Genomic DNA, 266,885 nt, shown 5'->3' with positions numbered 1-266,885 from the left:
AAATTTTGAGGTAGGAAGCACAAAATGGTTTATACATGAATGGAAAGAAAATCTGAAGACTCTGAATATCTCTTCTCAATAATTCAACTGATTTCCAAGGCCGCATGTAACCCAAGGTAAGGATTTTTTTGCTGTATAACTTTCCACTGTTGATGGTCTTTATTTATTAAAACATCTAAATGTTCCTCTGGCCAGAGAATCTTTTTCCCTGGAAACATGGCAAAGTGCTGTGGGTCTGCAGGAGTCCTTGTCCAGGCCCCTGGGACTGCCCGGTCTCACCTTCCCTCTCCAAAACATGAAATGCCTTTTGGGCTGTTCTCTGAAAATGGGAGACGATGCATTTTCTCACAATGAATTCTGATTTCTACTGCCCTGGCAGTGTCTGTTCTGGATGTTACCAGTCCATTCCCCACAGGTATCTTTCCAAAACTCTGACAAAAAGCAAAACTGAAGCCTGAAATGTGAAAATCTGCTGTTGCAATGTGCTCAGTCTCTTCCTGTTAGCAGAGGAATCCACTCAAAATGACATTGTGATGGAGTCCTTGCTGGCTGGATTCACGGCACGTAGCCTTCAAGGTGGCTGGACGTGCTTCTTGTAGCCTGAAAAAAGGAATCCATCAGAATGTGAAATAGGTGGTTTCTAACTGTGGTGCCAAAAGGAGTGAACTCATATATATTCAGATGCAAAGGAGCGTTAAATAGCTGCAAATACACTTACACGTGCTTGAAAAGGGACCTTGGCTTAAGTTTAACCACAAAGACTCCAACCGCAGGTGTTCAAAGCAATGCTGTCTGATCAAAATCACCATAAGCTATTGATTAACATTGAATTTTTCAATAATGAAGTCCAAAAACCTTGCAGTGGAGGATCCTAAATGTTGGTTGCATCCCAAACTTCTTATATGGTGACCGTGGTCTTGTGATGGCAGGTTCATGAGTTTTCATGGCCTGTTCTGGGGATAATGCAAAAAAAAAAAAAAAAAGGAATACAAAAAAATTCAGCTGTTTCTGATATAGTAAAAAGGCATTTATTTTAAATCAACGGAGAGAGCATCTCCTCCGGGATGCCATGGGTGGGGGGCGTGCATCTTCCTCCAGCCAGGGTGGAGCAAAACCTCTCATAGGTTTGGTCTATTTTTGGGTTTCCACTGTGCTAATCCTGGCCTGTGGTGTTATTAAAGGCTTCCCTTGGTGTGGCTTTCTCCTTGCGCTCGGTTTTGCGCTGCCAGATGTTCCCTGCTCTCATGTTGCCCCAGTGTGTCCTACAGGCCCTTGTGCTCGAGACGGTTTTTTTTGTTGTCTGGGTTTTGGGTTTTTTTCTGTTTTTTGGATTGTTGCACTTGCAATGTGACATAAAGGTTGCCATGGCTTTAAGGATACATCTTTTTCCTCATGAAAAAAAATGTAATTCAACAGAGGGAATTTTTTTTTTTTTTTTTTTAAACTGGCTACTAATGGAGTTGAAAACGGTTCTCAGTATTAAAAAAAAATCCTAGCAACTACAAATGAGACCTGTATTTATAGCCATTTCTTTCCTAAAAATGGCTGGAAAAGTGAAACTGAGGCTGAACCAGTGCATTTCCAGCCACCCCAGCAGCGTGGTCCGGTCCCTCCTGCCTGTGGGTCCGGCCGTGCCACCCGGGCCCTGTGGGCAGCTGGAGCCACGTGCTGGAAGGACAGAGAAGTTGCCCCACAAGAGGAGCCAAAATCACAGGTTTTCTACCTCTAAGAGAGGCAAACATCGCTGAATTTTACCACTTATTCCTTGATAACATATAAAGGAGAAAGAGAATTAGATGCAGATGCTGCTGCCATGTCATTGGTGCCTTACAAAGCACAGTTGCGGATTTCTCTCTCCCTGGGATGAGTTTATTGTTAAAAAACAGGATTCGTGTGTGATTTGCAGGGTAGCACCACAACCTGTGTCCTAACGAGCTCAGCTTTTGGAAGCCATGTGGGGAAGCCAGACATGGTGGTGCGAGCGCAGACCCCTGTATGATTGCACCACGTACGTGTGGATTAGTCAGAGAAATTAAAGATGAACACAAAATTTAACGACTGTGTGAAACCTTCACCCCCCCTCTAGCCAATGATAACATTCTCATCGGCTTGGCGGGGGCCCAGACCTCTCCCCGTTCTCATGCAGGTTCTGCGCAAACACCAAGCAGATCATTACAGAGCTCCCAGCTGGGACCGTCATGTCATTTCCTCTGCTCTTTGCTCAAATTCCTTTTTCACATCTTCCCATTCCCTCCTCAGCTTTGCTGAAGAAGTGCATTGTGAATTCACAATTTACCTACTGGAGCTCTCTGTTTTTTCCAGAATTTCTGGAGAAATCACAGAATAGTTTGGGTTGAAGGGACCTTCGAGCTCACCCAGTGCCACCCCCGCCATGAGCAGGGCCATCTTCACCCAGCTCAGGTTGCTCAGAGCCCCGTCCAGCCTGGCCTGGGATGTCTCCAGGGACGGGGCATCCACCACCTCTCTGGGCAATCCGGACCAGGGTCTCACCAGCTGTGCACCAAATACAGAGTTCATACCTACAGTGGGACTGGAGCAAAGCCTGCGCCTCCTTTTTGTCTGTGTGGATGCGGTACGCAGTGGACACACTTTGGCATGATTTCTCGCGCTGGCCCCTCTCCAAGCTGAGAATCGCATCTCACATCCTTAGGGGACAGGACGTATAAATCACTGCGGCTCGGCGATGCGGGGAATGTGCCACCAGCGATCCCCGGCCATCCTCCTCTTCAAAGCAGGCAGTGGCTGCTCTTTCCGCACGTTTACAGCAAATACAGAGCATGGGCAGATTGTCCGTACCTCTGAACTTGGCTTCTCAAGCCTGTTTGCTACGCACGGTCTGAGAATGGATGTGAAGATGGAAGGAGGAAGAAGAAATGTGGGGAAGGCAGCGTGGTGCTGGCATGCTTTGAAAGCCGACTCCTTTGCTCCAGATGTTCTAAATCACATGTGGAGAAGTGTTTGTGGTCTGATGCTGCTTGAAGCTGATTGTTGATAGTCTCCTGAGACAGCTCGTGACAAATCATATAATAAAAATGCTAAAAATAGCAGAGTTATTCCCTGGAAAAGCAAAGTTCCCACAATCCAATGAGCTGGGAAAATTGTTGAACTTTCTTTGGATACATTGTGCTCTTTTGTGTGTATGTGTGTGTGTGTTCTTCAACCTTCCACGGGTCTCTGGGCTTTTTTTCTTACGACCCTTCCTCCTCCTACCAGTTCCAAGCAACCCCATTTCCAGTGTCCCCAGCAGCAGCTGAACTCGCCATTGGCCATGGACGTGAAAAACAGGTTCCCGCACTCCTTGAACCACATCCTTTGTCCCCAGTGTCGCTGGTTTTTGTGTGTTTATAAAACATTTTCTTTTAACCTGTGGGGAAAGCTAGCTAAAAGACACGTAGTGATAACACCGGGAGATCTTTACCACAACAGATCATCCTTGAGAGCAGTGGTCCTCTACTGACCATGTCTAGCCTATGCCACCGTTGATTTCTTCCCAACATTGTCGTCTTGTGGCACTGCAAGGCCATGGCACTCATCGTCCTTCCTCCATGCATGGGCAAATGAGGGGCAAGCACCAAGGAAGGGTTTGGTACAGTGAGATGGTGTGTGCTTTGCTGGCCGGCAACAGCCCTTATCATTTGACAGATGCTAAATATGTACAAGTGACGTGAGTCTGTTTGCTACTGGAAAAAATGTCACCGTTACAAAAACTTGCCCCTTCTGTGTGCTATTTTTTTGTATTTCTCTGATACTGAAATTACCTACAGATTCTGTCCAGTTCTGGCATGAACTGGAGCTCTGCAGGCATGTATCCTTATTTAGAATTTTCTTGCCAATAAATTTAGGGGAAGATTGTGGAAACATGAGCTCGACTTAAGCGATGCATTGCGATGGTCGTTTTGTGGGTGATGATTTCAACCATAACTCAATCTTAGCAGTTTCTTTTACCTGACCATTGATTCTGGAGACTAGCAATATTTAAACTTTCAGCAGAGTTAATAATTGAGGTATTTGATGTATGCACTCATTAAAGTCCTAGTCCTACATGCCGAAGTCTCCTCTTACGCTCTTTGCTCAATGGCAAATTCCACACACCCACCAAACCAGGTACCAAACCCTCTGTTGCTCCCCTGCTGTTGGGTGGGTCACCAGCTGATGCCCATTTCTGTGTCTTCCCTGACCGTGGAGTTTGCTAGCGAAGCATCTGAGCTGCAGCTGTTCCTTGCCTATGTAAAATTCTGAGGCACATGGCAAATCCGTCTCCTCACTTCCCACATCCTTATGACTTATTCTTTTCCATCCCCATCCTGATCCTTCCCAAGCCTGTTTCCCCAGCCATGGATGGCCCAAAGACACCCTTCCTATCCCTTACTCTGTCTAATTTGGGCTTGCTGCTGCTATGAAGTTTTATTTTGCAGCTGCAAGGAAGAGAAAAAAATAAATCTTTGTTCTGGGAGTGGCAAAATCACTGTAGCCCATGTGCTGAAAAGCCTTGGGCTGGCTCTGCTGCCACATCTTGTTCTACTTAAACTGCTGCTTTTAATAGACCCAAAATGTTTGCTTTACCAAGGATGTAGCCTTCTCTTCTAGCAGAACCACGTGCACTGGTTTGTTCATGTAAGACGTGGCCTGGCTGCGGGACCTCATGTGGCACCAGCAACATGAAGACCAGAGACCACCCACTGGAAATATTCTGTTTGGCTTCAGTTTTGGTGGAAGCTAGAGTGGAGATTGTTTAAAGACGATTCAAAAAGTCTCGTGAAAGCATGTTTCAGATGCCAGCTCCTCGCTTTAATTAACCCTTGACAATGGGACTTACCAGTAGGAACCTGTAATAGAGTTTGGGTGTTGCGTTCGGAGTAATTGGTAGTTTTCTATGTTGAAGCTGGACAGTGTGTGTTACCAAAGCAGTCTCCTTTATCTCTCTATTTCATTGCCATTTCAGGTTCTCCACGGCCAGTGGCATTTCTTTCTCGTCAACCATCTTCTGGCAGAGAGTTCAAATGTTGGTAAGAATCGATATCTGAAAGATGTAGTTGAACATAAGGTGTTCCATGAGAGCTGGTCATGGATCTGACGACAGACAGACACCTCTGGGACAGGGATTTCTCATGTGAGCAAATGTTGAGCATGATGTGGGTCCTGCCAGCACACAGCATTGGCTGCAGTAGAGTGTTTCTGCTCTCCTGGCATCTCTGGGGATGGCTCCTCACTCTGATGTGCTCCTCAGCCAGGGGTTCTTGGACACCTGCACCACGCCGGGCCGAGAGGCCGGGCAGAACCGCAGCAGTTGGGCAATGAGGGCTTGGCAGGGCTGTGGTGGCGGGGGCAGCCCCTCGGGGTACAGCACCCCTTTCTTCTGCCGCTGGAGAAACCTGCAGATGTGGATGTCGTCAAAGGGCAGGCAACCGGTCACCATCACGTAGAGCATCACTCCCAGGCTCCACACGTCGTACTTCTTGGCGTCGTAGGGGATGCCCATCAGCACCTCTGGGGACGCATAGGCTGCTGACCCACAGAACGTGGTGCTCAGGTCCGGGCGGCCGTTGGCCTCCTTGCTAAACCCAAAGTCACTGAGCTTGGCCCGGCGGCCATCAGCGCTGAGCAGCACATTCTCGCACTTGAGGTCCCGGTGCACCAAGTCGCGGTTGTGCAGGTAGGACACGGCGCCCACCACCTGCGCAAAGATGTCCCGGGCCCTGGGGACACAGGGCAGCTTCCCCAGCTGCTGCACCAGCTTCAGCAGGTCGGTGGCTGCTGCCTCCATCACCACGTAGAGCTTCCCATTGCAGAGCTCAATGACCTCAAAGATGTGCACGATGTTGGGGTGCCGGATCTTGCGCATGATGGAGAGCTCCCGGGGCAGAAACTTGTACGTGACGGTTGAGGGGAGCCGTTGCCGGTCCACCACCTTGATGGCCAAGGGGCCCTTGTACTTGTTGGAGGTGGCCGCTTTCACCTTGGAGAAGCTGCCCTCCCCTAATGTGTGACCCAGCCTGTAGCCCAGCTCACGGAGGAGCTTTTCTCCTGCGCTCCTTCTTGGCATGATGTGTGATCCCGACAGGCTTAAGTGAAGCTGGGCATTTCCTCCAGGATTTGAAAGGTTTAATAGATGGTGTGTGGCAGCTGTTGGCCTTTGCTCTCCCCCATGGTCCCACGAGTGTCCCTGTGGGCTCCAGGGCTCACCCAGGTGTTGTGATGGGGCAGAGTGTTGTGTGGCAGTGCCTTTGTGACATGATGTGGCGGATGCACTCGACCCCCCCCAGCCAAACCATCAGCAGTTTGGTCCAGGCTCCAGAGGAGGGAAAGTCCTGAGCTGCAGCCAGGCCAAGAGCTCCTTCCAGGAGACCCATGGGGAATCAGAACGGCAACTGAACACCGATAAGTTGTGGATACAGGGACCCTCCTGCAGACCTTTCCCACTGTATGCAACTTGACTACGAGTCAACCACTTTATTCTATAAATACGACAGCCTGGATGAGCCCACTTTGAGCTCTCTCTGCTAAATAAGCTGGCTGTATGGCAGTGGTTTTACTACTCACAGGGCAGTGTATGAGCCCAGTTTAAGTTTCATATCAATCATTTAGCTTAAGTAAATGCATGCTGAATATAATGAATCATCTAGAAGTATAAAGTTGTGTGATTTTTAATGTACTCTCTGCTTCATGTTACTTAGTAAGCTGGATTTGCTGAAATCTTAAGCTGTAAAGTTCTCATATTTACCAAAAGCAACTACAAACTACACTGAACACTTGCAAGATAAGGTCCAGTTTGCACTTTGCTGAGAAGAAAAGGATTTATTCAGACAAAACAGCACCTACAAGGCTATGGACTATAAACAATGTCTACAGCTAAACAAAGGCACACAGGAGATCGGTGAAAAGGATCCAATGAGAAGTAAGAAGACCCCAAAGTGAAATATTGCTATTGGACTGAATCATGGTGTGAATGGTCTATAGAGATAGAAAAGTCTATGGTTTGCTATGCTCGGGTTGGACCTCTGTGCAGGTACCCAGCTTGAGCCAACCCTCCTGCTCTTCTACTCCATTAATTTTTTTTTCTGATAATTTGTTTCCTGAAAGTCTGCTCTGCCTACAGTTATCAGGCCTCTCCTGAAAGTTCGCAGCTGGAGTTCTAAAATATAGACTCCAGAGTGAACGGCTATCAGGGAGGGAAGACACCTGAAAGTTTGCTTTGTGAATGGGTGCAGGGTCCTGGGGAGAAGGTAAGCAGCATTCAGCTTGGGATATTTTCCCCATGCAGTAAATAATAGAGTGAGCTCACCACCGAACTCTTTTAAGTCGCGCTTCTCTTTGAGAAATCCCAACATTGTTCTGCAGTGAGCAGAACCCTAAATTACTCCCCCATGACACATGACAAGGATGTCTGGTGGATCTCCCTGGCTCATGGATGTCCCTGGCCATGCCTATGCAGAGCAAGAACTCCCATGGGTGGATAGTTTAGAGTTTTTACTTTTTTTTTTCCATCTTCATTTGGGTTTTCGAAATAAGCTGTTCTGGTGGTGAATCATCTGCTTTCTGGGGTGAGGAATCCATTTGGGGACCTGGACCCATTTTCTGCAGAGTATTCTATTAAAATCAGAACTACGCAGAGTGGCACAAGGGGGTCTTTTCTACTGTCCCTAACCACAAATCTCCTTGGCTGTCTGTAAATACTCAGTTTTCTATGACGATGGTGCAGGTACCTATTTTTCTTGGTAGGCCTTCTGACTTTGTGTGGTGTGGATGGGGAACCTGAAACGTGTCTTTCAGCAGAAACAGCTTTTCAGTTTCTTGAAATGGGAAGTGCTCTCTTTGTATTTTTATCAGAATTGTCTTTTGGAGGCTGTAGAGAAGTGAGACCAAAAATCCAAGGATTTGAGGAACTGAAGCATCCCTCTGAGACATATGGTGGTGGGCTACCACGAATTTCTTCCAGGGACTGTCCTGGATATTTTTCTGCGCTGAGTGATGTCTCTCACTCACATCCTCATAGTTATCTGTGCTACTGAATCAGAAACTATTGCATGTTTGGCTCAAGATATTACACAAGTAACTGTCCTGCTTACCCTTGCTGTGCTGTGCCTCCCTGTCCCCAGCTCCACCACTGGCACTGCTGCTCTCCTGCCCGCTGCTTCCTTGGGCACATCGTTCCTCATCCTCCCTTCTCAGACTTGGAACATCTGTCCTGGTCTGTGTCCATCCACCCCCTGTCCAGCAGGTTCTTCCTTCACCAGTAGTAGTTTCCTCCACTGTGTGGATTTATTGGAAAGCTGCTGGTAGGTCCAGCCCTCCCATGGGTCCTTCTTCCAGGAATTCCCTGGATCCATCGCTAGTAGATACACACAGCTCTCGGTATCAGAAAAGATAATTGGCTGTGTAATGCACAGAAAGCAAAATTGCTTTCTCTGAGATGCATTCGTCAATTATAGTTTGCCCTGGATGGCACAGTTTGAACCATTTTCTGGATGGGAGAAATATGTCAAATAGAAAGAGAGGAAGCTATTGTTATAATAATTACTAGGTGCATTTGTACATGATTGTGTGTTTTAAGTGGTCCGTGACAGGTATCCTATTAACAAGCTAATGAACATGCAAATGAGGAGCCAAGGACTATCATTGTATTTGAGACAATAATGCATGTTTTGGTTTTTTGCTTGTAATTAATGAGAATGTTGTCTGGTTGGTTTGGTGTCCCCGGGGTGAGGCTGTTTGTTCGCTGTGCTGTTCGGAGGACGTAGTAGCCAGTGAGCTGTGAAAATCTTGCCTCTCCTTTTTTGCAAACTCCCTTTTGCTTCTACCTGCCCAGCCCTACTCTGTAGTCGTGGTGGAACTCCAACATCTTACCAGCCTTCAGGCACGAACCGTTCAGCTGTAGATGCCAATGTCTGAGTTAAAGCTAAAGCCAAGTCAGCTGCAGTCAATGCTCAAGCTGTATTTTTAATTAGGGTTTAATGGAAATGGTGCTTTTGTTCCTCTCTAGAGAACATACTGATATGACAGTGCTGTGCAAAGTATTATGAAAAAAATATGTTGCCAGTTACACTTCCAGTAGGTCAATACAGTACACGAAGAGTAAGCAGAGTGACCATATGGAGGAGGAGTGGTCAGGGATTTCTTAAGGGCTCATCTGGTGGTGCTCAGTTCCCTCAGCTGCTATTTACCTTACAACCGTTTAGTAGGACTGGAGAGCTCTCGGCATCTGGTGGGATCTGGCCCCTTTGTAAATACACTCCTACGAGGGCGCAAGGTGATCTGTGAGCCTGTCAGCTACCATGCTGACTCTGATGCTGCTCCTTACCTCTTTATTGGCGTTAAACTGGTTTGCGAAGAGGCTTTTAATTAGTTTCCTGCTTGTTAGTAGGAATTGCTTGTATCGTAAAGCACACTCTGAGCTGTGCTGCCCAGAAATGCTTCTCTGATGCTCATTAATGCATGAGGCAAACAGATGACCATGGTGTCCTACTGGCCGTTGTCTGTGATGCCACCTGCAGATTGCACGGTCCAGGAGAAGGTACTCTCCCTTGGCCACGGTGCCGCTCAGTTAAGAGGTGAGACCTTCTGAGGCAGAGATGGTCACTAACAAAATCTGTATGCAGGACCTCTCCCAGCAGCTGTTCTGGGATTTTAGGTGCTACCTGAATATAATGAACATCAATCAGCTGAGAGAAAGAAATAACACGACGTCTTTCAAGGAACTGGTTGGTTGCTGCTGTGGCTGATAATAAAGTGAGAAGGAAGAAGAGACACCCCACCCACCCTTGTGCAGATCTTTAACTTCAAAGAGAAACATCTAACAACCATGCTTACCCCTGTGCTTTGTCTTTTTAGGTGCTTATGTCATGTTGACACCTATAAGAGAAGTCAGCAATAGCCAAAATGTAATTGGCAGATCCAGGTATTGCTTGCTGGCCCACATTTTCTAGAAAATACAGTTATTTACTACCTTTGCTGTCAAAAATCACAGAGAAGTCTGTGTACCTGTGAGAGAAATGACAGCTGACATCTCCGAGCAGAATTCTGGGTTCACGGGATCACGGGGTAACTCAGGTAAGAGGAGACCCCAGAGGTCTCCAGCCCGACGTCCTGCTCAAGGCAGGGTCCTCTCTGAGATCAGACAAGGCTGCTCAGGACTTGAAAACCCCCAAGGATGGAGATGGCACAACCTCTCTGGGCAAGCTGGGCTCACATGACATCCCACGGCACGGGTGCTGCCTCAACTGTCGAAAATGGGTGTTAAATGCAGTTAGGAAATTTGGATCCCTTATTCAGAGCACAGAAAAGAAGCTGTAGCCTTCTGCTTTGGTAGTGTATTCCCTTTCATTCATTTAGGAGATAAAATAAGATGGATTTGGAAGCATTTTAGGGAGAGGGAATTCAAATGTCTTTCCAGGCAATCAAATATTGTTGAATTTATTATCATTTCAAGACAGAGTTGTGATCTGACCAGAAGACTGGAGGCCAGGGAAGTTTTGAACTGTAATGTAAAATGAAATCGTCTTGTGGTAAGCCACTCAGTCTGCTAACTATAACACATGGAGAATAATATTTACCGCTTCGCACTAGTGCAAGGATTAATGTTTGCTAGGTGACAATATTATTCACAGAAAGCTTCTTGTCTGCAAGGAAAAATATGTGCACAAAGAGCCTCTGGATCCTGTCTTCTGCTGAGAACCTCTTGTTAAGTTTGTTTTGTTTTGTTTTTTAATTATGCTTAACATAATCAAATGGCTCAAGAGAGGAAACTGTTTGCCCCCTTTTTTCCTCCCTCTCTCTTCCAACAGACGAGTAAGTGTAGAGATCCACAGAGCAATAGAATCATAGAATCATTTTGGTTGGAAAAGACCTTTAAGATCATCAAGTCCAGCTATAACCTAACTCCAGCACTAACCCGTGTCCCTAAGAACCTCGTCTAAATGCCTTTTAAACCCCTCCAGGGACGGTGACTGCACCACTGCCCTGGGCAGCCTGTTCCAATGCCTGACAACCCTTTCCGGGAAGAAATTTTTCCTCATATCCAATGTAATGGACTATGAAAAGAGGAGGAGATGTTAAACTGAAGAAGGATTAAGTTGCACACAAGAGCATGGAGACCCACAGCTTGGTGCAGCGTGGGGTTTGAACAGAGCGCGGAGGATGCCAGGCAGCTGGATAAAAGGCTGCTAGCACTAAAGACTGCAATTATGGAAAGGTTAATGCATTCAAGCAGAGTGAGGTATATTTATTTGCTAAATTGCCTGTTGAAAGCTTTGCTTTCCCAACGAGGCAGGGTCACTCAGGTATGTTTCTGGCCCAACCTGCCCGCACTGGCCTGCCCAAGGGTAATTAAACAGGTCATTAGGTGGAGGCTGGGCAGCCCAGCGTCACTGGAGGCAGGAACGTACAGCACGAGAGAGCCAGCTCCAGAGTTAATGCAGAAATACCTGAGGTGTTTGATTGCCCAGCAGTGTTTTCCCACAATTCATGAATATACTTACTCTCCAGAGTGTTGGAACATGGAGAGTTTTAAATAGCTGAATCCTAAAGCCTATCAGACACATCAGCTATGACCTGAAATCTTGAAAGCAAATTTTGCTTAGCTGGAAAGGGAGCTTTAATGTCAACGCACAGTGAATTATCTCACTTCCTTTCATTTGCCTGAAATAAAAACTGTATTTCAGGCAAGGTGATGCTGAATTTGGACAAAGGAGCAGTGGGAGGAAAGCTATACTAAAGGTCTGGGAGATGTCTTTGAAATGATTAATGCTCTTCTCAGATTAAATGGGGTAAAATTGCTTCAAGATGCTTAGAAAATATCTCAAGAAAATACTAAATGCTCTATTCTGCTGTGTATCATTTTGAGACTCCCTCTAATTTATTTCAGGACATGAGTTTAAAAATCTGAAAGACAGAGTGAGCCTGTGGGGTGACACAGGGCATGGCAGCAGCCAACAACAGGGCTATGGACGGGGCAATGCTCTGGCCATGCAGTAAGCCAACAGGAGCAAAGTGGTGACGTACTGCAGGATTGTGCTATACGGTCTCTGAACGTGTCCCTTCTTGTCCCAGGAGAAAGATTAAATAAAGTATCTTTATTGTGCATCTTGCACGGTGATCAGTTCCCCCCATAGAAAGTTATTTATTCACTGCTGATGTGAGACAGGATCCTTTATTTCCAGATCGTGCCACACCAGCCTGTCACAAACAGCCTGAGGAGGACAGGGTCACATTGCAGAATGACTCTGGCAGGACTGATGGGGATATTGGTAACCCAGCGGAGCCGGTTATGCCTCCCACGGGTGTTTGTTCAAAGTTCAAGGGCTCTCCCGTAAACGCAGGGTGCCATGGATTGATGGCAGGATAGTGGGGCCCATCTGCCAGCAGTCAGGGAAAGGGCACTGCCATCAACCGTGCACCTCCCAGGAAAGTTCAAAATAATTTCTACCCTACTGAGGAGGAAATGTTCTCAGGCTCATTCAGACCACTTGTCACTTGAACCCCGGCTGCTTTCCCAAGCCACTCAAGGGGGTACGTCCTCGCAAAACATTAGTCATCTGCCCCAGCTCATGTCCTCAACTAACACAATCGTTCAGGAGAACATGATGCTGAGTGGAGACTAATAGGGTCTGGATTTTAGAACAACTCATTTTATAGCAGCTTTTGTCTTTAATGAAAGAAAACGAAAAGAAAGCGAAAGAAGGCAGTATAGTAGCACCAAGTCTGGAACCAGGTTTCCACATCCCAGGTTGCGGAGAGGTACTTGGAGGAAAGCAGGGGATGGGGATGACAAGGTGCCTGGATATCCTGCGATATGGGCTGGGGAGCTCTCCCAAAAGAAGGTGGTGGCTTTGGAGAGGGATGAGGCTGACGGGGTGGTTGGAAGGTGAGTATGAAGAGGAGAGTTGAGCCTTGTTGAAAATTTTACTACCCTGAAATCCACCTCCTCTATGGAGGCCATGGAGAAAAAGTGAGACCAGAGACCTTTCAGAGAGCTTCTGTAATTTAGATTTTAAATGCCTTCAATCAGTTTTAGTTGCCACAAGGTGACAGTTTAATTAAGCATGGGGCATGAGCTGAGCAGCCACGTGTGCTCAGAGTGACCATGTGGCAGATGGACCCCACCACCAAAAGCCCCTGAAACTTCTAGACTGATGGACCGCCATGGTCACACACACCCCCCTTGGTCAACAGACGGGGCCCTTTACCAGTGAAACACCTTTCAATTTTTCCTAGCTGATGTTGAAGGATCTTCTTGCCAGCAATGGCTAAAAAGAGCTCTTTAATCATAACATTTGATGTTTTACTCTGTATTTGATTTATATATATATATTTATAGTTGTTTTACAGAGAACACTGGGCTGAAAAAGAAACCTGCTGCTTGTAGCACTGTTTTCTATCCATGTAGATTTGCAGAGACTTCGTGCAGGTGCTGAATGTTGGTGAAAATTTTGCAGGCAAGAATCATAGAATCAGAATTCCTCTGTTGTCCTGCAGAGCTACGCTCCAGTCTCTGGGTATTAGTACCAAAGGGAACAAGCCACGGTGCAGCTAATTTGTAATTGGATGCTCATTAAAGAGTAAAGAAAATTATGCTATTGGCATGTATTCTCATTTTCCTAGGGATGTTGTTTGCCTCTTACTCTGCAAGTGCTATTCAAGGAGCTGTTTAAAGGTAATTGATCACCGGCCTGTGTGATGTCTGAGCAGCTGGAAAAATGGGGCAGATCCCATGAAAAGAGTACTGAATCCCAGCTGCCTCGGGAGATGAATTACTGTTGTTGCCCTAGATCCCTTCCTGTAAAACCAAGCCGTTTATGAGGTCTGGTTTTTGTTTGGTTTTTTTTTTTTTTTTAGGCACTGGTATTAAGTGGACCAGGAAAGTTGAAGGTACAAAACTAATCGTAAAGCCTTGTCTCTGAATGTTTGATGAAAGCAGCCTGAATTTGGCCATGCTCTCATGGTACTGGCAGCAATGGAGAAAACCAAAGTTGCAGGTAATCAGCAAACTGTGCTTGGTAATGTGCTGCTTCTTTTCCTCTCCCCTCCCACTGGTTGTGTGGGGTTTTTTATCCCTTTGGCAGATAAGGAGAGCTGGGACCTCACATTCCTGGTGTCCAGCAGCAGCTGTGATCCCCAGAGCTGTGTGCCATCAGATCTTGCCCTTAGTTCAAACAGAAAAAAAATAGTGAGGCTGGTTGTGGGACTAGTAAGAGATCTCCTAGAAATCTGGCAGGATAAGAGGAACACTGAACAGAAAACTCTATGGATGTCCTTTTGATTAGCCAAGGTTGTTCAGATACCAAAGAGAAGCCTGAGCCTGGCATGCCTTGCATGCCAGAAGCATCTCTTCATGTAAACGAGAATTTAAACTGTGTGAGGGACAGAAAATGGGCTTGTAAGCCATCAGAGGGAATGGATATATGGCAACAGGCCATACCACCACCTCTTGGGCAGCTATGAGTGCCTCGGTAGGTGCCAAAGGAGATAAAGAATGGAAAGGGCTAACAACAGGCTGGTCTGCAAACATGATTTTGCAGCTGGCACCAATTGGTTGCACCTGCCAAGAATCTCAAACCTGAAGGCAAAAAATTAGAGTTGAAGGGGAGACAAAAGGCTCTAAGGAGGCTTTGGCAGGCTGGTTGCTCAGGAAGCAGGAGGATTCCTCTGGCAGGTGTGCCATGTAGAGGCTTTGCACTAAAATCCTTTTGGAAAGAGGAAGAAGAATGAGATGTTGTGCCCCCATGCTTGCAGTAACTGGAAAGTCATGCCTGGCTCATCAGAGCTAAGGAAAACTAGTAGTGTAGGGAAGCTTTTTATTTTTGGTGCTGGAATGAATGCCTGCTGAGTTGGGGCGAGAGCTGGGAGTGGGCGGAGGACTTGGCCACGGAGCTCATCACACCCCCTTCCTGGCTGGAGATGTTGATCTCGCTTTGTTCAGATGGCTCCTTCCCACCACCTCTATTCTAAAAGCTGGGAAGCTTTTTCTTTCTTGGCCAGTGCTGCAGATACTTGGCTTGGCCTTCATGTGGCTGATTCCTGTGCACTTACCAGGGAGATGCTCCAAACCTCCTCACGAGCCAAAGGGAAGGGCCGTGCAGTGTTGACAGGCTGCTGGGTGGGAAGAAGTGTCCAAGCTTGTTCTTCCTGCCTCTCCCTGAGACCAGGGAAAGAGCCCAGCAAGCCTGCCGAGATACCCCCTTGGCACTGCGCAACCAGTAAAAATGTACAGGTAGGAAGTGGGGCTTGGTGCTGCATATCTTTTGAGACCAGGGGACATTTCTCTGTTCTCCTTGTTGCTTCAGCTTCAATAATCTCTTTTCATAGCTGAAAGGTTAAATGCCTACCACGGCTGTTGACTTGCTGTCTCTGTCCCCAGGCAGAGCTGGCGATGGCTGGCTGTCCAACAGGAGGTAGAGGGCTTTGGGTCAGGCTTTAAGCAAGGCAGAGACTTGAAGAGCCACAGCAAGTACCTCGGGAGTTAGAGGAAGTTGAATTGGAATTGGGTGGTGATGAGGGTCAAGAGAATATGAATTTTGAGGTTGTCCTGTGCAGGGACAGGAGCTGGACATGATGATCCTTGTGGGTCCCTTCCAACTCAGGATATTCTATGATTCTATAAAAAGTTGTGAAATTAGAAGCTTCTCTTACCATGTCAAGTTATGACAGTTAAAGCCAAGTAAAATTGAGTTAGAAATGCAGGTAAGTGGTTTAACTATCCCAAAAGAACAATACTTAAATTTCTTCCTTATGTTGATTTACTCCTCTGGCTCATTGCAGAGCATTATGCATTCAGAAAGAGATATAGTTGTCTGGCACCTATTGTAATTAATTTGTGGCCAATTAAGGACTGCAGAATTTGGTCTGTAATTAGGATACAACAGCCTACGGTACACAGAGTTGGAATGTTAATGGCAAAGTGTTGTGGCTATGGAGGAGATGTTTAAATGCTTTTAAATGGAAGTTGTCAGGGGCTGAATTCATGAGTTTCTCTGAAGTCAGGTGCTAAAACACTTCGTGAAGATGCTCAGATAAGCATGGCCGTGGCTTCTCCCACAGGTCTGGTCAGCCCTGGCTAGGCCAGTTCCATACAGGAGTCTGTCAGGGCTGGAGTTAAAGAAGAGAAGGGGCTAGAGATGCAAACCAGAAAGCTTCAGAGCTGTCAAGACTGATGGGAAAGCTTAGGCTGAGGCTTGGAAGGTCAGTAAATACTAAGTAGCAGAAGGAGGTAATCTTGGACCAGATAGTTGGCGCGGGTACAGAATCACAGAATGGTTTGGAAGGGAAACTGAAAGCTCATCTAGTGTGCAGAGACAAAAGGACGGGCAGTTTGGGTGGGCAGCAAACATGTATCTGCTCACACGAGTAGCAGAAGACCTTACATCGCATTTGTTGCTTTGCTTTCCAGCTAAGCCTTTTGTTGCTTTCCTGTTTGTGCATTTTCCTAAAAGGGAAATAAACCCATTGAAACCAGGTGTTCCCCTTGATTGTGCTGCAGACGTGGAGGGCAGGCACCCGGAGGGGCTGGGACGGAGGGGCAGGCAGGCCTGCACCCCACTGCTCAGGCCGTGGGTGCTCGGGAGACATGAATTATATCTAATATCACAGTGCCCTCTTGGGGGCAGGTGTTCCTTGGAAATAGACTTTTATGAGTTGTGCTCCACAGAGCTCATCGCTCCCCACTTTCATTTATTCTAGGAGCTAGCAAAATCACGGATTTTCTCACCAAACGCTGCTCTAAGGGAGAGTTCAGAGTTTTGGCCTTCAATTTTTATTTTATCACTATTTCAGTATAAATCCTTTCTCTGCAGCTGATTTGTACTTTACATCTAAAATAACAGAAGTGAAGATGGCAGTCTGCCCTCAGAAATGAAACCTCCCGTGTTTAAACCTTTTCAGGTGACACAGCCCCAGCAAGAAACAAATCGTTTTAATGATAGATTTGATTAGTCAGTGTTTGTATTCCTTCACTGCATGCTTGAGTCCTGGTGCACCTGCTGGTAGAGCTGTCTCAAAGCCCTGGTGTCTCCTGAAAAAGGAGTGTGAGGAATGACTGAAGTGTTAAATAAGGACACGAGTGACTCCAGCGATTCCTGGCCAACTGCAGGAACAAAGGAGGGGAGTGGGACTGGTGGAATTAGGAAAGAACCTCTATTTTAAGGAAGATACGAAGTGACAAGTCTTTACCCCTTGTGACAGTTTTTCCTGCATGTACACATATGAGACTCTGTGTGTGGTTTGGGGGGTTGGCATTGGGTTTTGTGGGTTTTTTTTCTTTGTTTGTTTGGGGAGGGGTTAATTTTTTTTTATTTGAACAAAATCTACTAAAAGCGCATCTGTGGGAAGGATTCAGTTAAAAAAGATGCGCCACGTGGCAGATGAGTCCACGTCCCTAAAAGCTGGTTTCTCTGAAAAGCCACCCTCTAAGACGGATGATGAGGGCTTCTATTTATTTTATATCTATATATTTGCTTCACATCTGAAGTAAGAGTTTTCTTAAATGCTGGGCCTGAAAACTTGTTCTGGGCTCTGACAGTCAGTCTTTCATGTTGCTGCTTCTCCCCTTCCCTCTTCCTGTGTCGTTATCTTCCTAACGATAAAGACAATAAGGACACCGTTGCAGGGCAGCAGCCCTTGGATGTCACCCAGCAATACCAGGCAGCACGATCAGTTGGAAAGACAGAGCATGGAGAAAAATACCGTGTGAGGAACGAGGTGCAGTTGGGAAATGCTAGGATAGGTCTCCTGTTTTCCCTGATCAGACACCCTGTTGTCAAGCTGGGAGCGGGGAGAAATCGCTGTATCTCTGAGTGCGTCTTGCATTGTGTGCTGAAGCCTTTTTCTTTGCAAAGACAACTCTTGGCCTCTCCGACTCCCTGCTTGGCTTTCTTAGCTCCCAACAGGTAGGACACAGCATCTCTCCTGTGCTGTCTTTGTTTCCTCGGTTCTCACTCATCCTCAGCCTATACAAAGGCATTGACTGCTTTTATTTTTCTATTTAGTGGCTCTGTTTTAAGGGGGCAACTCGTTTGATTGCTGCTTACTGGATCCTGCTCTCAGTTTGGTGTAAGTTTGGCAAGATTTAACCATGTGGCCCGAGCTGGTTTGTGCCAGGCAGGACTAAAGCTGAGTGTTTTAGGAAAGGATCCGTATTTTAGGGAAGCATCACTTCTGTGGACAAGGGAGGAGGAGGAGAAACCTATTATTTGATAAAGGTTCCCCCTTCCAACTCACAGCTTCCAGAGAAGACAACTGATTTTTATTTATTTATGAGAAGATCGTGGGTCAAAACCTATTTTGCTGTCCCATCAAACGGTAGTGTGGTAAGCAGGAGTGCAATGATGGCATCTCTGGTCTCTTAGGGAGTGCTATAATTCTGGCAGTGGTGTAAATCCGACACAATTAATTCATCAAGATAGTAAATGTTTTGTTCCTTGCAGATATTAAGCACTGGAACAGGCTGCCCGGGGCAGTGGTGGAGTCACCATCCCTGTAGGGGTTTAAAAGATGTGGAGATGAGGTTCTTAGGGACATGGTTTAGTGCCAGAGTTAGGTTATGGTTGGACTCGATGATCTTGAGGGTGTCTTCCAACAAAACGATTCTGTGATTCTATGATATTTGGGTGGCAGGTAGGTGTGCTCATGCAGATGGTAAAGTTTCCTGCGTGCTCTTCCTTCTCCCAGAGTCACTCTGGTGTCCTGAACGCACAAGGGCACAGAGGAGTAATGAGGCAAGGTTTCATCGGGAGCTGTCAAATGCAGAAATACGTAAGTTCAAGCAATATAACTTCGCTCAATTTGTAGCTGCTTGTGCTGGCCATACCTTGTATTTACGTGGTGCCACTGGAAACTATTTTTAAAGGTTAAAATTTAAACGAACACACAGTCCTGTGGACTAAAGCTGTTACAAGTGATAACATTTCCACTGTAGTTTGTTTTGTAGTACCTCAAGAAAAGCAGCTGATTGGAGCAATTTATTTTCATTCCCAAGGGAAAAAATAGCCTTAGAGCCTTTGAGCTCTAGAGGAAAAGCAACCCCAGCACTGGGCAGGAGCTATCTGCAGGCATGGAAACAAATGATAAAAACTTTCTCATCTTATCACTTCCCAGATGGGTTTCTGCTATTGGACGCAGACATGAAAGAGCTTCTATAGTCCTTCTGCCCAACATGGGAGCGTTAGCAACAATCCTGGCACGGTTTAAGAAATTGGTCGCCTTAGTCACTGCGTAGGACTCGACTGACTGATGAGATTGTAGGGAGGCACAAGGGCATGGGAATGGGGGGGCGAGAAGGGCCCAGGATTTGGAAGGGGTGGTATGTGGGGTGACTTCCACACACAGCATGAAGGGTCCCCAGGCAACCCTGCGTTTCATTTCACCCAAGTGTGAAGTGAATTGTACCACATCTGGGACATCTCGTACTTGTGGTCCACCAGTTGTGACTGTGTTGACCCCACACTTCTCTGTGGTGCAAGGCTGAGCCAGGCACAGGTGTCCAGGCCCCCAGGAGATCTGGAGGTCAGCCTTAATGACCCTTGTGACTCTTCATCCAGGCTGGGCTTTGGATCACCCCGTGGTAGCCTAGTCACACTGGTCACTATGGCATGAAGGCTCAAGAGAGGACTGGGCTTCAATGACAGGGAGGGTGAAAAAGGCCTGTGAAAAGGACCGACATGATGTGTTTGTGATGTATGTAGAGTATGGAGTGATAGGATGAGAGGAAATGGCCTCAAGTTGTGTCAGGGAAGGTTCAGATTAGATATCAGGAAACATTTCTTTATGGAAAGGGTTGTCAGGCATTGGAACAGGCTGCCCAGGTCAGTGGTGGAGTCACCATCCCTGGAAAGGTTTAAAAGACATATAGATGAGGTTCTTAGGGACATGGTTTAGTGCTGGAGTTAGGATGGTTGGACTTGATGATCTTAAGGGTCTCTTCCAACCAAAATGATTCTATGGAAATTTTCTGCAAATATTGACTTGTATTCTTCGAGGAGCAGGCGTAGGTGCAGGAATATTTCCATGGCCACATCTCTCTGATATCTCTATTCCACCGTAATCGAACACATAACTTGCTTGTCTTCCCAGATACTACATTATGGTTATTTTCTTCAGTAGTCCATTTCTTTGTGCATCAAAACAGAAATGCTGGTAGCAAAAGGAAGCAGTCGGGCCTAAACTGAGCCTCAAAATGACCCTCACGTCTCTCTCCAGTGTCTTTTATCCAGTTTGAACACATTGCCAGTAGATGCAGGCGTGTGCCAAGACTGGCTGGTTGGTCACAAAGGATCTGGGGCAGTAGCAGCCCAGAGATGCTTCAGGTCTTGGTCATTTACCAGTTCCTTGAGCGGCTTCCCATGCGTGTTGCACCACAGCAATGACAAAATTAGACTATTGATACAGTAAGATTACTTTCCCATGTGATGTGTATATATATATACACATATGACGCTGGTTTGACATCAGCTGAGAAAGCCCCTGAAGGGCAGTTAGTAGTGCGTACTGGAAATGGGTTCGTGTCTTTCTGCCTTTTTTTTTTAATATACAAGCAACACTTCTGTGTGTGTGCACAGTGGTCATTTTTTTCATGAGGTATAGATCTTATTTAAAAAATAACCATTTATTCACCTGTGCGAGCACGGGGAGGTACCTGGTGCAGATTTTATAGCTCCAGTTTCTGAGATGGACTGTTTGAGAGAGTGTCTGGGTCAAAATTGCTGAAGAAAAGAAGTCTGTTTAGGAGGAGATGAGGACTTGGTTCTTGTGCCTCCTTTTCCTACTAGGAAAATGCTCTTCACCCTTATAATGAAGGGGAATTTCCCACCCAGCTGCCTTTGTTTTGAGCTTGGATGGAGAAACTTCTCCCTATCCACCTCCCAGAGTACCAAACATCAGGCTTGATTGCAAGGTGCTGAGCAGGAATTTTAGCCTCAGGCATGGAAACAGTCCCTGGATTACAAAATCTCTAATTATTCTGCTGGCAAAGCCTGCTTATTCTCCCTGGGTTGCTGTGACACCAGATGCCAGGTGTCCTCCCTGCAGTGGAGGCACTGCTGGTGCTTTCCAGGCAGGGCAGTTGCTCTCTATAGCCCTTCTCCCTTCTCTCTTTCAGGCAGATCTGTTTTTTCAGGCACTCTTGCTATGTTTTCCTAACTCCAAAACCAGGTGGCTCTGTCTAATTATGCTTAATGCTTCTGGGTGCGTAATTGCAGGAGCCAGGTGAGAGTGCACTGTGGTTCTGCTTCCTCTTCTCTTTTATCCAGGGCTTCATTAACACCAGCTGATTGTCCTGTCATCATTTTGCTTGCATGCACGATTTACAGTCCCTTTCATCGCAAATTCATCATCCTTTACCTGCTCTGTTCAAGCTTTCTTGTGTTAAACAGAGAGAGATCCCGATGGCTGGGCTGGGCTTCCCGAAGTAGGTGTGGGATTAGGAGCTATGGGTGGCTACTGGCAGGGACTGGGAACAGCACTGGGAAGACCCCTCCTCTCACCCAGCCTGGCTGCTGTTGCATTCATCTCGTCCTGAAAAACAGAAATAAATAATAATAATAATAATTATGATGAAATACTTAAACAAATAGCTGCTGGGTGTTGTGGTGTTGCCTCCTGCTTCCCATTTCTTTTTGCTCTGTGTGGGCAGTTGTCACTTGTTTTCTTCTTTCAAATGTGACTGCAGTTGATGACTCTTGGTTAATGCACAAGACCCAAAATGTTTCCATTTGCAAAACCTAATGACTTACACCTGATGCAAATGCAATCCCCAGTGGTGCTGCACCTGCCTGGGAAACCACATCTCGCAGCCAGCCTTTGCTTTTCTGCCTTTACCCTTCACAGAAACAAGTATTTAAGGTTAGAACCTTTGACTGACACCTGCCAGAAATGGTGTCTGCTCCCCTCTGCCTGCCAGTGCTTCCTTGGAGACCTGTGGCCAGCGCGGGTCCAGCCCGGAGCTCTGCAGAGCTCGGATGTACCCACCTGCTTCCAGCCCAGTGGTTCTATCTCTGCAGAGCCTCCAGCCCAGCAAAAACGATGCTGCCAAAGGAGATTTCAGCTCAATTACCTATCCAGGGGCTCTGGAGCAGCTTTTCTCTAAATAGTAAGCAAAGAGCAGCTTTCCAGCAGAAGACATCCTTAGCTGCTGCAGAATGGGCTAAGGGAAGACTCGTCCGCAGGTGGCAGCAGAAATGACAGCTCACCGAGCTGAGGTGGCCACAAAGGCATGGGAAGGGGCTGCGGAAGGAGTAAGAGAGCATTGTTGAGCAAGGATGCTCCTGGCCGTGTTTCACGCTGGGAGCCTGCACGGATCATTTATCATCTGTCTTTACGAGCTTGCTCTAAACCTCTCCCTTGGGGAATCAAGGCTGCTTCATAATTCACAGGTTTTGGCCCTTATAAGATTTATTTTCCTACCAAACTCTTGTAGGAAGGGAAATATAGGGCAAGTGGGTTAGCTTTAGCAAGTATCAGCCTCTTGAACTGAAAACACGTTCTCTTTATCTCCTGTTCTACATCTTTGTAACTTCTCCAGTGACCTCCCTGACAGATCCCCACGAAGCAAAAAAACACATGGGGTTTGGTCTGGTTTATTCTGCAGAACAACTGCTTGCAAAATCAATGGTGGGTTGTTTTTCTCCTTTGCTGGAGCCAGAAATAGGTCAAGCAGCAAACCAGCATTGCTGAGGCAACCGTGACTGGTGTATGTAGGTGTGTTTCAGAGGTGGCCTCTCGCTGGGGTTCGTGTTCCCCTCCTGCCTAAAATCCCCGCTTCCGCTAGAAGCAGAAGGAAGTGAATTGTTTGCAGCAGAGAAATGAAACCACTTGGGTTTCCTTGAACAAAGAGGGGTAGGTTTTTCAATAGAAAATAGAACTAGTACATCCTCCTCCGATGCACTGCACCCGTGACACCCAGCTTTGCTTTTTCATGTCTGACATCTGTGCTTGGGAGTCTCGGCCCTTCGCTAAGACCCTGTCTAATTAGCGTTGTGCCTCGCCTGCGGTTAGGCTGCGTAAGGCAGAAAACCTTCTTAATGGGAGAGAGTGAGTGTCTTGCATTGCGTGAAGCTATTTTGGATCGCATATGGAGTTGTCAGGTCTATTCCAACTCACGCAAAAGTTAATTTGGTCACAGCAAGACAGCAATATTCACGGTATTTCAGGTCCACTCTTCAGTGAGGCTGTCCCACTTAATTTCCCTCAGAACATCCCAGCCCTGGTGATTGGCTTCACTTTCTGCAGATCTTTCAGATCTTTGCTCATCTCTTTTGAATGTTTGGCAGCATTTTCAGTGACACAGGCTGTAACAAACTGCTGCAAGGACTTTCACAAGCAGTCACTGCCTTGGAAAAAATAGGAGTCTGTTTTCTTGTGTGCCATGTGTCCCCCTGAGCGTGAACGCAACCCTTCGAAACATACCCAGTCAGGGTGTGAGGGTGGCAGCCCGTAGATCATTCAGTATTGCTCTTAATTGTTAGGGCATCGGAGCAGTAATTAGACACGTGCAATATTCTATTTCCTATCTATACTGCAGTTTTTAATATCAAACTGGCTTGCTTGGAAGGCTGAGTTCTCAGAGCTGAAAGCCGGGAGACACTGGGCAGCTGCCACTGATGTGCGTGGGCTGAGAACGGCTGGAACGTTCCTCTCTCTGCTTCTGATGAGCCGTCAAGTCAAATGGCAGAAGGAATTGTGGGCTTTCTACAGCCAAGGTCATAGGAAGGAATTTTTTAAAAAGCAAACAAACTGTTGGCCTGTTTTGGAAAATGCAAATGAGTAACCTGCTTTATTGCAGCATCTTAATGGGAGCTGCTCAGGGAGGGAAGCAAAGCAAGCCAGAGATGGGAAGTGACCTTCTAGAGCTCTCACCCTGGTGACACGTGGCTCTGTGACTAGTGCTGGCATTGCCACAAGCCCAGCAGAGCCCTTTCCTCCACTCAGTTAACACCTATCACGCTCATGTTTGTTGTCTCTACTTCCACCTCAAGGTCTTTTTTAACATCTCCTGTGCCAGCTGCTGCATCCTCCTTCCCTCTCACATCCTCGTATGTCCCAAATCTCCCTTCAATCGAGAAAATATGCGGCTAAGTTGAGGTTTCTCCAGTGTGACCTTGTAATTTCTCCTCTCTTTGAATTCCTCCACGTCCAAGGTCAGGCTTCTTTTCGATTTCAAGATCTTTCATGAGTCTACTTATCTTTGGGTTTTGCTCCTATGTGCTCTCCTGTGATCCAACATTGTCTTTCTTTCTTTTCCAACACAGCATCTTTTTTTGGTTGGTTTTTTGGCTTTTTTCCCATTGTACCTGCTATACTACTCTGTCCTTTGGATCACTTCAGTAGCAAACTCTTGCAACCTCCACCATCTAGAAGTGTCCCTGGCCTCCCTCAGACAGGGCAGCTGGTTGTATCTTCACCACTTTCGGGGATTTGGAACCAGTTCAGCATTAAAGTAGAAACCAGCCTGGGTTAAATAAAAATGAACTTGCATTTTTGCACGCTGAACTAACTTATGGACTCATGGAACTGTGTTTAACTCTGAACCCTGGAAAAAAAATATGTGTTTTACCTGGGAGCTTAAAGAACTGGAAGTCTCATGATGGAGCATCTTCAAAACTAATTTGATTTGCACACAGGTCTGATATTTATTCAGACTGAATCATCTGTGATGTTTTTGGAACTCACTGATCAAACTCAGCGTTGGAGAGAAGCTAATTTCTCTGCTCCATTCATGTTTGGTACGGTCAGTGTAATATCACTTTCTTTTTATGAAACCTGTAGGTTGACTTTGTATAGTATGTGCAAAGAAAAATGGCTTTTACCCACTCGTGTTGTTAAGGATGGTTATTAGGGCAGGCATAAGGAACAGGCAGCCAGGAACGCGATCCCATTGCAACACACAGGGTATGAACACAGAGCCGTACACTGGCCCCCCTTTATATTACAGTCTAATTACAGTCTGTCACAGGCAACAAACCATTTTTTCCATAATGGAAGCCACACATACTGTGTATTATACAGTATGCTAAAAGATATTGTGAGAGCTGGAGAGAAAAAAGCCCCTGACTTTTCGTTTGTGATGAATTTTTATTGGTATGTATAATTTACCTATTCAATAAAGGGTAGTTATTCCCATATTGACCTGCAGGATTTTAATAAAGGGTAACTGTGGACTGACAATCTTCTTCAAACTCTCTTACTTTAAAAGTAACGGATATTAGGCTATCACAAACAATATTCTAATAATATTCTGTTAACAGGGGAGGTTTTTTAAATTTTTTTTGTAGAAATGAGAGATTTTTACACCATTTTTCCTATCTCTATTATGTGTACTCCTATATGAAGGGTTTTGCTCCTGTTTGTTGCTAATTCGATACTTGCGTCAGCGCTGTGGTTTGTCCTTTATATCCTAGTATTCTGGGGTTGGAACAACAAAGAATGCTGGTTATTTGTGAGCCTAAAGTATTTAAAGGCAAGGGTCTGATGAGAAAGCTTTGATAGCAGTGGAGTGGCTGGGGATGGAGGTGAATGGCGAATATTAGCATCGGCGGCTGCTGCTTTTTGTAAAGTTATTTTTAAGGCAGTAATCATTTCATGCAGAGCTCAGTCCAGCTGAGCAACATTAAAAGGAAGACAGTATTTAATCCAAAAGCAAAGCCTCTGCAGAAAATAAGGACAGTGCAACACAAAAGACGGATGCAATGATTGTTCTACATCAGCATCTTTCCATTCTGGCCCCAGTATCGGTCAAGAAGCACAGGCTGTTCTCTGCAAATAACCAAGTGAAATCAAACTAACAGAGAGTGATACATGAACATGACCATGTAGTGAGAACTATTTCATTTTTTTGGCTAGGTCATGCGAAACAGGAGCTGAAGAGCATGCAGCTCTCACAGCCATAGTGTTCAGCGCACAAGCTGAGGGTTCAGGTGCTAATTACTCTTCCACTGCAGCTAAAAAAACGATTAAAAAAGGAGAGGATTGTTCTGGGTGGCCTGTAAAAGGAATGGGAGGGCTGTTAAGAAGCTAATAGTCATTGCTACAAACACAGCTGATTCAGCTTTGCTATCACTCGGAAGGAATGCTGCGGAACAGCCTCTTCGAGGAAAGCTTGGAGGTCAGCCTGAGGGAGCCTGAAGTCACTCGCTGCAGCAGAGACAGGTTTTTGCTCCAGACAGATTTCAGTTAGAAGGCGTTGTGAAGGAGGCCCTTGGCTGAGGCTGGTGGAGCTGCTCCTCGGTGTGCATGACCACCACAGACGTGCTGAAGACCTTGCTTGGTGGCAGCCACCTCTGTGCAGTGCTCCAGAGAGCCATATGAGTTACTACGCAGGGATAAAGCAGAACAGAATATATGCATAAAGACAGGCACGATGCAGAACTGAGTACACGCTGCATCGCAGCTGTCCATGAGGAGAGCATGAGCTGAGACGAGTGGTGGTCGTGCACTGCCTAGCTGTCCCAGGCACTTGGACCAGAGCACTGCCTGCATCTCTTGGTCCCTTTGGGGATGCTGTCTCCCGTGGGTGAGCCGGACACTGCTGGTGGGCAGCGAGGCAGGACCACACTGACCCCCCTGAGGGTCTCCTGGCTTGCAGGACCTGGTTCTGCTGCCTGGTAGACACCTTGTGAGCTCTGTGCTCATCCTGGGTAACAGAAGAGGGGAAAAGGGCACCTCAAACTCCAGCCCAGCTGCCTGAAAGCCGCAGGTCATGTTTTCAGAGGGTTGTGCTTCCATTGCTGCATACGTGAGCCAGCTCAGGCTGTCTGGGTGGAGGAGGAGGGCAGAGACCTGGAAGCCTGGCCAGCTCCTGGCCCCTGAGGTCCACCATGACCTCAGCCCAGGTGCTGGTGGCACCGAGGTCTTGCTCCACCCTGCAGCTTCTGCCTTTTTCAGGTCATTCTGGTGCCTGCTCTCTACGTCCTGATGTCAGATTAAGAGGTGTATAGTGTGTTTAGCCGTAGTTTAGCACTTTCCTTGTAGTTATTTGGTGAGTGTATTTGCCTGGGTGTATTTACATCAAGCTGTTCTGGAAATGGCTCCTGTGTTTACTGTTGGATGTAAAATAAAAGAGCTACTGACCAAAAAAGCTTGATGGGAAGAAAAATGATAGTTCATTCAATTCAAAGAGGCCCCTTTCCCCTTGTTCTGATTCCCCCTTTTTGTGCTTTACAGTGGCTGTAATATTGATGTTATTGTAGATACATTTGACAGTATTTTGGCATAGTTCACGTAGGAAGATTGATCCATCATGGGAAAATGCTGGCACACGCTGCAGGTGGTGAAAAACCTTTGTGAGAATCCACTTTGGGTCACCTTATTTGCATGAAACTGGCTCATTTTGGGCAAGTCCAATCTTTCCTCTCCAGTGCCAGGCTGCCAGAAGAGGGCAGGCATGGCAGGCACCTGCCGGAAAGGAGAAACCCTCCACAGACAGGTGAGAAACATAAATCCACCATGTAAAAGCATAATAGCAAACAACCTCGCAGCACGTCTAACGCCTGCTCGTTGAAATTTGAGAGGCAGCAAATTGGCTGCATTTCCAGGTGTGGATGTGAAGTAACAACCGATATCCAGAGACCTGCTGGACTTCAGGGTTCTTAAAAAAATGAATCCAGCATCACAGCTTGAGCCTCTCTTTAATTATTTCTCAGTGACATGTCTCTGCTTGCTCCTGGAGCTGACCTGCAGGCTTTTTAGTGTGTGCAGGCATCCCAAGATGAGTGATGAAAAAAATCGGGTGGAAGGTTATATTTTATTCTCTGTCTTCTCGGAGCAGGTGAGCCGGAACTTCTCGACTGCAGCTGAGCAGGCTGTGGGGGTCAGGTTCTGCAGTCCTGGTATCGCTTCCCAAAAATCAGTAGTGGTTTCAGCAGCTCTCTGCTCCTGCAAGCCAGCATTGGCAGGGGATCTGCTGACTGCACCCTGATATTGATATACAGGGAACGATGGCTTCTGTCAAAGCACATCAGTGATTCTCCTGGGAAATGAACACAGCAAACCCTACAAAAGCAGTGCTTTCTATTCGTTTTGACATAGTTCAGTGGTTTGTAAGTGTACACGGTGTGCTGTTAGAGCATCTTCTGCTTCACGGGGCAGTTGCTTATAGGACTTCAGTGTTTCCCCTGGCACCCCTAGGAACTGAATTAGAAATAAAGCTACAACATTATGTTAGGGTAAGCTTGATTAACGAGGTAGTCCCCCCTACCTGCTGCAAGGCAAGGACAGTCACCTGGGAGCCTCTGGGCACAGTTCCCTTTAGGGTGAGAGTGCCTCTAGCTCCTGGTGAGGCTTTCGATGGGGTTGAAGTGACCTCAGAAACTGATCAACACCTTGTTCCTTTGCAGTCAACCCTTGTGAGCTCGCTATGTGATGACAGAGGTGCATGGCCACGAGTTGAGTGCTTTGCCCCAAACAAGTCTGATCCTTGCTTGACTAACCTGAGGTTCTTAGGGACATGGTTTACAGGTAGACTTGGCAGTGTTGGGTTAACAGTTGGACTCAATCTTAAAGGTCTTTCCTAACCAAAACAATTCCATGATCCATCAGTCTTCTGGAGTTATTGTCTCAGGAATGGTGCCATGTTATGTGGCTACAGGGTGTCTAGATGGCAGAGCAGAGCAAGTTCTCCTGTATCTGCCTGCCAAAGATAGTACACGAGTAGTGTTAAAAGCAGAGACATCACAGGAGATTGGGTTCCTCACTCTTCTGTCTTGCCTCTCATGGGAATTTAAAGACCCGAGAGAAAAGGATACAGGCTGCTGCAAGCTGTGAAGGACATCTGATGTAAACGCTGTGTTTGGTTTTGGGCCCCACACTATGAGAAAGACCTTGAGGTGCTGGAGCAAGTTCGGAGAAGGGAACAGAGCCAGCGAAGGGTCTGGAGCACAAGTCTGATGAGGAGCGGCTGAGGGACCTGGGGGTTCAGCCTGGAGAAAAGGAGGCTGAGGGGAGACCTGATCGCTGTCTGCAACTGCCTGAAAGGAGGTTGGAGCATGGAGGGTGTTGGTCTCTTCTCCCAAGCAACAAGTGACAGGATGAGAGGAAATGGCCTCAAGTTGCACCAGGGGATGTTTAGGTTGGATATTAGGAAAAATTTATTCATGGAAAGAGTTGTTGGGCATTGGAACAGGCTGCCCAGGGCAGTGGTGGAGTCACCATCCCTGAAGGGGTTTAAAAGACACATAGATTAGGTTCTTAGGGACATGATTTAGAGGAAGAGTTGACAGTTAATGGTTGGACCTGATGATCTTTTCCAACCAGAATGATTCTATGATTACTGACCACAGGGCAAAGAAAAGGGTTTGAGAGGTCCCCAGAGCTGTGGGACCTTGGCTGCGAGGTGTGCCGAGTTGTTCTGCTTCCCTGTAGGTACGTACCTGCATTAAAACTGTGCTGTGACTCACTGCTAATGTATATCCAAATCTAAAGGAGTCATCAAATGTCCTGGTTAGGTGCAGAGGCTGGGAGGCGGAAGAAATTAAATGTTTCGTGGGTTTTTAGGAGCATCCTTGGAAACTTGAGGATCTAGCAGAGCAAGTGAGCAGAAGTGAAGTGGAAATCTACTTAATAACAAAAATCATTAATACCAAGACATCGTTCCAGTGCTTTGTGATAGAAAAAAAAATAATTAGCTGATAGCACAAACAAATGGAAGATCATGGATGATTAAAATTATAATTAAAGCATGGGAATGACACCGGCATCACAGACATCTCTGCTGACTATTTGAACAGTGCATTAAACAAAGTCAATCGTTTCTTCGCAATAATAGTATTTAGAGTAACACAATGGGAATGCAAGGCATTTCGCTGCGGGCAGCCTGGTGTTTTAAAACATACTTACAGCAGTAACATCCAGAAAGAATAGGTATGGTGTGTGTTGAAAAAATGGTTCACACCACTGTTAAATTTCCGGATGCCAGGCTTTAGTATAATAAGCAGCAGCAAAGAAAATGAAAACGAGGGAGGATGTTGAACAAGGGCTTTAAAAAGAGGATTTGCTATAGAGAGTTAGAGCAGGATGATTCTGATTATGTTACTGTACCAGATAAAATGAAGCTGGGGGGATTCATAATTATAAACGTCTATAATCCATGAAAAACAATTTAAAGATAAGGTGATAGAATACTATTAGCGACTTCAGGCAAAGCTTCCCTATTTGTGGTCATTATTAGTCACCTTCTTTGGATATAATTAAAAAAACCCCACAACATATAGCTCTGTTTCAATGCACAGTAGGAAAGGAAAAACTGATTTTTCTTTTGCTCTCAGGGGCTAAACTTCCTTCTAACTGTGTGTGGGGTTTTTGCTTGTTTTGTTTTGTTTTTTAAAAAAAGGCGGCTTCAAAATTGGGCTGCGAAAGTGTTAGTAGCCCTGGGAAAATTTAAAAGGTACTAGAAAAGAATAAGGAGCGCCATCACCAGCCATGCCACCCTCTGCAATATTGTGAGGAGGTAAATAGGTGCTCCATTTCCATTTTGTCTTTTCAGGATAAACAGGGGATGCTCAAAGATATGAAAACCAAGAAATATTCAGAATTAATAAGTGTAAATCCTTGCCACAAAATACCATTTGATCAAAGAGGTTAGTAAGATGTAGGAGAGATCATGAAGTGAAGTTCATAGCCCTTGCCAGTGAGTTGTACCAGCCCCATGACACATCCACCTCTTCTCTAACAGGTCGAAGAACTGCATTTTCTGTTTGGTATTTTTCTGAAAGAACCTGTTACCATTTCTTTTCTGTTTCATTTCACTTAGTACTGTTCACTTACAATTTGGGGTTGTTAGTCTGCTCCAAGATGAGAGTTTCCATACTCCAGGTACCCGATCTTAATAAAAGTACCCACCCAACAGATCAAATATGTAACGAGTGATAGGACAAGAGGAAAAGGCCTCAAATTGCACCAGGGGAGGTTCAGACATGATATGAGGAAAAAATTCTTCCTGGAAAAGGTTGTCGGGCATTGGAACAGGCAACAGGTCACCATCCCTGGAGGGGTTTAAAAGATGCGGAGATGAGGTTCTTAGGGACGTGGTTTAGAGGTGAACTTGGCAGTGTTGGCTTAACGGTTGGACTTGATGATCTTGAAGGTCTTTTCCAACCAGAACAATTCTATGATTCTATGATCTTTTCATCTGCTTTTCATTCACAGGTACAGATCCAGCTGATAGGCTGAGCTAGCAAAGCTTTGTTGTTAGTTTGGAAAAACCATGTCTCCACTGTGCTGTTCCGCTGAGGCTCGGCCCGGTTTGCAAGCTGAGCTCTGCCTGAGCCTTGGCCCACAGCCCAGAGCTGCCACCGCAGGGCACGGCTTTGAGATCAGCGGCCTCTCCCCAGTAAAGTACCAGTGCCCTCCAGTTTGGACAGTGCTGGCAAATGTGGAGCAGTGCCAGGATCAGTCCACCTCACTGGTCACAGGAATGCATTTAGTCCAATATCCTCTATTAATCTCTCGTTAGTGAGGCACTGAGGGAAGCAGCTGCTTTGCTTTGAGGCCTATCCAATGGTGTCACCAGACAGTATGTCCGTGATCCCCCATACACAGAAAGGCGGGGAGATTCACTCTGGACATGAGGAAAAATTTTTGACACTGAGAATGGTAAGACCCTGTCCCAGGTTGCCCAGAGAGGTGGTGGATGCCCCATCCCTGGAGACATCCCAGGCCAGGCTGGACGGGGCTCTGAGCAACCTGATCTGGGTGAAGATGTCCCTGCTCATGGCAGGGGTGGCACTGGGTGAGCTTGCAAGGTCCCTTCCAACCCAAACCATTCTGTGATTCTATGAGTACTTTGTTGACACCACAGGAAGGCTAAACTTCTTGATTTTAGGTGTATCAAACTTCGCTTTGTGCAGGTGGTGTGGCCAGATGCTGATCTCCATTATGCCAGTGGAATGTTGATTATGATTGAATTACTCCAAGACAGAACAGCAGGAACAGAGCAGAAACTGGTGAGGCTTTGGCCATGTTTCCAGGTGTATCTAACAGGAAACATCAACAAACCCACAACTAAGAGGTCCTTTGCCTTGCCTGCGAAGTTATCAGAAAAGTACTGGGCATATGGAAGAAAAGGGTAAGAGACCTTAAAGAGGTTCTTCCTTAAGGATGCTGGTGCCTCTTGCATATGTTTTGCTTGTTCATTCAGAAAGCAGATCTTCCTTGGGAAAAAAAGAAGAAATGCGCCATGGAATCCAGCTGGTTTTAATGCCCTTGAAATCTTCTGGTTGTATTTTTTTAAAGATTAAAGTGATGGGAAATAAATAGATACAGTGCTGTACACAGAAAATGGGGAAGACAGCATGAAAGTGCTGCTGGGAGAGTGGTGTTCTCTTTAGAATAGCAGGAAAGAAAATATACGCAGGAGGAATCTTCAGTTAAGATAGTATAAGGAAGCAAATACTTGAGGAACCAGTAGATCAACTAGATAAGGGTAGAATAAATGTAATTGAAAGACCAATTTCTTGTTGTAGTGTGTTACAAACACCAGAGCGCAGGGCTGCATTTGATGATGGACTATACAGCACAAAGTTGGAAAAGAGGCAGTAGCTCTCTTTAAAGCTCACTAAAAGATAAATAAATCACAAAGGTTATTGTATCATACTGTCAGCGAGGTTTTGAATAAGTAGGTACAATTATTTTAGGCGTGAAGAAAATATAAGAAGTACCTACCCCCAAGGGCTGTCATTTTCTCAACAAATGTGCTGGCAGAAAAAGTCAAGCAGAGACATAAATATATTAGGATGGGAAAAAATGTGCTAGTGAAAAGTTTGTGATGCTGTTAAAAGTGCCCTGTACAGAGAAGCAGATCCCAGAGGAAGACTTTAATAGAGGGATAAAAAACAAACAAACAACAACAGCAAAAAAATAAACCACCACCAAAAAAACCCCAACAAGTTTTACATATGGCAATGAAGATGGGATACAGGGCATAAAGCAATATAAGTACCAACAGTGAGTTTTTTAGCAGATTACCAAAGGAAGAATAACATTTATTTCTCTGTTAGGGAAAGTAAATGTAAAGCAATGGAGAAATGTCTAAAGTAAAGAAAGACAGATGTGGCAGATCAGGCTTTCACACTTAGATTCAAATGGTATGGGTAAGTGGGAGGATAAGTTAAACCTACAACTTGAATTTTAAAATAGTCCTAGTGACTTAGGAACATGCTAGTTAAGCGCAATCTAATGAAATACTGTAGAGGGCAGTCCATGTCTCTCATTTACAGGGTGCACAGCAATTTCCAGTCTCGTGCCAAGCTTGCCTCTGGCCTACCAATGCGAACCCTAAATTGTCTTGATTGTTATTGTTCTCTGTTTCTGGAGCTATTTCTGTTAGTTTGTCATTTGCAATTTTTTTTTTTTTAAAGTTGAGTGTTGCATCTGGAAGGAGGAAATTTGTGGAGGCGTTCTGGTTTGGTTTTGGTGGGAGGGGTTGTTGGTTTGTTTGTTTGTTTTTTAAGTTCTTGAGAGAGCGATGCTCATTCTATAGCAGCTCTGCAATGTCAGGCATGGATGCTGGGGCGTTCCACCTCTCCCACGCACGGACCAAGCCCTGCTGTCCCCCTTTCTTCCAGGGCTAGTTTGCAGTGCCTGGCAGCAGCGGGTGTTGAAGCACGTGAGTATAGCGTAGTTAAAGTTTGAGGAAAAAAAAAATAAAAATCCTCTTCTGTCTATCCCTTAGAAAAGCAAATCGTCGTGGTTACTGTAGTAACCATGATCTCATCGTCCGGCAGACAGGAGTCCTGCACGGTCAGGGCCGCCGTCGTGAAGTGTTGCATGTGAATGTCTGCAGCAAATGGGGCTTGGGTAGCATTTCCAAATTCATCTGGGACACCCCTTTGCCCCAGGGCACGACTGGCTCTACCTTCACCAGGCGGGTGCTTGTCTAACTCTGGCTGTAAAATCTCCAGTGATGGGGAAGTGAATGTTTTTCCTTGTTGCAGCTGTAGCCTGTCTCGTGGCCTGCGGTGTGAAATGGATGGCATTTTCATGTAATTTTTATATTCACTGGTGTAATTGCAGCTCCTGTCACTGGTTGTTTAATAGATCGCACTAATGACCAACCATTTGGGTAGTGATCTTTGTCATCTTCGTTTTAATGTTGTGGGAGCTGGAGTATAATCATGTAATGCTGAGGAGGTGGTGAACAGCAGAGCTGTCCTCTGACTTTCCATGGCTGGAGAGCACCTGGGCAGACTTAAAATACGTCCTTTTCTATCTATTCTATTGGGCTGTATTCCCTGTTTATAGAATTGACTCTCTCCCAAGCTTGAATAGTATCAACTTGTTCCTGTTTGTGACTCATTTCCTTCATTTTGGCTTTTAAATTTGCTGTCATCACTAAATAATAAATCTAGGATAAGACCAGGTTGTGAGAATATCTTGAGGAAGAAAGGGCCACTGAAGTAACTGCTGACCAGAAGGCGTAACATGTTTATTAGATGCAACAGAAGAAGAAAAGAGGTCATTTTAACTGAGTCAATACCCTGAGCATAAGTGATCCACTTATTTGTTCAAACAGTTTAGCTTCCCATTACCGGCATGCTTTATTTTCAACTAAGGCACTCCCCATTTCCAGCCATATCAGTAAGCAAACTGGTAACAGCAGAAGAAATACCATTTCAAGGAAAGCTCTCCAGTCCTGTGATAATTTTTTTTTTTCTGTTTTCTCCTTTCGCATCCCACTCCTGATGGTACCTCGGCCCCTCACCCTGACAAGCAGGTTGGATGCAGATGCTGCCCCATCGTGCCCTGCAGCAGGATGGAGATGAGATGATTTGGCTGCTTTGCGGTGCTTTTATATCTCATCCTTTGGTCCATTCGTCACCCCTCTGTGAGTAGGTGGGTTACAAATGCTTTTGCAGACTTTCTGCTTTTTCATTTTTTAAAAAATTTATTTTATTTTAATTTATTTAATGAAAAGTACAGAGGTTTTTTATTATTATTTCTTTAGCTCCTAAAGGTGTTTTTTTTGGTTTTGCCCATTTGCACTTTGGGATTTTCCCAGGTAAGCTCCGTTGTCTTCGTTTTGCCTGGGCTGCGCTTTAGTTTCCTGAAGTTCAGGTATAAAGCTCAAAGCGATGTGTGAACTTTGCCATTTGGCTATAAGGCTCATCCCTCCCCCGCCTTACGTCCCTCTCCTCTTGTTTCTGGATAGAAATGAGATCAGCTTCAAGGCTTGGCGTAATTTCTTGTGCAGCCTCCACGCTGCGTTTAAGGATTTTAATGGTTGCACAGACATCACTAAGAGCTCCCTTCCTTACCTCTAGAAACTCTGCGGCTTCTCCCATCCTGCCTATTTCTCTAGTGCTTATTGAAATTTTTGCATCAGAAGTGAAACTCATTCCTTCCTGAAGATACGGAAATTTAATGATCACTCAGTGAGGGTCACTGGGTTTCTCCATGGACCTGTTTCCCTCCGCCGAGCTGGACACCATTTGAGACCTAGGGCTTGCAGGCAGCGCTTGGAAGAGCCCGAAGAGGCTGGAGGTGTTGTTGCTAATTATTATAGTTATCACTGAGGTAAAGGTATCAGTGACCAGGGTTTTTGGCTGGAGTTTTGTGTGTTTAAATTATAATAGGGCTAGTGAACACACAGGACCTTTTTTTGTTAAAGGTGCCTCCTACTTAAGGAAACATTACACAAAAACTAAATTGTCCCCAGATAGTTTTAGTTGGGAGTATTTGGGTAATACACAGAGCAACAGCTTATTAAAATGGAAGAAGCAAACAAAAATAATAATGATGAAAGGGACCCTTGATTCAAAGCGATATTGCTTGCCTTACAGCATCGACATTTGTGTCAATACCGTATTAGTGGTAATCAAATTCCTCATTGTCTGCTGCAATGTAACCAACTCCTCGGGTATAAAACTCCATTAATCATGGAGGTGTGCTCTGTGTGTCTGTGTTGGTGGGAAGATAAATTAGCTGGCGCTCTGCAGATCTGCTGAAAGAGAGGAGGGCGTGTGTTGAGTATAGATGGAGAAGAATAAGCAAAACCTACTCCTAGATCTTTTTCCTTGACATTTTATCTGCGCCAAGCCAAAGAATGGTTCAGAGACTGTAATTTTATTAAGTATCCTGCATCATTTGGAATCATTTTTTTTTTTCATTTTAGAGCAAAAGAAAGTGTATTTCTATGCTTAAGGAAACAGGTTGCAGGAGGCGAGTTTCTGTAAATCTGCAAATTGTACAGACCAGCTTAAAATGGGAGCGTGCTGCTAAATGTCATAGTTGTCTTGGTCCTGACAGAAGCCGCAATGCTGTCAGCAGACTCTGGAGACCTAAGTCTGCCAAGGACCTCTTGCATGATGTTCGGTGGGTCACTTCATTTTGCTCTACCTTGCTTCCCCTGTCTGAAGCTTGGAGAAAAGGAGGCTGAGGGGACACCTTCTTGCTGTCTGCAACTGCCTGAAAGGAGGTTGCAGCATGGAGGGTGTTGGTCTCTTCTCCCAAGTTAACAAGTGACAGGATGAGAGGAAATGGCCTCAAGTTGTGCCAGGGGAGGTTTAGATTGGATATTAGGAAACATTTTTTGATGGAAAGGGTTGTCAGGCATTGGAACAGGCTGCCCAGGGCAGTGGTGGTGTCACCATCCCTTGAGGTGTTTAAAAGGCATTTAGACGAGATTCTTAGGGACATGGTTTAGTGCTCCGGTTAGGTTACGGTTGGACTTGATGATCTTAACAGTCTCTTCCAACCAAAATGATCCTATGGCTCTACGAAATGCAGGTAACAGTCCTCTCTGCATCCCAAAGGCACAGCATTAATAATGCCAAATTAACGTGCATGAGATAGATCCAAAGAAAGAACTGGTGGGCATGTTTTTTTAAAATATCCATGTTTCTGAAGCCTTGTGAGGTGAGGATGTGCTGCACATGGTGGACGCCAGCTGGCCGGACAGGGCAGCGTTAAGACTCTGCACCATCCCTGGCTTTGTCCTCGCAGCTCTATCTGCATCCCTGGGAAAGCCACTCACTGTACGTGCCATCAGCAGGGTGCTCGGTAAATAAACGTGTGGTTTTGCTCCAGCCTGGATCAGATGCATGAAGAAACTTCACTCCTGGCACCTTTCTTCCCAGTAATCCCCCCATTGTTTTCTAGAGCCTGTTCTTATCCCAGTGACTCACTTCCATATAGTTTGTCCGTGCTTCGGCCCCAGACGTTGTGTGGGTTATCAAAGGGGCTGTATGGTAGAGGAGGTGATTTCAGGTACTAGAGCATTGAAATTGGTGGGGGTTACCTGAGGAACCAGTTTTATTTAAAACTGATCATACCTTCAGTATCTCCAGTTGCAAAGCGATGACAGTGCTTCTTACCTTCTGACATTGAGCTCCCGGTAATAAAAATGCCAAGTGTTGTTGCTGTGTATAGCGTGACAGGGCTCTGCTCTCTCAGACAGTTTAGAAATCTTTGGTTGTCCATAGCAACCTGAAGGCACTGAAATATCGGCTTGCATGTCACGTGGGGGTTTGAAATGCTGCTGTTGCTGGAAAAGGCTCTAGGAAAAGACTCTGTGCTTCGTCCCCATGTTGACGTTCTCCCATCGCTCCTAGCCACCCCATGGAGACAACTGCTCTTGCCAGCACAGTGGTTCTTACCAAGTTATTGGCCTGAAGTGGTGGATGCGGTAACATTGCAGGGTTCCCCCTCTGTTGCAAATGTCCCAAATTAACCCACTGGATCATCCTAAACCTGTTCCTAACCTTGTCAAAGGTTTTACCCCAATGTACTTCAGAAGACCCACGTGCCAGCCAGCTACTGCACACTCTGTACTGGTGCAGGGTGTTGTGACAGTCCCGAGAAGGTCACTGCCATGGAAGCTTCATCACCCCTGTCACTGCCCGGCTCCTCAATACACCGGGAGCCAGAGCCCGGGCTGGCTGTGCAGCTTCGCCCAGCCGCTCCTGCAAGATTAGAGCACGGAGACGTTTTCAGCAGCTCCTGTGCCTCTGGCAGCGCACAGTCCCTGCTGTCATTAGGCTTGGACGTCCTCCAAGATGGCAGGAACTTCAGAAGCCGCAAGCCTAACCTTGGGGGAATGTAGGTGGGGCTGTGATCTCCAGGCAATGTCATCCTGGGAGTCTTTCAGCTCCAGTGACCAGTTTACGTATTCCTGGCTTGACACAGCAAAAAAAAAAAAAAGAGATTTATCATCTGATGGCTTCAGTCTTTTTAATCTCTATTTCTACCAATAATCCTTTCCCTGAGAGTAGGCACTACTCATGCAAGTAGTGTTCCTGGCTTCAGCGCAGTGTCTTTGACTTGCCTGCCTCTAATGTAAACTAAGATTGCTTTTGGCATCTGTGGAATCCTAAAAAAATTAAAGCAGTGAAGCGTGATCCAGGGCAACGGGCTTTATAGAGCCAGGAGGTCAGGCTGGAGTTTACATTCACTGCTGGCAGCTCCAGGGGGTCGCAGGCACAGGCAAGGCAGATGAATTTCCTTTCTGACCACAGAATAAACACTGTGTGGGGGGTAAATATTAAAGGAATTACTGTAACAGGGGTGGAAAGAGAGGAGGGCTCCTTTGTCAAAGGTAAAGGATGTCTGTTAACCTGATGTCCCCACGTTGCAGACACTGCTTATTGGAATGTTCGGGAGCCAAGAGGTGAAGCCCTAAACAGGGACAGTCAATGTGCAAAGACAATGAGCACTCTCCCAGCTTTTTGAGTTTCATGCAATTGTGGCCATTGCTCATTTCCATACCATGATGGTTTAACAGTCCTGTGCTTGTGACTGCACAGCCCAATTCACATGGGAAATGCTTTGTGGAACCTAATAAGCACTAAGGTGTTCATTCTCCACGCTGCCATGGCAACGGTGGGATGCAGGAGAGCTGGGAGCTCCGTCTGCCATGAGCTGCTGCACCTTGGCAAGAGAACTACCCTTTGGATGTCCATATATTGAAGCTTTCAAATCCTGGAAGAAATCTCCAGCTTCGCTTAAGCCTGTCAGGATCACACGTCATGCCAAGAAGGAGCGCAGGAGAAAAGCACCTCCGTGAGCTGGGCTACAGGCTGGGTCACACATTAGGGGAGGGCAGCTTCTCCAAGGTGAAAGCGGCCACCTCCAACAAGTACAAGGGCCCCTTGGCCATCAAGGTGGTGGACCGGCAATGGCTCCCCTCAACCGTCATGTACAAGTTTCTGCCCCGGGAGCTCTCCATCATGCGCTAGATCCGGCACCCCAACATCGTGCACATCTTTGAGGTCATTGAGCTCTGCAATGGGAAGCTCTACGTGGTGATGGAGGCAGCAGCCACCAACCTGCTGAAGCTGGTGCAGCAGCTGGGGAAGCTGCCCTGTGTCCCCAGGGCCCGGGACATCTTTGCGCAGGTGGTGGGCACCGTGTCCTACCTGCACGACCACGACTTGGTGCACCGGGACCTCAAGTGCAAGAATGTGCTGCTCAGCGCTGATGGCCACCGGGCCAAGCTCAGTGACTTTGGGTTTAACATGGAGGCCAACGGCTGCCCAGACGTGAGCACCATGTTCTGAGGGTCAGCAATTTGCACAGCAGACACCTCCATGCCACATCAACTCCCTGAAATCAGAGGGCGGCTATCAAAGTGATGCTCTGACGTCATTCTTACACTTCTGTGTGTTGGGTCACCTGCATCTGATGAGATCTCCCAGGAGAAGACCCTGCGTGACCATCACCCCAGTACGGAGCAGCTTGTGCAACATAGGCTCCACGTGAGCTCTCTGCACCCTGCCCCAGTGCATCATTTGGCTGAAAGCAGACAGTACTTACTGCTAATTATGTGTTGCTCTGCTACATGCTAATTAAGGAGAGCTGCAAAGTTGAGATGTATGTTATCTAGGGTAGTGACCACTGAATTCAGTGAATGCAGAAGTGGAGGATAAAAGAATTTTAAAAGAGAGAGAATCTGAAATAGCTAATACAACAATGGGATTTTTCCCTCCCTTTCTTCAGGACTTACTGGTATTCCTGCTCAGAAATAGAGCAATATTGATTGGGATAAATGTATGTAAACGTCATGGTTCCTAACTCTAGGGAAGTTAACTGTGGTAGGAAAAGTCATTCATATCTGGCTGGAAAAGAAATCCAGTCATGTTGGCACAGACATGCTTTGGAAAAACAAAGAGCAGGGAAGAGAGGACGCCGTGGTTCTGCAGGGACGGTGTGCTGGAATGGTGAGGATTCCACCTTGGTAGCTGGGCTGGCAAATGTCATCAGGGGGTTTTCTTTAAATAGCATGTATGTGTTGCAGTTTCATTATAGTACAAATATAGGGCTGGCTTTCAAAACCAGAAAAGTGGCACTAAGCTTCTGAAAGTAACATCTGGTTAAAACCTGGCTTATGTGGACATTTTAAGAACTTGTTGTATCATGAGATAAAAATGAGCTTGAATATGGGAAACATTGCAACACATCTGGGGAAATACAGAATTTTCCCCCAAATCTAGCAAGTCCCAGACTGGGACTGTACCCAGTTTCCTTAATATCTCCTCATCTCTTAACCAAATGTAATATCTATTACTTTACAGTCATTTCAATAGTTTAATATACCATAGATAATATGGCTGGATTCTATCCAATGCAAGACACTACACTGGTACAAAATACTATTTGTTTCATCAGTATTGCAAGATAAGTGGTGTGTTTTTCTAGGATTTTGTTTTAGTTTACCTAACAATATTTTAAGAGTGTACGAAACAGTAGCCTAACAAATCTGTAGTCTAGCTTACTGGAAAAACTCCTTGACACAGGAAAAATCAGAGAACCCAGCAGGACCTAAAACACTGCTGCAGAAGGAGGAAGACAAAACTTCGATAAGAAAACCATGTTGGCTTTAATCTTTCACACTGAAGCCCAGGTACAGACATGTCCAATAGATGAAGACTTCGATTACGCCGAAGCCTTTATCGTATGAAGCAAGTCACCATAGCAAGAACTGCACTCGAGGCTCAAGGTCACCTGCCAGCAAAGGCTCTGCCAGGTCACCTGGAGTCTTCAGGTGGTTGCCACTTAGAAAATCCCATTTTTTCCACTGTTGTCATTGACACTACAGTTAATCCTTCCAAATATGTGTGAGAAAAAGAGGACCAAGTTTCAAATCTGAAGTAGCCTCATTCATATTTTTCTTGCTATCATATTCAGCCTTTGGAGCAGAGCCTGAGGTTGGTTTGTTTTTTGGTTTTTTTTTTTTGCAATGGCTGGGTGGAATTTTTGAGGATTGGCTCCTCCTGGAGTTCAAGGTGCCAGGCACAACCCTCAGATTGTATCAGGTGGAGGGCAGTATCCACAGAAGGATGACTTACGTAAAACAGTTGGACTGATGCTCTTCTATTTCTTTATAAATTATAAAAGAAAGTTGAAATATATGTAATACAAAATAATTTTCTTGCATGCCAAGATTTCCGTATTGTCTAGCTTGACTGGAGAACTTAATGAAACGACTGCATCTATAGATAATACAACTGCAAATTGAACAACTTTTGGTCCTCCAACTAGATAAGACCTTTTTTATTTGTTTGCTTGTTAAGTTTAATTCCAATAATTAATTACTCTTTTTGCAGAAAATATATTTTACCAAGTACTGCGTAATACCATCCTGCAGTAAAGAGGAGAGTCTTAGAAATGCTTTAAATATATCCTCAACAGGAAGAGTATACTTGGCAGCACCAGCATCTTCATGGTTAAAAACCCAGAAAAAATTAGTCCTTACAAGAACTGAATTTTCAGCTCTCCTGTATATATATCCAAAAGTAACAGGAAAGGAATGTAGTGACTTTCTATACAACATGAAGGCAGTAATATTTTACTATTATTAAAGCCTTTTATTGGTCATGGAGACCCAACAGAACACAAACAGTAGTTATATCACAGCAGTACAAGTTTTACAGTAGCAGAAATGCACCCAATTGGCAAATATGAAATAAAATTAAATTAAAGCCGTGAAGGCATCTGATGCCTTGGGATAACCACTTCCCCAGCAGTCCCAGTCAGGAGTCACTCTCCTCTCTCCTAAAGTGAAGCTGCATTCACTGAGATATCCAATAAGTCTTTTCTTTTTTTTTTTTTCTTTTTTTTTTTTTTTTTAAGTGTGGGCAAAATCCACTTCGACTGTGTGGTACCCACTCCCCTGGTACTACCGTCTCGGAGGAGCTCCCAGGCGCTGCAGTGAGAACTAAATCAGACCTCTAAAGGTTAATGTAGGCGTAAGATGCCAGGATGGAATGATCAGCGGGCAGTTTGCAGCTGATGACTGAGGCTGGAAACCCGAGAGCCTGTTGCACAGCTTTCGTGCCTGGGGTTTCTGCGCGATCATAAGGAGCCGGACGGCTCCGTCCCCATTTGTGCAATGCTAGAGCAGCTCGGCCATGCCGCCCTCCTGAGCTGAACTCAAATGGCAAAATCCATTTCTGAGTAACTTGCAGTGTGGATGGTCCTTTTTTGATTTGCCTTGCCTGGATTTGGGAATATCCCAGAATCTGTGTTTCTGAACGACGTGTCAGTCATCAGTACCTCCAAGAGCTGGGAAGCCCTAGGAAGCTTATCTGTACTCAGTTTATTTTTCCATTTCCTCCCACACTGTAACACAACACTGTGCAACAGTACAGACTGAATGGCTCTTACAAACACCTTATCACTATGAGTTAGGCTTTTTAAAAAATTTTATTTTCTGTTGTAAAACATCCCAAACAACAACTTGGTTTATCTTAAGCAGCATCTTTCCAGAGATGGTCATCAGAAAGGACTGCTTAGAGCACTCATGTGATTTCCCATGCATCAGTGGTTTTCAGAAGGAACGGTTTCCTTTGTTATCCCATCCAGGTGGGAATGTCAATTTTATATATGGTCAGACAATAGAAGTAGAAATCCAAAAGCTGTGGTACAAAACCTCTTTGTGTTGCTAGTGGCACTTGAAATGTGCCACACTGCCAGGCTTGTTGTTTTGAAATAACATTTTTTTAATCTGCTGACCCTTTTTGGCCCAGGTGGAGGGTTCTTAGGTCTTTTCCTGATGTTGTAAACAGGAGTGATAATGTGCAGCCTATGGAAATCTGCTAGGTACTCATTAGTCACTGACACACAGCTTTGCACATCAGAATACATCTACAGGTGCCACAGGGAGACGGCAAGAAAGAAAAATGTGTCGTGCTCTGAGGTAAACAGCTTGATTCCCTATTAGCCTGCAGGAGGCTGAATTAGTAATTTATGAAGCCCTTTGCCACGATGAGATTTGTTTAGTCCGCTTAGGGTTTGTTTTTTTCACTGCTAACACAGAGCTAAACAACTGAGACTGTGTCTACACGCTCTTTTGCAGAGAGGCACTTGCTCCCTGCCCTGCACCTGCCCTATACAAGCCACATCATGGCCGCGTTGTCGGCCTGGTGCAGAGGGTAGGGCTATAATTTTCATTCCCACAGTTACTCATCCCAGCACCGCACTCCCCTTTTTTTCCACCAGGTATTGCAGCTGCTTCTGACTCATTAGTGAAGCTGTTCACCCAACAGGAATGCAGCGGACAGATCCAGAAGAGAGGTGGTGACTACCTGGGGCAGGCTGGGGGTCAGCACATTTTCATGCAGCTCTGTGGCAGCACGAACAAAAACGTGGTTTCTCTGCCTATGGAACAGACCTGTGGGAAGATCAGGGTTTTTTCCATCTCTAACACACTCTATCGCTTATTAAGGTTTAAGAAAGGTAGAAGCCCATATTGTTAAGACCACTAACAAACTTTTAGGAAAAAGCAAATACTGCTGCAGAAATAAACAAAACAAAACAAAACCCAAAGAAACCCAAATCTTCTTTACAAAAAATAAATCCAAACCAAATTAAATCTTCAAAGCCTCCTTCTTGGATGTAAATCCCCTTTTTCTTTTGAAGGTCAGATGATGCAAAACCAACACTGAGCTTCCAGCCCATCAGCCTCTCCGGAGCCAGGGTGATGTGGTCTGTCTGCATTACCTCCTCCAGGCACTTGGTGAGAAGCAAAACCCTTCCTGGGGTGGAAAGAGTTACGAGATCCCCCTCATGTCTTGGGACATGTGTTGCTGCCCCGGGGGTGTCATGGGACAAAGTGGTGGGTGCAGGAATCACCCCTGGCAGAGGCAGGGCTGGCAACAGGAGAATGCATTTACAAAGCCTTTTTGAAATGTTGCCTCCCCTGGCTATCACCGATAGGAAGGTATCTTATTTTCCCTATGAAAAAACTAGTTACTGTACTGGTTTAGGTGACTGGGACTGGTGTCCTTGTGGAGTGGAGGTTATTCTGGCACACCTACAATGGGAAAGTGCTAATCCCTCCATCTGCACTTAAACCTGTCTGATGAAGGAGCAAGGCTGTGAGGTCTGGTTTTTGCTATAGCACTTGCCGGAGATGCAAGAAACAGCAATTCTGAAGCCCCATGTTCTCTAAGACTTGTTGTGCATAGTCCTTTGGAGCGCTAATTGAAAAGCTGAGGCACCAGTTCCTATGTTCTCCATATGTATGGGACGAATTTAGACTCAAATTCCTCTGGTCCAAGCCCAGCATCACAGCTGAGCAAGAAAATTGTACTAAAACTGCCCCACATCGGGTCTGTGTTCTGAGCCGGGAGCAGGACCAGATGCACGAAACTACTCTGAACCCGAGTGTGGATTCTCCACCGCATCTGTCCCGCTGGCTTCTGGGCTGAAGTTCCTCTCAAACCTGCGTGGCTTCCCCTGGAGTCATTCAACTTTCCTTGGGGACATCCTGACCCCAACAGCTGCTCAAGAAATGCCGAAGGCACCAAACCACTTGTTTTTGGGGGTCTCCAGAATGCCAGACAGGCTGCCAGCTTGTTAAATGGGTGCTGAAGTGTCATCATTGTTAAAAAAACCAGCTGACTGAAACTGTGCCTTAATTCAGGAGCTTGTCAGACGTATGGTAGTCACGTGGTAAGGCTTGGTTAAAGGTGGCGTTTGGAGGCTTCCATACATTTTTAATCTTTGAGTACAATAAAATATTAAACATCAGCTCTTGCTGGCAGGTTTCTTGCAGGAAGATCTGCGCTGGGACTCCAGTAGCACTGAATATCGAGCAACCAAAAGAAAAGGGGGAGTTTGGACCAATGTCTCTGCTGGCGTAACTCCACTAAAGCCAGAGGGTGGAATCCCAGCCCTGCTGAGATGCACAGGATTTTTGCCAGACTTGTGACTGCTGAGAACTCTTTTAACAACTCAACCCTGATTGTTGCTTTGGCCTGAAACCTCCCCAGGAGTCTTAGCCTACAAACACATCTCTTGCACACAGAAGAAAAAATGTTCCGCAGCAAGCAAATGAGCTTGGAAACGGATTTAACTCCATCAGTGGAACCCCTGCTGCAGACATTCATCGCGGGCTAAATTCGGTTGGTGTGGTGAGACGCTGACTGCGCAGCACCCGCAGCCACGGAAAGGTACCCGCCTTGGCTGCAGTCACACAATTTATTCGACATGCTCCCTGTTGCTCCTGGGAACTGCAGAGTTTTGGTGTGACCCACTCATGCAGTCAGTGCTCCTTAGCATTATTTTTTAAGACTAGGTTATTGCAGGAACCCCAGATACTGATAATGCATCTCTTGCTTCTCTCTTCCCCCCGTATCTTGCTGTCATGGCTTCCAGACTTCTTTTTAGGCCTGTCTGTTGTTACAGGGTATTTGAGAATCTTCTGGAAGCTCTTGTGGCTGAAGACACACCCGCATCAAAGCTCTCCTGCTCCTCCTGTTTGCGGAACAGTGACTACACCCCCAGCAAGGAGGTCAGAAAGCTGGCGCTTTCGTCACCCACGGCCGTGACTTGATGGCCTTACGGTTCTGAGGTTAAAAAAGAAGCAGGAAAGAAGACACTAGAAAAACAACTTGAATTAATAATAATTCTAGTTCCTTTATAAAGAAGCGAGGGAGAAAAAAACTATTTGCTTTGCAGGTCACCTTCACAGCAAATAGGAGTCATTCAATCACTGCTGGATAATACCAAGGGCTGGCAATTGGAATGGCGATTAAAAAAATATGAGCAAGACTCTTTTAAGTGTCTCTTTGTGAAATAAACAGAGCAAAACTGTTCATCAATGGCAGAACACACACTGTAAACGCTGCCTTAAAAGGAATCTGGAAGGAATGTGTATGTCCCGGGTAATAACAGGAAGATGACTGGCTCTGTCTTTCCAACACAGTCCCAGTCCCTTCTGGATCCAGAGGGAGTTTGGGACCTTGCTGTCCTGCTCCATTCATCAAGATTTCTGGAGCTCCACATCTCTTTTCACATTTGAGAAGACAGATAGGAAATATTTCACAGAATCACCAAATTGATGTTGTTGGCTGGGACCTCTTGTGATCACCTAGTCCAGCCTCCATTGAGGAGGGTGATCTAGAGCAGGTTGCCAAGGATGGTGTCCAGTTGGGTTTTGAATATCCCCATGGATGGAGACTCCAAAACCTCTCTGGGCAACCTGCTCCAGTTTTTGAGCACTCTCACAATTAAAAAAAAAAAAAAAGTTTTATTGTGTTCAGATGGGATCTGATGTGTTTCAATTTGCCTGCATAAGCATTGCACAACGTTTGCTGGAGCAGAGCTCCAGTGTGACAGAACGTGCAGCCAAGCATTTCACAGCTGCTGCCACTGACAGATTGCTGCTCACAAAGTGGAAAGCCCAGCTAGCTATGCCTGGCTCTGGAAAGGAGAAGCAAAGTGAACATGCTCTGCTTCCTTTCCTAAGGAGGAGAGCTGTGTTACAGATCCCCGTGCACACCTCTGGGCTGTCCTGTGGCAGGGAACTCTCCCCAGAACTCCCCAGCCAAGGATGCCGCAAGGCTGCGGGCCCTGTCCTACCCGCTGGCCTTCCCCCGAAGAAGGTGCATTCCCCTCATGTTTGACCCAAGCAGCCAAGCTTGGGCACATGGATCCTGGCAGAACTCAAGGTGCTTCTATGGCCCTCTCAGTGCCTTGGCCTCACGCTTCTGGCACGGAAAACTTCAAAGCATTGAACCACGCGACTGCAGACCTTCCATGTGCCCACCGCATGTGCTGCTGGCAGCGACCAAACGCGGTGCGGCCCTGCACACCCGCGGGCCGGCCCTGCACACCCACCCTCCTGCTCGGCAGCCTCTGCTGCTCGCCAGAGACAGCCCAATTAGCCCATATTCCCCGAATTTTATTTATTTTTTTTTTTCCCCCAAGGAAGGAACCCGGAACCGCTGCGGAATCACCCTCCAACGAATCTCTAGGACAAGCCCCATCTCCGTCTTACGACTGGGCCTTAAACTGGCGTGAGAAGGAGGCGTGTCGCTCCCTAACGCCCCTGTGCCCGCTGCCGGCCGCACAGCGGGGCGGTACCGGGCTCGTTCTGGGGGGACAGGCGAGGCAGCAAGCCCGGCGAGCAGCCGGCGGGCCGGCCCGGCCCCGGCCCGGCCATGGCGGCCCCGCACCGACAAGGACAAGATGGCGGCGGCGCTGGCCCAATCAGCGCGCGGGCCCGGCTCGCGCCCGCCCGCTGCCCAGTCGCGGCGCTCCACGTACCCCGGACAGTTCCATTCGGCACCGCCCTCCCCCCCGCCCGGTGGCTGAGGTGGGCCCGCCCGGCTGGTATAAAGCGGAGCGCAGCGCACATGTGCGTCCCAGTGCCGGCGGGAGCAGGAGGGTGGCGGTGTGTGGTGTTGGTGGTGTCGTGGGGAGAGGGGAGCTGTGGGGGTCGAACAGTCAGCGCGCAGCCCCTCGGTGCTTGTGTCCCCGTCCCCTGGGAGGGCTGCCGGCGCCCCTTTGCCCGGCCCCGCGTTCCTGCTGCCGCTTCCCCGCCGCGGGATGCGGGCTCGGCCCGCCCCGCCGGCCCTATCCCCCGCGCCGGCCGCAGCATGAGCGCGGCGAGCGACACGTACCACCTCATAAAAGACATAAAACCCGGATTGAAAAACTTAAATGTCGTCTTTATTGTGCTGGAGATCGGTAAGTGGCGCCCGGCACGCCCCACCCCCGGGCCGCCCACGCGTGTCCCGCGTTGCGGGGGGGGTGGCGGGACCGTGTCCCGCCCCGACCCCCCCTGAGCCGCCGTTCTCCCCGCAGGGCGAGTCACCAAGACCAAGGACGGGCACGAAGTGAGGTCCTGCAAAGTGGCGGACAAGACGGGCAGCATTACCATCTCCGTGTGGGACGAGATCGGCGGCCTCATCCAGCCGGGGGACATCATCCGCCTGACCAAAGGGTGCGTATGGGGCCGGGGCTTCCCCGGGGCAGCCCTTTGTCACCGGGGTGCGGGGCTGTGCGCGGGCACGGATGGCACAGCTCGCCCCCGGCTTGTGACCCAGGCAGCGCCCTGAGATCACTTCCCAAATTAAAAACCTCCCCCTCCACCCCAGAACATGCTCACCGTGAGCACACGCTCTAGTCAGTGGTTAGGAAGGGCTTGTTTTCAAGAGGAGGTGGTGTTGAAGAGACTTGGTTCGGCTTAAGAGAAAAACTCCTCAGGAAAATACTTCTTGTTTGGGGACGAGAGGGTAGTGCAACAGTCTGGTCTGTAAATCAAGCACGTTCTTATTTTTACAGCCAATTCTTGACTCTAGCAGTCAGCTCCTTAGTGGAAGGAGGGGATGATTAATGTCTCATGCAGAAAAGTTGCTTTCCCTTGCAGTGGAGTTAACAAAAATGACAGGCAGAAAAGGAGCAGCTTGTCAAATTCCCTATAAAAATTAATGCTAGGGCTGCACTGTGTAGTGTGTTAGTTTCGTTATGTGTGGTTCATTTATTTCAGAGAGCTGGTTTATCTTTTTTTAAAAAAACATTTATTATCAGTGTGAAAGTACACTAGTTTCAGTTTGCAGATCCTTTTCCATGTCGCTTGAATTGTCAGTAGCAAAGCAATAGTCAGTTTGAGTTCTTCCTGCCAGTTAGGTTACACCTAAAAATCCATTACACTGATCCCTTGGCCAACAGCACACCAGGAGATGGTGGAACTACAGCATGTGTAAGGTCATCTTAATTTGTTTTCATGAAAAAGTATATAGAAGGTTACGCAGTGGAACTGCTAACTGAGCTGCTTCTAAGTTGCTCACTTGAGTGTAATTCCTGGTTTTGAAGTGAAATTGGATGCCCCTTGCCACTAAAAACCACTGCTGCTTCCTCCTATGCAAATGTCCTTTTACATGAAGAACCAGACTGATTTCTCAGCAGAGGTGGTTCTGGGGAAGCTGGATTACGTGGGGTGCTGGGACGCTGAGATGGGTGGAACTAAACCAGAGTTCTGGGCCAACACAAAGACATTGAAACAAATTAATAGCGATTTTGTTCAGCAGAGTTACTGTACTCTGTGACTGGCTTACTGTAGCTGCTCGGGTGCTTCGGTGCAACAAATGGGATGGTTGTTGCATCCCTTCATGTCAAAATTGTGTTTGGCTTGCATGAATTAAATTTCTGAACTGGCATCACTGTTCCTGGTGGGTGGCTAAGTCATGCCTTCATTTGCGTGAATTGCATGCTCACTTAGGACTGCGTAGGGAGTTGAAAATGGCTAAAGCTAAATACGTTCTAGTTTGGCTCTCATCTCAAGAAAAATGCCCTCACGCTGGCATACAAGTTTCTCCAAACACAGTTTTATCCTCAAATAGGATTAATTTGAGTGTGTGATGTTGCCATTGCAAGGCAGGTAAATCTCAGCTCTATAGGCTAATTTGACTTTTCAGCACAGGATGCTCACTGCTACAAGCAGAAAAGCTTAGCTAGGCCCCACATGAAGAAAGTCCTTTTTTTCTGCTGAATTTCAAGCTGTAGATGCATTCCTCTGCAAAAGCAGACACTGTTGCTGATTTTTGTCATTGGCTGATTAACTCATTACAGGAAGCTGCTGCAGTTAATTTGTACATTTGAAGTTAGTTCTGGAGTTCAATGCTTTATGGCCAGCACTTTCTGAGACAAAAACAAATGCTTGTGTACATGGAATAACTTTGTGCTGTAGGTTGTCAGTCCTATGATTTGCTGGGTCCTGTCCCAGTAAATGTATGTTTAACTTAGATTTATTATTTGGTGGGTCTTTTCCTTAGTGCTTTGCCACAAGGCTGTCCAACTAGCCGCTTATTTTAATTGTAGAGGGGATCTTTAAAGTGAAAGGTAGCATTATGAAGAGCTTTAATCCTCTTTCTGGATGGAGAACTCCTGACACAGGCACTAGATAATGATGCTTTGCTGCTCATGCCGAAGTACCAAGAAGGTTATCAGTGCATTTGGCATTATGGTTCTGTTCCACCAACCTGACTCCTCCTGGCTGCAGCCGATGACTCCCAGTCTCAGCAGATAAGGCAAAGGGCTCAAGGAAGGTTTGTTATCTGTGTTCCAGAGATAGACCCAAAGCATAAGGAAGTGGTGACTTGTCCAGATTATCTCTGACTCCCGAGAGTGCAATTGCTGGGGCTTCCGATTTCCTTTGCTAGAAGACACCCATATTCCTGTAAACTCCCTTGCATTGCACCTGGGTTTCTGGTCTGTGTTTTCATTCTTTTTTCCACGTACATGATGCCCCTCACTGAAAGGAACGACTATAGAGAAAGTTTTGCATAACTCAGATTCCAGTGCTTGAAGTCAAGTGCCACTCTAAAGTCTAGAGTGCAGTCCTGCTGTTTTGTAAGTTCTGCAATCAAAAAGTGTGTTCACTGTATTTCTGTATGTCACTTGGAACATGATGGTCAAACTTGTGCCTTCACAAAAATATCTGGTAAGGACCTACACTAAAAAAGTAAGCACTTCGTATTATACATATTCAGTAGCAGTATTTATATTCTCCAGTGAACAAAGGTAATTCTTCCTGGCTCCTGCTGAAAGCAGAACTGAGAGTTGTCAGTGAATGGCAACACAGATACTGCTTTTGGCAAGATGCCTTTCCTCTGCAGGAACAGTCATAAGGGCTGCTCCAGCCAAGGAAAGAGCATCCAGTCTCAAAATAATTGGCTGATATCCTGGAATTGCCAAAGGAGTCAGCTGAGCTTCCAGTAGCTTTTGCTAGAAGTGAAACATGGGGATCTATAAAATGTTAGCATGGTAATTTTGGAGTCCTTGGGGGATTCTTTTTAGTCCATTTGTGTTGCTATGTAATATTAACTTTTGGAAGGTAGCATGCTTCTGCTTTGTTTTTCCAACGGTGATATTTCTCATTTGCTGAGAGACACTGATTTCCTTCTCCCTTCTTGGGCCAGGTACGCATCTTTGTGGAAGGGATGCCTGACGCTTTACACAGGACGAGGAGGCGAGCTGCATAAAATTGGGGAGTAAGTATTGCATGTTTGTACTTGCTGTGTTATGTCGTGTTCTCAGCAGAGCATTGTGGGTAAGTATAAGACATGGTGGGTCTTAGTAAATGGAAGTGAGGGCAGCAAAGCCTCTTGATTTGTCATGGATAGGTGTGGTACAGGCAACCATGGTGTAACTTTTTACATGCTATTATGGAAATGAGCTCTGACGCGCTCTGGTTTCTAGGTATGTTGAGGAAAATCTTCCTCCGTCATGGTACAGGTCTGGGTTTTAAAGGAAGAGAATGCTATAAATGACAAGGGACTTTTAACCTGCATTGCTTACCTAGGCCTCAGCTGGAATAACTATTTTGGTGAAAGCCTTGTGTGTGTGTATCATGCTTTAGAGACAAGCAGTGCAAAGGAAGACAAAAGTGACTCCAGTGAATCATATCTAAACAGGAGTAGGCGTCATTAAACCTTCTTTAAACTGCCCACAAACTGAGGCGGACACTCCTCCTGACTAAGAACAAACATGAGTAACATACTTGACAGCCAACAGGAAAAATAGCTGCATTTTCTAACCAGAAGAGTAGTTCCTCTATTGCACAAAGTGCGGTGGGAGGCCTCATAGTCATCAGGGAAGGGTGGTGACTTGTTGGATAGTTTCAAAAATGCCCAATGCTCAGCTCGATTTTTGTGAGGGATGACCTGCAGGTTTTTGTTGGTGTAAAGCTGTTGCCTCAGAAGTCTTGCGGAGTGACTCTCCAGCAGGCTGGAGTAAGGCAAGTCCTCCTGGGCTTTGTGCCTCCCAGCAGGAGGTAGAAGCTCTATTTCTGCTTAACCAGTCCAAGCTGCCTCATGATGCAAATCTTTCTTCCCCTCTGCCAAAATTTCCACCTGGTGAGTTGGTGGCCCTGTTCCTCCGTAGTCCACTTGAGTGGAAAAGGATGCTTTGGATTTCACTCCCAGTTTTGGAGCCCTCTGTGCTGTTATATTAATGGGACACTCCATAGTGTGGAAGTGTGTAAGTTTTCCCTAGAGACCTAATCCTATAAAGGGATCAAAGTGCTTTTTAATACCCATGGATACTCTGAACAGCGGGGCCTGGGTTAGTTACTTCTAGGTGATGGGCTATGTCGAAAACATAATGCTCTTTGAGTTGTGGAGTTGAGATCTCTGTTCAAAAATGGCTTTAGAGCTTACTCATAATCCTAATTTCTTCCCAGGTTCTGCATGGTATACTCAGAAGTGCCAAACTTCAGTGAGCCCAACTCGGAACACATCGGGCAGAACAAACTGGTATGTTAAACTTGCCTGAGGCTTCTGGCATAAAGTGTTCTTTGTTCTGAATACTTCACACTAGGCTGTGATCAGATGTGACTCCTCTGGAAAAATGGACTTGAAGTGATATATAGACAAAAATGAGCCTATAATTAGAGTAGCAGATAAATTCCATGTGGAGCCACTATAAGAACGCAGGAAAAATAATCAGCTCTTTTCTGTAAAAATGTGAAATTTCTCTCTCTGATCCATGTCTTGTCTTTTTGTTTTTTTACATTTCTTTGAAGGCACAGGGTGAACAGAATAATAGTTCTGCATCAAGTAATATGGGTTCTTGTGCTTTTGGGCCACTGGGTAAGTTTTTAATTTTGTGAAAGAATGATAAACACTTAATGGAATAAAAAGAAATTTAACTTGCTAAGGATTCTCTACTCTGGGGTAAAAGTGCACTGTGCTCTAAAAAGTCTTTTAAACTGAGGTCTGAACCTGCACACACACAAACATCAACATTTCCTGAGTAATGGTTTCAGGATTTTTCTGCCTAGAAGAGGAAGAAATCAGAATATTCAAGGTGCCTGTATCATGTGAAAGGACTTGACTTAATACTAAATTATTTTGAGCCTTTCAAAGAGTTTTTGCAGCACTTGAAGTTCTGGTTTTTTATACCACCTGAGACCTTGGCTTTAAAAATTATTTATTTTAATCTTGCCAGTCACCTTGGCTTTCCTGCCAGGTTTGCTCCCTAAAACAGACATGGCTGTAATCTGAATTCCCATATTTGACCCGCCTGGCTCATTTTTGTGATGTATTTAGACATTGAATCTTCAATAAGTAAATGTTTCAAAGACTCGAGTGTAAAGTGCGAGGGAACTGTAGCGATGGCCTGCCTGCATGATGCCCAGGCTTAGTACCTGGTGCTGTATAGCTAATTTCTTCTGGTGGATGATAGCAATGGATTTAACTTGCTGTTAAAAAGCTCTGTGTCACTTCAGTGCCCAGCTGCTTCCTCTTTAGCAACATGGTTTTCATTTCTGTTATTTTACTTCAGAGCTCTTTCTCTTCCTTTGAAAATCAATGATTCTGAGCAAAGCAGGGCAAAGTTTCCAGGCCAGTCTTTCCTCAGCACAGGCTTTTAGCCCACTTGGTGTGTTGGTACCTCCTTGGTGTCCCTGCTTTGGGTGCTGGACATCTGTTTGCACTCCTGCAGATGTTCTGAAACTTTTTATTTTTCCTCTTGCTGCTTCTTGCGTGGTCTTTAAATGCAATTTCCTTCTGTCTCTTCCTTCTCTCCCCATGTGTCCTGTCATTCTGCCTTTTCAGCTCTTTCTACCAACAAAACATGAGCAGCAATGCTTATGAGGCTCAAGTTCATGAGAACTTGGTGCTGAGTTGCTTCTATGTCTGGATTTCACAAGGCAGCTCTCTGTTTCTGTGTGCTTTGTGTAGCCTGCTTTTCTGCTGCTGCTTTCTCAATTTCTGCTGCCCTGCTATCTCTCTGGAACATCTTTGTGTGTGACCTACAAGCCAGTGCATGTTTCTGAAAGCACTGGCCTTAGTTTCATGAGACTCTGGTTTCTCTCCTGGGCAAAGGATCAGCGTTCAACTCTGTGACCCTTCTTTAGTAAGAGAGTTGAGGGGTAGAGATGGACAGGAGGTAGTTTGGAAGGGAGGGGGAAAAGGTAAGCTGTGGTTTGGGGTCTTGCAATGCCAGAGGGCTTTTCCTTCTGATGCTTGGGGTGTACTGGTTGCTGCAAATTCTATGTGTTCCCTGTTTGTGAATGGATTTCAGCCCACAGAACTCGTGATAACCTTTTTTCTGTCTTTTTAGGAAATGGTTTACAAACTGGACCAGAATCAAGTGGATTTCCGTTTACGTATAATCACAGCCACACTTATGTAGGTAGTGGGAGAGGCAGTGGCCGAGGACCTGTAAATCCAGCACCAGCTAATAGCATCCAGCCTCTTCCCCCTGCTGTCAGTAACGGGAGGGACCCACGCAGAGCCTTTAAAAGATGACTATGCCAAATGTGGTTGTACAGCTTGCTTAAACTCTACACTCTACTTGAACACTTATTGCACTTTTATTTATAGTTAACTGTGAACCAGTTTGTCCTTTTTTGTTGGGTTTTTTTTTTTGGGTTTGTGGTTGGTTTTGTTTGTTTTGGTTTTTTTTTTTTTTAACCTTTTGGTCTATGGAGCAAACTTGATGTGATATATTTCTTGTTTTGCTTAGGGAAGCACAGTGAGTCTTCCCCATAAATTAAGGGGGTAAAGGTGGATATAAGAAAATAAGGGTAATGAGTTGAAGAGTCTCAATTAAAACTTGGTACCCTTTGCTAAATGCAAGAAAATTTCAGTTACATGTATGTATTTTTCTGTTTCTGTTGGTCAGCCATATAGCCTTAAAAGGTCTATTGTGTCCTGTGTGTGCATACATTGACTTCCATTAGGATTAGTGGGAGTTCCTCATATTGGAAGAGAAATGAAGGGGAAGGGCAAAGATGCTTTTGTGAACTAGGTGTCCTTGGAACGACTATACCTTGTAAAAGCAATAAGTGTAAGGAAATAGCAGTGTCAGCACCCAGTGGTGTCTCCTGGATCAGAGAATGGATAGCTCAGGTGAAAGTTGAAGACGTGGCAAGTGTCTTGAAGCTTGACTTCTGATTCCAAAAAAAGTGTACACTACTTTAAAATTCTCCATAAACACCATTATCACTGTCAAGGAAAGTGACGCTGATTGGGTTTTTTTTCTTTGGATAGAAGCTTGGATATTCATTCTTGCTTTGCATGAAATAGCAGGAGAGGAGGATGTAAATTCAGACATTATTGGGGAACAGGCTGTTTGTAGCCATGCCTTGTGTAAAAGCCCAGGGTTACCTTGCAGGAGTCTGAATTTCCAGGAGAACTGTTTTCAAATGCTGCGTTACCCATCTATTCAATGAGGCCGCCTACTTCTCCTTTCATTCACTTTTCCAAATGAATTATGTATTAGGTGAAGCTGCATATGTGGATTACAGAGGTACTGGCCAAACACACAGCTGCACTTCTGATGCTGTTAAGCTGCTATGCTTTCTTTGCTCTGTTTTATATGAAATATAAATTATCCCTTAAAGAACTTAACCCCCCACCATCTCCCTGGGGAAAATAGCTGTGGTTTTATTTCTGAGATCACAAATGCCTTGGCTCTAGATCAGAGTCCAGTGCCATATTTCAGATCAGGTTCAAAAACAACTTGGAAGTTGAGGTGTCATACTGGATTCATCCATTTAACTCTTCTTATAGCTGACCTCTCAAATAAAAAAAAAAATTGCACTAATCATTTCAAAAACAAATCTAACTTTCTTTCTGTCAAGCCATAAAGACTTCACGGCAAAACGCTCTTTCTGAATTGTGAGTTCTATCTGTGGTCATTGATGTTAATTGAATCTACTACTATGTCACTAATGTTTACAACTTATTTACATTTGATACTTCTGCTGTTGGTACTCTGTCATGTTTTGTTGAAAATTGCTTCTAATTGGCAAAAGCTCCTATCTTAGCCCAAAATACTGAACTTTCTTTTAAATGCAAGCAGCAGGAACAAAAAACTTCTGCAGGGAGGTTTAGAGAGGCCTCTTTGCCTCTGGTGTGTTATAAAGTGCTGTCCTGATACCTGTGTCCAGGTGGAATTAGCAAAATTTGTCTTGGACACAACAGGGTGGCTTGTCTTGTGACATCACCTGTGGGTGCCATTACAGAAGAACAGTGCTAACTGGTGAGCTGTAACAGAAAGCATGCGATGACTTCAGGGGAAATGATGTAAGGAGGTGATGTTTAACTCAGGGACTTTAAATCGCATATTTAAATAAGTTGTGTATAGTCTAGATGCATGGACAACCTCTTCTGCAGTGTTGCATTAAGATATTTGATATGTGTGTGAGAAGGAAGCCAAGAGGACCTCTCAACCTGTGAAGGATATGTGACATGTTCCAGAGGTAAAGGAGATGTAAGTATGGCGCGAGAGCTGTGCGTGCCAGGAGTAGCTGTAAAAGTAGCAAGAGAACAGTGCAAGTGATGGAATGGTGGGGATTTCATGCTCATCACGGTATTTGACTGATTCTATGATTTTATTCTGTATCTTCATCATTGAGCTCAAATCCTGGTGGTCTTGGCTTCTCTCCAGAATAAAGAAGGTTGAAATAGGGAGGAAACCCTGTGTTAGTGTGTGCTGAGGTGCCTGACATTTGTAGCTCTATGTGTTTGAGGTTTTATTAAGCTAATAAACAGAATACTTGTTCACAAATTCTGAATAAAAAGTGAGATGATTACTGCTGACAAGTGGCATAAGATTAAAAGCTTGCTGTCAAGTGGATGATCGAATTTGCCGTTGGGAGGAAAAAAAGCAAGAGGCTGGTCTTCATGTTCTCAAGGTTAGTAGCATTCCTGCTTCCTTGTTTCTTATGGAAAACTATTTCAGTTTATTAATAAATTTCTACTTCTTTGCAGGGGAAATCCGTGCCCTGAAAAGTTGCATGGACTTAAAGTAAACAGTAATTTTTCAAGGCCGCCTGATCTTCCAGTGAACCTCAAAGTCATTTCCCTTGGAGGTATCAGTGTCCAGGTAGTGAGTTATCAGCTGGCCAAGGAAGCCGGGAACCTGCCTCACATCTGTTTGCATTGCACCACCTCGGTATAGGGACAGACAGGCATTTCTGTGTGTAAACAAGCAGCTGTCATGAATTACTGTGACAACTATAAGGCAGTTCATGGGCACCCGGAGGTCAGGTCATTAGGGAGTCTCTTTGCAGATGTCTTCCCAAGATATTAAAGGTGAGGCTGTCCTTAGGGTAGGCTCATTGTGGATAACACAGCTTGTCAAAGGAAGAAAAAAAAAAAATCAAAGGTGCTCACATGTCCACACACAAACTAGGGTGCTGAAGTGCAGCGGAGTAATCCTGATATAGTCACAAGGTGTCCAGCTCTTGTCATGCCACAAACGTCATCTAATCACCCTAAGAAAAGGGCTGATGGCATCAAGAGTTGGCTGTGTGTCTGCTGCAGGCCTCCGTGTGTTCCTGCTGGCTGTCCTCAGCATAAATCCCTGTGTTCCCCAAAGTGGAAAAGCAGTCCTGTACTGTGAAACACTGTCCTGACCTTTGATTTGTAGTTAGGTCATGCGCTCCACACTCACAGTGAAAATGGGAAGGTGCTGTAAAAACAAGATACCAGTGCTGGGCTGAGCCCTGTGATACATAATCACTGCTTTCCCAGCTCGTTTAATTAGCTTTGGCCTTAACTGGAAGCTGGCAGGTTGCAGTCCTGTGTGCTCCAGTAATGCTGCTCTGCTGCGTTGCACAAATTCTGGTGGAATGTCCTTCCCATGTGGGTGCAGTCCATAGAGATGACACCCTCAGCAGCACTGTGGGGGTGTCAGCCATGTTCTTTTCCTCCATGCGTTTCTCTGGACCTAGGGCAGTGTTTCAGCATAAAAATACTCTTCACTCTAGCCTGTTAGGGCCTTAAAATTTTACCTAGACATTAATATTTGTGTTTTGCTAATGACCTGGCTGTGCTATGGTCATCCTCTGCAACTTGTGTCCATACCCTCAAAACAAAGGACCCTTTCCTCTTCTAAAAGGCAGGTTTCATCAGCAGCTCTCTAAGCGCTTTGTTATAACTACGAATTAGTACAAACAATGGGGTTTTGAGTGTTTCTGCAGAGATTTCCTGAGCCGCTTCATGACCTGTGCATTCTCAGCTGCCAGGTAGTTCCCCTGCTTCTCCCAAATGTCTTTAGATTTGCCCTTTTAGACATACTATGTATTAGTTATATCTTAACCCTTGAGCTAAGCAATTCTTTGCACTCCTAGTGCTGTCTCTGGCAGTGCTTTTGTGGCGGGCCCTGGGAGGTGCACAGCTTCCTCCCCGCAGCGCTTGCTGGCACCTGGCTTTTGAGCTAGAATTGGTGGATTTGGAGACTTTCCCTGTAGTCCAGTGCACACTCCTGAGGAGGTTGCAGGGCACGGCAGGGAGGTCCAACTCCAGCCATTCTGGGATCTGGGGCTGGGCTGGTCCCTGCCAGGCCTATGCTCCAGGTCGCTCCATTCACTCGGCCATTTGCAGGGGCCTGTGGCCTCTTCCAGAGCAGCTTTGTGTTTGTGGAGCTCAGCGAGGCTCCACCAGCCTCAGTGGCATAGAATCACAGAACAGTTTGGGTTGAAGGGACCTCCAAAGCTCATCCGGTGCCACCCCTGCCATGAGCAGGGCCATCTTCACCCACATCAGGTTGCTCAGAGCCCCGTCCAGCCTGGCCTGGGATGTCTCCAGGGATGGGGCATCCACCACCTCTCTGGGCAACCTGGGCCAGGGTCTCACCACCCTCAGAGGCAAAAATTTCTTGCTCCTGTCCAGCCTGAATCTCCCCTCCTTTAGTTTAAAACTATCACCCCTTGTCCTATTGCAACAGGCCCTGCTAAAAAATCTGTCCCCATCTTTCTGACAGGCCACTTTCGTGTTCCCACTGGAAGACGCCAAACCAGGGGCAATTGCCTGAAAAGTCAGATTGACGTTTTCAGCAAAGCCCTTTAGGAATTCATTCAGAAATGCATTTTCTGACTTAAGCCTTAATCGTGCTGCTAATTCCTTTACTCTTGATTCCACAGAATTTGAAATTGTTATTGCTTTTTATAAGGATTATGTTTTTTAATCTACTCTGTGATGGGCATTTGTGTGTGTGTATAGAACATGTATAAACATACACAGTCTCTTGTAATTGCAATGGAAAAAATTAATCCTAAACAAGCTGTTGACTAAACTACAAAGGATGGAGTTCAAAGGGATTAGAAAAAAGCTTCTGACCTGACTAAGGGAAACACTTAAGGACTTAATTTAGCTTCTTAATTTCTCTAAATTGCTGATTTTTTTCTCAGGAAGAAAGCAATGCAGTTTTAAGAGCTTCATCTAAAACTGCCTTCCCACCCCTGCAGCTGATAAAGACTGTCTGAATTTGTATGTTTCCCAGGGAACAAGATTAGGAAAGGAGTAAAACATCAGGGTTTTCCTCAAAAAACAAAATTCTTGTGCTGTAAATGTGCCTTCAGAGCTAAATGCTTCCTTCCTATCACAAGTTTGAATGGGATGGTATCAGAGTGGAGAACCCAAAGCAGTGCAGTCACTGCAGGGCTGACTAGCTGCTGCGAGTTACATAAATTGGTGTATAAAAGACAAAATCAGCTTACTACAACATTAACTGAGACCCCCCAGGAGTATAGTTGTATGTTGTAGTGTTATCAGCAGAGCCCTTTGCCAAATTTTCTTCAGCTTCATGGCTGGAGAGCGAAATGGTCTTGCAAAGCACTGGACAACTATTTGGGAAATTTGGAACCAGTTTTGCCTTGTGTCCCATTGGGGTGGCCGGGAGATCCCGCTGGCTGCAAGCAGGATTTGGATCCATCCATGCAGGCAGTACCTTCTCAGCTGCAAAGCCAGGGTAAGGTGGCAGTGCAGATCTATCAGGTGCTAAATTTCTAATTTATGAAGATGCTGAATGCTGTGGAAAAGCTGAAAGCCACAGCCAATGCATAGATTTTTCTTTCTAAATCAAGAAACATTTAAGTATATATATAGAATATACATTCCTAAGCTCGGTTTCTTTATAGTTATGGGTTTGCTCTTTTTCCAGAGGTGCCAAATGCTGCAGTTCTGTGCCCAAAATTGTGAGCGCTTGGGTGGAAAACTGTGGCTCTGAACACAGCATCCAGCAGCGTAGAAACTGCTGTGCAGGACCTGTCGGTGATGCTTGCTTTCCCCCCCCCGCCCCCTGAAAAATATAGGGTGGGAAATGCAGGCATTAGGAACTGGTCAGTTAGAGCTGGTGCCTCTGCTCCGGTCAGGTCCTGCCGTGCATTCCCACTGGGACAGGGGTGGGGGACACCCCAGATCTCAGGGTACCTGGAGGATGCCAGGGCATGATGTATAGCAGGAGGGCCCTGTAGGGCTCTGCCTGGTGGCTTCTAATACCTGTGTCACAGGTAAGTTTTAAAAACTGTTGGATAAATATCTGCCAGGAGTAGCATGAGGAAGGGGGAGCTGATTCTGATGTGGGACATCTGTGAAGATGCATTAAATGGTCTCCTGTAGCCTCTTCCACCATTATTTTCTATGATTTATACATTAGCTTAATTTTTATAATTTCCTCCTTCCTAGGTTGATTAATACTAAATTTAATTTTCTGTAATCAACTTGAGCATGTAACTTGGAGAGATGAGGTTTAGGCTGATTGCAGTAAAAATTACCTCTCCTGTCTAGCTTGAATAAAGCAAAACTATTTTTATCTCTAAAATATGCAATATTTTCATGGAGCTTTGCAGCCTACTTATATGTAACCTTTGAATGGAGTGCTCTGGTTTTTTTCAGATCACCTAATGCAAACTTTGTAAATGTGTTTTTTAATTATGAGCAACCCACCTGCGTGCCATCAACCAAATTATTAGCAAGGCAGAGAAGGATAACCAATAGTGCCGTCAGACTTCAGCTGAATATGAAAAATGTTTAAATGCCAAGAAAAGTAGTTGCCAACAAATAACTTTAAACAGCAGGTGCTGGAGAAACAAATTAATATGACTTGGTTTATTTTTAGAAATAGCGATGCGGATAGACATTTCTGTGTGCAGCAGCAGTGCTTGGCTATGCAACAGGACTGAGAAAATCAACACAACCATCTCTTAAAAGAAAAATAAAAGATCTAATTTAGTGTAAAACAGCAGTAGGTAGGGAGGGAAAGAGAACTTGATCTGCTCTCTGTTATTTGTAAGACTCAGGTGAACTGTTATTGTGTTGTTGCTTATCGGAGTGGTCTGTGATGTGGTTGGGATGACCTTGGAACAAGAAACCCCTGTGGAAAAGCCTTTCTTGAAAGCCTTTTTTCCCTGTTACGTGCAATCTAGTTTCATTTTGGCTGTGCTTTTCTGACGGCAAGGCCCATCGCTAGGGACAGTGAGTCTAAATGTTCTTGCTGAGCTGATTTCCCCAAGTAGTGCAGGGAATCAGAGGTAATTTCCAGAGGAAGCAGGACCCAAAGCATCAGTAAGTTGGTACCATGAAGCCAATAAGAAGGATGTGTCAACTCGGGCAAATTGCTACAATAAGCTTCCCATAGCTTTTTGAGCCAAGGGGATTTGCAGAAGCTGCCTGTGCAACTTTGCTGATGTTGTAGCTGAAGGCATGAGTTGCAAAAATCTGTGTCTTTCTAGTAGATGCAAATGGCTGGAAACCACGTTGGGAAAAAAAAAAGGTGCATTGATGATGGTTACTCTGTTGGATGTCTGGTGACTATCAAACAAAAATGGGTAGTAGATCTGTAATTACCTTGTGGGTTTGTGAACGTGCTTCAGCAGCCTATTATCACTGAGCTGTTTTGGGGTTTGTTTTGGCTTTTTGGGGGAGGTGGTAGGAACAGAAAGCTCCTCCTATGGCCGTGGCTGCTTTGATGTCCAAAGCTGGTGAGCTGCAGTTGTTACCACAGGCTCCTTCTTCTTCAGTCCAGACATCGAGGTGGCCTCTTAGGAATTAATTTAGGGCATTCGAGTGACACGTGAAGCAATTTGGGTGACGTGTGTCACCTGTGGTCAGAAGGAACAGCCTGTCAGGGTGCTGTTGGTGACGCACGGGAGGACAATCTCCTGGGACTGGATGTTCAGATACTGCAGGTGTTTCCTCTTCCTCCAAAAATGTTTGGTTCACTCTGGCCTAGGATGCGTGGACTTTGAGTTGGTTTTTTTTCCTTGTTTCAGGCAAATTTGAAAGATCCCTGCTGTGCAGCTCAGTGTTTTCCCTGAGCGCCCTCTCTTTTACCTGTTCTGAGAGTCTTTGATGGCAGCCGTGAAGGGGGCTCACCTTGCGCTGTGGCTTTTGCCAATACTCAGCTTCTTTAATATAATTCTGATTTGTCTCTGACATGTTATTACTCATTGGGTGTTTGATAGCCCTGTCTCTTGTTATTTCTGCTTGTTCCGCCTCATTTCTGTATTACCAAAGTACAGGGTGTTTCAAAAAGATGAACCCAATTTCAAAGATACAGTGGTTTCAAACTGGGTCCGTCTTTTTGAAACACCCTGTAATTTGCAGCTCTGCCCAATTAGAGCCCCTGTAACCCTCCCCAGGTGGGGATGAGGATGTTTGACCTCCAAGATACCAGTGATCCTCCTGCAAAATTCCACCGATCAAGTCCTCCAAGGCTGGACAAGGCATTTCATGCATCATTATAACATGTTGTTCACAACTCCCCGTGCGCTGGCCTTCAAATTCAGCCTTTCGAAAGACTTTGATAAAGAAGAAAGGATAATTTTTTTTCCCTGACTGCTGCAAATGAAAGCTTTTCACTTGGGAGTTGTGGGCCGTATTTATGGAAATGGAGAGAGCACTTGCAATATTTATAGCAGTTACAAAAGCGATTGAATCTTTTATTGATATGTATTTACATGCCCACAAAAATCTTATTGCACAGTAGTCAAGAGAACTTTATTTAGATTTAGTATTTTGAAGTAATTTTTTAGTGCTTCTTTATTATCCATGGAGTGTGAGATTCAATATTTCAAGTAGGACTGTCACCAAACAGCCGGAGGTTTTTAAAATATTTTTATTTTACATAAAGATAAATGTTGAAGCCACATTTTTCAGAGGCACCATCTGTTCCGTGTTGACCTTAATTTTCTGGATGAGCGCTTTTCTTCAAACGTTTTAAGTCTTGTCTACATTTCATTTGGTCGCGAATGTTTAGGTTATTTGTTGAACAGGAAATCAGATATTCAGAATGCAAACACACCATTACATTGCAAATTATTCCCTTTGTATAATTTAGCAAACTGCTTTGTAAATGCTGTGCAGACTTGGCGGGGTAGCTCCATGTCTCTGACATCTGGCAGGTGGGCCCTGTGTGGAACTGGGTGTCTTTGAATGTCACTGTCATGCCTTGCACAGGGAGGTGGTGTGCAGGACTAAGAACTGTGGGGATACCCTTTTCATGGGTTGTTTTAGGGGGGAAAGGGTAGGATGAGGGTTTGTTGGTTGGCTTCATGGCCTGATCCTACTGAAAGGGGGTCAATAAATAGCTGTTTGTCGACATATGCATTGATTCCACCAGACGATACCTCCCTTTCTTTCTTCAAATTCTTCTTGCTCTCGTGTTTTCAGCTGAAATAGGCTTATAGTTGATTTTTACTTTGCTAGTTGGCTTGTCCAAGCTCTTGCGGTTCAGCATTTTGTGACCCTGCCACCTCCAAGGGCTTTGAAGATCTCGGGTCTCTCTGCTATTTCTGCTCTGTATCAGCTTCACAGGCTCAGCACCTTGCCCCATCCTAAACTGATCTACCACCTTGTCCGCCCCATAGAAGCTGCTTGGCACTGCCTGTCGCTGTCCTTTCCAAGGACAGGTATAGGTTCTATCTTCTCTACTGATCTGTGGTCCATCTGGGCTAATGCTGACTCAAGGTGGCAACCATTTTACTGACAAAATGAACCCTTAGCAGGGATGGTAATGTCTTCATGGCTTTGGATTGCAAATGGGATTGTAATCCTGCCCTTATATTTCTTTTCATAATGTAGGAGAGCCTTTTGCCCCTCCTGTGCTGCAATGTTTGTAGCCTAATGAAGAAGGGATATTGAGGCTTTTTTTTCCCCTCAGTATATGGATTTGGAAATAAAGTTGATGATGTGGTAGGAAAAAGCATACGCATTAATTTTTTTGTGTGCTTCAAGAAAATCCTGGAGAGGAATAGTGTAAGGACTGCACTCTCTTGAATTAACCAGCTGGTTTCTTTACAATTCTGCTATATGAAGTGCCTGATAAAGCCCATTTCAATGAGGTGTCAAGATGTGGAGGAAAAGACCTGGAGGGGGTTGTGGGTCAGGTCATCTCCTGTCCTGCCTCACCACCATGCCCAGAGGACCAGGACTTAGTCTCTTGTTTTACCTGCAAGCTAGCTCAAGCTATTTTACAGGGATCTTTTTCTAATCTGTGCTATAAAATAATTAAGTATAGAGTGGGTAAGTTTTGTCTCTTCTTGTTATCTCTAGCATCTAGATTTACATCTCTGTATGAAAGGACAGGGGTGATTACTACTGGAAAAAATGAGGTCTGCTCTCCCTCTACCACCAAAACATTTTTTTTTTTTCTGCTTTCTGAAAAAGTACTGAGTCTTGCAAATGGAAAATGAGAGTGGTTTAGGTTGAGTTGGTCTTGTTTTGAGACAGTCATTTATAAAATAAATCAAATTGCACATCCATAAATGAGTGAAGAGTAACTCAGAGGGAAGAACTACAGCATCAAACCCATCCCTTGCACCTGCAGAATGGGCTCTTTCAGAAGGTAAGATGGCTGGCTTAACTGCTGGGAGGTCAGCTTTTAATTATTGCTGTAATTAATCTCAGCTGGATCTGTTGAAGAGCAGGAGCTGTTCCTGGGCTCTCCCAGGTGCGGGTGGTTGGGCAAGGGCTCTGAAACAGCACATCGGGCTGACGGCAGCATTTGGGGCTTCAAATACTGCTCTGGGATGGCTTTAAAACCTTTGATCTATCAAAAAGCTGGGCTCTGTATTTTGTGTGGAAGTTGGGTGAGAGAGTGGTATCCCAGCATGGAAACCATCCTCCAGCATGAACCCCACTTCATGGGGGTTCCCCTTCGAGGGCCCCAAACAAAACCTGAACATCCCAAGACTGAGCTTGAATTTGCAGCAAGAGGCTGTTGGAGACCAGAGCAGCTGTGGGGTAAGTGAATGAACAGCAGCTTCTCAAAACAGCTCTACATTAAAACCTGTATGTCTTTCTCTTCAGCAGAAAAATGTATAGTTTTACAAGATAAAAATACGCTTGTTTCCACACATGTGCCTTTCTAGAATTGCTTAAGAAAACACCTAGTTTTCGTAGAGTGTTTTAAAATCGCTTGATGTTTGTCATGTTACTGCGAATAGTTTCATAGCATGAAGTTTGTTAAGGTTTGAACAAATAATTCTTTTGAGAAAAAACAACTTTTCTGTGATTTAAAGAATGCATTCTGCAATTAGTGCATTTGCTTTGACATAGTCATATCTGCACCCTGTAAGTGTATTAAACATGACCAAAAGTAGTCTGACCTGCTGGGCTGCAAGTGAAATACAAAGCTGTGGTCAACTATTTGGAAGATTACAACTTTGTTTCTGAAGTTGAAAAGAGAGGGTTGAAAGCTTACTCATGGGAATGCTTAATTTACTACTGCACTATTTTAGATGTAAAAAAAAATCAGTGTTGTGAATCTGTGGGGCTGAGGGGGAAATCTGCTTTGCCCTGGCACATAAGATGGGTTGCTACTTCCAATAAGAAAAACAACTCAGTCCACCAAAACCTTCAAACCTGGCATCATCCTCCCAAAAATCTGTGCTTGTTTTTTATTGCTAGTATAATACCTGAAAGAGGGTGGCCAAAGGAACAGTGAGGTTGGGTTCCTGGGCTTCTGAGAACTGTTTTCATATTTGCTTCTCACAGTGAAGTATTAAAATTGGTATTTTGAATCCATAGTTTTTGTAAAGCATGCTCCCCTCTAAGGAAATTGCCACAAACCCACATGTTCAAAAGCTGAACCTCATTTTTCCTTATTAGAGTATGCTATTAAATCATGTAATCTCAGGATTATAGCTAATTAATGTAGCTAGACCTAATTATTGTGTTAGCTACAGGTGAGAAGGAGCTTATTTTTAATGAGATTTTTGTTTGCTGGAAGTGAATAGATTCTCCAAGTGTCCTTTCCTCCAGAATTATTTGCCAAAAATTGGATATCATAGTGACATAGGTTGTGTGTGGAGTGTGTGTTGGTTTTGGGTTGGTTTGTTTGTTTTAATCAGATAGAATGTAAAATGTAACCCATGGTAACTTGGTTACCTGCTCAGGAGCAAAGAGTGCAGTTTGAGAAAAGGCTTTGAGTGATGGCTTGCACTTTATTACACTTCCCAAATGTAAGAAACTGGGAGTGCAGACAATAGCGCAGAGATATTTCTGCTTTGGTAGCACTGATGTGACCAAGGGTAGCAGTAAAGTCACTGCTCGGAAGTGGGCATCTGGAAGGGATGCCCTGTATCTATTTAGTACACTAAAAAAACCCTAAAATAAAGGTACAGCTGGTGAGCAGACACTAAATTATGTTAATTCACTGCATGGGTGGTTTGGATCTCACCTGGCTGGCATTAGTATTTGGGGTGTTTTAACGAAATCTGACAGAGAAGAGGATGTTCCTGGTCTCTGTGAGGTCAAAGAGCAATACCTGAAGCTAAATATATGCCTAAACATTATTTATTGGTTCATCAAAATGCAGATGAATAGTTTTCCCACTTACTATGGAAATAACATTGTTTACTTGCCATCTGGTTATTATAAGTTTTTTCCTTCCCTCCCCAAGATAAAATGAAGATCTTTTGATTAGCAGCTACAGTGAAATGCGGCTGATTTATTTGTGAGAATTGCTGTTTGCCAAGCACATTGCTGTAGCAAAAGGACTGTTTGTTATGACACTGTACTGAGTCACTTGTTGATGCTATTTGAGGGAGAGAATTTAGTTAAAGAAACTGGAAGAGGATGTTCATTTTATTTCAGTCCTTGTAATCCTGAGTCATGTTTGATAGCTGATGAAATGCAGCAGCTCACATTTTAGACAGGGCTTCTCTGAACATAATTCAGGGATCCTGTAATTTGATAGAGGGTGGAAAAAATACCCAGAGCTGATTTCTATGCAGAGACGTTTATTTTAGTTGTCGCTCTCTGTTGAAGCACTCTTAAACTTTGCACGTCGGTGATGTTTTACCATGTCTTTAAATATTTTCTTCCACTGCAAAAATAGGAAGTCCAGAGGTGTTCGGTTGTCTGCATGTAAGCAAGCAAAGGGAAAGTTATTGCTCATTTAGTAGGTTGAATTCAAATTTTAAGTAAGATTTTTGGACATAATTTTATGCAAGCCTATTCATCTGTGGGAGTGTGATTATTAAGGCAACTGTCAGAGTAGTATGGATCATCAAATGTGTGTTATTTCCTGTATGAATTTATTAATGATGGTAAGATCCTGAAGTTGAGTGTATTTCCTCTTGGAAGCACAGAGACTTTTCAAAATAATTTGCATGTGTCACTTCAGCTTCACTTCGGGGTAGCAGGCATCAAGTCTTTGAAAGTGCGGAGTAATTCTGGGCAGAAAATAAATAATATTGACTCCATTTGAAGGTGTGGGAAGAATTTATGTAGGAAGATAATTGATGTAGGAAGAATGTAATTATTAGGTTTGGAATTTGACCAGGATGCGTGATACCGCTTTAAATGAGGGAAAATACTGTAGTGTGAACCTTGATCAGAGGATATAAAGATGAAGTCCCAGGAAATGTGTTTGAACCAGGCAGCAGAGCAGCTAAGGATGCTCCTTCACCCCTTCCTAGCAAAGTACAAAGAATGCAAGGGACGCAGGTAAAACTGTACGTTTAAATTATCTGCAGTCAAGCAGTGAAATACATTCATCCCTTCTGGCACTGTTGCTAATTTATATTTAAAGCAATATGAATTTCATGAGCATTTTTAAAAAAATCATATTTTAAATTCAATTTGCTGTCAACTCATTTGATGTTTTGTGTAAAGTCATTTCCCGTAAACAGGTTATTGAATATCAAAAGACTTGTCTCATACATAATTTTTGGAAAGAAATAATGTTATAATAAAGATGAAGATCTGGGCCTAATGTGAGTGGGGAAGCACTTTCTGGATTGCTGCAGTTTCTTTGGTGCTTGCTTTATATCACAGTCAGGGGTATGTCCTGCGCAAGGAACGTTTGAGAAACAGTCAATGATAATGATATTGTTTTTCTAGGCTACAGTAGGTTATTCTGCAATTAACTGCTGATTTATAATAAAGACAGACAGACATCAGGGTATTTTTTTCCAAATATCAAAAAGAGCTGGAAAAAAATTGATTAAAATACCTTAAATCTGACGGACCTTTCAAGTTGTAGAGCTCATGCAGAATAACGGACTGCATAATATTAATAGGCTGAAAAGATAAGACATTTGTTAAAAACTCTCGAAGGAGCAACTGCTATATCTTCTTGACACAGGATTCTTACCTGTGCTAGGAGATAGCACAGCATCTGCCAAATGACAGCAACGTAAAAAGGAGTGTCAAAGCTGGTAGGAAGCTGAATCCTTTGCAAAAAGAAATAAATTGGCCTCTGGATGCCACCAATTTCTCTTCCAAGTGCTGAGTAGTGTAGCCTGGGTGTAAGCACACAACATACAAGTGAGCTGCTGGGGCTGTCTCAAGGATTTGACGGATTCCTATCACAGCAGATCAGGCCAGTAAGGTTGAAATAGCTTTTTATTATTCATTTCTTTGAACAAGCTCTGTTGTGAAAGTGGGCTTCTCTCTGTCTTTGAAAGCTGCCAGAAAAAGTAGTTTCCAAGTTTTGAATCCCTTGTATCATAGTTGCATGTGGTGCATCAATAGAAAGCGAACACTGAAATAGTCTCTGTTGTATTAAGAGTCATTAGGGGCAACTGGACATTGCACTGGGTAGAACTGAACTGTACTTTTGGCTTCCTCTAGCAAACTGTCTCCTAACTGATACAGGTTTGAAACAGTTTTACACCTTAATATAATTCAAAGATAAACTTTGCAATCCCCAAGCTCCCAAATTTTCCCAAATCAATGTTTATTGGTTTGGTACTTGTGGGTGGTTTTTTTGGTTCTTGTTTTTTCATTTTTTGTTTACCAGCTGCTGATGGCCCTGGAAGGATTTGTGTGTTATTTCAATTAGGGAAAGAAGCTCCACCTAATTGCTAAGGATCAAAATGCCCTGAAAAATAGAATTTCTGAGCTTGAGGCAAATCAGCTGAAGCCACCAAAGCACTTCTGAAATGGCACCATCATGTCCCACCTGTGAGCCCACCTTGGGGCTCTTTTCTGGTTGTCTCCAAGGTTTGTTGTGTTTGTCTTTTGTCACTCAGAGACATGAAGATTCTGGTATAGGGCTCAGACAAAAGAGTTGTCCAGCCTTTCCCCTTCCCATTGCTTTTGGGCTGGCTCCAGTTGTGGTACCTATGGCCAGAACTTTCTTCTTCTTAAGCCTTGATTTGATTCTTGGAAAAAATTCAGGGTGGGTAGAAAGTGGAGCATGGGCCAGACAGAAAGGGGAAAGTGGGAATAAAACCAGTTTCCCCAGCAAGTACGTAGCTCTGGAGGAAAAGGAGTGCAATGTGTGCTGGTAATGCTGCAGCCCGCAAGTTAAAATTGTAATAATATGAAACAAATCCACAATACCCACAGCAGGAAGCTCAGCACGTTATGGTGGAATTAATACGCTATTTCTGTGTTTCCTCCACAGAGACCATGGCCTTGAGCAGTGGTCAAAAGCGAGGAAGAAACAGCATATTTTGGTCATCTGCAGGCGTTGTGCTGACTCTCCATCGTGTCCAGTGCTTGTTGCTGTAGCTGCTACTCAAAGAAGTCACCAGCCAAACAGCTGGTAAGATCCAGCACGCCTTTTTTTTTTTTTCTTTTTTGAGGTTTGTTAGAATGTAAGATGCTGGAAGTACAAGGATGAATTTCCGAAGCGCGGAGCACTGCTGCATTGCTGGAAACCAAGGCTCTGTCGTGTCGATAGGTGGTGCAAGTTTGCTGCGGTTTCTGGAAAGCTGCAGCATTTTTTCAAAGTAAGCGTTAGGCTACTAGAAGGATTGGAGAAGGACAGGCAAAACCCTATGCCAGCTGTTAATAAAAGCAAAATCTTAAATATAACTGCAATCAATAGTCTGGGCAAGTACCAAAACAGCAGAGGGACAGGGCAGACAGTGATGAAGCCCTAAGGGTGATGACCAGGTGGGCAGGAGCCCCAAGTCTGCTGCCAGGGGCCCCCCCAGCCCAGCTGCTGTGACAGGTGAGGCTTCTAACCCAAAATTCACTCCTGGAGAAAACAAGCTGCAGCAGGGAGGACAGTGAAGCAATTAGGCTGTTAGTCTCTATGTTCTGCCTGGCATTAAGTAGTTATGACAGGAAGTGAAAACCTTGGTGATGCTGAGCAGAAGTGACAAAGCCTCTGGTGTCAGCTAAAGGAGCTATGACTGCTAAAAGAAAAATAAAAATATCTAAACCGAAGCTGGGTGTCTAGCAAGTCATTGTGCACTGAATGTGCAATTGCATAGTTTGCTGATCAGACTGTAAACGTGTCCTGCAAGGTTTGCAAATGGTTGTGTTGCAGATCTTGGAAATCTGGTATAAAGCAGTGAGGCAGAGGTCTGTAGGAGTGCGAGGCCATCAGGAATTCCACCGCCAGCGGAGCTCTGTCCTAATGTCTCCAGTGGTTAACTGTGGGGTCACAGAATCTGAATTCATTACATGGAAATACTTGGTTCAGCTTTTTCTTCAGAATAGAGGCCTATGGATCACTGTTTGCAGGTCCAGCCAACAGCAGAATAAATTAATGCTCAGGCCCTCCAAGGTATAATGTAATGGGACTATGAAGTCGAGGAGAGAGAGAAACATAAGTGGTACAGTCTGTCTGCAGGAGTATTTTCTACAAGGGTTTGTTTCCGTGCCCTGTAGCTGGCAGTCATCACAGAATCATAGAATCATTTTGGTTGGAAGATCATCACCTGTTAACACAACAAAGAGTGCGGTATGAAAAATCCCTATCTGTACAGGCGTGTGTGTGTATATATATATATATACACACACACATACACCATAAAGTAAAATATTAAGTCTAATTTTCATCATGGGTCAGAAAAGATTTGATTTCCTCTAACTGGTCTGCATCACAAATTTATTATTTTTTGAAATGCTTTTCTCTCATCCTGCTCACAGCTGTCCAGGGAACGATGATTTCTCTTTGCTGCAGCTTTCAAGGTTTTTAGCTGTCTCTGCTTCACACTGAAACAACCAAACAGAAAAAAGTTTTTTGACTGTTTTCATCAAAATGGAAACATCTGGTTTGAGTGTAAAAATAGTAGGTGCGTTCTCAATGCAGTGCATCCAAGATGGATGAGTGAAAATGCTGCCTTAAGATCTCTTGCTAATAATCCTTGATTAATGCGGTTATACTGTTGTTGTTAAAGGCTGTTGCTGGACAGGATTAAGGAAGAAAGGCCTCTGAGAAGCAGGATTGGTTGTGAGTTATCTCCCTGTATCTTTTAATCTCTTGTGTGGTACAGCCTGATGTTTTCGAGTCTTCCTTTTGAAATAGGGGATAGAAACATATTGCTGCTGTCTGGAACCTTTAATCTTCAAATGGAAATAAGCTTTTCTTGCAGAAGTAGGCTGCTTTTTTTCAGATGCTTTCAGAAATGCTGATGTTGTGCCTTGGTTGATCTGGCTAATTAAAAATGAGCCCCTGTCAATCAAAATCGTTACTTTAATGGTAGTGGCAAAAATGCAAAGTGCAGCCCTAGTAAATCAGTGCTAGGGAGAAATGTGCCTCATTTCCTCTGTCTGATTCACTCAGGAAGAATTTAGGTTTTTATTGTGAGTTGTGATATTCCGAGACCTTTCTGTTTGAAATTTTACCCTTTTAATTCCTGTTGGCTGCCCAGATGACCAATGTGAGTTTATTCAAAATATTTTGTGACTTGCCCAAAGTTTAGGAGTGGCATTGTGAGGTCTCTTTATTTCTGCACCAAATAGGCTGGTTGTTGCAGTGAAAGATATTCTGAGTAGACTTAGGAGTACACACAAGAAATGCTTATAAAGATACCTGGTGGTCAATGTTTGCAGGTTATAGGTGTGCAGAGTTAGGGTGGTATCAGCTCTGTCCCTGGCTAGCAAGCCTGTTTTCAGCAAAGACACAAACCCAAGCAAACCTGCCTTTATGTATGGAATTTCTCAAATGTTGGTACAAAGGCTCCAGGTACCTTAATGATTAATTAGACTCAAAATAGCAAATATGACCGCCCAGCAGCAAAAACTAATTATATGCAAATAATGAATTAACTCAAGTGGAGTTAACTCAAAAGGCATCAAAGCAGCTCAAGGATTTTAAAAAATATTTCTTATCCCCTCCCCCCGCAAATGCAAGAAGCAAACCCTGACCTTCCTCAGAACAGCATCATAGAGAGAGTCTCTGAGTCTCCCCTCTTTTCTGTATCTGCTGACCCCCAGTGTCACTCTTTGTCACTTAAACTGTTCAATGGCAGTGTCCCCCTGCTCATGGCAGGGATTGGACTGGATGAGCTTTGAAGGTCCCTTCCAACTCGAACTGTTCTATGATTCTACCTTTTCGCAAATGCTTGCTGTAAAAGTCAGTCTTCCCTGTTACTTAACTGTTCTTCAGATTTAATTTGACACAAACATGGTGGCACCAATTTCCTTCATGAGGTCCTACTTCATAAAAAAAAAAAAAAGGTAGCTGTAACTTCAAGGGTCTAGAGACTCTGTGTCCTGCAATTAAAGAAAGAGAATTACCCTTCTATCCAGTACTCTTCAACACAGAAGATTTTTCTCATGCATAACTTAAATTGAAGAGCCAGGATGAGATTTTTTTGATATTCCACTTATTTCCCTAAATTCTGCAGTTTCCATTGTAGTCCAGTCAAATCCTACTTGCTTGGGGGTGGCAGGTAAAATAGTGGTTGTTTTTTTTTTTTCACATCTAAGTAAACTCATGGTTTTTTCTTGTTTGAGTGGTAAACGCATCCAGCTGTTCTGCAATGTTATCTGCTTCAGTTAGTTCACTTTCAGTTAGAAATGAGTGTGTTGGCTTGCTTCCAAAATCAAAATACATTTTACAAGACCTTGTGGAGATTTTCCTTCCTATGGAAGCCTGCATCCTGACATGTCAGAGGTGAACAAAGTAGACGTTTCAGAGCTAGTTTCAAATATTGAAAATAATTTCAGGACATGCAGTGGTTATCGATATATAAATAAAATTATTTATCCCGTAGAGGCCAAACAACTCTATAGTATTAGTATAAAAATTTACAAAGGGATCTCAAATATCTGGACGATGCTCTTAGTCATATGGTTTCGTTTTAGGTAGTCTTGTGATGAGCAGGAAGTTGGACTTGATGATCCTTAGGGGTCCCTTCCAACTTGAGATATTCTATGATTCACCCCTTTTCCTTGTAGGAGTTTGCAGGGATCTGTGATGAAGAAAAGCTGATAGAGACCCTGCACTCATTTACAGCAGAGCCTCTTGCCTTTCCAAGGTGGAGACCTCAAAGAAAAGTATCTGCCTAGGGTATTCCAGTGCTCTTACACCCCTAATTACATTCTCATGACTTAATCATAAGCTGCCTTTTGCTCAGATCTGCTTGTAACATCTTTTTTGCTTCTGACGCATGGGCTTTCCCTTTAATGTAGCAGCTGTTCAGTTCCTGCCAGAGTGATGGGATTAAAATACCCACAGACAAGCGGAGGTTCTTTCAAATTCCTTTTGAAATACACCTGGAAATTGGAAATTGGGTGCTCAGTTTGACTGCCTGCTCACCCACGGGAAAAGCCCAGGCATGGGCTCCCTGCACAAATAGGCAAATGACACAGATACAAAATAGCCTTGGTGTTTAAAGACCTCTGCACTTCACAATTCACTCCTGAATTTTTTTTATTGGAAGTCTCATGATAGTCAGTGTTTTTCCTTAGGGCTCAAGCTTCCAGTCTCATGATCATACTGCTTTCATTAAATAAAATTGGCCTGAAAGCATACAGGCACTCAACCGGGTGACACAACTGGCTGGAAAACCACACGACAAAGATACATAACCCCCCATTTTAAAGCTTTTTGGCTTGAGAGGCCGCAATTTCTCTGGAGGAAAGCAGGGTGATAATTCTGGTGTGCTATTGGCAACTATTCACAGCTGGCTTTTATTTTTAAGGTGGCACCTGACACCTGGTTTTGCTTCTTTGGGATACGTTTCAGGGTGGAAAGGACTGTTTTGAAAAGTCCTTTTGTTTTGTATGGCTTTTACATTTGAAATATTGTTTTTTCTTAGACTAGAAGATGTGGATTTTTAGCCAAGCTGTTTTGAACATGGCTGTTGACATTGGCACTTAGAGGAGAGCACACCTTGGTTAAAGATCCCTCACTACCAGTGAAGGTGCAATGAGCCTTTTGTATTTTTCCTGTCATATCTCCAACTTGTATGTGTTGAAGTAATTTTCCATTTGGATGATGTGAACACAAACCACACAAAATCTTGAGCATCCTTCCTTCTCTGTGTCCCTTCCCAGACCTCATTTTTTTCGTAGTGAGAAGAAAAGAGAATGTGTGCACGTGGGCAAGAAAACAAACCAACCCTGTCTATAACAGCTCAATGCTAGGATGAAAAATGCATAAAATAAGCACTCTTTATTTCCCAGAGGTCCTGCAGCAAAGCTGAGAAAGATCTGCCTTACCTTTCTAAGGAAAAAAACCCAAGATTTACTGAAACACTGAAGAATTTTTTGTTGTTGTTGTTAAAAAAAAATTGAATTGAGTTACAAAAAAATAATATACAGGTTACCTTTATCACCTGTTTAATGAAAACTAAAGCAAATCAGTGGACAAAGTAAAAGGCCAAGGTCTAGCAGAAACTTGGCAATGAGTTTGGGAACTGCAAAGCCTTGAGAACTGTATATTTGGATCATGCTGTCATCCAGTGATGAAAAGTCTCCAGAGTCACCTTCTCGACACTTTGCTGTGTGTGATACATTCGTCATTCTAGTGCATATTGTGACTTCACCTGGCTCAGATTTATGCAGATATAAACATTATAATGAACAGGAATTAGGCTGTGTCTGGCTGGCTGCCATGGAGCTCACTGATTGCTGGGGAGATGCCAGCCTTTATGAAAAAAAGGAGTATTCTTTCAAATCACAAAAATTGGTTTTGATCGATGGGGGAATTATGAATAGCTGCAGTGCCTGCCATGGCCAAATAAGTTTATTCTGAAATTGGTGCTTGGATTGGCAAACCACTCAACCATTATTTGAGATTTTTTTGGGCTTCATTTTTCTGGGGCGTGGAGTGCTGCCGGTTGTGAACCGTGGAGTAAACCCCTGTGGTCTGGAGGATGTCTGGAAATATTCTGTATTTCCTTGAGCTTTTCCCCTTGCCCACGTGTAATGGTTTCTGCTGGGCTCACTTTGCCCTCCTGTGGCTGATGGCAGATGTTCAAGAGGTCTGGTGGATCCCTGACGTCTGCGTCCTCCAGGGCTCGAGCCACCCAGAGTTATATTAATAATTATATTAATACCTCTCTTCTACTCAAAACAACTCCTTGATGGTTGTGCTTAGTATTTAGTACTTTTAAGGGTAAACATAAATGTCTTATTTAATGAAGAGCTGTAAACTCTTGACTGGAATTGCCAATATTATTCTGAACATCTCAAACTGGAGTAGCTAATAGATATAATTGGTTTAGGATTTGTTTACTCACCCTGAAATACAACCAAATTCTTACGAAGAGAAACCCACTGCCAGTTCTTCTTTCCCTGAGCCCAAATGACTATAACTTCAGACAGAAGAATTCACAATAACAAAAACTTCCTCGGTAAGAGATGAAGCATTCAAAGTCACTTCTTGAAATGTGTATAATTCTACCCTAAAATAATGTTAATAGTGTTAACCTCCTGAAGAACTGTTGCATCCTTAGCTCTTCAGACCTGTGGCTACTTCAGACACCTGTTGATGTTGATTCAGTTGCCAATTTGTTTTCAGTAGGTAAGAAAATATATTAAGAGGGGTAAGACTGGAGAATTGCTCAGTGAGTTGTTGCCTCCTTGGATGCTACGGAGATGAGTTGTGTCAGGAGGGAGGATTTTTAATGTGAAGATAAGTAAAATCTCATGTTTTAATAGTGATGAAAATTACTGAAATAAGTTGATGATCTTTGCATTTGACGCAACTGGGCTCAGCAGGTACTTGTTGGCTGTGTCTCCAGTTTCAGCATGGTTCAAGGATATCATTGGGGTATTTTGATTTCTAGGTGGGAAAACAAGACGGCAGCATGAGCACACATAAAATAGACCCTTCTTAAGAAATATGGGTTTTAAATATTGTAAATGGATTAGTAATTAACTGTTATTTTGTTTAAGATAGATGAAAACTAAGCAGCTTAGGTCAGGTAAGGGTTCTTATTCTCTGGAATGCCTGTAGTTCCCTATAAATCTCTGAACTGTAGGGTTTGTGGAGAGAAAAAAAAGTTAAGAATAAAGGAGAGTAAACTTCGAGCTGTATGAATTGCAACACTTTAAAATAAATGAAAGCAACCACTTAAGATAAATGCAATAGACTAAAGAAAGCCAACTGGTAATGCGAGTAAAAGCAGCTATTAAAGCAAGCAGGAGCTCTTCCTTTCCCCGCTGTGCAAACGCTGCTACCCTGGGTAAGCTGATTTAATTTGGTGCCACCTGCTCGTTTCTCTGGCTGCGGTGCCAGCCAAGGGTGACTATTTTCCAGGCGGAAGTCTGCTTTGTAGAGATCTGAAGTTAGGTGAGAGTAATCCCACCACATATGTCATGTGCTCTGTAGTATTAGGGTAAGATTTTTAGTGGATCCTTTTCTCCTATTTCTGAGCTCTAATTACTGTTGCAAGCATCTGCTATTGGCGATGCATCCTTCTGGCAAAATGTGTTCTTGCAGTTTGCTGGGGATGAATTCTGAGAGAAGTTGGGAATTTCTGTTCAAAGCTTACCCGAAACCAGGTGTTTGATGTATTTTGCATAAAGTACTCAGAATTTGGGGGTAAAAGCTATTTTTCCTGTTCTACTATCATTGTAGGTAACCACTTCTTGTCCCTACAGATACAACATACTTGTTCTATTGTTCAGCTCTGAAAAAACGTGGCATTATAACTTCTTTGAGAGTGACAGTAACAAAATCTCTCCATTTAATGCTGGAGCCATGTTCCTGTTTTGCATCTCTTCCATAAAGAGAATGCTGAGGATTCTGCACCATATGGCTTTTTCAGCCAAAAAGTCCAGATGCGGTAACTGGTGCATTCGAATGGTGAAGAAGCAGTTTCTTGGCTGCGGCAGTGATGATTGCGCATGGCTTAACCGAAGATAGGTGCTGTTCATAGGAAGATACATCCCTGCCTGTAGCCATGAGATTTCCAAAGCAGGACTGGGACCCGAATGTGATTATAAAGTGAGTCAGAGCATAATTATGAATGCAGGAGGGAATGTGGGAGTGCAAAACTGCGTTTGATATGGTAAAACCTTCGGCGCGCTGTAGTTCTCAGCTTGAAGTTCTGCATCCATTGAAGATTTCCGAAGTTGGAGCTTTGGAGTTGCTTTAATGTGAAATATTTATTTTTGCATTACAAAGGAAATAATGGCCTAGGAAAAAAACCCACCACCACCACACCAAAAAACCTAGGGAAAGTGCTCACAGAACACCAGGATTAGGACTGTGGAAAAATTGCATAGAAAACTGCTTTCAGGTCCACATTTCAGAGCCAAAGTGGCACAAGTTCTCAGATGTGACAAGCAATCACCGGCTCCTCTCAGACTCTCCAGGAGCTGCCGAGCTCTCTGTGTGTTTGAAAATGAGGCCACTGATTTCGGCTTCTGTGTAGGGACTTAATGGCCTGATCTAAGGCATCCACTTCAGAAAGTTTTGACTGGATTCACATAAACCCTTCAAGTCGGAGTGTATCATTTCGTATTTCCTGTGGCCAGCCAGAGACTTAACTGCAGTTTTGCATTTCCTATGCAGAGGTTGTTTACAGCCCTGGGAAGAAGGGGGAGATATTTTAAGCAGTATCATGCTGAAGGACTGGTTAACCTCTTAAAACTTGCTCGGTATTTCTGCTCCTTCAGGCTGAGGGAGCAAAAAACTCAATTTGCTGACATCAGAGATCATTACTTTCCCCCCTTCCTTTAGGGAGTTAATAACTAGATGATCGCTTCCTAGTTTTGTAAAGTGCTTCTCGTAACTGACTGCTAGTAATTTCTCCCCCGATTTTCATGCAGGAAGGTCAAAATAGTTATGACAAATGTATTGTGTATTATTTTTTTTCTCTTCCTTTGGCACTCTTGGCTCTCTCCATTTGGCCCATAGCTTTCCAAATCCAGTATTTCAGCTGACACCTAAGGACTGCTGGGTTTGCTGCTGTTGTTACTCCACGGGGATTACGTACAGATACTACATTTTATGATGTCTTTTCGCAACAGCGTCACTTTGATATGCATTTTATGAATCCTTACAAACATCCCAGAAGTGTTCCTGCACCACTGCCTTGCCCTTCCCTCTTTTGTACAGGTGCTAATTCTGACTAAGCATAGGCTGCTGCATTTTTCTTTACTGGATTACAAGATGGGTTACATTTTTAAGACCATTTGCTCTTCTGACTTGCCAAGCTCATGTTCATTCTAGCTCTGTCTTCAAACTTCCTTAAAGGTTTTTGTCATCTGCAGAATTAGTAAGCATGTTCTTTTCCATCATCCAAATTATTTATGAAAGCATTCAAGTCACCCAAGACAGACCATAATGGAAAACATCCTTTTGATTTGACAGCAAACCACTGATACTGCTGTCTGAGGACAGAGTATTTTCTGCACTTTAGGTCATCTTTCCTTTTTTTTAAAGATCATATCTGCAAAGCAAGCTGTGCTGGAGGCAAAATATGTATCATCACTCCTTTTTAATAAGAAGGGGAGCACAAGACCACCATGGGTGGTCATGCAAGTTTTGTGCTGTCCTACTATCGGATCCCGTTCAGCCAGGGACAAATTTGATGGCTGGGCCAAGGTGGAAGGAATGTGCTCGAGGGATTTTTTCCTTTCCACATTTTTTTTCCTTTAGATCGTATTGGATTTGGATGACCAAGCCTAAGACAGAAGAATATATCTCACGTTAGCCAGGATGTAGGTGAATCCCTTTCTGTTGGCTCCATAGGTGTAACCCAGTACCACGTCCTGACCGGGCTGCCTTTGCACAAACCACAGGCACCGTCACGTTGACTGGACGTGCTCTGGTGTCACCCTGCCGGCCTCGACCTACTAAACAAGGCCTTGGGAGCTCAGCACCATGCCAGTGGTTTTAATTGCTTTCAACCAGGGTTTGAAGTGCGGCCAGAAAACACACCACCTCTGAAAGCTGCTGTCTCAGCAGGGCTGTATTAAAAGAGGGTTTAATGAGGGGAATGCTGCTGCCAGTGGATGAAAAGCCAACAAAGAGCTGCTGCCAGAGCACTGGTTGTTTTTAGCTCTTTTTGCTGCTGGTGCCCCCCACAGTAAGGTGAGGCTTTGCCCCGGCCAGCCTGCAGTTTGTGGAGACGCAGAGAGCTCTGAGGAAGATGATGTGGGGTGGAAGGGAGCTGGGTTTTCTGCCCCATCTCCTCCTCAGGGTCGCTCCAGGCTGCAAGGTGACCTCTATCAGAGAGGGCTTGGGTGATGGGAACCAGTGAACAGGTGGTGCGGAGGGGCCTTGTTTGGGCTCCCGTTGCCGCAGGGTGACGGGGGAGCTCTGGCCAGGCCTCAGAGGGAAGAGGCTGGAGGAAAGACCTTGCTGGTTCCAGGGGAGATGTTAGGGCGCCTTCAAGGAGAAGAAACAACTTGAGATGCTGGAGCAAGTTCAGAGAAGGGCAATGAAGCTGGTGAAGGGTCTGGAGCACACGTCTGCTGGGGAGTGGCTGGTGTGGTTTAGCCTGGAGAAAAGAAGGCTGAGGGGAAACCTTCTTGTTCTCTGCAATTGCCTGAAAGGAGGTTGTAGCATGAAGGGTGTTAGTCTCTTCTCCCAAGTAACATGTGATAGGATGAGAGGAAATGGCTTCAAGTTGTGCCAGGGGAGGTTTAGATCGGATATGAGGAAAAACTTTTTCGTGGCAAGGGTTGTGGAGCAATGGAACAGGCTGCCCAGGGCAGCGGTGGAGTTGTCATCCCTGGAGGGGTTTAAAAGATGCGTTGTTGAGGTTCTTAGGGACATGGTTTAGTGCTAGAGTTAGGTTCTGGTTGGACTCAATCTTGAGGGTCTCCTCCAACGCAAACGACTGCGCGATTCAGCAGCCGGCGGGACGCGAACCCGCGGAGCCGGGGCCGGGCACGCCCGTTCGCAGCCGCCGCCGGGGCGCGGCCGGCCGCCAGGGGACGCTGCAGTCCCGCGGCGGCGGGCGCTGCCCGGGGGCGTCCGTGAGGGAGGGGGTCAGGCCAGGCTGCTCCAGACCCCGTTTGTCTGCCGAGTGGCTGTAATGGGACTTTGTGCTACCGGCCACGCCATAAATGTTGTTGTTAGACAAGATGTGTGTGCTGGACATACTGTAATTTTAAGCACAAGACCCGTGGAAGGAAATTATGGCCTTTACGTAAACGTATATCAACTCACGCTAAATTCTGCAGGTCCAAAAAAAATGCTGTCCTGAGGGCATAGCACTGGCCCGCCCTCAGCTGGGGGGAAACTTGGGTTTCCTCGAAGCATTTCCAACCTGCGGTCCCTGTTGGATAAACGACCTTGGTGATCTGTAACGGCAGAGGAAGGGGAAATCCTGTGACCGGAGCCCCACCTATAAGCAGAAAAGAACATATGGGGGGTGAGCTTTAAATGTGTCCTTGGGTTTTGCCTCTGCTACGCAGCATACCACGTAAATTAGTGGTGAATCATAACATGGTGACAAATTCCAGTCCCCGCCACTGCCCCTCTTCCCGTGCTTATCTGCTGGCTGCCGCCGTGCATCGTGCTAAGCAGGTCGCCAGACCATAATAGTTCAGTGTTTCTTGCACAGATAACTTGAAAGTACAGGCTGGGCAAGGAAAAAAAGAATAGTGCTACTAATTATTAAAAGTGTGGGATAACTCTAGTGTTGTAAAAAGAAGAGGTTTCATACCACGACTGTTAGTCGCCGCTAACGGGAAGCATCTCATATAAATAACATTCCCATCTGATTAAGTATTTTCCACTGAAAGGTAATTCCTGACTACACACGTTTTCCTGAAGCAGGCGCTGTCTCCTGCTTTGGCCTGATGCTGTGCAAGCACGCAGTCCATTGATAGTACATAGTGAGGCATTTTGCACCATATTTTTGACTTAATTGCTATTCAAAATTCTGTGCCTCTTTCATGGGGAGGGGAGGAGAAGGCAGAGCTGTGAATTAAAAGCACCTGTGTACATCAGGAATACGGAGAATGTTGTTTTCTAATATTTTCATCTTGCAAGGTGTAATATAAGCTAAGCTGGAGAGTGATGCTAGTTGTTTCATCTCCTGAGGCACTTGACTCACCTTTGTGCTATCAGATGGCAGATTTTCAGTTGAATTGAAGTGCAATAGTGGAACTAGCAATAATAATAATTCTTACTTTTGTATTGTTTCAGTAAGTGGTGCCTAGGACCTGTTCCTCGGTTCCCTCTTCTGTACTTTCAGGGTGAGTTAGATGGATCTGACATTCACAGCTTGTTAATCACCAGAACCCCAGGTAAAAATAACTGCATACTTTAAGCGCTGTAAGATTTTTCTACTGGCACTTAATAACACCCTGGATGTTTTTCTTAGCTCTTGTGCCGTGTGTGCATTGTAGTATTTTCATCATTGCAGCATAAACGTGTCTTCAGCCGCATTGAGGTGGAGCAGGGAGCGGGATGGAGGTTTGAAGGCACAACAATGGCCCTGCAAGTTGTTGGGGTTTTTTTTTGTGGTGTTTTTTTTTTTTTTACATTTGGCGATTTCATTACAACCCATTTTATTCAGTTTATTGTGAATGGGGAAAAACACAGTCCTTGAAAGTGCAGTGTTTCAAGCCGTACAAAAAGGAGCTGTGCTCTAAGGAGCATTATGGAGTGCATCAAACCTCTCTTTTGTGGGGGAAGACAAATGACATGTAAATGTTATTTGTTTACTCTTAGATTCTGTCCCTCCTTTGACATCAGGGACACAGTTACGTTCACTTGATATTTTCATTTTGAGTTGGTGTTCCCATAACAAGAACAAAGATGCATTTTGGAAATGGTGAATTTCGGATGCGTGGGTTTTTATAGATCGAAGGACCACAATGGTGAAGAAGAGGAAGATGGGCTTTAAGTTTTTAGTATTTACATAACCATTTTGACACTGAAATCAGAAATTGCAGTCTGATTTCTGCCACGTGTATTCAGGATACTCTTGTCTGTAACTAGAACAAAGCTAAGATAACAGAGGGAGGCTTTGTCCTGCCTTCTGGGGAGCAGCTAATAAACCTCAATGGCTGTTATAAGATTCTGCAATATTAGTTGCTGTTACAGGATGGGGGTTCTCAGGTGATGTGATAAGCCTTAGCCAGAATTAGGCAGGCATGCAGCTGCATGGACCCAGCACAAATTGAAAAGGATTGCTAGTTAAACCCCAGTTTGAGTTCCCACCTGGAAATTCAGGAAAATTAATGATCTCACAACTTTTATTTTTGGGTGTCCCTACTAGGGACCACTTCCATATTGCATATCTTCATTTACACAAAGCGTTTGGCCAGTATCCCCGGTGAGAGCTGGCTTGTAACCTCTAAAGCGTTGGAAAATCCAGCAGGCCTCTTCCGTGTATTGTTTATTGCATTCCTTACATTGATATTGCATGATGTAAATCTGTTCCTGGATATGCAAACTCTGCTGTAGTTGTACTAGGGAACACGTATATCGAAGGGAAAGATTTACATGTCAGGCATGTCTTTGAATCACAGAGCGGTCTCATATTAATGGTTCTAGGTTTTAATATTGCTGTGGCAGTTTGCTGAAAAACAGATCTATACATCCTCTCAAGCGCCAAGACGTGACTATTCCTGTCTAGGCTGAGAGAAGAGGCTAATTTATTTTTACTCCGCGTTCATGTCTTTCAGCATTGCGAGTGGCAGCGTTAGCCACAACTGGTGTCACAGAGTCCATGGCTAACAGGCAGGGAAGAAAATCTGTGTTTTCACAGCCTTGTAATGCCCTGTTTGTTTATGTAATGGATTGGATGTCATGTAAAGTTTGAAACTGCACTTAGCTTTTCTCAGCTCCCTTGATCTGTCTCACAGCTCTGGCGGATGGTTCTCTTGGCTGCCGTTGCTGCGTGTTTAATCTGCGCTTTGATTCTGTAGGCATTTCTTATCTTCTGGTTGTGGTCTGTTTGACACGTCCAGCTATGAAAGAAAAAACAGACAAGAACTCACGTGATAATACTTCTGCCTCAGTATAAAGGAAATTTATGTTCCTTGGAAATTTGCTATATGCATGCAAAACTGCATGCCTTAAAAAATTCTTATAAGCATAGAGTTATTAAATGCCAGTGTTACCTTAATGTATTTTGCACCTTGTTTTCAGCGGGTATGAGCTGATGTATCTGTATTGGTATCGGTGGAGCTACACGTGTTGTCAGAGAAAACCTCAGAGCTGCATAGTTCCTGCAGCTTTGCGATCACCTGGTTTTACTAAACCTGCTTGTGATTATTTTGTCTGTATGGTGTAGGCTGAGCCTGGGTTCCCTGAGGCTCAAGCTGACCCTGGAGACAAAACCCTGGAGTCAGAAGCTGTGTTGGACGAGGTGGGATTCAGATGTCTGAGCACAGCTGGCAACTTGCTACATTGCCAAAGTCGCCACTGCCTACCCTTGAGTGTTATACAATTATAGAATATATACAGTTATATAATATATGTGATTACAGGTTTAAAATTTGGCTTCATTGGTTTGCTTCTAGCTCCATTTGGGAAGCAAACTACCAAACCCTGGTCTGACCACCATTTTGTCTTCTAACCTGAAAAAGCTGGTGCAAAAGAAAACAAGCTGCCTCTGCTTTGTCTTCTGCTTTCCTGGAGTCTCAGTGACAGAAATCTGCTCCTTCAGTGGCATGAGGCTATGGGTAAGTGTTTTGCCAGAGCTGTGATATACGTAACCAGCTGTTCGTCTTCTCTAAGTGGGGAAGAAAATCACCCAGAGGAGCAATGGCTCTCCCTGAGGTGGCAGCTGATGTGGATTTATGAGGCTGTAGCAGACATAATCAACCTATTTTAGTTTTCCCAAAGCAGGAAGCCAAGCTCTCCTGTGGGAACAGACCTTCTTTACCCTTAAGCAAAATAAATCTTGCTTCCTGGGTGATTCTACGAGATGGGAGCCAAAAGCCGGGTGTCGTGCTGCTTCGGCTGCGGGAAGCTTATTTACCTGCTTGTGGAACAAGCTCTGCGGAGGATGCTCAGGGCTTTATTTCTCCTGGCAGGTATCACAGTCTATCCTACACCTTTGGAAATAGCTTTCTAATGGATACTTGCCTCCCTGGGGAAAAGACAGTACTCATCCTTTCTTTCTCACTACCTTAGGCTCTAAACTAGTTTTTTCTGAAATAGAGTGCTGCTTTTTCCTGAGAGGTGACCCTCACCAGCAATGACCCATTTCAACAATGGTCCCTGCATACATGGTGGTGTTCTGGTGCAACCAGTGCTGTTGGACCCATTGGTTGTTTTTTTTCCACTGTTTACTCTTTATTGTGGTAGTATCTAAGAGCCACAGCCATGGTTCAGAGCTGCCTCGTGTGGGGAATTGATGAGGAGTGGGACTGGGATGAAAGGGGACAGTTCCTCGGGGACAAGGCTGAAGTTTGGTGGCTTTTTCCTCAAGTTTTATGGAAAAATACTTTAGCTTCTAAATGAGTGACAGAGCTGTTGGTGTTTATGGCCAACGTGAGTGACATAACTCCTTTCAGCACTTTACTGCAGGATGTGATCAGTGGAAGGCTAAGTCCTGGGAAAAAGAGCTCATGCGAGCTCCAAAAGCATTTAGCACATTCAGGCAACACATTTCAGTGGCAGATTCTGGTATTTTTACCCTATGCCTGTGGTTTCAGAAAATATTGAGGTAAAACATAGGTTTGAGAAGACGTGAAAGTCATCTTCCAGGAGCAAAATATTTGCTATCTGTTGGAAGATCTAGTAAGAATGTGTTAAAACATTTGTGTGGTTCAGGGTAAGGAAGTTGGTAAGTGCCTGTGGAAACTTTCATTGTTTTCTGTTAAGTGTGACCTTTTCTTACCCATCTTTTTCCATTTTATTTTGTTGGTTGCTTTTTTTTTTTTTTTTTTAAATCAGAAGCAGCTCCTTTGGAGTTACTGTAGATCTGCTTCAAAATCTCTTTGTAAAACACTGGGATTTTTTGCCTAATTCATGCCAAGAAGCAGTGTAGTCCACAGGAAGCACCATTAATTTCAAGGAACCATTCAGCTTTTGTAAGGCTGATGAGTTGAGAGTATGAGGTGAGAGTTTTTGCAATACTGAAAGTGTCAAGCTATTACCAAATTTTACATTGATTTTTGCTGATTGTCACATTTTTGACAAGTGTTTTAATCATTGACTGGAAAAGGAAATGAGTATTCATATTCCTTGTTTTGCCACCTCTGTATTTTAGAGAGAGGAGTAATTCATTATCTCGCGGATAGAAAACAATTAAAGTGTTGTTTCTTTCATCAGTGCATGATAATGAAGTAATAAAATGGTGTCTCAGACCTGAAGTTCCTACCAGAGTTCTCAGGAGGGAGAAGATTACTGAGTGGGATAAAAAAATGTCTTATTTGTCGTGTGCTGTGGGTGACTGAAATCTCCCTGTAAGCTACTCTATTAGATGTGCTCATGCACTACTGACAAAAATCCAGGTTGTAGAAGAAAATACCACTGCAAGCAAACCCTGAACACGGTAATACTTAACTTGTAGGCAGTGTTCCTCTTATCTGGCTGAGAGCCAGCTTTTTTATGATACAGGCATCAGTGTTTGTTTAATGTGTCCCTTATCAAATCCCAAAGCTAATACTTGAGTCAGTCCTCCGTGAAGATAAACAGGAACTGTTTGCGTGAGAATTAAGATACTGCATATTGTACTCCTCAGAACTGTGTCTGGGTACTTTACCTTGAATTCAAAGAAATGTTCTTGCAGATGTGTGTTCAATCTGTGTTCAGAGAAAGTTGTCTTAAAAGCTAGTTTACGTAGCAAAAGTATTTGGGAAGTCATGGCAAAGTGGGAGATCTTGGTTTTAATCAAATGCAAAGCATGCTGGAGTTGATTTGAATCCATCGGTTGGCTCTTAGGTCAGGCTTTTAGTCCTGAAGGTAGTAAAGAGACTGTCTCTTGGAGAAGCTCAAATAGGGCTTCTGTATTCCTACAAACAATAATTCTGCAATCCCAGCGTAGCTGTGCAAAGGGGTGTCAGAGCCGTGCAAACTCAGTCCAATCTGAAGGCAAGCAGCAACATAAGGACTCTTGCTATATGGTCAGGATAACTGTAAATAAATGGTAGTGAAATATGGATGGAGAACAAGCAAGAAACTTAGAAGGCAGCAGCCACAGCAGTGCAACCTGGGAAAGGAGGAACAAGAAATGATCACTGTACTAAATCCAGTTAAGAATGAAAGTATAATATATATTACATGTAGAAGGTTTTTCCTCACCAGGCAATATGCATATAGCATTCAAAGCTGAACATGAAAATCTGAAAATATCATGATGCTATGTAAAGAGGACTATTTTTAGCTTGGCTTGTGCGTGGCTTTTGCTTTACTCATTAAACTGTCTTTCTCTCAACCCACAATTTTTCTCCCTTTCCCCCCTTATTCCACCACAGGGGTCAGAGTGAGTGAGTGGCTGCGTGGGGCTGAGTTGCTGGTTGGAGTTAAACCACAACAAGTAGTCAGGAAAAAAGAACAATTTATTACTAAGGGCAAGCTTTACCTATTGATATAAGAACAATAACAACTGTTAATGCTGATAATAATGAACATTTGACTTCAGGTTCTTGCCAGGATCACTGCATGCTTTGGCAAATTAAATGCTAGGAGGAAGCAATGTGGCTGGAACTTGCTGGAATGTGTTAGGTGGAGAAGAGGAAACCCTATTTCCTGACAAATAATTTCTTCAGCTAGTGCTTTTTTACAGTATTTGGCCAGCTGCATTGTTGAGTGAAAATAATATTTGGAGAAAGATGGCAGAACTCACTGAACAATATATAAACTTAAAGAATAAAATGTCTCCATCGCAGTGGGGCTATGGAAGAAAGCTAAAGCCTCATCCTTACCTACACAAAGTAATTATTCTGTGTCAGCTTCTTAAATTCTGTGGATCTCTGGAATGTCAGAAAAGCATCTTTCCATTTCTCAGGTCCCTGTGGTCATCTGGATGACAGATCTGTTTTTCATGCCACTTTTCTCAGAGGATTTAGACGAGAAGAAAACCACTGCAGAGTTCAGCTGATTCCTTCTTTACTTTCGTATTGGAGCCTTTGTACAAAGAAAATGAGAGCAGACACCACGCGCTGTGTTGCAGCATGGTGATTAAGATTTATAGAGCCAAAATACTCTTTCAGATTGCTCCAATAGGATGGCATCAAAGAGGAAACTTTGCCATGCTTTCTGCTATAACAGGCAAATCAGATGAGTTCTAAGTAGAGAATTTTTTTTCTCCAACTTCAGTACGTGCTACAGGTAAACCATTTACCAGTTTTGGGTTTTGTTTGTTTGTGGGTTGTTTTCTTTCATTCTGTTTTGGGTGTGGGTTTTGTGTGTGTGGTTGTTTTAAGTGTAGTCTGAAGATCTAATTTTTTTCTATTACTTGGGGTAGATTAGGCATTAATGGAGCAACAGTGGAGTAATACCCCTGCAACTGCATTGTTTGTGCAGGCAAAACCCTCTGCCTGTGTTGCCTATAACAGAGATCAGAGATGATCTTGCCCTGTTTGCATTTTGAGCTGACCAGGCATCATATGGATACAGTTAGTGCCTTGCCCGCTTTGAGCTAGTAAGAGACGTGGCACTTTAGCTTGGGGCAACATCTGACATTTAATATGTCTTCCAGTTGGCCTGAAGCATGGGCAGAGCGAGCTTGCGTCTGTCTCGGTGTGAACACTGCCGGAAAAATATTGCGCAAAGCTGTGTGTGAAAGTGATTTTGTGAAACACTCTGTAATATGAAATTATTCCTGGTAGAGCTGCAGCTTGAGTAACTCTGAAACATGATCAAGAACCACCAATTCAAGTTCTCTTGTCCCTAATTTTCCCTAAAGACCTTTGGATTTTGTTAGTCTCCCACAGATTTTGTCATGTGAAAGGGGATTGCCTGAATTTGTTTATTTTTTCAGGATGGATGCTGAATACCGTGATAGTGTAGGCACTGTAAGAAATGTCAGGAGTGAAACTCTGTCTTTATTAGTTTATAGAATGGTATGGGTGTGCAGATATCTTCAAAATTAATGGGACTTGGATGCCAAATATTTTTTTTTTAGGGTTTAGTATGTTAATCCTTAAACTAAATAGTGAAGACGGATATACAAGTGTGCATTTTGAGATACATCTCACATGTGTATATATGCACATGCGTCTATATTTCCCCATGTATGAGATACGTATATGTCACTGTAGAGTTGTGCAGCAAAGAGGCTACACAGCTCCTGAGTTTCCACTGTCATTTTTATCTCTCAATATATCTTCCCCTTCCTCTCTCTGTAGAAGCAGACTTTCTTTTCAAGCACTGCAGTTTGACAGCAGCAGATGAGTAGGTGAGGAAACATTTCCCTTTTGGAGAGTCCTAACCCAGATTTTCCTTCCGTTGGCTCCAGAGCTCTTCATAATTTTGTCCTTATGGTTCTCTCTCCTGTGTAGAAAATGATCCCAGTATGGGATCCATTAACCTCCATCCTGTGAGACATTAACAGGAATTCATACTGGAGCCTTTCATTTTATGAAAGAGTTATATAGTGAACTGGAGAGCAAAAGCACAAGAAAACACCAGGAAACAACCTTGGAGATGTTGGGAGTGGAGCAGAAGGCTTCTGATCTGAGGGGCACGTGGTAAGAACGGGAGATAAAATCATTGAATCATTTTGGTTGGAAAAGACCCTCAAGATCGTAGAGTCCAACCATTAACCCAACGCTGTCACTAAATCATGTCCCTATGAACCTCGTCTCCTACGTGGGCAGGTTCATGTTGGCCTCGGATCAGAACCCGGCCTCTGCTGTGCAAAGCGGCAGAAAGGCACCACTAAAAACAGAAACTGAGGAAAGCCAGAAAGAACAAGCTGTTTCTCAGCAGATATGTGAGAATGGAGCAACTCCCCTGGGGAGGCTGAGCACGGAGGAGAAGTGTCCCTGCCAGCATGGTTGCCTCCTGCCTTAATATAGCAGAATTCTTGGCAAAGCCAAAGGGTGAGGCCGGGCGGGGAGCAGAGCTGGGTTTTCTTTCCCAAAAACCTGTTTGCAATTGCAAAGAAAGTCCCACTGGCTTTGTTGCAGCAAACCCTGAGGGTTCGGTGATCTAGCAGTGAAAGAGGTGTGTTCCTCAGGGCTTCCAGCAGATCCTGCCCACCTCTCATAGTCCTGACTCAGTGGGGGACAATGGCTGGACAAGAGGGGACCCCATCCTGCTGCTAGTGTCTATCCTTTTCTCCCCTAACCTCCCCAAGCCTTTCCGGAAGCAAGTAAGCGTGAAAAATTGATGCTGTGGGGATTCAGCCCAAAATTATTTTCTCCATGAGGCCTGCAGACCTGGGCAGGCGCTGTTTCCTGCAGGCTCAGGCTGAGCTGGTTTGATGTGTATAAGATGTTGCTTTTGCCTGTTCCTGACTAACTTCTCTCCCTCAAATAAGCAAAAAATTCCAAGTAAAACAAAATCTTTCAAGCAAAACAAAAAGCATTGACAATATTGCACAGTAAAAATAATTTCTAGACCTGGGCGCTGCCTCTCCACTCCAGATAGGCAGGTAGGGAGATGATAACATACATATTTGTGCTCTTTCCTCACTGTTGCTGTCTCTTACACAGCAGCTATCCCACCCGCTTTTCAGATTCCCTACTCTCGTTTTCATCCTTTTGAAACCTAGACCTTATTGGCTCTTGTTTTTCTTTGTTTTTCCCTGTTTTGTTGGTGCCTCTTGGTTCTGTCTCATCCTTTGCTTTGAGGTCTTTGCCTCCATTCTGAGCACCCTGCCGGTGGTTCTTTCTCAGTGGCCTTTCCGCTCCTTCCTCCGCCTTCTCCACCCTTTGCACCAACTCCACCCCTCACATGTTCCGTCTCTCGCGAACATCCCACCATTCCATTTCTTACCCACATTTTCCTATTTGTTTTCTCTTCCCACACACTTCTCCCTGTCTTAATTCCTCCCTCCGCTCCCAGCTGAATGTCAGCTATTCTATCATTAAGAAGTAATGGAAACTGATTAAAAAACCCCAACAATCTGATGGATTGTTTTTTAGGACTGGATTTATGGGATCCTGTCAGTCTGTTTCCTTTTTAGTGACAGAATTTAAAATCATTCCAAAATCCATAAAAACTTTTCTAGGTTCTTACCTTATTTGAAACTGGTTGTCATGTATATTACATATATATGTTGTGCATAGTGTTTTAGAGCTACTGCACAATATGATCTTGCTTTAATTGAGATCTCCATGCTATTAAACCTAAACCCAGACCTGCATATTTTCATGGACTGTAGCCATTGTTTTATTTGGAGAGGTGTGCAGTGGCATGCAGAGGATGCGGCTGCTCTTCTGAAGAGCTTATGCCTGGACATGAAAACAGAAAACCCCTTCTTTTCAAATTTATGTAGGACCTATTTAGACAGGTTTTACACGATGTATCACCTCTTAGTGTTTTCAGTTATAACCTGCTCACCGATGTTCAAAAATGGTAAACCTTGTAGGAAAAGGAAGGCTATTTAAAAGAAGTCACAATGCACACAGCTTTCACTGCGATGGTGTGGAAGCAACGATTGACTCTGCAAATGCAGACAACTTCTGTGTCTTCATAATTGGTTTACTTGCTGGTCAGACCATCTCTCTGTCCCTTTTTTTTTTCCACGTCTCTCACAGTGCTGTGTTGAACTGTAATGATTCAGGGACCGAGTGGCTGGTTAATGCAGCTCATGTTGTCACCCTCCCGGGGCTCATTTGCCTACAGGCATGTCAGAAGGAACAAGTAATATAAGGGCATATATAACTGCAGTTGGCAGTGTACTGAAAAGATGCTGAAGCTTGCTTTAAACGAATAGCATAGGACATCAGGAGCTAAGTAGCTGAGAAATAAGATAAATTTGCTGGAATGGAGCGCTGTGTATCTGTAGTTAGTCTGCGCCTGGTACTTGATCTAAATGAGGTATGTGTACATGGTGTACAGTGCAGACATCTCCCCTGTGTCCTATTTGTTCCGAGCACTGTCTTGCACATTTTCGGTACCCAGCACAGTTCACATCACCCGCACATCTACACAACTTAAGCCTGGTAGGAGGGAGTAAAGATGATGGAGCCAGAACCTCTTCCCTGGAGAGTTAATGGCATAGCGTGTTACAATGACCTTCTGCTCCCTGTGCTCAGGAATTGGAAGGTTTGTGGTGTTTTCTTCCCCCCCCCCCCCCGCCCCCCCGCCTCAAACCTTTAGGGAGGAGTAGAGTACACAAGTCTGTAGAGTGATTGATACTGTATTAGTTGGTGTTTTAGTTTTTAGCTGCTGTGCCTGCACAAGCCTGAGCCTGTCCCTGCTGCTTCATCCTGGCAAGAAAACCACGTACCCTTTGTGTTGCTGCAACCTGGGTTTGGTTGGGCTGTTGGGGATCAGGTTGTAGAGTGGTGACAAGCACAAGCTTTGGATTATGGCTGTTGACTGAATGTGGGTGTCCTTGGTTTTGCTAATCACTTTACCTAATTCTGCTCCTGCAACAGACACTATGGGTTTTCTGAGTGCTACGCAGCAGACTATGTTGTAAGGGAAATGTAGGAGACAGCCACATGGGGGGGAAAAAAGTCTTAGAATCTCTTGTGATGATGTGGTGTGATAATCTGTTTAGATTCCAAAGGGCTGTATGGGTAAGTTGTTCCAAGGCCAGGTTTTCACTGAAGGGAGTAAAGAGAATCACAATTATTATGGAATTGGGGCTGTATATTGCAGCTGTGCTCTCTAGGAGAGGAAATGCTGGCAAGTTTAAATCTCTTGACGGGCAGAAGAGCAATGCTGGTTTGCAACCTCACTGCCACCCAGTATAATGTGGTTTCTGGCTTGGATCAGTTCCAGCTGTCAGACCCCAATTTACTAACCATGGTGGGAAGGACATGAGTTTTCTTTCAGAAGGTCAGTATCATTTAAAGTCATTGAAAGCAAGGAAACCTGATCCACCTTTATAAGGCAAACATTGCCATGGCGTTTTTAGGAGACAGACGGTTATAATGAATAACGAATGTGTAGTACTTTGTGTAGTGTTTATCTCAGCCTGAGAAAGAGAAAATAATGGAAGTCTCTTCTTTCTGCCTGTGTGTTCAAATGGAGGAAAATCAAAGCTGTTGTACCAGAGCTATATATCAGCTAATATATTTTAGGAACTGTGGAATGATCATAATTACAAAAAAAGTCCTCCAGAGAGAAATTATGACTCATAGTTTATGTTGTCTTTAGTGTTGCTATGGAAAAGGAGGTTAGTGCCGATGGTCATACAGCAATATTAATCTCTGATCTGAAAGAAAAATAAATAACACTCTCTGGCTTAACCCAAAGCAGATTTATTCTGTTACTGCAGCACACTCCATTAAAGGGGATAACCATGTAAGAAAAATTAAAGATGACATTGATTATCAGTTCTTAACATGGAGTTAGAGAGAGTTCCTTATTTGACTTGGTGTGCACTTCAGACTCCTGCAAACGACTTGGCAGAGGGAGAGGAAGGGGAAAAAAGGGATTTTGATCAAAACGAGGGCAGGAAAGCTCAGCCACCACCCACAGCTGCAAGTGTGCTGATTACAATTTCTTTCTGCGTGCAATTAGACTCAGCCTGGGGTCGGTGCTGGTTCAGATGCAGATCCTGAAACAAAACCCTGGCAACAGGGCGGTTTAGAGTGGTGGAAAGTGGCTGTCGGCCTTTTTCCATTTATTTGGGAAAGCGAGGCTGTGAGTCAGAGAGTGGTGGATACTTAGGTGCTGAGTCAGCACCCTTCGGGCTGCTTTGGCAGTTGTTCCATGCCCGTTGTTTAGTTGCCTGGGCAAAACCCGAACCAGGACTGGGGCCAAACAACTGTGTGTTTGCTTTGCTGGGTGGTGAATCTCTGTCTTTGCATGCAGGAAAACTACATGACACCTTCCTCTTGACACCCAGAGTGAGCATGTGTGTCTTAGAGGGTCCCACTAAAATTTCTCTACCTGCGTACTTGGCTTTGTTTTCAGGAGTTGAAGCTACACTTGCTCCATTTTATGCAGTTACTGACAGCAAAGACCTTGCAGTCAGAATTAAGCTTGAAATTTTGCTCACAATGCACCCTGCAAAGCAGGCTATAGCATCTGCTGTGCTGATGGGAGTAAAACTTTAATTCTGTTGATGAGCTAAGCAGATTGGCTTAGTGAGACAGAGAGATCTCACGTCCTGCATCTCTGTGCACAGCTCTTGCTGATGGTCACAGGAGTTGTACGTGTGGCACAAAAACTTTGTATGGCTCAGGGAGTCCTTTAAGCCTTTTCACTGACTTTCAGGGTCAGACTGGTCCCTTGGTGGTCAGCTTTCCCTCTAACAAATTGCTGTTACTTCACTAATTCATCTGAGTTCATCTCTTTTTTTTTAAGTGTTACAATCAGTCATCAGTCACGTAACTGTTTAGTGTTACAGCCTGTAACTACAATTGGTTTTCATTGCATCAGCGTAAAGGGCACACAGGTATATTTCACCTTCTGAGCCTTTTCTTCTTTTCCCTTTCTTGTGTCTCTTTAATCATCAAACATGCTGAAGTCAGGCCCATATCAGGCTTTCACTACACTCTCTTATTTGACAGTGCAGTGGTCCAGAAAGCCCCTATCTGTGCCTTTTCACAAAGGAGCCGGCTCAGGGATTAGCACGTGGGGGTCACCGGGATGCTCTCTGCCTTTTCCCCTAACAGAGGACAGAAATGTCAGCTGGTGTTTTCTGGCACTCAAAATGGAAGTATCAGCAGCCGCTGAGTGCTGCTAGTTTAAATATTTATACCCTAAGGGCTTTATCACACCCTCTTTCTTTGTGCAAAGCTCCTGCCCCTCTCGGCAGAGGTCAAACTCTGAATCCACGCAGCATCCAACAGCTCAGGTCTTCCCAGAAATAGTGGTAGGAGTGGAGCTCCCAGGCAGGTGCTGTACCTGTGGTATTGCGTCAAGAAGGGTAAACAAGCAGGTTTTTTTTTTTAAAACAAGTAATTACGTAGACAAACCTGTCAGCACGAGCATGGAATACCCGAGCGTACGCTTGACGTCTGCCAGCCTGACGAGATCCAGGCACGTACTTCAGATGCTTGAAAGGATCCGGTGTCGCTGGTGCTGTGGTCTGTCTCCTCCCTGAAACACTGAGTTTTGCAGGATAATGTTCTTAGTCAGGACTCGAGAGTGAAGGGAGAGGGAAAGAAATAGCTTGGGGAACATCCTGGGATCCTGAGCTTGTTTCTCTGGTTTATAAGATAGCACCAAAGCCGACACTGGCAAGTTGCATAAACATTTTTTGCTCTTGCAAAGCATGTTTTCTTATGTTTGTTAGGATTACAGGCCCGCTTGTCCTTGTAAGTGTGTGATTGTGACAAGGAAAATGTCTAATTCTAGCCCTGCAATGGCTGGCTGTGCGTGTAGCGTATCCTGAAGTGGGTATTTGAATTAATTCTCACAGATGCTCAGTATCTTCCTTTCCAGCGGTTTTACTGGATAGTGTTGTCATGCTCTTAAAACACTGCACTGGGGATTCGTTTCAGCATCTCTAAAACTGGATAAAGCATGGCCAAGGGGTATTGTTTGAATTAAAGCTTAGCAGGACAAACAAACCTGGCACATCTGAAAGCGAAATGCAAACATGATGCTGGGGCTCCTGGTTAGTGCTTGGTGGCTGTGGGGACTTGACAGCTGTTACACAAAGGTTAAACGCGCGTTCTTCGTTCTGTCAGTAAAATTAAGCCTCCTAAAGACTAAGTGGCACTCTAGAAGACAGGAATTTATCTGTGTGCATAACCAGAATATACACTTCAATATAAATATGCTTTCAGGACTATCTGAAGTATTAGAAGGATGCTGCAGTCCAATAAAGAATGCAGACGGAGCTGGCAGGTTTTGGGAAATGCCTGACAACATTCAGACATGCTAGAGATCTGATGAGTGCCTGGAAAGCAAAGTCTGAGCGCTTGCATTTGCGTTGCTAAATAACAGCAGAGGATGAGAAAGAGAACAGTATAGGTACAGCAAGGATATGAACTGACGTATTATAATAAATGCTTGGCCTTTAAGTTTCATCTTTGCCAACTTCTTGGACCGCTTCTCCCAAAGGCTGACATGACTGTGTTTTATGTTATGCTTTTATTTGCCATATTTGGAGTTAGTTACAAGTAAAAATGGTTGAAATCCATTGTAGTTAATACAAAATAAAAATATAGCTGCACAGGTTATGCCATGATTTTTTTTCTAACAATCAGTATCTCCTATATGATACCATACACTTAAGAGTTTAACTCTTAATAGTACTTGCCTACACTAAGTTCTTATTGACTAACTTCCAGTGTGATTTACTGCTTACAGGTATTCTCCTTGTGGAGTAATATCTGTTAATCATTTCATAATGGCGGTTTTGCTGTAATTTTTATTTCCCCTGTAGTTTGTGATTCTAAATACAAGTTGAAGGAAGCAACCTTTTAGTGCAATGTTAAGTATCAGTAGAATTTTACATATATATATGTATATATAATAAAAATAAACCCACTGCATAAACAAACAAGGATGTAAGGCAACTGTTGTGGGTATTGTGCTTCCCTTTCCTCACCTCCCCCTTACCTTTGTTATGTGACAGGAATAAACATTCACAGTGGACAAACTACCCTATAACCTCTCACTTGCAGTGAATTTTGAAAAATTACAGACTTGTAATTTTGAGAGCAGGTAGGTGGCATTGATCAAAGTTACTAGCAGAGAATCAAATCCTGTGGCTTTGCAGACTCATCCTTACGTAAACTCATCCCTGCCATGAAGTTCAATCCATAACACATTGTTCCCTTTAGATGTGCCTAAAGAGTATTTCACCTTTTTCGGAAAAAGTGCCATTACATCCCTGTAACTATCTAACTCATCTGTGTAGATATAGCTCTATATATGAAATAATTTGTAAAAAGATAAATTATGCTATTTTCAAAATAATCTGAGATACAAAGTTGTGCAGGTGCGAGTTTGATGGTATATGCTATAAAGACTAAGAATTAGTGTTTTCTGAGTATATATTCTTTAAGCTGAGAGTATAGACTATTTTTGCTTTTTTTACATTTCATAGTGTCTCTTACTTTCTTCAGACTATCTCCATGTTTCTGTCAAATTCCTTTTTTTTTTCCCCCAGTTTCTGATCCCTTAAAAGTACAGTAGCTGATCACACATTCATCCTTGTCACTAATGTATTTCTATAACTCTGGTAAAACATCTTTTCATTTCCACCCAAACACAGTCATTTCTTCTAAGTGAATAGCAAGAGGCTTCTGGCAAAAATCTTTTCCCCCACTGAAATTAATGGAACCAGCTTTTCAGCTTTGCCCTTAAAGCACTCGGCTCTTCTGGGGTTGCAGCATCATGGAGCAAAGCCCCAAACAAACTATGTGTATGCACATTACTGAGGCTGTTAGTGTTCACGGAGTGCAGCATGGAAACCAAAATCAAATGTTCTCCTTGGTATTTCTACATTGACGTAAAAACTACTCACAGTGCTGTGAAATACTGACAGAGAAGAACACATAAATGTTTGGTTTTTGACTACTCTCCATGCATTCCTCTGACATAACTATAAGAAAGCCAGTTGACCAGCTTGCTTCTACTAGACGTACTCTTTTCCTCCTAGTCTCTTATACCAGCTGACAGCATCTCTAAGTTAATAAACACCAGTGAATCCGCCTAAACCGAAGCATGTTGCAGCCTGTGGCATGGACCTTCTTCACTCCGTGTTCCAACACGATGCAATAAATTACCGCTGCAGAGAAAAGGATGGAAGAAATGTAATCGCCGCTACTGCCTGTGTAGCAGAAACCAGTTACTCGCCAAAGTAGAACCGTGTGTATCGGGAAGGCGAAGGTGGGCTCAGGCTGGTTACACCGTTTGGTCTATCTGCAGGACAGCCGCTTGGGTCGTTTCTTCGTCAGATTGTTCTGTTTCCCTGCTGACCGGGGTGTTTCTCTCATCGTACAGTTTCTGGCTGGGAACTTCTAGAGGCACCCCGTACTCTTCATCATCTTCCACGATGGACAGCTCGATGTTGTTGTTCACCATGGTGTTCCCTTCCATTCGGGCTTCCTTCTCCAGGGAGTCGGCTGTGGCTTTGCCCTCCTCGGTAAGCGAGGCGGTAGGTGTCACGTCTGAGTGTGTGTCGCCGAATGACATTTCATCTTCATTCTCAGCTTGGTCCTTGCTTGTGGTTTCTGTTGCTGTCTCCTCGGCTTCAGCAGGGCTTTCTCCTTCACGGGTTTTCTTCAGGTTGAACGTGAGGGGAGATACTTTGAAAGGTGAGCTCTTTGAAGAGGAGGATTTCTGATGATGTACGGTAAGCGATTTCTTGATCTTTTCTCTCCGTTCAGGTGAGACAATCTTTGTGCTGATCTTGTTCATCTTCTTCTCGATGTTTTGGCGGGAAAATGCCTTCTTGAGGCTGTCGACCTTCTTGAGGCTGGTTCTCTTCAGTTTCTCAGCTCTTGATTCTTCTGTTTTCTCCTCTGCACTGTCATCCAGATCATCTCCCTCGTGAAACATTTCATCATCCGAACCCAACTCCACTGTGTGCAAGGTTTCTTCCAGTGTCTTGTTCTCATCCACAGGCTCCTCTTTTCCTTCTGTAATGCTGGGAACAGGCTCTTTTGCAAAAACACTGGCAGGGATCTCATTTTCCTCCTGGAAGAATTGACAATATTTGAGTTTCATAGTTCACAAGACACAAATGTAATAAACAAATCACAACCCTGAACAGGTACTTTTTTTTTTTTTCTCCATGATGAGATGAAGGATTCTGAACACTTCGTGTTGTTTCAGTATATTTAACCAGTAACAAGCCACTCAAGGCCCACTGAACCATTATCTGGTACAGTTTAAGACTAATGAGCTGTCAGCTGTAAGATTTCTCTTTCAGAGACACTTGGAATGTATAAAGAATGGAGATCCCATTCTTTGTCATTTAAATTAGATACTCTTACTGAAGAGATTAGCTGTAGAAGTTGTACACCGATCCCTGGGGAGAAGGGATGGAATGGTGGCTGAGGAGGTCCTGCTACAGACTCCTGCCTAGACCTTCAGAAGGCACATAACTCCCAGAGCTTCTGGTTTCTCTAGCCAAAAATTTGGAATATCTCTGCAAAGATATTGGGTGCATCTGAGAGTTACTCTTTTTCCTCGTAAAAAAAGACAGGGTCTAACACAATTTTTGCTCCAAAAGATGCTTACTTTTCTACATGTATAGCTGCCTGGACACTATTTAAATTGACTTTTTTAATGAACCGTAACTAGGGCTTATTTCGAGCATCCTTGAAAATCCTGAAAAATCATGCTAGGGCTTATTTTTGGGGAAACAGGGTACCTTAGACGGCAAATGTAGCTAGTGCTCCCACTGTATTTCAGAGAAATGGATGTTGCTGTTAAAACTGGATTGTTGGTACTGAGAAGCTGTGCAGTCTGTGATGTTTAGAGTATGGGCTATTTCCCATCTATTTACAGCACCAAAACAAAAAAGGGGGGGTAAATTTGGTTGGTAAATTGGTAAATATTAAAAATGTGGCCAGGGCAACTCCTTGAAAAATAATTTTTAAAAAAGTTTGGCATATAAAAATAAACAGACATTACACCACATAGACAACACTGGTGCTGTAAATAGATGGGAAATAGCTCATGCTCTTTTTTTTTTTTTTTTTTTTTTTGGGGGGGGGGGGGACAAAACCCAAAACAGGGTGTGGAAAGAAAGAAGTATCTGGAAACAAAACAGCTGAAAGAGGGCAGAAGCTGCAAGTGGTAAGGAAGGACCTCAGAGAGCACAGAGCAGAGGCAGCACAATGAGCGCTCTGTTCTGCCGTGGGTTTTGCAGGCATCTGCCCTTGCAAAGCCAACAAGGTTCCTCACACGCTCCCTTTTCAGAATCATTATGCCTTAGATCTGCATGTTCCCTATTTATTACTTTTTTTTTTTTTATCACCTTCAGAGCGCATGCAACATCACCAAGTGCTACGGATTGAAAGGATTTTTTCTTTTTTAATTCCCACCAGCCCCCTATATTTATCTTGAGAAAGGAAAAGCAGTACATGCTGAGTGAATTGGATGTAATAGTCTCAGATCTGTCCCCAGTGGGCCCAGTGCACAGTTAAATGGGGAAAAAGGCCACTTGTACTTGGAAGTTTGTGCTCATTATTTCAGGACTGAGCACACAGTTGTGATCACTGGAGAGAATAGTGTCTTGAGTTAAATTTGCTGTCAAGGCTGTGTAAGGATGTCTTTATGAATATACTGCAGTACACTGTGGTTAAAAACAAAACTACAAACAAACAAAAAGAAAAAACCAAAACCAAACGAAAAAACCAAACACCCCCCCCACTTCTGAATACCCTGTAGAGCTTCTGGGACACAAGAATATGCACGTGGACAGGCAGAATCATTTTATACCGCATATGCACAGTATATAATCATATATATTGTGATTCAAGTGTGATGACTATCTCTCGGGGATATAAAAATGAAAATTTTTAACGAATTGATGGCTGTTTGGCAGTTTGTATGTACTTTGCTTCTACGGTTTCCCCACACCTTCCAGCATCCTGAGCCTCAGTCAGATAGACTGGCACAGCCAAAGCTTTCCAGCTCTTTTGCTGCAGTGGAACATCTCATAAATCCAACGTTCTTCTCCTGACACCTATAATGTTGTTGCAGCTATCGGCAACGGTGACCAAGATAACAAAACAAAGAAAACCCGCACCAGCTTTAAGTGAAAACAGCTGTAACTGCGGTACAAATATTTATATTTTCTCTCCACTGCAGTTAATGAAATGTGGGTTACGTGAGTGGGTGCAGTGTTAAATTATTCCCCAGAGCATGAGAACTCAGTATAAAGCACAATTTATGTGTCTTGTGCATTCTTTTCCAAACCTAGGTAACTGCATTCAGGTCTAAGTGCCTGAATGGCATAGAAAACTCTGATTTTCATGAGCAAAGGCCGGTTGTAACTTTTAAAGTATTCAGTCTAGGAAAGTGGTGTTGTATGAGAGAGATTACGGTGCAGTCTGAGCCATAGATGGGCCGGTGTGGCTCATCTCAAGCTCAGTTTAACTTGGTGTCTACAGTATTTCCATTAAACTGAACTACCGTGTGCAGTCTCTAGAAGAACATGGACATAGATTTTATTTCCATTTTTATCAAATTTGTGACTGAGTAGAAGGGAGGCTGTCATACTTATCCATATTTATAAAGAAAAAAAGGCAAACAAAAATATACTGCATAATAATGAGCTAATAATTCAATTAAAAGCAGGTCCTAGGTGGTCTTTGGCTATCAGACAGTGCTGGCATTCAAGAAAACACCTCTCTGTCTAAGCCTCCTGCATGGCCCTGGAAAACATCAGCCTCTGGGCGTCTGTTACTCTGCTTGTAAAATGGGAATGACATGTTTTCTATCTCACGTTTCTACAAGGCCTTAGGGTCACAGGAGCTATTAAAATGCAAATGGAAATAAATTAAGTAAAATGCTTTAGAAATACAAAGGTGGTGTGGTAGGCAGCTCTGTGGTGGAACAGGCGCTTCTGTTTCGACTACAGTTCCTGATAACATGTTGTAAGTAGGCTGTTGGTAACTTTTTGGTCTCACATATTTATGCACCACCTATATTTTGTTTTGACACAATTTTCAAGCAGTTTAGCACTTGGTTTAGGAGGACTAGAACAATACACTGAAAAATTCCAACTATTACAAAGTGCATAACTATTTCCCAGGAGAAAAAAAAAAAAAGCAGAACTCTGATCTTTTCATCTTGAATTCATCCAAAATTCTGAGAAAGCAATACATCTTTTTATTTTCCGCATCCGAGTTCAGAAAGAGCACCTGCATTTTCTCAGATGAGCCTGACTGTAGGTAGCCAGCTCCTCTCAATTTTATTTTTCCATGTAGGAGCCAAACAGACTTGTGCAAGTTCTCTGTGTAAAACAACTCTCACTAACACTAGTAATACTTGCAAAGTTAAAATCAGTACCTTCCCTGTGGCTTTGATCAGCCATTCTTGGGAACTTTCTGTAGGTCATAATCTCAACCCTATTTTTTACTAGAAAGGAAGATATGATCCATAATGGCATACTACAAAACTGAACGGCCTGAGTTAACAGGTAGATGGTTTTCTCAGGAGTGCTGAATCTCTGATGCCCCATAAGGGAAATCAGTGTGCCTTGGTTTGGATTTTTGTTGGATTTGTGGTCAGAGGCCACCGCCTTCTCAAAGGGGAGATGGCATTTTCCCATCCTTATGGCAGTCCAGGCTCCTCTGCACTTTGTAGATGCTGTTATATGCCTAAATGATTACTAGTCTAAAACTTGTTTTGCTACACAAAACAGGTCAAAAGATGACAAATCCTTCTAAAAACAGCTCTAGCTCCACCTCCTTATGCTCTTCAGACCAGGATGTCACCACGAGGAGGAAGGACGACAGAAAGCAGGCTGGGACCAGGGATGAGGAGAGAATCACCACCCATTTGCAGGTCCTGGGCAGGCTGGGGTGTTTTAGAGCCACAGGAGACATTTATTGACACTAATCAATACAAGAGTAGTCTCCCTGAAAGGCTCCAGTGGGAAATTGAGTAGTTAGATAATAACATTATCGGTTTGTAATTCTTCTGTTTTCCCTCACTTGTTCATTTTTGAGTTTGAAGTTGCTTTTTCTAAAGATTATTACAATGAATACAACCAAATGGGTAATTTCCTGTGCCCTCCTCTTGTTTCATTTCAGGATGAAGAGCAGCATCTGAAAGGGGCTTGAATATCAATGTGCTTGACCCCAAGCTGTAATTTTGACGTATCTGTCCTATTCACTAGTAAACATGACATTTAATTGAAAAATGAAACATGAGCCTTTTTTTATCTTGCGTTTTGTTTCTGCAGCTAAAATAGCAAACAAACCCCACACAAAACCAGAACCAAAAAGCTGGTCATGTGGCAAAAAAAAAAAAATAGAGGGGAACAATGCCAAAGCTTAACGAGGATTTTTAAAACAGTCACTTCAGTGTTTTGCTAAATTGCTGTGTCACTTGTGGCATTTGTAATAACTTTTGCAGCCTTAAATGCTTAGAATGGAGCTCCATTAAAATATGTTGCCAATTAAAGAAATATATGCAAACTAGGAACAATGCAGACAGTCTACGGAGAGAAAACGAAGAGCATTTTAATGGAAAATATGTAAATAGTTGAACTTTTGTAAACGCAGTTTATTCTCAGCGTGTACACTGAGGGAAATCTGGTACTGGCAAGTAGCAACACAATTTCATAAAATGCAGAGCTGGAGCTCTGTGCTCCCACCAGCTATCAGGGACTTTGAGGTACATGGTGAATGCAGAACTGATTCACAAATGTGTTTTTTTATTTTCATACCGAGCTGTCGTCCTAAGCTGGAAAAGCTAGTCCTAATGAGAAACATGCTGTGTGAAGTTTGGGATTTTTTTTTTTCCAGTGGAAAAGAAGAATCCCCCAACTGAAGTCTCATATATCCAGATTTCCTTTCTGTTTTTACAGAAATCTGGCATCAATATGACTTCATTGCTGCAACTTCTCCTTCCTGCAATTGTTTTTTCCATGGATTCCAGCTCGGGGCCGGACAGAAATGCAGCCAGCCTCTTGCATTCCCTCATGTACAAATACCCCAGCAAGGCGGTGGCCTCACGGGTTGTCCCACCTCCAGCTTGTCAAGAGACCCTGTGGGGATGTTTCACCCACCCTGGTTTTCCAGACAGCCCTGCTGCCTTTTAGTAATGGCCAGTGCCAGGAGAAATGCCCCAGTCGATAGCAGAATGTTTTTACTGAATTTAACTGCAGCATTTTCTTTCCTGAGGCTTGCGTTCCTGATCTGCATCAGCTTGGGATTGCTTAAGTTCATCTCCAACCCTCCCACCGTGGCAACATATCTTCCAGTGAGAGATGGGAATATGATCGATTAAATCCTCGTAAAAGCAACGAAGAACAGACCTGCTGCCCAAAGGTACCAGCTCGGTGACAGGCAGTGGACTTTCTTTAGCACTTGTTCTGTGTCATTTGCTTGGTGTTTGTGCACTTCAGGACCCGGTATTAAGGAAAGGCTGAGAGGTTTAAATAGGCCTTTGCTTTGCAATACTGCTTAGTGTTGGGAAACAAGCAGAGACGACCCTCTGCTGTTGGGATGCTGCTTTATGAAAGATAAAGCACCCTTCTTGGTGGGTTTTACTGTTACTTTGACCCAATGCCTTCAAATCACTGCCACTAGGCAGCAGTAATGGGGATACCTAGCAAATGTAACATTAACTGTCCAGTGTCTTTCCTCTACATTACGTCATTTTGAAATGCTAAAATTTGGGTTCTTAGGAAGAAAACGCTATATTCGCAACAGTAAGGCCTTAATTCTCACACTTGCAGGTAGCAGAGATGCCACACAATTGTTTGCCCCCAAGCCAAGCTAGTGCAGCCTCCCCACAGGAGGTGTTCAAGGTCTAGGTCTGAACCTGGAGCCAGTCATTAGCAATACTTGGACTTACAGTAACAGATCTCAAATTAGAAGTGCAGAGAACATGTGTCTTTTAATTTACCCAGTCCCTGGACTAATTTCCACGCTCTTTCTGGGGTGGAAACCACCAAGCTCGGTACACACTGCAGCTCCTCCTCTTCTGGCTTGGACAGTAATTTTGGGAGAACAATAAGCAGGAAGGTGGGGGCTTCCTTTCTGGGGGAAGCATCTGTGCACTAAGCAGGCCTGCCAGCTTCTAAAATCAAGTACTGATCTGTTGTTTTGGGTTTGTTTAAATAGAAAAAAACCCCAGCAACCCAAGGTGCAGAGTTAGTGCCTAACAGCTGTAACACCCAGCAGAATAGTTTACCCTCAGGAGCTGGTGATGTGCCCAACCTGTTCCCTCTCCTTTCTTCCCTCAGTGCATTGTGGAGGTCTGTCTTATTTTTAACTCTTTTTTTTTTTTTAAAGACAAAAAAGTCACATCCTGTGTTTAGTTAAAACTCACTCTGTGTTCTGTCCAGACCATTGCTTAAAAAGGGGAAAATATGCAAACTGCTGCTATCACTGGGCAGACTCCCAGGAAGATGAGTTTTTAGCTTGAGCTTTGAGCTGAATTTTTAGCTTATCCTTTGAATGGGCCAGAACAGCCTGAGGATCAAAGCAGGACATGAGGGTTAGTGCAACACGGAGCAGCATCGCCGCCCCTCTCCTGCTTCTGAGGGTGGTGCCAGGGTGATTTTTAGGGGCACTGCTAAGAGTTAGAAATACAGGTTCTTTCCTCAAGTTTCCTGAGTTTGCTTAAAAAAGGGCCCTTTCTTCAAGTTTGCTTAAAACCAAACAAAACAGCAAACCAACTCTTTCCTCACATGTGCTAAGGGTTAGCAAAAGGTGGCTCTTCTCCCAGGTTTGCTGAGGATCAAAGGTTGTTCTCTTCCCAGGTTTGCCGAGAATTAGAAGGTGGCTCTTTCCCAAGTTTCTATGAGTTAGCAAAATGAGGTCTCTTTTCTCAGGTTTGCTAGGAGTAAAAGACAGCTCTTTCTCCAAGTTTGCCAAGAGTAAAAGAGGGCTCTTTCCTCTCAGTTTGCTGAAAGCTGGTAAAAACCCAGCTCATTCCCCATTTCAGCTTGGACTTAGCAAACAAACAAACAACAACAAAAAACAAAACAAAAACCAAACAAAACCCAACAAACAAACAAAAACAAAAAAGACGACAGCTCTTTCCCCAGGTTTGCTAGGAGTAAGCAAACTTGGGGAAAAAGCCTGTTTTGCCCAGAGGAAAAGTGGGCGCTCCTCCTAAATTTGCTAAGAGAGGGCTCTTCCCCCAAGTTTGCCAAGAGTTAGCAAAAGACTGCTCTTTCCCCAAGTTTGATAAGATTTAAAGAAAAACTTTTGAAGAAAGTTCTTCTCCAAAGTTTGCTAAGTTGCCAAAAAGACACCTCTTTTCCCAGTTTGCTAGGAGTTGGTAAAAAGCTCTTTCCCCAAGTTTGCTAAAAGTTAGTAAAAAGCTCTTTGCTAAGAATTAAAAGTACCTCTTTCCCCAAGTTTGCTAGGAGTTTGAAGTGGGTTCTTCCCACAAGTTTGGGGGTAAGCTCGGTGGGTGTGGGAGCCTGGGTAGCGGGGATGTGGGGTGCAAGGGTGGTGTTGGGGCCTCTCACCTGGAAGATGAGCACCTTGAAGCGATCCCGCCGGAGCAGCTGGGCGTGATGCTGCTCCAGGCGTCGCACCTGGTCGCACTGCCTCTCCAGCCGCTCCCGCACGGCGCGGGTGTGAGCGCAAACCTTCCGCGACTTCTCCAGCAGCTTCTCCACCGCTTCCCCCGTCGCCCCGTGACTTCTGCACAGTTTCCCCAAATCCCCCTGAATACCCCGCACCGCCCCTTCTAAACCCCGTTGCCTTTGCTCCATCTGTCTCTGCTGCCCTTCCACCGCTTCCAACATCGAGACCAGTTTCTCCAGTAAAGCCAAAACGGTCAAGGCGTTCACTTGCCCCCCGACCGCCTCCGACGGTGGGAGCGGAGGGACCGCGCTGCCTCCCGCCGCCTCCCCCATGGCTGCGCCGGGATGGGGACGGCGGATGCTGGGGCTGCTCTTAAGGGCTGAGCCTTCCCCCTCCCTGGGGGAGGTTTTAAGCTGAGCTTTCCTCCTCCCCCGGGGGAGGTTTTGTGCTGAGCCCGGCCCCGGTCCCGGCCCGCCCCGGGCGGCTGGAAGCCGCCCGGGGCGGGCCGGGACCGGGGCCGGGCTCTCGGTGCCTCCTCCCCATCCCACATCCCCCTCCCTTTCTTTTTAAAACTAAAGGGTGTATTCTCACCCCCCGCTTAACAAAATGCAGAATTGGTCTCTCCTCGCAAGCATCAGTAGGTGGCAGGAGATACCGCGGAATGAGGCTGGGGATGGGATGGGGAAAAAAAAAAAAATCCCAGCGGTTGTCGGAGAAGTTGGGAAAAAGATGGGGGGAGAAGGAGGGGTGATGGTCTGGGAGAGTTTGTGGGTGTAGATGGGCGTTAAAGGCTGAATCTGAAGGGGTTAAACTGATAAGACAACCCCCCAATTATAAATTAATATTATAATCAATCTAACAATTATTACAACAATATCTTCATATTGACGTGGTATGACAAGATATAATAATTCTGTATTAAATATTTGGTATAGTTATTCTTATATCATATTAATGTATCAATAATTATGTATAATAGTTGTTATAATACTTAACATACTTATAATATATTCACGTGTGGTTAATCAAATCTCCCAGTTCTCCTTCCACCGTGCAAACAACACATGCAACACCAGACTGTTTGGGTTTTTTTAAATTGATAATTTAAATCCTTCTCCTGCTCATTATTATTGTTGTTGTTTTTAATATTAATTTATGTTATGAACATTCCATTCATTCCGTTCCATTCTTCTTACTGTTCCTATTATTTAAAAAAATAAAACAACCCAGTCTGGTGTTGCATGAGGGTCTTCCTTGGTGGAAGGAGTTGCCAGGAGATTTGAATCACTGCCTGCAACGTGGAGATGAGCTAGTCACTCTGGTTGGCCTGACTGGATTCTCTGGTGTTTCTTCAGTAAAAAATCGTAGGGTTAGAATGGCTGTTTTGGGGGAATAGCGATGAACTGGGTGTGGTGGCAGAGGGGCAGTGTTTTCAAGCTTTTGCGAAGAACCAAAAGGAGCTACTTGGCATGAAGAAATGCCGAGCCGTTTATTTAGTATAATATGAATACATGGCTGTTTCCCGGCCTGATTCAGAGCTGTTATCGTCAGGGAAAATATGACAGAGTTTCATGGGCTTGGGTTGCTCATCCGCGTGCACAATTTCTTTTTATCTTCTGTTCTTGACTTTTGCCTGGTAATAGGACTTCTTGCTGCAACGCAGATGTTTCTAATACTCGGGTATATAGAATTCTAATATTTAGGTAGCTGAAATATAATATTTTCTAGTACTTGGGGATATAATTCCTCCATGATTTTCCTGCATCCTATAGATTAAAAACATACATTTGGAGTCTAAATGGCTGTGATCCTCACGTGGGGTTTTTTGTGCACAGAAACCAAAATATTTTAATCATTTTACTGTGAAAAGGGATAAAAATTAATGACTTAAGAATAATGCAAATGAGTGAGCCCCTTCAGTCACTGCACGTTTGAGCCCTGAGTGTTCAGCACTGTTACTGTTAGTACCTGATTTTTTTGTCCTTGCTTTATTTCAGGCTGCAACTTCTCTTCCTCAAGTTGCAAGAGCTCAAAAAATGCGTTTGGTGAGTTCACTTAGGAAAAAAAAAAAATCACTGAGTCTGCCAGAGTTGTCAACAAGGAAAGTATGCCGAGAGTGTAAAATATGCAGGCTCAGAGGGGAGTGGACATATTTTAAAGGGAGCAACTTAAACAAACCTCTTTTTGTGTCCACTGACTCTCCCTGGCAGTACTACCTGATATGCCCTTCCTGGGACATTTGTGGTTTTCTCCCCTGAATTAATTTTTTCCCAAGTTATTTTTTTTCCCCTCAGATTAATTTTTTCTTCAGTTTTGATGAGTTTTGAGTTTTGATGGCAAAGCCCTGGCCTGGTCGTGGTCCCGGCTGCTAGACAAGCTGGCTTTCCAGCCTGTCTCTCTGAGCTTTTCTGCATCAACCTTCTACTGCATGTGGCACATTTGCACGATGGAGAAGATCTAGATAATCACTCTCCTGACTCCTCTTATGAGCCTTCTGCAAAGGTTCTGCAAGTTTTTGAGTGTTTAAACCTTCCAGCACTGTGTGTATCCTAGGGAAGAGCTGGAAAAAGCCCCATGGTAGCCGGCACAAAATCCAAAAGATGGTTTCCTACCAGCACCCACCACTGGGGATTCCTCGGAGTCCCCGTGGCTCGGGAGGTGCCGTGTTGCCCCTGTGTTCCCTGCCCAGCCTTGTCGCTCAGGTCACCGGCCCTGTGGCGGTGCTGTGGTGAAAGGGGGTTGATGAGACCAGGAATATGATGGCCTCAAAACTGGTCCCTCTTCCAGCCAGCTGCTAATTCCAGATGGGGGTTTTGACACCATTTGTCAGCTCTGGTTACCTGTTGTGTTTGTAACAACGTGGTTGTGCTGGCTGAGCTGCCAACACTTGGAGGAATCTGAGACTTTTTAATGCAGGTTTAGGGGGTTTTTGTGTGTTATTTTTTTTTTGTTTTATTGATTAATTCAGCAGGGCAGCGGAGGAGATTTTTTGCCAAGTTGTAATGCAGGTTTTACCAGTGAGAAACTTTCTGAAGGAAAACACTTTATATTTATTTAGAAAGAAGCAGCATTAAAGAAATCAAATTTATCAGGGTCATCCGATGTTCTTTTCATGTAAAATCAATATGCGTGAATTATACGGACAGAAATTGGAGGTTAACTCACTCATTAGTCACCTGATGCACAGGATAATAAATGTTTGATGCTGGAGCATTACTGATAATTTATTAGGCATGGAGTAATAGGTAAAACAATATGACAGGAAAGGAAGGAGAGGGGAATTAATAGGGGAAGGAAGAACAGCAGGGATCGTACAGGTCATCCTCAGCTTATTGAATTTCACGTCTAAGCTGCCACTGCATTTGAAGGTACAGCTGAGGCCATCCAAGTGTGCGGACACAGGTAGCAAAGAGCTGGGTAAAGAGAAGAGCTGCGGGATGAGATCCCAGCAAGGGAGGACGGGTGTCTTGACGGGGCTGGCGTCTGCTCTGGGGGAGGTAGGGCAAAAAAGAACACTTGTGGGATGGGGAGAAGTGATGCTGCATCTTCTGGCACGAGGACCTGCGGTGTTTGCAGCCAGCAAGTGGCTCCTGAAGACATGAAATTTGGTCGCCTCTTGTTGAAGGGTTTCTCCAAGGGCTAGTCCTGGGTCACAGAAACATTTCCCTCCCATTGATGTGCTCCCTCTGTCACGGTGATGTTTGTCTCACCATTGGAGCCTCTGCCTTGCAGCCAGGGTTGGTTGAAAATGGCCAAAAGCTTCTGGGGAAACAGAGGCCAGGCTGGCCAGTTTGCTGAATACGCATGGTGGTGGAGTTTTGTATTATTAGGCAGTGAGGCTAAAAATGCTGATGGGGTTTGTCCCAGCAGAAGGCAGTTCCCCTCCTTGGCTCCTTCCAGTGGCACAGTGCAGAGAAATTAGTCCATCGATCCTTAACGTTGCCTTTTGATTTTTTTTTATTTAATAAAGTTGTGTGTCTGTTATGAGCTAGTCTCACCAGCAGAACTTGGTTTGCGTTGCGCTCTAAAAGCGTCAGAGAAGAAACATTAACAGCTTAGAGAAACAGCAACTGCTTTGCTGCATTGTCTTTGGCACTGAGCGGCCAGTTTGGACTCATGCAACCAATATTCCAGAGTGGGAAGCTTGGAGAGTCACTGCTGTGAGAAATGTTAATATCTGGGGAAAGAAGAGAGATGAGACTGTCTGATGGGAAACGTGTCATCATAAAATAACATGAAACTGCAATTTTGCTCTCTTGTGCAAATGGTATCCCACGAAACTTAATATGCAACAAAGAAATCCACTTTTACTTTATCGGCCAGACTAAATCATGTTGTGCACAGGAGACTTCCTTTTGCTGTGTGCCAAATAGTAATAATTCTGTGAAGACTTGTAGACAAGGAAAAAAAATAAGCCACATAAAAATACCATATGTGCCAGGCATTTTCTGTGTATTTCCTCAGACAGTTGAGGAGCACAATAATAAACTACTTATTTTTTTTTCTTTCAAAAGCAAATTAAGTTTATGTGAAATGGGAAGGAATAGTTTCCTTAGCTTCAGATAAAGGAGAATATTTCAGTTGGACTTTTAGCAGCTTGGAAAAAAGTGAGGTCAGGACACCAGCACATACAAATTGAACAGCATATGGCCAGTCAGACCAGACTTGCCAATTTGTTGCATTCATCTAGCGAATATGTGGGGCACAGAGCATGATAAGCAAGTCCATTAATATCAGAATTAAAAAAAGATATGGAGGTGATATTAAAAGGATATGAAAAATGGCAGAATCTGCGGGATGGGTTGTGATTACCTACCGGGAAGTTTTGGAGCAGAGAACCAGCTTGATGCTTGAAAACTGCTCCTGTGGCCAAGCCTTTGTGGTGGGTATGAGGATCCACAAGGTCACAGGGACCAGGGAACCAGAGCTGGAGGGAGGTTGTTTTGTTGCTGGTTTGGGTGAAAGTCCTTTCCAACTGGAAGATGGGCTTTTAGAAAGTGTGATTAAAATGCTCACCAATGTTTAAAGTTTCCGCCAAAGGTACCAGGTTATTTGGAAGAAAATGCTGTTTTTTTCCCCAATTTCAGATCAGATGCTAAATATGGAAACAGCTACTTTTCCCTTTCATTTTGGATATTTCTGGAAAAAGAGGAGGTAGTTTTCAGTGAAAGGCAGTGATAACCTGTCTGTTTGCTCTTTCCTCCTCCACTAAAAGAGAGTAAAAATTAGAAAGCTTGTAAGGTTTTGAAGCTGAATACACATGGATGCTTTTTCTTCTAGGATACTTTTTGTTCCAATACGTTCTTAATGGTTTACTGTCTTTTGCAGTTTTTCAAGGAAAGTTTAAGAGAGCAGCTTTCTCGGAAAGGATGAGGATGGTCTGTTCCTGCAAAGACTGGCAGACTATTCTCATGTTGCTCCGTGGAGACTGCTCGAGGTGAGGCCTTTTCCTGATGGAGGGGAGACTTGCTAGCAGTAAATTGGGGATTATGATTGATGTTGTGCTAAATTTGAGTTTACCTCTATCTGGCTCGTTCCTTGGGATTGTTATTATTGGTAAAAAGCTGAAAGAGGAGCCTTTCCTACTTTGTAATCAGGTTGTTTGGAAGAAGATTATAATGAAATCACATTTAATGGAAGCAAAAAGAACATTAATTATGTGAAAAGCAGGTGAATTGAGGAGATCTGTTTTCTGCAGATAATTGGGGAGACTTGAGTTGCTTTCAGTTTACAGACACACCAGCATTTGTATCCCTTGAATCTTTTATTTGGGATGAGCTATAATGGACCTGGATTCTACAGAGTGTCTTTCCTCATTGCTGAGGCATCTGTCATGTTGTGCCATGCGGCTACACGTAGCTCAAATGACATCGCAGGAGATAACAGAGCAATGCAAAGCCAAGTGTGATAAATATGACATGGCATGCCCAAAACAATACTTGCTTTTAGTAGATCAGTTATCCTTTAAAAGCTAGTATTTAGCTTTGTCCTTAGATAATTCAATAGCTCCCGTCTCTGGTAGGAATGATGTCAACCTGAGTTACTGTTTCTCATGAACGGCAATGATGGGACAAGATGGTATGAAAAGGATGAAAGAACTGTTGACTCTGGGTGCACAGCACCCTTTGCAGTACTCTGGTCAAGACCAGGTTCGTGGGGCTGAGCATGATAATGATGTGAGAAATCAGTGATAGCCTTTGCCCGCTGTAGCACTCTTTATATTTCTCGCTCCTTTTTATCCTCAGGTCACCACTAGCATGCCTGTGTGAAGGTAGGGGAAAAAGAAGGAAAAAAACCCCTAAACACAAACCCCAAACCTCAAGCATATGGTAAATTGTGTGAACTGCGTAAATGAGTGTGGCAGTTGCACTTCCCCTCCCTGAGAACTGGGGCCTTCAATGGGGTAGTTAATGGCTCTTTTTGTGGGGACCTGGAGTTGGTTGACAGGGTCGTTACCAGAGGAGGGGCCCAGAGAAGCCGAGAAGCTTCTGGAATGCCCACAGCGAGATCCGATCAGACTATAATCGGGGCTCCTGCCGAAGACTCCCTTTGTGCGTTCTTCTCGGAGCAGCGGGTCTGTGAGCCAGAGCCCTCCCCTTAGACTGGAACGCCGTCTAAGGAAACTTCGCGGGATTGGGAGCGCCTCACCTCCTCGTTTGGGTGAGCGATAATTTACTGGATATATCCTTGAATAAGTCCTTGCCGCAACAGGCAAGTGTTTGTTTCTCGTGGGCAAAACAGGGCAGAGGGCTCTGGTTTTGTTTCTTGTGAGTGCGTGCATGCACGCTGTGGATCCTCATTATTCTTATTTTTTGCTGCACCCCAATAATTTCCTCAACTGATATACGAACCTGCATTTTATGTTATCGGAGTGCTAACTAATCGTATAAACCCTGTTTCTAGTCTAGGTTTCTAGGTTTATTGGCTGTACTTTTCCGGCCAGAATAAGGTTTGTTTTGGACCTTGTCATCTGCCTAAACTGACTTTGGGGTGCCTCTGTGACAATGAGGAACTGTTGAAACGAAATTATTAAAAAAGCAAACCAGGACTTGAACCTTAACCAGCCAGTTTGTCGTGAAAACGGCATCTGGGGTGAGCTGGCAGAGCTGCAGGAGCATCCAGCCTCTCAGCCCCCCGGGAGAGCAGGAGAGCCTCCAAAAAGTGGGGGTGCATCCCTGCCTCCAGAGATACTCCCTCATCATAGAGAAATATTTTAAAAACTGTTTATTCTTGTACATGAAAACCAGAAATCTAGGCTGGAAGGATCTTGGCTATTTCACAGTATCTTCTCTTCCTCTCTCTCTTTCCTGCACTCTCCCCTTGCTGTCTTATATATGCCCTGTGTAAACTGCCCTGTGTCTCTTCTTGATAGTAATTATCTTCCGTGATTGAAAACACTTATTAGCTTAGTCATATAAAAAGTTGCATATTTTTCAGAGCCTTTGTTGAGGTTAGAAATAAAAAAGAAGGTTAAATCAGGTACCGAGCATCTGCAGTGCGTAGTATTAATACCTTATTTCTTATTGCACAGCTATTAAGTGTTTTTATTCAGAAGCATTGAATAAGCAGACACGGCTAAAATGTCAGGCTGCAAATTAGTTTGTTTATGCTTTGCGAACCGAGGATTTTAGACCCGCTCTCTCGCGTGCTGTCATGCTCTAGGTTACAGGCGCTGAACCCGCGCTCAAATCAAAGCTATGAGCGGGGTGAACTTGGTTTTTAACCCGAGCACGGTTCACGAGGAGTTATTTACATGTATCGGCTGCAGAACTGAACCCGTGCTGCCGTTTGGTGTTTCAGATGACAGCTTGCTCGTGCCCCGCAGCAGCCTGGAACCCACCCCGGTGCCGCCTTCTTCCTCTGTCTGCTGAGGAGACACTTTCCCATCAGCTGCTGCAGCTGGGGAGCAGGTGTCTGTCCTTCCCTGCAAAGATTTTATTTTTATTTTGAGTTGTGGATCTTTAACTATGAGCGCCTGGCTCCATCCACAGGCTCTAGGCTGTGTTGCCAGGCTTTCTGCAACTGCTTTTCTGCAATTTGGGGTTGCAGCCACATCAAGGTTACTCTAGCTGTGAGAAAGGACGGTGAAGCAGTTGCACTGGGTGCCCTCTGCCACTAACGATCCTTTGCTGAAGCCCATCTTGTTTTGCCATCTTGAACGTGTTTCAGCTTGCACAAGGAAACCTTATTGTGGCCTTTCGGTACTTAAAGAAGCCTATAAGAAAGATGGGGACAGACTTTTTAACAGGGTTTGTCACGATAGGACAAGGGGTGATGGTTTTAAACTAAAGGAGGGGAGATTCGGGCTGGACAGGAGCAAGAAATGTTTTACATTGAGGGTGGTGAGACCCTGGCCCAGGTTGCCCAGAGAGGTGGTGGATGCCCCATCCCTGGAGACATCCCAGGCCAGGCTGGACGGGGCTCTGAGCAACCTGATCTGGGTGAAGATGGCCCTGCTCATGGCAGGGGTGGCACTGGGTGAGCTTGGAAGGTCCCTTCCAACCCAAACTGTTCTGTGATTCTAAGAGCACAGCAGAGTTTTCTGTTCTCTGGGTGGCTGCAGAAGCGGCATGGCAGGGAAGGTGGTGGGGTGGCCTTCTTCCAAGCTGGCCTCTTGCTCTGCATCAAATCTGGATGCCGTTCCCGAGCAGGTCAGTCCTGAGCCCTCTATTCACGCTGCCAACAAAGAGATCAATTAGTTCCTGTCACACAGGGTACTCTAAGGAGGAGACCAGTGCACCACAAACTGGTCTGGGCCTGCAGAGTCATTTTGTGTCTGTCACCAAGGAACTATCAGAGAGTAATGACCTTGTCGCTAGTAGGCACCTGAGATGGATGTGAAGCGATGACCCAGATGTGTAAGTCTCCATCCCATAATTAGTCCTTCAAACCAACCAGCTGCTATGCCATTGCTTTTCCACTGCCTCTCGCTGCGATTGCATACCTACATGGTGCTGCATGAATAATTTCATAAAAATTTCTCATAAGCGGTGTATAAATCAGTGGCAAGTGTACCTGTCCCCATCTGCGCAGTGCCAGCTGTAGGCAGGTCCCCAGGTGCCACGCTGTCCCCTGGGAGCAGAGCTTCATCTCTTCTGCTCCTAATCGCTTAGAAGGGGAGGATGGGGGGAGCTCAGGGATTTGGGGCACAGGAGGAATATGTGGGTATCTCATCTAGCTTAGAGTTTTCCTCAGCAAAGGATCTTTTGGTGGTGCAGACCTATTGTAAAAGGGACATCATCCCTCCAAAGAAACCAAAACCAGAGCGTTTTCCCTCTGGATCTTCCAACAGCATTGCAGCTTACTGAAAGAAGGGTTGAGAAAACTAATCTTCATCTGGGGAGGGCTTTTTCTCCTAGCTTGCTTTCTCCACAGAATCTCACTTCCCAGCTTCTTCATTGCTTGCCAGGAGTAGCAGCCACAAATCCAATAGTGAATGGGAGAAAGGAAGACCATGGAAGGGGAAAGTTGTGATTGAAGACATGGAGCATCAGAATTTTTTTTTTTTTCCAGATAAACTCCATTTTTAATTCACAGAAAGGGTTGTCAGGCATTGGAACAGGCTGCCCAGGGCAGTGGTGGAGTCACCATCCCTGGAGGGGTTTAAAAGGCGTTTAGACGAGGTTCTTAGAGACATGGTTTAGTGCCAGAGTTAGGTTATGGTTGGACTCGATGATCCTGAGGATGTTTTCCAACTCAAATGATTATATGATTCTATAAAACCTATAGGGAAAAAAGAAAGTCAATTGGTGTTGTGCTTTAGAAGTATGTCCTAAAAAGTTGTCCATTTAAAAGAACAAAAAAAAGGCCTAGTTCTGACTGCTAAACATGTTAGCCCAACCTCAGAGCTTCATTAATAACTCTACTACATTTTCATAGCAACTATTCTGCAGTGTCTTGCTTTACAGTGCTACAACGGGTTTGTTTATTTGTTTCCGAATGATCTCTAGGCATCTGAGGATACCCCAGTCAGTTAAGGCAAGCAAGGTGCTGTAGTGCTATTCTCGATGCTATTTAGCTTTTACCCCTCATGCACAGAAAACAGAAAAGCTGACCATTGTCAATTAGCCACATGTATCTCTAAGGACTCATATGAATAGAAATACTGGCTTCTTTACCTGACTTGGGGTGAAAAATATCATTCAGGGGACTCAGAAACATATCTTCTGATCTTGGACAACACCCAGCTGAATGAAAAGTGTAGGGGGGAAAAAAAAGCAAGCAGAATTCTGCATTAGAATATAGCACTCTTTCCATTCTGTCTTTTTTTTAATGCTGATAAACATTTTTCCCCTGTTTATCGTCACATCGGTCCACAGTTTTGTATAGTGCAGCAGCACGTAATTTGAAGTTGCACAATCTACAGAAGCAGCATGCTTTAAAGCTGTATATTTTCCCAGATTCAACATTACTGGGCCAGACAGCAGGTCTGCACCTTCTGCAGCTTTAATGAGGTTCAAGAAGACCAGGCAGGGAGCAGAGTGTTGCTTTCCACCTGAATCCTCTCTCTGTCGTTTGCCATATCTGCATTCATGAGAATTCTGCAGCCATGAGAGCTCTCCATTTCGAGATGTAAGAGTGTGGGTGTTCATAAAAATGAAGTGGTGGTTATAAAAAAAAAAAAAAAAAGAAAAAAAGCCTCCGGCCAAGTTGCACTCAAGGTATTTGCCATAGGGATGATGCAGGAGGTTTGTGGTGGGTTGTTGAGTGATTTGAAGAGTTATGATCCAGACTAAAAAGAAAATAAACAAATTTTCTCCACCAAATACCTTCAGCAAATATTTCCACATCTTTTCCAGTTACTAAAGATTATAATATTTAAAGAATTAAGAGCTGGATGTAGGAGCGTATGAAATGTCAGGTTATGAGCGGTTACAGAAGCCTTTTGAAGCCTGACTTCCCAAATAATTGTCCTCTTGCAAGAATTTGATTGCCTTTTGAACAACGCTGTTTCAAATGCATTTACAGATCATTATCTTGTGGCTTTACATCCTGTAACAAGATCTTCCCCACCGTTGTTCCGCAGTGTGGTCCTTCTGGAGCTGGGGGGCTCAGCCATGGCTGTTGTGGGGGGTATTGCAGCTCCATCTCACTCCCCTTTTCCCACCCGGCCGCATCCCTTCCTCTCCTGCTTTTAAAGGGCGGCCAAAGCGTTTCAAGTCTTGAAATCCCCGTCTTGCTGAAATTGCTCTCGACCGGCTGATTTCCTTTGCCTTACAACTTGTAATTAATTAGGAAAAGGTTAATTCCGCACTTTCCAGTACCTTCTCTCCAATGTTATTCAGACCATGGTTATCTTTCCCTGTCGCCCTCTTTCTTCTGGCTCTCCTGTAAAAATAGCTTTTCAGGATTAGTCGGTTTTCTGATCTTGGTATTTTTCTCTTGCCTTATACATCTCTATTTAAAAGCATATTACCAGTGTCACTTCATGTGAAATCCATGGAATTATTTTTTTAGGTTTGAAAGGTTTTTTGCTTTTAAAGGGCACGCAACCCCTTTTGGCAGTCTTTCTGGATGCATTAAAACGCATGGGGATTTCCAAATGCAGCGGGAGGAGAGGTTTCGCCATCAGCAGTGCAGAGCATCTAGAAGAGCTACCTGGTGTCCCTTGACACTTCCTTTGTGGAGGGTGATGATCGTCTGCAGAGGCTTTTCAGAGCCCCGTTTTAAGAGCATTTTAAAGAAATCTCTCCTTTGGTTACAAAGAGAGACTACCCAGGTAAGGATGGATGTCTAAAATCTATTGTGCATACCCTTCTAGAAAAATTCAAGGTTAAAAAAAGAGTCATTTTAGAAAATGGCAAAACCTTTTTCAAAGTATTTATCTGTTTCTGGATTCAGGGTTTTTGTTTTCTCATCAAAAGTATTAACCAAATTCAGCATGGCTTCCCTGGTCGACCAGGTCAGTCTTAGTTGTCATCAAAGGTTATTCAGTGTCCCCAAATCCTGCTGGGTGTGTCCAGCAAAGTCAGGGCCCATGATGTGTTGTTCTTTTAGTGATCCTTGCCCTACAGAACTTTAATCTTCTGTGTGCCAGGAGCACCGGGGAGCGATGTGGTGCCATCAGTAAGGGGCAAGCCACCAAATCCTGGCTCATGGCCAATGCATCGTTGCAGCTTGCTCTCAGGAAAGATCTTCTGATGTGGGATATTTGCTCTTTGTGATGGCTGCTCAGTGAGCTGGTGCCTTTCTGCTGTTTATCTCAGGCAATGGCTGCAAAAAGTGCTAAAGGTGCAGGGATAATCCATGTCTGAGACTCTTCTGATGGGATCAGAGATTTAGCACAGGAAGGTGTGTCTGAGTTTGGCGATGGATAGTGTTGTGTGACATTGTTGGTATAGCTGCTCCACCATGCTACGATTTACATGTTTTGTCATCAGAGTATGTCAATATGCACCAGAAAAAAATCTTGTCTAGAAGCTCTAAATAAGTAAATAGAGCAGCAAAAGGTACAGAGATGTGGAAGGGCAGGTCAAGCCAGTGAGAGGACCTATTGTGGTGGCTTTATGGGTTCTAGTATCTCACGAGAAGGTGATGATGTTTTCATTGATGTGGATGAATATTAGTGAAGCTCTGGCAATGTAATGTAGGATACCTGTCCCATAGGTGAAATACAAATACATCCTGTATCTGTGGAACTGACCTTCAATATTCTCACAAGCTGGTGTGTAAAGCACATACACCTTCTAGTCCCTGGAGACCTCACAAGGGTAAGATAAGGACTTGGTCAAGAGGTTCCTTCACTGTCTTTCTATTTTTGAGAGGAGAGGGTTGAAAGTACTTCAGGTGTGCTGCTGAACTCCTGGTTTTGAGACATCTTAGTATTTTGTAGTATTCTGGTTTTTACTTACTTTGTTCAAGTACTGATTATGGCAACGTTAGTAGGGACCAATTTTAATACTGAACAAGTATGCACCAACATTTGTGAAGACATAGCGCCAAGTGACTTCACAGCCATCCTTGAGAGAGGACAGGATGGGGTTGTATGAGTAGAAGGATGGGGAAGGGCTTTAGGGAAAAGCTTGAGTCTGAAATTTGAACTAATTAGACAGGGAGAAGCAAGAGAACTACTGGCTGGAGTGGCAGGAGCAGAAGGGTGAAGTTCCTGCTCTAGTGAATCTGTGGTTACAGGTGAGCAGAAGTCAGGAGGACATGGGAGAAGGAGAGGGGTAAGACAAGGTCTCTGCACTTGTTGTTACTGCTCAAAGCAGCAGTGGGTCCTTCACTACAGCATCTATTCACCCCGAAGTCCCCAGGCTGCCTTTCCCCAGCATAAACCCAGTAGTGTTGATGGAAGAGGAAGAAATTTTTGACACTAAGGGTGGTGAGACCCTGGCCCAGGTTGCCCAGAGAGGTGGTAGATGCCCCATCCCTGGAGACATCCCAGGCCAGGCTGGACGGGGCTCTGAGCAACCTGATCTGGGTGAAGATGGCCCTGCTCATGGCGGGGGTGGCACTGGAGGAGCTTTGGAGGTCCCTTCAACCCAAACTATTCTGTGATTCTATAAGAGAGCCTGCAAGTGTCTTCTAGAAGCTAGCAGGAGTAAGTGTTGGTTGAGGAGCCCTGGCGAGGGACCCAACATTCTCACCCTCTGCTGTTGACCCCAGTCAGAGGCCAGGCACGGGGCTGGCTGGACCTTTGGGATGTCCTGGTAGCGGAGGTCCTGTGTTCTCCATGTAGCCTCTGGCACAGCAGCTGTGACTGCCTCAGCAGGTGACATGTGGCGGGATGAAGCAATTCAGTTCCCTGGGGGAGAAATGACAGTGGTGATTTGTAGCCAGGCTTTTAAGTGCCATTTGGTAAAGCAAATGCATTTAGAAAATAACATCGTTGAAACAAGAGAGCTCTGTATGTTGTATTCTTGTCCTCTGAGGATCGCCTTTTTCCCAGATTTGAGGAGAGCAGGGCCAGCTCATCAGGCTGTCCTGCATGCACAGAATCACAGAATTATTTTGGTTGGAAAAATCATTGAGTCCTACTGTTGATCTAAGTCTGGCAGTAAACCATGTCCCTAAGAACCTCACCATGTGTCTTTTAAACCCCTTCAGGGATGGTGACTCCACCACTGCCCTGGGCAGCCTGTTCCAATGCCCGACAACCCTTTCTGTGAAAAAATTGCTTCCGATATCCAATCTGACCCTTCCCTGGCGCAACCCCCTCCATGCTACAACCTCCTTTCAGGCAGTTGCAGACAGCGATCAGGTCTCCCCTCACCCTTCTTTTCTCCAGGCTGAACCCCCCAGGTCCCTTAGCCGTTTCCCATCACACTTGTGCTCCAGACCCTTCACCAGCTTTGTTCCTTTCTCTGAACTCATTCCAGCACCTCAAGGTCTTTCTTATATGTAGGCATGACCCCAGCCCCATGTACCTTTCTGAACAGCACATCCTAAACGTCCATCACCCTCTTCTGGAACGACTTCTTTGCTCTCCATCCTTCGCTTTCGACCTTTGGACTTTCACCTCCGGCACATCGAGACTTGTCAGCTTCTTGGGCATGGGCTGTAGACAAATCCAAATGGAAAGCTTTCCCGGGTAAGCGTTGTGCACGCTCGCCCTCCTGACCACACTGTTCTTCTGCACACGGGTTTCTTCTGCGGCAGCTTTTGTGATGATGCTAGTGTTGTTTTCTAGTAAAGGTGGGGTCTCTGTCATTGTCACAGTCCCACATGGCCCCAGCCCCTCCAAACTGCTGGTCCCCCTCCGGTACAGTGAGGTCCATCAGCCTAATGGGGGCTCCCGGAAGGGCTCTGCTGCACGGAGCAGCTGGTGCAACTGGGGCACTCTCGGCAGCAATCACTGCTCTTAATGAGTTTGTTGCTGTTTTGTTAATGAGTGAGTGGCTGGGATTTTATTTCCCCCCCCGTATTGGTTTCCCAGACCTCTTCTTGAGAAAGCAGACCAAATTCAGATGAAAGCGATACTACATTATTCCAGATAAAATTACTTCAATTTTTTTTCTTTTTAATTTCCTTTAAACCAGAGGAGAGTCTCTGAAGGCATCAAAATTGATATTTTTTTGCATATACAGTGCTGTTGCATTTGAAACTATTTGCCCTTATTAACTAACATAGACATTTCCCTAAAAGACATTGCTAATCCTGGCTGAGTAGCATCACATATTACCAGGGAGATTTTGAGGAGGAGAGGGCTTTATGTTACCAAAAACTGGCAAACACACACAAAATCCACCGCCCCAACCACGCATATTTCTTGGAGTGCATTTTCCACAGATTTCTGCAAGGTTTTTTGTGAAGGGAGCAGCAACCAGAGACCGGCTTCATGCACCGCAAATGTAAGTGGTGAATGAACAGCAGCAAAATATTTCACCTTTTGGAAAATGGGAGTGCTTTCCTCCCCAGTTGCGGAGAAACACAGTCAAGATAGGGGTGAGCAAACTGCTGAGCTGGTCTGAAGAGCAAGGACTCGACCTGCGGTCTGAGGAGGATTAACCTGCTTATCTCATTTTCTGGCTTTCAGTTAGGATTTAGTTCAGAATTTCCTGCATCTACATCAGCAAGAAGGAAATGGCTCTTCCTGGGATTCAGAAAGGTCAACAATAGGCCAAAGATTTTTTTTAAAGCACACAGTTTGAGACTTTTTTAAATGTGTCAGAAATGCTGGAGTCAAATCCTGAAAGTAGGTCCTCAGAAAAGGATGGGAGAAGCTTCTAGCACAAGCTGCCCCACAGCCCTTAACTTGTTCAACCCCAGCTGTGCTTTGCCCACCAGCAGACATCTGGTAGGTGCTTTGAAACGTTTCTCCTCTGCAGACAGAACGAGCCCCTCAGATTAATGGTCTGCCTAAAAGCTAAAAAGAGAAAGAAAGAAAAAATTTAAACATCACATTAAAATACCATTCCACATTTGAAAGGATCCATTAAAACTTTTCTAGAGCTTTTTTTACATTTCTTTCCCCTGTTTTACATTTTGTCCTGGATTCAGGAACACCTTCTCTTATAATTCTCCTTTGTAATAAACATTTTTGCCTTGGTTTGGCTCTGCGTTAACAGGGACTGTTCGCTGTGCAGATGGAGAGGTGGGGCTTTTGCCTAGAATAGAGCTTTTCTTTCCAAACAACACCATTCACAGGAATCCAGCCTAGTTGGGAGTGGGCTCTCCCTGGGAGGTGATCCCAAACCATCCTTCTGAGAGAATTTATGGGTTTTTGAGGAACTTGGAGACACTTCTCATCCAGGCTTCATGCTCCGGTTCTCTGCATTAAAAAATTTCCACTAAAAAAACCCAAAACTTAATTATAAAGTCTGCTGTGGGTGAGAGAAGGAAAAGCTTCTAAGGTTCAGATGGAATTGGGCAGTTTCTCCCTCCTTCTCTGGACCGTGGGCAGGGACAGGGTCACCAAGCAGTGGCTCGAGCAAGTGTCTGAAGTTGGATGAATTAATGCAGAGTAAGAGCTGCACATCTGCTGCTTGGGCTAGGCTGCGTTTGCATTGCTCTGTTCAAAGGTGTTCCTTTTCACTTTAAAAAAAAAAAGGAAAAGGAAAAGACCTTTCAGCCATTTAATTTTTTATTTTAATTTTTTTGTTTGTTTGTATGTGGGTTTTCTGTGTATGTGGGGGTTTTTTAATGTTTTTTTAAAAGATTTTTAACTCCGAAGTATTGGAAGAGTATCACACAAGCCCTGCTGCCTATGGTGGAAGCCTGCGAGGGGTGGGACGTGTCCTGCATCCCTCTCAGTCCACCCCCTCCAGTAGGTTTAAGAAAGACCTCAAATTTAGACTACAGTCGAGTGTCCTGATAGGGAAATGCCAGCAGCTTCCCTGATTAGTCACAGCAACCCAAGGCAGCGTGTTGTGCCATGTGTTACCCCTTTTTTGCCTTGCCTTTTCCTTCTCCTTGTGCGTGCATGGAACTGCAGAGCCTGTTGGATGAAATCCCACTTGGTGCTCACTTGTGGTTCCCTCAGATGAGATTTGACAGTGCGTTATTTCATCTTTCCCCGTTATTTCATCCTTCCCATTGTCTCTAGTCCCGTGCTCTACCCTTTAAACTGTTGTGTATTTTTGAAAGTTAAATGTTGGCAGTGAAGCCTCTGTCTGTGGGTCAGTACACTGGGCACGGCGTGACTGCCTGGACAGGAATTTTTTGGGAATTTTTCCTGGCCTTTCTCTGGCTGCTCGGCATGGGTAAACCTGAACCCTGCAACTTCAGGAATGCAAATAATGTTCCCTGTGCATCCACACCATGTCTCTTAAAAAAACCTTTTCATCCTGTTCCTTGTTGCCCTGGAGGATAATTACTTCAAAGAGCAGCCCTGTTGCCTGGTATTTCAGTTTATCTCATTACCATTGTGTTTGCCAAGCCAGCCAGCTTTGCCAAAAAACAGAATCAAGGTTGCTGGCAGCGCTGGCTGCCTCGCACATTCACCCTCCTCTGCTGGCCGAGATGCTAATTTTCCCTTGATTGCAAACCCTGCGTTCATCTTTTGTGAATTAGCTGTGCCTACAGATATGGCATCACGGCTTTAAAACCCAGGCCTGAGCCGGCGGGCCCCTCTCCACAGGCTGCCAAAGGCAGGGCTAATGGATGCTGTTAGAATATTTACTTGCCCCCCTTTTTGGTTTTTTTTTTTGGCCACGGGGAGCAGCTGGCTGGCACCCACGGCTGGCAAAATGGAGCATCACGTTGGAGAGTGGTTTGGCAGGCAGCGTGCCCAGGGGAGGAGCCGCGGGAGGCACGGAGATGTGGATGGATGGATGGATGGACAGACAATGCACTGTTGCAGAGGTCATTTGTCGCAATGCCAGCTGGTTGCAAGGATAGAGATGAGACCTGACAGCTGCTGGCTGTAGGGACCTTCCCGGGCTTCAGGAAGACTAGAACAGCCTCAGGATACCCTCAGGATGGTCTTAATATAATCTGATTTTCTCCTTTTTAATCTTGGGTTGATTGTAACAGACTATGTGTAAATTTTTTAAAAGTCTTCGGTACAAAATGCTGAGCCAGTAGTACTGTAGTCATAACCTGAATAGGTGTTTGTGCTCATGTTGACTTGTGCTGGCATTGCCATCACAGTCAGAATGGGGCACCAAGCTTTGGATTGTTGCTTAAAATTAGTTTAATGGCTGAGGATTATTGTAGTGTTTTTAAGATCTCTAAAACTGGACAACCCTCACTCCCTCCCCCCCAAAATAGAGTAAAATCAGCAAAGTCTCACACTTATTAACCCAGGACTGAGTGACACTTGCAGGGATGGATGACACAGGGTGGACAGCCACATCCACGATAGGACACAAGGGATGATGATTTTAAACCAAATGAGGGGAGAGTCAGGCTGGACATGAGGAAGAAATTTTTGCCCCTGAGGGTGGTGAGACCCTGGCCCAGGTTGCCCAGAGAGGTGGTGGATGCCCCATCCCTGGAGACATCCCAGGCCAGGCTGGACGGGGCTCTGAGCAACCTGAGCTGGGTGAAGATGGCCCTGCTCATGGCAGGGGTGGGACTGGGTGAGCTTTGGAGGTCCCTTCCAACCCAAACTGTTCTGTGATTCTACGATCCCTGAGTTTTACAGTGCTGTTTAGGATAAACCTGCCATAAGTGATGCCATGGCTGTTGCTAAGCAACAAGTGATGATTGCTATGGCCAATATTTCGCTCTTAAAGGTACATTTGCAAAGTGTAATCTTTTGTGTGCATGAAATTAATTTGCAGATGTATGGATTTATATTAGATAATGGCAATAAACTTTGGAAATGCTTCATTGCGGTGTTAAAATGGAACACAATGTGGCATGAAGATATTGCGTAGCAAAAACATTAAGCCCTCCCCTTTAATTAACTTAAGGCTAGGATATCTTACTCACCAAAATAAATTAACAGTAAATCGGGTTACAGAATACATTAACAAATTAAATCAGGTTAGTTGGAAAGTTTGAAAGAAAGAGTATCTGTGAGCTGCCTGCATTGCAAACACAGTTGGAAAGTCTTGAGGTGGGAGGAAAGGCTCACATATAAAAGTGTAACTGTTTGGGCTCTGCTTAGAAGTGACTGATTTTTCAGTCTTTACCATCAAAGACTGGACTTTGCAGAGGGGTTGGACTAGATGACCTTTGAAGGTCCCTTCCAACCCAAGCTATTCCATGATTCTATGAGTCTATGCCGCAAAACTTGCCAGTGTGCCTCCCTGGGCTCGCTCTGCGGCACGGCTGGAGAACGCTCCTCTGCCAACAGCGGGGAGAAGAGGAACAACCGTGGCAAGGTGTTTTAACTGTATTACTTTCAGGTGGTTGCTCCATCTTTTCTAATTAAAATAAAATCATCTTAGGATGCCTGAAATGAATATTTGGTATAATAGATTGAGAAAGTGATGAAAATGTTTTCATTAAATAGTGAGAGAGGAAAAGAGACCCTGCAAGGCAGAGCATTTTATCTCAACACTCTAATAACATTAATAAACTCTTTAATCTTTGTCACGTTTATGGCTTAATGGCAATCCTGAAAGACATGACAGACAAGTAAGAGCTGCCAGGTTTCTTTAACCTATAAGCATTCCTATTCTTCCCAGGATTTTGATTAAGTGGAAAATTCCTCTGTGATGGGCTTTATTCCCCGTGTGAAACTCGGCGTGATGGGCGGAGGATGCTCAGCCCCAGCAGTGCCAGGGGATGGTGGTGGCAACTCCTCCACTGTGGCCAGGAGCACCAGGTGGGTGCTGGCTCATTCCCCGCCACCAAACAGGGGTATTTACTGTCAGCCCCTATATCTTTGCTCACATATGGTCTGTAATTTCAAAGAGTATTTGCTCAGAAGCAGCATTAATAGAGTGTATTTCAGTTGCATGGTTGAACACTCCAATTGCAGATGCCAGATTGAGAGCTGCCAAGCCCAAACTTCACTCTGTCCCTATATGCTGTTGTCCAAAAGAAGCAGGTTTCCAGGGGAAATATAGTATTGATATACAATCGTGTACTTAGGGGGCTGCACAGCTCAGAATGGAACCCAGCTTTTGTACTTTCTGTTTTATTTTTTTTTTTTCAGACTCCCAGCAATCTGGCATTTTCTAATCTTCGAGTCCTTGACTATAAAACCTAACTAATGCTCTTTTAATGCAGGCGTTTGTGTATTTAATTTCCCTGTTTGTTTTTTGTTTTTTTTTTTAATGTTATGTGCAAGTTCAGCCTTTTTCTTCTCTATTGACAGGGTTTGGACCCAGAATATCCATTACTGCAGCCATCATCCCAGTGTTCTCCAGTTGGAAGCAGAAGGATGTTGTGCTGATGGGGTGAGCCCAGAAAATGGTTGTCAGTGGCACCTTGGCCATTTCAGTCCCCTCCCTTTTTTTTTTTTCCACTTTGGGTCCCCACCCTTCACCCCTTGAGTAGGCTGGAAGTGAGCGAGAGACTGGGAGGGGACACAGCCAGGACAGTTTACCCAAACTGGCCAGAAAGGTATTCTTTACCACACAATGTCATGCTCATCAATCACAACCGAGGCAAAGGAAGAAAAAGGGGGGAGTGTGGGTGGGGCTTGGATTCAAAGGTGACTGGAGTCTGGCTGGGTATTGGGCTGCTTGTGGGGATGAGAGTGACTTGTTTCACTCTCCTCCTCCTCCTCTCCTCTCCTCTCCTCGTTCTCCTCCTCTTCTTCTCCTCTCTTTCCTTCACTTACTAAGTTGTCATTACCTCAACCCATGACTTTTCTCCCTTTTGTGCTTCCCATTTTCTCCACATCCTGCTGAGGGGTGCGTATGTGAGTGAGCAAGCAGCTGCGTGGTGCTTGGCTGCTGGCTGATGTCAACCCATCTCAAATACAGAGTATTGGAAATTTTTTAACGTGCCAGAAATTTATAGGCTGGAGTCAAATCCTGAAAGTAGGTCCTCAGAAAAGGATGGGAGAAGCTTCTAGCAAGAGCTGCCCCACAGCCCTTGATTTGTTCAACCCCAGCTGTGCTTTGCCCACCAGCAGACATCTGGTAGGTGCTTTGAAACGTTTTTCCTCTGCAGACAGAACGAGCCCCTCAGATTAATGGTCTGCCTAAAAGCTAAAAAGAGAAAGAAAGAAAAAATTTAAACATCACATTAAAATACCATTCCACATTTGAAAGGATCCATTAAAACTTTTCTAGAGCTTTTTTTACATTTCTTTCCCCTGTTTTACATTTTGTCCTGGATTCAGGAACACCTTCTCTTATAATTCTCCTTTGTAGTAAACATTTTCACCTTTGTTTTTTTCCTGGAGTTAATCCAAATTATAACAAAAAATACTGACAGACCAGAAAATGCAAATCCTAAATTACATTCTTATCACTTATAAAATATTTTAAGTAAACAGTGTTTTAAACTGAATTACATTCTCAGAAATATGGAAACGTAATGATTATTAACCAAAATGTATCAAGACTATGTTGGCAAGCATGTCATGGTAAACAACTGCAGATGTTAAAGTACATAGAGCATCCACAAAGCAGATTGGGCTTTTAAGATGCTGGTGAGCTTTGCCAGACTTTTAGACCAGGTAAAAGTAGTGACACTGTTGTCATCGCTTAAGAGAATGAGTCCTGTCTGCAATTGCTAGCCTAAGAGTATGTAAATCAACAACCTCTTTGAATCCTGCTACTTCATTGCCTGTATCTAATGATGAAGATTTGGAATACGATTGTATACTAACTATGGAATGAGTCTTTTCCAGCAGACCAGATTTGAAGGATATTCCCCTGGAAGATCCGGAATGGACTCTCTACGCAGATGGGAGCAGTTTTGCTCCAAGTAGAGAACAACCATCTGGATACGCTGCGGTAACTTTAGAGAATGTAAGTGAATCGCAACCATTGCCATCAAATACCTCAGCACAGAAAGCTGAGCTTCTCTTCTTCTAATAGTAACAAATCCAAGGCCAACCTATTTTGTAATGTAACCTCCATGTTAGCTTGAATTTGTCTGTTTAATGGTTTTAAACTCCAGGCAGTTGCGTTGGCTAAGACCTCCGTTTATCGTGTCAAATTGTCTATCACGTATTTGTTTTCTGGAGTGCAGCATACATAGTTAACAGTCTTTGAGAGGCATGTTAAAGCAAGACCCAGCTAATTGTGAAGGCCTCAAAATGTCTAAGCTGCAAGGTCGGTAGTGTCTAGAGTTTGTGATTAAGTGTTTTGCAAGCCACTCTTTCTTATTTTTGTGGTGTGAGCACTAAAACTGAAAGGATTTATGTATCTTTATGTTAGCAACTGCAGACAGGATTCACTCATTCTTTCAAGTGATGACAATAATTCGTATATATATATATATATAAAAAAAATAAGTCTCACGTTTTAAAACTCTTTTAGTGGCTGCAGCACAACACTTAATCATACATTGCAACACAACATACAAACATACAAATATAATCATTGCTAATACAATAATTACAATCAATTTCTTAGTCTATACCTGCAAATCAGGAATCCAGAACAGGAATCACCTCCACACTTCTCGAAATCTGTAAGAGTTATTGTTTTCCTGTACCTCATGCAAGATTGCAGTATGTTTCCAAATTTCCTCTAACTCAGTCATGATTCTTTTAGATTGATCAACATTCAAATGAGGTGTTTTCCCAAGATATATTAATAGGGAGAGGTATTCCTAATATAGGAACCCCTTTATTTGAATTCTCTAGGTAACATATGCATACTCAGCAAGTTGGTCCTGTCAGCTATCTGCATGGTTTCCGGATCATCATAACATGCACATTTTGGGTCCATGGATTCTCCTGATTTAACAGTGAACTTGCTGTACCATATAACAGGCAAATACTCACATAACTGTAATACATGTTTAAACAAATACGTACAAAGAAAACAGGCTCATATTCATGATACAATTAATATTAACAAACCTCCTTGAATACAGTCAAATTCTGTATAAGATTCTATTTCAGTGCAGTTCATTATGTTTTTGTAAGTTTTAGTGTTAAAGGAGCGATCTTTTCTGATTTCTGCCCAGTCTCTGTACTTTTCTTTAATCTAGTGTGGTGAATCCAGGAGCTGACTCCCTTAAGGTTCACAGCTGTGTTAGTTACCAGCAGTACTGTACAGGGTCCTCTCCACCGCTCTTTCAATGATCTGTCCTTCCAGGGCTGAAGACAGACTTGATCTCAAGGTCAGAAGGGAGGTACAGGCGCATCCGATGCCATAGGGTCTTCCATACAGTATTTCAAAAGGGCTTACTTTTCTCTTATTCTTTAAGTAATGTGAATTCTCAGTAAAATAATTACCCATACATCTATCCATTTTACATGAATTTCCTGTCACAATTTAGCTAATTGCCTTTTTATAGATTGATTCATTCATTCTTCCAAGCTCACCCAGTGCCACCCCCGCCATGAGCAGGGCCATCTTCACCCAGATCAGGTTGCTCAGAGCCCCGTCCAGCCTGGCCTGGGATGTCTCCAGGGATGGGGCATCCACCACCTCTCTGGGCAACCTGGGCCAGGGTCTCACCACCCTCAGGGGCAAAAATTTCTTGCTCGTGTCCAGCCTGAATTTCCCCTCTTTAGTTTAAAACTATCACCCCTTGTCCTATTGCAACAGGCCCTGCTAAAAAGTCTGTCCCCATCTTTCTTATCGGCCTCTGTTAAGTATGGAAAGGCTACAATAAGGTCTCCCCAGCACCTTCTCTTCTCCAGGCTGAACAACCCCAACTCTCAGCCTTTCCTCATAGCTGAGCTGTTCCAGACCTCTGACCATTTTTCTGGCCTCCTCTGGACCCACCCCAACAGGTCCTCCCCAGATCTGCCCCATGTGCTGCAAGGAATTGGGTGCACACCCATCCCGTTTGTTGTACGACTCACACCTGTAAACATTTGAAGCTCCCCAGCTCTACCCTGGCATTAATTGGGGTTTTTTTGTGTATTGTTCACATTTAGCCTTCAAAAACTAAACAAAAAGACTGACCTATTTTAGTGTGAAATGCAACATCCCCAACTACATTTCTGCAATAATGTTTTCAGCACCTTCTCAAAACATACCAGCATTTTAAATCTAAGCACCCAAAAGTATTTACAGCAAGCTTTGACGTATCTTATCTGCCCAATCCTGCCCCTGATAAGCACCATAAGCCATCAACAATGTAGGGCGACTCCCCCATTCTGTGAAAAGAGGGGAAAAAAAAGAAAGAAAAAACCCTAAAACCCCTGAAACTGGGTCTGAGGGAAAATAAGCAGACATCTCTCCCCACCCCCATAAAAATTCCCCAAGGCACAGATGAGACAGGGCAGTATTTAGATCTTTATATTACACTCACACACTTCCTGGCAAAATAACCCGCGTGAAAAGTTTCGCCACATGCACTTTTTCCTAAGAAAGCAATTACCACACGATCTTTTTGTTATTTTTTTCATGACTGTGAGTAGGCTTTTTAAGCTGACCAAATTACATACAAAAAGAACTAACTATTGCATTAAAAAAAAAAAAGAAGGAGTGAAAGGTAAATCTGGCTTTTTCTGTGCCCTTCGTACCTAAACACTCCACTTGCTCCTGAGAGACGTGAAAAGGGCTGAACTGGTGCCCCGTTTCCAAGCTGGCTCATTTTTAAGGAGCAATAAGCTTCAGTTCAGCTACAAGCGAACCCTGTGTTTGATAGATAACAGTGAAGAGGACCTGAATTCCAGAAACACAAGCAAAACTCTTTGTATGGGGTAGAAATGCAGCTTGCAGCACCAGATTCAGTACGATCAGAACCATACAGTAAAGGTGCAAAATGCATTTTAGAAGCCTTTCTCATTAAAACACTCCCGTTATTTCAAAGTCAATACTATATTTTCAGTTACGTATACTATTCCTTAGTAGCCCTTCTGCATGTAGAAAGATATTGCATTCTCACACAAATTTGCAAATCTGTAACTATATAAATGTTAGAGACAGCTTTTGGATGAATTCTAGAAACTAGAGCCCTACAGCCCTACTAATGCATAGACTCATCACTGTTTTATTATCTGTAGATCCTCTGAGCAGATGCTTGGCTCCCAAGATTTGTTTTGCCCTTAAGTATTTATTTATCAGTAAAAACAATGACTGCTTTCATCAGAAGTGGTCAAAACTGTTTCAACAAAATATCTTTCCCACTGAAAACCTGCAGGCTCGGTCTAAACTCGGTTGTATGGAAGCAGCGCCAGTTCCGACGCAGGTGCTCTCAGGAAGAGAATTCAGGTTTGGGGTGGTCTGGAAGAACCGTTCCTGAGCAGCACCGTCACCCCCTCCCTCCTTTCGCCCCGTTCTCCATTCGGCTGAGCGCTTTGCTCATGACTCAGCTTGCTGCTCCGGGACATCGTTATTGCATTCTTTCTCAATTAATGAAGAAAAAAAAAAAGTAATTTCCTTTTACTCCAAATCTAAAGAAAAAGTAAATTCAAGTTTTTGTAAGGAAAGGAGTTACTGTCAAGCCAACACTATTTATCAACAATGCACCCAGAACAGAAAGTTGCATGACAGTACGATGACTGCAAACATTTAATGAAGTATCTGTTTCAACTTTACCCATTAAAGCTATCGTAAGTCATCGCATTGGCATGAAAATACAAAATTTTCTACCTCAGAGTTTAATATTCTCCCTTTCATCCAAAGAGAAGCTTCAACACAGGGAAAAAACAGTATAGCTTTGCTTCCAATATCCTGCCACTGCGCTTCAGAAGGGCTGATGGTTCCTGCTTCTCAGACGCGCTCTTTATACACATTTGATGCTGAGATTCCTGCAAGAAAGAATATCCATCTGTAACAGCTGGTCATATGTGGTAGCACTTACATACACAGATAACATTAAGCGTCCTCGTGAGGCTGCCTCGTCCTCTATAAGAAATGAGCCACAAATATCCAGAGTTTTCCCCTGGCCTTCCAGCACTCCATTCCTCCCTTGTTTCAGATCTGTGCGAAAGAACATCTCTCATTATCCATCCTTATTCTGGGGCAATTTTCTATTCTCACTCTTCATAAAATGTGAATTAGCAGCCTGTTGCTATATTTTACACTCTTTGCTTTATCCTGGCTTAATAAGAAACATTGGTCCTGTAACCTGTGTTGTGGCCCTAACACAAGTTAGTACAAAGGGTACCACAACTCAAGCTAGATTTTTTTTTTTTTCTTTTCACTACATCTACTGAACTACCATAATTGCCACTGACCCAATCTGCAGTAAATAAAAAATCCCATCTAAAATAAGCTAAAAGACATGTCTGGTCACAGATGCTCAGGCAGATACTCAGAATTCTTTAAGAAATGGCTCATTTCTAAAGCCAAATGGTATATCCTGGACCATATAAGAGATCAGGGATAATCAGTATCCAGCACACATTCAGGTCTCTTTTGAACATTAGATATAACCCAGAGGATATTTAAGGGGAATTTCCAGCTACTGAGTCATTAAATATGGTTTATTTAGGCCACTCTGAAAGGGCAGAGGCTTCATTTGGCAACAGCATTTTCAGGGAGAAAAGGGGAATGTGGCTGCACCCCTCTTTTGCAGCTCCCGAGTCACAGACTCAGCAGAAGCTGTGGCAGACATCCGTGTACATCGAGCAGTTTAGGAGAGGCTTATTTACAGATGACCCTTTTTTTTTTAAACTTTTCTCTTTTTGCACCTTTCCACAGGGCAGATTACAGTCTCTTGATTACAGCCTTAAGGCTTCACAAGCCAAGCAAGTAACCTCACTGTAAAACTAGCTGTTATTATGCATGTATTTCCATTAGTTATGTACAATTCTCTCACCCCTGTGATTTTTCTCAAAAAGAGTTTAAAGGGGAAATGACTCTGCAAGTTTAAGGCTGCAGAGGATTCAAAACCTTTTTGACTCCAAGTAAAAGCATAGACAGATGGACAATCCAGCCAAACTCTTTGCTGGCTATCAAAACTGCAGGGACTGACCTCTGTAAACACCTTGCAACCAGCCATATACCTATAAAAAAAAAAAAAGAATGGGCAGGCCTGGCCAAGGTGCGGTGCCGACTTTGATGTGCGGTAATGAACTTTGCTTTTAATTCGGGCGTGTAACTTCCAGTGCAGCGTAAAACCGGGAGCAGCTGTATGCATAATAAGGGGTGAAAGCGAGGATGTGGTGCGAGATGCGTCTGATGTTGGATGAGAGGGAAGATAGCCTTTAATCATTTTGTTTTCAAAGAAACTTGAGAGAACTCTTTGAAGATGAGTTTCTTTTCCTTTTCCTTTTTTTTTTTTTTTTTTTTTTTTGAGAACTGCTTCTGGAAAATAGGTGGCAGTGATACACGGTACCCACCTTCTGTCCATGACCATCTGCCCTCTCGGTTAACCTGCTCGTGGGACATACACACACCTCCCTCTAGACTGGCACCTGCTGAACTTTGGCAAAGCTGAGCTTATCTTGTGCTGCCCTGGCAGCTGAAACCCCCAATGTCTACAGCAGCAAGGAAAAAACTGCCGCAGTGTCTTTTCATTTAAGTAATCGCAGTTCTCCAGTGCACAGGGAAATACGATGTCCAGTAGCTAGAACAGGATGTCCAGTCTCCCTTTATTAACTATAATATTTTTTTGTAATGATAAATGTTCTGTAAATCGTGTCTTACTATCATTGGATGAGAGGGAACGATAATGAATATTTGATCAGACTTTATTTTAAGGAAATTGTGGGCTGGGATCAGGCACAGTGGACTTGTTCACCTGCATCTGAAGGCGCTGAGGGGTTGAACATCATCTGGACATCAGCAGTGAGTATATGCCAAAGGCTTTATTTCTAGGACCAAGGTCAGTATGCTGTTGTGTTAAATGCATCATGTACAAAACGTGCTTCTTGTTCCAAAAATGTTACAGGCTGAGAGGAAAAGCCTTGGGGAACGGGTGTGCCAACAGTCTCTTTTTTTTTTTTTTTTTTTTTTTTTTTTTTCTCTCTTCTCTTAACCCTATTTTTATGAAGGGCTTTGGCCTCAGTGAAAGAACAGCCAGGCTGGCAAGCGCCCGCAGGCTGTTGGGAGACCGGTGGTGTGTGGTGTCCATAAGGGATAGCGCTGAACTTGTTCTTATTGGTCTTGTCAGTGGGTTTGTACACTAGGTCTTCTGTCTTGTGGTTTGTAAATTGTGTGCTGTTATTTATAGATGTCCCAGTGCCATTACCAAAAAAAAAAAAAACAAACCCCAAACAAAACAAATCCTGCTGCACTTGGTACAACTTCTACAAATATTTTCTGTTTGAAATCTTCATTCCTGTATGTACAACCCCAAGACTATTATTTTCAGACTGTGTGCCCATCCCAGCATGTCAGAGGTTAATTTTGAAAGCCCTAAGGGGGTTTAAAGTTTCATGAGACCTGCCCCCTGTGCATAATAATCAAAATCACTTCCTCTCTCTGCCCTCCACTCTACAGCAGGTACTTAAAACCTGGCGTTATTTTTGGAGGTGTGAAGGCTTCATGACAGGTGTTGTGGCTGGGGATGCAGCTGATAACACCTCACAAATGCAGGTTGCTTAGGGATTAAATGTGGCATTGCACAGTAAAAGCAAGGCAAATAACTTTGGCAAGTTTAAAGATAATGTGTTGGACTCCTATTTTCACTCCTAAGCGGGTGCTATGCTATTTTAAGCCAGGCCAAGCCTTGCCTGTTTGTGGTGTTTTTTTTTTTTTTTTTTAATTAGGTTTATTGCTATAGCTACATGGCAGTGTACATGTGTTAACATTTGATTTTTTTTGGTAACTAATCTAACTGCCTGAAGTAAACAATCCAGACCTTATAGTCCCAGTGCGGGGGACTGACATTTGGATTCAGCTTAAGATGTGCTTTTGACTCTTGTTAGACTCTGACACCTCGCTCAAAGCACCAGGGGCTGCAGGGTAGAGCTACATGTGCCACCTCCAACCTGAGCATCAACCTGACACTAAGTGCTCCTCGGAGGTGCTCACTGCCATCGCTGTGTTGTGTTTAGCCAGTGGAGGTATTGCTTAGGTATCAGTTTAGTTAACAGACCTTGCAAAGTCTCCCCAGAAGTGATTTTTTTTTTGTGCCACCAAACCTGTACAGCCCATCACAGCCGTGCCTGGGTTCCACCCCTGTGCGTGGGAGACAAAATCAGCAAGGACAAGAACAAAAACACATGAATATTTTTACAGTGGGTTTGAGCATGGAAATGTCCCCATGGTCCAACCCGAGCCCACGGTTCCGTGTGCCATCACCTGCCGAAACACCGCACTCCCACTCCCATCAATCAGCACAGACCAGCTGCCTGGAAGCATCTCTTGCCAATTGCCTTTTTATTACCTTTAAAAAGCCAAGAAACCCAGAACAAGACAAAAAAAAAAAACCTTGAGAGCGTGTGAACATCATGCAATGAATTCACTTTAAAGCAGGCTGGGGTGCGGGGGGAGGACAACCAAAAGCCAAGTTTGGTGATGACAGCGGGAAGTGCTCCTAACTCTTCTCACGGTTATGTTCTGCCTGGGCAACGGCTCTTTGGAAAGGAGCAGCACCATCAGTACCATTACAAGGGTTTGTGGGTTTTTTAGTTCAATTCTGTTATTTTGTGTGACTAATACTCCATCGGTCAATCAGTGAAGTTACCACTCTCTGCCCTTCGGCCTCACTCTGTGGTCTTCAAAATTCATAGCACAAACTATAGAGTAATATTAGCTTCCCAAAAGAATGTGTTTTGGAGAGTTTCAGCTACCGGGGAAATAACTTTGCATCTTGTCCATCATGTGGATGTGACAAAACACATGCCCTTATTTTCCTGAGGTATAGCCAACATTTGAGTTCATTACATTTAATGGAGTAAGGTCACCCATAAAGGTATTTTCTGAGTAGTTTTCACCTTCTCTTTGAAAAAATAAATTATATCAGCATGTTCATGAGGTACAAATGGTGCTGGCATTTCAGCTGTTATTATGTTATTAACTTTTTTAACCTATAATTTTCAATCAACAGTAAGAAGCAATTTTCACTCTCTCCAGTGACCAGAGTTGGAGATTCTGCAAAGTGTTCTGGTAGGGTTCACCTTGACAGACACCTAATTCCCTCCCAAATCGAAATGTCACCCCCAACGCTTCCACGGCAGTCACTGAGAATTTTCATTTCCCCTTCAGTTAGGATTTAATTTAGAAGGTAAAGACTTCCTAAGCTATGGGAGAGTAAAGATAGATGGTATGGGAGAAGGCGGCTGATGAAATGTTGTTGACTCCGGATCTGAAATATTTTATCCCTCCTCAATGTAGGTTAAATTATTCTTCACCTTTCCCACATCCATAATTGTCGCTGATCTTGGACCAACTCAAAACCCTACTATTGAGTTCAGTAGACTCAAAATTGCCACTAGAACTGGAAAAAGAAAAAAGAAAAGAAGAGATTTGTTAGTGTCCATATACAATATCCCAAGACTATACACAGCTATGAGATACAGCAAATTTAAGAAAGGCACTTCTTTTCTCTCATCACTGAGTATTTATTATATATAACAAATACATGAAAAAGAAAAAACTATATTGTGTGATATAAATAGTTTATTTACATTACAGAAAAACATCAAGACAATGTATACTATTTCAAATATATCCATACATAATCAAATATAGCTGTAGTACATGTTCTCATTGGTGTAGATTACCACAAATGCAAGGCAACATGTGTAGATCTTGTCTTAATCTTTTGTCTATAATACTGTATTTTGTAGTCCAAGCTCTCTGCAGTTAGTTTTGCCACTGTGGAAACATGCGCTCTTTAAATTAACCTTGTCGATGCTCTTGTCGTGTTGTCTGAACTGTAGTGCCCTGTGTTTTGCTTCTGTCTGTGGATTCTGTTGCTCCTGGGACATTTCCTGAAAAAAGACACTTGTGAGAATACAGGGCTCTTAATAACGCATCTGCTGGAGAGGCGGTGGTGGGCAAGAAGAGCATCCTCTGGCCTTTGGCGCGTTCCCATTCAATGACATGAAATGGGTTGGCTAATGGCAATGGTACCACCAAAAAAAACCCCAAACCGAACAAACAAAAACCCCAAAAAGCCCAAACAGAAAACAACACAAGAAATCAAGCGCAAAACATACCGTAAACAAAAATACGGCAAAGGAAATGTTAAGATTCCTGCTCTTTACTGGTGAGCTATGTTGCGACAGCTCCTACAGCACCACATCTCTTGGTTGCTGTTCAGCTCATGTTTAAATAACAGCTTTATTTTCATTTATTTTCAGGTGGAAGATTTAGGATGGTCTCATACTTACCTGCTCAGTGTCCCGCGTCCGTGCAGTATTTACAAAGTGGATGCAGGGGCTAAAGTGCTTGCAATCCCTACGAGTCTCCATGGAAATGCTCCATGCTCAGGTCATTAGCGAGCAGCTACTTTACTTACAGGCACCTGCACCCTGCACGGCTGCTGGGCTTCGTGAAGAAAACCATTGCACAGGAAAGACAAAAAAAAATCTTATTTTTCCTTTGGATGGTAGCAAAAACAAACCTACCTCGGAACCTCATGGTGCTCCTCAGCAAGGGCACATTTCACTATAGCATTGCCTATCGGGTTGCTACAAAGTGTTTCCCCAATAATGGAAAGATAAGAAGAGTGTTTCTGCTTTTCTCCCACGGAGAAGTGCCCTTGGACCAAAATCATGAAGGCATTTAGCCCCAGGAGGCTCCAGGGAGCTCTAAGCGGCTGAAAGCCAAGGAGGTTATGGCAGAAACAGGCAAGCAGAACCAAACCAATAGGTTCACCAACACCCACTGAAAACACTCACGCTTTAGGAAAATGGTGAGCTACAGACAACCAACCAGCAATGAAAATAGTCCTTTTCCCAGGGTGACCTGGTTAACTTTTTGCACAGGAGGAGGAAGCAGCTATTCCTGACTTGGCCACGTGTTTGTCCTCTTTCTTCAGCCTAAGCCCAGTGTGAGTTTTTAGCCCGGTTGCGCCTCTTTCTGCCCTGTGCATGGGCAGCTACACGAGAAGGACTGAAACACCGCTTGCAGTGGCATGACACAAAGCCCTACGATACCCCAGACCACGCTTACATGGAAAAAAAAAAAAAAAAAATCCCTAACTTGTTTTTCCGTTACAGGGAGGCTTTCAGCAGCTCCTTGTGAAACCCTATGGGTTATGCACCAAGGAGAGCCGACCCTCTCCATGCAGTGAGAGCTCAAAGTTCCAGGTCAAATAACTAACAGCAAAACAGAGTGAAATAACTTTTTATTGACCCCCCTTAAAATCAAAAAGGCCATTTTTCCCCCCCCGTTAATGCTACAGTTTTATGATGCCAACTGAAAGGCTAAACGAGAGCATAAGGATATTTCAAAATGCTGAAATACAATTATATAAGTGTCTAACAAAATATGGGTCAGATTGTCCTGACTTGCCTCACTTTTTAAGCCAACAGGACCACCCCCTCATGAGAAACTGTATGGCTGTGCACTATATTTTGCCTTGTTCCTTTCTTGGAAGCAGCAAAGTAGGCTGCTATCATTACTCCGGGAAAAATCAGCCCGTGTCTCCAGCGCTCTCGAAGGTCACGGCGGAGTGTTCATTATGAAACTCATGCAGACTTGAGCTGCTTTGCCATTTTGTGACAAACTCATTATTCACCGCCTGCTCCTAAAAAGGCGATCAAACTTTCCGAGGGAGCTGTTGTTAGCAAACACAGGGCTGATTCACCGAGCTGCATGTCATGTGCTGACAGCCTCCCCGCCTGAGTGTCCCCAGGCGTCCTCTGCTGCCCATGCCACCGGGGGTGGCACAGCAGGACCTCGCAGCGAGACAGCGCCAACACCAAGGGTTGCTCCTGAGTCCCCGGGGATGGGGATTTACAGCACAAGAACCAGCGCTCAGCCATGCCGAGCAGGGTTGGGGAACCAGTGCGGGAAGCCACAGTGGGCACAAGCAGATTTGTTTTGTAAGAAACACGGAGGTAGGAGGTGGCTGGGGGATGACCAGGACGGTCAGCAATCCCAGGGGATGCGGCCGTGCATTTCCAGAGAACAGGCGATACTGACGGCTCCAGCTGGGAGCAAGGAGATGAGCATCTCACAGGTGCTGACCCAGAACCACACTGACAGTATCTATCCAGTCACTTAGTACATAGTCAAGAAAAACTGATTCAAATGTAGTGAATACTACAATTAGGATGATGAAAAAAATCATAGAATCGTAGAATCATTTTGGTTGGAAAAGGCCTTTAAGATCATCAAGTCCAGCCATTAACCCAACACTGGCACTAAACCACGTCTCTAAGAACCTCATCTCCACGTCTTTTAAACCCCTCCGGGGATGGTGACTCCACCACTGCCCTGGGCAGCCTGTTCCAATGCCTGACAACCCTTCCTGGGAAGAAACTGTTCGCGATACCCAATCTAAACCTCCCCTGGCGCAACTTGAGGCCATTTCCTCTTGTCCTGTCGCTTGGGAGAAGAGATCAACCCCCTCCATGCTCCAACCTCCTTTCAGGCAGTTGCAGACAGCGATAAGGTCTCCCCTCAGCCTCTTTTTCTCCAGGCTGAACCCCCCAGGTCCCTCAGCCGCTCCCCATCAGACTTGTGCTCCAGGCCCTTCACCAGCTGCATTGCCCTGCTCTGAACTTTCTCTAGTACCTCAAGGTCTTTGAACACAGTGTTTGAGGTGCAGCCTCACCAGTGCTGAGTACAGGGAGAAACAACTTCTTTTAACCAAAACCGCTCATGTTCTAATTGCATAACGCACAACGCTTCCAATTGACGGAGGCCTGGGAAGGTCCTAGGGCCAAGTACTGACACCGTGACTGCTTAAAAGCAATGCTATTGCATTTACAGTTAGCTTGTGTCTGAAATGCGTCTGGGTTTGGCATTTAACCAGCTTTTTAGACTTAATCATCTGCTGAAACTGAGTGACAGCTTTTCCTTGGTCCTTAACTCTTTAATCAAAAGTTCTTTATAGTGCTCCGTGTGTGGGATGTATTCATTTATGAACGCAGCAGTTATATCAATGTAAACTAGGTAGCGGAGCTGCCTGCCCTCCCTCCATTGAAGCTTGCTCGCGAGCTTGAGTTACTCACAATGTGACTCATAGCAGGTAAAACACATTATGCATTCATTTTTAATCAAGTTATTTCTTCACATAAATAAGCTGCTGTGACTAAACATTAGGGAAGCACTAAAAATGCAAAGCTGTACAGAAAACTGCTGAAAATCATTATGACGTTAGGCCATACCTATATTATTTACCATCCTCCTTCACTTTTATCATTGCTTCTCTTTTGCCTTACCTCTAAGTCCCTGGGCGTAGGGTCTGTACACCACTGCTCCACCTCCTTCCCTCTGTATCTCTTGGCCTCTAGTTCCCTGCTCCTCCATCCCAGCCGTTAATTGCCATTGCTGGCACTAACGATGAGTAGCCAGGTGGCCAACCTCATCAAGGAATCAAGCCATTTTAAAAACAAATCATCGGTTTTGCTGGTTGAATTTTCAGCTGAATCCGTTCCCCAACTGGGTTCACTGTGTAGCTACAGAAATGCCAAGATGGCTCAAGAGCGTTGGCAGGACCAAATGCCTGGGAGCCAGAGGAAGGGGCAAGGGTCCCCCTGGCAGCAGCACAGCTCATTTATTCAGATTAAAGCATCTAAAAGTGTCCAGGGGTTGCTCAGAGCCTTCCAGCAATGGAGGACACTCCAAAGATTTGCATCCCTGTTAGAGGTGTGATTTTAAGAGCAACAGCAATAACGATAGCTAAAGATTTACAGTGATAGTCTTATGTGGCTCAAATGCAGGGTTTGGACCCAGTGCGCCGAACTAATTTGACAAATTGATTAGGTGAAGCTGCACTGAAATGAGCAGCAAAGAATTTGGAGCCAAGTTTCCCTTCTTTCTCCCAGGAATCTGGCGGGGGGACTCTATCACTTTCAAGAGTCCAGGGTGTTGAGTTCAAACCAGGTTTCCCAAAGCAGATGAATTCAAAAACTCAATTACTTATGCATACGATCCCACAATGCTCACTTGTCATGTGGATGTCTCTCAGGCCACTTAAGGGTACACTTTTGCAAATGTATCTTGAGTCATTATGCTGGGATGGAGGATGCTCTGCAGTAATTACATGCATTACAGAAAAAAAAAAGTCAAAAGATCATAAATTAACTTGGTTACAAAGTGTGCGAGGAAAGGTACCATCTCTGTATGAAAACAGTGTGATGGGTAATTTGCAGCGCAGTACTGGGACACTCAGAGCATACTGTCTTCATTCTTCAGTATAAAGTACTCATGTTACTGCGGCAAAGTGACAAAACGAGTCACTCGACAAAATGATGCACAGCATTTGTTCCATTATCGGTTACTGCACCATTTCCTTTTTCTTACTACATGCTACATTTTTGTTGTTTGAATTACTTCTGTGAATACCACCATAATCTACTGCCTCTTTCGGCATTTACCATTGAGTTGATGGACTCGGCTTGGCCAAAAAAGCAGCTACCTTTCATCAGAGGGTTTTGTTCTATGCCTTTAGGCCAGAGAAGGATTTATGATTTTTTTTTGTTTCTTTTTGTCTTTTCCAGGAACAAATGCTACACTTGTCCTCCAGCCAGGTAGTGCAACATAGGGACTGAAATACAACGGAGATTTTATTTCTACGGAGCTATGATGCCTGGCTTCTATTTTTTTAGTGTTTAAAAAAGAAATTTATTTATAAAAGAGTGATTTATCAGTGTTGCTAGCTGAATTAATTTAACCTTGTGATTTCTGAGGGAAGACTGCAGACATCTGAATTCAGAACTTACCCCAAGCCCTCCCAGAGAGGAGGAAGCAGAGCAGCAGGTGTAGGAGGGGAAGGATTGCATTCACCCCTTTGGTTCTGAACTACCGTGGGGTTGTCCCTTCCATGCAAATAACCCTTTCTCCCTCAATTAAAGAAAAAAAGAAATAAATACTATATGGCTTGGAGTGCCACCATCTAGTGAAGACCATGTACGGTACCTTTGAACATGTATATAAGCCTAATGAAATCATTTAATCAATGGGATTGCAAACAGGCTTAAAAGTTTGTGTGCTTTGCCTGATTAGGACTAAGGGAATGGGCCCTTGAGGAAACCAGATGGAGATATGATTAGTTTTATTAAGTGTTGATCCAGCTGCTGTATTTATATTCCCCTTATTTATATGAACAATATTTGTCCAAGGATCTGAATACAAAATAGGAAACTCCATTTGCTGTAGGTATCATTGCTACCTAAGTTTGATTAAGATGGAGGTAAAAATTTGGTCATAATAATGAAGACGCAGTGGCTGGCTGGACCAGACAATATCTTTTGCTTGTTGGTGAATTAAACAGCATTGGTTATCAGCAGAAATCTGTATAATCAGTGCACGAAGTAAGGAAAACAAAAGTTTTGTTTTGTTTTGTTTTTTCTATTGCAAAGTACCAGAGATACTGACCTTGTAATACAGAGGACTACAACACAGATGATAGCAATCTGGATGGTTCCAATCACAGCTGCTATTAAGACATACTGAAATCGTACTGGACCTGGAACCACATATAAAACGCTGTAGTCCTTTTTTTCACAGTGTTGTCCAGTATAGCCGGCATCGCATCTGAAACAAAAAAATATTTTTTCTGGTTATACCTGCTGCTTTCAAAGAATGCAAAAAAAAAAAAAAATTGGATCTTAAAAAAAAAAATCAGTAGCTTAAGCATAAGCTTATGTGTTGTTGGTTTTGTTTTGTTTTGTGTGGTGTTTGTTTTTTGTTTTGTTTGTTTGTTTGTTTGTTTTCCAGAATTGGCCCCCCAGAAAGAGCACTGGTGCCTCCTCGCCTTCTCAGAGGGAATATTTCAGGTTCTCAGCATCACCAAGGTCTGCGAGAGTGAACGACACTGCGGAAGTGCCAGGAGGTGCCAAGGGGACTGGGACTTATCTATTATAGCATCAAGTGGAACTACTTGCACGTTGTGGTGAGAATCCATTTAGTTCCTTGCACAACATATTTTCAATTTCTCCCTTTCTCTGGGGAGCTGGGGGAGGGTGAAAAGCCATCTCATTGTGGCTCCTTATGCAGATTACCCCTAAGGAGGTGATAAGCAATCATCCGAGCTCTGTATGAAATGTGATTAGATGTTCCTGCAAGTGGATGCATCATTTAAATTTTGTCTAGTTGCTATAAAAAACCCTCTGTTGATGCTGCAACCATCCACCCAGCTGCTCACCAGTTCCCATCCTGCAGCCTGATGTCTCCCCTCTGCGATTCTGGGGAACAAACATGGTCTTCCCGTTTTAACTCTTGCCCCGTTTCCCCTAAAAAGCCTGAGCAAGGAGATGCGAAAATCCAGGTCGGTGGCAGGAGCAACCATAAGAGACCAAGCCAGATTGCTTGGGCTCCTCTCAGAAGTGTGCACTTTTAAAATATATCTAAATAGAACTGAAGGTTACTGAATGTCTTTACAATCAATTCACATTGTAACTCAACACACTTTTGCCACATAAAAGTGGGGGGAACTTGCTGAATAATTTAAGTCTAATAGGTCTTATAGCACAAAGAGGCACGGTTATAATTATTTTCCACAGTTTATCCAGATTAAGTGTTTTTGTAAGTCCGTATTATCATGTGCGTAGCCTTTCCTCCTTGGCAGGAGAAGGGTTACCTGCAAGACGGTTCCAGCATGTTAGTGGAGTGCTCACACTTGCCGTGCATGCAGAAGCCGTTGTAATGCTCTGGACAAGGGATGTAGATCCCTCTTGCACTTTCTTCCAGTTTATTTGCATTCTCTGTAAACACAGGTGAAGGGATCATTAATGTGGCAATACAGGATAAGGTGAAATGATGGAAAGAACACATTTTATAAAAAAAAGGAAAATCGGAAGAAAAAAGATGTAGAAGATGTTGTTTGTAAGAAAGGGTTTGCACCTTGAAACAGGTAAGTCAATGTAGATTCAAAGCCTTGCAAGGTTTTCTGTCATCCTTTTGCATATCTAATTCCTGTCAAGTAACAGCAAATGAGGCACCGGAAAAAAGAATTTGTCTGTTCAAAAACTGATTACAGAATAGCACATAAAAATGCCTGATCATTTCCGTTATCCTTCTCGGACGGTCTCCTCGCTCCCAGGCAATACTAGGAGGAAGACTCTAGGCATTTGCATGTAATCTACCATCACAATATATGTGGTCATTCAATACAACATGTTCAGAAAGACAATTTTACGGCTGAAGCAGAGAAGCACGAGTCCAGAGCCGAAGATTAGCAGCAGTGCCACACGCCTGTGTCCCAGTGCCCACTGGCCTCCTTCCCATCCCACAGCATGGGTACCTTCAAACTATTATAATTTGACTTTTGGTGCTACTTCTGCAGCTGTTAAACAGTCACTGAGACGGCAAATCCTGGAAAATACTTCCTTCCATGTGGCCAGGAAAATGGGGACTTCGTTTGGTTTTGAAACAGGTATGTGCTCGACATTTACATCATGGGCTGAAATGCAGAGCATTACTTGTGATAAACTCACAAGAATTTTGTAGGCCACCAATGTGTTAATTCATCTCGGTAATTTTGGCAAATTCTTCCATTTAACCAATACTTACGATATCTCAAATTGTAAAAAACCTTTTTCTTTGATAGCATTATCAAGCCACAATGAATTAAAAACAGAAGACAAAAATCTCAGATGTCTGAGGAAATGTAGTTTGCACACAAATAAGTTGAAGCATTTGTACCTTCCAAAGGAAGTCTCTGAGCATTATGAAACAACTGCAGTTTGTGTTCTGCCTCCAAGCCAGTCGTGCCGGCAGCAGGTACGCTCAGGTATTATCCCACCTTTGGGAAAAAATTTGTGTGCAGCAGCTCCAAGGTTCAGATTTTCGTAATGAATTTCTTTCCTATCGCTGCTGTCCAAGGAGAGTTTCAAGAGTCTCTAACAACTTGCACTAATAATGTTGGTTATATTGTCTTTAGGTTAAAACAGACAAAGACAAGCTCCCAGCAAATGAGAATGACAGGACAACCTCTACCTACGTATACATGAGAGTTATCATCCCACCAGATCTTCAAGTATGTTCCTTTTTTCCACCAGGAATTCTTCCCAGAACAGAAAAAATGTGTGTGATGTCTGCCAGCTACCAGTGGACTTGCCCAGGGCATCCAGGTAGATCCCGATGTACTCGGGACTTGTTGGACTCCATACACACGTAGTGATCATCCGTGCACCATGCCCAGTGGTTCCTGGGCATGCCGGACCTCTGCTATGGTCCAAGAAACTGCAGCAAGAAATATGGGATCCTTATTAATACACCTTTTCTCTATGGCGGAAAATACTCTGCCATTTCCTCCAGAACTTCCATTACCAAGAGGAAGTTTTCTTGGTGTGTGTATCTTCTTCTCAGGTATCAAGACATCTCTGAGAAGTCTGTGCACCACCACCCCCCAGCACGAGAATCCCTCCTCTCTCAGATGAGCCATCAGCGTTTCTAAAATGGTAAGATACCATTTGGTGTCCTTTTTATAAAGGCGTTCTTCAAGATGGTGAGGAAAATTGTTACTTTCTGGACAGACTAATCCGCTGGGACTTGCAAGAGGGACCAGGACCTCTCCCAGACTTGCAGATGCTCTCACTGTGTGTAGGCTGTAGGGCTGGTAAAAAGAGGAATGATTTTTTCCTCCTCCTGCAATCGTGTGGGTAGAAACCATGTTTTCTTCAAAAAGGTCTCCAGCATACTTTAAAGGATCCTGCAGAACTTGTAATTACACCTCTAAGTGCGATGTTATGATGAAAAATGCTTTACTGAATCAAAAATGAGATGGCCCAAGCTTTGCAAGCACTTCATAGGGGAAACGTCATCTGGCTTGGAAGAAACCAGAGAACTTAGACAGGAATTGTCTGTAGTCACTCACTTTGACTGATGACTCCTCTAAAAGAGTTAGGGATTGAACATAAAGGCAGAAAGGGGGAAAAAACTTGTGTTTAGTTTGATCTGTTGTTTTAAAGACAGACCACAATGAAAGCATCACTTACTTCAGGCACATTTTGAATTCACTCAAAAGAATTCCCCTGTCTCAAAACAGATTATTTTTCTCACTGCACAAAACATCTTTTCAGATTCAAAACGGAAACCCAAACACCAAGATATGCTTTAAAAGTTCCTTCAAGTTAAAACTGACTGCTCTCATTCCTGAAGGATCTGAGCGCTTTTCAGTAATCCAGCCATCGGTGAGATACTGTCATGAATGCATCCCAGGGTCTACATCCCTCTGAAACAAGAACTATACATGATTTCTAAAAAGAGAGGATATGAATAAAAAAACATGTTTAAATTATGAATGAAATAAGAACTGTACAAAGTTCAACAAAGTAAAACCAAATGAAATTAATTAAGACTTCCTCCTTATTATATTTTTGGATTATTTATAAATTCAGTACTGGAGGCAATTGTAACTAATCGAATTATAGGACCACCAAACTAGGGAGCCCCTCTACCACACAAACCTTACATCTACAGAAAACAAAGCTTAAATACAAAGTTACTCACTTTCTTACAAGCACAGCAGACTGGTATTTGTAGAGCAAAAATACAGACCAAATTCCAAGTCAGTTGGGTTTTGCTTAAGTTAAATTCAGTAGCTCCTCTTCGAACACTAGACTTGCTGCATTGCTATTGGCAACTATGCGTGAAAGTTTTATTTGCACCAAAAAGAGAGGTTTGTACCTTTTTGTGATGGCTAGAATTTGAGACAGAAGCAGTAAAACCTAAAGATAAAAATTAGACTGACTGGGTCAGTCTCTCCTATCTCTGGACAAATGCAATTCCTGCTGCATTTCTCAAAATGCTTCTCCTTTTTATTGTAAAAAGAAAGACACCCTTATCCTCCAGACCAACTGTATCCTTTTATCTTGAAGCATTTTTCTGATAGAAAAATGTCACTTTGATGAACTCAACATCTTTTGCATTTCTGCAAGATTTTTTGCATCTTTAGCCTAACATGACATTTCATATTGTTCACATCTTTTGTTAGTGCCAGAACGTGACATGATAGCCTATCGTATAAGATACACTAGTCAAAACAGATTATTTTTAAATGCATTGAGGCCAGATGCTACTTTGTGCAGACTGAAACAGCTTATCGTCTTGCTTACTAGAAGACTCTTGGAGTCGAACACTTGCTCTCCAACCTTTCAGTGAGATGCTGAGATGATGAGCTATTTTGCTGGAGTAAGAAATTGGATCCTGAAAATCATCCAGTGTGACTGACCACCCACTCACGGATCTTGCTTTTCCTGATGGACTATCTTCTGACATGTTAAATCAATTATTTAAAGCTATCTTGCCTAAATTCCTTAATATCTATGGCTGTTCCTGTCCTCCCTTAAGAAGCAGTGGAAGAAGTATATTTTGTATTCTTTTAATTTCTGTTTCAGCTACATGCCTTTCCTTCAGTTTTTGGAAGCTGAATGTGCACCATCAGAAATCTCGGGTAAATATCTCAGTGAAGGCTGAAATTCCAAAGCTGAAACAGGACCTGACTCTGCAAGCGACGCGAACACAGCAGCCAGATTCATCTCTGGGCAGCCCTCACCGGTCCCCAGCTCCCGTCAGAGTGAGTGTGGAGCTTCTGGAACACAACTGAACATGTGGAGTGGCTTTGCTGACAAACCAGTGAATTCATTAGTGCCCTTGATGAGGATTATATGAAGTACCGCCTGGAGTGCCCAGAAAATTCTTTCCAGACATAAGTTCCTGCAGTCCCCTTTGGAGAAATTAGATGAAAATCTAGGCAAAAATAGGATTCTTATGTCCAAAAAATTGACTCCAGGCACTTAACCATCAGTTCTGCTGGGCTGATAATTCTGTTGTTCTTTACGTTTGAAGCAGTGAGACTTTGTAGGTGGTTTCAGGCAAGCAAAGCAGAGGGCCACAGCCTGTAAATTTGCATGTTTGCATTTTCACTGTTGTACAGTGTGCAATGTTGGACCTTGTGGAAATAATAACTGCTCATATGAGAAAATATTGGCTCACGTACAGTGTTAACACGTTATGCAGAGTCATGGTGGACCGAGGGAGGTCCTGCAAATACATATACATACACATATATTTCATCAAATAAGGGATGGGATGGTGAGCGATGTGCAGCAAAAGCTGTTTTGACACCTGTCTCATTGAAAACAGTGGTTAAGGAGAATTGACTGAGATAATAATTTAATCTTTTATACCACTGAGGTCAGTCAACTTTGCAGCTGAAAGCTCTCACTAATATTGAGGTAGTGACTCCTTACACATCACATTTTCCGAGGATTTCTGAAGGGGGAAAGGCATTCTTGGGTCAAATGTATGTTCTTAACCTTCTCAACCCCTTTTGGAAGTGTGTCCTCTCCACTCCTTGTACCTCCTTGGCAGCTCTCCCAAAGAGCTGCTGCAGAGCATCGCATCGGGAACTTAACATTCTGCGTGATAGACTCTTGGTGCAGCAATTCTTATCTGAAATCAAAATAAAGGTCCAGAAGGAATCAACCTGTGCAGCAAAGGCAGAGGATGCCCTGAAGTTTTGTGGATGACCTGGGGTGGGAATCTGAGTCCTGTGGATGACCCTAGGGACAATCTGCTTTACTCGTCTGTGGTCTTCACAGGGTCAGCAACTGCTGCTCTTTTGGGGAAAAGAGAGCTTCCTCAGCACAGCAACGTTTGCAGCATCTGCAGAGGTTTGAAAGTCCCTTTGCAAAGTCAGGAGGAATGGGGTGGTCAGAGTGTTGCTCCCCCTGAAAGTGCAGAATTGCTTCAGCAGGTTTTCTGGTACTTACTCTTCTCTAATAGCATCTAACAAGAATTGAGGCGCCACAGCAACTTATGAGGATGAAGCCCTTAAGCAGGCTTTCTGCTTAGTCGTAATGAAGAACCGTGTTGATAAATCCAAGCTCTGATGAGAGAAAAGAGATTTCTCCCAAGTCTTTGCTCAACAGCTCCAGACACCCTTGACAAAGCTGCCGTCCACCACCACAGCCATACCTCACCATTAACAGCTGCTCAGATCTGTCCTATTAATTATCTTGACACAGTATGTTCTCTTTGCAAAACCTTTAAAACCTTGCTCTTGATCTTACGAATACAGAGTGTCTCTTTCCAATGAAGAAAATGTGCAAAAGGCAACTGAACATCACTGTTGGGGGTGGGTGCTGGAGTGGGAATTCAGCAGGAAGAGCTTGGAGCCCACCAGCCCAACCAACCCTGCGAGTGAGTGGAAAGTGAGACACCAAATGTAAGCTGAAAACCTTTGGCACCACCAACCTGCAGCCCCAGCCTAAATTCATCCCACGGCCACTCCAAGTACAAACTTCAAGCTCCTCTTTCTATACAAGCTGCACAAAAAAAATACCATCCCCATATTAGCTACTTCACCAAGAGAAAAAAAATGAAATGGAACTTTGTGAATTAAATTACATTCACTTCTTTTCTCGGGCACAAAATAGGCTTGCTCAACACAGTAATTTATTAATTTCAAATGTCCCAATGCAAATGAGTTCCCTGGAATAAGATAACACCCACTTTCCTTTTTTAAAAATAATCTAGTGCTTTTCATGTTTGAGATGATGGCAAGATGTCCTTGTGCACTTGGAAAAAAAAATATTGTGCTCTGTCTTTTGCAGCAATGTATCATAATTATTCAGCCTGCTGCCATTATTAATAATAGAAACGAATGAATTAAGACACTAATAATCCCCAGATGTTCAAATGGAGAAAAAAATACTTTCAGCTTGTCAGCATATATATGTGGGCTATGCTATACATGTTAAAACTATCTCTGAACTTTTGAAATAGAGAAGTATTTTTGTTTACAACATCTGTGGACACATCTTCCTTATTTGAGAAAACTGACTGAAATTAGGCAACTGCACATAACAACACCACTTGTCTACACAAACCCAAATGTAATTTTTTTTTTTTTTTGACACTCATTTGTTTTTCCTTTGGCCGTAGTCCACCTGTATTCACTGGCACAAATGCTACCAGGTAGCTACTGCAATACAAGGTAAAATACAACCCCAAAATAGCACGGAGATACAAGTACACACCAGCACCAATTGCTCATGCGTCTGACCAGGAACACCCGGCAATATTAGCCAGGCTGAAAAAGAAAATAAATGCCATGTGGGCTAATGTCTTGCTTCAAACCAGTGTTTTCTCCGTGTTCAGGTGCTGACATGAGAATTGCAGCCACTGACCCCTACCCAGGCTGTCGGTAAAAGTAGCGGCCGCTGCTGCTCAAAGCAGATGCTGCTCAAGTGCCTCCACACTTGAATTGAGGACATCACGAGGTGACACACCAACCTCTTCCTTCAGCAGCTTCACAGAGCGGTTCATGGCTGCCTGTAAATGGCATATGCCTGCTTCCCCATGTCATCTCCGTGTTAGCTGTCACCAAGTCACCGGATACAAGGAAAAAATTCTTCCTGGAAAGGGTTGTCAGGCATTGGAACAGTCTACCCAGGGCAGTGGTGGAGTCACCATCCCTGGAGGGGTTTAACAGACGTGGAGATGAGGTTCTTTGGGACATGGTTTAGTGCTAGAGTTAGGTTATGGTTGGACTCGATGATCTTGAGGGTGTCTATGATTCTATCATTTTTGTGGATAAACCTCCCCGATGGAGCTCTTTCAGACCACTGCAGCAGGGGTTGGCCTCCAGGCCTGCAATCATCGCTACGGATGCGATTTAATGATGCGGGGCCCTATCGTGGATTTATCAAAGCCCTGGGTAAAGGGGCCCTTACAGTGTGTGCTTCCTCCTCTTGCGCCAGGATTGAATAAATCTGTGTTAACCCCATTCCTAGAATAGATTAAAACCCTCTTTGTGCTAACTCAGCTAGTCTTTGTTTTTGGCATGCCGCTGACATTCCCTTCACTCAGATCTCCCTGTCTAAGAGATTCGGCACTGGCCCCATCGGAGCAGCTTCCTTCCCCTTCAGAAACCAGCCATGTAAAGGAATAAAGTCATAGTTTTTTTCTCCATGCATATGATCTCCTTAGGCTGCTCATGACAGAGCCCTTAGAGAATGAGTTAACCTTATTATTATTGTAATTCTGCGTTGAAAAAAAATGGTGTCAGTTTAGAGATTAGTGAGGTTCCTGGCAGTGAGGCTGCGTGCCCGAAGGCAGAGGGGTGATGCTGTATCCATCACCCACGGCAAGAGCAGAGCGGGTGGCATCCCTCCATGGGAAATTCCTCCCACCGGCTTGATGTCCCTCCCACCTCTTCTTGAGCTACTTCTTAGTGCCAATGCTGGACGTGGCCAAAAGCAGAGAGTGGGCACCAGACCAAGGCTCCTCTCTATGTCCTCCCCTCTGAAAAAGTAGTTTTGAGAGTTGCGATTTACTCTTTAATACCAGATTAAACAGAGATGGAAATACCATCCCAGTATGTGGATGTTTGCAGCAGAAGATGCTCCTTTATGTGACCAAATCGCGTCTTCTTCAGAGCAAGCAGGCAGGGATGGACGGAACGAGGCTAAAAGGGATGCTGACATCGGATGCATCTCTACGTTTGGGGCATATCGTCCCCACTGCACAGGCCCATGCAGCACGTACGCACACACAACCAAACAGCAGCTAATCACAACCTTCACCCAGCCACACACAATATTAGTTAACTTAGTTAAGCGGTGATTAAGGAACAAAACTCCCTGAACTTGACTGAGTGGTGTCCTGCTGTTTCTGCTTCGTGTGCTACTATGCAATTTCTATATCAAAGCAGCCTTGCTAGTGCAGCACTCTGAGAGTGGCTTATTTATATGTAGATGCAGCTATATGACATTTCCAAATGCCATACATTTGCATATGAAGGTTCCACCTTTTTTTTTCCACTTCTTCGAGTAAACAGAGTCTGCTGCGCCTCCAAAGCAGTGCTTTCACTCAGTTGGAGCTTTCTGAGAACCATATTCCTTAAGAAGCTTAAAAAAACCCTGAAACACCTCATTTTCATGACTTGGCAACCTTAGCTATCAATGGTGTCTATGGGCAGGTCTTTTAATTTATAGCTGTACCTTTGATACCAAACCAAGCACAGAGAGCAAAACTGCAAGACCTTAAGATTTCATATGAAATGGCTACAGATAATCTGCAATAAAAATCAATATTTGCAAATGGGCCTCAGACATATGACGGAAGCCTGTGGTCATCCTAAAAAAGGCTGTGGGTCACATTCATTATAGTTATGAAGATGATATTGATTTTTGTCACTGCTCTTTCACTTGAAAACAAGAGCTGCTGGGGAGCTCCAAAACTGCAAACCTAACACAAAACCACAACCTTATGTAACGCTGGGAAAGCCAAGTGGACATTATATATTCAGCTTTCTTGTCAAAGAAAGATAAGCCTGAGGCAGATGGTATGTGGGCAAAGTTTCAACCTGAATACATTGCCTTCTGAAAACCAACAGCGCTAAAGAAAACATCCCAATTTTGTGGCACGAGGCAGACAAACATGTTACCTGCACATTAAAGAGCCGCCCAACGCGGAGCCTCAAGGTACCTGTCACGGAGGAGCTGGAAGAGCTTCCAATTGGCAATGTATGTATGGAAGAACAATCTCAACACCTCTCACATACATATTATAAGCTACATATAATACACAGATTGAGCCCTGTCTTCATACACGCAGCCACGGGGGTAAGGTGAAGGCAGTGGTCTTTCGGCCCCCACTCCGCCTGCTGTTGGGGGACTGAGACAGGCACTTCCCAATGGTGACAACAGGTCCAACAACTGCCAGGGGTCACCTTTAACCATCACTGCGGTCTCAGCTTATGGAGCTTCACCCATCCGCCGCTGCATTTCTAAAGGACTTCATCCTCCTCCCCCACCTGCTGGTAGATAGCATCAAATATGACAAATGGGATGAGGTGCCAGAAAGCTGATAAATACTTTTGATACAGCCCTAAAAATAGGGAAATTTGTACCCTTCTGATGCTTTTCCAAGAGTAGATGGATATGCATGACCTAAGTTTTAAGACAGGTGTCAAGAATATTGATGTTGTGGAGGAAGCAAGATCGCTTCGCTGGCACGGCCCGGGGGGACAGTCTCATGACTAACGATGTCTCCCGTCTCCTAGCCACAGGCTGATGGAAGAAAATGATAGACCGGGTAAGAGTTACAGACAACAATTTTGATGCAGATTTGTTCTGGAGAACTAGTAAAACAGGGCACTGTAGTGCCCTAAGTTGTGTGGCCTCGCAACTGCCACCAGGCTAACTCATGCTCAGGCCTGGGGTGCTTCTGGGGTACACTCTGTAAATTTAATTTAGGATTTCTGAACTCTGGAAACGGGGGAGTCAAACTGGTTTTTTTCCTTCTCCCCTCCAATTCCTGCAATAATGTAGATTCCAAAGGTCTCCACACATGCAGGCCCGGTGTCCTAAAACGACTCCCTCTTTGGCACCTACTCAGGTGGCTGGCAGGAATTTAAGTATTGATGCTAGTAGTGGCCCTTCCAATTTTTAAGGACTACGTTGATAAAAATTGCTTTTAAGCAACTTAACTGTGGACTAAGAAAGCATGCTTCCATGTTTGTAGGGAGATGCACTTATCATCAGTATTCACCTGACTATATTCAGAGGAACATACACATCTTCTGTAACACAAAGCTGCGTTTTCCATCAATCCTCGCCCTGTCTCTTCAGTGATGTGAGTGGCTTTTACTGGCAGAAAGATTGAGCAGGAGATCAATGAGACAAACCAGGAGCTTCGTTTTGAGAAATTGCTGCAAGTAAAAGCGCACCCTAAACCAATTACAGGCTATCCCCTAATTTCCAATCGGAACTCTGGGTCTGAACGGATTGTTTTCCGCAGAGATCAATGGATGGCAAGAAGTAGTATTTGGAAAGGTCTCCAATTTATTTTTACACCTGCCAGCATGACGTTACGAGAATTTACTTTTTGTTTGCACATTTTGAACAAACTGAAAAAATTACAAGCGAAAGCGAGTACGAATCACAAAATTGTCAGAGTGGTTTGATGGGAGGCAGAGACAGAAAGGTTACCCAGGAACGTGACAGCGCGGACAAGCACGGCAGGGACGGCATTTTGGCCATAAGGCATTTCCTTCAGCCCTTTTGACAACCTGAAGGTTTCACAGCCCTAGTTTTGCACTAATTTTATATTCAGTTTTGATTACTAAAAGCAGCCTGTTTTTTTTTTTTTCCCCCTTTTTGGGGGTGGGGAGTGCATGTCAGTAAGGTGCTGCCAAGCTGGAGTGTGACACCTATTTGGCTCCCTTCCCTCCTTTCTTTTTTTCCAAGTGGCATCTGTGCTTGTAAAAACATGCTGCCTGAGAGAACTCATCCAGGAAACTGAAGAAAGAGCTGCAGAATTTGGGGGAGGCGTGTGTAAGAAAATAGGAGACTGAAATAAAAATACCTAACTCCTATATATGGTAATTTGAATGCTTCGTGAATCCCATGCCTGGCAAATCCCTTGTGCAAATCTTAGTTATTTTAGTTGCCAGAACATGACCCTGAATGGCCTGTGACTGCTCAAGAGATATGCTTGTTGTTGGCTAAAAGTACATTTTCAGCCATGCTTTTCACTGCTTTTGTTTGGGTTATTCAGAAAAGTAAATACATTTTATTGGCATGTTGCAAAACTATGATCACTCATCTGTACAAAGCAAAGCACTACAGCTTCTGATGGATGAATCCTGCTCGGTCTGCCTCTATTTTTACTCACCTGTCTCCCCTGAGTGCTGCACTGTAAAATTGTGATGGTAATGGGTCCACACAGTCTACAACTTTGCTCTCTGTATCTGTCCAGTTCTATTGTTAAAACCTTTTGTGGTTGCTCAGAGGATCATTTTTTAGCAGACTATACACTAGAAATTTCTACTCAGTAATCAGGAGTTCAGTATGTTTCCTTTCCCATGCCTGAAGCTGGAAAGACATCCCTTACTATTTCCAGTTTTAAGTAACGGAGAAAATGGTAAAGCCATATAAAATGCCACTGCAGCAAAACCTGCTACATTCTTTTACCTAATTACCAAAGATACGCTTTGATTCCCATCTGTCGTGAAACTGTGTGACAGCAGGACAGAGCTGAAGCCTCTGCATGTTCTTGGTTTTGCAACAAAAGGGTCCAATCTTGCCGTACAAATTCAAGTTTTTTGTGTATTGCTCAAATGCCAAAGGTCTATCAGGCAATATCTGGTCTCACCCGTTATTATTATTGCCTTCTTTAAGTGCCACACAAATGAGCTGTAGAGATGGCATTTGTGTAAATACAGGGTTTGGTGTTTTATCTCAGTGCTCACTCCTAGAGCTGATATTCAAAGTGGGAGAAGCTGAACGGAAAAGGGCAACTTCGGGAAACGGAAAATTTACTAAGAATAAAAATGGATGAAAAAGCTATACAGAGAAATCACTAAGCCATCAGTGAGGCCAGAATTTTACCTACTGCCTCTTTAAATCTTATTCACTCTTATAACAGTATTTTAAACCAAACAGCTGACATCCTTCTGCCCAGCCAAGGCCCTTTAAATCACTGAAATGCAGGATGGAAAAAATCCGCAGTGCCAGATGTGTCTAAAAACAGTCACAGTTCTTGTTGAGGCAATCGGCAGAGGAAAATGTTTAGCATACATTACGCCTGACAAAACACTACTAGTTTATCAGTTTTGATATTATAGACTAATAACGAGCCCTTCCATGGCTACTTGATTTGCAGAGCACAGGCTAGGCTTCTGCTATTTGATTTTAGAACAGGGCTTTTTATTTAATCCTTTCCCATCCTAGCTAGATGAAAGTACACTTCCATTACTAAATGAAATTGTAAATTAAATACCCCAGGGAGGGGGTGTTTTTGACGTACACCTGACAGAGCTTTAAACCACTGACAAAATAAAAGAGGGAGATTAAAACCATAGGGAGTTGGTTTTTTGTGGTGGTTGATTTTTTTTTCCTCCTGAAAAGTATTTTGCCATTATGTAACGCTGATAACATACTGAAACGCGTTGCCACTGGCTCTGTAACAGCACATTTCGTCTACAGCTGTTGTATTTACGGGAAGAGAGTTTCACACTAACTTAACACTCGTGGGTACATGGTAAGATGACAGTCCAAGTATGTAAAAAGTCACCTCGCTAAGCAGGGAAATGCTGCAGTTCAAACTTGAACAATTAAAACGCTTCTGCTCACTTGGTGGTACCAACGTGTGCCTCAAACTGACCACGCTGGGTTCTCTCCAATGCAGAGAAACGCTCCTATGGACAGAGGTATGGGAGAACGTATAGCTGATATTCAAACTGCCGCACCTCCCACAGCATTTCCTATCTCCTATAAACCATTTCCATTTTTTGCCTAAGTAACAAACTTCTGTCACTTGGGGTTCAATATCTCATACACTAAATGTTAAGAAATATAAAAAGAACAGTTATATTGTATTGCTCAAACAATCAGTGTGAGATCTGGGTTTTAGCAGATGTGTTGAATGAAAAGAAGTGGAACCATCAGCAAAGTGAAGCTGATGTGGCAAGATATTTAGCCGTCTTTACTCAAATTTATTAAACTAGGCAAAAATTGCTACTTGGCTGCACATGGTCTAGTTCTGAAGGTCTATTAAAAATTAATACACCAGCTCCTCCTTTTCTTCCCCAACTGTACTTCTTTTCATTCTACCAGATGCATTTATACTTCCCGAGTCTAGGGGAAAGCCTTTGTTATCTTAAGGCTCAGGTTACCATTTCACATGTCTAAATGATCAAATTATCTTGTGTTTGTATTATAATTTGACATGATGATACTCCTTCTAGAAAAGATGATATTTTAGTCAGTTCTAAGTAGCAGCTTTCCTTACCATACAACTTATTTATTACAGCTGTCATATGCTTTCATCTCATGATATTTAGATATCTAACATTTCATAAAGAATGCCAAAACATCCCATAAAACAAAATTCTTAAGAAATTCAGTTCTATGAATATTTCAAAATATTTTTTTACATTTCAGACTAGATCAAACACAAATATTTAAATGTTGATGTTTCCTGAAAACGGAGAGTCTAGCATGTCATTTTAACTTTAACCCTCAAATCCTTGGGAAGGCTCTATAATTCCTAACAGCAAATTTCTACAGAAACTAGCCCTAAAATAGAGCTGCCAGGCATAAAAATACACTGGGGTACTCCATAATATCCATTAACTAATTCAATCTAGTGTCGTGGATGGCAAACAGCTGCTGTGCACCATCTTGAACAGCATCCTTCAAAGATGGCTCTTGAGCTAATCAAAGCGCCTGGAGCCTGAAGAAGAGTGGAAGCAAGGGTGAGCAAAATTCCTCCCCAAATACAGACAACAGGATTCATTTTCCCAGCCTGTTCCTTAGGGAAGATCGGCAGACTCTTGTCTCAAATACTTTTTTTCACTTTCCTTTCTTGTAGGTGGGTTAAGAAGGGAAAGAAGATGCTACCAAGAGGGAAATGCCTTCACCAAGATGTCAAAAGGCAAAAGACAGTTGGTATCTACCATCTTCCTGGCACGTGTCCTACAGAAGAATTAGGCTGCACATTTTTTCTAGACCCCAAAGGGAGAAGAATTGAAGCCTCCCTGTGACTTCTGATGTGAAGTAGGTTTGGGGCTGTCTGCAGTAAATTTAAGTACAGAATCCTGAAAGCCACTTCGTGGCTGGACTCTTCCTGCGTTGCCTGATGGAGTTAATATAGGGTCCTGTTATTTAAGGCTAGTATATCTCAAAGGAGGGGCCTGCAATTGGAGGGTATCTCATCTAAGAAGTGGCAAAGATAGAGGTGTCACAATGTGATTTAGTCAGATATAAAACGACCTTTTTTTGATAACTGTAAGTCCTTTCACACACACTCTTCAGGGCCAAGTGTTATGGTGCAAATGCATGGCAAGAGAGGACTGGCAGCCAAACAGTGGTTGTAGATCATGTTGCTGGATCTTCATTTCCATAAACCTCTGAAAACGAAGGTTGGGAAAAACAAATTCTCTGAGAACCTTTAACTAGAGCATAACAACTAGCATGACTGCAAACCACGAAAGTGTTTTTTCTGAGGGTCCCTTCCTGCATTCATTTTTTTCTCGGTATCCCTTGCCATTAGAGGTCCGATTTAGAAAGAAGGTATCTGATTAAAGACAACTTGAGAAATCAGGCACAATTGAAGTTGTGTTGAGTTTTAGGGAACATGTTTTTAGCTGTGAGCAGGAAAGTGTCTTCTTTTTTCTGCAAGCTCTGCCTCCCTTTGAGCTTATTCATTCTTCTGATCAAAACATAGATACTCAGTGGAGGACAAAAAGATCAGCGGGTACTGAAAGGCTCAGATTTGCTCAGGAAGATGGATTTCTATACTCCAAATAAGACAAAACATATGTAAATGATACATGATGTGTTTATGGACCGGGACGCAAAACGGAAGAATCTGTAGGAACGCCTACATGAACTCAGGTCTGCTCATCTCTATTGCACATGCCATTTCTGTTTTTATCCATAACCTTTATCAGAACAAAATGTTACAGAATACTGCTCACATGATACTATAAAGGAAAAAACAACCAGTAAGGTACACAGTCTTGGGGAAGGCAGAAGTGGGAGCCAGTGTTCGAAGCAAGCTTTATGCATTTTGCACAGTTCTGATGTAAACCCCAGATGGAAAAATATCCTTGCATTACAAACTCCACCCTCACCCCAAATCTTGACACCTGAATTCATTTCTAGGACTTAAATACTTGAGGGGTGCTGCCAACAGTAACATAGCCTGGTCCGATTTTGTATATTTTAGGCTGCCTATGCCAATATTGGTGTTACAAGTTGGTACTTGCTTTGCCTGTTTGTTTCCTACAGATCAAATTCTTTGCCTGGACATAATGAATTTTCAGGCTACCGAGCTTCTGCGCAAATCAAATAGCATTCTTTATAATGTTCACTCACAACATTACTGAATCTGTTTACTATGGGAAGAAAGCACAAATGAATTCTGCAACTTTTGATTCCCATTCATTAGTGACTAAATTAAGGGCTAAGCTTTAAAGGCACAAATGGAAATGCTCTTTTTCCTTGAGCTGCATCATTCTAGGTAAAGAGATGCCTAGCAGTTCACCTGAGACCTAATTTAAGTTTTAATGCTAACAATTACAGGTTCCATGAGCATGACACTGGGAAATCGTAAGTAATGAAAAGGCACAATTTCTCTCATTATAAAACCACAAGGAAACAGAAATCCAAAAAAACAAGGCACATTTTTACAAACCTTACCATATACGATTCAAAGTTAAAGGAGAACTCTCATAAAAAGTGAGGTATTCTCTTGAGGCTGGCAGATTAAATGAGCAATATTTCTCTTCCCTTATTGCTTGTTTTTAACATCTCCATAAGCCTGTTTTCATTTTGCATGCTCCTCAGGAAAAGGCTGTTAGGAGAAAGTGCTGTTAAATCACACGGTGTGGTGCTCTGGAGTGCTACAGCATCCTTCCTAGCACTTGTCTGTGAGGCTCCTACGGGACCTCTATCTCAGTGTCCATCTCCTCTTCCAAAGAAAATTACATACATTTTAGGAAGACAGAGCCTATCAGGATCTAAAGATACATTTCAGAATGTTCTGTAAAAGAAAAGCATCGAGGGTAGACTACGCTGCAGCATCCGCTGCCAGACAATTGCATTAATGCCCCTGTTTTTCATATTTTAGAAATAAAGTGTCTGGTCCTCCTGATGACAGAGAAAAATGCTGCAGTGAGACTTCTGCACTCCGCCTTTTTAAAACCAGAATTTAAATTTAAAAAAAAAACCTGCTGCAATTTTGCATTTAAAAAAGCACCTGGGACAAGTAAAAGTTTGGGGGCCAAGTGAGTAGTTGGGGCTGCCACTGCCAGCTACTCAGATTTTAGTTCAGAAGTAGCTGACAGTAAAACTTATTCGCCTACCAGCTGGCCTCTATCTCTACTTTTTACATTTTCTTCTGGCCATCCAGAAAAATTTCTTCCCAGAAAGGGTTGTCAGGCATTGGAACAGGCTGCCCAGGGAAGTGGTGGAGTCACCATCCCTGGAGGGGTTTAAGAGATATGGAGATGAGGTTCTTAGGCGCTTGGTTTAGAGGTGGACTTGTCAGGGTAAAGTTAACTGTAGGACTCAATGATCTTGAGGGTGTTTTCCAATCAAAATGATTCTATGATTCTATGATTGTAACAGCAGAGGAGCTGCAAGGCAGCAGAAGGGCTGGAGAACAGCCTGCTGGATTTCTCACCTTTGAAAATCATTTGGAAGAATCCCAGAATAGGAATAGTTTTCTTATTTGTGTTTTATAGTACTCCGCTAATTAAACTCAGCTACACATAGTTACTATTCATGAGTAAACACTATACTACTTGCCATGACGGTAAATTTGAGCTTGATTCTGGAAACCTCCAGGTCCCACGCAATGAGCTGAGACATTTCCTCTATTCTATTTTTTGAAAACATTTCTATCAGGAGTGCCCAGATTAGGTAGGCAAAACAAGAGCAAAATGCCTTCTCCAACTGTCTTTATGAGGAAATTATTTTACAAGTGGAGACCAACTCGTTTCTTATATAATCTTGAATTTATGTGCTCTAGACTTCAGCCATTTGTAGACATCTACGTTTCTGAACAATCAGACATCTTAAAGGACATTCAGGCATTTGAGGCATCATATGGTCACATGTCCTGAAGAGAGATGCCCTCATTGCTTCCCTCAAGTCACAGGCGAAAAAAACATAGATTGTATGGCCTGAAATACAATCTACACTTTTTTTTTCTTTGTTTTGTAGAGTTCATCTGCCATCTTTTGTGGACTTTCACTGTGCATAAAACTTACAAGTATTTTCATAAAATCTTGCAATTGTAAATGCAACCAACAATTGCAGTAACATTTAAAAGCTTTGCAATTTTTAAGAAATGCATCAATTGTATTATTCTTGTACTCCCAAACACCAGGAGTGCGTGCGCCTATGTGTGTGATTCCAGGTGGAGGCCCCAGCTAGACGGCATTCATGCTGTCACACAGCTGTCAAAATATTAAAATGTGGGGGTTTTTTTCCATTTTTAAGTGATTTGATGGAAAAGCAGGAATGCTTCCTAAGTAATCTATTTGTTTAGTGTGACAACCTCTGACTTGGAGTCTGCGGGACTGAAAGCCAAGCAAATCTGCGTATGCAAGGATGCAATTTCCCCAGCGTTTTTACAAAGCTGCAGATGAGAAATGTTTTCTCTCTAGCTGTGATGGATGCGCGGTGCTCAGCTCTATGTCTCACTTGCTAATTCCATTAAGAAGAAAGGAAAGCCTGGTTCACAAAGGCAGAGCAAAATGCACGATAGTTTATATCCCATAGCTAAGCTCTGGGGCTTTTTATTTGCACCAGTTCAGGAAATGGCTGACATGGTAGTAGACACAAAATTTAATTTAAAGGGACAATGGCAAGTGGTTTATACTCAAAACTTAACCTATTTTTAAAATGTTATAATCATAGAATAATTTGGGTTGGAAGGGACCTTCAAAGGTCATCTAGTGCAACCCCGTCCATAATCCAGAGAAGGAATCTAGTCTGAAGTTCTCATATTTTATTCCTGGGAGAAAAAACCCCAAACCAGTCACTGTCTATAGGAATCCAGTGCTGCTGTTCCTGGTGGCTCTCCAGGCCCATTACAGACACTGAAGACAACTGTGACTGATTTGGTGGGCTTTGTATCAAGCCCATGAAGAACGGGATGCATCACATCCCGGTGCTTCTCCCTTGGGCCGGGTCACAGCACCGCAGCCAGTTCTCCATGTTCGCTTTGACAGGCACAGCTTGTTCTCCCGCTCAAAGGGATTAGAAATTAACGATGCAGAGTTGCAGGTTTTGGTAAAGTTTTAGGATAGTTTTCTCAAACATAAATATTATGTTGCATTTATTTTGGAGTCAAAGACTCTCAGGCTTTTGAAGAGACTCTTTGAAGAGTCCAAGACTCTTCTTTATCCTTGGAGTGAGGAATTTGCGGTGGCTCCCCTGGCCTTCTTCCCACAGCCCTGGCCCAGACAAGGGAAGATGATGTGCTGACACAGATGGATTTTGCCCTTTTTTGGTGGAGCATTCAGTTTGCTTGGGCAGCGCAACCATCTGCTGGATTACTTGCCCGAGCACCTCCGGTAGTGCCAGAAAGGCCCCAGTGCCAGAATGCGATCTGAAAAAGATCCAAGACTGTCATGTAGATTTGAAATCCCAAGGGAAGCCAGCAGGAAGAGCAGGGAACAGAGCAGCCATGAGCAGACGTGCAGCATTTTGTGCTCCTTAGTGTTTCCCGAGCACAATAAGAGCATCAGCAAGAGGGTCCCCAGACTAGTCAAGACCACAGAAGCCACCACCCAAGGCTGCTGCCAAGAGAGGGTTTACTGCCACTGAGGAACCCAAAAATATATCTCAAACTGACCATTTGCAGATGTGTATTTTTCACCAAAAGAGACTATTTGGGTTGAAAATGCCTTCTTCCCCTCTCCATCAGCTTCACTGCTGGGACTTGATCTAATCAATGCTCATACAGGGAGGTTTGTCTGGCCTAGATGATGATCTTATTGAATAGGTCTATGAAATTTGTCAGTGTCTTCGCTGACAATTTTCATGAATACATAACATTGAAATATGGCTCATCCATACAGACTTATTCTTTATAGTGCTCAAAATGGTTTGAAAAAAAATCTCTGTAATTCGATAATGAGAAAGGATAAAATCAGTCAGAAGGATAATTGCTAATATCCAGATCTTAAGAAGAGAATATAAATATTGAAGAATAAAAATAAATAGGCAAATGAATAAAAAGGATGAAAACTCCTTGATTGCCTAAACTCTAAATGCAAAAAAGCCACTGAAACAGCCAACTTCTTTATGCATATAATGGGAAAATTCAAGAAAACATCAATCACAGGACTTTCAGCTCAGACACTACGTTCCAAAACATACATTATACTTAAAATGGCCTAAAATGCTCTTTCATGACAATCGCAAGACAAAGTGTATTTCTATTGGATTTGAGGGAAAAATCTCACCCATTCATTTATTGACCAAAACCAAATCTTATTTCACAAACTTGATCAACGTCAACAATCTGCCATTTGTTGAACAGAGTGGAAATCGCCCTCCCCAAGTCTGATAAATACTTTGAGGTTTCAGAAAAACAAGAGGCCAGAATTGCAGAGAGACACAAATGCCTGTAGATGCAACCATGGCAAGAGAGGACTGGCAAACCTGGAGAGGTGGACACCATCACAGAAGGGCCACCTACTGCTCGTTCTCCCCATGTTTGCTTTGCTGAAAAAGGGGATGTTGCTTTTTGGGTGTCTCTAACATTAGTCAGGCATTTCCAATACTAAAGTACGAGCCCTTAAAAAAACAAGGCAATGTAAACTTAATGCAAAGATTTATGCTCCAAAGGAACGAGCACTCTCAGTTTTGCAAACGGAAAGATTTCTGTGTGTTATTTGCAAGGATCAACGGGCTTGAAAGAACAGGAAGGAGCAAAGACACTGATTGAACAGACGGTTTGAATAGCTCGATATGAAAAAAATCAGCTAAGTGTTGAGACTCATGGTTGTTGGCAAAGCTGCCTTCCTGGGACCCCACATGGAGCATGTGGGGGTGTTTATGGAAAATCCCACACGGCTCAGCTACCGCAATCTCTGCAAACAGCATTTGGCACTGACGCGTTAGCATAATTGACAACATCAATTATGCCCACTGCTATTTTCTCCCCTGGGAAAGTCGGTCCATACAAGTAAGTGTTTTAAAAAGCCTGTAGTGCTCGTGGTCTCGGTGATTTTTAGTGCCATTAAATGGTAGAGAACAAAGGTATTCTCTGGAAAGACACAGGCACGGGGAAATTGCTTCAGAGGCACAACGGCCGAGGAACTGCGGCTTATTCACACAAAGCTTCCCATGGTCAGGGCAGCATCTCCCTTCTCAGGAGATACGAAGGCGGGGAAAAAAGTAGCACATACCACATTCCTACAATAGCCACCATCAAATGTTTCTGCACTTGAAAGAATGTGAGGATGGCACGGAGCTTCCTGCCTGGCAAACGCTGAAGCCTCAACGTTCATTGAGGCTCAGTTTTGTACTTCTGTCTTCCTTTTCACCAACTATTTCCAAAAGACTGGAGTTGTTATAGCTTTTTGATACAGCCATCCCTTTCCCCTCGGGCAGGGGTGTCAAACTCATTTTCAGTGGGGGCCACATCAGCCTCGCAGTTGCCTTCAAAGGGCCAAATGTAATTTTAGGACTGGATAAATGTAGGAGTAGGTGCCCTCTCTCCTCTAGAGAGGCCTCAGTTACCTCTTGCTGGACCATCTCTTCCACCACTTCTTCTAATCTCTCGGAGACCGTCTCCACTACAAACCCTTCCTCTGTGCGGTAGCTCTGCCCAAATCCCTGCCCAGTAACCCAGTTTCCTCCCGTGTTCCGTGCCTGACTCCCAAGTCCTGTCCTATCCCTGGAGACATCCCAGGCCAGGCTGGACGGGGCTCTGAGCAACCTGATCTGGGTGAAGATGGCCCTGCTCATGGCAGGGGTGGCACTGGGTGAGCTTTGGAGGTCCCTTCCAATCCAAACTATTCTATGATTCTATGAGCATACTTTGCTGCAATCAATTTTCTTCTACCCACCATCTCTCCTCTCAAGTGTGGGCTGAACTATCATCTCTCTCCTAAGCAAGAGCTGCTTTCTTCCTGCTTCCCACTTGAGTTGAAGGTGCTTTCCGTGCCCCTTTTCCTCCATGACCCATGACTTGGTTTTCTCTTGTCGTTGCTCTGATCTCCTCCTCCCTAATCCTCAACCTGCCTTTCCTCCCTTCTTGTCACAACTCAGTTGCTTCATGCTTAAATGCGCTGTCTCCTCTCGAGGTGATGCGGGTCACTGCCATCCGAAAGCTACAGCAGCAGCCAGCAGCAGAGCAGGACAGGTTGTACCACATTTATTATAAAAAGGGGCTGCAGGCCTTCATCTTGCCTTGGGGATGCCCAGGCTCTCCTCAGTTCTCCAGCAAGGAAGATAAAGGATTAAACACAACAATATTACTTGCCCTTATTTCGAACTTAAAATAAATCATTTTGGCCTACTTGGTGCTTTCTGCTGCCCGCCACACGATACAACCTCAACCTTTCCAGCCTTTTAAGAAAACTGCTGCCTCCCAGAAAAAAGCTAAGAGTAATCAAAGGTTTGGGGGAAAGAGACTTCACCCATGGAAAGGCTTTTTGGCAGTAGGAAATATCTGGACCATGGCTCACCTTTGATCTTTTGGAAATTAATTCCAGTGTTTACTTTCCATTGAAATTTCTAACCTCGCTGCTTCAGGCCACAGCCACCACCAACACTTCGCAACTCCTCTGATCTCACTGAGGCATCATTTATTCATAGTTCTGTGCTTTAATCACCATGCACTATTTTTAAGTAGGAACAGAACAATCACTTCTAATGCCTGGGGACCCTATTAACGCAGGGACGTCAGGCACAAAGCGCCCTCACAAGAGATGACCAGCCAAATTAACTAACATCAGAGGACTCTCCCTGTAATAAATGTTAAGACCTGTGAAACCATCAGCTGGATTTCACCTAAGTCATGCAGCAAGCAGGTAAATCCAGCTATCTGCACCTACTATCTCTAAACACACTCAAAACACACCAAAAAAATCACAAACTGAAGCAATAAATGCATCACCTGACCCATTTTCACAATACCTTCCCAAAGGCTGGAATTCTCAGTGCGAGCTGTGAATATTTGCATGCACGTGCACGCACACACACACATTCAATTTCTAAATCAATTCTCCCAGGCAAAGGGTGTAAAAAATGTCTCCCAAACCTCACTAGTATTTACATGTTTTTAATTTCAAATGCCATATAAGGCTACTCAGCCATTATATTTTATTGTAGCTTCTAAATAAATTAAAACCATTTATCACTTAAAAAAAATATTTTAAGAACCTTATTAACTTCATAGTTAAACACGGACAGGTAATATTATCTATTATGGCAACATTTCATGTTCTGTGCTATGCTCTGGATTTTTACTTTCTTGAACCTGTACGTTGTGACAAAGGTATGCATAATCCAGTGCACCGACTCAAGAATTTTCAATCATGTCTGCTAATTTTCACTGTCAGAACAGGTGTTTTATGGTCAGAATGTCTATACATTGACAAAAATGGAAGAAGACCATTTCTTAAGAAGAAAGAATTTTTAGCAAAAGAAAGAGTAATGTGAAGATAGCATTTTCTTAAAGTAAACCGAGAGAATCATACTAGAAGATGAGGACACCTCACCTTAGCGAAAGGAGGAGAAAAGAGACTTACACAGTTCCTGCGAATTGCAATTCTCACAGAATAGGAACCATACCTGCATAATCTGTTCGTGCATAATGCCCATCTTCCGATTTTGTAGTCGTTGTAGTGTTATCTGTGTGAAAAGAAATATGCAGAATTATTTAGGGAGCCTGTACTCGATACAGACTGTGCCCAGGCAAATGCAGCTTTGCTTGCACGCCCGGCATCGCTGCTGGCTGCAACGCTCCCCTGGGTCTGCCAGGTGAAAACAGCAGGATCTGGCTTTTTAGAACAAAACATGAAACATGTTCCATTAAGAGAACACTTTTTTTCCCCCCCTAACAATATGTGATAACAGATTGCAGCTGGGATAAATATATCAGTATGAAGCAGGAGTTGTCATTTCTGCTCTATTTGGAGTAATTGGGGAGTTTTAATAAGTACCCTGAAATGAACTGCTATGTAGGGTAGTGAACTTTAAAAAAGATAGGAAGCAACTAGAATGTGCTTAACACACCTGTATAGTATGGCCTTGTAAATGGATGTACTGAGAATTTATAGGTCAGAAGTTAAGGGGGAAAAAAAGCTATTAACAGTCTGAGCCTCAGCAGAGACTTTATTTATGGGAGCTATTTAAAGGCAAATTTTCTTAATTTTTATTTTAGAACAAAACAGAGTTTTTAAAGTCAACTTAAGTGTTATTGGTGACGTAGCAGCCCATGAGCTGGGCACAGAGAAGGAAGGCATTTGTGGAGAAACACAGAGAATCTTGAACTGCTACTGGCGACATCTCCTTTCAAGGAACCTTTGGCGGCTCATGGGTCCAGCACAGGTCACAGGAGAAACAAGCAGCAGTACATCTTCGGTAACATGTCTGTGGCCTCCTGAGATTGCTTTGTGCTGCTCCAGTTAAGGTAGCAATGGAGGATCCATCCTGGGTGGCAAAATGTATCTGAGGGGCTCTCCTGCTGTCCTGCTCCAGAGCTCTGGGCAAAAACTGTGTCCAGTTTTGGGCTCCCCAGTTTAAGAAGGACAAGGAATTACTGGAGAAAGTCCACCGGAGAGCTACAAAGATGATGAGGGGTCTGGAGCACCCTTCTTATGAGGAAACACTGAGAGAGCTGGGTCTGTTCGACCTGGAGAAGGCTGAGAGGGGATCTTATTTATGCTGATAAGTATCTCAAAGCTGGGTGTCAAGAGGATGGACCAGACTCCTTTCAGTGATGCCCAACGATAGGATGATGGGAATGGGCATAGACTGAAGTACAGGAGGTTCCATCTGAATATGAGGAGAAACTTCTTTACCTTGAGGATGTCAGAGTCCTGGAAAAGGCTGCCCAGAGAGGTTGTGGAGTCTCCTTCTCCGGAGACATTCCAACCAACATGGACACATTCCTGTGCCATCTGCTCTGGTGAACCTGCTTTAGCAGGTGGGTTGGACTGGATGATCTCCAGAGGTCCCTCCAACCCCAATCATTCTGTCACTCTGTGAAACTGGGTGCCTGATTTTGGCACTGGTGAAGGGCTGGACAGTCCCCATGTGCTGCAGGGTGTGGGAAGGGTTACACACACCATCCATCATGCCTTGCTTGGCATCGGTACCACAGAGGGCTCTGCCTCTCCTGCAACCTCTGCTCTGCAGTATAAATTGCAGAAGTCTAATGGAAACGTAAGAAGTGCCAAATAAGAAGCCAGTCCTGGTTCTTTTTTTTTTCTCCTGAACAAAAATTGAAAACATTCTTTGAAATGAGTTTTGTTATGAGAGTTACCTTGACATCGACCCAAAGACATGACTTCAATTTTCTCCTGTTTCTGGCATGATGCCTCTTTGATTTGACATGCATTATCATAAGATTTCCCATCGGAAGCACAAAGAGGATTGAAGTTGGTTTGAGAACAGTCAATGTTGCACACACACCTGAAATGATAAAGACAGAGAAAAAAGAAGAGTCTAATATGAGAAAGTTTTCTCATGACATCATAAATACATCTCAGAAATAAAAGTGTTTGTATTTTCCTGACTGCACAATGCAAATCAACAGAATGAAAGTGGAACGCTCTGTCAAGAGGTCATTTGTATTTCTGGATGGAAGTGAAATGCTGGGAGAGAGAAGAGATGCAGAAAAGAATAGCAAGCAAAAGGAAAGACAAAAAAGACTGTTATACACGGAAAACTATGCCACAGCATTACCACTTGTAATTTCTTGTAAATCAAGGAAGACCCAAGCAGATATGCAGATAATTCAAGCTGCTGTGCCCCCTTGCAATTAAAGAAGCCACAAAATTCATCTCTGTTGAGGCGTTGCCCATTGTATGTAACACCATGAAACTGTGATTTTTTATTGATTTATGATTTAATTCTGACTATAATTATGGCACCTACAGGCACTCTGATCATAACAGAAGACATGATGCTGAAGCCTTATCTCACCCTACTGAGATAAAACCACCTGCCAAGACTGAGGCTGGCACCAGCGATGTGACTGTGCCAGGGTGGTGGCATCTCCCCCGGCTCCTGGGCACCATGGTACAACTCAGCATTGAAACCAGGGGAATGCTCATTTTAGGAGTGACTTTGTGCACAAGCACTTTTTGGAGCATTTGAACCAAGAAGCCTGACTAAGGTGTCACCCAGGAAGATCAGTGCCCACTCCTGACCTGGTGACATGCGGGGACAAGGGTCCCATGGCCAAGAGCTGAGCGCGGGCAGGGCAGCAGTGGCCCTGTCCTTGGGGAACTCCTGGGCATCTCCAGAGCCACAATGACGGAGCTCGAGAGCTCCTGGGCTGCCTTGAGACATGAACTGAAGCACAGTGGGGGATTCACTTCCAAAGTCTGGTCTGGATCTGAATTAACACGCTAATGTGGACATATCTTGACCCCAGCAGGCCTCACCGTTGCTCAGAAGATGGAGAAGCCTAATTGCTTTCACCAACAGCAGGCTGCAGCCTTTTTTTCTTTAGGTTTCTCCTGTTTTATGATCATCGGCGATGTCAAACAGCCTTGGGCATCGGCAAGGGAAAGGCAGCCTAATCTTCCGTCCCCCTGACTGTGCCATCTGACAGCAATGCTCGCATCAACACCGATGTGATCCTGCTCGGGGACAAAGCCAGAAGTCTAACCTGACAGCTGCTTCAGCTCTTCCGAGCACGTAATTGTGCCCATGCTGTTTTCTAAACTCTTTCTGGCTCTTCCTGACATTTAAGGCGAAGCAACGTGAGCGATGCTCTATCTCCAGCCCATTGGTTGTGCTGAACCTCCCAGCGCCAACCCCGCAGCTCTCCCCATCGGAAAGTCAAGGAATGGAAATGTCAGGCTCCAGCCTTGCTGCTTGATTTAAGAAAGTGCTTAAAAGTCAGTTCACCTCCCTTTCACAGCGGACATCTGGACACCTTCAAGCACTGGAAGTGTGGAGGGATCCATGCAAGAGAAAATTGTTGGTGAAAGAGGGAGCACAGGAAACTAGAGAGGGGGCGTCAGATTTCTCCATCATGCCCTTTGGCCTCTGGCCTCCACAAACATGCCCACGGTCACGAAAATCACTGGAAACAGTACTCGTCTTCTTTTAGACTTTCTTTACACTGGATGGATCTATTTTCCCCAAATGCTCACAAAACACAGAAAACTTCAGCTCAAGAAGAGGCCAACGGTGAAAAGCTGTGGTTATAAATTAAATTACATTATTTCATAACTAGTGGAAAAAAAGAGTCTGCCTCCCTGTGTAACAATTTCCTCACACTGATGAACATACAGAATATAAGAAAAAAAAAAATCCAGGCAATTTCCTAAGAACCTCCTTATCAGGAGAATAAGAATGTTCTGCTCCACCGAAATATTAACCATCGTCATTTCTTCCCACAGCCGTTTCCAGCTTCCCACCTTAGTCAAACTCACTTCATCAGGAAACATTTACTGCTCAAGTAATAGTAATTCTTTCCACGTAGCTCCACCATTTGCATTTCAGATGGGACACAATCAGCCATATGCTCCTTTTTTTTTGGTAATAAACCAGCTCAGAAACAGCTTCACTTCTCTACATTTTGCTACAAAAAATGAGCGTAGGTTAATATACATTATGTCTCAAGTCAAGAGAACATTAAGTCAATGAGAAAATTAAAAGAAAAGGGTGCTCTTTAGGGGAAACCTAGGCAACTTTGGATGCAATCTCAAAAATGCCTAGGGGATGTAGGAACCTATGCTCAGAGTCAGGCCCTTAAAAGACATATTATTAAAGGTGTTTAGATGTTTAAAGATGCATGCAAACACTTTGTGTGGGATTTCTGAAATCTCAGAGACCTATCTCCCACTGATTTCAAAGACCATTTCAGAGCCCATTAGGCATTTATTTGCATCTTTTGATATCTTCCAAAAAACCAAAGTTCCAAAATTACTTTTCTGACCTCCTTGAGTAGAAGTGAGGAGAGAACCAAGATTTTTTCCCCAACTAAAACCTTAATTGTGAGACCAGCCTTTCTTTCCAGAGAAGATCTCTGTTTTCAGCGATTGAGAGGATGCACCATGAACCATGCGCTACTTGTGCTGATCTCAGATGTCTGATGTACGAGGGAGGGCAGAAAGGGACAACCTGGAGATAACACTATATATGCTCAAGTCTTACAGGATCTTGCATGTGAAGCCTGATTTTCAGGGCTGACTAGATAGGTGGTGAAAAAACACAACAAAAAACTTGCCACCCCAATCTCCTTGTTGCAAGTATCTGTGCATCATCCACCCCTCGCACAGTTTTTGGCTGAGAGCTTCTAAGTTGTATCTGCAGTTTCTTACCATTCTTGCACTTCTATACTTAGATCCTGCTTTAAGGCTGCACAATTAAGTCCACATCAAATATATGCCAGGAAATGCGAAAGGTGGGATTGCATCAGGAAGATTAATGTGTCTGGGTTGCTGACTCTGTTTAACTTACAGTGCTCATCTTATCAGGGAAAATTACAGTATATTCAAACATTTTTTTTTTAAATTAGAGGAACACGCAGACTGCCATTTCAAACATGCCTCCAAAGTCCAGAACAGTAAATTACAGAGAAAGAGGTGGGGCATTTACTCTAAATGTGCATGTCCAGGCACACATGGCCACAGAGTACACGTCATCCTTACGCAGCATCTACCGGCGATGTAATAAATACAAAAAATGAACAGCACTTAACCCATTTGATTGAATGAAATCCTGTAGCCATAGGTAAATGTGCCTTCACTTTTTGTAGCACTATAAAACACAGAAGTGGGACCGCGTCCTGTTAAATGGAGCCAAAGTGCGATGTCCCCACCTGGCCCTCAGGACAGATATTAGGAGAGAGTCCTGATGGTGTTCAAGATTTCAGATCCTGTGGGACACAGGAATCCCCTACCCCAAAGAAAGCCTTGTCTCAACACTTTTCATCCCCAGAAATCCCATCCTGCTCCCAGCAAGCACCCACGCTTCCCCTCTCACACTCAACCTGCAACTTGGTACCTTCTCCTTCTTTGACAAGTAACAAAATCAGAGCTGCCTCATCTCTTTGGTTGGTGGCTGTACCAGCCCCAGGGCCCTCCAGGTCCCCCCTTGCCTGCATGAGGGACATCCCGCTGCCTGAAGCTTTCCAGCCCCTCAGGCACTTGAGCACGCCTCTAAGGCCCAGTCAACATGGGTTTATGAAAGGCAGGTCCTGTTTGACCAACCTGATCTTCTGTGACAAGGTGACCCACCTAGTAGATGAGGGAAAGGCTGTGGGTGTTGTGTACTTAGACTTCAGTAAAGCCTTTGACACCGTATCCCACAGCATCCTCCTGGAGAAGCTGCAGCTCATGGCCTGGGTGGGTGTACTCGGCGATGGATAAAGAACTGGCTGGAGGGCCAGGCCCAAAGAGTTGTGGTGAACAGAGCCAAAGCCAGGTGGCGGCTGGTCACGAGTGGTGTTCCCCAGGGCTCAGTATTGGGGCCAGCTCTGTTTAGTCTCTTTATCAATGATCTGGATGAAGGGATCGAGTGCACCCTCAGTAAGTTTGCAGATGACACCAAATTGGGTGGGAGTGTTGATCTGCTGGAGGGTAGGATGGCCATACAGAGGGATCTGGACCGGCTGGATCGTTGGGCTGAGGCCAACTGTATGAGGCCCAACAAGGCCAAGTGCTGGGTCCTGCACTTGGGTCACAACAACCCCAGGCAGCGCTACAGGCTCGGGGAAGAGTGGCTGGAAAGTGCCTGGCAGAGGGGGATCTGTGGGTGTTAACTGAGAGCTGGCTGAACATGAGCCAGCAGTGTGCCCAGGTGGCCAAACAGGCCAACAGCATCCTGGCTTGTGTCAGGAATAGTGTGGCCAGCAGGACTAGAGAAGTGATTGTGCCACTGTACTTGGTGCTGGTGAGACCCCGCCTTGAATCCTGTGTTCAGTTTTGGGCCCCTCATCATAAGAAGGACATTGAAATACTAGAGAGAGTGTGGGGGCGGCGATGAAGCTGGTGAGGGGCCTGGAGCACAAGTCTGATGAGGAGCGGCTGAGGGAGCTGGGGCTGTTTAACCTGGAGAAAAGGAGGCTGAGGGGAGACCTTATTGCTGTCTACAACTACCTGAAAGGAGGTTGGAGCATGGAGGGTGTTGGTCTCTTCTCCCAAGTAGCAAGTGACAAGACAAGAGGAAATGGCCTCAAGTTGCACCAGGAAAGGTTCAGATTGGATACTAGGAAAAAATTCTTCAGACAGGGAGTTGTGAAGCACTGGAGCGGGCTGCCCGGAGCAGTGGTAGACTCACCACCCCTGGAGGTGTTTAAAAGGCGTTTAGATGAGGTTCTTAGGGACGTGGTTTAGTGCTAGAGTTAGGCTAGGTTATGGTTGGACTCGATGATCCTGAGGGTCTCTTCCAACTGAAATGATTCTATGATTCTAATTTTAAGTAATTCGATCCTTTGACCATTTAATTACCCTGGCTATAACTTCTGATTATAGTTATATCAATAAATCTGTTTGGTTTCTGTGTGCCTAAGCGTAGCGCTGAAGAAAGCTTGGCAACAGAAAGGCTGACTCAGCTTTCCTTGGGCTCAAGAAGTTTCGAGAAGGTCAATGAGGTCTCCTAGGGGGTCAAAGGATGAAACTGGACCCAAGACTATACACAAAATACATGTGTAAGGCTCAACTGTGACTCTTGCAGTCAGAAAATCAGCTTTAAAAGCATCTGTAAGGAAGGAGTGCTCCTAAGGTGTCAGCCAATACGCCACAGGTCCCCTGAGAAAGGAAGAAATACTGAATGCTATCCCATAGGCCCATCACATCTTTCAAGCAACGGGCTTATATATTAAATGATTAAAATTTGTGCTGTCACTGTAAACAATCGTTAAACAAGGCTCACTTTCTTATGTCTGTTCTTCCAGGTCTCTGATGAATTCCACTTCTTTTGTATGCTTTCTTTTATTCCGTTTCATTTCATAGGATGAAAATCTTGGAGGAGCTGAACATCCAGCAATCCACTTAGTCATTGTGGTGATCACAAAAGTAAAAAAAAAAAAAAAAAAAAAAAAAGTCAAAACAAACTACGAAGACAACAGGCAAACCTGGGCACCTCCTTGGGGGATTTTGGGCTATCTCCCCCAGGCGCATCCTGCCGCACAGCTTGGTGGCATTGCTGGACCCTCTGATGAGAACATCGTGTCAAGGCAGAATGGGAAGGTCTCCGAAGACAGAGGGGATCATAGAATCACAGAACGGTTTGGCTTGAAGGGACCTTCCAAGCTCATCCAGTGTCACCCCTGCCATGAGCAGGGCCATCTTCACCCAGATCAGGTTGCTCAGAACCCCGTCCAGCCTGGCCTGGGATGTCTCCAGGGATGGGGCATCCACCACCTCTCTGGGCAACCTCAGCTAATGTTTTACCACCCTCATGTTAAAAATACGCTTCCTCACACTGGAGAAGACAAGAGAGTGAGGGCTGGCAGAGCTGAACTTAGCCTGGAGCAGGTAAGACTTAGTCCTGACTTGTGGGGTGGAAGGTGTGGCACTTCTGCCTCTGAGCTTCTGTCAAAGCAGTAACTGTGACAAATGTTCCTAAACAAGCACAGGGGAACACATGTGAGTTTTGGGAGTGGTTGTCACTATTCCATCCACATAACGTGTTTCTCCTCTTCCCAGGGAAAGAAGCTAAGAGTGCAGAAGAAGACCAGTAGTTATTTCCCGTACAGATCTTCACTGTGGAAAAAAGCCACTGCCCAGACCTCAGCGAGGTCTGCACCCCAGCAGTGACGGAAATGTGCTGCATCAGGCTGCTTGGCCAAGCTGGAGCAGCCAACTTGGCTTTCTGTTCAATCAGTCTCTGTAAAAATTAACGGGGTCAATAAACGAGGCACGGGTGAGTACATCGGTGAGCGCATAGGCTCCTAACTCCCCACTCTTCTGCAAATAGCATACGGTATTATTTTCCGGGCACAGAGAGTTTCCTTGCCTGCAGAGAGCATGACACCAAAGACGATTCATAGCCATGAAGGACTGTCGCTGGAGGGAGGAACAGCATTTTAAGGAGGTGTCTCAATAAAATGAGGAAATGGTTCTTTGCCCATAAAGTGTAGGGGAATACTATATTTCCTTAGTTCATGAATAAAGTATAATCATTAGTGACAGAGCGATGATAAAAAGAACCCTACTCCATGCTTTATCTCTACTCCTAAGACAACTATACAGTCTTTGTTTTTAGCAATGTATTACTGAAAAACAATTTTTAAAAGAAGACTATGCAATATCTGTGTTTAGTGAGGTTTCATATGTAGCTGTGATGCGAAAGAAGGAGGATAAATGAGACAAGGCTTCTAAAAGAGCGGTTTTACTGGGAACAGATGCAGGCACATTTTTGTCAAAGCGGGATGGCAATGGCAGTTCTTCTCTATTTAACATCTTTTAATTAGCCCTCTGCAGTTTGGAAACCTGAAAGCATTGTTGGTACTACCTCTGTTTATTAAAGATTCATATTCAGACTTTGCTGGCCATGGGTCATTTGCTTTTTGGAACCAGAGCAACAGAAAATTGCGTCTGAGATATCTGCAAAAAAGTACTTAATGAAATGACTAACGTCTTCAGCCAAGTGTCTAGTTGATTACAGGGTCCAAACAGCAGAACAGCAATAAATCTGCCACAAAGAGAATTGTCAGTCAAGAAAAAAAGGCATAAAACCAAACAGACAGGGAAGCGAGAGCTAAAAATGTGAAAATGCAAATCTAGTGTTATTTTTACTAGTCAGAGCTCTGATATTTGAGCACATATGCTAATTTGGTCAAGTGTGAGATCCCACCATGTCTCAGTGAGCACTATTTTACAGAAAAGCAATGCTCCGTTCTGCAATCATTTTAAACACATTGTATATTTTCTCCAGGCAGAAATAAAAAAAGCAAGGAAAAAAACCCAACATCATTTTGCAGCATTTAAAAAAAAGCCCAAAGCTTTCCCTTTTGCCATAAACCAGCATATAAATAAAAACATGGTTGTTGTACATTTATGATGTTTCCACCAGAGACATTTCTTATCTTCCTCTGTTCTGACTAGACAACAATTATCAGAAACTCAAAATTTCTGGCTGGATGTCGGTATGGTCCTCTCCAAGCCCTCTGTCCCTCTCAGTAGGCCAATAAATGCCCATTTTCAGCTAACCTGGCAGTATCCGCCTGCATAAAGAGCCCAGCAATCGGTCCCAAGCGCCTTCTGTATCATTTGGATTCCTGCAAGGTTTTTCTTTCTGGTGCATGGGGTTTCTTTGTTGACATTACGAGCAGGTGAGTGGAAATAAAGCCAGGCTTAACACTGCGCCTCAGCATTTGAAATCGTAGCATGGTTCAGCTGTGTGTCGGGAGGCGCTCAATTTACCCCGGCAACTTCGGGTATGTTTAAGATGTCTCAACACAAGGCCCCGCAGAGATACGTGAACTAGCTCTAAGCTGGGACTGGCAAGGTTAAGCAGGCTGGGCAGACCTGTGCTTGCACATCTCCAGGAGCCCAGTGAGTCCGTTCGTGCGCTCTTTTATCGCCTTGCATTAAATAAAACACACTCGTTGCTGCAAGTGGCTTGCACGCATCCCTGTTTTGACATTAGTCTTAACAGGACCGCATAAATACCAACTTATTTCCCTGGTCCTCAGCCTACTTACAAGTACACCATGAAGCTTTACAGTCATCTCAATCAGCCCTATAGCAGCAATAACCTGGTGCTATTATACCCATTTTACGGAGAGGTAAATTTGAGTGCAAAGTCCTGCCACCCTCAATAAAGATCCACCACAGATTTTTTTGTAGCTGGGCCAAGCCCAGATACCCTGTGTTGGTCTCTTGAGCACAGCCCAAGAGGACGGCACCAAAAGAAGCCTCCAGCCAGGAGACGCAACTGCCTGGCATCGTTGCCTTGTTTTGCATACAGCTGAACAACATATATATTTAATAGTATATACAAAATAGATTCACAATGCACACAGGCACACAATATTTTACGCTTTCTATGAAACATACCCTGCAACCTGCCTGTGCTTGCCAAGAGATTGAAATCCTTTCATTGCACTCTTAAGAACATCGTTAAGAGGCTTAAAGAATAGAGACGCTGCGTGTCTCCTTCAAAACAAACTTTCCTGTAGTTTTGAGGCTGATGCAGAACTTCAGCTGCAGTGCAGAACAATACACAATACATATTTTATAATGGCAGCACAAAAATAGCATGCGATATTTCTTTGCTAGGTCTGCTAGTGCTTCTCTTCTGCTTTAAGATCACAAGAGAAGAAAAAGCACAGCTTATTTTGAGTGCCTCCCATTCATTGTTATTTATTTATTTATCTAATTTATTTTTCCTTTTTGTCCTTTGCAGCCCAGCTTCTGCACTAAGGGCTTTAGCACGTCTACTTTTCACAGTGGCTTCCCTGGGATATTTTACCTATTTCAACTGTGTAAATGTTTATCTTCACCAGGAGTAAAAGGAGAAAAAAGCTTGATACCCTCAGGGTGACGCAATGTTTCTGCACGGCATTTCAAGAGCATCCTGTTATTCAAACAATTAGAAATCACAGAAACCATGCACAGAATTATCTGCATACTGCACAGAGATTTTTATTATTATGTAGTGCATAATGAAAATGATTTGAAGGACCCCAAAGCATCATAACAGAAGGAAGCGCTGAATAATCAAGTGATTTTTTTTTTTTATTTTTTGGACTACAAGAGACCAAAATATTGTTTACTGGACATATGTCAAGCTAAAATGCACTAAAGTGGTGAATACATTTATTACTGCCCCTCCTTGCATACCAAATGCAACAATCTGGGAGACTAGCTGGAGCACAGAGCCAAGAGCTACGGCAATCGCCGGGCATCAATGCTTAGAAGTATGGATTTTTCAGAGCGCATTTGTTAGGATGGCTCATGGAGGTTATGTCAAAAGGGTGTGCAGCTGTGAGGAGAGCTGCCCGGGCGCTGGATCCTTCCCAAAGTTGGAGCAGTGCGGTGAGGCGCTGGTCCCACGCTTCACCAGTTTTCAAGGCTTCACTCGCTTTCATTTTTTTTTCCTCATAATTTCTTTACTAAGTTTTTGACCAAAAACATCACAAACTTCACCTTTGCTTCCTTCTTATAATTCAAAGCACCAATTAAAATACAACCTTCATCTGGCTTCCTGATGCCCCCAGTGCCCTCAAACCATACACTGAACTGGATGCTAACACCTTTCGGGCAAAACACACGTTTCTTTTTTTAATATAATTCCTATTTAAAAGGAACTAAATTGTGTAAAGCAGTCTTTACTAGACTGGATGCTTTAAACCCAAACAGAGAAACTAGAGAATCACAAGGCTGATGACCAGGTTTGAGGAGCAATGGAAAAATCCTCAGGCTACCTGTGCAACTTCCAGAAGAAAATTCTAATTCTGTTCACATGCCGATTCAAGTGTCTGCAGGTATCTAACGTGTGAAGTTTATTTAAAGCACATAGAATAAAATAAATGCCTTTTTATGGTTTGCCTACACTCGGTGTCCTTCACGTCTCTGTAGTCTGTGCTAAAACAAAGCTTTGCTGACTGTTTCCCTCTGTAAACATTTCAGGCTGTCCTTCACGAACATTTTATCACTGTCCTGCTGATATTGTTCGCTCCTATCTTGAAGGCAGCAGAGTTAGGAGAATTGTTCCCATGAATCCCAGCATTTCACCAGTGGGAATATTGCAGTGGCTGGTGGGAACCACAGGACACCATCTAGGTGCAGGTCCCAGCGTGGACCTTGCCACCCAGGAAGGCTCGGTTTGCTCATGAAAAACTGTGGCAGTGACTGGGACCAATGGCAAATGTCTGGTAATGCCTTCGTTAACAACACTAGAATCATACAATCATTTTGGTTGGGAGCAACCCTCAAGATCATTGAGTCCAAACATAACCTAACTCTGGCACTAAATCATGTCCCTAAGAACTTCATCTCTGCATCTTTTAAACACCTCCAGAGATGGTGACTCCACCGCTGCCCTGGGCAGCCTGCTGCAGTGCTTCGCAACTCCCTCTCTGAAGAATGCTTTCCTCATATCCAATCTGAACCTTTCCTGGTGCAATTTGAGGCCATTTCCTCTCATCCTGTCCCTTGCTACTCGGGAGAAGAGACCAACACCCTCCATGCTACAACCTCCTTTCAGGCAGTTCCAGAGAGCGAGAAGGCCTCCCCTCAACCTCCTTTTCTCCAGGCTGAACCCGCACAGGTCCCTCAACCGCTCGCCATCACACTTGTGCTCCAGGCCCCTCACCAGTTTCGTCGCCCTTCTCTTTTCTAGTACCTCAAGACCTTTCTTATAATAAGGGGCCCGAAGTTACTTCTAAAAGCAGAAAGTGGACTCTGATTTATCAGGGAGAGTAAAGGGGTGGTGGCCTTCCAGCTAGTGGGGACCAGTGCGCTGTGAGCCCCATCCCATGGAATCATGGAATCACAGAATCACTTTGGTTGGAAGACACCCTCGAGATCATCGAGTCCAAATGTTAACTCAACACTGGTACTAAACCAGGTCCCTAAGAACCTCATCTACATGCCTTTTAAACCCCTCCAGGGATGGTGACTCCACCACTGCCCTGGGCAGCCTGTTCCAGTGCCCGACAATCCTTTCCGGGAAGAAATTTTTCCTCATATCCAGTCTAAAACCATGCAGCATGTGAGCTATCCACTGTCAGTGGGGAACTGTCAGGAGTGACTTTCCTTAAAGCAGTGAAAATAAAACCATTCTTCCTTGTAAAGGCTCCCTCCACTCATGCAAAATCAGACTCCTTCTCACTAGAAACTGCTCTGCATCCTCAAACACGTCTGTCTCCCTCCCGCTTCCGAGGAGACCTGCCTGAGGCAGTGCCATCTGAATTTGCTGTGTGTGCCAGGCTGCCCTGCTCAGTAAGATGCCATAAATTACAAAACTAAATCCAGGCTAGCTGTTTAATGAAATTTGAGGAGGATACTCTTCCAGGCTTTCCTTCAGGCATTGCTTGCACCTCCTGCGCAGACAGAAATAAGGCAAGATAACCTCACGTCATCCTGCATGGTGGTGAGATGAGATCTCAGCCCACGAGTATGAGCCTGGGACCTGAGCAAACTGCGGCATGTGCAAGAAGGAGAGAGCAGTAGGGATCCTTTTTTTCCTCAGAGCACTAAGGTCTGTGGGTGAAAGTTCCTGTACAAAACTAGGTATTTTTAGTGGCTGGGGATGCTGCCTCATGCTGACCACAGTGGCTTTTGGGAGCAAGCCCTGATGGAAAGTACTGCTGCTAGGGAAAGGAAGATGAACAGATGAATGAAATGTGTAATCTCAAGGACACATCCCTGCCAGCAAACTAATGAGATGGTTGTAAACCACTGGTCCAGGTTGCCCAGAGAGGTGGTGGATGCCCCATCCCTGGAGACATCCCAGGCCAGGCTGGACAGGGCTCTGAGCAACCTGACCTGGGTGAAGATGGCCCTGCTCATGGCAGGGCTTGGACTGGATGAGGTCTGAAGGTCCCTTCCAACCCAAACTGTTGTGTGATTCTGTGATTCCACAGATCCGGGGCAGGGCTCAGTGGATGCAGTTCCCCAAAGGGACGTGCCACAAGCACCGCACCCTGGGGACAGGCGTCCCCAGAGCACCCCTGCTCCTCCGCAGGGGAGAGCTTCATTACAAAATGGGCTGCAATTAAGTCTGTCTGCCTGGGCACACCTCACACAGGCTTTCAGCTGCAACTTGCAGGTGGGAAAGGACCAGGGCAAGAGATGGGGACACCGTGGGGAGGGGACACCTGCCACCCCGCAGGGGCTGGGACAGCTGAGGTCAGCCCTGCGCCTCAACTCCTATTGCGTTTTCCTCGGGCGTGTATTTAATGTGTAGGATGTATTTATAATGGATTCAGTATGTGAACAAATTGTGGCCTCGATGTTCCAACATGGGTGTGTGAAGGAGCCTCCGACCTTCTGCAATGGGTGCAGTTTTAATTTAATAGTTAGCATAAAGTGGGATAGAAGAGATGAAGCATTCTATTAAGACATTTGATAATAAATTGGAAAGTGCTCTCCCAGTGCTTTACATAGTTATTCTCTCTGCTGATCTACTTAGCCAACACATGTAATTCTGAGCTACAAAGTCGCATTCCTGCTTTCATAAACATACTTACATAAAATTCAGTAACAACACAGCCTATTTATTGCTAAAATGCTAGTAGGAAATTGGAAAAGGTATAAATACAATTCATTGCTGGTGATCTCCTGCCCCCTGAAGGCACTGTAAGGCTCCAAATCTTGCTCAGTTCACAGCATCATAAAACCCGAGCAATAAATGTCACTCCTTTCTTGATTGCGCATTAGGCCAATCGGCTTTTTATTACGACTAAATAGGCCGTCATGAAGGCACCGCTCGGTTTACTACTAAGGTATGACTTTGGCTAAACAGGGGGCCATGGAGGGAGGAAAGCTTATTTTTAAATAATGGAAAGGAAGAAAGAAAACTGAAAAGGTGCAAAAACACTTTGCTCTCCAAGGTCTCTGCACTTGCTCTTTCATGCTGTAATGCCCTGATGTACGCAGACGATTATGTGTCGATGCACATTAATATTTGATGTGCGTTGTCATATTATCCCTTACGTGCACTCATACAGCCTGGAGAGCCCAGGCTCTCCCAGCCATGGGGTTACACAGCCCAGCGGTGGCTTTGCCACCTTGCAAAACCAGAAAGGATCCTTTTGTGTTCCTCCCATGGCACATCAGGAGCCAGGCATGATTTTTACAACACCCCGTGTTACAGCAAGAGCACAAATCAGACTGCCAAAACCATCCCTTCAAATGCAAATAAAGGTGTGTGCACTCAGAAGGCTGCTACATTTTCCTACCTAGGACTGAAAACTGCAAAACTGGATGCACAAAATGGTTGCTCTCTACCATGCTGTCATGTGTATACGTTGATCTGTGCAGGGAAAAGTCCTGGAAATGGAGAGGGATGCTGCTGACATCTCACACAATGCCCAGCCACGCACGTGTGTTCTCGGAACATGCACAGATCGGCGTTAGCGCCGTCCACGGCAACATCACCTCGATGCCAGCCCAGCTGCCACCCCACACGTCCTCCAGCTGCTCCTGCTTTATAAATATTTAATTCATCTGCTCTGCACTAGGAGGAGCATTTCAGCCTCCAAGCCAGGCAGAAGCTGTCCCCAAAATCCCTCTGGTCTGTCCCCAAAACCCCCTCCCCTTCCTTTCCTTGTCGATCCCTCCAGCCTTCTCTGCCATGCCCACCCACCCCTCTATGCCTCCCGGCCACACACCGCATGCCAAACACAGGGGTTGGCATCTGGGCCATGGAAACCTAACAGGAAAATTTGGCTATTTTGAGTCATGTCTTTTAAAATTATTGCATTTTTTTTTTCCAACTCCAGTGCTGACAGACTAATGGTAAGACAAGCGACAGCTTTACATGCCTGACAAACCTTCCTCCCCTTAAATTTCACAATAATTTGTGTCTTGCTCCTAGCGGAGCACGGCACCAAGATAAGAAAAGCCCCCCAAAATCTCAGAAGTTATTTTTGGCTCTTCACAAATCAATATGTCCTCTGAAGCAACTGAAGCAGTCAGTAAGCCAAATTCTGCTTTTATCATCACAATTTCGAAGTTATTGCTTTGCGCTCTGTAAATGACTGTGCATTTACACTCCGACAGAGCCTGTTCTCCCTTCTGCCAGCAAAAAGCTCCACTGGCTATCGAGAAGTTACTCCATGGTTTTGATACCAGGAGAGAACTTCTGTTTCCCTGAAGTCAGTGGAATAACTTTCACTGACTTCCATAAGCTGAAAGTTCACCTTCTGAAACTGAAAAGTAAGTTTGGCTCAGCATCTGAAAAGAGGAGCACAAGGAAAAAAGCCTGTAAGCTTTACGACTGTGTAGGGTATTATCCCCTGGACACATGGCGAGTTTTGCTGTAATTGCAAAAGATCTTTTTTTATTACAAACCCAAACATTAGGGATTGTAGTTTTTGGATAAGAGATGTATGTGTCGCATAGGGTCCCTCAAAGACCTCCTTGGGTGAGTGGTACAAATGGAACACAACGTGGGGTTGCATTTGTCTGAGAACATTTAGAGATGTGAAACACAGTTTACATGACAGATTTCCTCGATGTACAGAGAAAATATAGCCAATTTTTTTGTGTAGGCTGAATTATTTACCAGAGTGTTCCAAAGTGTATTGGTAATAAAACACGATGAAGTAACTCCACACAATCTTGGCTTACGTTAAAACATTTTTTTTAGAATGTTATTAATAAAATAAATCCTGCGAATATGGAAAGGCAGGAGTTTGTCAAATGAGCATAAGCCTCTGAAGGATTGCGTTGACTCAATGGATGAAAAGGTCAAATTCTCCAAACCACCATCCTAAGGGAGTTGAGAATCAGTCTCACTTCAACATTAAATAGGCAAAGACGGTAAGGTGATTTTTTGAAACCTGACTGGGAAAAATGTCTGTTTTTAACTAAAACCAAATAAAATATATGTAGAGTACAACAATTTCACCAGATGGCCAAACGAGCCATCATTTTTCCAAGCATTAACTTTCTAGCCAAGCACTTTCTAGTAGCGCATTCGGTTTAGACATACAATGTGCTCATTCCTGCTTCCTACTCCTCAAAGACTGGATCATAAGTTGCTCATACAGAAACATCCTCTGAACATAAAGCTAACTCCTTGTTCCTATCCCTTCCCTCGCTCTTTCTGCGGACTCGTTGCTGAGGAAAAGTCATGTATTTTTGGCTTGATTTAATGTATTTTAGAAGCCAGTGGGGAACTTTCTCTGGCCATGGTTGAGCACAAAGTCAGTTCTTCATCTGGGCTAGTTTTAGGTTGAGTCCTACAATAGCTTGGTAGCTCACCAGCGAGAAACCCGATGGGAATTGTGGTGTTCATGCAATGCTCACCTGGGGACCTTGTTTTCCAACTCTTAGATGATGTCTAGACAGTGGTTGCAAGTAAGCCTGAAGCTCTGACCTAAGCTGGAACTGCTGAAGCTTTCTTCTTGTTTGTCCTGTGAGCAAGCCAAGTTATGATTTGGTACTTTGCTCCTTTTCCTGCTTTTATGCCAGTTCACATGGCATTTCTTTCCACAGCCCAAATGATGGGCCATGTCCAGGTTTTCTATTCAGCTCTCATGCCCCAGACAGCAGGTCTGGCTGACCAGCCTCCTGTGAAGGTCACCAACCTGGCCTTTCCTCTGAGCAGGTTTAATAATTAAAATGTCATGTATGAACAGGTAGGTGTCATCTCACTTTTTCTAATGTTCCTGATGCTTTGCCTTTCATTGCAAATCCTTCCCTGACCAATTTCCAGTTCAAATCTTGTTGCCTGGGCTACTTTTTTTACAGTGTTGCTGACTCTTAGCCCACTGCATAGAATTTCTAGTTATCTCAACAAGGTGTCTCAATGGTTACACTGGAAGTCAGCTGCTTTCCTTTCATTTCAAAATCTTTTAACATAGAACATGCACCAAATGAAACGTTTACAGTTAACTGGGCTAATTTCTGGGCAGGCACGGGAAGTTGTTCTGTTATTAGGCCGTGTCTAAGATAAGCAACGCGGCCGTAGGACGGTGTAAGCCACTTGGCCACTGCTATGCGATGCAGATTGCGCCCTGCAGTCCCTTGACTTTCCTCTGCAGTTCCTTGCCTGGACTGTTATTAGACATGACTACTAAGTTCCACGTGAAGATTTATGCAGCAGCAGCTTCACTTTGTGCCTTAGGTATGATCTCAAGCAGAAATTTAAGTCTTTGCAGGGTTGCGTTTTTAAACGGTATGATTCCATTTCTGTGTTTATTTGAACCACAAGTCCATGTGTTATATGTAGCCATGAAGGAAAATCTACTTTTTCTCTAAAAGAAAACAGCAATATATCTACTGTATAATGTACAGGACATTTCAGATGTTAAAAGAGCTCATTGTTTCTGCATCTGGAACAAGTAGGTCACACATAGTTATTATACACACTGCTGAACACGAAGCAGCCAATACCCATGTAATGTATGTGAGCTTTCAAACCACCTTTTAGTACTTCGTCGTAGTATAGCATCTTGTTTGCAGATGCTCTGGTTGAAAGCAACTGATTGAAGGGGGAAGGGACCCAAAGCTGACTGACCTAATTGCTGTGTGGATTGAGAAGCCAGCAAAATCATTACTTTCTTTTATATGTTTTCTTTCTATACTATAATAAAGATAAATATTGATTGCTAGAGCAGTATTGATTGCAGGGGTCGCTGCTGATGGCAGCCGCATGATTTGCACAAATATCTCCCATGTACAGTGCTGCTTATTTGCATGAGAATGCAGTTTCGCCATCCTAAAGTGTTGCAGACTGTTCACCTGCCTTATAGGAACATTTACCCCAAGTAGATATATCAGTGATTAGCAGGAATATATGAAATAAAGGACAGGAACAGTTCATCTTCTTAATATGTTTTGTGTGTGTGTGTGTGTGACTGTCTGCTCTGGGGAAGTGGAGTTTATTGTCCCAGCCATGCGGAAAGAAGTGCAGGACACAAGGGACCTGCTGTAATTATGGTGCAATGTCACCACCTCACCTGGGAATACCACCCAGCTGCACAACAACTGAGCCCAGTGCTCCTTCCTTCATCCACTGACCTACACACTGAACATGTTGAGATCCTTCATTCCAACCCAGATGTCCTCCCCTCCAAGCTCCCAGCTTTGGGCCGTCACAGAATCACGGAGTGGTTGAGGTTGGAAGGGATCTCTGGAGACCATCCAGTCCAACCCACCTGCTAAAGCAGGTTCACCAGAGCAGATCACACAGGAATGTGTCCAGGTGGGTTTGAATGTCTCCAGAGAAGGAGACTCCACAGCCTCTCTGGGCAGCCTGTTCCAGTGCTCTGGCACCCTCACAATAAAGCAGCTTCTCCTCATATTCAGATCAGGGACACAGTGTCCCCACAGAATGGCTTCAGCATCTTCTCCTGAGCTGAACCTGCCCACTTGGGATCCACGTCCACTTGAGAGAAATGGGAAAGGTCACTCCAGCGTGAACCAGCTTCACAAGGAGGGAGGAAAGTTGCCTACCACAAGCATGGTGCCTACACCAGAGCACAAACCCCTATGCCCAAGCCAAGGAGGAGTCCTTGGGGTGTGTGGGACGCAACAGGGATATTTATACCCCTTTTTATCACTGGTGCAAACTCTTGAGTGGCCCACTCCAGGTCAGGCACCTCCTGCCTCTCTCCTCCACCTGCAACCTCCAGGAGGGAGGAAGAGGAAGGCAGAGGAGCAATCTGCGGAGATGGCTGCCTCATCTTGTTCTGGGCAATCTTGCACTTCGAGACTGCTGCTGGCTGACCTGCTGATATTGAAATTCAAAGGCAAAGCATGCGTATTTAACTCCAATTCATCATTTTGATTTTGATTAACTCTACAAGTCAGAGGTTTGCAGGCTTTAATCTTGCTTTAAGAAAATACTCCTGTCCTCTCTTCTCGGCGTTTTCCAACAGGAAATTCAACAGAAGGGTTTTTCCTATTATTTGTCTCCTTCCACTTATTTGGACTCATGACGGGCCTCTGAAATCATTGCCCAGCATCCATCCAAATCATGGCTTGCCCACTGTAGAGTGTGCTCTTATTTCCTCAGTGGCCCATAAGGAGGTGATTAATAGGGGAACCAAGGTTTCTGACGTGGTTCTGCACTGACACTAAGCCACTTTAGCAGATCAGCAGGCACTCCATTTAGTGAGTACTATTTATACACAGTGAGTATTTCATAGATGCTTTTTCGAAGATCTTAGAAATACACCACGGTTCAGAATGTTATGCTTCATTCTTCATTTCCTTTTAAGTCTATCTCTCGGAGTGCTATGTTGAGTAGCCCTGCCTTACAAAATCAATTATTCCTTAGCCAGCTCAGAAAATAAAACCCAAAGTAAGCAACACCAAATGTCTGATTTACCAATAGATTGCAATCCAGTGCTAAAGAGCATGGCCACTGCCCTGCTTTAAATATTCATGAAGCCCACTGGTGCAAAATGCATTAAAGGTGGGAATAATGCCAGTAATGCACGATCCTCTTAGTGACAAGAAGCTTTCACATATTAAAGAAGCAAGATGTTAAAGACTTTCAACTGAACAGTCTTTGTTTTTAACCTAGAGAAAGAGATTCACTAATGGAATGCCAAATTGCATTCACTCTCATGATATTAGACTACAGAATAGGATAGTAATACATATGTGCTTTACCATGTTGCAGAAAACCTGTTATTACAGTGTGTTCTTTTCTGCTTTTTCTTTGTACTTTCCAGAAAATGTTCAAACACGTATCTTAGCCCTTCAAGTAGTTTTCTATGTGCCAAACCCCCATCAGAATCCCAGGAGTCCAGCCATTAACAGATTGGTTTTACGCAAATAAAAGAGATTTAAAAATAATGGTGATACTGTACAATAGCACGATTTAGCTGAGTGACAACTGGCAATGAATGACCAAAAAAAAAAAAAAGAGACTGCAGAATAATGCAGAATAACACTGTGGCAATGCAGAATAATGTTAATTGTCACTTTAAATCACCAGCAGCCCAACCACATCTGCCATCACACCTGTGCTCTGCTCTCTGATCTGCTCTGGCACCCTAGAAATATCAGGCAAGCAGCCAGCCTTGTATCTCCAGTTCTCTGTGCTCTGACTCTGCTACCAGCTCGCATCCCTCTTACCTGGGATGGATCGGGCACTGACCCCACAGCCTCAAACCGTTGCTGACGGATAGGGGACAATGCCGGTATCACCCTGTGACCACAGGTCCTGGGGCCGTGGGGACCCACTGACCCCATTTAGATTTTACAAAGCTCATCAGTCAGGTGAGGTAGCTAAAGCAGCCCCACTTACATCCGAAATTTGATCCTCAGAAAAAAAACCAGCAATCAAATAATAAGCTGAAATTTCTTTTCCCACTTAATCTAAGGACATTTTCTGCACACCAGATCTTGGCAGGGAGAGTGGGGGAATATGTCTATCTGGTGCCAAACATGGAAATTCAATTAACGTACATTTGAAAGAAGGATCTATGCCCCCCATACATAGTCCTCTTTTATTCTAGAAATCAGAATAACAAAGAGCTAACATCCAGAAGGCTCATCTTTTAGAAAGACATTTATCCAAGACTAATCAGGGGGCAGGGACAGGAAAACAGGGCTCTGTTACGGCATGTGAAGTTGTTTACTTCAAAGCAGACCTTTAACAGGCTTTACATGGGTTTTGTACTTGTGGTTGGAAATCTGCTTTCCTGCCTTTTAACAGTTTGGCTGGTGGCATCTTCCCAGTAAATGCCCTTCCCTGCATCTTCCCCGGCAGAAAGACCGCCTGTCAATAACAATTGAGACCTTCAGCTCCCGCAGTCTGTATGCTGCTTTGGATAAGCCAAGTTGTTTCAAAGGGAAGGAATTAGATAGTGCAAAAGCTGCAGTGGGAACATTACTGGGGTAAGTTGGATCAGGCAATTTTATTGAGCTATTTCTGGAAAAAAAAAATCAACACCGCTACTCAGTGCTTATGATTAATAATGTTATCTTGTAGCTAATTTTATTCCTTGCCCCTCTCTTCTCCTGCCTTCCAATTTGGAAGTGCACTTAATTATGAAAACACAAGCACTCGACTGTGAATTTTGATATATTAATTTTACCATGGTTTTGTTGCTATACTGCACCACCAAAACTCTCAAGGACAACTGGTCAAGGAGACAATGAAAATCCTGACACCTGGGCTAATTTCCTTAAGCAAAGTCAAAATCAAGCAATTTCTTCCACACAAATCTCATTATGTTATTACAAACCTATAACCATGATGCATCTTGCTCCTGTTTTTCAACACCACAAGCTCTGTTGATGACTGGAGCCAGAGGAAGGCCTCTGTGGTTTGTTTACTTGGTGGTTTTTAAAGACAAGGATCACAGGTTCTTAAAAGCTTGGCAAGACCAAAACGAGCACAAATATATGACCATACTCCTAAGCTTCCTTATTGAACAGCAGAAATATTTGTAATTTCATACCTGACCAGTGCATGGATGCCTTGCCTGGATGAGGACAGCTGCCCAATGCTGGGATCAATTATCATGTTCATTCATTCCTTCCTTCATCCATTGACTTCTTTTTTTGCTCCATTCCTACCATCCAAGCTCAAGTTCAGGCAATATTGCTGTATTGACACCTCGCTGCCCAGCCTCTGTGTCCATCCTTTAGCTACCAACAGCCCATAGCTTCCGGAGCATTATCCAGACAAGAGCTCTAATGTTTGCACCATTATTTTGTTGTTTCTCTACATTTGTATTAATTACTTAGATAGAAACATGAGGCTTGGCATTAAGGCAGTGTTAGAAGTAGAGCTCTAAATAGCAGCTATTTTATCTATTGGTTGTTCCAAAATCACAACAAAATTAGCTCAAAGTTGACTTAATATACGTTCACATAGTTTCTAGGCATAATGAAAAAAAAAATCTGAGTAGACAGAATTATTTCCCTTCAGCTTATGTGGTTAAGGTTTAAAATAATAATAATAATAATAATAATAAAGAATACTTTCAAAACTTATTTTAAAAAATAAAAGTATTTCAATTGAGAAAATGTCTAAATGTACGCTAATTATTTCATACACTTGAGGGTTAAGGTCCTTCAACTCCAGCAACCAGGATAAACTGAGACAGCTTTCCCAGCATTTCTAATGTCACACATGATTTAACACGATGATAATACTAATGATACTTTTTAACCGGAAAAGCTTTAGGTCAATTGTTTTTCCCAACTCTGTTTTTACCAAAGTACAAAGCTATAAAACCCCAGATGGAATAACATAAGTTATAACAGCAACAAAATGGATAACTGTGTTTCTAGACTTTGTCTAAATTGTGCATGTTCCAAAATTATAAACCAGACTGTTTCATGCATTTTTTTTCAGAGCAATAACCACCTCAATCACTATATGATGAATCTCTGGGTGCAGAAAATTGAGTATCTAATATTTTTAATGCTTTCTAAACCACGGTACTTTAAATAATAAAACATTCATTAAAATAGAAGAGCAGACCAAATTACCATACCAAACATCCTCCGCATCTTCGTCACACTCTGCCCCAAACTGGCAAATGTCACAGGTCGATGTCTCTTTTTGATTGGTTTCACCTGAGCCTTCATTGACTGTTTGATGGAAAGCAGAAGAATATACATTAGTAAAGACAGCACCGTAGCAAAGCACTTCTGTCTCTCTAGAAAAATCGATTCACCACATCTGCCGAACACGCTGCTCACCGAGCTGATGCCCGGCCAACAGACGGGGCTGTGTGCGCCAACACAGAGAATTATCAAACAGTTTGGGTTGAAGGGACCTTCCAAGCTCACCCAGTGCCACCCCCGCCATGAGCAGGGCCATCTTCACCCAGCTCAGGTTGCTCAGAGCCCCGTCCAGCCTGGCCTGGGATGTCTCCAGGGATGGGGCATCCACCACCTCTCTGGGCAACCTGGGCCAGGGTCTCACCACCCTCAGGGGCAAAAATTTCTTGCTCATGTCTCGCCTGAATCTCCCCTCCTTTAGTTTTCCATGTTGGTCTGTGATAAATCCCCTGAATTATGGAGTTAAAAGGGAGAAAGACTCTTCCTCTTCCTTTTCCACTTAAACAATGAGCCCTTCAAGCTGCAGCCCAAGCAGGTTGTGTGTCCCCCAGCCTCACTACTCAGAGATCCTGGAGGTGCACCGACAGCATCACACACTGCCTTGTGTCCTTTGCCAGTGCTGACCTTGTGACAGACCCAAAGGGATGTTTTCCTCGAAAATGTTTTGAAATTACCTGCCATGTGGTGCAATCTAATCCATTCCAGAGGCAAAACATTTTTCTTTTCAGATGTACAGCTCTGGGCTCCAAGGACTAGTTATCTCTGGCAGGAAAGATTTAGTGCTGTCCAGAGGAGGGGACGATCTCCAGTATAGGTTAAATTTGAAACCCGGGAAAGTCAACACCCTTGTCTGCAGTTGTGTAAGGTTTGTAAGTGGGCCTTAAGTCAAAAACGTGAAGGGACTGAGGGGAAAATAAAAATACAGGTGTAAGAGGACTGTGAAAAAATGTTGATGGCTTAGTACACAAAGAGACCACTAAGGCATCAAGAAGAAGGTTTGTTAAAATATCTACAAGTAACACCACCTACATTTATATTAAAGTATATAAGCACTTTTTCATATCTTTCAATAGGTGCTGCTTTCTAGCAAGACACAGTACCTAATGATATCCTTTCTGCTGGATACAGAATAATTAAGCCAATCCAATGTTATCTGCATAACCAGCCTCTGCAGTGTCATCCTTTCATCTGGAGTCAGGACTCTGGTGCAGGCTTCACTGCACAGTTGGGTCGGGCCTACCAAGGCTGGTGGACACGCTGAAGCACGTGGGGAGCCCCAGTGACACTCTGATGGGACGTGTCCTCAGCCTGATGTCATGCATCTGCTGCACAAGACCCCGTGAACCTGAGTGTTACTGAAGGTTCTGGAGTTGGAGTGCTCCTACTTTAAATATGCTGCTTTTGTTATTTACAGCAGAAAGAAGAAGAGTCCCAGGCTTTCACAACGCTGTTGGTGGAGAAAGGGCTTTTGCCCCTAGAAGCGTGACCCCAACGCCTGCTTTCTTACTCTGGACAAGTTATTTAACCTCTGTCCTGCTTCCCACTGCATAACATGGGAGTAATATGACTTTCTACCAACAAAGAATATGGAGATAGGTTTATTAAAGATCATGATATGGTTACATACCACAGTGATATGGACCACAGAAATACCTAATGTAGATGGTTTGTCTCAGAAGCTTTTGCCTGAGGCTTAATATAGTCAAAGAAGGAGTTGTTATGTTCAGGTATGAGTTATGCCAAAGCAATTTCTTACCTCAGTCTTGCTTGAATTTAGACTATATTAAAATGAGAACAAAACAAACAAAACCAAAACAACTACGATGAGCATTCTGAGGCGTTCACCCTATTTGCAGAACTTTGCTCACCTTTATATCCACGAAGTTTATGCACCAAAAAAACCCACAAGGGAAACTCAGAAATCATTGTCTGGATTTCTGTTCTACTGCATTGTCAGGTCTTGTGGGGAGGGTCTGAGCTGTGGTTTTTCTGTTTCCTTAAATGACTGAGGAACTCTTTAGGCACTTCTTTTATAAGAGCGACCATACAAAGGTAGACAGGGTGTTCAAGGGCCATGTCCTCATACCATTAGCATCTCCATCTGCCGCGTGTGTGATCCTGACCAAGCAGCACCAGGAGGCTCAGGCTGCTGTGCAGCTCCTCCCAAACTCTCTGCAGCTGCACCCAGGCCCGGCTTTTTCACCGAGTTTCATCTATATTTTAAATTTAGAAATCTTTTTTCCCAAGGAGATAACTTTGGCAGCCAATCTTGGCCAGGAATTTCCAGTGTTTAAGACATTAGACAGGACACATGATCTGGATTTATGAAGTCATGCTGCTTTGCTGTGCCACAGTTTCACCATCTGTGAAGGGGAAACAGAATATTGGGCAGATACTTTGGGAGCTGTAATGAATGACTGTATATAAAGTACAATGGGACCTCTGGGCAGAAGACTACTTATGACAGCTGAACACTCCTCACTTACCAGGAATTTAACAATTGCCCTAGTTCAGGAAAGTGAAAACATAATTTTATGGAAAAGAGCTATATATTTTTTTCTTATTCTGCAAATCACTTTCCTTATATTTCCTTTTAATTAAAAACATACACACTATTTTTTTTCCTCCTTGTAATATTTCTATTTATAACTGACCAGCACGTGTGGTTTGACCAGGGACTACACACAGTTACACATCACAAGCTGAGTAAAACAACTACTTAACTCATTAAATAGAGGCATTTGCAAGATTGAGCATTCTGAAGAGAACTAAGTGATATAGAGAGGAACATCCACATTAAGGCACAATGCAGTTCTTAATTTCTACGAGAAAATAATAGTTCACTCCTTCATATTTTTCCAAAGAAGCTCTGCACCCAGTGCTCCATAATCAATGTGCACATTGTCATTAAATGTCTGAGCATGCAATGGTTTTGATTAAAAAAGACAGCTGTTTATCTCTCTCTTCTTCTGTTGTCAGTAACCATAGACAAATTATTCCTTACATTTCCTTAAGATGTGTTTTTTCTCCCTTACACAAACCTACACACCCCAGACTGACACATGCAGGGGCTTGCTTTCTCCATGCTGTGCAGATAAGTGCTTTGATAAATCTGGGAATCTTAGAAAGAGTTATTTTCCCAATATTTCCAGCTGCCTTTTAGCTTGAGGACTAGTGGATGCTCATTTTCTAAGGTGACTTTTTTATTTTAATCTCGCTGCACTTGCTGATTTGCACTTGCTTTCATATCTCAACTGAAAAAAACAGTTAGTAAAAACAATCTAGTTTCCAGATTCCTCTTCTAAAAATAAAACGAGTAGGATTATCTTTTTCTTGTGTATGTTATGTAGTTCTCATACTATTGATGTTTAACACCAAGACCCTGTATGAACATCGTAGGGCTCCGGGGAGGCTAATTGCTGAAACCCACCACTTATGACTCACACAACCGAGAAATGTTAAGCTGCAGGTTGCTATTTGTATTAGCAAGATTAGCAACTTCCAGAGTTGAAGGAAATGTGCTAACACGGGTTAGAAGGTCACTAACATTATCTGAAAGTCACTTTGGAGACTATCTCAATCTCCTAGGCAATATAAATTCTTCAGCTGGGAAGGCACCACATACACAATTTACAGAATCAATGGACTGCGGTAACCACAACAGCTCCTGTTTTAATCATTTGGTCCTTTTCTGGTGTTCTCACTGCATTCAGATCAGATAGTTGTGATTTCAAGAACATCTGTATTGCTTGCAAGTCCCACAAGAGAGAAACCATTTTGGAGATATTTCACTTTGTTTCCATAGCTGAAAAAACAGACTGAAAGTATCATCGGATTGGTCTGATTCTGTGTTTCTCTCCTGTAATATTAGGAGAAATCTAAAAGCCCCAAGCTGTGCCCCTGAGCATAGACAGCTCTACTTTCTCTTTGCACTTCAATCTCTGAGTCAAGACTCTTCTGTAGGTACAAAGTGTCACCTATTTCCCAAGTGACTTGCACATACCTCACCTGATGGACCATACTGTGAGGTGTAAATAGAAGCGGAAAGAGGAGCTGGTGAGCCATGAGGGAGAAAGAATTAGGTGGCAACATCAGCTGAACACACATCTCTCAACCTCTCTTCACTAACACGCCTCTGAAGGCAACAGGAAAAACTCCGGAGTGCCTCAGTTCAGTTTTCATGTGGCTTTGTAGCATCACTAACACTATCCTCATAATCCTTATTCAATATATTTTAACTACACTGGAGAACACAACAAAGAAACAGCATAAAGCATCATCACCACAGACTTGAGTGTATAGAAATATGATTATAAAGATTTCTTCTGATTGTTTTTTGTATTCTGAAGTTTTCCTTCGATTGATGTCATCAAACGCATGCTCATCGCTATCCCCTATTCTGACTTCGTGTTGTGGGACATCTTAGAAGAAGATGATGAAACAAAGCTCGCCCTAGATCATCCTAACAAGATATCCACTTGTTTTTAGCTATAAAATCTAGGTAATAACAAAAATCACGTGGAGATAAGGGTTGATGGTTATTTTGGGGTTTTTTTTTGAATGAAAGACAAGGTGCAAATTAAAATGTGGAGGAAAAGAATACTCTCCAGAGTAGCTGAGGTGATCTGGCCAGATGCTTCAGTCCTACCGAGACTGCTCTGGGCTGATGACAAGGGGAGCAGACAAAGTGAGAAAGCTCTGAGAAACCCGGGCAGAGAAACCAACAGAATTTACTAAATGTGTTAGAACAAACATTACCTGCACCTCTACTAAATGGCTAAAAACACCTCACAAACTCAACCAATAAAAGCCCAGATGCTGCAAGCCACTTCATTCTAATCATAAGTCTTTTTTTTTTTTTCCCCCTGAAAGCATTAGCTCAGTCAAAACCTGCAAAGTGAGAAAAATGAAGGGTGCAAAGCAGGGGGTTGACTCATGAATGACTCTGCTCTTGAAGTCTGGCAGAGGCTCAGGATGGCATTATGGTCAAAATGAAAAGAGAATGGCACTGCTATATTGGTAATAAATCCCAACTCTGACATGCCTTTTTCTGCTTTACTCCTGCTGTGGCTCCATCTCAATAAATACAAAATTGCTCTCCCTCACACATGCAAACACGTTTGGGAAATTACTTATTGCACGAGAAAACAGTGTCTCTACCCAGCTTAGGACACCACTCGGAACTTCTTAAGGAGACATGAAACGTGCTCCTTCACGCCAACTTTCTCCAAGATCAAGTCCTTGAAGCCACCCCTCGTCTATCGATGGGCAGGTTATTTCAGCCGTGTCAGGGTTGCGCCATACTTGAGCCCAGGAACCCAAACCACCTTTCCAAATATTTATATCACTACATGTCCCATCTCAGGTACCTCCACATTGCCAGCCTGTCCTGGAAAAGGTTAACGGGATGACTTCAGCATGATGCAAATATCTAACAGGGTTTTCAGAGAGGAACTAGATGTACCCAGCCAGCTCAGATTGCTGATAAAATGTGCTCTTATCGTCTCGCTAAAGACCATGTAGATACAGCCTGGCACTGCTTTGATGCCAGACTCAATTTGCAGTGTTTTCCAGCTCTCATATTTCTACTGTGACTCTCAGGTTACATTTTTTCTTAAAATCACAGCTGGTGGATTATTTCAACACATAAGGATCTCAGTTTCCATATATATTTGCTTTAAAAGGTACGTCTAAGCCTTAGGGCTGTGGAGAAAAAGCTTGTGAGTATAATAAATACCAGAAACTATCAAGTTTATAATTTTTAACAACTAATTATTTTTGTAGGGGTGACATGTAATTTTTCAGTCCCGTGCAACGCTGAGTTTATGTTGGACAGGAATGAAGCGCTTCTGAAACAGCTCACTCTTGTGCAAGACCCTTGTGCCGAAGGCTCTGATTCTGCCCTGGATACAGGCTAATGAGCACAAGAAAACAGCATCTGGGAAGTGCCCTGCATTCAGTAAATAACTACTATAAAAATCGTTTCACATTATTACTAAACGTTGCTGCTCTCTCTAGTTCCGGCTTTATTTTTTGCCTCCTGTCTTGCTTTCTGTCACGCCTTCCTTCCCCTTCTCTTTTGGCTTCTTGCCTTTTCCCACCGCCCATAATTTTTCACGTGGGGCAGCTCTGGCAGCCTTGCAGATGAGGTTCTACTGCCATGAGGAGGGACATGGGCTTCTCACTTGGCACAGCTTAACGTCTTAGAAGTCTTCGAAGCCTTCTCGAGCTGTCAGCCAGGCTTGGAGGCCTCCCCTGGTGAGCTGGGGAGCTTTCACATCCTCTGAACCTCATTTATCGCGGCTAAAAGTGGATAGGATGGGAACGGTTTCACAGGAACATGCTCCTCTGCATCTATCAGATGGCGCTTGTCTCCTGAAGGTCTCCAAGAGCACCCATCTCTAAAGTCAGGACATGACCCCCCACAGACCTTCATAGGGACTTGCCTGTAGTTCTCCAACCATGGCCAGGAGGGAACAGATTCAGTTTTTACTCAAAGTTTATTTGCTCTAAATAAACACCATTTGCCTGTTTCCGTCTCATGCATATCCCTGCTGCTCCCACAGCGCATTAGATAAAAAATTAAATACGATTAGTCGAGGGCAGTTTCTCCCAGCAAATATCTCTAATGGCATTTCAAAAGGAATGGCTCATTGAATAAAACTCCATTGTAAGCTTTCTGAATGCTGACATGAAACAGCTGTGATTACTGCACCCTTGTGCAGTCCCCCTACAAAATTTGATGTTTGCCTGGCGTGTGTGGGATGCCAACATCACAGATTTATGAAGGTGTACGATGACCAGCACTGACAGTATTTGCCAGCTTGAGGAAAAGGAGGTTCATTTAATTTTGCCGAGAGCTTCCCCTCATAAACAGCTTTGAGTAAAAAGCCAAATAGCACATGGGGACTATTTGTCTCTGCCTTGCATTAATTTAATTTTAAAGAGAAATCACTTCCTTGCAGGAGGATTTTTCAAGGAATAGATACAGCTTGTTGCAAAAACATGCCTGTGATGCTGCCAAAGCTTTTGTGGCATCAGTCCCTCCTCTCTTGTATTTCAATATGCCCAACAGCACAAACAAAACCACCAAGTGGACATGCCCACAGCCCGATGGATGCAACGCGACAGGTCACCAATCGAGGCCATTATTAAAGGGTTTGGAAGGAGATTACTGTAGTCCTAATTGCAAGGACCAAAGATTTTTCAGGATCAAGGAGAAAGAAAAAACGATGGTGTCTGATTCATCCCTCAGGCTGGCTTGCCTGGCCAAAGGGATCATTAAACCCCAGCTGCAGTCCAGGAAAGTACCCAATATCGTAAAATTTTTCTTATTGTCAGAGGTTCAGATGAAGGAATACGAGTCAGCAGTGCCTTCCTCTGCAGGGGAAGATGCTACAGTTGGACGTAAACCACAGAAATTACCTGTCTGTGCTTTCCCTGACCTCTATCAAGAATTAACATCCCGCCTGAGGTCCTAGTGCTTTTATTCACTCTAGGCAGAGAGGAACTTGGATCACCAAATTCAGTGATAAAAATAAGGAAGGATCCAAGCCGCGGTTTCACAAAGCATACAGTAAGGAAGCCCCGAATGGGTGACGTGGCTTTCCAGGGCTTTCTGCACTGAAAGGGTGCTTTTGCCAGCTTCCTACCTGGTGGAAAGATTAACAGAAGACTCGAATGTGAACGCTTACAGCTACTCATCTTTCAAGGAACAGAATGAAAGGAACAAAGATAAAACCTAAAAGAGTTGTCTAGCATCCACTCGGTGACTACTTCAGTTTTAAGGTCTTTGTCACTTTGCTATTGATTTAAGTCTGTGTATCCTTTTGAATATTAGTATGGCTAGCAAGATAGCAACATCATACATAAAAATGTTCTTTATTCCAGAACAGATGAAACTCCCAGTGGTAAAAGAAGATTTAGGTATCTCTGAAGATTTCTTATCACTGTGCAACATAACTCTCTAATGGTTCAGTGCCTTGGAGGGTCATCTGAGATCACTTATCACATAAATCAAATAGGTGGCAGGCTATAAGAGTGGAAGCCTATAGCAATTTCATGTCTTTGCTCGCAGACATCAAATCTATCTTTTAGGCAGACTATAGAGAAGATAATATGCCACTCCATTTAAGCCACTGAAGAAACTCAAATCTGGGTATTAACCAATTTTAGGAAGCTTCTCCAAGTCTTGACTGCACCGCAATTATCTTGGGAAATGACTGGTTTTAAATCCTAAAGTGCAGAGCGCAGACACTGGTCCTGGTTCTAATTTATACTAAGGCTTCTGTAAATCACTCCAGCAATGGAAGGGAGTGTCAGAGCCAGCGAAAGTCCAATTTGCTTTATGTCCCATTTACATAATCAGGGTGGTGTAAAGTGACTCTCCTGTAAAAATTACTCACGTCTACCTTTCACTGAATTCAACAAGAGGAGTGCAGTTTTCTTCTCTCACCCTGCTTTTTTTCCCCCCAGGTTATACTCCTTTCTGTTTGCTTCTGTGGTGCTAGTTCAGGTTACACACACATGTAACTGAGAGCTGGATGCTCAGGGTGCACAGGAGGTGCAGGCACCTCAGGAACTTGCTAGAAGCTAAGACGAGGGAAACTGCAAAGATTTAAGTCCCGTAGGAGCAGGTAAAATATTTACACAACATAGATCCTATCTTTCATATAACCCTGCTCTTCAGTAAGCAAAAAAACATACTGCATCACTTAATTGCATGAAAATTCCAGTAGTAAGATGACCTTTCAGGACAAACGGGAAAAAAAAAAAGTTGTTTTTTGGTTTTTTTTAATATATCCATTATTAGTGGCAAGTTGAGATACTGCATGAACAGCACCACTGCTGGCTTATTGTACTCTTTGGTTTATGCAGTAGAATAGTTGTGTCCACAGTACAAAACCCATGACAAATCCTGGTGGCACTGCTGACAGCCTCAGCAGAAAGGCAAGGGAGTTCAGGAGTAGCACAGTCGCTCCTGGCAAGGTGGCAAAGATTTAGGAGAAGGAGCCTCCACGGGCCAGGTCTGTGGATAAACCAGGGATCTATTTTTGTGCTATCACCCCGAATTTATGTGATTGTGTAGGGAAAAACCTCCCAGACCTCCACTAACAAGACAAACAGGTTGAGCGTGATCCATCAAACCCAGCCTTGAAATGAGCAGCAGAGAAGAGTGGATTTCAATCCATTTACACCAGCATGATGTTGCCCCTCTGAGTATAATTTTACAGATGTGTTTATGATATAGGGGGAGCCATATGGCATGAAAGGTTTAAACATTTAATCTCACTTAGCTTCAATACACTGCATATACAGAAAATTGGAAGCCCAGCAGGAAAATGCCAGATTTCATTCTCACTTAGTCGTGATTAACCTTTATGAGCTCGCTCAGAGTTTTGTCACCTGTGAAGTCATTCAGGGCAGGCAGGCCGTGACAGCCCTGGCTTTTTGCTCTGGCCAAGGCACCATAGCCCTCACGTATAGAAAGTGTAGAAGGGAATATAGGAAGCAAATAACCTGGAGTCCCAGGCACGGCTTAGGTGGGTCCGGTTTAGAGTTGCCTTACACTGATAGAGGGATGCAAAGGAAATAGCTAATACATATTACACTTTGCAAATAAATATGCTCCTTCTCATTAATATTGATTCCCGCACACAAACACTTTAGCTATATTCACTGATTGCATTACCATTGCAGAAGTGTAATTAACAAATTAAAAGGGAGGATTGTGATTCAGTCTAATTTGGGGAAAATCTTTAAATAAAAATAATTTTTAAAAAAAGTCTGGTGTTTGAGGATCATTGCCCTCTGTTATTCATTTCAATGCCTTGGACATGCTCTAAGATAAATGCTTTCATCAAAATGAACATGTCCTGGGTATGCCACAGTACTGGCATACACAGGTACTTGAAGAAGCCTCAATGCGACAAAAAAACAAACAAACAAAAAAATCCTGACAGATGCTAAAGTAGATATGAAATTGCAAATGAAGGTGCATCACCACAGAGAGAGGAAGGGGGAAAAGCCAGTTTGAAGCTGCTCAGATTGATCCAAGACTGCCAGTTTATCCACAAAAACTTGCAAAAAGCAGCACAGAACCCGCACACGATCAGCTCAAGTGAAAGCCAATATTAAATACATCCATGGAAAGAGGGAAGGTAGAAAACCTCCCGTACTTGCTGCCCTTCCAGATGCTTGGACGATAAAATAAATCAGTGCTGCTAGGTAAATCAACATTTGCAAGAGCACTCAAAACTCCCGAGCCAAAGTTTGACTGCTTTTCTCTCCAAAAACCAACTAAGCACACCTGGAAGAATAGCTGCAAAATGGTATCTTCTTCCCCTGCCATTTCCCACGAAAAACATCTCTCAGGTGATCTAATATTAAGAGAAACTATAATCATTAAGGATTGATCATGCTAATATAATTTTCTGAATGGCTTATTAACCTACTAAGACATGTTTTTCTCGACTTCCCTTCATTAGCGACAGCAATAATTAGGTAAGGACAAAGTAGCAAAATTGATCATATGCTACTGCCAAAGGGGATGGAGAATGTATCATGGACATTTAGCATAATCTCCAAACTGGAGATGCATTAATTATATTTAGTAACACAGCTATTTTCTGCCTTTGATAGAAGGAATCCATTAATGTAGGTACTGTATAACAGCAGCTTATTTTTCTCCTATTCCAAAACGGAATTTTCTTTAAAGTTCATAACACAAAATGAGACAAGAAAACATAACCATCTCACATATCTACCGATACCATGTCCTTTTCTTATTTCAGCCTTGACTACCAGTTCTGCTTTAAAAGTGGAACAGCTGCAGCGCACTGCCTGCGAAGCAAAGAAGTGAGTTATAGTGTCACCTCCCGGACAACAACCCCCAGGGACACTGCCCTCATTTTCTGGGGTCAGCTTCAGCCAGCCTTCCCCTGGTCCCCAGAATAAAGCATCTGTAGTTTATGCTTAGGTGGCACTACTCCGAATATGCATATACTTGCAAATTTTATCAATTTACAGAGGTGATTGAATAGCAGCTGCACTCTGAGCCCATGTTAAGATCCCGCTTCCCCGTCTGTCACATCAACAGCAGAATCATAGAATCACTACAACGTTGGAAAGGATCACCAAGGATCATCATCCAAGGTCAGGCTGAGCTCTGAGCAACCTGATCTGGGTGAAGATGTCGCTGTTCACATCAGGGGTTGGACTAGATGAGCTTTGATGGTCCCTTCCAACCCAAACCATTCTGTGATTCTATCTGGTCCAACCTTTCTTAGCATAAGCACCCCAACACATGCGCTGGGGGATGACGGAGCACCTGTATGAGGTTTCGATGTCTTCGTGCTGCCCATCACCTTCCCCACCTGCGATCTCAGCACCACGGACCCAAACCCCGCGGCCGCCACCCCGACCCTTGAAAGATAAACTGCTGGTTAAGGGATGACCCTGGTCACAGCTGTGATGGGAGGCGACAGGGACCGGTGTCATCCCACGATGGGCTCCACCAGACCTGCAGCATTAACTTCCCTGCGCGTTTAAGTGTAAAAAGCGACAAAGGGATCACAGCGATGACGAATTTTTACATATTATTTAAAATGCCAGTGACTGGCTTTCCCTGCGCTCCCCCCCACGCAAGCTGTAGGCAGCTTTCTGTAGATAAAAGCGTTACAGGGAGCTGAAGAGAGTTGACATTACAAACCTGGCACCCCTGCACAAACAGGGAGAGGGAGGAGCTGCCAAAGTGGGAGCCAGAGATAATATGAAAAACATAAACCCTTGACCTTATTTAAGTCCAAACAGCATTCCACTAGGATACTTAACACAAAAATGTTGAAAACGTTCCTTATTCCGCACACACACAAATGTTTTCTTTAAATATGCAATTCACTCAATGTATGCAATCCCCCCCTCTTCAGATGCAAAATCCAAAATAATGATTATATCAGTCATTGCTTAATACATTCAACTGTGGCCCTGATTTTCACACATGAATGGTCATTTACATATCATTACCCATCATGCCATCCACTCAGATTTTTCTTCCTAAATAGAGTAATACATTTAAAGTTGTCATTTTCAAAACAAAAATGCTTAAAAAGGGGACTTTCATTTCCCGTTATCTTATCTGCGCTCTTAGCAGCTAATAGACCAGAATATTAAAATGGAAAATTCTCAGTGTGTGTGACAACTGCCACAGTGAGAAGATCTTAGAGAAAAGGCAATTATCAAGGGATTTTTCTCAACTTTGGAAATATGAACGGAAAAGCCGAAGCAAACCAACCAGAAGCAAAACAGTAATTATAGTGCGTTCTTCTGTTTTCCTAACACAAGTCCTTGTTGGGGGCAAAGCTAGTTTCAACTTAGGGAAATCACTGTGGACATGAGGTGCAGTTAGAAGCTTTGCATGAATAAATTAAAATTTTTCAATTAATATTGCCTATGCCTACAATAGAGGAAGGATTTTTTTTTTCTCCTCCTCCTGCTACTTTTAAAGTAATTTTCTGCTATGTTTAATTAGGAAATTTCTCTACAGAAGGGAATGTGATAGAAGATTAATTCTCCATTTCCTCCCCTACTGTGTCAGTAGACTCAAGTGGACACTATAAACCCCAGTTAAATACGATGAGGATGATCGAGCACGGAGCTCCTTTCAAGAGGTCGTGTCTGCCAACCGTAGATCTCATTTCAGAACAATAGAAATGAGTGAGAAAATGGTATCTCTCCATGGCGTGGTGCCACAGAGGAGCGATTACAAGTGTTTCGTGGTGCGAGGGTTCACCACGCCAGCTGAGAGGCTTTGCTATCGCGGCTAATGATACCCAACGCCGACGGGTGAGAAATAGCATTTCTGCAACTGTTGATGTTTTGGGTCTTTTTGTCCTGTTCCCCACTAATAATTATTCCTCTATTAGTCACATCCTATTTTTACATCTTTTATGTCAAGTATGAAACAGCAATTAAGCAATAAATAATGAAATGTTTGCGCTGGTGGGTAATATAGCAAAGGGTTGTTTGTTTTTTCATTTTAAGAGAACAGACAAAGGGCGCAGACTGTATTTATTTTTAATGAACAATGAAGGGAACAAGCTATTTACCCTCAGGACATAAAATCCTATGAATGGTCTATTGCTGCCAATGCTGAATAAATATTGGGTTAACACTTTTTCAGACTGAAATCCAAGCCACAGAAAGAACAATTATTTAGGAGAAACTCAGACCTACAAGATACTGGAAGATGCAAGATGCTATCCTTTGACAGAGAGGGTAAGCAATTTTCTCAGAAGTTTTATTAATGGAGTTGCTGAACACCCAAACAGAAAAAGCGCAAACGATTTATAGAAGGAAACGCAGACATGTCGCCTACTAGAGACCGAGAGCCTTGCTCACTGATTAACTAGGACCAGACTGTTTTAATACAATAGAAGTTGTCAGTACATGCCTCCTGGGGACAGGAAAGGTTGGAACGGGACAACTGGCAGAAAGAAACGTGTAATGTAGAAGAAGCTTCACTCCCAATTTTATTCTGGGCCTACAAAAAAAAGTCATTTTGGCTAGTCTGATACCTATTTTTTTCCCCTTCTCCATTTTGACATGTTTGTAAGACATTCTTAACCCACTCTGCTTGATGCTGCCCTGATATCACATAGAGAAATGCTCCAGCAGAGCATTTAAGAAGGGGCAGGCACCTTGGCAGAGTCCGAGGGAGAGCGACAAGGATGACATGGTTCAGAAAACACAACTTCCATGGTGAACTTAGGGAAACGGAATTTTTTTGCTTGAGAAAAGAGAAGACCAGTCATCTGATAGCGAAAGGAGTGTTAAAAAGGCTGCTACAAAAAGAAGGATAATCAATCGCTCTCCACATCCACTATTTCTGAGACAAGAAATAATTGATATAGTTTACAGCAAAGGAGATTTAAGTTAGATATTAAGATTTTTTTTCCCCCACCTTCTAAGAATTACCATGCACTGGAACAGGTTGCACTGTAATGAAGGCGATGTGCTCAGAAGTGGCTTCTGGGACCAGTCCATGCAAATCTCCAGAAGGGACCGTCTAACTATAGTTGTTCCCATTGGACTTGAGAAGGCTAGATGAGATGATCATTTGAAGCTACTTCTAGAACAATATGTCTACGACTGTATCACAGAATCACATATCATCCCTTTTTCTGCAGGTTAGGCAATGGCTGGGCTCCGCACTGTACGGACTCAGTCTTTACTTGTATAAATTCCCATTGAAATCATGGGGCATTTTTGGTAATGTAGTCAAAACATCTTCACGTCAGCTGGATGTGTGATGTCTGCCCATGTATGGGGCCAGTAGGTATTTTCGCATAATCTCTAAAAGTTCCTGACTCCCGCAAATTTGGAGGATTTGGTTACACCTTGTGGACAAGATTCCAGCTTTTCTTCTGATCCTGAAGAGGTGCAGGAGCGAACCGTGTATTCTTCCTCCCTTAGGAGAGAAGGTTTTTTTTATACATGGTGGTTTGAAAATATCTGTTCCAGTTGACCAAGCTTTTTGTCTCGTTACAATAAAATACCTTTTAGAGAAAAGGCATAGGTCTCTTTAAAGGGAAAACATTTTCCAAAAAAACTGTTCAATGGGTTGCAAAATCTACGTTAATACAGAAATACGAGTGACGCATTGCGTTTCCCAGTGTGGTCAGCACTGCGTTTCCAGTGTTATCGCTCAGCTCATCTCTATGTAGATAGAACCTGGGGGGTTGCTCCTGCTCAGAATTACAGTTCATTTGCACAGGGATAACGTAGCCTTTCAGAAAGGAAACATAAAATGATGAATCAGAGGTCCGGACAGATCCATCTGTCATGTCCAATAAGCACGCGTGTGCCATGTGGATGCCCGGTCACTCTTGTAATTAGCTGTTAAAGCTGAATGGGCAATTTTCAGCCAGAAGTGCATGAAATGCATGAACATTTTAACGATGCACAGAACAATTAAGAATATTACATGCACAGTTCCTGATCACCTTGAGGTTTTTTCTCTACTTAGCATTGGGGGAACTCAACCTCTTTAACCCTCTTAGAGCAAGAGGGCACAACTGGTGTCAGGTAATGGTGAGCTGAATAAATTGCAGCAAGGTAGGCTTTTTTTAAAATGCAACTTTTCCTTCCTAAAACTCTTAGAAACTGATGGAAAGAATGTCTGCAGTGAATTCTGCTGGAAAAAAAAAAAAAGAAAAAATAAAGAAAGGCCAGAATAATAAACGTGTCCCATGTGACAGCCGAGAAAAATGAAGGATCTGATTCAGGTCCTGTTCTAATCAATGAGACTCTCTCCATTACCTCTACTAACAATCACATTAAACGCTCCATGTTTAGTTGAGTACATAGAGCAGAGATAAGAAACAAGAAAGTCTAGTCCCTGAAAAAGCAGCGAAGCATCGGGTGAGCTACCTGAACTCACCCTGATGCAGGAAATCAGTATGCACGAATGCATATAAAATGCATACAGATGGTACGGATGCTATTTCAGCAGAGAGCAAACCCCTCGTGTCTTACCCCTAAACATGGGAAGAGGGGATCTGAACAAAAAAAAAAACCAAACAAAATCACACAGAAGGCAGCCAGATCCTATAAGTGTAACCGAGCAATGTAAAATAGCTAAGCAGTGCAACCCCATGTCTACATACGCAGAGACATAAAAAACAGGACGTAGACCCAGTGTGGCGGGGAAAAGCCTTAACATTATAACATCTTAAGTATTTGCAATAGAAGATGCCGTGTTGTTCTTGCTCAAAGCACTGTGTAAATTTGGTTTCAGTAAGAAAATTTTTCACCATGAAAATTTCTTAGGCAAAGAAATGGATGGTAGATGTGGGTACATTTCTTAGCAAAAGCCTATTCAGAGGGGAAGAAGTGTAAACGTCACCTAGCCACTGCTTTCACATACCTTATTTTACACTGAGTTGCTATAAACCATCCCCGTAGTATTTTGTTGTAATTACATGCCGTAAAAGGAACAACTGGGTAATTACCTCAGACTCCACAATAATATTTCCACATTAAAATGTAAGTGCAAGGTGCATAGCTCGTGTCTGTGTTTTAACCGTAGGAATAACACAGGACTACTCATTTGAGGGGAAAAACCACACATTAAAAAGCTCTCTGCCAGTGCTCTGGGGCTGTCACAATTTCGGCCGGGTGCCTGCCTCCACTTAGAACCCAACGTGTGGTTTTAAAAACAACTGTGTGTGTCTCCAAAGGGTGTTTATCCTTTCTGGGAGCCTGGCATCCCCAAAGCTTAAAATTCCCCATTTACACCAGGAGAGAGGTGCTGGATAAACTGGCTTTCTGACCCTGGGCTGCCGACCCCTCGCACGGCTCTCGGGCAGCGATTGTGAATGTCGAGGGGGAAGGTGGTGTTGGATTAGCTATATTTCACCTCCAGAGGATTGTCTTCCACGTTGAAGGATTTTCTGTCTTTTCTGAGCTTTTGCGCTTCATTTAAGCCCTAAATAAAGCACAAATAGCCCACAGGAGTAAACTTTACTCTCTACCTGTCAGAATAATTTCCTACCTGAATTAACTTGTGAATACACTTAAAAAAAAAAAACCAAACAAATGCATCTTCTCTGTAGCCTGATCATTTGCCTGCCTTATTTTCCAATCTTTTTTTTTATGCCGCTTTTCCCTTTTAGGTGTGAGTGAAGTCACGTTAATGGACTGATGGGGTGAAGTGCAAACACAGGCTCAGACATTGTCTGGTGTATATGATCGGGTTTATACAGCTACACCAGGCTCTACTCTTCCCTTAATAGAACTTCCACGGGCTCTGTGCCTGCCTCATTTCTTAGCACCTGCATGCTTTGCAGACATACTTGCAGTGAGTTCTTGCCATGGGAGTTGTGAATTCTCTCCTAATTTTGTATCAGGGGGGCTACATGAGCTCCCCCTGGCCTTGCCTGGCTGAGCGGGAGGAAGAACTTTTGAGATACCCCATCACAAACCTCAGAAAAACAAACTTCAAAGAGCGAGAATAGAAGAAAAATAAAAAGAAGAGGAAAAATGGAATGCGGAATGTTGGTTACATACCACTGTTTGAGGTGCAGAGAGTAAAAAGTGACAAGGGGATATCAGTGAACAGACACAGTTCATTCCAGCTTTGTTCAGAGCAGCAGGGAACGTGTTCCCCTCCCCAGCTGTGGCCCTCCAGACAGAGGTGATTAATCAAACCCACCCAAATCTCCCACCCACCCTCTGAAAAGGCTTCTTTCAGCTTAACAAAACTTGGCATGTGTGTCACATCGCTCATCCCGGGATTTCAGATAAAACCCTGGGGGTGCTGTCAGTCCCCCGCCTGCCATCGGCTCCGGTGCTCCGATCACGTTGGCCAAACAAAACAGAAACAATTACCACTTCTGATTTATGCTTTCAAGTTTCTTTTCAGTCTGAACGCCCACGAGGGAACCCATTCAGGGAGGACAGCACAGGTTTTTGCATCGCTGCTTAGGAATTAGACAGGTCACAAACACCTGGCCACCCAAAGCAAAGCTGACTATCTGTTTCTAAGACAATCAAGGATGTATGAAGTTTTCAGATAGTAAAGCAGAACTGTTCCCCAGCTCTCCAACGTTTTGGAGGGAGCATCAACGGCAGGCCATGGATGGCTGCAGAAGTCAGGAGAGGGCTGGTGGGCAGCAGGAGGCCACCTGAGAAGAGCTCAGCTGCACCACACAAACACCGTCTAGCAGACGCTCTGCCCAGCTCCGTGTTACCGCTTTATTAATGAAAACAGAAATCGTCTCTTCCAGCCCTACTATCACAGGTAGTTTAATCGAAGAGCTAATGAAGCAAGCAGGGCAAACACAGCCATGCGTTGTGCTAGTTTCAATAAAAGTACTTCAGAGGAACAGGAACCTCCAGCACCCTGACACTTGGTGGATGAGCTGGCTGCAGAATGGGCAACCCAGCTCTGCCAACAAGATGGGCCCCTTCCAGGAGCTAAGCCCACAAGGAGCTCCAAGTCCCCACCAGCATATCCAAAACCCTGTAGTGGAGCACAAAACGTGGTTCTCTCTTTTCTCACAGTATTTATTACTCCCAAATGAACCACAGCCTATTTTCATCACATCCCACCTTCTCGCCTGGATGGGGGTTCACTTCTTCGCCATTTCCCACCTCAGGGTCCAGGCTAACAGAAGCACAATGCCTGCCCCTGTAGGGTTTGGGTCTGCATGTAGGGAATGGTTCTTCTCACAGACCTCCTCCCAACTTGCAAATTCACACAGTGCTATTTCTTTCTTATTTCCTATCTCTAAAATTGGTTTATTTTATGAGGAGCACCCCCCTAACACCTAAGCAGCTTCATGGTCTTACACTGTGCCTCTCTGCTTTGTTAACGCCGCTGTTTTCCTAACAATATTTCTGTGCTAAAATGTAATTCACACACTTTGCGTACCCCGAACAGTAAAAGACTTTTCAGGGGTTAAAATATAATTGCTCAGTGCATCAAGCATGATTGATTTCTCTGCATTTCCTGGTAATTACCCTCCAGAACAGTGTGCATTAGACACTCTCTGCTATCGGAAGTAGTGTCTAGGGTCTTGTGGTCAGGTTCACTAAAATACCCCCTGCAGTATGTGACCTATAAGACATATATGCACATCCTACTTAAGTGGATTCCATTTTGCTCCTGGATTTGCATCTGATCAAAGGAAAAACATCCATAAAGCTATTCTACCACACTACCATTATTTAGAACAAGTAAAAAAAAAAACAGCATTATTTTTTCTATCAGCTTCTAATTTTTTCTTCTTACTCATTTTCTTCTTCCCTTTACAAAATATATTTACAAACAAAAGTCCACATTTAGACTTGATTCTGGGTATTAACCTTTACAGAGCATCTATTTTCCCTCTGGAAACATAAGGTTTTTTAATGGTTACTTTTATTTACAACGTAAATAGATTAACAGAATTATGCAGTATCAGAAAGCTTAATCTCAGCTTTGGATCATGCGTGCCTGTGGGACAAATACCCACCTTTTCCCCATTTTGTACAGCCCCATCTATACCTACTGATCGTCCCTGCCTCTCTGACAGGTCCAGAATAAGTTATTCTTGCTCTGAATCGATCCCTATTCAAATGCAGGATCTGATGCTGGAATATATTACTACTTAACCAGTAGTGCTATAACTTTTGCTTTGAATAACGTTATTTCCGATCCCTGTAAAACAGTGGCAAAACTAAGCATCTGAGTAAATGCCATCCTGAATAATCTATTTTCTTTCACCATTGCCAAGGTAAAACAGCGCACCTGCTTTATTCTTACTTCTCTAACATTTGGTTCAGAAACCTTCAAAGCCAACAAGGGCATTAAGCAGTTGAAAAATGCTATTATACCCTGTTTCCCTGAAAAAAAGACCTACCCCAAAAATAAGCCCTAGCATGATTTTTTCAGGATTTTTGAGGATGTTTGAAATATAAGCCCTAATCCAAAAATAAACCCTAGTTACAGTTCATTAAAAAAAGTCAATTTAAATGGTGTCCAGGCAGCTATACATGTAAAAAAGCAAGCACCTTTTGGAGAAAAAATTAAGTAAGATCCTGTCTTATTTTCAGGGAAACAGGGTATCGGCTGCAAATATCCTTGCTAGGCCATGAACGCCGTGTCCCTGTGAGCTACTTTTCCCTCTTGTTACCAGTATCCAATCGGATGGATCTAAATATTCTAAACAGCCAAGCTCTAAATCACATCAAAGGTATCATTAACAAATGGAAAAAATTACACAGGCCCCCTAGGAGACATTTAATTTCCTGCAGCCTATCCACATTCTTTCTTTGCACTCGTTTGGCTTGAGACCCCAGAGGTACGACCAGAGTTCAGTGATTTATTCCCAGGGTGTCTTTGGTCGCATTGTTCCATTTTTTATCTTTTACAACTGGCCTGACACCAGTAGACATTCCCCAGCGCCTATATAACGTTTCAGTGTGCCGCTCACTGGATATTCCCATTTTCCGTGCCGCTGTGGCTGAGCAGCCGCCAACCTCCTCATCTGCCCGTGCTCTCCAGCAAGCCCATCACAAACCAGTCCCGCAATCCTGAATGGGCCTCGTGACACTACAGCTCCCTCCTTCATTGCTTCCACAAATTTTAAACATCACTCTTGCCTCCTACTTTGGAGTTAGATGGAAGGAGCGAACCGCAAGCTCCACGAATTACTCAGAACACAGTATTTGTTGCAGATCTGTTTTTTCAGACCTCTTAAGTACACTTGTAACTCATAGCAATTTTGTACCCTGCCTTCACAGAACAGGATAAGGGGTGCAGAAAATGCTTTCATGCTATTGCTAATATATTTTTCTTGTCTACATATTCTAGCACCCATCCCCACGCCTTAATTTGGTTTGGGATTTTAGGTGCTGAAATTGTTGTTCCTAGGACTAGGCAGCTATTTGTAAGCTTTAAAGGTAACCCCTCTGGTAGTAGATGAAGAATCTGCTAGAAAAGCTCAAAACAGAAATAAAGATGTCACCTGTTGATCCGTGGTAGCAGATCCCACCATTACCACACAAGAGCTAAGCACCATGGACCCACACTAAGAGCTCATCCGCTCACGTGGTGACACAAGAGGTGTCCCTTGAGCCCAAGGACATTTATTCTGGCAGGATGGCTATGGTAATCAAAATGTAGCTACCACATTCTCATTCACCTGTCATCTGCCCTCAAAGCTGTTGAAAGTCAGAGGAGAACTCAGCAATAGCATCATGGAAACACCTAGTCCAATGCACACAACAACCACCAGAGCCAGCCAGGTGAGTCCTAGAGGAAAGAGGTGGCTTTGCACAGGAGAACAGTGGTGGCTGAATGCTGAAGGCACGCGAAAGGGACGAAGGATGGTTTGGATGGCTGTTCATGGTGTCTCACTGGCTCTTAGTTGCCTTTTTACTTCCTAGCTTTCTATCGCAACACATCTTGTAGCTATATGGTTCCACTGGACATCTTAAATATTTGTATCTACCCACATGGAACATCTCCTGGAGAGAAGAGAATCACTGTCCACATTTCACATGAAAGGACTGAAACAGGGAGGCGACGCGAGGTTGCCCGCTGTGTGGGCACTGCCGTGCTTTGTGCTCCCACCACCCAGCCTGATGGCACTTGTCTTCTTCCTGGGGCTACACACCTGGATTTTCTTGCTTTGCACATATTAAGAGTAGGGGCACCATCTACCATCTTTATACAGTGACAGGACACGGCCACACTCAACACAGCCTTTGGAAGTAAGACTCCAAATTCAACTTTGCAAAAGTCCAGGCTAACACTCCCACCACCGTTCCTCTTGAAGATCAGCATCCCAGTGTGGAGCAGGCGGCTTTGTAGAAGATCGGGCTTGCGGTGATGAAACAGGGTAGATGTTTTACAGACAGGCAGGAAGAAATCACTATGGCAACACTACACAACTTCATTAGGGATGGAAGAGCTCTTTTCAGGAGAGCGGCATGTTCTGTAAGGCCTAACGCAAACTTATCTTCACGGGTACAGTTGGAGAAAAATAGGTGGGTGTGTAGATAACTAGAAAATTGGTCTGTACTGCCAGAGCACACAGAAAGTGCTGTATAAGAAAGAACAAAATACCAGAGCCTCCATCATCAGGTTTTGGATGAACAATACTAGCTATAGCAAGACTTGCATCTTGCCCCCCTCAACAAGACTATAAATATTCACCTGTTAAAACTACCAACCTACTAAGTTCAACTATAAAGTTCATACTTCTAGGAATTCTGCATTTCTAAGGCAATCCAGGAAACTTCCACCAATTTAATAAAATTACAGAAAACACAACCAAGCCTACTGTAGCTACACTGTCTGGGTAGCGGTTTTGCATCCTCCGAATAAAAGTGACTATTAAGAGGGCCAAGAGCAAGAGTTAATTATGGTATCAAAACCACAAATAAGCAAGCAAACAAATAAAACATGAAACAAAAACCCAAACAAACAAAAATGAAAAAACAAAACCAAACCAAAAAACTTCACCTCTGCCTATGATTCATTTTGTAGACTTCAGCATTTCATGAATCTAGGCATGTAGTTGAGTAAATAAGCCTTGTAAGCTCAATTTGAACCATTTGTAGAAGTGAAGAAGGGTGGGTACTATGTTTCCTTGGGTAGGGAAGGAAAGTTATTGAATTCAGGAAGGGGGTTTGGCTGTGGGTGAATAAAAGCCGGCTGCCACTGCATAGATTGGAACACGATCCAAAATCAGATTTGCAGCCGTGCTGGCAGGAGACTGAAGAGGTCGGCTGTTTGTTTTTTCAACTGCCGATGTATTTCCCTCTCCCCGCCTGCTCCAGTCTCACCAGAAAGCAGCATGATGGATGGAATAAGGTCTCCCTGCTCCCAAAAACTGCTGTAATGGAGGCTGCGGGCACACTGTCAGGGCAAGGCACTCCTAAAATACCCTCTGTGCCAAAGGTCCCTGATTAGCCCCACACCCACTGTAAGCCATCGTTATCCATGCTCCTTGGGCTGTGGTTGTTACACCCAACAGTTCTCTAAAGATGTTTATAAGCTGTGCGTTAGATAATATAATGCTGCCTGTTGAGTGCCAATGGGGAATGCTCTGCAAGACAGGAGAGGGCACTGCCTGGAAAATGCCGGCATCCCTTCTGCAGGCAGCAGATCTGCTGAGCTCCACATAAATCCTACAGAAAGACAGGCTGCTTGGACACATCAACTACCACACAGCTGATGTGGTTATGAAGAGGGGCCACAGGCTCGCGGTAGAAAAACTTCCCTGATTTGAGTACAGGGAAGTCTGAAGCTCTCAGACTGAAAGGCGTTCTTAAACATCACTCCTCTGAAGAGACGGGCAGAATAAAAACACCGTCAGAGCGCTTGAGCTTTCTACTCTCAGACTCCCCGAAGACCACAGGGAGCACCTCACTGCCTTTGGTCAGCCTTGGATCAAGCCACAGATGCCAAAAAGCCATCCCAAGTGTAACATTGCTTGTGCTGGTGCAGTCTGCCCACGTCCCACCAGAAAAAAAATCAAGGAGAAGTACAGAGAATTATCTAAAGGGAAAATAATCCTTAATTTACACTTGGGCAAAGCACAAAGCTTTGTCTTTATTTCCCTTCTCCCTAGACAGATCTTTTCTTTCTTCTTTCTTCTTTCATATTCACCCTTGAATTCTCTTTTTGGGGTCGTGGGCAGGTTTTGACTCTTGGGGTAGATATTACTGGGAGAACAATAAACAGGTGATTTTCTCCTTCAGGTGCCTGAAACTTGCCTTGCTGTTTCATTACAAGCACATACAGCTAGCCCGCAGCGCCCACAGTACAACTTGAAAAGAACTGCAAGTCGAAGTATCTCACAGCAGAATATTACTGTGGATTTAGCACTAATTCCCGCTTTATTCCTTTCCTAATTCCTGTATCACATAGCCTTATCTACACGGATAAAGCCCCTTGAAGTGCACTTGCTTTGATGCATGGATGGAAGACTTCTGTCAAAAACATGTAAGATTTGCTTAGAAAACAATCACTGCTATATTTAGATCACAGTCCACTCCACAGTCCCCTGACAGGTTTCAGTGCAAACAAGCAAAGGCTTCCCTTGGCTGACTACAAAAGTTACATTTCAGACAAAGCCGTCGCCTGCCGGGGTGATGAATTTTAACCTCTGGCAGTATTTCAAGCATGGCCATGGTCTCTTCGTGCTCCCACCACCATTACCAGCACAGTACTCACACACCATGTAGCTAACTCCCTGATTGCCTTGGAGCATCGGTGTCCCTGAAGGACGTACTATTGATCCATAGGGAGATTATCTGAGCTGCTTGGCTTTGGGAGATACGCGCTGTCTCGCTGGCATCCCTGCAGAAAACGGCTGTGTTTAATGCACGCTCTGCCTGGATTTTCAGGAGCTCTTCAAGCCAAATTGTAATGGTGCAAGGCATAGATCTTTTGATGTCAAATCCTGTATGATTTTACAGTTGGCAACAAAGAAAATTTACATTTGTAGTAAACAGCAACTTTCAGCCAGGAGGATTTCAAAGCACTTTGTGAACTATCATTCAAAACAAATAATGCTGAATGAAGACATTTCTGGGTTGAAATATAGAAAATATTGAACAGAACTACTCAGCAGCTCAGGGTAAAAGGTGAAGAATACCCCATCCAATTGAATGCGTGCAATGCAATTTTAGTTAAGCAGGATGCAATTACAAAACCTGGAGTCTGGCCAAGCCACCAAGGTTAACTACTCTACTTTTTCATAAAGTATCATGGGATTTTTCTAATGACCACAAGTTAATGATGTTGTGTCTGAAAGTCAACACCTCTCCCCTTACAGTGGCCTTTACAATCATTTGAAGCAATAGCCTGGTACCAGATCCAATGAGAAAATCCCAAATCACCATTCCCATTCCCACCACGTCAGAAATTTGCTTCTCTTAGAAACATGGGTTCAGAAGGGATCGAGTGAGTCAGTAGGTCCAGTTCTCCAGAATCACAAGAAATATCACATATATAATCACATCATTGATATTGAGTCCAGAAAGTTCGATACACCTTTCAGACTGACTTAAAATAAAATAATCTTAGTACCTTTCACAAAAGCAGCTGCACAGACCTGTGATAAATTCAGCTTAGTAGCATCCTTCAATACTTCAAAATATAACATGTTATCGTGAAATTTGTGGTAACTCGCAATACTTATATTCTTGAGCTACGTGATAGAAGGATCTAAGACTAAATACGCAATTACCACATTGGACTACTACGGACTACAGTAGGAAAAGTTACGCAGATTACTGGAGGAATAAAGGGATGCTGGCAACCTATTCTTTAATAATCCATCAAATCAGAGATACTACTAATAACTATAATTAGTAAGAACATATCCTTTTGTGACACAATGAAAACATCTCCTGCAAATCAAACGAGACTATTAGAAAATAGTCAATGGCGAGCCAACTTTGATATGGTGATTAACACAACAGATGCTGTATGTTCCTTACACCAATTTTCCTATCTTCAGATATCTATATTGAGGTACAAATCTTCAGCTAAAAAAATTACAAATAAATAATGCAAAATTTTTATTTTGCCACACACACCATTGGATTTATCTTGGACAATCCATTTCTTTTAAAAGGGCTTCTAGACCATTCACTCAGACAAGTGGTGACCTGTGTTTTCAATTGTTTGCTAGACAAATGATTAAATATAAAACAAATAATTTAATTTTGATAACAAATGGTACTTTAAAAAAGAGGAATGGAAAAAGTAGAAATCCCAATGGCCTTTTTAATCTTCCATTCAGATCCTGAGTATTGCTCATGCAGACCAAACCATCAGGTATGACTTGCTGGTGAACATACATAACATTCTTTGCTACCAAATATAAAAACTGCATGTGCCACTAAGCCTTAGAAACCACGGGTATGATCTACCAACATCAACGGAGGTTTTTATGTTGACCTCTGCATGCTTTGACGCTCAAGTACCAGCTTATAACAGCTTTATCATACGCAGAACGGCATTTGCACACTTCATTGTCTCATGTCCCTTCGTTGAGCATTGATCTGATTAGGTAAATGAGATATTATAACTGACCTTTTAGAAAGTTTTGGTCTATGCTTTTCTTGTGCAGGATATTAGACAAAGAAAGCACAATAGTCCATGGTAGCCTGGCCTCAAAATATCTAGTATTCTAAAACAAACAAAGGCAAAATAAATCAGGCTCAGAGAAATCAGGGCAGTTTCTCAGGTGGAATAAATCAGAGAGCTCCTCTGCCAGCCATGAAGATCTCAATGCCCATCAACGAACCAAGCACCTAGCCTGTAGGATCTATTTTGTGTTAATTCATTAAGTTCTAAGCAAACCGTACAATAGCTTCACTGTTACTTTTAACACTCAGTACATTATACCATCGTTTGACAAGTTACTTTTTCTTGGTGCCAACATCAAACTTGCAGCCCTAATGAGAACTTTATGGAGCTGAGATTCACATCAAGTTTCCCAGGAATTTCAGGTTTTGACACATTTTAAGGTCACTGGTAGTTGATTCTTTGAGTTCTCACTTGTTTAATTGTTTACAGGTGAAATGGTAAATCTGATCTTTGCTCTTACATTAGCTGGGGGTGAGCACACATTTTTGAATATCTGTCAAGAATTCTTCATCTGGGAAATCATTTACTGTAGATGAAAAAGTCACCTTCTGGTCCTAATACTCTGATCTTCATTTGATTAAAGGATTCATTGAAATTTATTTCCCTGTGATATTGCATAATATCACGGTGCCCTGTCTGTTCCGTGAGATCTCTTCAGGGGTTACTTCTTGGTCCTCCTCCAAGCCCCCACCTCAAAAGTACCTCTGTGGGCTGATTTTGGTCACGGTCTTGAAATATATGAAGATGCTTAAGTATGCAGGCAATGCAGCCGAGCTTTATTCAAAGGTCTCTTCTGTCAGCCGAACTGAGAATTTAAAACCTGAGGTTAATATTAATAAAAAATGGTTCATGAACGTTAAGTTCCCACTGAAAACAGAGGGGTGCTTTCAATGCAAAAGTTTCTGCCTCAAATGAAAATTTTCAGATTTTTTTGGTGCAAGAACTCAAACTTTTTTTTTAATTTAGATGACTCTAACCATACATTTTTGCAATGGTGTCAGGCTCATTGCAAATCACTGATGTTTTCAGGGTTCCTTCTTAATGATAACACCCCCTGCCATGACAAAATATTTATTCTACTGGTGTGCTAAGAGTAAGTGAACAGGCATAAGCAGCAATTCAGTTGGCATTTTTCTTATATTAGAAATATCTGTGATCCAGTTTTGTGCTACATATTTTCTTAGTGTGGTGACGCCGGTTGGACCTGCACTTGTGTACCTCTACAGACAATGAAGATGAAAAAGTATTTATTTTCTTAAAATATAATAATTACAGAACTGTAACTAGAGCAAGGCAGAAGAATAAAGGTCTTTATATTCAAAACCTAAAACTATCTAAGAGTGGCTGATAATCCACATTCATCAAGAGCCTCAAACTTAAAACCAGATTTTTTGTGATCAAGCCACTGGAAGAATTTTTGAAAAATGAAAACAATAACAGAAGCCAAAACCTAAGTGTAACTTCACAACTGGAAAGTGTTTTTCTCCCCACCCTTTTTTTTTTTTTTTTCCTAAACAATAGCCTCTCATGTTTGTCGAAACCTTGCTTAGCTGGGCTTTCTAGGAATCACAGATTGTTCTGCTTCTGATTGCACTGGAAACTTTTTTTTTTCTCCTAAATTTTGGCATGAAAACAGCTGATCTGAACACTGAAGTTTTGGCAGCATGAGTTTTAAACCTCATAGCAAACAACACATTTTTGTCACTGCGTTTCCTTTCAGATGTGGCTGGAATTAATGTAGTCCTTTCTCTTCACAGCTCTGAAGTGTGTGCACCATATATTCTTGTGTATAAAGTGAGAGCAACATATCAAAACGTCAACAGAGCTTCCATATACATGAAGACCAACGCAAAAAAAAGAGAAGTCAGTCTGCTAAACAGTTCTTTAAACACCAACTTTAGGAAAAGAATAATACTCCAGAGAATGTAATGAATCTCAGAGACCTCTCACCTCCCAGGAGGAAAGAAACCACCTGCCCAAACCTGCCACTGATCAGAACTTTTTTGAGCTCTTGCTTTCTTGCATCACACAGTGAGGATCTTCCTCCACCCACCATTTCTTGCTTCTAGAAGAACTCTACCTGATTTGGGACTTCATGACTTCCCATGCAGTCTTACAGCCAATGTTGCACACACAAGATGCTCTGCCAGTGAAAACGTTCTCAAACCAGAGTTCTAACCAGCCCTCCACTTTTCCAGGTGCAATCTCGCTCTTACGTGACACCTCGTCCAGCAGCAGGACACTTTTCCTTGGCTCCACTCCATGCGTTTGAATCACTGGCACCTTCCTGGTCATCTGGTATCCATCCCATTCCCTTCCCATCCCTCTGGCTCTTACAAACATCACAAACCCATTCATCCATTGCTTTGCTCCTTTCAAAGACGACCTATAAAAATCAATAAACCTTCATGATGCTCTCCTGAATGGCATTTTCTGACGTGAATCAGAGTTGAGAAGAGAAACAAAATCAGCAATGCGGTAAGAGGGATGTTACTACACTACAGTGTGACCACCACCAATTTTTACAGCTTTGCTGACATCCTGCAGCCTTTCCGTAATGACAATCTCCACTTACTCCCCTTTCTGCTTTAAGAACTGTCTGAGACCTCTTTTTCAGCTGAAAGGAGCTTAACACAGTATGGATATTATAACAATTAATAATAAAACAGTCATATAATATAGTCATCTTGATCAGTAGACGAGCACGGATCTTTTCTAGGAGCTCCTACCGAGCATTTCTTCTTTAACTCTGAACTGGAATTTATACAGTAATGCAAGCGTTGATCCACAGACGTGTTAGACAGCGTGGTTTTAATGGGAGTTTAACAGTCTGATGCATTATTTGATTTCTAAACGCAGTCAGCGCCAGCCCATCATTAGACATCAGGGCAATAACGCGGCCCCAGGGAACGCTTCCCCCAGGCCCTAGTGATTGCTATTGGCCCTGAAATTTCCTGCCAAAGTGTTAGTTCATTCAATACTTTTTGTTACAGCTTAAACAAAAGGACAGAGGGTAATTTCATACACAAATGTACAGGAGATTTGGTGTCCATCTGGTGTGAAGAAGGTAATTTAAAAGCTCTTTTATTTAGAAAATCTAAATATAAGAAACTCTGGCCTTCATTTGTTGGGATGCAGAATCAGGTCTGGAGACCAATAATGGTTCAGCTCACAAACTATAAAGAGATGTAAGCCCCACTAATTTCATGCTCCTTTAATCTGCTTTCATCAACTGTGTGGATTTTGTAAAAGCACTCAAAAATTAAATGTTACCATTTAGTAAAAGCATTGACTGATTTCTAAAGGGTTAGATTGCAGCACTGCTGAAAACATTAGTGACATGGCAAATAATCCAGTGCTATGAGTTTCCCAGCACTACACCATTTCTATTCTAGCAACATAAATATTACTGTATGAAAATTATTACATTCTCTTAATAAAGGGAGAGGAAAAAAAGCTTGGCCTGGATGTTGATCTGCTTCCGATGAGTTTATAAATAAACTGTTACTCACAGACTCCAAGACAAACTAGTTTGGATGTACTCAAATATCATATTCATTAACATAAATTGTATTTACACAAATAGAAAAAAAAAAAAGATAGTCAACAAGACCATTGATTTCAATGCAACAAGCAACACAAAGCAATTGAATGTTGTTAAGCAACAATGCCAGCAATATTGCTTTTACCAGTTTTATAATAAATTTTTTCAACATATATTTTCTTCATTTCTATGATCATCACTATCATGAATAATTGTATTAAGAGTGCCATTTCATCAAATTAACTTACAACTGCAATAACCTTTCATGGAGATTTTTAGGATAATAGTTATTGTGAATATATAGAGAGCTCAGTTCTAAGAAAAAACAAACAGCTTAGCACAAATGAAAACACATTGCACACAGCAGATCCTGGTGCTGTGCAGCATAGATACAAAGAGCATTAGTGGAGAACAAGCCTGATGCCATCCAGCTCATCAACCATCATCAGTTTCTTGACTTGAAAAACCAACATCATTTCCATCTTTCTACCTCAACTCAGCAAAATGCTGAAAAAGCTTCTATGAGCAACGGCCACAGCACGTGTCAAAGCACAGCCCAGTGTCCGTGTCATCCATCAGGAACTATCTGTGACAAAATTAAGACACCCCCATGTGCAATCCTATGCCTGATGTGCATTTTTTCCCTCCTTGGAGACAAGTGACACAGGAGAACAACTTGCCACGGGCCAAAGTGGTAGGTGTACACTAACAAATCTACAGTAATACACACTGTCCAGCACAAAACCTCCCCATGAGGTCAACGGGAAAGTTACTTCCAGCATCAAGTAACTTCCAGTGATACCCGAGCATCTTTAGAGTCAAATTTAGATGTTGGCAGCAATGACTACAACTCCTCTACTCATGAGAAACACTGTGGATATAGCAACATCATGATGTAATGAGGCAGTGACGGACAGACAATGAGACATCTGGCTGTGATGCCAGTGTGATCAAGGTGACAAAACCTTAGGATTTCTGAGATCACATATTTTCATCATCAGGAGAAAAAGAGAAGTATTAACGCTGTTATTGGACTTCTGTGCTAAACTCTAGTTAGCCATGCTCAAAGAATCCTCATTTCTGAAGCTAACTGACTATAGATACAGGGAAATAGAGCAATTACGTGTGACTGTGGCCTGTTTGACCTAAGAAGTAGGTTGAGAAGAAGTGTGATGGCTATTGTGAGATATTGTGGGTTTGGAGAGACAGGAGATGTGTCGGGAAGTGGAAAAAACTGGGATCGATGAACCACTTGGTCTCTGCCACCTCTCTATGTAGCTACTCAGCTGGCTCCCATTGTAGGAGATCTGGAGGGTGACCTCGGCCAACTTCCTTCCCGATAGCAGATCCACACCCAGAAATTACCACGAGATTCAACTTTTCCTATTTGAATTTTTACATTAAACTTTTCATCCTGCTGGAAAAACTAACAGCATTTCTGTAAGGTTGTAAAACCTGCTAGAGAATCTTCCAAAGTGGGGAAAAAAGAGAACTCAAAAGAAAAGGCAATACACATGGAAATATTATTCCTTGCTGAAATCAACAGATATAGTTTTTGAGACTCGGCTGAAACCCTGCTCTGGCTACTACACGGCCTCTGCAATAATGAGATCCAGGCTGGGTTAATGTTTTCAAAAGAATGGAAGGTATTTAATAATTATAACTCAGAGACTGCTGCTAAAATTAGTAGTATATTCATTTTGATTCCTTTGGTGTTCAGAACAGACGGGATCTGGTGATTTTCTCACAGTCCCAGTAAGGCTGAAACTCACTGGAAAGAAAAATCACCCATCTCACAGCTGCTTCGAGAATCAATTGGTAAAGCCCTTTATAAACAGAAAGGAGGGGAGGTGAGCGAAAGCGCTACATGTATTTGTTCAAAGTACAAAACGTGCAAGTCAGATCTAAGGAAATATTACACGACGACTGGGTTGGAACTAACGCGAGGCCAACCTTTTCTATACTGTCTAGAGATCCCTTGTTCATAACCTCGGGCTACTATCAGCACTGTGATGCCTGCAACAAAGTACTGTGAGCGTATCAGTACTTGATGAACTGAATGAATAAATGTTAAATCCCAAAGCAAGATGTTCCTTGTGATCTCTGTTAAAAGTCTGCAGCCCTTTAAAACAAGAGCCTTAACATCATAATCTCTGTGGCATCTAAATCATCATGAGAAATGAGTTCATTTTCCATACAGCATGTTCTGCCAAGCAAAGTTATTTTTCCAAACACTTATGTAACTGTTTGATGGGAAAGGTGAGGCTGGAGCTCACCCCGTGTGTGCTCCATGCTTGGCTCAGCCTGATGAGATGCCTTCTGCTAACTGGAGCAAGTTCCTGGTCAGGTTCCACCCTCCTTTGGCTCTTCACCTTCTTTGTACTCTCCCAGTCAAAGCCTTAGCAGAGTCCGTGAGCGATAAACAACTCCTCCACCGCTCCTGGAAAAACTGCCTTGTACTGCGAACCTGCTGTTTATTTTATCCATGTAAAAGTACTTTATCAAGGTTCAGACTCAAAGGAAGAGAACAAGACATCTACACTCAGGGTCTGACCTGCAATTAAAAGATTTCTGTTGAGCTGAATGTTTGGACTGAATCCCTGAACCTGCCTTTACAGAGCTACTTTTCTCCATTTTAAACATGCGTTTCATTTAGGTTGTACTGTGTTTCCACTCTTTGTAGTTACCTTGGATGACCATAAACTGGGTGAACATAGGATAAAATACATTAATATCCAGCACTGTTAAGAGAAGAGAAAAGCAAAGAAGCGTGGCTGCAGAGCAAAGGTTCAGCAATTGAGGAAAAGAACTCAAGACTGATGAGGGAGGACCCAGAAACTGTGAGACCGACTTTGAAAACATCTTTTATCAAAAATAATACATCTGAGGCCCACCTTTCCCCCTCAGGTTTCCAGATTGCATTGCCAATTTGCTTTCTACCACAGAGGGGCAAGAGAATCTCCTTAAAAACAAGCAAAGAAAGCTCCGATCTCTGAAAAAAAATCACATGTAGGGGATTCTAAGCTTCTCTATAAATTTAAAATACCACAGAGCCAATGATGAAACCACAGAACCTGGCAGCAAGTGCCACCCTTTGCTACGCACAGTCGGTAAAGAAGCCACCTACCCTAAACATTTATTTACATCTCTCTTGACAATATATACCCACCCCTGTGCCCGTTCAGCCGATATCAGCCTTCCCAATGCTTTTAATGATCTCCAGAGTGGTCTCTGGAGACAGCCAGGCTCTGAGCCACAGAAGAGAAAACAAGCTGTTGAGACAGAGGTTTTCACAGACTCCGGGGCAAGACACGTGGCAGCTCCCAAAAGTCTTGATTTCCCTGACATGGACCCAAAAATGAGCTTGTACTTGGACTAGACCAGTCAGACCAAAAGCAAGCTCAGATTTTGGCATAAATCAAGAGGGGACAGTATGAAGCCTTCAGAGAGCAAAGACAAGACAGAATCAGGAAACCACAATTCATCATTTATCTTCGCAGTATCCTGCTAACAACGGAAAGTTCCAAACTAATAATTATTTGAAGGCAGCCTTATGTGCAATGTATCGTCGCTGAACAGAGTATTAAAACATCAAATAAACAGTTCCAAGATCAACAGGATGTTTACAAATAATTATTAGGAGGTGATTGCCTAATTTTGGACTTTGGTTTGGTGCATTTACCTTCTTATATTCAAATATATAAGTACCTTGTAATATTTACAAATATCTAGTTTGTGGCTTCACATCGTATTGCTATAAAAATGCTGTTTTACTATTTATGCAGATATAGTACGCATTTTACTGTGCTGCAAATACAATTTGCCAAGTTATTTCATTCCTCCTTTTCTCATTGTGTGATTAATTATTTTGATTTTCCATTATTTATTTTGCTTAATAAATTTTCATGCATTTTGTTCAACAAATAATACAAAGTTTGGCTTTGTTAAAAAAACATAATTTCTAAAAGGAAAAAAAGGTCTTTCTTATCAGTCTTTAGGCTTATCACTTGGCCTAAACATTAACCCTCTATACTATGAGAATTACTGTGCTGAACACTCCTAAAATACCATACTTAATATACGAACTGCATTATTTTTCTGCCCAACGTTGGTTATGAACAGTTGCAAGAAAAAGAGAAATGCTATGTACACAGCCTAGTATTGCTCGATCTGATTTACAGGCTGATACTTCACCACTGAATAAGGCTGGAAGGTGCCATCCACGGGCATGAGAGGCACTAGTGATGTGGGAGGTTCTTGCTACGCTTTGAGGATGGTCCACGGCTCGGTTGCACCAGTCATGATACAAACAGGCATGTTCTAGCTCTTGCAGTTACGTTCAGTTTCCCTGCATACTACTGATATACAGTAATTCTTATAGACTACAGTAAACTGACTTTAACTCACATCAGCACATATTTCTCTGTCCATTGTATCCCGTGGGTAAACCCAGATGCATCGCAAAGTCCTTGAGCATCATTTCCATGTGGACCTCCTGATAACAGCACCGAGAAGGCTGAAACTTTATCCCAAACGTCATATGGCAGACCAGTGTAGGACAAACCATCCTTTCTGCAAGCCCCAGATTACAGCTTTCTGCACGGCAAAGGGAGTGGAGATCCTAACAGGTCATCTCCCCTGCATCAGTATTGTATCAAAAGTAACACGTTACCAAGGAAGAAGCAGGTAAGGAGTTGTGATTCTACTTTTTGGTTAACGACGCACCATCACTTCAAAAGGCAAAATATAATCCTGCTGCTATGTCTGTGTGAAAATGCACACACATACCAGTGTTTATGGTGTTTGCGAACCGGTAATATTTCTTACTACATAATTTTGATCAAGGATGAGTATTAATAAACCCAAACACATTCTACTCCAGTATAGGAAATGCTTAGAAACCAAATTCCAGGTACAGAGAAGGATGCTTCTGAAAGCACCTATCTGGGGCAGGGTTCTGGATGTTTTCTTACACACATCTAGTGATTTTCATTTTCTCTATTCTTGCATAAACCTTCTCCTCCTATTAGCTCATTTAGTCAGGGTTAGATTTAAGAGGGGTGAACTGGCTCTCTCGAAGCTCCTTCTGTGATCTCAGGAATACTTTTATATTTATCTATATCTCAATTGCTTATTTGTAAAATGAAAATAACTGTACTCTTCTCATACAGGAACTTCATCACAAGAAGACGTACACTCTGACTGCTAATACTGTAATATTCTTTAAGCCATAATAATGCTGACATTTTACTAGTGTTTTGCGCTTCCTCTCTCAGAATTGTTAGAGCTAAAAACCAATGCTTCATACCATGTACTGAAATGCCAAGGAAAAAGAGTACGATATAAATATACAGATCTGAAACAGCATCTAAAAATGATGATTTTGATCTTTCAAGAGACAAATCACTAATCTCTGGCTCTAATGAGATATGGGATGATAAAGGTCATGATGAGTAAAGGATTAAGCTGAAAGATCAGTCCAAAAGTTTCAAAACTGAGATTGTTGCTCTTGTCCTGTTGGGGGGAATAAAGCAATCCTCTGCATGGACTGCAGCAGACTGTTACAGGCACATTAACGAGCCCCATCAACTGTGCTTATTGCAAGGACAATTCTAAACTCATCCAGGGATGTGCAGACTGAAGCGTGGGTACTGTGGTATTTTAAATGCCGCAAAATCATTCAATTCGTGCTTTCAAGATACACTTTCAGTCTGAAACCGTTAAAAGCTCTTTCACCTCTGCACATCTTTAAGAGGATTATTTATGTGATACAGTAGAAGTTGCCAGGTGACTGTGAAAGGACCTTTGGTCAACAGTAACTTGAATTAGCTGCTGACGTGAAAAAAAGAAATGCAGAGTAACGCAGCTTTTATACAATCTGGGACTTGCTAGTTTAGGACTTGATGTAAATCTGATACAGATTTGCCCACAAATACAAGCACCTCAGCAGAACCCTACTGTAATCCTTGACTTACACCTTTCATCCTCAACATTTTTAGCATTTCACTGTCACTCCCATTGGGCTGCCAACTGGTGTCTGGCACTTTGCAGGGCACAGCTAAGAGCTCATCTCTCTGTTTCACTGGCTGATGTTTTATCAGTGTTTCCTTTGCTCAGGTGAGCTGGGTCCTGTCTCACAAGACCCAGCCCATGGTGGTTTCCTCTGTAATAAGAGCAGTAAGGATCCACGACCTCTCACGCTGACAGAAGCTGGTACAGAATTGCTGGACTTCACCTGCTGCTCCTTTCTACTTAGTCTCCACTGAACTGGCTTGTCCGTTGCTTTTAAGATCTTAGATGAAAGCTAATACCCTAACACCAAATAAGCAAGAAGTCTGAGAAAACAGCCAAACTTTTTCCTTTGAAGAGTGTATTCCTGTATGTCCCTGACTGAACAAATGCTGTCAGTATAGCTGAAAAAGTGTCTTGCTTTCTACTTTTCTTTCAGAAGGCACTTTAAGCTTATTCCAGGTTAAATTTGCAACTATGCTCCTAGATAAAGATCAGTTTGCAATACACTAATAAGCTTAGTTCAGCAGACTGCACAGACAAAGAGCAAAGGAAGCTGCTCTGCAAACCAGAGCAGAGAGAGAAGGATGAAGAGAAGAAAAAACAAAGGTACATTTTTGGTTAAGCTGTGCAACGAGGCAGTTTTAGTCTTCTGTTTTCTCTGCCAGCCAAGTAGAGCTCATTATTGCATGCAGAATTTGAGGGAGATTGATTAATTGCAAAAGGGCCTAGAATGGACATGGTTATTGTCATTTAATTCTAAATAAATACAGTATTATACAAATTACATCTAAGGGGAACAAAAATATCTTTTGTCCCTCTCAGCAGCAAGAAAAATACTAAATAAACAGTGTCCATAATAGAAACAAAGGGATGGAATCTAGCAGAGGTTTTAGGTCACCAACTCCATTCATAGAAGGGGGAAAGAAAGGAGGGTAAGGTACAATCTAACCTAATTATGGCTTTGTAAAAATTATTTTCAAGCTATTAACTGAGATTTGCCCTACTTAGACTGTAAACTTCTGGGGGCAAAGACTTGGTCTTCTCCAGACTTGTGTGTCTTGCACAAGGTGGTCCATGTCCCTGACCAGAGTTCCAGGGCCCCAGTATATTAAGCTACCCCAGTAGATTAACGCACACCAGTATAATAACCCACCCCAGCATAATACCCCACCACAAAGGTGAGCCAGCCTGGGCTACCCACATGCCAGCAGCTGTAGTCACTATGCCCAGGGACCTCTGAAGCTCTCACTTCCAGCGAGACCTGGACAGGCTGGAGAGTTGGGCAGGGAAAAATTTAATGAAATATAACAAGGGAAAATGTAGAGTCTTGCATCTGGGTAGGAACAACCCCAGGGTCCAGTACAGGTTGGGGAATGACCTATTAGAGAGCAGTGTAGGGGAAAGGGACCTGGGGGTCCTGGTGGACAGCAGGATGACCATGAGCCAGCACTGTGCCCTTGTGGCCAAGAAGGCCAATGGCATCCTGGGGTGTATTAGAAGGGGGGTGGTTAGTCGGTCAAGAGAGGTTCTCCTTCCCCTCTACTCTGCCCTGGTGAGACCTCATCTGGAATATTGTGTCCAGTTCTGGGCCCCTTAGTTCAAGAAGGATAGGGAACTGCTGGAGAGAGTCCAGCGCAAGGAAATGAAGATGATGAAGGGAGCGGAGCATCTCCCGTGTGAGGAAAGGCTGAGGGAGCTGGGGCTCTTGAGCTTGGAGAAGAGGAGACTGAGGGGTGACTTCATTAATGTTTATAAATATATAAAGGGTGAGTGTCACGAGGATGGAGCCAGGCTCTTCTCAGTGACAACCAACAGTAAGACAAGGGGTAATGGGTTCAAGCTGGAACACAAGAGGTTCCACTTAAATTTGAGAAGAAACTTCTTCTCAGTCAGGGTGACGGAACACTGGAACAGGCTGCCCAGGGAGGTTGTGGAGTCTCCTTCTCTGGAGACATTCAAACCCACCTGGACACCTTCCTGTGTAACCTCATCTGGGTGTTCCTGCTCTGGCAGGGGGATTGGACTGGATGATCTTTTGAGGTCCCTTCCAATCCCTGACATTCTGCAATTCTGTGACTTGGCATTAACAGCTGGCAAGCCAGAACGTGGTTTGAGATTTGTGAGATACAGTGGGAAGAATCAAACTGTTCAGTTTAATAATCAGTCGATCCTTCCGTAAAATCCCAGTATCTCTGGTGTTATAATAAGGTACATCCTCTCCGTGCAGAGATCAGCATGAGTCAGGAGCCAAGAGAGGAAAAGCTTTTCGTGAGAACTCAGGGGTACATACACATAGCCCTACCCAAAAATCACTCATCCAGAATCTAGGTCAGCGTAAAAAAAAATATTTAAAAAAACCCAAAATTGGAAGCATTACAAAGTTGAGGGAGGGAAGACCTCTTGGGGAATGATCCCAACTACCTTTCAGGCTGAAAGTGCTATTTTCTGAGAATGAGCACATTCTTTTTGATTTTCTATTTCTTCCAGGTCAGCTGCCCGCATAACCTGCCATACACAGAGAACCACTTATTGTCATGGTTCTGTTGTGATATGTGTGATGCCTGCTGGTTTTGTGCAGGCTTTGGGTGCTGGAACCAAGGAAACACGAGGGATTTTGTGGAGTGAGTGGGCGGAGGACTGGGGAGGAGTCCTGTCTAACTCTAGGACCGCAGAGAAAAAACGCTTGAAAGTATAAATGCACCCTTAAAGATCCTGAAACCAAAAAGGAATAAAAGAACTGAAACACGCTATTGTAAAACAACCTGATTTAGAGTCATTCCTGATTTTGAAATGTTCTGTGAAGGACTGTGCAGTGTAGAAATTCTCTGTTCTCAAATGGCCCGCACCTCCCAGCACCACAGCAATTACATTTCAATTGCAGGTGAAGAAGTTCCACGGTGCAATTTATAAGTCATCTCCAATCTGTGGAAAGCTCTGGTACATTTCAGGTGAAAATGCCTTGCTTCTTACATGGCAGTCATCAGATGTCAGAAGTGCTTCGTTCTACCCATATTCGGCCTCATGCATAGGTTTGAAAAACCCATGCAGGTTTGGCCAGGAGCATTATTTTTTAATTAAGAGAGGAGAAAAAAAAAAAAGATCTTTGGAAAGCATCTTAAACTGACAAGGTGATGTGTGTGGAATGACCCAAGACAGACAGGCACTGATTGAAAGCCATTGAGGTAATTCCAGAAGTAATTAGATCTTTGGACAACAAAGTGATGGAACAGGACAAATCACCTCTTCTCATTCGCACACTACCAGCTTATTTTTCTGATTTGCTTCACTCTCTAGGAAGAGTATTTCTTTTAAATACTAGCAGAAAAAAAATACGGCTACAGCCCTGAGCTGGGATGCAGAGTATCTGGATTCAGCACCTGGCTCTGCTGCAGATTTCCAATATGACCTTGGGCACACCCATTAATCTCTTGCATCTCAGTTCTTTAGCCATAAAATGGAAAGAGAGCTACTACTACTTTCTGCTTGCCCATTCACCTGTCTTCTCCACGGAGCCCGTAAGCGTTTTGGAGAGTTTCCTGGCGTAACCACATCTATAAATTTAGCAGAGGCCAAGCAGGTCAAATGCTGTACTAAAAGTCAAGCCTGGAGAGGCCGAAGACAGCGTTTGGAAGACTACCTGTTCCCTGTACCACCTGTAGCTGGGTCTTTCCTCCAGCCTGGGACCAGGTCCCCAGGCTGTTCCCTACCCAGCAGATGACACCCTGCCCACCACGGGTGAGCCAGTGGTGATGCATCTGCAAGGTGGTTCCCATGACCTCAAAACTCCACTTGAAATACAGAATTTACCAACTTTTAGAGTAGAGGAGGAAGGCAGGACTTAGGCCTAAGCCACACGGTAACTTCTCTATAAGATGCAGTATCAGATAATTACACATTGGCCTTCCTCCTCTGCTCTAAAAGTTGGTAAATTCTGGTTGTCTTCAAAGGGCCGAATGTAATTTAGGACTATAAATGTAGAAGTAGTTACATTTATACAGTCCTAAAATTACATTCGGCCCTTTGAAGGCAACCGCAAGGTTGATGTGGCCCCTGGTGAAAATGAATTTGGCACCCTTGCCTTATAAAGTTATTGTGAAAATTCACCATCCTAGGTATCTAATCACCACTTCGCTGCATCCATGAGAGAGTAATCATATAAACACATACCCAGACACTGAAATACATGTTCTGTCTGTACATAATATGCAGAGACACCTATGTGTGTATGCATACATCTCATTACCCACCCACACACGATCACATTTCAACATAGAGAGGAATGTCAGAGTTGGTTTACTATCAGAATAAACATCCGATTTGACACATTTTTCGCAAGACCTCTGTGAATTTGGGATAATTACATTTTTGAGGATGCATTTTGCAAACGTGCCAGATAACGCCAGAAGCACAGCTTTGAGCTGATGGCATTCTTACTCCCACCAGTGTCCTTGCTATGACAGGTTTGATACAAACAGCATGTATTAGATCATTAGTACAGAGACAACCCTCTCTCCCTGCCACGCTTTTGAAGCTCAGTCTGATGAATGGGAACTTGTTCCTTTGGTGTTCACCTCAGCCAATATATCAGAAAGCTGTGCCCAGGGAATGGCATCTTGATTGCCTCCGACCACGTTTCTGGGGTGTTCCCATATTAGCAGAAACAAACAAACAAACAAAAATGCAATATGCCTACAACTGATCAAGGTATAATTTTCTAGAAGCACACAGAAGGTCATTTATTGACTAATAAGGGAGCCAATTACCCAGGGTCCATTAAGTAGTACGAGCACTCAAACCTCCGCCAGCATCTGTAAGATTTCTCAGTGGCCCATGCAGGCAGGAGCGTACAATGCCTCCCTCTGCCTGTTACAGTCCCTCTTAAAAAGCAGAACGATATTTAACTTACAGAAATGTGCAAAGAATAATAAGTCTGTGGACGAACCAGGAGGCAGAGTGGGTTTTTTGTTTGTTTGTTGAATTTCAAACACTCGCAGAATGTTTCTAAAGGCAAAACCTGTAAAAACCTCTCCTTTTGCATGAAACGACCTGGAAGAGGTGACAGTAATTACAATCTGAGTCGTCCAACCACGCAGCCTTCTGCTCTGCATCACCCTTTTGCTAATCAAGTCACAGTATTGATCACCTCTCCTTGGATACTTTCCCTTTTACCCCCGGGCCCGTGTGCTGCACTCCGTACAGGTTGCAGCTTGAGCTTTCACAGCTCCATTACACCAAGGAACTGAATTTGACTTGGGACACAGTGAGGCAGCCCTGCACCTCAAATTCCACAGATACCTACAAACACAAAAATCTTTTAGCTCTTCTATAGTTAAATTACCCTCCAGAGACCACAAGCCATTTCTATCGCTGCTAGAGAAGCACAATAACTTTTTCATTTTTTCTCTTTGTCAGTCTCTGCATGACTCCCGCAACTTTTGGATCAGATTTTAAAAGGATACTAATTCCTTACAAGCCCCACGAGAATAAGCAGCTTCATTGGGATGAGATACCCCAGCTGGAGCCCCCACTGATGGAAAAGCTGGACTAGAAACTGGGCTGTACTTGAAACACGAAGGAGCTTTGGAAGAGAGAGCTGCTGTGAAACCAAACCACAGGAACTGGCTTTGTACATTCTCCTGACCACAAAAGCATTTTGAAATCTGAATTTTGGCTATTTTTGCAGAAAGTAAAAAAGGCGGTCTCCTTACATCTGTATTTATGGACGTCGTTATTTTTCATTTTTGTTTGAGATGAAATTCTGGCAAAAACTGGCTCTTCTCTGTTGAGTTTGTAATTATACACAACGCTTATGCTGGCTCCACATTGACCCTGCTGATCCTCCTTGTCATTTCTTCCTGACTTGCTCCTGTGCAACCTCTGCTCTGAACACGGCAACAATGATCAGCTACCTCTTAGAATCAGTGAGTGGTTTAAAAATATTTATCCCAACTTTCATTAAAAAGGCAGTTATTACAGTCACATTTGAAAAATCATTCTTTTTTAAAAACAAAACAAACCCCAAACCAACAAACAAAAAAGCACACACAAAAACCACCCACAAACAAACAAACCCCCAGCCAACCAATCACACACACAAAACCACCAAAAAACCCACCCAGATTCTTTTCTGCTGTGCTGATAAAATTGAAAAAATTCTGCTGTAAAGTTCTAGTGATAGCACTTTATATTTAAATTTCAAGACTCACCAAGCTTAGAACAAGATACTGTGGCATTTTAATTATGGTTTTTCTATTTATATATTTCCTATGTGGCACAAGACCCCTTTAATGAAAGCACGTTTTAGAGTAGCTTCAACACCCAGCATTATTGCAAATTTTTCAATGTGCCAGAAGCTTATCAGCTAAAATATGTTAATTTCTCTAATGGGGTAATGAAGTCTAAATGCTTTCAGGAAGACATTGCTATGATAATGGGTCTACTTAAAACACAACATTAGGAGAACCTTGATTACAGGTTGCTCAGTGGTTTCTGACTTCCTTGGGAACCAGACTTTGTTCCGTACCTAATTTGATGCAAGAGCTGCTGGGAAGGAAGCTGATTTCCATTTACTTAGTCAATCACCGTTGATAACACAACCAAAAGAGCTGCTTGGAAAAAAAAAGAAAAAAAAAAAAATCTGCTAATACAATTGCATGGCCCAGACTTAGAGACGGACTTAGAGCAGCAAAGGCTTTGAGGATGAAGTGAGTCCAAGCCACATGGACGGTGAGGTGGTGCCACTTACGTCAAGAAGCAGATGGACAGTCAAAATGAAGTGATGGGTTTGATGAGAGGAGCAAAAGGCAGGGGAAGAGGGATGTAAAGCAATGAAGATGGCATGACCACTAAGGAAACCACCTGGCCAATGTCTGTGCACATCTCTGGAGTGCAACTCTCCATTTCTACTTGTGTAATACTTAGGAACTGGGAGACTCCTCCATCAGAGCCTCAAGACATTTGTATTTGCTAATGTTGGAGGCTCCTCTTGACTTTATAAACCTGGTGACTTCTCAAGACTTGAACGTCATCAACAAGGGTTTCTTTCACCTTCAACACACTCACGCAGCCCTCAGTGCCAACCTCTTCTCCCATGTTTTGGTCCCGTACAAAGCAGGACAACCTTGCATTACTCCTGATCAGGAAGGTGCAGAAACAGAGCTGTGGTATCTGCTTCGTGTCCACCAGCCAACACCTTTATATAAAACACTACCCAGCAAACCTTGAACAGCTTAACCCTGTACCTGCCTTTACAGAATCACAGAATCATTTTGGTTGGAAAAGACCCTCAAGATTGAGTCCAACTGTTAACCTCGCACTGCCAAGTCCACCTCCAAACCACGTCCCTAAGAACCTCATCTACGTGTCTTTTAAACACCTCTACACTGCAAGCTTATACTGAGAAACAGATAAAAGCCTACTAAGAAAATAAAAAAAGAGATAGTTCTCTGCTTCCCAATGCGTCACACCCAGTTCCGACCTCAGACATCACATCTGATTTCTATTATAAGAAAATCAAGAAAGTCTGACCCTGTTGTACAGATACACTCTTTGAAAGGAAAAGAGCTTGATATTTGTCTCGATGTGTTCAGCTGGGACTACGCTCCATCCCATTTTGGAAACAAATGGCTCCGTAAATCCAGCGGTATCGAGCTCAGCATGATCAAAGTGAACTAAATATTCTGGCTTGGTATTTGCATTTTCTCTTTTATCAGAACTAATAGCAATCCACTCATTAAATCCAGTATTCCTGTAATTAATTTGCAGTCATTACAAATCACCTTTAATTGGATTAGCTGTAATTACAATAAAATAATTCCCTGAAATAAGAAGTTATATTTGTGGTGGGGTAGGTTTTTTTGGTGTTTGGGTTTGTTTTTGTTTTGTTTTTTTTTTTTTTTTAGAGTTTGAGATATATGAACTTCAGGTGAACATATGAGATGAGAAGCACTTCAGAGTTAAAGATTAAAACCCCCTCACTTTTATTTTCACTGAGCTCGTCTGTCTATTGCCTCCTTTTGTCCCCAGTGACCCTGTCTTGTACTGGGACTTGACAGACCCCAATTAGCCGAGATGGTGATTAATTGCTGCTCCTCTGCCGCCTGACCTGGCCCAAGACACAGCACATGGTGGCAGCTGGTGGGGACCCGCAGGACTTTGATGGCCACCATGACTCTCCCTTCCTCAAGTATCAGTCTGTCCTGGCATTAACCTCCTCGACTGAAGCCATGCCTATGTTTTAAAAACAGAGAGGCATTTTCCTCGGCACAGCATGACATGACTTTAAGGAGCCGATTCCTCTGAAATCTCAAGTTTTTTGGACAAAACACATCCCTTCACACTGGTTTGAGTTGGGCACCCACTTGTCACACTTTGGAACTAATTGCCATATTAATAATGCACCTCTGGCCTGAGCCTGCAGTGCAGATAGTACCATGATTTTTGGCATGAATTCCAACCCAATTCACCTTCTTTGGCAACAAAGCTGGTGAAGGGTCTGGAGCACAAATCTGACGGGAGCAACCAAGGGACCTGGGAGAGTTCAGCCTGGAGAACAGGAGGCTGAGGGGAGACCTTATCGCTGTCTGCAACTGCCTGAAAGGAGGTTGGAGCATGGAGGGTGTTGGTCTCTTCTCTCAAGTGAAAAGTGATAGGATGAGAGGAAATGGCCTCAAGTTGAGCCAGGGGAGGTTTAGATTGGATATTAGGAAACATTTCTTCACTGAAATGATTGTCAGGCACTGGAACAAGCTGCCCAGGGCAGTGGTGGAGTCACCATTCCTGGAGAGGTTTAAAAGGCACGTAGATGAGGTTCTTAGGGACATGGTTTAGTGCAAGAGTTATGGTTGGATTCGATGATCTTGAGGGTCTTTTCCAACCAAAATGATTCTGTGATTCTATGATTATTTCATAGCCAAGGGTGCTGCTGAGCAAAAATGTTTCTTGGGTTGGGCTCTTCCTTCACGTATGCAGGGCAACACAGCTCCAGCAACTTCAGTCAACTCTGGCTGAAGATGTGGACCACACGATGTACAAGAGGGACATTCCCTCGAGCTGTATGTGATTTTAGAGCTCCAGAAGTCATCTAGGTTTCTCTGCTCATGTTCTGAAATGAAATCAAATGTCACATAAGGAAGAAATCAAACAAAAAGGGGCAGTGACCCATGGGCATAGCTGACCCTAGACAAATGGAATAAATTTGCTGGAAATACAAGGTTCTCATTCCAGACCTTTCATTCTTAAAATAAAATTACATGGCACATTGGCGGGAGTTCTGGCACTGCTCTGACTAACACCAGTCACAATTTCACATTTAATACATGCCATAAAAATAGCACATTTGATTCACATGAGCATGTCATGTCACATAAACGTAACACTGTGCTGCAAGTTCCATTTTCTATCACGTATATGAATGCACTCCCTTCTTTTTTTCTTTTCCCCTTGCTCCAGCTCACAGCTCTTTGTGAACCAAAGTACAGCAGAATTTAATCAGGCTGAGAAATCTGAAAAATCATTTTTTAAATAGGTGGAGTCAAATTAGGTATAAAGCACAAAAGAAAGTTCTCTGGAAAAAAAAAAAAGAGGCAGATGAACCAGGTGCTACATTTCAAAACAAAAAAACCAAACCCAAACCAAACAAAACAAACTCACAAATTATGCACAATTTATGCCACCTGACTTTACTTAAGGCTCTAGAGTTTCTATTTAACTAGCCCCTTAAACAACATGCATCTCTAGGGCTTTCTACAGCATCTCTTCTTCCATCACCATTGCTAATACATACACCTCTGGCTTGATCCGTTTCCTGCTTCCCGTTTTCCACAACAGTTCAGGGCTGCTGGCTGCAACACTTGCTCTGATTGAAAAGGAAACTCTTCCACAAGGAAAAGAAAAGTGAGACTGACAACCGTGATGCCTGCAGACCACTTTTTAGCCACGCAGCATCGCAACAGACACAGGTTCACCCGTCATCTCCAGCTCTGCGCTCAGCCCCTTTCCCAAGGCACTTTTGGCCCGTGCCCAGCCCTGAGCTGAGCCGCTTCGCTAAAACAGCCAGCAGAGGACAAAGTCACGGACACAAGAGCTGTTTTCTGCTGGGTGATGTCCTGAAACGGCGCAGCGAGGGGCCGGGAAAACAGCCAGGCCAGCAAAACGCAGGGCAGGACCCAGGCAAGCCCACGGTGAGAAGAGCCGAGCTTGCTGCGCTTGACAAAACAGCCGGATCAATATGTAAAGGAGAAAGAGGGTATAAAAAGAGTAATCACAAAGAAATGTTACTTTGCTCAGTTTCTCTTCAAGTGCCACGGCCAATCATGCGGAGCTCACATATTTAGCGTCTTTGTTCAAGAAATTGCGTGGCCTGATTCATTTTGCTTACAGTGTGTATATTGCTTGAAAATACAGCCTCCGACTTGATGCTCAGACATTAGGCAGACATTAAGTATGTTAATATTGCAGTTGTAATTACATGTTTTTTTTCTTCTAATTTTGGAAGGATAATTCTTTGGAATAATTACATAGAGAGTAACTAAGTTCTGGGAAATGTTTGAGTCACCAAGAATCACATCTGCACTCCAGCAGAGAAGCTTGTTGAAATCTTGAATATTTTTATCTCTGCTGATTTTAAGAGCCAGGAAAAGCAAAAAGTTGGTTTATGCCTTTTAGGAGAAACACACCGAGTCTAATTGGAAGATGCTACAGGGATTTCCTCTAATGGAAATAGTATAGCTGCTGTGACATCTGACTTAAAATTTGCTGAAGATTTTCTACTTCACAATTAAAATGGTATTTTATGTTTATCCAATACCTTTATGCTTAAAGAGCACACAGCCAAACTACAAACAACAACATCTCTCAAATCTTATAAGCTTCCCATACGGAACTCCTGCCTGGAGCCAGGCACCAAAGGCAGGAGGACACACAATCCACGGTACGCAGAAAACTGGAGTTTGTAGTACAGTCACTGCGTAATAGGACACTAAAATACTCCCAAAAGAATTGGAGAAGAGAATTGCAAAGAACTGAAACTGCCATTTAAACGTCAGGCTTGCAGAATTCCAACTCTGAAGCTGCTTATTTCCGAGCAGCCAAGGACCTCTGAATGAACAAACAAATGAAAAAACAAATGGAACTTTTCAGTGTTCAAAAATGTGACTTTAAACCTGAAGGTCTAATGTTTTAACAAATTCAGCAGCAGCTGAAATAAGTTCAAGTGGAGCTGCTGTACCTTATTCTCCTCCTTCTTTGCCCCGTTGTAATGCAGATTTATTTCAGCAGCCCGGGGTCTCTTGGTAGTGTTTGTGTGCTACCCGCAGGTCTGGAGTCCTCTATTCATTCATATTATTTAAATAATAATACATATGTATAATCCTCCTTCCTCCTGTAACTGTTCTACTTGAAGAACCAATTAATTCCATTTGTTCCTTCCTGGTGTATTATTTCTTCTCTACAAGCTGGAATCCCTTTAGGATCCCTGTCTGCCCTTGACTGCTGATGATTTCCTTGGCTTTTCAATCATCAGAGCCTCTTCCCATGGATTTTAGAGCATTATTGTGATTGTCAATTTTAATAATGCAGGTTTTCACAGCCTGTGCATACTGCAGGCCTTAAAAAAAAAAAAAAGGAAAGAAAAGAGAACAATTTCACTTTCCATGGCTTTAAAATAAACCTTTTTTTTTTTTTTTTAAAATCTAAGTAACCCAATCTTCTACGTTGTATGTCCATATATTATGTGCTACATATACAAACAGTGACACTCCACAGCTCTTCACTCCTGTTACTGGTCTAAGCAATAGCCACAAAGTGCCTCAATCTTTACCCTTAAATGTAAAGAAAGAGAGCTTTGAGAAGAACAAAGCAGGTAAAGGATCAGCCACTTAAATGCCTTTAAACAGAAGGCACTGAGCATCAGTCATGTTTGAACCCAGAACCTGCTGAGAAATGGCACAAGCCATTGGATCTAATGAGGCTACCTCACATTTTCTTTCAAGACATTATGGATCACAGAATCATTTTGGTTGGAAGAAACCCTCAAGCTCATTGAGTCCAACCATTAACCTAACTCTGGCACTAAACCATGTCCCTAAACCCCTCCAGGAATGGTGACTCCACTACTGCCCTGGGCAGCCTGTTCCAATGCCCGACAACCCTTTCCGGGAAGAAATTTTTCCTCATATCCAGTTCCTAATATCCAATCTGAACCTTCCCTGGTGCAACTTGAGACCATTTCTTCCCATCCTAAATGACACTTTCTCTTAATGCTCTGCCCCAGCTTGCCAAGACCACTTCAAGTGCTGCTCTGGAGATGAGAACAAGAGAGAGGTCAATGGGATGTTTCTTTTCTTTCCATTATTTTGGCATCACTGGCTGAGGGAGGCCAAGTTCCTGTCCTGCTGCCTGCAGGATGCTAAGGCGCTCAGACAGTTTTTTAAAAAAACTGTTCATTATGGCAGTGCAAAATTAAGTGTAGACCAGAGATTCCAGTGACATCTGTCTGTAAATAAGCAGTGCATCTGCTGTCAGAGCCACGCAGACACTGAAAAGCTGATGTTTGTGAAGTTATTCAGGACGAGCTGAGATTCAGCTCTGCCCTGGTTTTGTTCAAACAACAATTTCCAAATTAAACCCACCATGAGGTTCATCAGACCAAGACAGAGCTCATAGGTGTACTCTATCTGTGAGCTTTCAAATGCTGCCTTAATTTTTTTCCTTTTTAGTTACTGATCAACACAAGCAGAGCTCATCTGTTTTGAAGGAAGCTATTAAAAATTACAGCAAACTGCAGCCAGTTACGGCAGGTTATGGGAATTCACCACAGTCACCTAACAATTAGTACCAGTACCTCTTATAAATAAAACTAGCAATGTCCTATTGCCACGGAAAATATTGTACAAAAAGCACAGGGAGCAGACGGAGAAGGTGAAATGCTGGGAAAGAAAATGTTCTCAAGCATAGAAGTGCTTCCCTAAAATGACACCTATTTTTTACACGGGGGATGAAGCTGAAAGGAGCAGACAGAGGCAAACAACAAACTAAGGGCCAGCACAGGGAAGAGTCCTCCACCTCCTGAAGGTTCTCACGTTCAGCTTTCAGAATCCCAGGAAAAGAGGACAATTAGGTTTCATTCCAGTAACAGATCACTACTAAGCTAATTATCATACCACCAGACCCCAGCATTTAGGTGTATTCACAGCTGATTGTCACATACAAACACATTTTTTGGTATGAGACCATTCATGTCCGTGTTTATGTTCCCACCATTTGTTAGTAGGTTTTGGCAAGCAATTTCCTATCAGGACAGCTCAAGGATGAAGCTTCGTTCACCTTCTCTGGGAACAGCTGCTCCTGGTGACATGATCTGGAAATACACTGACCCTGCTCTGATTCATGATGAATATGCACGTAGGAACATAAAAACTGTAGGCATGCATTTATGCACAATAATGCACACAAAATATACATTAGGCTCCCTTGTAATGCTCATACCTACAAAAGGTTAAATAGCTCTAGGTGACAGAGAGCTATTTAAATGGACCTTTTTATAATGGCAAACAATAATGCATTCTGGTTACCTTCTGACATGGCTTACTTCTAGCCAGCATTAAGGAGAATTACTACCTGATTTTAATACATCTTGGTTCAATTTCGTGCGGGCTTATTGTCTTCTAATTATCAACGCAACAATTTGATCCACATCCCGATTAAGGCATTGCCCTGACTTCTAACACCGGAGCAGCGCCCGCGGTTCTGTGCTGATTTCTCAGCCAGTAAGCACTTTGCTGCCGTCTCGCATCCCCAAGGCACGAATAAGCAGATGCTGCATTAAAGCCTGTTTTACAAAACTGCTTCAGTTGTGATACACATTTTTAATATAATATACTGAGTGCATTACAGTGAAAACTGCCAGGGCCAGTAAACTCATACAAATTCATTAGCAAGACCAGCTTCTCAATTAAGTCTAGCTGAAGACTAGATCTGGTTGAAAAGAATTGTCCAGAAGCAGCTGGAATGAGCGAGAAGCTCGATCATGTTTGCCACACGTGAGCATGGCTTAGTCTGCCATTTCAGTTTTCTCAACATCAGTTGGGATTGTTTCCCATCAAGGACAAGCTCCACTGACCTTTGTCTTCATCACAAAGATACTGTGGTTGGCTTGAAAGCTTGAAATTTCTACAGTATTACTATTCTGAGGGTAAAAGCAGAGGTGTAGCTTTTCATACCCCGAATGGGTTCTGCATAGAAGACACGAGCAGCCAAATGTTTTGGAGCACTCACTGACATGCTTTCATTCATGGGTAGGATCAGAAATTATAACTTCTGTATTTGAAAGACAAGCCAAAGGAGAAAGCAACATTTTCACTCTCTTTGGCTTATTTGCATTTCTTACGTACACTCTTCTCCCTCAATTGACATTGTCAGCTGTAGGATGACAACTGAAGAGCACCTCTGGAGTACTCTGTAGCTAATCCTCTACAATGCCTGTAAACTACACGGTGAATTGGTGATTACAAGAGGAGCTTTTAAAAAGAACACATTTCACCCTTCCTTCAAACAGAGGGGAATCTTTGTTGAGCACTTTGAAGAAACTCAGGCTAGCAGAGGACTGTTATTCCACATGTATTTGCTTAAAGACAACGCGGTGTAAAATATACCAAAAATTAACCCGTCCAGCAGCACACTGAGGTTTACACAAAGCATCTGCTGGCTGCCTCTGGTAAAACATTACATTTGTCTTGGCAGTGTTTATGGCATAACTGGCTGCCACTGCTGAGAGCTGCGTTACAGCTGCCTTGTGCGACGGCTCACCTTAGAGAAGTTCTGTAACACAACCTTCTGCACTCCATATCCAGGATTGATGTCTTTTATGAAGCCTTCTGGCACCAAATCTTTCCAGTCAATAAAAATGCAACCATAGCAATGGAGATGAGAGTTAATGGAAGAGCTTTCCCTCCCTTGTTACGGTGTTGTTTTGGTTTTGTTTTTTTCTTCTGTACTTCACTATATTCCTTCACTGTCTCTCTTGAACGTATCCAGCACACATTCCTGAGCGATGTTCCCAAAGGCTGATCACCAGGCCAGGGTGCTCTGCCACATCTTCTCTCTCTCTTCTTTATCACAGAACGTCCAGATTGGAAGGGACCCACAAGGATCTCGAGTCCAGCTCCTGTCCCTGCATGTGACAACCCCACAGTTCACACCATGTGTCTGAGGCCGTTGTCCAGTCTCTTCCTGAACACTGTCAGGCCTGGGGCCGTGACACCTCCCTGGGGAGCCTGTTCCAGTGTCCAGCACCCTCTGGGTGAAGAACCTTTTCCTAATGTCCAACCTCAACCTCCCCTGGCACAGCTTTATGTACAGACACAATCATGAGAGTGTGCGTACTTTTGTCTCCATGGGATGATGACACCTTCATCACCATTTTTTCCCCCCTCATGGGGGCTGCTGGAACTTTCAGTATGTTTATGAGCTCAGCTGAGACATCAAGCTGAACTAGTCTAACCCCTTACGGGTTACATTAGAAGTGACACTAGGTCCTAAAAAACACAAAGAATTTTTATTGCCTGCCCCATGCCAAGACACTGCCATTTGACAAATGACATGACTAAGTGACTTCTCCACGCCATTGAGACTGGAATTTGCAGGGATTTACACAGCAATACTTGTATCATACACACTAGTACCTGCTACCACTTTACAAGTAGCTGGGCACTAATTTAACCTGACCGTAGCAACTTGTGCCATCTGACAGTTCCCCATGCTGTTTACCTGCTGTCAGATCACAGTCTGCTAAGGATCTTTTTTTTCCCCCTCTACATCCCTTCAAATTAATCACATTTCACCAGTTAGCATTACAAGGCAATTAAATATAGAAACAACAGAGATGACTTTCTGAGGCCCTGATCCTGAAGTCACAGCACTTTTAGAGGAAGGGAGAAAATACAGATTATATGCCTCACCGTCACGTATCATCTAAAACAAGGCTGCATATTCTTAATTACGTAGATTGCACAAGGAATCTCTTCCAGAAAGAAGAGACTTCTGAAATGTCTCAATCATGAAATAAGATGAAAAACGGTTTGTACCACCATTTTTCCTGCCCTCAGCAGCTGTTAAATTCCTTAGTTAAGATAAAGCAAAATTTCCCCTTCCTATGAATTAAGTTAAAAGGAATGAAGCAGAAAGACCTAAAGATGAAGACAGGAAAATATGATGAAGTAGCCCAGCGAATTTCCAGGTTACTATGTGTACAGGTTTCTTCCCATTTGTTTATCAACTCTGAACCTTCCTGTGTTCTATGTTTATAATTGTTTACAAATAACTATAATGCTCTAGAAAATTACATCAGATATTCTTTCCCATACATAAATTACTGACAGATTTTCTCAGTGTTACTTCCAAATTAAGGGTACTTTTTTGCCCACCATAGCACTGGCTTGAGACTGTAACAAAAAATAGATTATTCTCAATCTAGTTGACTTCTATAAAACAGGCTTAGCTTCACACAACTGCCGGTGAAATCAAGAGGATCTCTTTTAACCAGCAAATTTTGTAGCACAGAAGTTGAGATGGAAAGGAGATATTTAAACCTCAAGGCAGATGGATAGGCACAAAGCTAATACAGAAATACCTGTGGGAGATTGCCCAGCACTAGCTCATGCCTGTTAAAACAGCTGTTTTCAAGTAGTAAGAACAAATGTCCTAAAAACAAAACCTTTCACTTCATACACACCATTGTCAGTTAAAAAAATGGCTCATGGTATTGCTTTCAAATGAAAAAAAAAAAAAAACCTCTGGGAAAATCCTCCTGAAGAATATAAGGAGAATTTCAACCCCAAAGTACCTGGCACCCAGCTGAAGACATTCAGAAAAAAAGTACTTTATAGCAGAGAAACTAGAGCACACTGCAGCTTTCCAACCCAAATCCTTAAGTAACACTAATGGGTTCAGATACAGATTTATTCTACTGGTTAGGAGAGTTTCTCTCCATGTAAAATGCTCTCTTTTTGGGGAAAAAAAAAAAAAAAATAAAAACCCCATTATTGCTGTTGCCTATAGACACGACTTAGGCATTTGCCACCCCCACCTTTAGGAGAATGCTGAAGCGTTGAGATCGAGGGCCTCAGATTTGATCCACCCCACAGGATACAGCCTGATAGAGTACATACCATGTGAACAGTAAATGAAAAATCAATGGAAAACACCCAAGTGTGTTTTTCCAGGACCCAGCACAGGCAAGATGTGAGCTCCCCCTGCTGACACCAGGGAACCCTGCCTGGACCAGCCACCACCATGGTGAGGGGACAGCCACTGCCAGCAGGGCAGGAGTAACACAACCTTGGGAAGAAACCAGAAAGAGCTCCAGCAGCAAGGACAGAGCCAAGCTTTACAACCGAGATCTCGTGGTTTGACCTCATAATTTGCTGAGCACCTTCACTTCCTTTTGGGAAATGTATAGAATCAAATAATAGTTTGGGTTAGAAGGGACCTTCAAAGGTCATCTAGTCCAATCCCCCTTGACGGGACCTCGTACTCACCATGGGAAAGTTCACAGTTTGGCAAATACTCAAATCCGTAAGTCCTGGGGTTGTTACACAAGGGCAGGGGAGTGCTCTGCACATTGCTAGCAAAAGCCTTCAGAAAGCCAAGGAAGAAAGAAAAGACTAACAAAAACTTTTAAAAATATTTGAGAAAACCTGCGCCAAAATCTCCTTAGACGTGTATCCATGACTAAGCGTCAGAACTAAATTGCTGCTGTACAGAGGGTGCTGCTTGCTGGTCATGGTCTAAAAGCACTGATGCAGCAATAAGCACAGCTTAATTGCTGAGAAGCTTACCTATAATAGCAGAATTTTCGGTCAGAAACATGTGAAAGCCTGTAGGCTTTGGAGCAGTAAAAGAGAATTGGGGCCGTATGGTGGCAGAACAAAGTCTGCTGAAGAGTGTTGTATTTTCTGCCTTTGATAGGGACTTTCCAGAGCTGTCAGCTGAGCTGCAGAATTAGAAACCTGACATTGCAGCAGTCAGTTTTTAGATTTCAAGCTGTTCAAATGACTTGCCTCCAGGGAGGAATATCTAGTGTGCAGGAATCGATAGCGAAACAGGTAAAGATGCCAGTGAACAGGGGCAGCCACCCCAACGCCGTACCCGAGCCAGGCAAATCCACCGAAAAAGAGTCGCGGGAGAGGATGACAGGAAGACTTGCTCCCTCTTTGAATCAGTACATGAGAGATGCTATAGACTATTCACTACATTTGTGAGATTGCAGCTTGATTATATTTGATTCTGCATTACAGATTGATCTTCCGTACGCCCTCAGTTCACACTATGCCAGCGTTCCAAGCCAGTTGCTGAAGAGATTATATAAAAGCCTGTTTTATCATATCTTCACCCCTGAATGCATTACAAGTGACATCGCTTAATTTTAGCCAATCTGAACAGCTAATTAGATGTAAACAGATTGAAAAATTGTACATGCAGGACAACTCATTTTTCAAAAGGCCACTAATCTAAACAAACCTGAGTCCATCAATTTACTTCAACATTTGTCTAAATGAATTACAGCATAGACTTGTCCTGCACTAGCCTTGTGATTCATATAACTGGCTCCCTCTTCTTTTGATGAAAAATCTCAGGCACTTTACAAAAGAATAAGTGTGTTGGTTTGACTGAAATGGAGCTCAGTTAGAAACTTTTCTTTTCCATAGCTAGGATAGTCTTTTGTTTTGGATTTAGTATGAGATAACATTGCTTTTCTCTGGACTAGAGTTAATGTTTTCTTTCAGCAGCTACCTGTGTTTTTGAGGCTGTATGAAAAGAATTTAAGAAGTTACTGATATTTTAGCTGTTGTCAGGGAGACCAGCGATGACTTCAGCCCTCCAGCTACAGGTGCATATTGGTAGGAGAGGGCCACAGGTGGGACAGCACCTTAGACTGACACCCAGACTGATCAATGAAATATTCCCTACCATTAACATGATGCTCTGTATATAACTGGAGCTATATACCTATATAACTAAATAATTTACGGCTTTTCCGACTAGTTAGTTCTGTTCTATTGGGAGTTCAGCGTTAGTTCACCTTTTGCCATTCTGCTGTTTCGCAGTTCGCCTTTGGGCCTTTCTGCCTTTTGTCCCCCCACTTTGCTGTCTTGCTGGGATTGGCTGTTTGGGACCAGAGCACTCTCCTTTCCAGCACTGTTTGTCGCAACTGGGGTATCATGAGGAACTGCACAGAGTATAATTTATTTCCTTTTATATTATTATTAGCATATTATTAATATTTTGTTGTCTTATTATACTGTTTTTATCTCAATCCACAACTTTCCCCCTTCCCTTTCGATTTTTCCCCTACTTGGGGAGACAGGGGGAATCAGAGAATGGTTATCATGGTCCTTAGTTGCTAGTCAGGGTTAAACCATGACAATAAGCTATTTGTTTATCAAGGCTCTGTTATAACAAAGATGAAGATGCCTCTCTGTCTGGATCTAGTGGACGACGTGTATGAGCCAAAGCAATTACAGTCTACTCTGGTACCTTGTCTCTCATCTCCCAAACCCCATCACATACACTAACACATCAAAACTGGGGAGGCTCTTTGTATTAACAGATAAAGATCAGATTATATTTAATCATGATCAAGGTGGGTTCCAACCTCAGAGCTCTTTGGGTGCGATTCTTGCCCTTACACCAGTAGAAGTGGGAAGGAAAAGGATTCTGGTTGGATCCTTCAGAAAGAGCTGGTGATTCTCCTCCTCCTCAGGACTCCCTCCAAGCACTAGCTGCGTGCAGATCAGTAATGACACTGGGAACCAGCGCAGCACTGCGGGACAGACAGAAGCCCAAAGGGACCTGCCATGACTCGGATGAGATTGGGAGTTGCTGAAGTCACTCAGTGCCAGACAACATAAAGAAGCCTTAGGATGAAATGCAGTGTAGCGTGGCCTATTTTTAAATACAGAGCAATTAGCAGAGCATTATGCATGAGGTTTTCCACTTGCTGCTAAAGCCCACATCTTTTCCATTACCTGCATATGTAAATGTACATAGTGAGATGGGAGAGGGCAGAGAGAAAAACACTTGTGTGGATTTTGAAATGAACAAACATACCCACATAATCGATCCCTTTCCAGACTGCTTAACACACAGAAGTCGTGCTGAACAAAATAGGCTAAACTCAGCCTATTTCGTGTGTAAACTAATTTATGGTACCTAGAATTAAGGGTCCACTAAGCATCTGTTGTGATCTCCCACACAACAGTGGCCCGAGACTTTCGAATTCATCCTTGTTTCAGCAAAGCAATCTAAACATCCAAGTGTCAAAACCTCAAGTGACACAGAGTTGTACATAACTTTTAATCACTTATTTATGTGTGCTGTTGCCTTCATTTACAAACACGCATCTAAACTTTACTGTGAGTTAGGCTAGCTTTAATTGCCAGCCTGACATGTCATTAGACCTTTGTCTGTCAGTATAAAGAGCTCTGCTGCTCATTTATGTTCCCCACACTGCTACTTACTGATCCTGACCTACGCACCCCTCTCCTTTCCCTTGACAAAGCTCAGGGCATCAAAGCTGTCCTGGCAAAGCTTGCTTGCCAACCATCGCCCTTGGCTGGGCACAGCCTTTTCTCCTGCTTCTCAGTACCTTTGGCGCTGCAGGCATCACCTCCGGTCACACACATGTATCAACGCCAAAGGCAGAGATCATTTGACATCCCTACCCCTGCTCAAGAGTCTGCTTCTTACATCTACCAGGATAAGGGTGGCACTTTGGCCTGTTGTGTTCACAGAGGACTCTCACAACGAGCCCACTGAGAGAGTTGAGGTTGTTCAGCCTGGAGAAGAGAAGGCTCCGGGGAGACCTTATTGCGGCCTTTCCGTGCTTAAAAGGGGCCGATAAGAAAGATGGGCACAGACTTTTTAGCAGGGCCTGTTGCAACAGGACAAGGAGTGATGGTTTTAAACTAAAGGGAAATTCAGATGAGACATTAGGAAGAAATTTTTGACACCAAGGGTGGTAAGACCCTCGTCCAGGTTGCCCAGAGAGGTGGTGGATGCCCCATCCCTGGAGACATCACAGGCCAGGCTGGACGGGGCTCTGAGCAACCTGATCTGGGTGAAGATGGCCCTGCTCATGGCGGGGGTCAGATTAGGTGAGTTTTGAAGGTCCTTTCCAACCCAAACTATTCTATGACTCTATCAAGGCTACAGCTTTCTTTGTAGCATCACTGTTTCCAGGGAGGGTTTCCTGACCTCGCTCATCTGGTTGTGGTTTGATGTTTGGCCCCATCAGAAGGCCTGCTCTTGCACTGCTGTACTGGATAAATCAGATTGTGTTGTTTCAGTGAACTGTTCCTTTCTTACTTCCCCAGTTATATCTGCTGAGAACTTGATCTATGAGGAAAGTATGTGCCCACCTAGGTCACCGGTAAAAAAACTAAACAAACAAAAAGCATGAGGCTGATCCCCATGCTGTCCATGTAACAATGACAAATCCACTTTTAATGACACTGTGAAAGGCAGTTTTTATTCCACTAATTGTGTACCACGTTAATTCTGCATGATTCTTGTTCCTTAATCATAGTGTCATGTAGTGGTATGCCAAATACTTAACTGACATCCACGTACGCTATATCAATATTGTTGTCTTTATCAAGCAAACATGTAGCTTCGTAAATAACATTTCAATTAGTTGACAAAATCTATTACATCGGCCCATATTGCTCAGCATTAAGTTCTCATTTATTTCTCTATTAAGCGGGTCCAGGTCTGCATGTCCTGCTTTACCTCAATCAACGTCAGATTGACAGGCCTACAAATATCTGGATTTTTTTTCCTCTACCCTTTTTAATACCCACACACCTACATCCTCTCAGACCTTTAGAACTTTCCCATGTTCTCGAACTTATAAAAAAACAACCTTAAAGTCCCTTAACTAGTTCTCTTTAACCTTCTGCTAGCAAGATATTGGGGGCTGCTGAGGTAAAAAGAGTCCTGCTTCAGTAGCTGCTTTTTTAATGGGTTTAAATAGGCACTGTCACGATCTAACTCCCATGCAGCTAGAACAAATGAGATCAAGAAGTGCAAAGTATTAAAAAATATCATGTGAAATATCATGGAAGAGTTTTGACCTCTTCTTCCTCGAATCATATTTTCAAAATACAGTTTGGAGTTCTCCCTATTGATCAGCAGTTTGGGCTTCTATTCAAGTATTCTCTTGAGCAATGAGTACTAAAACACATTTTATGCGTTTGTTTTAAATGGAAAACTAAGCACCTTCTATAACGCTATTCAAAAAACTCAAGCTGAAAGACTTGTGGCAACATCTTAAGAACCAGTGATACTGTACCATAAAATTTTAACTTCTCTGGAGTTGATTATGAATTGTTCTTGGGCTTGCACCACACTCATTAAACTTGTCCTGTATGTGCATTTACATAAAGTAGGTGGCAATGTTCAGTTTGCTAAGTGGCTGGGAATCAGTCATGCCCTTCCTGAAGATAAACTCCCACTGACTTCAAAGAGAGCAGGCAAAAAAAATCTGGTTTTATTTCTCAATCCCTGAAAGGGAAGAAAGCCTCTCAGACAAAAGAGAATTTAAACATCCAGTGCAGAATATATTAAATTTGCCAGATGCAGCTGAGGTCTGAAGTGTAAGAGTTAAAGAAAAGTGAGTACACGAACCTTAAGAAAGACTTGGCAGTTTTCATCCTATTTGTTCTTATTAAGATCTCATGAGAGCATCTAATAAAATCCTATGTCACGCCAAAAACAGTTCAAAGCAAGTGCATAGTGAATCAGATGCTTCAATCACTAGACCACAGAATATATAACCAAGAGATGCACAAGGAGCTGAAGTAGTTCTGGTCATTCCAAGGCTGCCTCAGGCTCCACTTGTGCAAGACATTCAGAAGAAATACTTCGAGTCCATAGCATTTAAGCGTGTGATAAGAATCAAGCATGTGCTTGAACACGTGTTCTCACCCCAGGAATTAAGGTGTTTGTAGTAGAATTATAGAACAGTTTGGGTTGAAGGGACCTCCAAAGCTCCTCCAGTGCCACCCCCGCCATGAGCAGGGCCATCTTCACCCAGCTCAGGTTGCTCAGAGCCCCGTCCAGCCTGGCCTGGGATGTCTCCTGGGACGGGGCATCCACCACCTCTCTCGGCAACCTGGGCCAGGGTCTCACCAGCTTCAGGGTCAAAAATTCCTTCCTCATGTCTAGCCTGAAGTAAGCGTGATGGAGCCACGTGAAAGCTCGAGTAGCAATTTTCTTCCCTGTGGAAGAAGCCCCTGCATTGGAAAACGGAACGTTGGGCTAGATTCACCTCTCGCTGTCATCACAGCTAATCTCCAGTGACTCCACAGTTGTCACAGGGAAAATTAATCCAGGATAACAGAGAAGCAGCACACAAATCTAGTCCACTACATCTCTCTCTTGCTGTGTTTACAATAACAGGCCGATAAATGAGTATTTATGATCGGATGCCCCCTTTTTAATCTGTTCACTAGAGTATCATAGGATTTTGATGACTTAATTTTTTGTGGATTTACAGATTGCATATGATTAGAAAGCATATTTTGGATTTTTTTGCTCCGCTTTGATGGGGACAGGCAATTTTGACTTTTAAGCAAAACCAGAGCATCCTCAGCATTTTTTGATATAGGTGAACATCTTCCATTCACCGTCTCCTTGTGTAGCTCTGAACTACTTAAAAGAAGTGCTAAAAACCATGAAAGACTGGATAATTTAGGAAAGAGGGTATGAATGGATGTCATTCCTACTTCTCACCTACAAAACCCTGTGGATCCTTATGGCATCTTCTGTTCATTTTCTTGGGTTTTGCATAAATGGCTGAAAATGGGTCATAAATCGTTCGCTATGGGTTAACTCTTTCCCGTGGTATTCTCAGAGTTGAGAGCCTGCTTGAGAGGAGCTATGCATTCACACCAAGAACACAGGAAGGACTTTGGCCCATTAATGACAAAGCAAGTGCAGGGATAAAACACATCACTTTTCACGTGATTTTTGCATTTTGATTTCAGAAGCAGCAGAAGGAGTAAGCAAAATACAGACAGAACCCAGGCAACTAAATCCAAAACCAGAATTTTGGAACAGGCTGCCCAGGGCAGTGGTGGAGTCACCATCCCTGGAGGAGTTGAAAAGGCATTTAGAGGAGGTTCTTAGGAACATGATTTAATGTTGGGAGTTAGGTTATGGTTGGACTTGATGATCCTGAGGGTCTCTTCCAACCTAAATGATTCTATGAATCTCCCAGGCTGGTACTTTATCTATAACCCTAGAGAGCTTCAGGTCCACAGGAGCTGTGGGGCTTTGCTGGAACATCTCAGGCAGGCAGGGTTGATTAGCTCAGTACTTAGCTCAAATGAGAGCCTAGGAGGATTCCAAAAGCTGGTATTCCCATTGTTCCCATTCCTTCCTTGGATTTTCAAAAGGCCTAACGCTTCCTGCCCTGCACAAAATGCCTGTGGTGGGGGCCTAAAAGTTCAGCACGTGCCAATGCCCAAGTGCTTCTCATCTAGTCAACAAAAACATAGCAACTTCATCCTTTCCTAATTTTTAAAGGCCACAAAGAGACGTAAACTGCCTCTCCCCGACCTAACTCTTAAATAGGTCAGATGTGCACCAGCCCTGAACTAGAAGTCATGTAATCATGTTAGGACGGTGAAGAGCTTGGGCTAATAAACTCAGCCTTTCAGAGAGCTTATTGGTTTGGGCTCAGTGCCATGCTGAGGTCAACAAGGTAAAAACCTGTTTAACAAAGGAGACGTATATTTGACCATACACAGTCAGGTCAACCACTGAAGATTTAAACATTCCCTCCAGAGGTGTTTACCCAGTCAGTGCACGTTGCTTATAGTTGATCCTGTACCTTCGGATGCTGCTTTAAATTATACCTCCCAAATGAAATTAGAGTAGAAGTGGCTTTCCTGGTGCCTTATTGCAGTTGATGATAGTGCATGGGGTCAGCAGATACTCTAAATTCACATGAGAGAAGCCTGTATCATCCATTACATCCAGGCAAAGAAAGGACAGGATCTGTAGCTCAAAATATGAATTCCCTTTCTTTCAGAGGTTAAACCAGAACTCTCCCAGAATTTTCCCATATATTGAGAATGTGTGCTTATCAACATTGCATTTTTTACATTGTTTCATTCAAACCAATACACACTCCAGGTTTTATGGTGTATTTTGGCTCAAGTGTTATTGCTAGGACAGTGTTTACAGCAATATTCATTGTGTTCTGCATAGCCCTGCCCATCAATCAACCTCATAATAAAGCAGAAAGGTAAATCGGTGGAAAAGCAGTAGAGTTGCTGAATTCAAGTTAGTCATACAAAACTGCTATGGAGACAAGTACAAATGCAATTGGGTCAAAGTGGCCGTTTGCCTGTTGATTAAAGAGGAAAAAAAATACACGTGCTGCATTACGGTTTGCCTTAAAAAAATAATATAGGCTACAAAGTGTTAATTTTTTCCTCCCTGTTTTCTCTGGGTTAGCGTCTCAGGATGACTGCTGCTCCATACTGATTTATAATATGTATGTGTTTACTCACACGTCTCTAAGCCAAGAGGAAAGGCAGAGCAGAATTCCAAATCTATCATTAAATCTACGTGTTGGCATCTACAAAGAGCTGCAAGACTTCAATTTTTCTGGATAAGACTGAAGGGATAAACTAAAAGAACAAACAAACAAGCCATTCTCATCCTTAAAATACACACACAAACAGAGATGGGGGAAAAAAAGACAGCTTGTAAGGCTGCTGATTTTCAGGTATGTGTACCATGGCAAATTAGGAATAACTTTAAGAACAGTATAAATGCAGACGCTTTCTGGATTACATATGAGTCTGTTGACAAACAGCATGGTTCAAAAGACACAGCACTGTTTTGGCTCTGAAATGGCATTTGTTATTCCCAATTCAGCCACTGAATTCTGATGCAACTTCCAGCCTTTGCCCAACTTGGATATCCAGACCCTGCTTCACAGATTTTATTCTCTCCCTCACTGTGAAGAAGTGCTTCACAGTATCAGGGTGTACCACGCTGGAGCCCTAATGTTATAATTAGTCTCTCTAGATGCTACTGTAAAATAAATGATGATGGTGATATTGATGAATTATGACTTGCTTTTTCATTCTGCTTTAGTCTAGATCATAAAGAATTAACATGAAAATCAAACTAGGATAAGATCTGCGTACCCAGGGGCCCCATACAATTCCCACTGAAGTCAGTAGGACTTGAAGGTAAATTGAATGAGGCTCTGAAACTAATTCAATGTAGGTGCTTATACGCCGCCGTATCACAGAAACACCTTGCGCGACAGACACCCACCGTAAATCCATCAGACTGTGAATGCAAGCCAATCCACAGAGCTCAGAACACAGACAGCGCAGGGAGGGGGAAAGAAGTGTTAAATGTAAAAAAGAAATCAAAGAGAGATGTTCTGAGCACATTAAGAGCTATAATGAAATACTGCATCTTGAGTTGTCGCTGTTTGAAGGAAGCTAGGAAGCGAGTGAGAATTCATTATGAAGCTGCTCGAGACCAAAACATGAATCACTGGGTTCTAAAAAAACCCAGTTGTCTAGAGAATGGCATAGATGAAAATGAATGGAATCTCTTTAAATTACTCTCTGTATAAACTCTTTCACATTCATTCTTTCTGCCATTGATTAGTATCTTTCTGGGATATGGGTTTTTAAATAATTCCACACCATACTCGCAGCTTCTGCAATCAAAACATAGAAACGGCTCTTGATTCTGCATTTTTAGTCTTCATTTACAGGGAAAAATGTCTGCTCCAGTAAGAAACTTGAACACCTACTGTTCTTACCCATTTACTGGATATCCCCAAAAGTGCATGCTGAAGGCTCAGTAATCAAATGAGATTAAGATTCCCCCATCACTTTACAAATAAGAGGACTTTTGTATGCTACTGCTGCATAAAGAAGGATTAAATCACCTCTGGAAAACCCTCAAGATCATTAAATTGCTAAGAAGCTAGGACTCCTCTGATCCCAGCATCCCTGACATGAAAGCAGAAAATCCCAAATCCTAAATAATAAATGGAGAAGACTTCTCTGCAAACCCAGGTAGGAACGCGTGGAAGGGAAACGTGGCAGGAAAAACACGACCTCTGGCTATTCTGCTCCTGCTCTGTCCAGTTTCCTGAGAAAAGGAGGTTTGTGTCACCACGCGGTGTGTTTGTGTAGGTCTGACCATTACACCAACCCCTTTCCAGCAGTTTCTGAAGTATCACCCAGTTATAATTTCACTTGACAAGAGCTCCGTGGAGGGAAACACAGCACCGAGAGCTGAACTGCCATCAGTCATGGGGTAAACCACCTCAAAGCAAGGAACTTGCTGTGTTCCAAGATAACAGAAAAACACAATGTCCTCTACTAAGTCACAGTTTGAATTCATTTCCCAGTCAGGCTCTCCTTGGCTGCAAGGGACCTCCCAAAACCAGACTGCGACAGTCGCACAAACCTGAACCCTGCTAGAAACTCTGCCAGCTCCAAAAAACACAACATGTAGAAGCAACACAGAGCAAAGAGCAATGCCGAAGTGTTGTGCTAGCTTGTGTAACAGAATCATAAAGACCTTTAAGATCATCAAGTCAGCACTTGTTAGCTCAGCACTGCCAAGTCCATCACTAACCCATGTCCCTAAGAACCTCACCTATGTGTCTTTTAAACCCCTCCAGGGATGGTGACTCCACCACTGCCCTGGGCAGCCTGTTCCAATGCCTGACAACCCTTTCCAGAAAGATATTTTTCCCAATATCCAATCTGAACCTTCCTTGGTACAATTTGAGGATGTTTCCTCTCATCCTATCACTTGTTACCTGGGAGAACAGGCAAACCTCCTCCATGCTCCAACCTCCTTCCAGGCAGTTGCAGAGAGTGAGAAGGTCTCCCCTGAGCCTCCTCCAGGCTGAATCCCCCACGTCCCTTGTGCTTCAGACCCTTCACCAGCCCCATTCCTTTCTCTGAACTCTCTCCAGCACCTCAAGGTCTTTCGTGTTGTGAGCGGCCCAAAACTGAACCCGGGATTCAAGGTGGGGCCTTGCCAGTGCCCAGTAGAGGGGGATGGTCACTGCACTGGTCCTGCTGGCCACAATACTCTTTTTTAAGGGCTCCCTGCATCTGAGATATCTCAGGTACCTTGCTGCAGACGTACCCAGCACCTCTGACACCTACAGCAGTCAGCACAGCCCCGTTCTGCTGATTTAGGCACAGGTATGGCCAGCTGGGAGGGCCCCTATGGCTGTAGTTTTGCAAAAAATGATGCTGCGTTGGTTAGCAGTTTGATAACCAAGACTGCCTGAAGAAGCGCAAGAAAGGAAGATTTTCATAAAAACAGAAACACACAAGATTGCCTAAGACCTCAGGCTTCTCAAAGAAAAATATCCCACTCATGACTGTTGAAGTGTTTTTTACAAGACTCGCTGTAATGACACCCAAAATTTATTGCAGCTTTTACAACCAGACCGTGTCTAGTAAAGAGTGATGTAGTGACAACATTCACTCAGCTGGATTTAGCTTCTTAGGGCACATAAATATACTTTTGTACTTTAAGAACAGCCATAGCTGCCTACTAAATCTTGAATAATACACGGCAGCTTTGTAGACCTTTAAAGACACACACCGACTTGGTTCTGTCTCCTTCACAAATCTGCTTCCTCACTATCTGCCCAGTCAGTCCCCAAGGTCCTGTTCTACTCGTCTTTTGTCGACCTTAGCTTTTAAAATGAAACTGTTTGGAAATCATACTCAAAAAGCACAAGAATTTAAAAGTATGGAATTCATTACTTTCAGAAAGTGGCCAAGTTTGTTTCCATACCTTCCCAGTTACAAAACAAACTAGAAATCTTATCAGTTTTCTTCGGTACATGCATGACGAATTTTGCGCAACTTCATCTGAAAACCGATTTACTGACCACATGCATGAAAACCCTATCATAAATATAAATTAAATTGCAGATTTACGTTAAGCACTGAATAAGGAATTTCCTTTGTGAAACTGTTTAAAAACACAATTTAAAAAGCACATTAAATAGGAATAGTTGGACAAAACTTTTGAAAATGAATAGCAATATTTTAGGTTGTGAGGTTTTTTTGGGAACCAGCCCAGCCTCCAGGGAAGCCTGACCCGCCAGCCCCACCATACAAGTAGAACCCAAGAGTCACCCAGATCCAACATTAAACTTCCAAGACAGATCGGTCACAAACCCTAGGACCAGTGTTAAATGAGCAGACCCACAAATGACTGCACCTAAGAAATAACAAAAAACCACTCCAAAACCAAACCAAACCAACCAAACAAAAAAAAGCCAAAACCCAAAACTTAAATGCAAGTCTGCCTACATTTTCCGGTATCCCCTGGATGCTGCAAAGGGTTGGGACTATTTTCGCGTTCATTTTTGCTGCTGCTGTTCTTATAAAAACACATTGTTCTTTCCCTGGGATGTTTCTTCATATCTTTGAAAGAATGCTCTCCATTACCACAAAATATTTGGCTTCCGTCCTCCTTCAATCCTCCACTAAGGAGGAGCCAAGGGTTTGGCTTATGTTTTAAAAACAAAAGAAATACTACCCTAAACATAAAACAAATGAGTGCAACTGTAACAGTAGATGGAGATAGAGCTCCTAGCACAACCTATGAATAATTCCAAGTTCTAGTAGAAATAGCAGAGCTTTCTAAATTTCCCTAGAAAACAGCATGTCATTATTAGGTTCCAGTTTGACTAAAATGCAAAATGTCATTTTTGTCAGACAAAAAGCTAAACGAAAGACAATATGTAGTGTAACAACTAAACCAGAGAGCATATCCACTTACAATCTGAAATGATGAAAGACAATATGTGTACACATAAGCAGATAGATATTAAAAGATGGCTCTTACCTCCGTCCCCAGATCCTGAGCCGGCATCTGAGAAAAGAACAGAAGGAAATTTATATTCATGTGCTCCGGTATGTCCTGTAAGCATGCAAAGCAAGGCTGCTCCGTTAAATATATTAGAGTGTACCTTACGTTTGATGACATTCCCGGATAAATTATAGAGATCTAATCTGAACGTAGTTCACTCAAGGCATCTTTCTCACATCCCACCTCTTTTTCTTTAAAGTCTCTGTATCAGACTAAAATAACGTAAGCCCTGGAGTGCTGTAACGTCCTCACGAGTCTCTGCCTCATTTTGTTGTACCGAGACAGATAAAGCTTTGCTCCCAATAGTTGTGCAAAGTTACTTCACTTGGCCACTGCTAACCCTCGCCGCCAAAGAGAACTGTTAAAACCCATTTGTTTGAGGCCAGACCAATTGGAAATTCATGCCACTTTCTTTACAAAACAGTGAAATTTCATCAGATCATAACTAGATGGAATAAACTGTTGAAATTATTATTATACAGAATCTTCAGATAAAATACCAAAATGCCATTTTTCTCAAGGCTGTTGCTGAGTTTCAAAATTGAGTGCTTTATCTTTGTTTTTCCTCTGCTCAATGTTTTGTTGGCTGGAATGATGAGAGCCACAAATTTAGAAAGTGCAATATCACAAAATTGCCAAGCCTCGTGTTTCATTACAAAACTTTCCAAGCAAAGCAAAGCACAGAAGTGCACACACATGTAGGGTTACCAAAACCAATCCACAAGCAGAGTTTATTTTGCAGGGAAGGAGGCTGTCATCCCATCCTCCGCCTTAGTGGAGGGGTTATTCACTGATCAGCATCAAGATTAATAGAAACAGTTTGGAAAGGCTGCTTTGGGATCCAATTATCCTATGAACTGTTAGATCTAATTTACTGACAGCAAGGTCTGGTGAATCTGAATGGTCATGGCCAGGAGACTGATTGCTGCCAGACCTCATAACACCCTCACTCTGCCCCATCCCGTGGGGAAAAAGAAGCCAAATTGATCAAGACTTCAGGAAACCCCTCTTTTTTTTTTCTTCTCTGTTTCTGGAACCCACAATGTGTGTCATAGAGAATGCTTCCAGCATGACCATTGCCAGTTAGCAAGCAAGTTCAAGGAAAGATGTAGCAATGCACTAAAATGATCCCTTTAATCAAAAAGTTTAAGCCAAAAAAGACCAGTTGCTGTGCTGAGAGAATTTAGTAAGTTGAGCAAATCCTACACCACAAAAGGCTTTGTCAGCCTGAGCTCCATTTAATACCAATTTATACACAAAAAATTGCAGCATATGTTTTTTTCCTCTTGAAAATTGTCAGGTAACAGCTTCAGAGAAAAACAACATTTCCAAGGAAGAAATTTATCTTCTCTCAGGTGTATGTAACATAAAATTACGGCACTGCAAAAAGTTTGTCTAATGCACTTTTTATTGACTCCTCCATCCTCACCCAAGAAGAAGGTCTGCTTTAAGTTTAAAGAACTCTCTCAAGAACAAAGACTTACTCCTCCTGCTCTTTTCAAGTTAACTTCACTGCCCACCTCTAACAGATACTGAGCACAAAAGAAGAATGTGAAGAACTCCTGCACATAAGCAACTCGGTTTTGCTGATTTTACTCGTTCACCTTTCTAGGTGTGTCATAAAAGCAGAGATACAAATAGCTCATGATGCCCAGAGTTAAGTAAAGGTGTCCCAAATGTCCATCAATTTACATATATGCTCTTTAATTAATTCTTCCAACAAGTCCAGAAAAACAAAACAAAACCAACACCTGTTGCACAGACTTGTTCATTAAGTGTGTTCTGGGCCAAATCTTCAGCTGGTATAAACTGGCAGGGCTCATTACAATCAGTGGTCTGTTGAATCACACCAGCTGGGAACCTGGTCCTACACGCAAAAGGAAAAACCTAAGAAACTGGATTGCAGGCAATAACGCTCCAGTTCTATCTCTCCAGATTACGGAGAGGTTTGTGGTAATCCAGATGCCCATTTATCAGACATCTGCTTGTTTAATCTACTTCCAGTTACTTCTCATAACAGCTCAGAAGTGTACACAGTGCACAGGATGATCAGGAGCACAAGATACATATTAAAAAAAACCAGAAAACTTCTGCACTGAGCTCTTCAAAACAGAGTCAAGGGTATAACGTATCATAGACTGTAAGCCTACACTAAATTAGTTACTTAAAAAGGAAAGATGACAGCATCTTCTCATGCCTAAAACCGCAAAGAATTAACCCATAATGAATTCAAAGCAGGGATTTAAATGGCTTTTGCCATCCACAGGTTATTTTATCCAGGGGCACGGCAAGGTATGCAGGCAGCCTGGGGTGCATTCATACGTACCGGTGGCGCACGATCCTTCAGACACCAGGAGAATTTCGCTCTGCTGCTTGCAGGCAGCCTGTTTCAAGTAGCATTCATTCTGGTAGGTGTCCCCGTTGGAGCCGCAGACGGGCACATAGTCGTTGTTACACTGAGGGGAAGGGACAGAGAGCAGCAGTGTCAGTCACACGTGGGGTGGCACAGCAACCTTTCGGGTACCCCCCACGAGCATTAAAACCATGGGTGAGGGAGACACTGACCCTCCTCCTCATCTTTACAGCTACCAGAGAGGATTTTTGTAAAGACAAAAGGCCGAGGAGCATAAACCAGACTTAAACAGGTTAGGAAGAAGATAATCTGAGTGGGCAAAGGGTTCAACAAGTGCCCCAGAGAGGTGGGGGGGCATTCCCAGGGCAGAAACATGGGCAAGGTAAAGGGCTCCTCACATCTGCAACAGCAGTTCACGTGTTTCCATTGGGTGGCTACAGACAAATCCCAAGGAACAGGCTCGTTTTTCCCCTCCTCCTTCACACACACCCCCCTGCTACAGAGACAGCCACTTGCATACACACAAGTGTCTGCCTGTGTGCATATAACTCTCTATTTAAGTACTTTTGCTATTATCAGAACTGACCGGACAGAGGAAAATTATTTCTGAGAGACCTATGATCAAAATCCAGCTCTCTTTCTGCAGAGACAGTTCTGTTCCCGGGATGCTCTGCAAAGGTCCGAGCTCTCCCTGACACCTAAAAGCGCAGAAGTTACCCACACCACGTACCCCTCCTTCACCCCAAACTCCTGCTCGGCTCTGCAAACTACCTGCTTTGTTCCCTCTACATCAAAAAAGACATCTTTGCCCTCTCTTGTTCATTTCAATAAAAATAATTCCATTTTATATGGAAAATTGGGCAACCTACCGGGTGCAGTTATCATAAGATAATCACACTCTGAGGCTTAGAAATACTTGGATGTACCCTGTACATGGTAATTATACCAGGGATATGATTATCTCATGATTACCGTACTCCTGGTATGCCTCATTGTTTAATTATAACAAATGGAATGATCACAATTATTATTTACAAATGCTCACCTCTTCTTAAATCCAAGTAAAAATTAAAAAGAAATTGTCCTTCGTATTTAGTTGTATTAAGCCACAAAGTGTCTGAGGTGTGTTCATCAGGCACAATGTACAACACAGAACTGAAATTCCAGGAATATAAACATCAAATGTGCTTCAAAGTGAATGACTACAGAAGTGATTAACACAAACAATTGCATAGATTGCGTTAATTGCAGGCCTCCACACAGAGCAGCTGCCAAAAAATTATTCATAGTTGGTCAGAGTGACATTTTGATTGGGCCAAATCAAATGACATTTTCCTTGTGCATTGTATTTTCTTAAATCTTCCCAAGCTGCTGCCCACCCCCAGTGCTCTCTTCCCTTGGAACAAGAAAGAAAACCAGCAGCCACAACAGCAGAAATCCTCTCTTTCCCCTCCCAGTGAAGGGCTCCTCCATGCAGAGATTCTAAACAGTCGATTTAAAAGTGTTTCTCTGCTATTTTCACCATTATGTTCCAAATCTGAGCAGTGTTTCAAGCAGAAAATGCCAACTTCGTCCAGAAGCTCAACAGCAATTGCTGGAGGCTGATCTGGAATACTTAACCAGGACAATGAACACAATCATGTGAATTTCCTAGAGCATGAAGGATCAAATCATGCTTGCTTTAGACATGCTTGCCACCCCAGGACCTGTTGCCAGAGCAATTTGTGCAGAATTCGGCCCAAAGTATCTCAACAGGCTCTTTTACATGTAGAAACGATGCCGGATCCTGTTCCCAACAGAGTGGCAAACTCTCTGTTGGTTTTGCCCAGAGCAAGAGACGATCTTTTACACTGACTCAGCTGCAAATCTGAAAGGCCAGACAGCACTCCGTGAACAGCATCCAGCATCAAGGGTGACATCCTGAGCCACAGAAACGAGTGACAGAGCTGCTATGAGCTAGGCTGAAACTTCTTCCAAAGCTTGGCAATTTTCAAACACGTTTGAAAGACACCAGGGCTCCAAGGAAGATTAGCTCTCGTGGCAGAAGCTTCCCCATCGCTCCTGTGGCTCCAGCCACACTCAAACATGGCTTTGGTCAGAGGGCACGATGAGCACAGGTGATCTGGTCTTTTCTTTCTCAAACTGTGCTGGTCAAAGATGTATTTCTTCATCTGCTGCCCATTCTTCCCAGCACCACCTTTGGACAACCGGTATTTGGATGGAAAAGGCAGGAACACAGGAGCTGCTGCTGAGCCACAAGGAACAAAAAAGTAGTGAGATCTTCCAGACTGATCATGCCCTGGCTTTGAGCTGGGATGGCTCTGAAAGCCATCAGGAAACCATAATGGAAGTTACCCAGTAAAGAGAAGACCTCCGATGAGAAGGTTGTGGTGTTAGCCCTCAGGTTACTCCTAACCCAGTAGAGCTGGACTCTTGTGCTTGACCACGCTGAATCCAGTATTCTCAGCTCTTCACCGTTATAAAATAGTTCTTGCTGGTACTGGAGAACATTAGACATTGACTGCCAGTTTCCTCAGTCTAGTGACACATTTTTGGCATCGGTTTAGGGCTCCGCAGACCAAGCCCTGGATGCGAGAACGACTCTCCATCCCTCAAGCGCGGACTGTTCAAGCACTCTGGGAAATCCATGACAAAACTCCCACTAAACCCAGCAGCACAGTACCATACTGTTCACTTCTCTCTTACACACGTATCCAATTCCTCAGCACCAGCAGCCACAAGTGCTCACTGTCACAGCCAGGGACAAACCAGTTTTGCAAATGTTGGGGTCAGTGCTGAGCACTGAAAGCATAAGGTTTGTTTTCTAAAGAAAATGATAGTTTGTGTAACTCCTTCCCCTGATGACACTGTTAAAAATTTTACCTCCATCCACTCTCATGGATTAAACACTCACAAAATGACACCTATGTCATGAACTAAGTAGCACAAATGTTCCAGAAATATAAAGTTGCAAGCTGGCCAGGTGACATTCCAGCTCCGCAAACACTGAAGCACATGAAGGATTCAACATGCCAGAAAACAGGACTCTTTCCTCACATTAAAACCAGTGAATGTCCCCAGTCTTGGTGGCTGAAGTGAAAAGACCTGCAGCGCTGATGGGATATTTTTGGCTATGTTCATCAAATTTAAGAGAGAGCCAGCCAGTATGAATTCCTTCCTTAGCACATGTGTCTGCTCTCCAGCAATGGAAGCCTAACTCAGGTTTTGATGATCATTGTGATCATGTTAAGCCTTTCAAATAACAGTAACTTAATTTTATTAACTCCACCTGGACAGACAGGATGCATCTGTGATGCAGCCAAGGTTGCAGCAGCCCTGCTCCCCACTTCTGCCTCTCCCAGCCCCTCAAGACACAGGCTGGCCAGCCCAGGACTTTTTAACAGTGCAGAACCAAAATTAGCTTTCCGTCCTTGTCTGTTCTCTCAAGCTGCAGTTAAAGCCCCTGGCAAATTCTAGAGAAAACATAAAAAGTAATTATAGTGATGAGGAGTCTGCTATTGATTTGCTCACTATCACCCCAGAGAGCTGTCACTGAAATGGGGAACCTGAATTCTGATGGAGAATCCCCTTACTCATGACATAAATTACCTGGCCAGCTCTGCCTTACTTAGCCAGCCTCAGATGCCACACTAGAAATTAATTTTCTATTTGGGTGGCATATCTTTTTGGCTTATCACATTGTCCACTGATGCTACAAGAGAAGCTGACATCCCCTCAGCTCTACCTGTATCAAAGGGGACGCGTTTGACTCCAGCAGCCCCCGGCACTGCACCACCCTTCCCAGGATCGGCCACAGGTAACTTGCCTCCCGAGGTCACAGCCAGCCCTGCAGCTCTGCGGAAGGCTCGAAGCAAGACAAAGACCTCCCAGGTGTTTATGGGGCCTGATCCAAAGGCCACTGAAACCAAAGAATGCTGCTGATTTCGACCCATTTACTAGTGATCAGGCCCAACTCGTTCTTTTGATCTCGTTTACATATTCATATACCAATTATCTGATTTCCTTAAAGCTGTTTCAACGGCACCCTAAAGAACTGCTCAACTCAGCACATACATAGCATTCATCTCTCAAAGAGGAGACAACACAACCCAGAGAGTTTCATCTACCCCAAATCAGCAGGGACCAGCATCCTGCCTTGGGAAAACAGTGCTCCCAGTGCCTTCCTCCCCAGCATCTGGATTTGCTTCTTCTAGGCTATGAGTCCACTGCTTTATGCCAAAAGGCAACACCCACCTGGGACCAAAGACAAGACCCAAATGGTCTCTGTGGCTGCTCTAAGTTCCCCATGATCATGGCACAACATCTGCCCCAGGCAATCGGATAAATCACAGCTATTTCACTGCATTACAGATTTTTCTTAGAAAGGGAAAGCAGACCAGCCCTTAAATCACTGCACATGCTGCACCAAGGAAAATGCTTAAAGCAGAGTTCTCACATTGAATATTTGATTGCATGCAAACTAGAAAAGAAATTTAAAAAAACACAACAAAAAACAACAAACAAAACAAAAAAACCCCACAACAAACAACCATGGTCAATATGAATTCTCTCCCAATGTGGGAAACACAAACACTTCAGCAAACAGCTGTCCTGTTCTCATTACAGAAAATTCCTTGTTTTAAATGAAGGAATTTATAACTTGTTTTTTTCTCCGAAGCTCAATAATAAATTAATCATTACAGATGTGCATGATCTTGAACTGTGCACTATTTGGCCTGCTCTACTGTAAACACTCAAATCAGCGTTACAAGTTCCACAACTTCACAGATCCACATTAAAATGCAAGAAACCACAGGAGCATAAACGTACATACAACACGTGCTGGTACATGCTTAAAACCCCTATAATTTGTTCAGGTTTTATTCAGGTCATTATGTAAAGCACAGCTGTTTTGTGAGTTGGCTAAAACATATTAAATGGAATCCTTCATAATGAAATCGTCTGACTTTAAGAATGCCTGAGGTTTAGATGTAGCTGCAAGAGGGAGAGAAGAAATAGAAAGAAAAAGCCCTACTACTCAGTAACAGCTCCTCTAAAACTATATAAAACCTAACGGAAGTTCATGATTTTGGAACAGGGGGATTGCTCCTTAATCTGATCAGCTGGGCAGATAAAGAGGCAGAAGCATTGTCACTACACAGCCCTTCCTGAAAATATTGCATAAGCACATTACAGATCCATTTCTTTAACTAGATCAGAACTCTGAATACAATAAGCCATGATCTGTATCAGAAATGAACTTAGAAAGGACTCTCAATCCTTGTTAAAAGGGCAGAGACAAAAAAATCAGAAATGCGCAACCTGAAACTGCAGACCCGAAGAGACATTTAAAGCCACAGCATCTGCATTTTCCTAGAGAAACTTATGTCTTCTTGACACCAGTTGGTTCTCCTGCCAGCTTTTATACATGCTGCCAGGTTTTCCCTCTAACTTCTCTGCATGTAGAGAAATAAATTGCCAAGTGATGGGTTATAAAGGGAGATCCTTGATTTGTATTCTCATTAGCGAATTAGAGAATGAAATATCAATCTTCTTACCTTGAACTGACAGACACAAGTCACACTGTCTCCAATCCTTAAACACTCCCCATCAAATTTACAGGTATTGGTGTCGCAGAGAAAGAGATCATTTTCTCTGTCATCGTAACCTCAAACGTAAAGAAAAAAAAAAAAAGTCAGGTTTGGTTCAGCAAAACGAACAATATGAGACGATTGCATTTGAATGCATGCAGCACAATAACCTTGTTGATGAAACGATTCAGTCCAGATATTTTTTTGTCCTTCCCTGTCCTCAGTTCTCCACTTTTTCTCTAGTTGTTCCCTCTGTCTTTCTATTAGTCCTTATTCCCTACAACCACACACATACTATTTTTTTTCTATTTCACAAACTCTATTTCCTCAAAAGTGCCCCAGTAATTATGCTATTTCATGGCTCTGGGTTGAAAACATCATCAACTTATCCCCATCCGATCACAAATCTGTTGGACAAACGTCCAAATTGGAATTTCTCCAGTCCATGATGCAACAAAGCCCCCAATAATAAAGACAAACAGGCTGTGTGTTTTCTGTGATGGTCTGCCTAATCTCAATGAAGATTGATCACCTCTAAGTTAACAGGAGAAGTGCCAGGTTCCTCACAAGCCGACGAGTGAACCTATAGCTCTTTGCCTTCATTTTCTCCAGGAAAATCCAACAGATCTGAGTGAAGATTCAGTTCACGAATACAAGCATGAATTTCAGATTTTGCTAGCTGACTTCCCACTCCAACAGCGTGCAGCAAGGTATTAAACAAAACAGCTATATCAGACTCCAAACCCATTAAGATCTAAATCCACCGATTTTTAAAAAAAAAAAAAACCTGAGCACTCTTAACCGTATTACTACATGTTTAAAATGAAGAGCTTACAGTAGAAATTTCCACTCCCAATCTAACGTGTTATGTGCGATGCACACGTTATTGTGAATAACGTTCAATCCCTTAGAATACTACTACAGTCTAATTTCAGAATTTACATAGCGGAGAGGGGCCGGCTGCTGACCTACATGGGAAACTCATTATAAAGGTCAGCCCGACTTTAAGGAACCGGCACCGGGTTCCCGATGTCGCGGCGTCCATCCCTCGGTTTGCCCTCAATTCGGTGCGCACGGAAACAGCCGCCCGCAGGATGCGCACAAGCGGCCCGTCTCCCGTATCCCCGCATCCCCGCTCCCGCAGCCCCACGCCGAGTTGCCCCGTTTAAGCGGGGAGCTGCGGAACTCTACCGGGGGGAGCCCTACCCGGGGGGAACCGCCCGCAGCCGCGGCGCCGGGCACCGGCGGAGGGCGCAGCTGCCGCGCCCGGCCCCGCGGAGCGGGGGGCAGCGGGGCGCCCGGGGGCTGCGGCCGCGCCGGGAACGGCGGCGAGCCCCGACGCCCGGGACTTTTTCCCTTCTCTATTCCGGTGTGTTCAGCGGGACGCGGCATCACCCTCTGAAGTTGGTCCTCCGGGGCTCGCCCGAGCAACTTTGAGCACCCGACGGGGCACGGCGGAGCCGGGCACGGGGTGCTCCGGTGCTTACCGGAGCAGTTCCAGCCGGTGGGCGTCTGGCAGTCGCTTAAGGAGGTAGGGAAGGCCGCCAGCTTGTCGGGGCGGGCGAGGACGAGCAGCACGGCGGGCAGCAGCAGCCAGCAGCAGCAGTCGCAGAGCGTCCAGCCGCCGCCGCACTGCCGGGGCGGGGAGGGCTCCCAGGGCACCATGACTTCCTAACTCAACTCTCCGGCGGCGGCGTGCCCCCCGGGCGGCAGGGACGGGCGGCGGGGCCGCTGGGCATCCCGTGGCCCCGGCCGGCGGCGGCGGCAGTGGGTCAGCGAGCGGCGGCTGAACGCGGGTGCGACGCTGGGGAGAGGAGCGGCGGAAGCCGGCGGGGCGGCGCGGGGGTGCGGGCGGCGGCGGGGCGGGGAGCGGCTGCCATAGGGGCCGGGCGGCGAGGAGCGGGGGGAGGGCGCGGAGGGGCCGCCGCCGCGCAGCCGCCGCCGCCGCCTGCCCCGCTCTGCCGCCCGCATCCCTCTGCGCGGGGGAAGCAGCAGCAGGTCCCGGCCCGCCGCGTCACGTGCCGCCGCCGCACCGCCCCCATTGGCCGAGCGGGATGCGGGGCCCGGCGGGCGGGGCTGCCGGTGATGCTGCTGCGCCCCGCGGCAGCGCCCGGGGCAGGGCCGGACAGGGGACCGAGGGGGCTGGAGGGCGCTGCGCCCGTGCTCGGCACCCCCGGGGCCGGGGCGACCCCTGCGCCGCTGGCTGCGGGCACCCCCGACGGGGCGGGGACCGGGCAGCGTTGCGCCGCTGTCCTCCGTGCGCGCCCCGGAGCCCGGGCAGCACAGAGCCGGAGGCTCACCTGGGTGCGCTGGCATGTACATACGTGATCCCCCACTCCCCCCTCTCAAACCCGGGCACTGCTGAAGTTGCTGGCCGCACACCCGGGTGCCGGTGTTTAATCACGCGCGGATGCGACGTTAGGGAAATAAAACGCCCTCACGGCTAGTGGGGTCTGGAGCGGGCACACGGTCGCCGAGGGGAAGAAACGAACACAGCGGGGGTAAGCAGGAAGAAGAGAGGGAGGGAGATCCTGCTCAGCCTCGGCAGGCAGCGGCCAAGGGCTTGTCGGGCTGTAGCACCATCCCCGCGACGGAGCCGGAGCAAAAAATGCACCATCACGGCGGCACGGTGGGCTGCTCTGCCCCTCAACGCCTAACCCACGCTCGGAGAGCGCGGAAGCTCCGCAGTAACCTCTCTCCGCCTCTCCCCGCTGCGCCCTTTGCCGCACATCCATCTCCCCTTCTCCTTTCCGGGGTTTTAGTTTTTGGAGGCGGCGGCCAGGACGGACGGTGGGCACTCGCCCACCCTCCCGGGGCGGCGGGGGCACAGCAGCAGAATCCCCCAGCGCCCTTCCCGCTCGGTGCTCGGAGCCATCGCCCCGGTCCCTGCCCTAGCCCCGCCGCAGGGCTGGGGGCGGCTCAGCTTCGCTCCCTCCTCCGCGCCCGCTCGCCGCCGGTGCCCGGGCGTAGCGAAGGCGACAGACACCTGCCAGGTGAACGGGACTCCCTCGTCCCCCACCCGGCACTTAACGTACGGCCGTGCGGGCGGCAAGGACGCGTTAGACCGGAAAATTAAAAAAAAAAAGAAAAGCCGGATCAATTTGTCCAGACGGCAGCAGGGAAGCGCTTTCTAGACACAGGCGCTCACTCGCCATGTGCTCGGCCGGTGCCCGGGGAGGTGGGAGCCGCCGAGCCCGTCCTGTCCCACCGGGCAGGACCGCGGGGCCCGGGAGGGGCGGCAGCCCAAGAGCCAGGCTGACCCTGTCCCCCCACTCTCCCCCGCATCTCCCTGCGGAGTCCAACTCGGGACCCCCAAGGGGCAGCAGCAGCCCCAGAGACCCCCGGTTGAGTGTGTGGAGGCCCTGCTGGAAGTTCGCTTTTCCCGAAAGAATGACTTCTTTTTCGACCCCAAAGTTAAAGATTTAGGACTTGCTCTTTAAAAATACCAGCTGACATATTTGATGCAACCATACTTTCAGGGGTCAACCCAAATCCATACAACAACACTACTACTGCTTAGTATCCCTTCATATGGAGGCCTGGTACGCTGAAGCCAAAGAATATTTTCAACTCATTTAATTCCTATCTAGCTCCTCCATAAGCTATACGACAGGTTTCTTCTACCTCCTTGCTGCCCCATACATCTACGTCTATTCCCTGCTCTGCCCACCAGCCGCTATCTGTACTAACCTCATCTACCCACCAGAAGCCTTTGCTACAATTAAAAGAGTATCAATTTGCACATTCTGATATGCACAAAGGCTCTGATGAAGATCCACAAAAATCCCTGTGCCTACCGTTTCCTACTGACTAATCAAGCTCTAAGCAGCACCTAGCAGAAAGGAAACGCTAATTTTTACTGCCTGCTAGTGGTTGCACTGAATCTTATCGTTTGTCTTGTGTGGGACTACAGAGTATCTGCCAGCTGAGCACCTGGTGCCAGATCAATCTTCTTCTTTCCCTTTAGCTCTTTATTTCACTTTTTTTTGTGTGTGCCATTCCATTATTCCATTTACTATCATATTCTATTTCTCTTCTTTCCTCCCCCCCCACTTTTTTGTTGTTGTTGTTGTTTCTTCTTTCTCATATTCATTGTTTGTTGCTTGCTGAAACTCAGCTCTCTGCTTGACTGATCACTGAAGTGCTTAAAAATAAAAAGTGTCTTGGCTGGCCAGGTACCACAGTCAAACAGCCTCACAAGGGAATGTCCTGCTTTCTCTTCCTTCTTCTTGCTCCCCCCTTGTTGCTTTTCTTCCCACTTCCCTGGTTCCTCTGTGTGGTCTCACTGCTC

At 43.8% G+C, this 266,885-nt stretch overlaps 4 protein-coding genes and 1 pseudogene across 4 annotated transcripts; 2 read left to right on the top strand and 3 right to left on the bottom strand.

Moving 5' to 3' along the window:
- Positions 1 to 5,227: 5,227 nt before the first annotated feature.
- Positions 5,228 to 6,064, bottom strand: TSSK6 (testis specific serine kinase 6). Its single transcript, XM_065638124.1, has one exon. It carries the CDS (start codon positions 6,062 to 6,064, stop codon positions 5,228 to 5,230), a length of 837 nt encoding a protein of 278 aa, XP_065494196.1.
- A 32,890-nt stretch (positions 6,065 to 38,954) lies between these two features.
- On the top strand, positions 38,955 to 47,232 carry LOC135990158 (testis-specific serine/threonine-protein kinase 6-like; annotated as a pseudogene).
- A 361-nt stretch (positions 47,233 to 47,593) lies between these two features.
- On the top strand, positions 47,594 to 56,712 carry NABP1 (nucleic acid binding protein 1). The gene is made up of 6 exons (XM_065637726.1): positions 47,594 to 47,901; positions 48,019 to 48,157; positions 51,135 to 51,206; positions 52,397 to 52,469; positions 52,739 to 52,805; positions 54,280 to 56,712. Exons 1-6 carry the CDS (start codon positions 47,811 to 47,813, stop codon positions 54,465 to 54,467), a joined length of 630 nt encoding a protein of 209 aa, XP_065493798.1. The 5' UTR covers positions 47,594 to 47,810; the 3' UTR covers positions 54,468 to 56,712.
- Positions 56,713 to 95,614: 38,902 nt separating this feature from the next.
- Positions 95,615 to 106,142, bottom strand: CAVIN2 (caveolae associated protein 2). Its single transcript, XM_065638011.1, has 2 exons — positions 105,659 to 106,142; positions 95,615 to 98,187 (listed from the first exon to the last, which is right to left on the bottom strand). The coding sequence occupies exons 1-2, from the start codon at positions 106,049 to 106,051 to the stop codon at positions 97,393 to 97,395; spliced, it is 1,188 nt and encodes a 395-aa protein (XP_065494083.1). The 5' UTR covers positions 106,052 to 106,142; the 3' UTR covers positions 95,615 to 97,392.
- Positions 106,143 to 135,792: 29,650 nt separating this feature from the next.
- TMEFF2 (transmembrane protein with EGF like and two follistatin like domains 2) lies at positions 135,793 to 264,331 on the bottom strand. The gene is made up of 11 exons (XM_065637884.1): positions 264,082 to 264,331; positions 262,562 to 262,671; positions 256,977 to 257,106; positions 254,627 to 254,653; positions 189,416 to 189,512; positions 167,633 to 167,781; positions 165,937 to 165,996; positions 143,238 to 143,361; positions 142,034 to 142,192; positions 136,384 to 136,470; positions 135,793 to 135,974 (listed from the first exon to the last, which is right to left on the bottom strand). The coding sequence occupies exons 1-11, from the start codon at positions 264,257 to 264,259 to the stop codon at positions 135,878 to 135,880; spliced, it is 1,218 nt and encodes a 405-aa protein (XP_065493956.1). The 5' UTR covers positions 264,260 to 264,331; the 3' UTR covers positions 135,793 to 135,877.
- Between the last annotated feature and the right edge of the window lie 2,554 nt (positions 264,332 to 266,885).

The sequence above is a fragment of the Caloenas nicobarica genome, chromosome 6 (genome assembly GCF_036013445.1).
Source record: "Caloenas nicobarica isolate bCalNic1 chromosome 6, bCalNic1.hap1, whole genome shotgun sequence".
In the NCBI taxonomy this organism is placed as follows: Eukaryota; Metazoa; Chordata; class Aves; order Columbiformes; family Columbidae; genus Caloenas; species Caloenas nicobarica.
Note: the sequence above shows the minus strand (reverse complement) of the source record. Positions and strands in the feature narration are given on the sequence as shown.

Bases quoted from the DNA above. Each gene is read 5' to 3' on its own strand.
- CAVIN2 (XM_065638011.1), bottom strand. From the start codon at position 106,051: ATGGGGGAGGCGGCGGGAGGCAGCGCGGTCCCTCCGCTCCCACCGTCG. The intron at 98,188-105,658 runs GTGAGAGGCCCC...CAATTCTTCCAG, and splicing joins TCAAGGTGCTCATCTTCCAG to GAGGAAAATGAGATCCCTGC.
- TMEFF2 (XM_065637884.1), bottom strand. From the start codon at position 264,259: ATGGTGCCCTGGGAGCCCTCCCCGCCCCGGCAGTGCGGCGGCGGCTGG. The intron at 257,107-262,561 runs GTAAGAAGATTG...CCTTCCCCTCAG, and splicing joins CTTGTGTCTGTCAGTTCAAG to TGTAACAACGACTATGTGCC. The intron at 189,513-254,626 runs GTAAGAGCCATC...TCCATCAAACAG, and splicing joins CTCAGGATCTGGGGACGGAG to TCAATGAAGGCTCAGGTGAA.
- NABP1 (XM_065637726.1), top strand. From the start codon at position 47,811: ATGAGCGCGGCGAGCGACACGTACCACCTCATAAAAGACATAAAACCC. The intron at 48,158-51,134 runs GTGCGTATGGGG...TTCTTGGGCCAG, and splicing joins ATCATCCGCCTGACCAAAGG to GTACGCATCTTTGTGGAAGG. The intron at 52,470-52,738 runs GTATGTTAAACT...ATTTCTTTGAAG, and splicing joins ACATCGGGCAGAACAAACTG to GCACAGGGTGAACAGAATAA.
- TSSK6 (XM_065638124.1), bottom strand. From the start codon at position 6,064: ATGCCAAGAAGGAGCGCAGGAGAAAAGCTCCTCCGTGAGCTGGGCTAC.